Raw genomic sequence first — 232557 nt, 5'->3', positions numbered from 1 at the left:
CAAGTCTATTGTAGTCAACGTGGCTTTCTCCCAGGTAAGTGTGGATAGGATTGCAGCCTGAGTCATGTTGTAAATGCTTGTAAAATAGAAAAAGGAAGAGAATCACAGATCAGCCGTGATCTGGATGCAGCCTGCCACCTTTTCCCTGGTTTCTAGTTCAGTAAATACACACACGCACACACAGAGAGGTGTGCACCACTTAACAACAGGAATACATTATCCTATCCCTGTTGTTGTGCGATTAGGTCATTAAGTGAACTGTCAGTCCAATCTATTGCCTTTGTTGTTTAAACAGACGCTCCCTGCCAGACACTAGCTGGCTGCACATGCAACTGGAGATAGATTGCCTCTTCTTTGCCTTAAGAGCCTCTCTGTTGTGTAAACAGAGGCTCTCTGCTGCAGCCTATGGGAGATGCAACTGCCTCATTAAGAGCATCTTTATTGTGCTTTCACCACAGTCAATGCAATCTGTTGTTAAGCAAACACTGGTTAAGCAGCACATAGAATTTCTGTATATGTGCTGAATATGTGTATTCTATGTATTCTATATGTATTCCATGTATTCTGTGTGTTCTATATATTATATTTCTATATAATCATATCATATAATATGATTATATATACAGTATTATATATAATCATATTAATTCCTGTATATAGAATTTGCCTCTCTGCATCAGACCAAACTATTCTGTTTCCCTGGGGACTGGGGATAAGAATAACAACAACAACAGTATTTATATACCGCTTTTCAACAAAGTTCACAAAGCGGTTTACAGAGAAAATCAAATAACTAATGGCTCCCTTTCCCAAAAGGGCTCACAATCTAAAAAGATGCAACACCAGCAGACAGCCACTAGAAAAGACACTGCTGGGGTGAGGTGGGCCAGTTACTCTCCCCCTGCTTAAAATAAAAGAGGAGCACCCACTTGAAAAAGTGCCTCTTAACCAGTTAGCAGGGGTTCAGTTAGAATAGGCCCTCAGTTTGGCTGTACTTGTCGAAAGAGGTGACTAAACAGCCACCGGGCAGATGGGATTCCTTAGCCTGGGAAGGCAGCTCATCTGAGAGAAGGAAAACTCTGAACCCAAACCTCCACTGCCGTGTGGCTACATCCAATTATGGCAGGGGTGCCCAAACCCCGGCCCTGGGGCCACTTGTGGCCCTCAAGGCCTCTCAATGCGGCCCCTCAGGGAACCCCCAGTCTCCAATGAGCCTCTGGCCCTCTGGAGGTTTGTTGGAGCCCACACTGGCTCAACGCAACTGCTCTCAGCGTGAGGGCGTTTGACCTTTCATGTGAGCAGTGGGATGAGGGCTCCCTCCACTGATTGTTGTTTCATGTCTGTGATGCAGTAGCAGCAGCAAAGGAAAGGCCAGCCTTGCTTTGTGCAAGGTCTTTTATAGGCCTTGAGTTATTGCAAGACCTTCATTCATTCATTCAAGTTCATCTTTAATATATTCATTTATGTAAACTTATATAAATTTATTCAAATTTTCAATGTAAATTAATTCTTTTTTCCCCATCCCCTGACTCAGTGTCAGAGAGACGATGTGGCCCTCCTACCAAAAACTTTGGACACCCCTGAGTTATGGAAAAGGCTTCAGGAGTCAACCTCGAGGCAAAATCTGGAGCCGGAGTCCCTGAGGCAGTTCATGGCTGAACACAGTCATGTTCTGGCAACTCCTGTGAACCAACCATATTGGCTTCTGCCTTTCCATTGGACCATTTCAGAAACGTGGAGAGGGGGGATTTGTTGCATGGGTAACAGTCTATCCTCCATATCTGCTTTACCCAGGCTTCACACACTGGAGAGGACACTCTGTTCCAGAACCACTATTCAGAGCGTGATACCATAGTTTTCTGAGACTGAAGGATGCCAACTATATTCTGTTTCCAAAAATGCAGAGCCTGATGCCTCAAGGAAAGTGGAGGTTCCCCTTTAGATAAGGAATGTGGCACTGGAGGAGGAAGCTAAGCTGGAACATACTGAAGAATTACAAGGCTTGACTGCAGTAACCTGGATTCAATGGTGCCTGACTGGATGGCTTACATCCACCTGGGCATCTCTACCTTTCCTCTGACCAGCTTGAGGCTTTCGCCTTCGCCTAAGAAGTGTGACTGTGATAACATCATTGCCAAATGTCTGGCAACGAGGCGCAAAGCCACACAGCTGCCAATATGGTCTGCACACTGGCGCACTTTAGAGGGATTGCTGCTTCTAATCTAGTCAGGTGGGATTGGGTGCCGTTGGCTGGTACATGCCCGTCCTGGCAGGAGGGCTGACTAGGGCTAGTCCTGGCTGGATTCAGATGAAGAAGGCTGGGAATCTACAGAACAACCTGCCTGCTTAGTGACGTGGTCTTTCTTCAATGGCAAATTTGAAAGTGTCTCAGGGAAGCCTCTTTCCTAGAGAATGCAATGCTGAGACTTTCCTTAAGAGAAACAAGGTGGGAGAGATAGCAAGGAAGATCGTGATATTCAAAACATTCTTATATAGCCCTCATTTTCCCCCAAAGTAAGAAGTTTCATGGTCAGTGCTGCCAGGTATACTTTTCTTCATGCAACAGCACATTGTGGACTTATGCTTTTTTTGTTTTATTTACAAATGTACAAGTACAGCTAAAGTGGAGGCAGAACAGAAGTTCCACATCACATCCCCAAAGAGAGAACTTGCACCCAAGGGACTTCACCCTCATCCAACACACACCCCTCTGCCTGTTCCCAAAGCAAACTCCAAAACCTTCTGTTTTTATTTACACACCCATCTGCCAAGCACACAACTGAGATTCAATCCCTATAAGTGACTTGCCTGTTCAGGAAACAGCTGCAGTCATTAAGGACCAACCTGCATGTTATGGCAAGCATGTCATTGGCCCTGCAACGCTTGTTTCCCCCCTCAATAACAGTCACAGTGGGGGAAGGCAATCCAGGCTGGAGCTGCAGAGTGAGAAACATTTGTCTCCACCACTGCTCTGATCCAGATTGCCTCCTGGCCACTGATTAGGAAAAGAGTCCAACCACACCAGAATCTATATCCACCCAAAACACAGATGTTGCAAAGGATCTACTTCACATCACTTTTCAAATAGTTCATGTAGTGGGGCATACTGCCTACATCAGCTCACATTCTACAAATATGGGACCTCTCAGAGATACGTCTGCCCTTGCAAGCACTAAAGAGACACAGTAAGAAATATTGATTATAATTTCATAGGGTTATTTCCTGGAATAAGAGAACACTTATTAATGTTGGGGAAAGTCCAATCTAAATGAATATCTAGGTTTAGCAGTGTGAGAGCCTGATCCAATACAGCCTGCACCAGCCCAGCACTGGTGCATAGTGTCACAAACACCTTCAGTCATGCCTGTGACAGCCTGTGCCGGTCTGGCACTAGAGCTGGCTCAGCGCAAGCCTATACTGAGCTAGCGCGGGGCAGAGGATAGCGGGTCACCACCTGGAACTCCAGGTGAGTGCCAGGTAGTGGACTGGAGGGAGGCATTCTAGGGTGGGGGGAGGATGGAAGAAGGAGTGGTGGGGGAAGAAGCAAGGTGGGAGGAGGTGGATTTGGCAGCAGGCCCTGCTGCCATATCCTAACCCACCTCCCAGCCAGGGAGACATGGGTCTCCTAAAATCTGTGCCTGCTCAATTTGGGCCTCTTCAGCCTATAAAAGAGACGCCTGAGGGGGGACATGATTGAGACATACAAAATTATGCAGGGGATGGACAGAGTGGATAGGGAGATGCTCTTTACACTCTCACATAATACCAGAACCAGGGGACATCCACTAAAATTGAGTGTTGGGAGAGTTAGGACAGACAAAAGAAAATATTTCTTTACTCAGCGTGTGGTTGGTCTGTGGAACTCCTTGCCACAGGATGTGGTGACGGCATCTGGCCTGGACGCCTTTAAAAGGGGATTGGACAAGTTTCTGGAGGAAAAATCCATTACGGGTTATAAGCCATGATGTGTATGCGCAAGCTCCTGATTTTAGAAATGGGCTATGTCAGAAGGCCAGATGCAAGGGAGGGCACTTGTTATCTGGTGTGCTCCCTGGGGCATTTGGTGGGCCGCTGTGAGATACAGGAAGCTGGACTAGATGGGCCTATGGCCTGATCCAGTGGGGCTGTTCTTATGTTCTTATGTTCTAGGTGCAGATCCGAGGAGACCCATTGGGGGATTACATGGGGTAAGTTCACTTACCCCAAGTAGCCCCAGTGCTGCTTCCCAGCTCCATGGGATTCAGAGATAGCCATTTTGGTGCCACTGCAGCCTTGGGCGCTGGGAAGCATTGGACTGAGCTGTGAGGCAGCAAAGGTAACTGATCAGGACAGAGGACAGTTGTGTACTATCACTTTAAGAGCCAAGCCTCTGAATGAGACAGGCCTTGTTAAAGAACTAGAGGACCTTTCGGTTTTGCAGCAGAGGTCTGTGTGAGTGGTTGAACCTGTATATCAAGTCAGGGGCCTGAACAGGCCTAGGCCCAGATGGATCAGCAATGAGAAACAGTTCTGAGACAAGTTGTACTTGTTATTTTGCCCAGCCAAGTTTTGTTTTGCTGCGGTGTTTTCCAACATGCTGCCAAGAAAAAAGAGCCGAATTATTAGAAGACGTCTGGTGTGTGCTGCAGCTCTCACATATTTACATATACAGTAAAAGTAACTTGCCTTCAGGCCACACAATAAGAGACCTTAACTGGAATTCTTGCCTTGAAATCTGGCACATAGACTCACACAACAGAATTTCAGGCCTATTGTGTTATGATTACTATAAGGAGATCATTTCCAAGGAGGAAAAATGCATGTATGCCATAATGTCTGAGGGGCAGTACAAGTGTTTTTCGCCCATGTCAGTGAATTGGGCTGACAGGAGAAAAATGCTGTCTTTGAAACCGCTCTGAATTGGGTCTTAAACCTAGAAACAGACAGATTGCATGCTAGATTATTCAGACTTTTGTAAAAGTGCCAGAGAGCTGCTAAATTCAGTGACATCTGCCAATAAATACAGGGAGAAGCTAACATAAACTTGCCACATATCAGTAGAATGCTGCCTCTTAAGGTCTTCCAACAGGAACATATGAGAACACAGCTTACCTCCTAACAAGATTAAGTAGATAATTTGCTTGGCTTCTAGAAGTGATATATTTGTGTTGTACCCATCATGATGAAACGCATAGCAGGGTAGTTAGACGGGGTGCAAAGCACTAAGTTTTGCAGGGCACCTCATTACAGTGCAAGCAGCCCCTTCCCCTCTCCTTTGGAGCCATTCCAGGTAAGGGGAGCAAAATGGAGGTGGATGCTCTGGAATGCCTCTGATGGGGAAGGAAGGGGTCGCTTGCACGCTGTGGTGAGGCTCCCTGCAGAACTTAGTGCTTTGCACCCCCTCTAGCTACAACACTGTGCATACACCTCCATTTTGCTCCCACTCCCAGAATGGCTTCAAAGGGGAGGGGCCGCTTGCACACCATGGTGAGGCTGCCTGCAAAACTTAGTGCTTTGCACCCTGCTCTAGTTATGCCACTGGGAGAGCAACACAGAATGAACATGGACAGAAACATTCTGATCCTGCATTACTGTTTCAGATACTGAGAGGAAGAAAACATGGTTGCACTCCTCCTCAGAAGTTTCCTGAGCATTCATGCAAATAAAAAATGAAAATGCATGCTTCTGGCCTGTACTATATATTGAAAAGATCTAGGAATTGATGTAAACACCGGGTGGCCCAGCTGTTCCCAGCTTGGGCAGCCCACGGTATGACACATTTTCACTGAACATGCCACAACAAAGTGCGTAGATAAGAATTTCATGAATCAGATATTGTATCTGTGGCTTTTAATCAGTGGTGTTTGCAACACGGGACACTGCCCCACCGCAGTCTCTGCCGCAACACTCTGGAAACAAAATAAGCCCCTTACCATGCTCTTCATGCACTTTGCACACCTGGAAGTGCGGGATGTCTGGTTTTATTTGAAAGGACCGCAGGAAGGAGCTCTTTCATTCATACAGTCCTTGTAAAAAAAAACCAGAAGTCCTGCCCTTCAGAGTTTGTGAAAATAATGCACAGTAAGGAGGTGGATCCACTTCTTGCTTAAGTGAGTGGGACATGGATCAGTGTAGCTTGTGTCCACAGCAGACTGAAGAGAGATGGTATCAGATTTGGGGGGAAATGCACCTGATATCTGCCATCCCCTAATCAGGGTTCCTCATAAGCTGCTCATGGGCCCTTTGGTCACTGCCTGCCTCATCAACCCCTGACGCCACCCATGAGCACAGTCGGTTTGCATGCAGAATGCCTCGGCTTCAATGATTGGCATCTCCAGGCAGGTTTGGGACCAGGCACCAGGTTGCTGTGGGACCAAACAAGGCACTAGGCTTCCCATGGCAACCTATCTGCACTCTAATGGTGCACTACCACTGCCACTGTTACAGAAGGTGTGCCCTTGGATGGGCAGGAGCACTCAGTCAGTGCCCAACCTGGCTGGCCCCTGATGCCACCCTTGCTGAGAAAGGACATCCCTCATGGAGAGATGCTGCTAAACTGCAGGCTTTGTGGGGGTCTCACAATATGCCCACCTTTCCTTTCTCTATTCCTGTTTTTTTTTTTTTTTTTTTTTTTTGCTTTGCTTTGCTTAACATCCAGCCTGACCAAGAGCTCTGGAGAACTCAGGAGCTTTCCATCCACAACTTTGTGTCTTTTTATGTAACAAGAATGTGGCTGCAGGATTTTTTTTTCTAATCCCAACATGGCCACCTGAGGTTCTGTGTGATAGTGTAAGGATGCTGAACTGCCTGGACCAGTGGTCTGACTCGGCACAAAAAGCTTGAAGGCAGAAGAAGTTAATGACAAGGTCTGAGCGAATGATCAATTAAGGCTGCAGTCCTAACCCACTTTCCAGCACTGACATAAGGGCAATGCGACTCCGAGATAAGGGAACAAACATTGCCTTACCTTGAGGGGGCCTCCATGACCACCCCCCAACTGAAGGATGCAGCGCATGCCCAACTGGCACAGTTATGCCAGTGCTGGAAAGTTGGTTAGGATTATGCCCTAAGACTAATGCAACAGCACCAATTTGAGATGAAGTATGGCACACTCCAACATTGCTAGGGCACTGTTGCACTATTTCTGCTCTATACATCTGGAATATGTATGAGCTAAGACACCTGATCCAAAGGTGAGATAACACAATAAGGATTTAGTTTTTTTAAATCCAGTTTACATTTAGCCCTGTCCCACTTCCTTAAGCAGAACTTGCATCTGCTTGAAGAACCTAGGTGAAAGGAACCCCTTGCACGGCTACACTTATTCTGACATGTTCACTTATTAACGCAAAGAGAAAAATGGAATCTTTTGTTACTTACTGCAAACCGTGTTACTGGCATTCATTCTTGCAAAGCTTCCCTGCCGACAGCCTCTCCAGTCCTTAATTTTCCTCTTCTCGAAACCCATGTCTGAGCTTTCTTTTCATTGCAGCAGCTGCTGTTGCCATGTTGCTCTCTGTTGCTATGATTTGCAAGGTTTGTGTGTTTGCCAGTCCGTGCTTCTCTCGAATGAACAGTAATAATGTTCATTCCACATGTATTCCTCCCTCAGGTAATATCTTCCTTTTACTATATCAACAAGAGCAATTCAGCAAACAAAAACAGTTTCTGGAAACAGACACTGTGCCCTTACAGAAGTTATCAGCTCTGCAGTTGGGAAAGTATCTTACTTTGCAACCTCATGCAACCTTAAGAGATATTATGCTGGGTCATGAGAGAGAAGCTTCTACAGAGGAAAAAGGCAGGCTGCTGATTAAGTGGGACTTTGCCTTTCTGGTGCTAACCCAGAACTCCCACTTTGTCCTATGTAGGTAGAGTTCTCAAATGAGAGTAGTGATCTACCTAAGGCAGGGTTTCTCAAAACTAGGGTGTCAGGTTGCCCCGGCCTGAGGGCCCTGGACTCTGCCCCCTTAAGAGGCAGGGGTAGGGGGGAGGGAGTGATGCAATCCCCAGGATCACATCTCTAAGGGGGGGGGTGCAGGGACTGGCATTTACTTACCAGTCCCTGCAGCAGACTCCCAAGGGTGCGGGGAGCCCTGTGCGACCTTCCGCAGGGCCCCCCAGTTTTCAAAAAGTGTCACACTGCTACTCCGGCAACTGCACTGGCTGCCCATTCATTTCCAGGCTGAATTCAAGGTGCTGGTTATGACTTTCAAAGCCCTAAACGGCTTGGGATCAGCATATTTGGTATGCTTCTTCCGTATAGTCTAGTCTGTTCTCTCAGGTCATCAGAAGGGGCCCTGTTGGTTGTGCCATCATTGAGAGTGGTGAAGGGAATGGCGGCCAGAAACAGGGCCTTTTTGGTAGTGGCACCTGCATTATGGAATTCCCACCCCTTTGAATTGAGGATAGCTTCCTCATTATTAATGAGGGCAGCAGGGCCTGAAGACTTTTTTATTCAGGAAAGCCTTCAAGGCCTTTTAAGGGCTGTTTTTATAAATTATGTCTTTTACTGCGTGCTTTTAATCTGCTGCTATGTATTTTATCTTGTTTTAAATGTTTTTAATTGTTTTGTTTTTTTAATGTTTATTTGTATCTTTGTTTGTATTTTAAATTGATTGTTAGCTGCCTTGGGTGCCCTTCGGGGAGAAATACGGAATACAAATCAATCAATCAATCAGTCAGTCAAATAAATAAAATGTTTGAGAATCACTGCATGATTAGGATTTCAAACATGGAAGAGTCTGTGGTTGCAAGCAAAATGATAGCTTCCGTCTAATAGCGAATAATTTTAGACAATATGTTTAACAAGTGCGATCATACAGAGGACAGAAGTGGAAAAATGTTTCTGATTTTGTGTGTGTTTAATATAGAAGTACCTGACAATGATTCAGGTACCATAAAAAGATCTGGAAAAGTGCTACTTAAAAAATGGAAGAACAAACTTCTATGACATAGATTTATCTCATTAATAAAAGCTACAGGTATCCTTAAAGACATTTCAATGTCCACTTATTTGTACTTGTTGGGTGGAGAGTGGGTCTACCATGAATAATCTCCATCAGCTAAAACAGGATATGGAGTTGAGTGCAGCGCTTCTGACTCAGCCTGTCCCTTTGCTTTCTTCATTCGATTAGTGCGCTTTTCTATTATTAAGAGATCTTAGAGGAATCTGACCACATGGCACTACAAGAATTTGATGAGTCTTTGCAGATGGGTGCTATTTTAAAATATGAGGGTCGCCCAGAAAGTAATGCACCACATTTTGTTTCTTCAACAATTATTTATTGAACACAATGAAACTTACACACAAGAAAGAATGATGTTTCTTCTACACTCCCTATTTTTCCACGTAATCTCCATCCAGTTCTATGGCCTTCCTCCAGCGACACACAAGGGCATGTATGCCCTGTCGGTACCACTCCTTGTTCTGGTCACGAAGCCATTTCTGCACTGTGCGAATCACCTCTTCGTCATCCTCAAAATGTCTTCCGCGAATGGCATCCTTTAATGGCCCAAACAAGTGGAAGTCTGAGGGAGCTAGGTCAGGGCTGTAGGGTGGATGGGGTCACACATTCCAACCCTGTTTAGTGATGTGTTCTGAAGTCCTCAAACTTGTGTGAGGCCGAGCGTTATCATGTTGAATCAAACATTCACCTGGGTTGTTATGGCGCCGAAGTCGCTGGAAGCGCTTCTTGAGTTTGGTTAATGTCTTCACATAAGCTTCAGAATTAATGGTGCTGCCTCTTGGCATCACATCAATGAGTATGACGCCCTCACAGTCCCAAAACACAGTGATCATGACCTTACCGGCAGAAGCAGTTGCTTTGAATTTTTTCTTCTGTGGAGATTGAGGATGACGCCATTCCATCGACTGTCGTTTTGTTTCCGGCTCAAAATGGTGAACCCAGGTTTCATCACCTGTCACAATCCTGGACAAGAACGCTTCCCCCTCATCTTCAAAACGTTTCAGCAACTCAGAAGAAATGTTTTTTCTGAGAGATTTGTGGTCCACCGTAAGACAGCGCGGAATCCATCATGCACACACTTTTGAGTAATCAAGAGCACGGATGATTGCATCCACACTTCCTTTGCTGATTGACAGCTTCAGCGCCAACTGCCTAGTCGTTATGCGTCGGTCCTCGCAAATGAGCACATTAGCAAGCTGCATCTTGTCAGGTGTGACAGCTGTGGATGGCCGCCCCGAATGCTGCAAATCTTGGAGCTCTGCAGAACCGCCTTCTAAGGGCCTCACTCGCTGTGCCCAGCGACTAACCGTACTTCTGTCGACTGCAGATTCTCCATAAACTGTACACAAACGTTTGTGAATGTTCCCAACAGTTTCTTTCTCCGCAGTGAGAAATTAAATGACGACACGCTGCTTGTAACGTACATCACTTACAGACGCCATTTCGAAACACTGCTGCAGCTATGCTATCTGTCTGAAGAAACCAAAAATTTGTGTGCGCACTCCTGAAAATTCAAATAATGTATATCTAAAGTTTCGCATTCGTACCATTACTGTAGGCTGAGAAAAGAAAAAGTGGTGCATTACTTTCTGGGCGACCCTCGTAGAAATACATGATGCGACATTCTCAGTGTAACACTGAGATGGATCTAACGTTGGAGATTCTTGAGAGTGAGAATTTAAACCTTCCTAACAATCTTGTTCCATCCTTCCATCCATCCTTCTTGTTCCACCCTTCCACTTCTGAAGGCAGCCCAACCCTATGTACCAGCTGTGCCCAGTGGTACAGCAGTGCCCAGTGGTACAGCAGTGCGAAAATGGCTGTCACTGGATCCTATTGGACTAGAGCAGCCACTGGTGTCTGCTCACGGTAAGGGAATGGTTGTTCCCTTACACTGTGTTGAGCTCCACTTTCAACAATGGGTCTCCTCGGAGCTGCACCCGCTATTTAGTGGTCAGGAGAACCAAGGAGGCCCATGTCAGCCTTTCAGGCTCCAGAGGGGACATAGGATTCAGCAGCAAACTCTGCCACCATCCCTGCCGCCCTCCTAGGCCTGATCCTCCCCTCAGTCTGCCCTCCCCCCACTCCAGTTCCACCCTCTCCCTGCCTTCCACCTGTCCTAAAAAGCTACCCTGGTTTAGGATTGGGTCCTTAGTTATGTTTTAACCTGGAGAAGAGAAGGCTGAAGAGGAATCTGATAATAGCACTTTTCAAATACCTGGAGGCCTGTCCCATAGAAGAGGCAAAAGATTTGTTCTCTACTACCCCAGAGTGTAGAGATCACTTTAATGGGCTTAAGTTGCAGGACAGGAGATTCCACTTGAATATCAGGAAGACGTTCTTAAGGATAAGAACAGTTGGACAATGGCACCAATTAGCAAAGGTGGGTTCCCCCTTGCTGGAGATGTTCAAGCAGAGGCTTGACAGGCACCTTTTGGAGATGCTCTGGAGAGAAAGTTTTCCTGCTTCAAGCAGGGGTTGGACTAGATGGCCTTGAGAGTCCCTCCTTATAGCTCTGATTCTACTATCTTCCAAAAAAGGTTGCACTGCTCTATCACCATCTGTGGTTTTTTTCTGGGCTTACTCCTAAGTAAGTGTGCCTAGCAAGGCTGGCATCCTTAACAACATCAGTCCTTGTCTCTGAACAAGAGCAATGAAAGGCACACTGAGCAGGTAGGTAGCAAGCCTCTTTGAACACACGTGGTGAAAACACGCAGAGGCTCCTGTGGTCATACAGCCCTCTTCATGACCCTTTTAAGTGGCCCAATGATTTTGCGTTGCCCTTTTAAGGGGCTGCCCAGGCAAACACAGGTAGGTCCTCTCCAGCTTCTTTGCAACTCTGGGACTTCAGGAGCGGGAGTGCCGAGGATCATGTCTTCTCTGGCTGCTTGGGTGAGTATTGAAGATCTCCAGGTCAAATGCCACGGATGGAACAAAATGCTTTTGTATTGCTGTGTTTTGTCTATGCTGGTCTTTGACAGTATCAGTAAATTGATGATGATGATGATGGACAAAACATTTCAGTAAAGACTCCTTTGCAGACCCTGGAATGATCCAGCCTGCTTTGCAGATTTCCAGGTCCCTGCCTGGGCTAAGGAGTTTCCCCTTCTAGACACAGTTCCTTTCACTACTGCTTGATAAGACTTGTGGTAGAGGTGACAGTTCAGCAGGCAAAGCTGCTCTTGACAGGCAGTGGCATAGCTGGTGGGGGGGCAAAGCACTAAGTTTTACAAGGAGCCTCCCCGTGGTGTGCAAGTGGTCCCTCCTTCAGAGCCATTCCAGGCATACGCCTCTGTTTTGTTCCCACCGCCCAGAATGTTTCCAAAGAGGAGGGTCCACTTGCATGCTGTGGGGAGGCTCCCTGCAAAACTTAGCACTTTGCCCCCCCCCAGCTACACCACTGCCTGGCAGGATGATGCAGTGACAGGGAAGCAAGGTGAGCTTGCTAAAGATGATCCAGGTGGTCCTAGTCCCTTCTATGTAACTTCAGTTGGGGAACTAGTACTGTATTTCTTGTATGTGTGAGCAGCTGAGATGAAGGGAAGCAAAGTGAACCCAAAGCAATATACACAAGGACACACAATGGAGTTTGTGCCGCAAAGACAGATGCAGTGATACTTTGTGATCCTGTCGTTCTTTGCTGCCGAAACAGGAGAAGGTGGCAAGAAATCAGATCCCACATTTCTGTGGGAGACTTAGAAGCATGCTTTTTTTGACAGTGTTTCCAACAATGTTTTCAACAGTCACCAGATGTGTTTGCAAGGTGACTGTAGAGCTGTGGTTCCTGGCCACTTTTGGGACAGTGTGGCAGCCTGGCTGTGTTCTGGAACAAGGTGTTGGTGACTGGGATGTGCCCTCTGAGGGGGAGCAGAAACTGTGTCCCTTTGCCCAGTTAGCATTACCGTAATCCCACTATCTATAATTTGTGCTAGCAACATGCAACCTGTTGCTCTTAAGAGTTCAGGGACTCATTTAATTAATAATCTCCCACCACAAAACCAGTGTGCATTTTTAGAATTGTAATTAATGAATTGCACCCAAATGAAATATCATCTTTTAAAAATGCATAGGATGCCCTTACCTGGATAGTATAATTATTTGCTACGGTCACTTGTAGTTTGACTCTTGGCACTCAAGAGACGTCTCATACCAATACAACTTTTCTTCAGCTGCTGATTTCCACACATACTTATCAAAATCCTAATCTAGTTATTTCTGTGTTGCAAGGCTCAGCAGAGCTGAATGTGTGATACTGATTTCTCAGGACTTCTGAAAACCACTCTCAGAAATGGCCTGCATCTGTCATGAGTAGCATGTGTGCCGTGCAGTTCTACTTTTAGCATCATATCTCCCTAAAAATAGAGCTTGCATAATCCAAAGGTGAGTGCCTAATCCTTGCCTCACAACATATTGCCTGCAAAGGTTGCATGATCCCAGTGCTCAGTTACTCTTTGTTACATTTGTTCCAGCCACTGGCTTACTAGTCACATACTAGAAGATCAACCACCAGTCTCCTTGCTGACTGCCACAGGAAAACTAATTCTCTATTGGCTTTGGGGAGAATCCTAACTTATGCCTGTTGAAATTCTGTTCTTCTGGGGAAGACAGGATATTGCAAATACTTTTCGCAAACAGCTGAGCCTTGGTTTCTATCCCATTGCCCGGCCACGGCCTCTGAAGCATGAACCGGCAAACTACTAAGAGTTATGTACAAATTATTTTCAATGCAAGGTTTTGTTTGCACGACTCTGCAAATTTTAGCACTTCCAACTGTCTCCCTCTGTCTGGTACACTCAATGCTTTTGAACTGTTTGCTAGCTTGTTTCCTCCCAAGATACTAGCAGGTATTGGAAGCAGAGGAAAAGCCCAACTTTCTGCTGGACTTGTTTCTACTTATAATTCTAAAAGTCATATAAGAACATAAGAACAGCCCCACAGGATCAGGCCATAGGCCCATCTAGTCCTGCTTCCTGTATCTCACAGCAGCCCACCAAATGCCCCAGGGAGCACACCAGATAACAAGAGACCTGCATCCTGGTGCCCTCCCTTGCATCTGACATATGCATCTGGGCCTATGGCCTGATCCAGTGGGGCTGTTCTTATGTCTTATGAGCCTCTGGCCCTCCGGAGATTTATTGGCACCCACTCTGGCCCGACACAACTGATCTCAGTGTGAGGGCAACTGTTTGACCTCTTGCGTGACCTGTGGGATGAGGGCTACCTCCACTGCTTGCTGTTTCATGTCTGTGATGCAGTAGCGGCAGCAAAGGAAAGGCCAGCCTTGCTTTGTGCAAGGTCTTTTATAGGCCTTGAGCTATCACAAGACCTTCATTCATTCTTATAAGTTCATCTTTTATTTATTTATTTATTTATGTAAACCTATGTAAATTTATTCAAATTTTAAATGTAAATTAATGCTTTTTTTCTCCGGCCCCCAACATATTGTTAGAGAGCTGATGTGGCCCTCCTGCCAAAAACCTTGGACACCCCTGGTCTAGAGATCAAAAGTGTCAAACTCTTTTCATACTGTTGACTGAATAGCATTTGTGCTGCCTGCTGAGGGCCAGAGGTGACATTATTAAGCAGATGATGACCAGAAATAGAAACTCTTTACCTGCAATGACAGAGGAGAACATATGGAGAGCTTGGTGTTGCCCCCCCCATGCCCTGACCCCCAGCTTACCCCAGAGCAGGCACCCAATGCCCAGGGTGGGGAGGCTTCCCTGCCCTTGAGGAGGGCAAAGAAGGTTGGCTCACCCCAACCAGATGGGAGGCTGGCAAGGTAAACAGGTAACACTGAAGGAAACAAGCCAGGAACAGGAAAGGCCTTTTCTGCCCCACCTGGAGGAAGAGGAGGGGCCAAGGGGGGCGGGCTTGCTCCATAAAATAGGGAAGCCGGGGATGAGAGGTAGTCAGTGTGAAGCAGGCAGCTGTGAGGTGAGTGGCTCCTGCTCCTAAGTCAGGTTTGGTAGCTCTGCTAGGGAGGAGGACCAGGGTGCTGGAACTCCATCCCCCTCTAGCCAATCTGAGGCCTTCTGGAGGGTGGGATAAGCCTGCTCCAGGGGGGGCACCCTACACTTGGTTGAATTTTCAAGGTATGGTAGTGCCCAATTATCATGTGGGCTGCCCTTTCAGCTGTGCTGCTTCTGCCAATGCATCACTTTGCAGTTCAGCAGCTGAGAGTAGCTGCTGCTGCTGGAAGAGCCCAATTATTACAAAGCCTGGCCTGGATAAAAAACTTCCAAGGACCATATCCAGCTCATGGACCTTATGGTTTGACACCCCTAGTCTAGATCAGAGTCCCTATGGGTAGAAGATCTCAAAGAAAAGATGAGTCTACATTTGAAATAGAAATTTGAGTTTGCAGGATGAATGGCAAGATACAGAAGTATGGTGGGATGGTCATGGTGATGGAAGGATGGAGAGGCAGGAGGGGTATTTGGATAGGTGTGGCCCTGACATATGTAGATTCTACAGACAGTGAAGCAAGAAGCTTTATACCTTTTTAGGAGTTGAGTTATTGGTCTGTAGTGAGTCATCTGAGCCATGACATGGCAAATCAAAAACTCTGATCTTGCAGCTATAGCTTCTGCATGTGGTAAATGATTGCAGTTTAAACTGGTGTGACTGGAATGCTAGTTGCAGAAAATTTCCGTACGGAGGAAGCCACAATACCAGATAAAATTGCAGGTGGCCACATTGCAGATGGTCAAAGCTCTGTCTTTCTGTGGACCCTTATATGGTAAGTGGGCTATAGCAAACTTGTAATTAAATCTTGGAAGCCACTGTGAAAGAGTTGGCCAGTCATAACATTTAATCTGAATAGTCTGGTTTGTATCCAATCAAATAAGTGGTTTATGACCTCCTGCACAGTTTGTATTTGTGTCTACATAGATTCCCATTGGCCAGGATCTGAGGTCTGTAGCCACCACATAGAAGAGATTTGTACGCATATTTGTGATGCTTCTCTTTTATTTTCGCTATGTAGTTTGTACAAGTTTCCAGACTTGTACTACAGCTAGAGAATATTTCATTCATTATTGGTCCTGCCACATGAACCAGCTCTGTGATCTCGCAAGTGACTTGCAAATTTGAATATTTTGTCTTTGAGGCCTTGACGAAGTAGCCTTACTACTTGCTTTCATTCTCTAGGACTGCACCCCCAGGCTTTCTTGCAGATTTTGAATCTGGGCACACTTTATGAGAGGCATTTACAGTAACTTAAGAGCACCAAATATGCTGGAGATAAAGTATCTATAGCTGGTTCAGTTCATTCCTCCCCCAGGCCTTTTATCTTTTTACCTTCCATGTATTTGTTCTGCTGCAGGCAGACCAGGGGGGCAACCTGGTTAACCCTGTTCAGTAGTTGTCTCTGAGGCATATAAAGCAGCAGTTCCCAAACTCACTCTTGGGGAGAGGCAAAGGCAGCAATGTGATTGTGTTGCTGCTGGGGTCAAAAGAGGTTTTTAAATTTAACCCTGGCAGAGCTGGCCCTCCAGTGGGTGTGGGGAGCCCATGGACTGTTCTGCAGGGACCCCAAAACTTAGAAAAGCTAAAAATAATGTTCATGACCCACTTCCAGTTTGATTGTGGAACTGGAAGTGGGTTGCAATAGCCTTTTTAAGCTTTTCTTAGCAATAACTTTTTTAGCTATTTTTAGCCCTGCAAAAAAAAGTTAAGTTTAAAAAAAAACAAAACCCTTCTGTCCCTGGCAGCGGTGCAGTCATGGTGATGATGTCATCCCCTGCCCTTGTCATCCCCTGCCCTTAAGGGGGTATAGACTGGGCTTCCTTGACTGAGGTGTTGCAATGCTCCAGTTTGGGAACCTCTGATTTAAAGAAAAAATACCTTTGCATGTTCCAGCACTACTCTCTGAGAAATGGTGGCTTGAGGCTTGTGTATTGTGAAGAATTCGGAAAATCACTGGCTTTGTTTGATTCCATTTTGTAGGCCAGAAGCCATTTTGCACCAGCTGTGGGAAAGAGGCTTGCTGGCAGGCTGAGAGAAGCTCCTTATCAAATGCCTTGCAAGGAACATGAGAATCTAGCTTGGGATTCAAGATCTCAATAATTGGAATGAGTTTCAGCTGTGAATCTCCAGTTGGGATGGGGCAGAGTGGTTTCCCAATAGCTGCCTCAGGTGATGAGGTCATTTCCCAGAAGCTTTGGCTGGTTCAAATTTCTGGTTAGACAAGTGTTACCTTCAAGGTATAAAAATGTCTGTTAGGGTGGGAGAAGCCTTGCCATTGCATCATAGGCATATATCTGTATCAGCTGTTTGACAGGTGGAAGAGTTGCACTTTGTTTATGCCTGGGAGATAGAAGGATCCATGTGCATGTTGGGACTCAGTGAGTTCAGGAGCTTAGCTTTATTATTTTAGTACTCTTTGCAGGTGTATTTATTCTCTTAAATCTGAGGTTCTCAAACAGTGGCATCATGATGCTGCAGCCTGAGAGCCCCAGCCACTGGCCCCTTAAGGGGGAGGAGAAGGCAGCAACATGATAGCCAGGATCATGCTGCTGCTGGGGGGCAAGGGGGAGTGTTTTAGTTTCTGGGTGACACAGTGGCCTCCCAGAAGTGTGGGGATCATAATGATTACTTATTTTTAGTATTCTGAGACTTGGGGAGCCCTGCGGAGGGCTCCATGGGGCTCCCTGTACCTCCAGGAGGCTGCTGTGTTTCCCAGTAAGTAAAGCACTCCTCCCATGGCCCCTGGCATCAGTGTGGTCCTGGGGATCATGCCTTTGCACTCTCCTGCCTACACAGCATAGCCTTTTTAGTGAATGGTTCAAGCAGCTTCTTCATGAGGAAGCCTACACCATGGCTTCCTCATGAGAAAGCTGCTTGAACCATTCACTGAGTCTAGATATCTCCAAAACTAGATGTGATAGGGCAAAATGGATGCCATTTTTGGAATCAGCACCCCAAATTCATATCAAACCACCATAAAGTTTGGGAAAAACTTTTCTGACCCCCAGTTTTGTAGGCCTGTGTAATCAATGGGGCTTACTCCAGGGTAAATTTGGATAGGATTGCAGCCTGGGATTGTAAAAAATTTTCCAGCTTGATGATGTCACTTCTGGCCATTACATCACTTCCAATTTAATGACATCACCTCCAGTGGGTCCCAACAGATTGTCATTCTAAAAAGTGGGTCCTGACGCTAAAAGGTTTGAGAACCACTGATGCACAGGCTTGTGTCTGTGTGAGTATGAAGGAATTGATCTACCTGACCCTGGTCTAGGCCACTCTGTGAACTACCAAAGTAAACCAGAGGCTTGAGTCCCTGCAGTTTTGGGAACTCAGGGTCTGCAAGAACTTCAGCTTGCCCTTGACTGGAGGAATGGCTTTTTAAAAGGGGTGGTGGCACCTACCATAGGGCAGTTTGTCCTGAGGACTCACATACCTACCTGTTTGTGGGGACAGTCAGGTGGATGCATGGAAGAACTTGTACTGAACACATGACATATTTGCCTGACAACTGTGTTGCATTAGCTTGTGGCGTATTCAGACCCTTGGATAGTGGGAAACATGAGAACATTGGGATGGACATGGCAAATTGAGCTGTAGAACAGACCTGGGCAATCTGTGGTCTACCTACTAGATTGGGCTATCAAACATACAGCAAGCTGAATAGCATTCACTATGCCTGCTGAGGGCCAGAAGTGATGTCATTAAGCAGGAAATGATGTCTTTAATCAGGTCATGACCAGAAATAAGCACTTGTTTCTCACTTAACAACTCTTTAGCTGCAAATGGCAAGAGCAAATAGGCAAATCTTTATCATATTTTCATGATATGGAAGAGCCCAATTATCATGTGGGCTGCCATTCAAGCAGCGACATCTCAACACAGCCCGGCAGTATTATGTTTGACCCACCTGCGCTATATAAATCACTTGTTTGTTGCCAGCCTGGAACTGTCAAAGTTAGCGTGAATGAATACCTGAGGCTGTGGTGGTTTAACTGCTATTCAATGCTTTGCCTTTGGACTCCTTCAGGTGCTCTACCCTTCCATGGAAGCCTCAGGAAGGAAGGGAAGAATGTTTGTTGGGCATCTTCACATCTTCTGTTCACCAGCAGGACTTCAAGCTGCCTCTTTTGTGGCCATTATTTAGTAGATATTACACAGCAACTAAATTCTGACACTCTGCTCTATGTAGGTGAGAATCCCAGCACAGAACACAGAATTGTTTCTATCTGAATCATATCATTTTCATTACAAAAAGGATCCAAGTAAAAATTATTCATTCATTTATAAAACTAATTTTTTTGGCCTGCAAAAATGTGTAAAATATACGGTGTGGTCCTCATACTGAAACTTTTAGAGACCACAGCCCTAGTCAGTTGATAAAAGAATAATCTGCTAGTCAAGGGGGACACAAAATCACTTCATTGCTATTGTACCCCACCTAGAAGAAGTGAGTATTTTTGTCCTTGCACTTATATGGTCTTAAATTCAAGGAATACTGTACAATATTTGGGGGCCAACAGAATGAGTGAAGAGAGAAATAAAAAATATTATAAGAGATAACATTTTTAATGGGCATGTGTGTCTGTGTGTATTCTATATAGAGTAGTATTTTAAAAGAATCTGTCACCCCATAGCCTCTTTTCCTCTCCCCATGGGTTTTGTTTGAATGAAGACTCTGGTTCTGAATACCTCGTTGCCTGGAAGGTGTGTGAAGTTGCAGGTGGTGGAGGAATTGGTGTGGTGGAGGAAAGCAAAGATGCACAGTTTGTTCCTGGAAACATTGTAACTTGCTTCAACTGGCCCTGGCAGACAAAAGCCATTCTTGATAGGGGGCTTCTTGAGAAGGTGGTGTTTTTGATGCGGATAAGGTTCTGTTAATTGTTCCATTTCATTTTGGGGTTAAATTACTGTAGCATGTTTGTGAGGTTTTTACCAACCAAAATTTGAGCTGTCCGGTGCGCAGGGCTGCAGTGATGCCGAAAATGGTTGCTGCCGCATCCTGCGCTCTTTGGGTAGCTGCTGGCGCTCCTCAGGAGAAGGGGACTTTCATCCCCTTCCCCTGGGTAAAGTGAGTAGCCCTGCAATTGGGCTACTTGATTCTCTGCCAACCCAAAAGTCAACAGAGAATCAGGAGCCTCCGTGTTGGGCAGTGAGCCTGACACAGAGGCTCTGGATCTGGTGGAGCTTTGCACCACCGGTCCCACCTGCCTCCCTCCCCGCTCGTTCCCCCAGCACGCCTCCTCCTTGCCGTCTCCCCCCTCCCCGTAACACCTCTGCCCCACCTCCCTCACGCCCCCACTCTACCTCTCCACTGCTTGGCAGTCTACAGCTCCCGCAGCCAGCCAACACTGGGCTAGCACCAGCACTTACCCAGTGCTAGGGCTTACAGTATGTTTGTGACAGTGCATGCCAGCAGTAGGCCAGTGTGCACTGTTGAGGATTGGGCAGTAAGTTAACTGCAGTCTCTTTGCCCCTAAAAGTGCCTGGGCATCTAGTTGTTGGGTAGAATGTCGTGTTGAACAACACAGTCTTGCAGGTGGTCCCCCTGCACAGTGTATGCAGCTGCCGCATAGGTCTTGGAAGATTCTTCCCTCTTCGCGGGGCTGCAGCATTTATGCCAAGGCATGCCTTTCAAATCACCCCTGAAAGTCTCTACAAGCTCATTCTTCTACGCAGTTCTAGGGTTTTCCAATAATATGTGTTATGTGCTTATGTACTTTGCTGCAAGATTTGTCTGTCAATTTATTAACAAATTGCTTCTGTTTAGCTTGATCCCCAGCTTGTAGGTGGACATCTTTCTTACTTTTTGGGTGCAGCTGGACTGACTAGACTGACATCTTTGCTAGGAATAAGTGAGAAAGGACATGTGTCCCCAGGTGCTAATCAAACCATGGTTGTCAGTGGAGCTGCTGGTGCCTGTGGCTCAGTGGCTGGACAGGTAAGGAGGCATCAGATTTGCCCTTTCACCTTAAATATTGGTGTTTTGAGATAAGCCGTATCAGCTATGAAGTGTTCACTTTTCAGTACCTCAAGTCTGTCATTAGTATTATTTCAGTGGTGTAGGAGCTTTTTTTCTGTGCCACTGAGTAGTATGGTACATTTTGGACCATATAAAAGAAGTTCATGCTCGGGGTATTCCCTGTATCAGCATTGACCTTTGGGGAAACTGTGTTGAGGTTGTGGGGAGGTGTAACTATGTGGGTTTCTCTTGCTTGGCCTCAGGCTTCTCACTTTGCCGCGGCGGTGTGACAAAGCAATAGCTCCCACACAGGTGAAGAAACATAAGAAGCCAGTTTAAGACTCAGGAAAGACAACACATTCATCTCCCTGACATCCTTCCACAGATGGAGAACGCATAGCCGAATCCTAACTTAGAATCATAGGGCGCAATTCTATCCTGTGCTGGAACAGGCAAACCAGGAGGCTTGCACTGTATCCAGCACAGGACAGTGGCCATAAGCAGCTCAGCCAGAGGTAAGGGGAAACTTTTCTCCTTACCTCCAGGTAAGGGCTGCTGGCCCCTCTGGGTCTCCTCGGTCATGTGCAAGGTGGCGCAAGTCCGAGGAGAGTGGAGCGGCTTCAAGCCCCTTCGTTCTCCCTGGGAATGGGGGTTGGGATCCTGCATAACTGCCAGATCCTAGTCCCACTGCCCGCCCACCTGCCCCCAGGGCCACCCACCCTCCCCCGTCCAGGAATGCCTCCTATCCGCCTCCTCCCCACCTAATTTTTCTGCTTGTGTCAGCCCGGCCAATGCAAGCATCTGAGAGGAAACTGGCGCTGAGGCTTATGTCAACCTCGCAGGCTGGCGCTTCTTGGAGCGCTAACCTGGCTTCCTCACAAGGAGGCTCAAACATCCCTTACAGCACATTTGCAACCCTCCTGGGCCGGCACAAGGGACTTGTGCCAGCCCAAATACAGGTCTGGATTGCGCCCATAGAATCATAGAGTTGGAAGAAACCTAATAGGTCATGTAGTCCAACACCTGCCACTCCTGAGTCGGTGCAGTTGGCTTGTACCATCTGATCTCTTCCTCTGGATTGCGCTCTAAGGTTGAGAAATAGTGGTCCAACTAAGATGTAACCTGCCGAGTGACCTGTACTGTATCCAATGCAATGTAGGTGCCGGCCGGAGGGCAACATGGGGAAACGGGATATTTCTCTCTTTTCTCCGAGTGATGCCCCAGGCACCCCTATGGTGCAGCTTGGATCTGCACCAGCGATTTCGCAGGTGCAAATCAAGCAGCCCATGTAAGGCTGATTGGGCCAGAGACAAGAGGTTGGGATTTGGCCTGTGCTACCACGGGCACTCCCATCCCCTTCCTGGGCCTAATCTGCCTCCGATAACACCCTCCATCAAAAATTTCCTCCCTGTCTGTTTTGCCCTTCCGCCACTCTCTCCCACCTGCTGTGCCATCCTGTGCGGGCTGGTGCAAGCTTGTCTGGGCACAGATCTGGCATCTGTGGGCTGGCATGGGCCTCTGAGCTGGCCCAGCTGGCTCTAGAGGAGGCATAAATGTATTTTATGGCATGTTCATGACACTCCTGGGCCAGTGCAGGTGGCTTGTGCCATCCAATCTTTCCCTCAGCTCCAAGGCTGAGAAATAGTGCTCCACCTAAGATGTTTTTTCACCACTTTGTATTTGTGCATAGCTGTGTGTGAGGGTACAGCTTCACAACACCACTGCAATCACTTAGAGGTGCTGGCTATGGGAAGTGGCCTCTCTGTGTAGCCAATGTCACTATGCCTTTTGTGATTCCAACAGCCCTTTCTCTGGCACATTGCAGCAGCTGCTTATCCAGTCTCATGTGAAAGTGCTTGTTTAAACCATTGGTGTCCCCATTTGATCCCAGCCAGGCTGCAGTTCTACAAGTGATTCTGCACATTCTTGTGGGTGAGCCAAGTCATTGGTCCAGCTAGTGCACTTATGCCTCACCAAAAACATGGAGACTGGTGCACCCTATTGGCAAATAGTGCAAGATCAGTTCTGGTGCACCATTTGCATCATCTATTAACTTGACTGTCAGCCTCCTGTGAAGACTGTGTGTATGGAGCAAGATAAGATCAGTGTTTGAAAATGACAGGCAGAAGGAAGGAGATCTATTAAGTGAGAGAACAGTGAAGAGAAACTTGGATTGGCTTATTTGCATCTTATAGCAAGATGATGTCAGCTGTGCTCAGCGTTAAAAGTTAATAAACGAGTTTTATTTGTGGTGCCTCCAAAGATAGGTCTCCTAGAGGGCTGTTCCAGAGTGGTTGGCATCTGTGGCACTGATGAAAAATGTTCCATTTTGGTCTCAGAAATGGGCTTTGATGCCGCCATCAACTATAAGGAGGAGAATGTGACACAGGCTTGCGTGAGCTCTGTCCAGCTGGAGTGGGTGTGTATTTTGACAATGTAGGTGGAGTCATCAGTGATGCTGTGATCAGTCAGGTGAGTAGCCAAGCTACCCTTTTTGCTTCTTCCCCTGAGTTTACTCCCAATTCTGCACACATTGGTGAAATTTTAGAAGCTTCTAGAAGATCCGCTCTTTTAAGCAATATCTTCATGAGATTAGAGAGTGTGAAATGGCCCCCAAGGGCACGGGGTCATGCCACAAGATGGAGTTCTCATTGTAAGGATGTGGAACCCTCACGGGGCTCTGTCATGAATATGTACAGTTTAGGCCTAGGTTAGCATGTGAAACCTGAACCAAACTAAGTCAGTAACAGAGAAGTGGCTAGCAGTTCCTAGCTGCAAGAATGTGAGTAAACAAACAAAAAGATTGTTGCCTCTCCTTTGCTGACCAGAAAGGACAGATAACAAAAATTACAACCCATTGGAATGTTTAACACCTCAGTAGACTGTGGGGCGCCTGATCAAGCGGAATGGAATGCAGCTATGGATCTCCAATTGGGAAGGGTAAGAACTAGGAGGGCTAGCAACCAGACCCACTCAGAGAAGGTTCTGTCCTCAAAAGTTTCTGATCGGACAGTCTAAATAAGTATGAAGTCACCTCAGTACTGTTAGCATAAGAAGTATACTAATGAGTGCCCCAAGGGGTGTGTGCGATTCTTCTTGGGCAGAGTTTTTGGGTATGGCATCCTGCACGCTGTGAGCTCCATTGTCCACCATGGGCATCTGGCCTCACAGGTAGCCTGGACCTAAGAGTAACTGACCCAGGTGAGAGAGAGGTATTAATATAGCCAGCTAGCTTCATTATTTTATTTGCTGATATGTTTCCTAGATGTTTATGCCTCTAGCATTTGCTGCCTTATGTAACCTTATGTACTTAATAAACTAAAATCTCTTTTACCAAGTTTCATTGTCTGTTGGGGACAAAGGTTCAGAATCCTGCCTAGCTGTTCAGCAAGCTACCAAGTGCTCATTGAGGTCTAGTAACTTGAGGACTGCAGCTTTAAGTGGAGAAAGAGCTCAGTGCCTGCAGGGGATAGAGTTAAGCCTAGAGGGTCTTAGTGTCCCTGAACTGAGGCACTGGCACATACAGGGTGGTGGCAGTACTACTGGATGGTGGGGCCTTGAGGGCTTTAGGGATTGAGAACCAAGAACTCTGAGCACCCCAAACCCCCCTTAAGTTTATGACAGGCTCATTGGAGTCCCTCCACTTCGGATGGAGGATCACATTTACCTGATCAACAGGAAGCTACAGGCTTTCTTTATTTGACTTTACAATCAACAGACGCCTTCCTTTTGCCTCCATGGATACAGTGCCTAAGGACACGATCCAAATGATCCGTTCTTGCCAGACTTGTGGAAAAGTTACAGTTGCCATCACATCTCTCCCTTCTATGGTGTCTTCAGATGGACCTTCTGCACTAGATGGCCATACAGATTCAGAACGTTTATTGGCGTATAATAACAAACATACACTTGATAGCATACTATAGTACCCATTGCCCACATAAGTAATATACATATACTGATAAATGTATTACAGTAGAACCTCCAAAGTTGACCACCTCCGAAAGTTGACCTAACTTTCACAGTATGGACAGACACTGCATATACACTATGGGAGACCAACCTCTCTGTATTGACCACCTGCGTAAGTTGTATCTTGACCACTTCGACCATTGCACACAGTATTAATTTACCCTCTGTAAGTTGCCCACTGAATGCTAACAAGGAAACAAGACCACAGTTGGCAACATCAAAAAAACGTAAGGATGAGTACTTTGAGAGATACAGTAAGGAAAATGGAGGCGTACAGTGGAAAAGAAAGAAAACTTCCCTGATGAAGTAAATGGCTTCCTGAATGTATATGGCTTCCTGAATACATGACTTAAGGAACAAAGCAAACTATTTAGTGCAGAATTCATCATTTCCCACTAGCAGTTCCTGTAATATTGAGCTATCCATCTGGCCCAGATCATTAAGGAGGAGAGGCTTAAGAAATCTTGAGCGGGACTCTTGTTTACTAATACAGTATAACAATATGTGAGGTAAGGAGTGATTATCACCTGACAAGCAGTTGCAACCACTCGCATCCTTAAGAATACCTTCATATCTGCCCCTAAGAACGTTAGTGGGAAGGGCATTACAATGCGCTAACATAAATGCCCACTTTCTCGTGGATGGTGGAGAAAAAAAGATAGCTGGGCCTGCTACCATAGTTTATCTTAAGATGGTAATGTACTGGGGAACATGTCTATTGGCCACTGCCACAGAAGCCTGTCTATCAATGTCTAGAGGTCTGGTTGTCAATAGTCTAGTTGCAGCAGCTAGCAAACCACACCCCAGTAAATCAACTGAGAGGCCCATTTGCTGGATTGTTGTTGTTTTTTTTTAAAGAGTTAGATCGGGCAAAATAAACAAATCTGTGAGTACTCCTTTTAACAAAGGGTCCTAATCTGCACCCACCTCTGGGTGTGCTGCTCCCCAGTCCTTCACAGGGTGTCAGAATCGGAGCATGGGAAACGGTTGCAGTTATAGAAATTTCAGTTTACAATAGATTTTGCTGATCCTTTAAGAGTTTTTTCAAAACATGTTTTTTGTTTCATGTACAGTATTGTTGTGAGCCACCTTGAAAGTAGGCAAGAGAGAGCTTGCATATATGTGCTCCAAATATATTTAAAACACTTTTTGTGTGTATATTTTATGAGGTGCTGCTATAAGAAGGTTATATCTAGCTGGAGGGATACTATTTTTATTCTGAATGAACCTAACCAGACTAAAGAAGAAGAAGCCTATTGCCACCCAGTATGATTCTGATATGTCACTGTTATTGCTGAAGTGTCACTTGCTGCAGGAACCTTGCAAGAGCTTAAAGAGTTCTATTGGCACCCTTTCTATGTCTAGGAGGATGCTTCTATTCCCTCCCTCCCACACACACACACAATCATGCACACGCACACCTTGATTCTATTGTAGTTCACGTGAGATGAAAATGGAGGATACGTTGGATTTTTCACTCCTATATTTTCATTTAGAAGAATAAATAACAAGAATACAATTCTGTAACAGAATGTAGGCCAGATGAGCTGAATGTTCCCTAGTTCTGTTTCATAACACATCATAAACACTCACTGTTCCTTTGGATGTTTCCCTTAATTGGCATGTTGAAGTGCTTGCCATTTAATTCTCTGTTCCAAGGATTTTCAGATGGTGTTCTGCGGAACCCTGGGGTCCCTTGGAGGCCAAACTGGACTTCCTCCAGCACAGGGATCTCCAAACTTTTTTAATACAAGGGCCACATCATATATTTCACATATTTTTATGAGCTGAAAAGTTCATTTTTCAGATATACATTTCATTTAAATTCCATTAATTTATAAAACGGGTTTTTTCAGCCCACAAAAATGTGTGAAATAGTTACTCACTAGTTACCCATGAGATAGTTACTAGTGAGATATTCACTAGTTTCTAGTTAATGATAGTTACTCATAGAGGCAATATAAGAAGCAGGGCTAGTGTGAGCCAGTTAAAATGATGGAGTGAGCAACACACGGCACAATGCCTTTACCCTATCTGTTGCAGAAACCTGGTTTATTTGTTCACGCATGCAAAAATGCAGCTATATCTTCACCAGGATTGTTTTATGGTGTAGCTGAAAAATCAACATGAGGAAACCCAACTTGTTTTATTAACAGGTGTGAGGTTAATATTGAGTAATTATGGTTTCAGGGTCTTAAAGCATATGGCCCAGGTGACTGAGGGTTAGCCAGGCTGACACCGCTGTGGCCATAGAAAGGAGTGCAGTGAAAAGAATGAACATGTTAACTGTCCAACTGCATGGTTGGGGAAAAATATTTTAAATTGCTGTGGGCCTGATGTGGCCCCCCCAAGCGTCATCTTGAGACCCCTGCTTCAGCAGATTAGTGGAGCAACAAATGTTGCTTCATAACTATATTGATCTGCCCTATAATATGCAGATCTGGGGGAATTCTGATTTCCCTCAATTCAGTGATCAGTGCCCCATGTAAACCGAGAGTGTTCCTCTAGTACATTCCCAGAATCCTCTGCAACAGGTAGTGGTTCCTCAACATTAAATTCAGTGGAGGAAGGATTTCCTTGAAGGTAAAGTAAAATCATCACTCCGATGAGGTCACAATCCTAGCTAGTGTACCATCATGCTGTACCAGTACTAACATGCTGTACCAGTACTAACCATCACAAAAGTGCCTTAAAGCACACAGCAGTCCAGCATGCTGGTGGGAAGCCCTGGGCAGCCAAGCACAAGGAGCAGCGCATGGTGGTCATGGTAAATTCCCAATGGGCATCACAGCGACAGGAGAGTGTGAGGAAGGGTGGAACAGGTCAGGGAGTTGTGATGGGGGCTGCATGGGCAGATCTGGACCGGGAAGAAGGCGAGGTCAATTGTGCCAGTGTATGTCACATCCAACCCCCATTCCCACGCCTTATCCACCAACATGGGGCAATGCAGGCTTGCGCCAGTGATTGAGCTAGCGCAAATCTGGGTTGCCCCATTGCAGTTGCTGGTACTTACTCTGCGGCAAGGGTACAAATGTTCCTTTACCATGGGGAGACCTCCTGTCTGCTAAATTCCCCTGTGCCAGTGCTGCTGCATCAGTGCAGGGGAAGTTGGATTGAACTGGGCTACCCATTTGAAATCTGTTATTCCAAGAATACATACATTACTTTTTGAATGACTGCTCCAAGAATTAGACGCTTAATGGCCCTTTCTGCTTCCCATCAACAAATGTTTTCTCCTGAGAAATTCTACCATGAATGGTATCCCTTATGATGGATTTACTTAAATTTTATTAATAGCATTAATAAATATCAATATTTATACAACATTTTTCAACAAAAAGTTCACAAAGTGGTTTAAATAACAGAAGAAATCAAATCTTTTATAAGATGTGTAAAGAAATGTATGTAGCATTAAAATGTATGTTTATGACAAGGCAGGAAAGTAGGATTTGTCACTGTATTTTGTCTCCAACAGATAAAACCAAATAGCCATATCATTTTATGTGGCCAGATCTCCCAGTACAACAAGGAAGTGCCTTATCCTCCTCCTCTGCCTCCTTCAATCAAAGAAATCAGGAAAGCACAGACTATCATGAGGTATTTATTTTGAACCATCTTCTGAATTGAGTACACCAGCCACTTCTACTGAGATGTATTGTTAATTCCTTTGCTCCAAGGCAGGGCTCTCCAGACTCCTGTCTGCGGGCCGGATCCAGTGCTCTGCTTAAGCCCTCCCCTGGCTGAACGGTGCTTACTGTTCCACTGGGGAGCCTCCACAAAGCTCCTCCGTGTGCCCCCATCTTCGCTTTGGTCATCCGCTTCCAGGTTCTGACACTCCAGCAGGCCTTGTGCCACAAAGACTGAGGGCGCACAGAGGGGCTTTGCGAAGGCTCCCTGGGGGAATGGGTGAGCACTCTCCACACCAGGGAAGCCTTTGCGGGCATGCAGCAGTCTCGAATTTGGAAACTGATGCCCTAAGGAAGTGTTTTCGTGGTCATCGTGCAGCACTTTTATGAAAACAGATCATCTCTATAGTTACTAGGAAGTTAATGAAGATAATTAGCATTGCTATAATACTTTCTGAGTGCAAAGTGCTTCATGAGGTATTGATGTAATCCTTACAACCATATAAGCTTAAGTAGTGCATACTATCTCTTGTTTTTCAGGTGAGACTGAGAGGAGCAATTTTCCCAAGATCATCTAGCAAATTCATAGCATGGGTGACATTTCAACTGGAGAAGTTGTCCTTCACAACTCAGTCTCTTATCTGCTGCTGTACACTAATCCAGCAGATATCAATTACATATTTTGCAAGAAAAATTAAAATCCATCTAGCTAAGAGCATCAGTGAGAAAATTGCTCAATAGAAAGCACGCAAACTAAAAAGAAGATTTCCACATAGAAAATGTTTTATTATTGTTTGATCCCACACTTTCTTCAAGGAGCACAACAACCCTGTGAGGATAAGTGACTAGCCAGGGTTTAGTGTTCTGTCACTGAGTGGTGACCCTACTTCCTAGGTTTGATCACATCTGAGTTCAAGCCTTACATGCCTACTCCATGTTCACAGGTTTTGTTGCGTTTTGGTGTTAACACTTGCTGCCGCACATCTTTTGGTGTATGTAGTGTTCTTTTGACAAATTGGATCAGCACTGCACAGTCCTGCTGAACTAACATTCTTCATTTTTGGCTCCAGAAGGTAACCATAATACTGCCTGTTTCAAGTCACTATGAAGACTGTGACCTACAGACCATCCCTCACATAACATTGGTAGCAGTTGGGTGCACTCTGTGTAATTCTGTGTATGTTTGCTTGGAAGTAAGTTCCACTGTATTCAATGGATGTACTTCCTGGCGAAGCAGGTACTCTAATGAATACTTACCTGGGAGCAGGACCCTTTGAACACAGTGGGACTCGTTTTTGTAAGAACTAACAAATCCAGTGTGGGCGCTACAACAGTAACCCTTCTCTGTTGCACTGAAACTTGAATCTCAAGTGACTTGTTCAGAATGTTCCACCAACATAACTGTCTTATGAAAGGCACTTCCACTCTGCTCTTTTTCAGGGAAAGGTTTGTAGTTTTGAACTACAAGGACAAATATCAAGTTAGTACTATGCAGCTCTGTCAGTGGATTAAAGAGGGGAAACTGAAGGTATGAAACAAACTGGGTGTTAATTGTTTGCGAGATGCCACAATGGCTTTCTTTTGTAGAAAAAAAAAAAGGTTTCTCATAAGTCCTCGTACCTGTATATCCCCATACAAACAATGTGTTTAATCCTGTCTTCAATGAGCATCAAAGCTCTTTAAAAATTACCTGACAGTCCATTTGCCTGGCCTGCACTGTATGCAGCGCTAGTTGGGAGCTGGCAGGAGGTCTCGGTGTAAGGTGATATTTTCTCCCTTACCCTGAGTAATGGTTCCAACCCTAGGAGTCTCCAGTTACAGACCCCCATTGTATTAGATGGGGCAAATGCCCCAGGCGGAAGCCTTTAGGACTCTGCAGACGTCTGTCTGAGGCTCCCGATGGGGTCAGAAACTGTGCTCCCAGTTTCCCAGAAGCACAGTTTATAGCATCGGGAAACCTCAGAGAGGCTTCCCTGGTGCAGTCCTGGGTCACGCAAAGCTCCGTGAACCTCAGGTGGGGGGGGGTAGATTTTCACACAGTAAGGCAGCGACAGTCTGTGGGGGGTACATCACAGACTTTTGCTGTGGGGCTGGGGAGGTCCACTGCTGAGGGGCTCCTCAGATCTCCACCAGCTATTTAGCTGGCAGAAGTCTGAGCAGCCCCATGTAGGGCTGCCTGGGCTGGGAAGAAGGTTAGGATATGATGGAGGCATGCTCAGACAATCCCACCAGTAAAAGAAACTGGGCCCAAACACCCATCCCTCTGGTCTTAGTAAAATAAACCAACAGACCAACTGAGGACCAGCAACCTAGGTGTCCACAGATCATTCTTCCCAGTCCTGAGACTAGACAAAGAAGTTTTATGACCAAAGCAAATTTTATTAAATAGCCAAAGCTCATACAACCAAAATGCTTTGCTCAAATAAGGTGAGTTTTAACAGGGAAAAATTCCACCCGTAACTTAAAACATTTTCTCCTTACCTGACTTCCTCTTAGACTAGACTCCTTTCCAAAGGACAGATAGTTAACCTCAGCAAGCAGAGGACACCCAGCTGACTCATAGAACCCATTCTTATAGCAAAATCAAACTAAAGGAATGTAACCCAGCTGCCCCTTATCCCTCTAACAAACCAAGTTTGCTTCACCCATTTCTGCCCAGCCCATTTGATCTCTGTTGCGTATGTGCAACGTTGGGCAGAAATGGCTTAAAGGGAAAAGAGCTGTCTTTCTTCCTAACCCTTGGATCATCACTTCTCATGACACCACCTCCCTCCCAGGCTGGATCCACCCCAAAATGCCACCCTCCCCACGCCCCTGTGCCACACACTGCCTTACCTGCTTGTGCTGGCAGCCAAGGGCTCAAAATGCAGCTCTGGGGTTGTGCAGGCCACTTGTTGGCATTTACTTGCGTGGTGTCACGATGTGCCTTACAGCATGTTTGCAACACCTTATGCCGGTACTGTGGCTGCTGCACCAGTACCAAATTTGCACCAAATTTGGATTGCATTCTTAGGTATTTAACATTTCATCTATAAGATTAGATTAGGATGATAACTTCTTTTGATGAAGCTCTTCAATCAGTGGCATAGCTGCAGGGTGCATGGGTAGCAATTGCACTGGGCTGCAGGCTACTCTGAGGGTAACACTCTGGCCTCCTGCTTGCGCCACCCTGCAAACACCACTCACACCTCTTGCAAAAAGTGCCAGAAAAAATGGCACTCTACAAGAGGGGCAGCAGTGATCGCAGTCTCTGGCCGCATGCTCCCCTTGTTCCTGGGGCTTGGGGGTGGACTGGGTGGATTGGGAGGCAAGCAAGAGGGGGTGGGGTGAGGGTGGGGGAGCAAGGGGAGTGAGTGGCCAGAGACGCCAATTGCTGTTTGCATCTCTTGGGGGGCAAGCAGAGGGCCAGGGTGAGGGGGAAGGCAAATTTGTTTTTCAATTTTTTTAAAAAACCAGTGGTGTGACATCTCACCTAGAAGTGATGTCATTTCCAGGTGTGTTGTGGGGGGGGGGCATCATTTTTAAGTTCGCCCTGGGCTCCAGGGTGGCTAACCAATATTGAAGACTTCAGTATTTTATTATTCCTCTGTTCATTGAGAACCTCATGCTCACTTTTATTCTTCCATTTTCTCTCCTAAAACAAATACCTTGTGATCTTCTTTGACAGGTTAGAGAGACTGTAGTACAAGGCTTGGAAAACATTGGATGTAAAATATTGTCTGTTCCTCAAAGTTACTTGTCCTCACTCAGCTGGTTATTACTTGTCCAAAGTTACTTGTCCTCACACAGCTGTTTAATGTTTATTTTCTTATTTTAGCTGATTCAGTTTTAAAGAATTCAATTTTGTACTGAATCATCATCTAGAACAGTGTTTCTCAAACTGTGGGTTGGGATCCACTAGGTGGGTTGTGAGCCAATTTCAAGTGGGTCCCCATTCATTTCAGTATTTTATTTTTAATATATTAGACTTGATGCTACCATGGTATGTAACTGCATTTGGGGAAAGTTACAGATTTGTAGTTTTAACAGACTACTGTGTACATGCTTTTAACATTGATAGTCCATGGAACTTACTCCTGGGTAGGTGTGGGTAGGATTGTTAAAAATGGTCCTGCTTAATAATGTCACCTCCGGTCATGACATCACTTCTGGTCGGTCCTGACAGATTCTCATTCTAAAAAGTGCGTCCCAGTACTTAAAGGTTGAGAACCACTGTTCTAGAAGTCTTTGTAATGAAAATTACTAAATCACCTTGCTAGAAGTCTTTGGAATTGCTTAAATTCAAATACTGTACAAAATATTTGAGTGTTCTTTTTTGAAAGTAACCATTGTGGTCCATTTTTATGAAGTTTTCTGGACAAGCTCTTCAACTTAACATTACAGAATTTTTGCTGGGGAAAAAACCCAAACATGCAAATATAAGGAACAGATTTGCTCTATGGCTGCTTTGCACCTCATATGGCTTCACAAGTAGAACTGGGTGGAAGTTGTCGCTTTGTGTGCCATGAGTTGAAAGAGGTAGAAAATCACTAGATTTTCTAAATCTAGAATTCTAGATATTTAGATGGAGAAATATAGAGCTTGAGATCATCAGCATGCCAATGATGATAAGAAACTTCAGATTATCTCTATCAAAAAACAGCTTTATGGAGTTGTTAAACAGCACCAGTGGTAATAGGAGATGTGGAGAGACCTCACAAAAACTAGTCTCTCCAATGACTGTAGACCAGAAAGCATAAAAGTCAATGTCTTTTAAAGAATCCCACAAAATCTGAAATTGTTCTGTGACTTGGACTATGTTTGTTTCTCTCTCCCAGACATTTTTCAATGCCTTGAGAATGTTGATCTGACCTTTCAGGCTGTAGGCTGTATCTGGATGGTTGGCATTGGAGGCAGCGAGAAGGACTGCAGCAGAGAAAAGGAATGTTGTGGTGCTTTTACTGTCCCCAAACCTGTTTGCAGGATGGGGGTGGTGTGGGTTAGAAATCAGATACAGGGCAGAGCCTACCGGTCTGATATGTAATCTGCTTAAGTAAGTACGGATTAAATTGTTATGCTTCAAAGTTTGCAAGGGGAATTGGAGGAGCAGGAACTGGTGATTGTAGAGATGGGAAGTTCATAGAGACATAAGAACATAAGAACAGCCCCACTGGATCAGGCCATAGGCCCATCTAGTCCAGCTTCCTGTATCTCACAGCGGCCCACCAAATGCCCCAGGGAGCACACCAGGTAACAAGAGACCTCATCCTGGTGCCCTCCCCTACATCTGGCATTCTGACTTAACCCATTTCTAAAATCAGGAGGTTGCGCATACACATCATGGCTTGTACCCCATAATGGATTTTTCCTCCAGAAACTTGTCCAATCCCCTTTTAAAGGCGTCTAGGCTAGACGCCAGCACCACAATCAGACTGGATTGATCAGACCAGAAAAGAGGAAAGACAATTGAAGGGAACAGAAAAATGAAGATTGAAGCATTGCTAAAGGGGGGAGGAGCCTACAAAGCATAATCTGGGACCTCATGAAAATTATTATTTATCTATTTAAAAAATTTATACCCTACTTTACTCTGCCGGAGCAGATGTCCAAGGTGGCTTAGACTTTAAACAAAATTAAAAAACAAAAACAAATAAATGCAAACGCCACAATATAAATAATTTATATTCCGTGGCCTCAGAATACCTTATAAAGCATTTAACGTGTCACTTCTGATTTTACGAAAAATCCTGAAGTAGCGTTTTTCGGCCTAAATATTCATTCTGAAGCTCACAGAGGCCATGGGTAGATGCATGCTTCCTCTCCTGGGCTCAGAGCACCCTCTGGAGGTGAGGGGGGCATTGCTTCCCTTGCTTTTGCAGACTTCAAGGGACCCCGAAATCCATGGATTTGAACACCTGCAGATTTCCTTATCAGTGGGGGTTCAGAGAACGGAGTGCCCACGGATAACATGGGCCACCTGTAATTGAAAGTGGTTGAAAGTAAAGTGAATGAATGTCAAAGTGTGTGTGTACTGCACATCCGTTTCAGGTTTAAAAATCCAGAATTTGCATTTTGGATGCTATCTGGCAGCAAATAGCCAGTGCTGTCAAGGCTTCTGACATTTCCCCCTCCATCTCTTGTAGCAGCCTTCCAGTCTATGATGAGCGGGGGCAACACTGGAAAACAGATAGTGATTGTTTCGGAGTAATATTTCTCTTCCCACTGTTTCCTGAGCATCAACTATGAAGAAGAAAAAAATATATTTATACCAAAACCTTATCTTCTCAGTAGTTGTAGTTTAATGATCAGAAATGGAATTCTGCCTTTATGTTTTCATGTAGAAGTTTATTTATTTATAATTTAAAAAAATTACATCTTGCCTTTCTTGTGCCAAAGCAAATGTCCAAGGTGGCTTACAAAGCTCCATAATACATTCTAGAGTTTATCACACCAATAAGTGGAATAACTGAAATCATTAAACCAGAGCAGAAAACCCAAAAACACACATTGTAGAACCAATTAGGAAGGGGTAAAAATTTGGTGCAGAAGGAGCAGTCAAGCCTCTGCACTATAACAGAGACACAGAGGGCAAGCACCCACCCATCAACCAAATGCCAAAAGAAACAGGTATGTTATGAGCCCTTGCCAAAAAGCCATGCGGGAGGGGGCAGTTCTTAATTCCATAATTGTGGTGCTGTGGCAGAGAAGGCTTGCCTCCACGCCACTGTCCCTCTAATTTCGAACAGAGGTGGAACTTGGAGGCCAGCCCCCTCAGATGACCTAAGAGGGTGGGCTGGAATGTTTGGGAGAATATGAGAATGACTCATGTTTTCCAACCCAAATGGAAATCAAGATTTCTGACATCCTTTATAAAAGGTCTTCTTCCCATGGTGATACTAATGGAGAGCAGAGAGTTTGACTCTAGCTCTCCCCTAACTGTTCCTTATATCTTTCTTCCTGTATGCTCTCCCTGTGTGTTTTCAGGCAGGAAATAATTTTGGAATGTTTTATTGCTGGCAAAGTGGTATATTAAATGCTGTACCTACAATCGCAAGTGTCTGAACCTTACTTGGTAATAGTAATATGCCTTGGAAATAAGAAGATGAAATGGATCACTCTTGAAATCTAATACAGTTATTAAACCAATTTTTTAGGAGAAAAAAAAAAGCATGGTTTTCTTCCTGGCTTCTTTATGAATGTGATACAAGTAGTCATCCTAATCTATACTTTTTCCCCTATTGCCAAATACATGTCAGGGAGCCCAATCCTAACTTGCACTGCCATAGGCAAGCCAACTGACCTGCAGCATATCCAGCACAGGTTGGGAAGTGGATCAGGCACAACTCAGAGTAAGGGGACTTATGTCCCCTTACCGTGAATAATGCCCCAGCAACCTCAAGGGGACTACTTGAATCTGCACCAAGTAAATCTGCTGCTTGGGAGGGAGGATAGGATCCAGCCCATGTGCCAGAGTAGGAACCACTCCTAGGCCTTGTCCCCCTGGCCTTCCCTGGCCCCAAAACATCTAAGTTCCACCCTGCCTCTGTCCTCCCCAAACCCCTGCTCCAGCCTGTCACTGGCACAAACTTACCTCTGCTGGGGCTGGATCCGGTTTGGGGAGGCTGGCATGTATCCTTGCACCAGCCTCCCCAACTCCTGCGATGCTATAAAAGTGGTTTATGGCATGTTCGCGACACCTGGAGGCCTATTGAAGGGACTTGTGCCAGCTGAAGGGCAACTTGGGATTGCGCTCTTAAGTACATGATGAGAGGCGTCATATTTATGAAAAAAAACAGACTGCACAGCAAAACAATTTTGTTACAATTTAACGTGTTTGAGCAAATGGCAGAAAGGGCTATAAGGCTAGGCTAGTTGCATAGCGATTGCAGTATAGAAATCCACTCAATTAAAGCGCTGAACAAACAGCAGTTAAGACCTGGCAATTCCAGAGCTGGTCTTGTTAAACAATGGTGATATTCTTGTTTAAGAAAACCACAAATTAACACTATGATTGCATTACCATCAGAGCCATCCTTTCTAAATAGCACAATGAATCAGTGAATACTACTTATGTTGAAAGTCCATGTTCCTCTTTTTGAGATGTAATTCTACACCAAGATAAATCAAAATGAGAAAACAAAACTTTGTATAACTTATACCTACAACTGTTTCTTATGATGTTTGAGGGGCCCATCCTATCCAAAATTCCATTGCCAATACAGCCCCTAGGTAAGGTAACATTTGTTCTCTTACCTTGAGGAGGGCTCTGTGACTGTCCCCCCACAATATGCAGTACCCTCCCCATTGGCATGGCATCAGTGTTGCAACCTTGGATAGGACTGGGCACTAAGCCATTCTGGTTTCTTTTGGGGGGCTATTTTGTTCTGTTTCCAAATGTGGTATTAATACCAGTGTCAAGATGTACAAATATAAAAGGCTTATATTGCATAACACTGGATGTTGCATTCTTGCTAGTGTCTGCATCATCCACAGAAACATTTCCTCAGGAAGAAATATATATACATGGCTCTAGAACAGGGGTCTCCAAGCCCCAGCCCAGGGGCCAGATGTGGCCCGCGGAGAGCCTTTATCTGGCCCAAGGCCAGTCTCTGATCCCCTGAGAGCCTCTGGCCCAGTTGACCAAACACAACCAGAGTTGTGCGTGTGGGGTGGGAGAATGTGGGTCCATTTAAGTGAATGCTTTATTTCTTGGGCTGTGTTGGTACTTGGAGAAATCCTGGATGTTTGAGTCCATTCATTCATTCATTTCAGTCAATCATCTAAGTTCCATCTCTAATGTATTTATGTAAATTTTATATTTCATTTTTCTTTCCGGCCCTTGACACCTTGCCAGATATTTGATGTGGACCTTTGGCCGAAATGTTTGGAGACCCCTGCTCTAGAGGCTGACTGAAGTGTGTTATTTAACCTTTTCCTTATTCTTCAAATGGTTTTTGTCTTTCTGACTTGAGGATGAGCATCAAATATGTTTTTAAAAGTGGGACAGAAATGGAAAAATATAGAAGTGGAGTGAGTGCCACATTTCTTGGCTGTACATTCCACCTGTCCAGTCCAGCCATTGGAGGAAGGAAAAGAGAGAGAAATGGCAAAGTCGTACTCATATTCATACGACAGCATCCTACAAAGTACTGGGCAGAGCTTACGTCTGGCATCCTGCAGGCTGTTGTGCCTACACAAGGGAAATGTAGGGGGCCAGCATGCAAGTATCTGCATAGCCTAGCAAGAGTCGCACAACACACTTACACCACACATATGATAGCAGCATAGGTGTGATAGCCTTAAACAGTCCAAAATGAACATGTCACATGTATATCTTCTAATGGTTCAAAGTACTTTTCTTACATACGTAGAAAGGACCAGAGAAATGTGAAACTCTAGGGCAATTCATAAGAGTCCGTTATTGAGGGGCAAATTGCATGTCAGAGAAAACAAGGTGACCACAACAAAGGACTAGAGTTATTTATTTTACTTAGAGGTAAGCCTCTTTTTTCCTAATATGTAGGCCGTCATCCCATTTTACTCACTGGAAACAAGCTCCTTGACAGATGGCTTATCATCCTCTGAAGCCTCCTCTCCAACATGCTGTACAACTTGCCTTGGGCTCCAGGGTCTTTCTGCTGTATAGTTCCCTGCTGGTATTGAACAGCTTCAGCAGCACCAGGACAGGAAATATTTCTTTACTCAGCATGTAGTTAGTCTGTGGAATTCCTTGCCACAGGATGTGGTGATGGCATCTGGCCTAGATGCCTTTAAAAGGGGATTGGACAAATTCCTGGAGGATCAGTCCATCGTGGGTTACAAGCCATGATGTGTGTGTTGCACACCTCCTTATTTTAGAAATGGGCTACATCCAAATGCCAGATGCAAGGGAGGGCATCAGGATGCAGGTCTCTTTGATGTCTTCGGTGCTCCCTGGGGCATTTGGTGGGCCACTGTGAGGTAGTGGAAGATGGATCTATGGCCTGACCGAGCAGGGCTTATGTTCTTATCAGATGTCTGTGGGGTAGCAGGAAGAAAGTCAAATGGTTTGACAATGGCACTCATAACCAAGAGAAGTGGTGGGTTCCCCCTTGCTGGAGAACTTCAAGCAGAGGCTTGATGGGCACCTTTTTGGGATGCTCCAGAGAAGGTTTTCCTGCTTCAAGCAGGGGTTGGACTAGATGGCCTTGAAAGCCCCCTCAAACTCTGATTCCCCTATCAGCATCATAATTTTCTTCTGGAGCTTACCTAGTAAGGCTGGCATCTTTAAGGATATCAATCCTTGTCTCTGAACAAGAGCAATGAAAGGCACATTTAACGGGTAGGTAGCAAGCCTGATTGCACACCGAGGGTCCTAAGCATGTGTGGTGAAAACCCCCATAGGCTCTGGCAGTCAGACAGCCCTTCCCCGCATGACCCTTTTAAGTGGCCCTACGATTTAACTGCGTTGCCCTTTTAAGAGGCTGCCCAGGCTAACGCAGCTGGGTCCTCCCCAGCTTCTTTGCAACTCTGGGACTCCACGACAGGGAGCATCAAGGACGGGGGCTGCTCCGGTGAGTATTGATCATCTCCAGGACACGTGCAGCAGATGGGATCAAAAGGCTTGCAGGCCTGTGCAGACCCCAATCTCACCAGCCTCCCTTGCAGATTTCCTAGTCCCTGCCTGGGCTAAGGAGTTCCCCTTCTGAACAGGGTTCCTCTCCCTTTGACAGCTGCATGGTAAGATTCGTGGGAGAAATGCCCATTCAGTGGGTGAAACTACTGCTGGCACATGATGCAGTGCCTGGGAAGGCAAGTCGAGCTGGCTAAAGGATCCAAGTGACCCCTATAAGTCTTTGAGCCGTCTAAGGTTCCTTGTGCAGGCAGTGGAGGCCAAGGTTCGCAGCAAGATTTTAGAAAAACCTACTTTGGAATATTTATTTCATGTTAGATTGCAAAAAAGCAGCAGCTTTTGAGTGCGTTTGCTGCAACTTTTCCTGGTATCAATCACTCGTTAATCCAGTGATTTTCAACCTTTTCATCCCACTGCACACTGACAAGGTGCTGAAATGGTCAAGGCACACCATCAGTGTTTTGACAATTCACAAGGCACACCGTATTGCTGGTAGGGGGCTCACATCCCCCAATGGCCCTACTAATATCAACATAATTTTTCCTCTGCAACTGATGTCCACATGTACTTATCAAAACTCTACATTATTTCTGTGTTGCAAGGCTCAGCAGAACTGAATGTGTGATACTGATTTCCCAGGACTTCTGAAAACCACTCTCAGAAATGACCTGCATCTGTCACGAGTAGCGTGTGTGCCATGCAATTCTACTTTTAGCATCATATCTCCCTAAAAATAGAGCTTGCATAATCCAAAGGTGAGTGCCTAATCCTTGCCTTACAACATATTGCTGACAAAGGTCACATGGTCCCAATGCTTCCTTACTTTTTGTGTTACATCTGTTCCAGTCACTAGCTCCTCTTTTTAGCTGCTGCAATTGTCAATCTTTGTCAGGCACCAGATGTATGGCTGCCTGGCATGTACCGCTGTATCAAATGCCTTGAAGCATACCTTGTAGACTTTGAACTTCATCTATAGTGAACATCTTCTTCTTTGTAGGGAAACTGAGCTTCTGTGCAGCTTTCCAGCCTAAGCGATCATGATCATAAAGAGAGTGGTGCTGGATTCACGCCCTGGTATGTATCTACTTGTTAGAGAGCAGAGTTTGGTGTGGTTGCAGAAAACCATGAGATGGGAACATTCAGGAAGGAGCCAACTTTCTGTAGAAAGCTCCTGATAGGCACATTACTAGGCCCATGGCAAAATTAACTGCCAGAGCAGATTCCTTAAGAAGACATGCACAGGAGCTGCGCATTCCCTGAACTAGAGATGTTGGTGAGAATGAGTGTTTGCTTGTTTGTGTAAGAGCTAAACAGCATAGGCAGCAAGTCTGAATCGATATCCTCTTCTGGAACTTGGAATAAGGAAGCTGTCCAAAATAAGCATGTACCAATATGTTGTGGGAGCTACACATGTATTAATGATTCATAGCAACGACTGTAAGGAAAGGTTTAGTACCAAGAACTAGAGCTTATGTTTGAAGCAAGGACTTTGAGATGATGGCTTATTTCCTTTTTGCACCTTCTCAATTTTTCTTACCTCTCTGGTTTGTAAAGTAGCCAGTCACCCTTATGCTTTAGCTTTTTACATTTATATTACTGAAGTTGTAAGATATTTTCAAATAATTCTCAAAATCCAATTCTAAACCCAATTACTTGCAACTAAGCTCTTTTTCTGGAGCTTAGTTTCATGGAAGTATGTTAGATATTATGTATACTGAGATGCATTCAACCCGGACCACTTTACTATGTTGCACTGAGTGCAGGAATATGTACAGGTGGTTTTTAATCCAATACGGCTACAGAAAATAAGATTCCATTCTGAAATCTGACTTTTATGCCAAGTTGGACGAAATCATTCCAGAACTGGAACAAAAATTCTGGACTAAAGTCTACATGCAGGTCCACAGCCCAGATTAAAGGCAAGAAGATGGGAAATGGTCTATGTTGGGTCCTTACTCCTTACCTGTTTTGGTCCCAACATGAAGTCTAGATGATGTTCTTTAAAGTACAGGCTGTGATCCAGTACTGGGTCATGAGATGTTTTTCACTGGGTTGCAAGACCAAAATAAACCACCCAGTTCCTTTACATGTTCCCACTCCCCAAATATTACCTCACTTTCATCTGCCACTCTTTTCGTCTTCTGCAAGCTACTCCACCTTGACCAGGTCTTTACAGGCAAATATCTGTCACTACCCTCCCCTTAGTGTGCTGCAGCTCAGCTGCAATTGGAAAGTAGGTCACGGCACCCAGTGATGGTGCTATTGCACTCACCAGCTGCTGCTCAGTTGTGATCATGAAGCTGGCAGTGGAACTCAGTGATGACATCATCGTGATTGCATTGGGTCATGGGGAAGAAATGGAAGAATCACCGGTCTAGATTAAACTTGTTTCATACAGCAGACTGAATAGCATTCATGGTGCCTTCTGTGGGCTGGAAGTGATGTCATTAAACAGGGAGTGATATCAGTGAGTAGATAATAACCTGAAATAAGCACTTATTTTACTTAAGAACAAATTAGCTGCAAATGACAGAAGAGAAAATATGCAGACCTTGATCAAGTGTTCAAGATACAGAAGTGTCCAATTATCATGCGGGCTTTCCTTTCAACAGCACTGCTTCTGCCAAGTCATCACTTCGGAGCTGAGAGTAAGCTGCGGAGTAAGCTAAGGAGTCAGCTGATGGTGGTGATGGGAGACCAATTATAATTACAAGAACTGGATAAAAAATTTCCAGGGGCTGTATCCAGCCCATGGTTTGACACCACTGGTGTAGATCATGGTCCCTATGGATACGAGGAAAAGATGAGTCTCTGTCTGAAATAGAAATCTGGGTTTGCAGGATACAGAAACATGCTGGGTGGCTGTGGTGGGATGGTCATGGAGATGGAAAGATGAAGAGGCAGGAGGGGTATCTGGATGGTAGTGCCCCCGAAATATGTAAATTCCACAGTGTAGCAGTGGACTTTGTGTCTACACTGTAGTGTAGCAGTCTACACTGTAGACAGTGTCGCAAAAAGCTTTATACCTTTTCAGGAGTTAAGTTATTGGTCTGTTATGAGTCATGTAAAACTTGACATGGCAAATCAAAAACTCTGATCTAGCTACTGTAGCCTCTACATGTGATGTAGATGTTCGAGTTAAGCCTATCAATGGTCTAATTCTAGGCGTGACTGGAGTGCCAGTTGCAGAAAATTTCCGAATGGAGGACGCCACAATACCGGATAAAATTGCAGATGGTCAAGTCAAAGTTCGTACCCTTTGTCTTTCTGTGGACCCTTATATGGTAAGCGGGCTATAGTAAGCTTGCAATTAAATCCTGGAAGCCACTGAGAAAGAGTTGGTCAGTCATAACATTGAATCTGAATGGTCTGGTTTGTATCCAATCAAATGATTGGTTTATGTCCTCCTACAAAGTTTGTATTTGTGCCTACATAGACTCTCATTGGCCAGGATCTGATCCTTAGCCACCACTTGCAAGAGATTTGTATATGTACAGAATCCCATATCACAGATTCACTTATCCACCCAGGGTCAAAAAGGGGGCCCAGGAGCCAAAGGAGGGGGCCCAGAAATGTCCTGGAATCTTACATTTTCCTATCTACTCAGGCTTGTTGCCTGCACGATTGCTGGGACACTACCATGAGCATGCAGTTGTAGCTACTGCAGCTACTTGCAAGCTATATATGCTGGGCTGAGGAATGCATACTTGACACTCCTTAACACAGTGTCAAATCTGGGAGGAAACTGGCCTGCTATAGTAGCTCTTTGGCTTGTGGATCTGCTTGCCATAAAGGAGTGTATAGGAGCTTAAGAGACATAGCTGCAAGACTACAGCTGTTGCAGAAGCAAGGTTTGGTATGCAAAGGACACTTTCCATTCTAGTATGAGCCTAAATGTTATAATGCTAATTGTCTACAAGATTTTCTATATTTAAAAGATATAGAAAGATTTAGGAGTGTGTTTGGTTTTCCGTATTTCTGAATCTAGCTGCCAGTGCCAGGTGGGTGGGTAGACCTGGGCTCCAAAGACTTTACCAGCTGTCTCCACCATGTTTGCTCTTCCCTGCCCCCATTATTCTTGCTCATCACCACCCTTCCTTGTTGTTTCACCCCTTCCCCTTTGCAAAAGGGCCCAAAAGAAACTTTGTACCCCTTGATAAAATTCCTTTCAGAGGCCCTGGAACTCCAGTGTGCACCCCGTCCAGAGGTGTCCCAAGGGGCCCCAGAATTCAGCAGAGGCCAAGGACGTCTGTCCCTGGCCTGTGCAAGCAAACCAAGCTCTGAGGCAAAAAACCGTAACTTCTGGTTTCACGGGGAAACCGGAAGTGACATTTTTAATGCCTTATAAGGCATTGGGAGGCCTGGGGAAGCCCTCCAGGGCTTACATTCTGCTCTGTGTTGGTGAGAGTCCAAGCACAGAACTGGCCAGATTAAAGTTTTTGCTGCTAAATTGAGAAATTCCAGTTGTTTCTCTAATCATTTAATAAGAGTAATCCTCTAGTCCAAGAGGACACAAGAGGATTTACTTCATTGCTATTGGCCTAGAACAGGGATGTCCAAAATTTTTGGCAGGGGGGCCACATCATCTCTCTTACATTGTATAGAGGGCCAGGGGAAAAAAAGAATTAATTTACTTTTAAAATTTGAATACATTTACATAAGGATACATAAATGAATATATTAAAGATGAACTTATATGAATGAATGAGGTCTTGCAATAGTTCATGGCCTATAAAAGGCCTTGCACAAAGTAAGGTTGGCCTTTCCTTTGCTGCCGCTACTGCATCACAGACGTGAAACAGCAAGCAGTGGAGAGAGCCCTCATGCCACAGCTCACGTGAGAGGTCAAACAATCACCCTCACGCTGAGAGCAGTTGCATCGGGCCAATGCGGGCTCCAACAAATCTCTGGAGGGCCAGAGGCTCATTGGAGTCTGGGAGCTTCCTGGGGGCCGCATTGAGAGGCCTCGAGGGCCACATGTGGCCCCAGGGCCGGGGTTTGGGCACCCCTGGCCTAGAAGAAGGTGGGTATTTGTGTGCCTGCACTGATATGATCTTAAAGGAATACAAAATTTGAAGGGACAGTAAAAATGAGTGAAGAGAGAGATGAAAATATTATAAACAGTGACATTGTTTATAGTGTGTGTACGAGTACATGTAAAGTAGAAGAATCACCCCACAGCCTCTTTCTCCGTTCCCAGCGTTGTCGTATGAATGAAGACTCTGGTTCCGATTACCTCGTTGCCTGGAAGGTGTCTGAAGTCGCAGATGGCGGAGGAATTGGTGTGGTGGAGGAAAGTAAAAATGCACAGTTTGCTGCAGGAGACATTGTAACTGGCTTCAGCTGGCCCTGGCAGACCAAAGCCATTCTTGACGGGAGGGAACTTGAGAAGGTAGCGCTTTTGATGCAGAAAACATTGATTGTTCCATTTTATTCTGGGGTAAAATTACTGTAGAGTGTTTTTAAGGCACTTAACATTCATTATAGGCTCTTTGATTCTCCCTGTAAGTGCTTGGCCATTGAACATCTAGTTGTTGGGTAGAACTCTATAGTATCTAAGGGCACAATCTTGCAGGTGGCCCCTTTGCACAGAGTAGTATATGGAGCTGCCCAAAAGGACTCAGAAGAGGTCTTTCCTCTTCACAAGACCACTACTGGGCATACAGCATCATTTGTGCTGAAGCATGCCTTTTCACTCCTCCCTTGAAAGTTTCTTCAAGTTCATTCTTCCACAATCCACTGCATGCAGTTCTAGAGTTTTCCTAGTAATAACTTAGGGACCAAGGACTTGGGGGAGAACAACTCTAGCTGGGGATGCATATGGTGGACTGAATTTGTATGGGTGGTGCTGAAATTTCTGTCTGTTAGTCGGCCAGGTTCTGCAGGAGAGAATACGTGGCTTCAATATTCTTTACGGTAAAGCATGCTAATAATAACAACCCTAATGTATATTGAAAAAGCCAGGCTAATACAGGATTTCTGCAAGTCAGAAATTTGGCCCATGTGGGAGGGGATCTGATAGGGAGAGAAAGGTCAAGAGTGGAAACAAGTTAAAAGGAAATTGTTAAGAATTTGTTGGGTCAAGTTGTTGTCCTGCAGTACCATAGACTCATCGCAAAGTGTAGATGGAACAGACAAGGGGCCTGACTGGAAGTTGAGGGTGGTCTTTACTCCAAGGTTTGTCTGTCAATTCATTAACAAATTGCATCTGTTCAGCTTGATCCCCAGCTTGTAAGTGGACATCTTTCTTACTTTTTGGGTGCAGCTGGCCTGACTGGACTGACATCTTTGCTAGGAATAAGAGAGAAAGGACATGTGTCCCCAGGTGCTAATCAAACCATGGTTGTCAGTGGAGCTGCTGGTGCCTGTGGCTCAGTGGCTGGACAGGTAAGGATGCATCAGATTTGCCCTTTTACCTTAAATATTGGTGTTTTGAGATAAGCCTATGATATCAGCTATGCACACAACACTGCACACAAAGTGTTCACTTTTCAGTACCTTAGATCCGTCGTTGGTATTACTTCAGTGGTGTGGGAGCTTTATTTCTGTGCCACTGGGTAATATAGTACCCTTTGGACCATGTAAATGGAGTCCATGCTTAGGGTGTTCCCTGTGCCAACATTGATCTTTGGGGAAACTGTGTTGAAGTTGTGGGGAGGAGCAACTATGTGGGTTTCTTCTGCATGGTCCTTAGCTTCTCATAATGCCAAGGTGCTGTAACAGAGCAGTTGCTCCCACACAGCTTAAGTAGCATAGGAACTCAGGAAAGATGGCACATTCATCTCCCTGACACACTTCCTCAGATGGAGAACTGGGGCTGAGAAACAGTGGCCCATCTGAAATGCTCTTTGCTACCTTGTATTTGCACATAGGAGTATGTGAAGCCGCTAAATCATAATCCCATTGCAGTCACTTAGAGATGCTAGTTGTGAGAACTGGCCTCTCTGTGTGGCCAATTTCACTATCCCTTATATCCCAGTGGGTTCCAAACTGTGAGCCATAGCTCCCTAGGGAACTGCGGAAACAAGCCAGGGGAGCCGTGGAACCCTCACAAAACACCTGCGAGCCTATACACTGTATAGGATTGCAGCCCTAATGGGGAGCAATGGCCAATGGCCCAGCAGGTCAAGGGAACTGCCCGTCAAAAAAGTTTGGGAACCACTGCCTTATGCAATCGCAGGAGCTCTTTCTCTGGCACATTGCAGCAGCTGCTTATCCAGTCTCACGTGAAAGTGCTTATTTAAACAATTGGTGTCCCCATTTGATCCCAGCCAGGCTGCAGTTCTACAAGTGATTCTGCACAGTCTTGTGGGTGAGCCAAGTCATCGATCCAGCTGGTGCACTTATGCCTCACCAAAAACATGGAGACTGGTGCACCCTATTGGCAAATAGTGCAAGATCAGTTCTGGTGCACCATTTGCATCATTTCTTAACTTGACTGTCAGCCTCCTGTGAAGACTGTGTATGGAGCAAGATAAGACCAGTGTTTGAAAATGACAGGCAGAAGGAAGGAAAGCCATTAAGTGAGAGAACAGTGAAGAGAAACTTGGATTGGTTTATTTGACATCATCTTGCTATAAGATGCAGCTGCGCGCAGCATTAAAAGTTGATAAACAAGTTTTGTTTGTGATGCCTCCAAAGATAGGCCTCCTAGAGGGCTGTTCCAGAGTGGTTGGTATCTGTGGCACCGATGAAAAATGTTCCATTTTGGTCTCAGAAATGGGCTTTGATGCCGCCATCAACTATAAGAAGGAGAATGTGACGCAACGCTTGCGTGAGCTCTGTCCAGCTGGAGTGGATGTGTATTTTGACAATGTAGGTGGAGACATCAGTGAGGCTGTGATCAGTCAGGTGAGTAGCCAAGCTACCCTTTTTGTCTCTTCCCCTGAGTTACTCCCAATTCTGCACACATTGGTGAAATTTTAGAAGCATCTAGAAGATCTTCCCATTTAAGGAAAATGTTCATGAGATGAGTCTTATGGCCTCCAAGGGCCCAGGGTCTTTCCATGGGATGAAGCTCTCCACTGTAAGGGTAAGGAGCCCTCATGGGGCTCGCTGAAGTTCCTACACTTGGGAGGAAGAATCATGCTTGTATGGTTGTCAGGAAGCTATAAGATTTCTTTATTTGAAGTTATAGTCAACAGTCCCCTTTCTTTTGTCCCAATGGATACAACGCCTAAGGACAAGATTCGGATTATCCCTTTTCACCAGACTTGTGGAAAGGTTACAGATACCATCACCTCTCTCCCTTCCATGCTGTCCTCAGGTGAACTTTCTGCAACGGGCGTCCATATACCAGTAGCTCCACCCTCAGGGCCAGTACCACTGATCCACTTCCTAAGTGGGGGTGGTCCACCTATACAGGGGCCCTGAGGATCTTCCAGTGGCTGTGGATATTGTTCAGATGCTGCTATGCCCAGATGCCTCTGCTAGAGGGCCCTTGGTGTGCTGTTCCCCACAAGAGCAGGAAGGGATCCTATGGAGTTTGCTATGGAGATCTCCTATGGAGATTCTAGATTCCCAAGCTGGCAGTGGGGTCTCATGATAAGGGGGCGGTATTGTTTAGGTCATTACCTCACTCCCTCAGTCATTCCCATTTTCCTTCCCATCTTCCCATCCTTGTTTGAGTGACCCTTTAATCCTCTGTGGCCAACTCTTTTGCCCACTTATAGTTATGGGGCTCAGGTGCGGCTGTTTAGCTACCTTCACCTGACCCTTTGGCTCCTATTACGGGATTGGTAGGGTTGGGGCTGGTTCTAACAAGGTCAAACTAGGTTGAGTTGCCGTAGATGCATCCGTTACCTCTGGGGGTCCTGCCCCTCAGTCCTTCACAGGGTGTCAGAACTGGAACATGGAATTAGCTGCAGTTATTACATTTCAGTTTCCATTAGTTTTTACTGATCCTTTAAAGATTTTTAAAACATTTTTTTTTGTTTTATGTACAGTATTGTTGTGAGCCACCTTGAAATTAGAGGGGGGGGGGAGAGGGAGAGCGAGCTTGTTTATATGTGATCCGAACATACAAACATACACTTTTTGTTTTTATATTTTATGAGCTGCTGCTATTGGAGGCTATTGGCTCTAGGTGAGCCAGTGGGATATGATTTTTATTCTCAGTCTAACCAGATGAAAGAGGTGGAGCTTATTGTCACCCTGTATGGTATTATTTCTGAAATGTCACCTGCTTCATGTACCATGCAAGGGCTTAAAGTGTTCTATTGGCACACTTTCTATATCTAGGAGGACACTTCTATTTCTCCTTCCCCCTGCCACACATATACACATCCCTTAGTTTTATTGCAGTTCATTTGAGATGGAATTGGAGGATATGTTGCATTTTCACTCCTATCTTTTCATTAGAAGAATAATTAGCAAGAATACATTTCTGATTGTTGCAACAGAATGTAGGCCAGATGAGCTGAATGTTCCCTAGTTCTGTTTCAAAACACATCATAAACAGTCACTGTTCCTTTCAACAGTTCTCTTAATTGGTATGTTGAACCACTTGCCATTTAATTCTTTGTTCCAAGGATTTTCAGATGGTGTTCTGAGGAACCCTGGGGTTCCTTCGAAGCCAATCTGGAGTTCCTCTAGCACAGTGTTTCTTAAACTGGGGGTCGGGACCCACTAGTTGGGTCACGAGCCAATTTCATGTGGGTTCCCATTCATTTCAATATTTTATTTTTAGTGTATTAGACTTGATGCTCCCATGGTAAGGTATGCCTTCCACCTGCCAAAATCCCCTGCGGAATGCAGCACAAACTGTGCCAGTATTGCTGCATCGGCACTGGATTGGACTGCCTGTTTGTAATCTTTTTTTCCATGAGTGCATTGCTTTTTGACTTATCTCTCAGGGGATTACAAGCTGAATGGCCCTTCCTGCTTTCTATCAACCAAATGTTTTACCTAAGAAATGTACCATGGATGGTATGGTATTCCTTACGTTAGATTTATTATTAATAAGCATTTACACATCTTTCAACAAAAAGTAGTTCACAAAGTGGTTTGATTAGCAAAACAAACAAAATCTTTTATAAGATGACTTATCAAATGTACAGAGCATAAAAATGTATGTTTATGGCAAGGCAGGAAAGTAGGATTTGTCATTATATTTTGTCTCCAACAGATGAACCCCAATAGCCATATCATTTTATGTGGCCAGATCTCCCAGTACAACAAGAATGTGCCTTATCCTCCCCCTCTGTCTCCTGCAATTGAAGAAATCAGGAAAGCACAGAATATCACAAGGTATTGGTTGTAGCCACCTCCTGAATTGGCCTACGCCTCCATTTTGATCCCACCACCTGGAATGGCTCCAGAGGGAGGGGGAGAGACCCCTTGAACGCTGCAGTGAGGCTCCCTGCAAAACATAGTGCTTTACACCACTTCTGGCTACACCACTGATCTCAAGTGGCCCACCCAACCTCCACCAACATTACCGTTTCACGAATGGCATTTCTACTCCACTCTTTTTCAGGGAAAGGTTTCTAGTTTTGAACTACAAGGACAAATATCCAGCTAGTATTGTGCAGCTCTGTCAGTGGATTAAAGAGGGAAAACTGAAGGTATGACACAGACCGGGTGTTAACTGTTTCTGCAATGGTTCTCAAACTTTTTAGCACCAGGACTCACTTTTTAGAATGACAACCTATCAGGCAGCCCAATTCTAACCTGCGACAGCACAGTCAGGTTGCATGGCCTGCACTGTATCCAGTGCGGACTAGGAGGTATCTGGAGGTCTCCTTGTGGTAAGGTGATACATTTCCCCTAACCCCAAACAACACCCCAGCCTGCCCTCTGGGACTTCTCAAATCCATGTGTGGGGGTGTTAGGCAGACTGAGGGAGAAGGCAACTTCTGCTTGGGGATGGTCTGAGGCCTTTCAGGAGGCCTCAGGGGGAAGGGGTTAAGTCACCCTGGTCCTCCTCCCTGGCATAGCCCTTGAGGCTGGGTCCTAGGCCAGAGCTGTTGGAGACACAGCCTCCTGACTTTCTGCCCTCATGGTGGGCCTCCTGTCAGTTATATAGGCTGCTTCTTCCTCCAGCCCCACCCCTTCCTTACTGGGAAGGGCATAAAAGGGACCCTGCCCAGGGTCTCTCTTCCTGGTGTTACCTCCCTTGTCTCTCCCTCCTCCCTGACCTCTTACTGGGTCAGGTCCTTCAGGCCTCCCCCCTTCTCCCCAACACCAGGTACTCTAGTCAGGGAGCAGTGCCCTGTTAGCAGGCCTCTTCCCACAAGCTGGGGGTGTGGGAGGCTGTTGGGCAGACTTGCCTGAGCCAGGCGTCTCTCCCTCTTGCCTGGCCAAGCTGCCTTTCCCTTGTGTCTTCCTGGCCCCCTTGCAAGATGAGCCTGGGTCTGGAGGGAGGAGGGCCCCCTGACACCATGCAAGCTATACTGCTGGCACAAATCTGGGAAGCCTGCTGTCATGCAAGGAGGGCCAAGAGGGTGGTTGGGATATAGCGGAGGAGACCTCCAGCGATCCTGCCCCCCTCACAGGCCCAATTCACCTCCCTGTTCTGCCCTCCCCTACCCTTCTCTGCCTCCCCACTGGTGTAGCCTTACCTGTGCTGTCCAGTGGAATGCCTGAATGCAGCATTGGCGAGGCAGTACAGGCCTCCCCACCGGTGCAGCCTGCTCTCCAGGTGCTGTGAATGTGCCTTCAACAGGCACATCAGCAAAGTGGCCAAGGAGCAAAGATAGGATTGCCCTCTGAGAGCAATTAACATTTCAGTTATAATATTAGATGAGGATAAGATACCTTCTTTTGATGAAGCACTTCAATATTTTATTATTCCCCTATCCATTGAGAACCTCATGCTCAGTTTTATTCTTCCGTTTTCTTTCCTAAAACAAACATCTTGTGATCTTCTTTGACAGGTTAGAGAGACTGTAGTACAAGGCTTGGAAAACATTGGAGGTAAAGTATTGTCCTTTCCTCAAAGTTACTTGTCCTCATTCAGCTGTTGCAAAGCTGTAGAATGTTAACTATTCCTTCCTCTTTTTTTAACTGTTTCAGTTTTAAAGCACTTAATTTTGTGTTGGACCATCTTACTAGAAGTCTTTGGGCCAAATCCTATCCGATTTTCCTGTTTAGTGCAGCCATGCCAATGGGGCATGTGCTGCAACCTGCACTCACAGAGACCTCCTTAAGGCAAGGGAACATTTGTTCCTTTACCATGAGGCTGCATTGTGGCTGCACTGGTGCTGGAAAGTTGGATAGGACTGGGCCCTTTGTAACTAAAAGTTGCTAAATATGAATGTTGTACCAAATAATGGAGTGTTCTTTTCGAAAACTCAAAGCAACTGTTGTAGCCCATTTGCATGAAGTGTTTTCAACAAGCACTTCAAGTTAACATTATAGGATTTTGCTAGAAAAAAACCCCCAGACAAACAAATATAAACAATAGATTGGCTGTATGGCTGCTTTGCATCTCACGTGGCTGCACAGTAGAAAGAAGCCGACAGAAGCTGCCACTTTGTTTGCCATGAGTTGAAAATGGCTGTTCTAGATATTTAGATTGAGAAATATAGAGCATGAGATCATCGGCATACTGATGATAATCAATAAGAAGCTCGGATTATCTCTCTTAACAGCTTCACAGATAAACAGAACCAACAATATCAGCACAGGTGGAGGGACATCACAAAAACTAGTCATTTCATTTCATTAACCTTTATTAGGCATAAACATAAATACAAATAAACAAAGAACAAAGATGACTTGCCCCTAACACGGGAGTTCCCATATACTCATATATTAATGGATCTATGAGGAGCAACAGATTTAACTTTGCACCTCTGGATAGTAGCATAGAGATAATCAGAAAACTGGGTAATAATTGACTTGTCAAAAGTAGAAACGCAAAATTGCATCATCTTGGGTCCCCGAGTAGCAGGTCAATAATGGTTTCAAAAAAGCAATATATAAATCCTCATACCAAGCACAATAATATACAGGTCCAACCTTGTTATGCACAGATTTTTTTATACATGGATTTGACTCCACGCGAATGGCCACTGCAAATGAGAAGGAATGTGCTGATACCTGGAGAAGAGGAAAAAATCCATCCCTTTAAAATCAGTTTTAAAAACTGCTTTTCTTACTGTTGTAGAGAGACAGTCATGCAAGTGATTACAGGTATAACCTAAATATCCAAGAATTTTTCACCCATGGTAATCCCTGGATTTTTCCATCTCAACATGATGAGAAGGGCCCTTTAAATTAAAGGTAAACAGTCATTTAGCAATAGCCTGTTAATTTGAGAGAGGGCAGCTGGCTGACAATCTATCAATCATTCTCTCTCCAGGCTTCACTCTAAGGCAAGGAACCACTCCCTTCCCCCTGAGCATGTGAATGAAAGATAATCATTTGCTCTAGGTGAAGGAAGGGGTCACTGGCTCAGAGTGAAGCCTGTCTAAGCACCTGGAGAGAGACTGATTGATGGATTGTGTGCTTAATGACTCTGTCTTACATCACAAAGGTCAGCAAGGCTGTTTTTAAATCACCTATTAAAAGGACATTTTTTAAAAATGGGTTTGCTTTAATGCGATTTTTGCCATCTGAGTTCTGGGAACGGAAAAATGAGACTCAACTTGTACACTAGTCTTTCCAATGACTCAAGAACAATAAGCATAAAAGTCAATGACCCTGTCTTTAAAAAAAAAAAATCCCACAAAATCTGGAATTGTTCTGTGAGTTGGACCATGTTTGTATCTCTCAAGGCATTGAAAAATGTCAGGGAATGTTGATCAGACCTTGCAGGCTATAGCTGTATATGGATGGTTAATGTTGGAGGCGGTGAGGAAGACTGTAGCGGAGAAAAGGAATGATGTGGTGCTTTTAATGTCCTCAAACCTGTTTGCAGGATGGGGGAGGTGTGGGTTAGAAACTGGACACAGGGCAGATCCTACAGGTCTGATATATAATCTGCTTGAGCAAGTATAGATTAAATCACTATGCTTCAAATTTGGCAAGGGGAATTGGAGGAGTAGGAATTGGAGATAGTAAAGATGATGAGGCCATTAAAAGAGGCTGTACTGAGCAAATGAGAAAAGAAGATGGATAATTAGGGGGAGAATTGCACAGGTCATATTGCCACTATCTATCCTTGAGTACAGTCCAGCTACCAGACATGCTTCTGGTTTGTGCCTGACACAGAATAGATGATACAGGCATATAAAGAAGGAGACACAAAGGACGCGCGCACACACACACACACACACGCACACGCACACGCACACGCACACGCACACGCACACGCACACGCACACGCACACGCACACGCACACACACGCACTCTAGTAAAACATGTGTGGACGTTGAATGGGCAATTTTCACAATGGAGAGAGGTGAAAAGTGGTGTGCCCCAAGGATCTGTCCTGGGACCGGTGCTTTTCAACCTCTTCATAAATGACCTGGAGACAGGGTTGAGCAGTGAAGTGGCTAAGTTTGCAGATGACACCAAACTTTTCCGAGTGGTAAAGACCAGAAGTGATTGTGAGGAGCTCCAGAAGGATCTCTCCAGACTGGCAGAATGGGCAGCAAAATGGCAGATGCGCTTCAATGTCAGTAAGTGTAAAGTCATGCACATTGGGGCAAAAAATCAAAACTTTAGATATAGGCTGATGGGTTCTGAGCTGTCTGTGACAGATCAGGAGAGAGATCTTGGGGTAGTGGTGGACAGGTCGATGAAAGTGTCGACCCAATGTGCGGTGGCAGTGAAGAAGGCCAATTCTATGCTTGGGATCATTAGGAAGGGTATTGAGAACAAAACGGCTAGTATTATAATGCCGTTGTACAAATCTATGGTAAGGCCACACCTGGAGTATTGTGTCCAGTTCTGGTCGCCGCATCTCAAAAAAGACATAGTGGAAATGGAAAAGGTGCAAAAGAGAGCGACTAAGATGATTACGGGGCTGGGGCACCTTCCTTATGAGGAAAGGCTACGGCGTTTGGGCCTCTTCAGCCTAGAAAAGAGACGCCTGAGGGGGAACATGATTGAGACATACAAAATTATGCAGGGAATGGACAAAGTGGATAGGGAGATGCTCTTTACACTCTCACATAATACCAGAACCAGGGGACATCCACTCAAATTGAGTGTTGGGCGGGTTAGGACAGACAAAAGAAAATATTTCTTTACTCAGCGTGTGGTCGGTCTGTGGAACTCCTTGCCACAGGATGTGGTGCTGGCATCTAGCCTAGATGCCTTTAAAAGGGGATTGGACAAGTTTCTGGAGGAAAAATCCATTATGGGGTACAAGCCATGATGTGTATGCGCAGCCTCCTGATTTTAGAAATGGGTTATGTCAGAATGCCAGATGCAGGGGAGGGCACCAGGATGAGGTCTCTTGTTATCTGGTGTGCTCCCTGGGGCATTTGGTGGGCCGCTGTGAGATACAGGAAGCTGGACTAGATGGGCCTATGGCCTGATCCAGTGGGGCTGTTCTTATGTTCTTAACTTTTTCAGAGAATCTGCTTGTTTAAACCAGCTGAATACTCAGGGAATTGTGTGCTGCCTGAGGCCTGTCACAAATCCCAAGCTATATAGCTCATGACGGTCAGCTATGATCATAACGTTTACTCAGCCATCCACCTCAGTGGTTGTCTGAGAAACAGCCCAGCTGATTCTCCTCCTTATTCTGACTTTGCATTCTGTAGTCAAATTTATTTTTTGTGCGTTGAGGTGCTATGCTCTTATCACAGCATTCAACGTGACCTGCAATGAAATACAAAAAGTAAACATCTAGAAACAATCCTTGGACTATAAATAATAGACTGAATGGCAACTGAACCAAACAAATAAGCCAACATCACAGCAAAACAGGAACAGCCCCCCTCCCCCATACCATTTCTGGGAGAGGTAAGGAGATGCTTTCACAAACAAAAGTATTCAACATCTGCCTAAATGAGAACAGTGAGGGTGGCATACATCTCCTGCAGGTGAGCATTACACAAAATGGACATCACTGTCAGCCTTCTCCTCCACACCTTAACTGTACCAGAGTGAAACATAAATTGTGGAGCAGGCTTCAGCTGGTTGTGGTGGTGGGAAAACAGATCATAGGTGTCCATAAGGCACTGGTTCTCCTATAGTGCAAGTGTCCTCAAACTTTCAGTTGTCCAGGCCATGCTGCTCAGTCTTACTTTTGAGAGGTGCTGGGTTCAAATTGTAGGAAATGTATACATTGTGTACATAATTCTAAGAATTCCCCCAACAGGAGAGAGATAGTTGCAGCTGTGGGGCTGCTCGCTACCTATCTTAGCCAAGTTCTTGCAAGAAAGACATCCAACCCAGCGGTCCTTTCAACCAGCAGAAGAAACTGCATGGTGGGGAGGGGGAAGGAATAGGACCTCATGTAAATTATAATGCCACTGGGCTGGACTAGATGTGTTGATGGGCCAGATGTGACCTGCAGCCTGTAGTTTGGGAGACCCTACTGTGGTTGGTCATGCACAAGTTAGAGGGTTGTGCTAGTGGCATTGCTGTTTCCTACTTTATTTGACTTGGTATTGAAAAGTGAAGCTAAAAGAAAAACAAAATAGGAAAACAGGGGACCTGATGCAGTGACAATCAGAGATCATGAGTGTTTATGCAGAAGTTATTTAGGTAAAGGGTGACTTTAATTGCTGCTTGCCAAGTTAGACCTGGAAAAATTTATTTAGCTGTTAATAATATGAGGTCTGCCCTCCTTAGCCTCTGATTGCGGAGAAAAACAGGCATCTATGGTAAAAATTTTGAAGTGGATCCCATGGGGCATTAATCATTGGGCATTGATCATTGGGCAGTAAAGGCAGATCCTGAATCTATAAAACGTTTAAAGACTGCTGCACTTCCATTTCAGATTTAAAATCCCAGAATTTGCATTATGGGTGGTTGCAAATAGCCAGTGCTGTCCAGGTCTTTGATTTTTTCCCCCCTTTCCTTTTGTAGCAGCCTTCCAATCTATGATGACCGGAGGCAACATTGGAAAACAGATAGTGGTTGTTTCGGAATAATATACATCTTTCCAATAAATTATATCTTCCTAATATACTGTTTCCCAAGCAGTGACTATGAAGAAGAAAAGCATTCTGCCCTTTGTGTTTGAAAGTAAAAGATGAATGACTCTTCTTGTATTTTTCAACACAAGATGGAAATCTACATGTCTAACATCCTTCTTGTCTTCTTACCTATGGTGACATTAACAGACAACAAGGAGTTTTTACTCTAGCCTTTTCCTAACTGTTCCTTAATTCTTTCTTCCTGTGTACATTGTTTTAAGGCAGGAAATAATATTGGAAAGCTTTATTTTCTGGTGTGATATTGAATGCTGGTACCTACAATCTCAGTGCCTTAACCCTACTATTAAACAGTGCCACATTGTGTAATGTGCCTTTGAACTGGAATGATGAAATGGATCTCTCCTGAAATCTAATGCAGTTATTAAACCAATTAAAAATGCTTTTCTGCCTGGCTTCTTTATGGTTATGATGCAAGCAGTCGTTCAAATTTATACTTTTATCCCATAGTGCCATATAAATGTGTTCATTGTATGATGGGAGGGGTGTTTATGAAAAGAACAGACCACACAGAAAAATAGATTTGTTGCAGTTTTATGTGTATAGGAGAATAGTCTGCATGACTGGATACATAACCACTGCACTGCAGCAACCCCCTCGTTTATGCACTGAGCAAACAACAGTTCAGACCTAGCACTTCAGGAACCTGTCTTTGCAAACAGTGATGACATTCTTGTTCAAGAACACCACACTTTAACACCTGGACTGCATTACCATCAGAGGCATCATCTCTAAGCAGCATGATAAATCAATGAATACTGATGCTGAAAGAAAGTCCCTGTTCCCCTTTTTTGAGATGTAATTTTAACCTGAGATAAATCTTTTAAAACAAAACTATTTGTATAATTTGTGAACACCAACATAAAAATTGCAACACTTACTTGGGATGTTGAAGCCATTTCAGTTACTATTGTTCTGTTTCCCAAAGAGGTATTAACACCTGTGTGAAGATGTTGAAAAATACAAGAAGCATATATTGTATAACTCTGGATTTTGCAGAGTTGCATCCACTAAACAACATTTCTTCAGGAAGTAACACACAGCTCTAAAGGCCAATTGAACTGCGTCATTTAGCGTCCCTATTATTCACATAGTTTTTGACTTGAAAATTAACATCCAAACATTTTTCAGAAAGGGGGAAAATATAGAAGTTGAGTGAGTTCCCCATTTGGCTGTTAAATTGGCATTCAAGAACTAAAAATATATGTACATTCATAGGCAAGTACATTCCACTTATACAGTCAGCCGTTCTTCGAAGGAAAAGAGAGACAAATGGCAAAGTCATACTCATAAAACAAACAACTGGAATCATTCAAAGAACTGTGCAGAGCTTACTTCTGGCATCCTATAGGATGCTGAGCACACACAGGGGAAATGTACGAACAGGCCCTTATATGTCTGGCATACAAGTCTTTGTGTGCGTAGCATGTAAATGTCCCACAACAGTCTTACAAAACATGCATGCATTGCAGCATAGGTGACATACCATTAAACTGTCCAAAATAAACATTTCACCTCTATGTCTCCCAAATACTGTAGTATAAAGTATACATTTTTTTACATAGAAAGGCTCAGATAAATGTAAACACTGCAGGACAATAGATAAGAAATTTGTTTTGAGGGGCAAATTATATATTAGAGAAAACACAGGGTTACCATAACAAATGCCTTAGCATCCTCTGAAGCCATCTCTAACATGCTGTACAGCTTGCCTTGGGCTCTGATGTCCACTGAACTACAACCACTCCCCTTATATTACCCCCCCCCCAAAAGAACAATTCTGCTTGCAAATTTATGACCTTTAAAACAACAATTTTAAATGATAGATGTGATTTACTATTTACATTGCTCCCAAGAAACCCTTCCTCCAGCACAGAAGTCTTACTGGACAAAAAATATACCCCTGAGATCAATTTTAAAAAAATCTTTTTCTCAATTTATAATAAAATATCACAGATACATTGCCTTGACTAAAGCCATTTTGAAAAAGGAGACTCGGGCCCAATCCTATCTAACTTTCCAGCACCGGTGCAGCTGCAGTGCAGCCCCAAGTCAAGGGAACCAATGTTCCCTTACCTTGTGGAGACCTCCATAACTACTCTCCCACCACAAGATGCAGTGCACGCCCCATTGGCACGACTACACCGGGGCTGGAAAGTTGGATAGGATTTGGCCCTTAGTCTGAGAGAATTCAAGATGACAGTTCAAAGCCATTCCAGACCAAGGATAAAAAAATACTGAGAGCAAAGGTTTGCGATTAGCCCTTTAGTGTAACTGTAGTTAATAATTAGCCTGAGTTTGATAGAACTACTGTTAATTTCCGTTCTAGTGTCTCACATCAGTCTTCCTATGATTTCCTTTTATGGAAATCATTACCGTGATTTCCTTTTATGTCTATCAACTTGGATTTTTATAATCCCTTAGACCTTTTAAGGTAAGGCTGCCATTTCACTTCAAACTGGTCAGACCCAAGGTTATCTTTTGCTTTGGCACCTGTCAATTTACCTTATAAAGAAGAAGAAGGAACACAAGAAGAGAGTCATATGGCACATTCAGTATAGAACTTGGAAGAACTGCACAGTAAAAGAATTGTATATTTACAAGATACTGAAAATTATGACAGTGTGACCAGGATTCAGAAGTCAGGGTTGGGGCAATGCAGATAAAGGACAATGTCTGAGGGTGGGCTCCATTTTCACTTGCCTACACTGAATTCTGCAGGATAACAAAAGCAGCTAGCAATACAGGGCACAATCAAGTGTGCATTTGAAAAAGCTTATCTTTGAACCTGACGTTGGGATTGCCATTGGGATCACCATTTGGAAAGCAGAGGGCATATTCTGCCCAACCTCACTATGTCCTAGAACAGGAATGTCAAACTCGTTTCATATAGAGAGCCAAAGTTAGCATTCATGGGGCCTGCTAAGAGCGAGAAGTAACATCATTAACCAGAAAGTGACATCATCAAGCAGATGATGCCAAAAATAAGCACTTTGTTCTCACATAGAAACTCATTATCTGCAAGTGTAGAAGAGAAAATAGGCAAATCTTAGTCATATTTTCAAGATATGAGAGAGCCCAATTATCAAACTGAGAGATCCAAATTATAACAGGGGCCAGATAACGTGCTTCCAGGGGCTTTATTAGGCCCATGGGCCTTATGTTTGACACCTAAGAGGACATAACCCAATGTTCCCCCAAACAAATCAGATGGTCTGATTTGACAGGAACAATGGGAACTAGCTCCAATTTACAAGACTCCAATGATGGAGAACTTTTCCCCCCACAGACATGGGAGGGGGGATTCTAGGAAGAGAGGAGTCAGCCAAAGATGCCCTTGAATCTACTTCTTTGCTCTCTACTTTCTTGGTTGCCCCAGGAAAAACATTGTGCTGCATGTGGGGAAACCAATGTGGTAGAGGCAAATCCAGCCCTCAATCTAATACTAGGAGGTCAGACAACTAAACAAGAACCTCCTGGAAGGAGTTGATGTGTCGTTCTGTTGTCAGAGCATTTCACATCCTGCCCCTCCATGAGCCCCAGATTACAGCATGAGTGTGGAGTGGTGGGCCCAGCAAACTAGACCCCACTCCATTCTTGTCAGTAGCTGTCTGCATGAAGCTATTATTTGGGTTCTGTTACTTGGGGAGGGGGGCAGGATTGACAGCAGAAGTACATGCCATATCCTAACCCCTTTCCTGGCCAGCCTGGCATTACACCGGGCCTCTTGGATTTGTACCAGCTGAATATCTGACAAAGATTTGAGTAGCCCCATAAGGCAGGCTGTAGTGTCACCCGGGGGAAGGGGAAAAAATCTCCTTACCCCAAGGTGACCTCCAGCCTGCTCCTAATGTGCACTGGATACATTACAGGCCATTGTGGCCTTGCTATAATGGTGCAGGTTAAGATTGTGCTGTCAGTCACCAAGGAAGGTAATTGAAGAGTGCTGTGGAACCATCCCGGGACACACTTTGGTGGATGTCTGCAGATCCTGCTTAGCCCATGATGAGACCTTGTTAAAATCTTCAGGGTTGCCTTTAGTAGTCTCTTGTTAAATAAATAACTGATTCCTAAGGATTCCAGGCCAGTTCTGGTCAGCAATCTTTAATTATAAAATAATAATAATAATAATAAAACTTTATTTTTATCCCGCCCTTCTCCCTAACAGGACCCAGGGCGGCTAACAACATATTTAAAAAAACAGATTTTAAAAACATTAATACATAGCAGATAAAAACATTTAAAAACACATTACAGAGGCCATAAAAACAGTAGTCAATTAAAAGACAGAATAAAAGAGCAAGTCACCGAGGAATCAAGCCTGTAAAAAACTAAAAGATGTATAAAAATGTTTGTAATTAAATGTATAATTTAAGCCATTTCTGCTCAACATTGCATAAACGAAACAGGGATCAAATGTGTACACTTGTGGGCTGGGCAGAAAAGGGTGAAGTCAAAGCTTTTTCGCTCCAGAATCTGTTTTTATACTTGAGTAAGAAACTGGAAGAAATTTGGTATTTGACTGTCTCAGAGCTCGATTCTATGCTCAAAAGTAAGTCCCATTATAATCAATGAAGCTAACTCCCAGGAAAGTGTGGATAGGATTGCTGCCACAATGGAAAGTCACAAAGATTGTTCTGTACTGACCCAGAGAGTAGATCTAATGGGTGGAGGTGTGATTCCCCCCCCCCCATAACATAACACCACTTTCTGCAATTATAATTTCTGTAAAAAACAAAATCTGAGATAAAATAAAACTGTTGTCTAACACCTCTACATAATGGACACTACACACTGCTTGGACCGGACCAGAGGTGTGTGAATGGATAATGAATGCAGCTACATCTGCTGACGCTATACTAACTATGGGCCCAATCCTATCCAATTTTCCAGTGCCGGTGCAGCTGTGCCAATGGGGCATGCACTGCATCTTGTGGTGGGGCAGCAGTCACAGAGGCCCCCTTAAGTTATGGGAACATTTGATCCCTTACCATGGGGCTGCATTGCAGCTGCACCAGTGCTGGAAAATTGGATAGGATTGGGCCCTATATCACCTATCTTCTACACATTTAAAGTAATTATAATTATAATTTGCATTGAATGTGTAGTAATACGTACTAGTAGGTAGTAGCGTAGTAAGTAAATGTGTAGTAAATGTGTGTATAATTTATAAAAACGTGCCCTTGAAACAGAAATACATAACACCGCTTTCTGCACAACTCATTTTTTTCAAAAACGAAATCTGTGTAAAAATAAAAATGTTAAGCTGCAGGAGGGGAAATCTCAGCGAGATAGCTGGAAGAAATTGCTCCTTCTTTTAAAAAGTTTGACAACAATGGAGCTATTACAAAACCTTTTGAAGATGCTATAAGTTTCCCTGCTTTAAGTGGAGGTTGAACTAGATAGCCTTGAAGGTTCCTTCCAAATCTGAAACCACATAACCTGGACTGCTCTATCATCATCCATTTCCTTCTGGGGCTTACTCCCAGGTAAGTGTGCTTAGCAAGGCTGGCATCCTTAAGGGCATCAATCCTTGTCTCTGAACGAGAGCAATGAAAGGCACATTTAACGGGTAGGTAGCAAGCCTGATTGCACACCGAGGGTCCTAAGCATGTGTGGTGAAAACCCCCATAGGCTCTGGCAGTCAGACAGCCCTTCCCCGCATGACCCTTTTAAGTGGCCTGATGATTTTGCGTTGCCCTTTTAAGAGGCTGTCCTCTTTAAGAGGTGGGTCCTCTCCAACAACTTGAGTTGTAAACAACTCTGGGACTCCGCCGGGGGGCGCCAAGGACGGGGCTGCTCGGGTGAGTGTGGACCATCTCCAGGACAGGTGCCGCGGACGGGATACAAGCATGTCCGTCGAGGCTCGCAGGTTGCGCAGACCCTGGGCTGATCCAGCCTCCTTGCAGATCTCCTCCCTGCCTGGGAGAAGGAGTTTCCCTTCTGGACACTCCCCTGCCCCTTTCAGCGCTGTTTGGCAAGGCAGAGGTGACCACCACTGGGGGAAGCTGCTCCTGGTAGATGATGCAGTGACTGGAAGCAAGTCCCGCTGGCTAAGATGATCGACTCCTTCCATGTATCTTTCATTGAAGAAAGGGACTAGTTCTTGTGTGTGTGTGAGAGCAGTGGAGATGAAGGGGAGCACACAATTAATTAATTAATTAATTAATTAACAGTATTTATATACCGCTTTTCAACTAAGTGTCCTGAGTACACTTCTGTACTGCAGCGAGTCATGGACTCTCCGCTCACAACAGGAGAGGAAACTGAGCACTTTCCACATGCGCTGCCTCCGACGCATCCTCGGCATCACCTGGCAGGACAAAGTTCCAAACAACACAGTCCTGGAACGTGCTGGAATCCCTAGCATGTATTCACTGCTGAAACAGAGACGCCTGCGTTGGCTTGGTCATGTCGTGAGAATGGATGATGGCCGGATCCCAAAGGATCTCCTCTATGGAGAACTCGTGCAAGGAAAGCGCCCTACTGGTAGACCACAGCTGCGATACAAGGACATCTGCAAGAGGGATCTGAAGGCCTTAGGGATGGACCTCAACAAGTGGGAAACCCTGGCCTCTGAGCGGCCCGCTTGGAGGCAGGCTGTGCAGCATGGCCTTTCCCAGTTTGAAGAGACACTTTGCCAACAGTCTGAGGCTAAGAGGCAAAGAAGGAAGGCCCATAGCCAGGGAGACAGACCAGGGACAGACTGCACTTGCTTCCGGTGTGGAAGGGATTGTCACTCCCGGATTGGCCTTTTCAGCCACACTAGACGCTGTGCCAGAACCACCTTTCAGAGCGCAATACCATAGTCTTTCGAGACTGAAGGTTGCCAATACATAATACATACATACATATTTCAACTAAAAGTTCACAAAGCGGTTTACAGAGAAAAATCAAATAATTAAATGGCTCCCTGTCCCAAAAGGGCTCACAATCTAAAAAGATGCAAATGAATACCAGCAGACAGCCACTAGAACAGATAGTGCTGGGGTGAGGTGGGCCAGTTACTCTCCCCCTGCTAAGAAAAGGAGCACCCACTTGAAAAAATGCCTCTTACCCAATTAGCAGGGGTTTTACCCAATTAGCATACAACTTTTGTGTATTCACACCTTGTGTGTGCACACCACATGTACAACAAGGACAAATGCAGCAACACAGTAAGGGCTCTAGGATCCTGTTGTCCTCTGATGCAATCAGAAGCAATTCTGGGTGGAGTCGCCGAGGGTGGTTCTGGGAACTAGCTACACACACAGTCCTGGGTGCAAAATTGGGAGAAGCCACTCATGAATCCCACTTTGGGGGAACTTCCATAGTTTTATATTGGAATTCTAAGCACACTTGGGAATGTGGCTGGAAGCTTTCCCCAGGGCGAAGAATCAATCTCTTTCCAATCAGTTCTTCCCCTTCTGTGTTTGCTACCTGGTTCCCTATCAATATGCAGACATAAGTCACTTAACAACCTTTCGCTTAATGACAGACTACATCTACAACAGTGGTCAAAGTACCACAAATTGCCTCTTAATGAGGCAGTCAAGTCTTCCAGAGCGCCTGTTTGCACAAGGAAGAGGCTCTTAATGCAAAGAGGAGGTCATCTATCTTCTGTAGCCTGTGTAGCCAGCAAGTGTCTGTCTGGTAGTATCTGCTTACCCAACAAAGGCACTAGGTTGGGCTGACTGTATACTTAGCAACCTAATCACTTAACAACAGGGATAAGAGACCATAAGTGATGCACACCTGTACTAGAAGAAGAGAAACCCCACAACTTTCTGCAGTTTTTTCTTAGTTAACACTCTAAGGGCCCCAGTGGTGTCGCTAGGGGACTGCGGGGTGTGTGTACCGCACCAGGTGATGCTCACAGGGGGGTGACGCGCACTTGGGGGGTGACACACTAAAATCACGGTGGTTAGGAGTAACCCCTCATGTTATATACCGTTGGATGCAGAATTTCCAGCAGAATGCAATGCAAAAAACCAGAGTGAAATAACTCCTTTCTGTCAAAAGTTATGGCCAAAAAACCAGAGAACAAAAAAGGCATGGAGCCCTATGGAAAGTGAAACTGAACCGTATCGTGGGTTTACTTGCGAGTAGACGAACGTGCCTTAGTCCGTGGGAAAGGGTAGGCTGACAGGAATCCAGTGATACCAGAATGGTCCTGATCCAATGAATGCAGGCCCCAAAAACACCTGAGAAGGAAGTCCCTCCCTCCAAGCAATACAATACAAATGTATTGAGCCCTATGGAAAGCTAAACTAAGCCTCATGGTTGTGGTTACTCACGAGTAAGCAGTCGTGCCTTGGCTGGTGCGAAGCCACCAGAATGGTCCTGATCTGATGGAACTGGAGCTCAACAAATGCTCCAAAGACAGCCTCCCCCCCCCCCCACTAAAAAGGATCAAAACAGAGACTTCAGCTGATAAGGTGGACTTTTTTGAGACTTGCAAAGCCAGGTGGATCCTGACAGTGATCTGGTTTGACCAGAAGTTCTTAAATTGAACTGGGCACTGGGTAGGGCTGAAAACCTGACTGATTTTGGAGGGGGGTGTTATTGCAGGCAGGCTACAGAGGAAATTCACTTGGTGGAATAGGGCTGGCTTCTGCTTATTTAATTATTTGTTTTACTTTAATTGTTTATACTTATTTATTTTAATTTGCCTGATGATGTCACTTCCACCATGACATCACTTCTGGTGGGTCTTGGACAGATTGTCATTCTAAAAAGTGGGTCCCAGTGCTAAAAGTTTGAGAAACTGCTGCAATAAGGTGTTAGTAAGTAAACACCCTGGGGGATGACACCACCAGTGACCAAAATCACTAAAATCACAGTTTGGAGGAATAACACCATCATGTTATATATCAATCAATGCGTAATTTCATGCAGAATGTGTTCTATCTTTGTTCTATCAAAAGGTACAGCCAAAAAACCAGTAGGGGCGGAGTGATGGTACATCACCATGCCCGTCACCTGGGGTGTTGCCCCGCCCACTGCATGGGGGGGTGACACGCTGGCATCCCGCACCGGGTGACGCTAACCCTAGTGACGTCACTGAAGAGCTCAATCCTATCCAACTTTCCAATGCTGATGCAGCTGCAATGTAGCCCCATGGAAAGTGAACAAACATTCTCTTATCTGTGGCCTCTGTGATGCCCCCCCCCCACTGCAGGATGCAGTGCATGCCCCATTGGCATAGCTGCATCAGCACTGGAAAATTAGATGGCACTGGGCCCCAAAAGACATCCAGTTGTCTGTATTCTCATGTGTCTATAACTCACAGTAGGTGGGGTGCACCGTTGTTCCCGAATGCAGATGAGGAACTTCAGTTTTGCTCTTGCCTTCCGTGTTAGCAGGTTGCAGAAGACCTGTGTACAGTATTGCAAGGAGTTAGTCAGGGTGACCAGATGTCATAACCGCAAAAGAGGACAAGGCACCCCAAAATGTAGGACATTCAAGAAAATAGGAGGACATGACAAAATAAAAACTAAGAACAGTTGTGCGTTGATTTCCTGTGGTTAATTTAAACACTATATTACTTATTATTAAAATTAAAACTATATTGCATATAATTTATTACATATAATTTATTAATTACAAGAAGGCTCTGCGCTGCCTGCAGGGGTCTGCCCACAGGGAAAAGGAGGACATTTGATTACTTTCCCAGGACTTGAAGCTAAAAAAGAGGACATGTCCTGGGAAAAGAGGACATCTGGTCACCCTGGGAGTTAGTGGACCACAGAAGTTCACAGAAGTCCATGTTGTTTCATAATTGGGTTAATCTTTAACTTTTGCACCTGTTAGTAATGGGTGCCTCCCTGCTGTTATCATATCTTGAGAAGTTCTGGGCACTAAGCCAAGATGAGGTGACACTTCAGGGGATAGTGTCATACACTCCCCCCACCCCGCAGTTGTATAAAAGAGGCATGGAAATGCCATTAGTTTTGTCTCTGGCATTGGCATAGACGGCTGCATATGTGCTTTGCACACTTCCCTGCAAGAGGAGTTTGTCCATACAAAGAGGTGCCACTTCTATTTTGAGGGACATAAAAGCACTTTATTTCAGTGTTTCTGAAACCAATAGGTGGGTCATGAGACAATTTCAGGTGGTTCCCCATTCGTTTCAATCTGTATTTTAATATATTAGACTTGATGCTACCATTGTATGTGTCTTCATTTGGAGAAATGTTACAGATCTGTACTTTTAAAAGGCGATATGTATATTCTTTTAACCTTGACAGTCAGTGAGGCTTACTTCCTGTTAAGTGTGGATAGGATTGCAGCCTTTGGGATGTTTGGGGAATTTTTTTTAAACAGGTCAAGAAGTAGTTGGGAGGGTTAGGAGGGTTTTTCTTTATTTTAAATAAATGTTTAAACTTACACTTACTGTAAACTTTTAATTTACTTTGGGTGCAATACTAACCCCTTATGTCAGTACTTTCCAGCACTGGCATAGCGGTGCCAATGGGACATGTGCTGCATCCTGCAGTTGGGTGTCACTCACGGAAGCCTCATCAAAGTAAGGGAATGTTTGTTCCCTTACCTCGGATCTACATTGCCCTTAAGTCAGTGCTTAATTAATTTGATTTTATCATATGGGGGTATTAAAAGTTCTCCTGCTTAATTATGCCATTTGCAGCCATGACATCACTTCCAGGTTAATGATATCACTTCCTGACAGATTGTCATTCTAAAGAGTGAGTCCCGGTGCTAAAAAGTTTGAGAACCACTGCTGTATTTCATTCTGTTTGTCTGATGGTTGTTGCTTGTGCAAAGCTAATAAATCCCATTTCTGTCTTTCTCCACTAGCCTATTCTCTCCCCTCCTTTTTTAACATAAAAAGGAAAGCTTTTAACCTCATCTGTGCTGAACATCTTCTGCTTTTCAGGGAAACTGAGCTTCTCTGCAGTATTCCAGCCTGAGGGATCATGATCATACAGAGAGTGGTGCTGAATTCACACCCTGGTATGTGCACTCTTTGGAGAACAGTAGGGAGTTTGGTGTGGTGGCAGAATACCATGAGATAGGAAGGGAACATTCAGAAAGGAGCCAACTTTCTGTGGAAGGCTCCTGATAGGTGTGTTACCAGGCCTGTGGCAAAATTAACTGCCTGTGCAGATTTCTTGGCAAGCCAAGCGCAAGAGCTGCACACACCCTGAACAAGAGATATTGTTGGGAATGAATGTTTGCTTGTGAGCCAAACAGCACAGGCAGCAAGTCTGAATAGATATCCGCTTCAGGAACTTGGAATAAGGAAGCTGTCCAACAAAAGCATGTACCAGTATGTTGTAAGGGGAGTGAGTTATACATGCGTTAAGGCTTCATAGCAATGACTGTCAGGAAAGGTTTAGTACCAAGAACTAGGGCTTATGTTTGAAGCATAGACTTTGAGATGATTGCTCTTATCCTTTTAGCACTTTGTCAATTTTTCTTACCTCATACATCTGCAAGAGGGATCTGAAGGCCTTAGGGATGGACCTCAACAAGTGGGAAACCCTGGCCTCTGAGCGGCCCGCTTGGAGGCAGGCAGTGCAGCATGGCCTTTCCCAGTTTGTAGAGACACTTGGCCAACAGTCTGAGGCTAAGAGGCAAAGAAGGAAGGCCCATAGCCAGGGAGACAGGCCAGGGACAGGCTGCACTTGCTCCCGGTGTGGAAGGGATTGTCACTCCCGGATTGGCCTTTTCAGCCACACTAGATGCTGTGCCAGAACCACCTTTCAGAGCGCGATACCAGAGTCTTTCGAGACTGAAGGTTGCCAATACACAGCCAGGCACCTTTATGCTTTACCTTTTTACAGTTACTGAGGTAGGAAAATATTTTTAAATAATTCTCATAATTCAATTCTGAACTCAATTACTTGCAACTAAGCTTTTTTTCCTGGAGCTTAGTTTCATGGAAGTATGTTAGATAGTATGTACACTGAGATTTGTTCAACCCCAGTGATGTAGCTAAGGAGGTGCAGAGGGTAGCAATTGCGCCGGGCAACAAGCTTTAGGGGGGCAACAAGCTGAGTTTGACACTAGTGGCCAAAATTGTGAAAACCTTGGTATGTATGAATAATACCATCATGTTACGTATATATCATCAGAAAGGTAATTTAATGCAGAATGCAAGGACACAAACTGCATTGGAATATCTGTATTCTGTCAAAGGTTATAGCCAGTTAACCAGAAAATGAAAACACAACTGTCTTATGAAACAAAAAGTGGCCTTTTTCAACTCTAAACAGACCTATGAGACTGATTGTTCTGAGAACCAACGTAATGTTGTTATGATACAGCATGGAGCCACTAAGGTGTTAATATGAGCCGTCTCTCATTTCCATGTATCATGATACAGTTATCCCTGCTAACTGTGGTAAAGAGGTACTTTTAACTTTTTATTTATTAATTAAATTTGATTTTGTCATGGAGGGGGTGTACAAAATCTTCTTTGACCCCATAGCAGATGGATGCCTTAGCTATGTCACTGGCTGAGGGGAGGTGGCAGAGCATGTGAGTGGCGACCTGCTAAGGGGAGGAGGGGGGTTTTCCCCACAATTTTCACTATTTTAAAAGCCTGAGCATGACGCCACTTCCAGTTGTGGCATCACTTCCAGGACATCATTCTGAGCTTGGTGCCGGGCTACATGATCATTAGCTATGCCACTGTTCAACCCTGACCACTTTACTGAGAAGTAGGTTGTACTGAATGCAGGGATACCATACAGGTGGTTATTATACCAGGATGGTTACAGAAAATAAGATTACATTCTAAAATCGGACTTTTATGCCAAGTGACTTTTATGCCAGTACTGAACCTTGAATAAAGACTCTGAACTAAAGTCCACATGCAGATCCACAACCCAGATTCAAGGTAAGAAGATGGGAGATAATCTCAAAAAGGACATAGTGGAAATGGAAAAGGTGCAAAAGAGAGCAACAAAGATGATTACTGGGCTGGGGCACCTTCCTCATGAGGAAAGGCTACGGCGTTTGGGCCTCTTCAGCCTAGAGAAGAGAAGCCTAAGGGGGGGACATGATTGAGACATACAGAATTGGGAAGAATAGCCTACACCATGGCTTCCTCATGAGGAAGCTGCTTGAACCATTCACTAAAGAGGCTATACTATATCTCCAAAACTAGACGTGATGGGGCAAAATGGATGCCGTTTTTTAATCAGCACCCCAAATTCATATCAAACCACCATAAAGTTTGGGGAAAACTTTTGACCCTCAATTTTGTAGGCCTGTGTTATAGTTAAGCCTGTCAATGGACTAATTCTAGGCATCTATGGAGAACCAGTTGCAGAAAATTTCCGTATGGAGGAAGCCACAATACCGGATAAAATTGCAGATGGCCAAGTCAAAGTTCGTACCCTTTATCTTTCTGTGGACCCTTATATGGTAGGTGGGCTATAGTAAGCTTGCAATTAAATTTTGAAAGTCATTGAAAAAAGTTGACCATTCATAACTTTGAATCTGAATTGTATGATTTGTATCCAATCAAATAATCGGTTTATGACTTCCTGCACAGTTCATATTTGTGGCTACATAGACTCCCATTGGCCTGGATATTTGTGATGTTTCTCAATTTTTACAATGTACATGTTTCTAGACTTACTGTTGTATCAAAACCAGTTTGATTAACCTCCACTTTTGAAGCTGATGTGACTGTAGGAATCATAGCAACTGTACTGCTGGTATATGTAGTTCTGAGATGCAAACAGAAACTAGAGAACATTTCATTTTGAAAAACTGGTGGCACATGAACCAGCATGAACCAGCTCTGTGATCTCACAAGTGTCATGCAAATTTGAATATTTTGTCTTTGAGGCCTCACTACCTGCTTTCATTCTCCAGGACTGCACCATCAGGCTTCCTTGCAGATTTTGAATCTGGGTGCACTTTATAAGAGGCATTTAACTAAGAGCACCAAAAAAGCTGGAGATGAAGGAGCTGTGGCTGGTTCCATTTATTCCTCCCCCAGGGCTTTTATCTGTCTAGCTTCCATGTATTTGTTCTGCTGTAGGCAGACCTGGAGGCATCCTGTTTAACCCTGTTCCTTTAAAGGGTTGAGGAAATATTTTGGAGTGTCCCAGTTCTGTGTCTCTGAGAAACGGTGGCTTGAGGAAATCCTTGAATAAGAATTGGGAGAAGTGTGTCATAATTAGTAGTTTTTTTCATCTTTTTCTATTAGTGAGAAAAAGTTACCAAACAGGAGACTAATAGGGGAATAATAGGGGGAAAATGTATTATGATCCCTCTTCATATGAATCTGTTTTACAGACATGGCAAATTGAGCTGTAGGACAGACCTGTGTAACCTGTGGTCCATTCATTGGATGAACCACCTGTGTGTTGCCAGCCTGGAACAGCAAAGGTTCATGTGAATGAGCACCTGAGGCTGTGGTTTTTTCAAGCTGCTGCTCAGCACATTGCCTTTGGCCTCCGGAGGTGCTCTTTCCTTTGCCAATCCATGGAGGTCTCAGAAAGGAAGGAGGTTTACAGGCCCCCCTTTCCTCATCTTTTCCATCTCCTTTTCTCTAGCAGGGCTTCAAGCTCTTTCCTTCTTGACCATTATTTAGTAGGTGTTGTCCAGCAATTGAATTCTGATATTTCACTCTGTGTAGGTGAGAATCCCAGCACAGAATTAATTTTTTTTTACTGATAAGATTGTGCTTTAACCACTCACAGCTGAGAAATTCCAATTGTTTCTCTAATCAGTTCTCTAGGATCATAAATGAATGGTCCTAGTCAAGGAGGACACAATAGCAGATAGAACACGGGTGTCAAACTCATTTCATACAGTGGGCCAAATATTATCCATGATGCCTGCTGAGGGCCAAAAGTGATTATATCATTAGGCAGGAAGTGATGTCATTAAATGGCTCAGAACCAGAAATAAGCACTCTGCTCTCATGTAGGATCTCAGTAGCTGCAAATGATAGAAGATAAAATACACAAATCTTGATCATATTTCAAGATATGGGAGAGCCCAATTATCATGCGGGCCACCCTTTCAGCAGTGACATCTCAGCATTGCTCAGCAGCTGAGAGCCCAAGGGCCAGATAAAAAGCTTCTGCAGGCTGCATTAGGCTGCCAGGTCTTATGTTTGACACCCCTGGCCTAGAAGAAGTGAGCATTGGTGTGCATTGACTGATATGGTCTTAAAACAGAAGATTACAATATTGGAGCGCCAATGGAATGAATTAAGACAGAAATGTACATAGTATAAAAGGTGATGTTGGTATACAAGGTGCCTGGTGATGCACAGATTGGGAACCCATGATCTAAGGGAAGCAATTGAAGAGATATGTGGAACCATCACAGCATACATTTTGGATATCAGCAGGTCCTATAGTCAATGATGTCAACAGTGTACAGATGTCAGTGGGGAACATTTTGAGCACTTTACCTGATTAACTGGGCCAAACATCTGCTTCTGTGTACACCATATGCAGTATATGTGTGAATTATAGTATAATAAATTTAACACTATGAAGTATGTGGTCATTTGCTTGAGATGCCCTGTATATAGAGAGAAAGGAAAACTTGTAGTTTAAAGGAATATCTAACTGCACAACCTTCTCTCCCGGTCCAGCGCTATCGCATGAATGAGGGTTCCACTTACATTTCATCCTGGAAGGTGAATGAAGTTGCAGATGGCGGAGGAATTGGTGTCGTGGAGGAAAGCAAAGATGCACAGTTTGCTCCTGGAGACTTTGTAACTTGCTTCAACTGGCCCTGGCAGACAAAAGCCATTCTTGATGGGAGGCAACTTGAGAAGGTAGCTCTCTTGATGCAGAACAGGTTCTGTGAATTGTTCCATTTCATTCTGGGTAAAATTACTGTAGAGTAACATTTACATTCATTACAGTCTCTTTGTTTGCCCCCTAAAGTTCTTGGCTGTTGGAGGATCTAGTTGTTGGGAAGAACTCCATAATATCTAAAGGCACCAACTTGCATGTGGCCCCTTTCCACAAAGTAGTGTATGAAGCTGTCCCATAGGACTCAGAAGAGGTATTCCCTCTTCACAAGGCCACTGCTGGGCACACAGTATCTTTAGTGCTGAAGGATGCCTTTTCACTTCTCCCCTGAAAGCCTCTATAAGCTCATTCTCAGTTCCACTTCAGCAATTAGGAGGAGGAAAAGGCAACCACCACAGGAGACATTGCAAAGTGCATGGGGGTTAGAGGAGGCAAGCGACTGCCATCATATAAGTATGCATTTGGTAATTGATCAGAACATACCTAAGCAACGCACACCTGTAAGATTTTATGCGCCAAGGACTTGGGGCAGGAAAAAGATTGTGGACTCTAGTTGGGGAGACATATATTGGCTTGAATTCCTATGGGTGGTGCTGCAAAGGCCAGGATAATGCAGGATTTCTGAAAGTCAGGGGATCTGATAGGGGGAGAAAGGTCAAGAGTGGAAATTGTTAATAATTGTTTGGGTCAAAATGTTGTCCTGCATTACCATAAACTCATCTGAAAGTGTGGATGGAACAGACAAGGGGTCTCATTGGAAATGGAGGGTGGTCTTTACTCCAAGGTTTGTCTGTCAATTTATTAACAAATCGCTTCTGTTTAGCTTGATCCCCAGCTTGTAGGTGGACATCTTTCCTACTTTTTGGGTGCAGCTGGCCTGACTGGACTGACATCTTTGCTAGGAATAAGAGAGAAAGGACATGTGTCCCCAGGTGCTAATCAAACCATGGTTGTCAGTGGAGCTGCTGGTGCCTGTGGCTCAGTGGCTGGACAGGTAAGGAGGCATCAGATTTACATAAGAACATAAGAACAGCCCCACTGGATCAGGCCATAAGCCCATCTAGTTCAGCTTTCTGTATCTCACAGCAGCCCACCAAATGCCCCAGGGAGCACACCAGATAACACCAGATATCCTGCATCCTGGTGCCCTCCCTTTCATCTGACATACCCCATTTCTAAAATCAGGAGGTTGCACACACACATCATGGCTTGTAACCCATAATGGATTTTTCCTCCAGAAACCTGTCCAATCCCCTTTTAAAGGCATCCAGACCAGATGCCGTCACCACATCCTGCGGCAAGGAGTTCCACAGACCAACCACACGCTGAGTAAAGAAATTTTCTTTTGTCTGTCCTAATTCTCGCAACAGTCAATTTTAGTGGATGTCCCCTGGTTCTGGTGCTATGTGAGAGTGTAAAGAGCATCTCTCTATCCACTTTATCCTTCCCTAACCCTGAAATATTATTTTTTATTATCTCTCTATCCACTTTATCCTTCCCTAACCCTTAAATATTATTTTATTTGTGATGCCTCCAAAGATAGGTCTCCTAGAGGGCTGTTCCAAAGTGGTTGGTATCTGTGGCACAGATGAAAAATGTTCCATTTTGGTCTCAGAAATGGGCTTTGATGGCGCCATCAACTATAAGAAGGAGAATGTGACACAACGCTTGCGTGAGCTCTGTCCAGCTGGAGTGGATGTGTATTTTGACAATGTTGGTGGAGACATCAGTGATGTCGTAACAAGACAAGTGAGTGGCCAGGCTATCCTTTTTTTCTCTCCCCTTGGGTTACTCCCAATTCTGCACATGCTGGAATTTTAGAAGCATCTGGAAGAAGATCCACCTTTTAAAGGAAAAACCTTCATGAGATGAGAGAGTGTGTTGCGTCCTGCATGGTTCTGGAGTCATCCTATGGGGTGGAGCTTTCCATTGTAAGGGTGAGGAGCCCTCATGCATTGGAGGCCCTCCACTCAGGATGGAGGATCAGGTTTACCTGGTCTTCAGGAAGCTACAAGATTTCTTTATTTGAAGTTGCAATCAACAGTCCCCTTCCTCTAGCCCAGGGGTGTCCAAAGTTTTTGGCAGGAGGGCCACATCAGCTCTCTGACACTGTGTCGGGGCCAGGGAAAAAAAAGAATTAATTTACATTTCAAATTTGAATAAATTTACATAAATGAATATATTAAAGATGAACTTATATGAACGAATGAAGGTCTTGCAATAGCTCAAGGCCTATAAAAGGCCTTGCACAAAGCAAGGCTGGCCTTTCCTTTGCTGCCGCTGCTGCATCACAGATGTGAAAGAGCAAGCAGTGGAGGGAGCCCTCATCCCACAGCTCACGAGAGGTCAAACAGTTGCCGTCAATCTGAGAGAAGTTGCGTTGAGCCAGTGTGGGCTTCAACAAATCTCCGGAGGCCAGAGGCTCATTGGAGACCGGGGGCTCCCTGAGGGCCGCATTAAGAGACCTTGAGGGCCACAAGTGGCCCCCGGGCCGGGGTTTGGGCACCCCTGCTCTAGCCCCTTGGGAATGCAGTTCCTAGAGATGTGATCCAGGCAATCCCGTCTTGCTGAACTTGTGGAGAGGTTACAGTTCATCACTTCTCTTTTCCTCCCATGCCAGTCTCTGAAGGACCTTCTGTGTACGGCATCCATATGTGATACCAGTAGGCTGCACCCTTGCTATGGGACCAGTGCCTCCTACCTACTGGCCTACCAAGGGCTGTGGAAACCCTCCCAGATCTGTGGCCAATTTTTTCAGATGTTGCTAGGAACAGGAGCCTCTGAGCAGGAGCGGGGTAGGATCAGCAGTGGGTCGCCAGTCTGATTTATTTATTGGGGTCACGGCACGAAATGGAAGACCACTGATGTACAATATGGTATTCTTGTGAGTCACCTTGAGAGTAGGAGAGAGAGCTTGCACTGCTGCTAATAAAAGTTTATATCTAGTTGAGCTGGTGGGATATAATTTTAATGAATCTAACCCAACTAAAGAGGAGGAAGCCTTTTGGCACCCCTGCATGGTCTTTAATTTCACAATTATTGCTGAAATATCACCTGCTGCAGGTAACATGCAAGAGCTTAAATTGCATGTTACATGGTACAATTTCTATGTCTAAAAAGACATTTCTATTTTTCCTCTTCTGTTCCCTTTCCATGCATACACACACCTTGGTTTAATTGCAGTTCATTTGAGATGGAGTTGGATTTTCATTCCTATTTTTTATTTAGAAGAATAAATTAAAAAATAATAAATTTCTGGTTGTTGTAACGGAATGCAGGCCAGATGAGCTTAATGTTCTTTAGCTCTGTTTCATAACGCATCATAAACACTCACTTTGGTCTGTTTTCTTAATTGGCATATTGAACTGCTTGCCATTTAATTCTGTGTTCCAAGGATTTTCAGACTGTGTTCTGAGGAACCCTGGGGTCCCTTGGAAGCCAAACTGGAGTTCCTTCTGCAGATTAGTAGTAGTAGAGCAACATTTGCTTCAAAACCATATTGATCTGCCCTGCAATATGCAGTTTGGGGGAATTCCAAGTTCCCTTAGTTTACATGGGTATTGATCACTGAACAGAGTGTTTGTGCCCTAGTATACTTCCCAGAATCCTCTGCAACAGGTATGGGTTCCTCAACAATACATTCAGTAAAGGAAGAGTTTCCTTGAAGGTAACGTTTGAAAATCACAACTCTGCTAAGTTTGAAATCTGTTATTCCAAGAATACATTGGTTTCTTCTCAAGGGAACACAAGCTGAATGGCCCTTTCTGCTTTCTATCAACCAGATTTTTCCCCCCAGAGATAATTTACCATGAATGGTAACACTTTGGGTGGATTTGTTATCTTTTATGATTTATGAAATGTATGTAGAATTAAAATGTGAGCTTATGATGGGGCAGGAAAGTAGTATTTGTCATTGTATTTTGTCTCCAACAGATGAACCCCAATAGCCATATCATTTTATGTGGCCAGATCTCCCAGTACAACCAGGATATGTCTTCTCCTCCTCCTCCACCTACTGAAATAGAAGAAATCATTAAAGTGCAGAATATTACAAGGTATTTCTTATAGCCACCTCCTGAACTAAATACACCAACCACATCTGCTGGGACATATTTGCTAGCCGAACATCATCATGCAGCACCTTTTTGATAATCTCCATTTTTACTAGGATGATGAGCATTAGCATTTCTGTAGCACTTTATAAGTGTGTAAAGTGCTTTATATGATATTTCCTTGATGTATTCTTAAAAAACTGAAGAACCCTACTGGATCAGGCCAAAGGCCCACTTCCTGTATCACACAGGAACTTCCTACAGTCCTACTTCCTGTATCACACAGTGGCCCACCAGATGCCTCTGGGAGCACTCAATACAACTAGACACTGTACCTGCATCCTGATGTCACTCCCTTGTATTTGGTATTCAGAGATAGGCTATCTCTAAAACAGAGATTGCATACAGATATCATGTAAGCTGTGAAGGAGTTTTCCTGCATAAATCTGTCTGATCACATTTTAAAGGCATCTAGGCCAGGTGCCATGACCACATCATGTGGCAAGGCATTCCACTGATTAGTTTTGTACTGGGTGCAGTTCCTTTTCCTGTTCTAAACTCTTCTGCCAGTCTGTTTAAGGGGATGTCCCCTGGTCCTGGTGTTGAGCAAGAGATAAAAGATCAAATCTATCTATCCCAGACATAATTTTATATCTCGATCATAACCCTCCTCAGGCTCTTTCTTTTTATACTGAAGAGCCCCAAACATTGCAGCCTTTCCTTGTCAGTGAGATGCCCAGCCCAGTAATCACCTTTCCTCATTTAACATTGCAGCTGTTGGGTGCATCCAGTGCATTCATGTGTATTTCTGCTTGGAAGTAAGCTCCACTGTATTCAATGGATTTACTCCCTTACCTGAGAGCAAGTCCCTTTGAACACTGTTCTTGTAAGAACTAGCAAATCTAATGGGCTATCCTGAATTGGTAACTAAAACAGGAAACTCCCCCCCTTGCGCAGAAACTTGACTCTCAAGTGGCCCTCCCAGAATGCTCCACCAACATTACTGTCTAATGAATGACATTTCTACTGTGCTCTTTTTCAGGGAAAGGTATCTAGTTATGAACTACAAGGACAAATATCCAGCTAGTACTGTGCAGCTCTGTCAGTGGATTAAAGAGGGGAAATTGAAGGTATGACACAAACCAGGTGTAAATTGCTTACAGGAAGCCACAATGGCTTTCTTTTGCAAAAGACATTTTTCTCCTATGTCCTGATGATTGTGTAGCCCCAAATAAACATATTTATTGCTGTCTTCAGTGCACATAGAAGCTCTTTAAAAATTATCTAACTTGGGACGTAATCCAAACCTGCGCTGGAGCAGGCAAGCCAGGAGGCTTGTGCTGCATCCAACGCAGATTCGCTGGCTGCAGCGGCTCAGCCAGAGGCAAGGGGAAGCTCTTCCCCTTACCCCTGAGTAAGGGCTCCTTGCCCCAATGGGTCTCCTCGGACCTGTACCTTCTCTGGAGGTGGCGCAAGTCCGAGGAGAGCGGAGCGGCTTGAAGCTGCTCAGTTCTCCCTGGGGACAGGGGTTGGGATCTGGCATAACCACTGGGTCCCAGCACCACCCCAGGCTCCCTGCATGCCTGCCCCTGGGACCGCCCATCACCCGCCCTCCCCCCATCCAGAAACGCCCCTCTTCTGCTTCCTCCCTGCCCCCCCATGCCTACCTTCGCTGCTTGGGTTGGTGCAGGTGCACTACCACAAGCAGTGGCTAGGAAGTCGCTGTGGAGGCAGCTTCCTCCCATGGAGGCGCAAACGTGCTTTACGGAATGTTTGCGACCCTGCCGGGACTCCTATGCTGGCATAAGTGCCGGTTAGGATTGTGCCCTTAGATATTAAACATTTTATCTATAGGATTAAATGAGAATGATACCTTCTTTTGATAAAGCTCTTCACTATTTTATTGTTCCCCTATCCATTGAGAACCTCCTGCTGTTTTAGTCTCCCATTTTCTTTCCGAAAACAAACACCTTGTGATCTTCTTTGACAGGTTAGAGAAACTGTAGTACGAGGCTTGGAAAACATTGGAGGTAAACTATTGTCCATTTCTCAAAGTTACTTGTCCTCACACAGCAGTTGCAAAGCTATAGAATGTTAACTTTATTCCTTCCTCTTGTTTTAGCAGTTTCAGTTTTAAATAATTTGTGTTGAATCATCTTCTAGAAGTCTGTCATGAAAAATTGCTAAATCATCTTGCTAGAAGTCTTTGGAATTACTTACATTCAAATGTTGTACAAAATATTTGTTCTTTTTTCAAAACTCATAGCAACTGTTGTAACTTTATTTGCATGAAGTGTGAAGCACTTCAACTTCACATTACAGTATTTTACTGGAAAAAAACCAAGCATACAAATATAAGCACTAGATTTGGTCTATGGTCATTTCTAGTTCATGTGAGTGTTAATGTGTATAAGTGAGTCCTGATCCTAATGGAGGACCCAGAAGAGCAGAGGTAGCGAGTACAGGCTGAGTATGTTTGCCTTCCTGTATTCATCAGGAGGTATTTTACACCAAACTCAGGTTCTTTTGAATAGTCTTTACAGGCATTGCAGTAGTCAGTCCTTTGTTTCAAGAGGGGAAAATCATAGTAAGATCTCTCTGCTCCAAAAAGGGTTAGAGACAGCACCACTAACATGACTGATAAAGAGTACTGCTTTTGACAGCTGCTGCTCATTTTCAAGGAGAAAAGTGGGGCTTCAGGAGAAAACCAAGACTCCAAAACTACTGTAATAAAATACTACTTTTCTTGAAGAACCCATAACGACTCTTTCAAGAACACTAAACAACGTGAACTCTTCTTTGTTTAACCTCTTTCACACTTCCCTAGATCCCAGATACTGGTTTTGGGCTGAGATTGTTGTTCTTTTAGCTATTTAGAAAGCGAAAAAGAGAGCTTGAGATCATCCACATACTGATGATCATCAAAAAGAGGCTTCAGGTTATCTTTCTTAACTGCTTCATAGTTAAACACCACCAACAGTAACAGCAGATGTGGAGAGCTATCACTAAAACTAGTCTCTCCAGTGAATGGCATCTGGATAGGTAGTGCTTCACAACCTCATTGACATTTTTTTTTCTTCTCTTGTAGCAGCCTTCCAGTCTATGATGACCGGGGGCAACATTGGGAAACAGTTAGTGCTTGTTTCAGAGTGATATAAGTTTCCCTCTGTTTCCTGAGCATCTGTTTCCTTCCCTCTGTTTCCTGAGCATCGAAGTGAAAAAAGCATCTTCTGTTGATACCAAAACACTATCTTCTCAGTGATTATAAGTACTCATGTTAAATGATCAGAAATGGAATTCTGCCCTTTGTGTTTTAGTGCAGAAGTTGAATGAGCAGTCTTGTATTTTCCAGCACAAAATGGAAATCTAAATTTCTGATATCCTTCATAAGGTCTGCTTTCCCAGGGTGACAATAATAGAGAGCAAGGAGTTTTGACTCTAGCTCTTCCCTACCTGTCCCTTATGTCTTTCTTCCTGTATACTTTGTTATAAGGCAAGAAATAATTTTGGAAAACTTGATTTTCTGGCAAAATGTAATATTGAATGCTGGTACCTACAATCTTAAGTGACTTAACCCTACTATGTAACAGTGCCACGCTATTCTAATATACCATGGAAATGGAATGTTGAAATGTATCTGTCCTGTGGCTCTGTCCTGTAATCTAATACAGTTATTAAACCAATTTAAAATGTTTTTCTACCTGGCTTCTTGATGGATATGATACCAGCAGTCAACCTAACCTATACTTTTCCCCCATACTGCCACCAGATAAATGTCTTCAGTGCATGATGGGAGAGGTTTATGAAAATAAACTATACAAAAAGACAAATTTGTTACAGTTTAATGTGTTTGGGCAAATGGGAGAAAGGGATGTACACCTGGTTGCATAACCATTGCAGTATAGAAATCCACTCCATTGATGCAGTGAACGAACAGCAATTAAGACCTGGCACTTCTTGGTCTTACCAAACAGTAATGACGTTCAAGAACACCACAATTTAATACTAGAAATGCATTACCATCAGAGGCATCATCTCTAAGTAGCACAATAAATCGGTGAATACTTATGCTGAAGGAAAGTTCCCCTTTTTGAGATGTAATTCTACCCTGAGGTAAGTCTTTTAAAACAAACCTATTTGTATAATTTGTGAACACCGACTTAAAAATTGCAACGCTTACTTAGAATGTTGAAGCCACTTTGGTTTCTTTTGGGGGACTACTTTTGTTCTGTTCACCAAAAGTGGTATCAATACCTGTATCAAGATGTTCAAAAATGTAAGAGGTATAAATTGTTTTAACTCTAGGACTTGCGGTGTTGCAGCCACAGAAACAACATTTCTTTAGGAAGTAACCCACTTAGCTCTAAAGGCTGGTTGAAGTGTGTTATTTAGCCCAGTGGTTCTCAAACTTTTAGCACCAGGATCCACTTTTTAGAATGAGAATTTGTCAGGACCCACCAGAAGTGATGTCATGACCAGAGATTAAGGGACCAATCCTATTCAATTTTCCAGCACCGGTGCAGTCGCAATGCAGCCCCAAGGTAAAGGAACAAATGTTCCCATACCATAAGGAAGCCTCTGTGACTGCTGCCCCACCACAAGATGCAGTGCATGCCCATTGGCACAGCTGCACTGGCACTAGAAAATTGGATAGGATTGGGCTAATCCTGTGTTCCGCGGCGCAGCTCTGTGCTGCAGACCACAGTTGCAAACGTGCCAGAAGGCATGTTTTTAGGGCTCACTGCCAGGCCCCCACCAGTGCTAGCCCAGCGCCAGCCAGTGCTGGGCTAGCACGGGGTGGTGGCCCAGGTTGCACAGCTCAGCAGTCTCCCGGGCTGCGGAACGGGAGGCGGGGAGTGGACGGCGGCGTGGGGGAGGCGTTCTGGGGATGGGGGAGGCATACCAGGGGGTGGGCGGGAGGCATGTCGGGGAGGGAGAGAAGTGGAACTGTGGAGCTGTGCTCCACAGGATCCAGAGTGCTCGTGCAGGGTTGCGCATCCTACACGAGCGCCTTTACTTTAGCGCCGACCTTTTGGTCAGCTAAAGAGAGTAGCCCCATTGCGGGACTGCTTACCTTACTCGGAGGAAGGGGATGAATGTCCCCTTCTCCCGAGGTGCCTCCCGCAGTAGCGCAGGAGGCTCAGGATTCGGTGGCAGCCCTCCTCCGAGCCGCCGAGCCTGGGCTCTGCGGGCAGCTCAGGATTGGGCTGCCCATCATCAAGCAGGAAAATTGTTAACAATCCTAGACTGCAATCCTACCCCAGGAGTAAGTCCTATTTACTATCATTGTTCAAAGCATATACACAGTAGCCTGTTAAAAGTAAAGCTCGGTCACATTTCCCCAAATGCAGTCACATACCATGGGAGCATCAAGTCTGATATATTAAAATATTGAAATGAATGGGGGCCCACCTGAAATGGGCTTGTGACCCACCTAGTGGGTCCTGACCCACAGTTTGAGAAACACTGATATATACAGTAGTCTGTTACAGAACTGTAATGCTTTCCCAAACACAGCCACATACCAGGGGAGCATCAAATCTGATATATTAACGATAAGATATTGAAACAAATGGGGAGCCACCTGAATTGGGCTCGCGACTCATCTAGTGGGTCCTGACCCACAGTTTGAGAAGAACAGATTTAGCCTATTCCCTATTATTCAAATAGTTTTTGCCTTTTTGAATTAAATTAACAGCCAAACAGGTTTTCGAAAGGGGGAAAATACAGAAGTCGAGTGAGTTCCATATTTGACTGTTAAATTGGCAATCGAGAACCAAACATGTACAGTACATTCATAGGCAGGTACATCCACCTATACAGTCCAGCTGTTCTTGGAAGGAAAAGAGAGACAAACGGCAAAGTCATACTCGAACAAACAACAGAATCATTCAAAGAACTGTGCCGGGCTTACTTCAGGCATCCTGTAGGATGCTGAGCACACACAGGGGAAATGTATGAACTGGCCCTTATATGCCTGGCATGCAAGTAGTGTAATAAATATTCCACAACAGTCTTACAAAAAACGTTTGGATAGCAACATAGGTGACATACCATTAAACCATCCAAAATAAATATTTCTCATCTGGTACATATCTTTCAATTAGTTCAAAGTATACATTCATCACACAGAAAGGATCAGACAAATATAATCACTGCAGGACAATTCATAAGGAATGAGTATTGAGAGGCAAACATATCATTTGCCCCAGAATACTCATTTGTTAAGAATACTTGATATTCATATATTCATTCTTAAATACTCATCACCCATGAGTAAACCCATTACCATACATTGTATGGTAACCATTACAGAGTTACCATAACAAGTGGTGTAGCATCCTCTTAAGCTCTCACTAACATGCTGAACAACTTGCCTTGAGCCATGATGTCCTTATGCTGTACAATTCCCTGCTTGTATTATACTGTATAACTATAATTTATACATCATAGCTTACTGTGAAAGAGATCAGCGTGTGACATCTCTCAATGAGGCAAATTGTACTGCATATAATGGAGGTGGGACAACTTCATAGGGAGCTACCATTTTCAGTGGCAGACCTGTGTTTCCTTTAGAAGTGGGGTTCTACACTTTATATTTTAAATGAAGTGCCATTTAAGCTTAATGTAATGTTTGCTTTCCCTCTTTAAACAGGATGTGCCTTACAGGATTTTTCATTATTTTGGTGTACACACACAAACAAGTTCAGTTCATATATGACTAGGTTACCTGATGTGCAAATGGTGTCTGCTTCGATTCATTAATAGGACTCTAAGCACAGGAACAACCTTACAAGTCAGGCACACTCCATAGCTAACAAGTTGGTATACAATATTTGAAAAATAACAGAACAGATAACGTATTTAAGATGGGCAACAATCCAGAAAACTGAACAAGTAACTGTGTATCGCATGAGACTTTAGGCTTGTTTTTTTCTAAAAGCTTCTCCCAACAATACAGTAATCCACTTTTGGAAACCAAGGAGAGTTTCTAGAGAGGGATGGGGGAGTAGGGGGAAATATCTGCTGCTTAAAGAAAAAAAGATTGCAAACTTTGTTGGGCAAGTTTCTTGGATCATGGCCATGCCCGTTATCACTGAACTTGTTTACCTGACTGATATTATTTGGAATAAATACCATCTATACCAATGGTTTCCAGACTGGTGGGTTGTGACCCACCAGCCAGGGAGGCACTCAACTCTGGCCCCTTAAGGGGCAGGGGGATTGCAGCAATGTGACCTCCAGGATCACACTGCTGCTGGGGAAAGGGGGCATTTCTGGCTTACCTGAAGCCAGCGACAGGCTCTTGAGGGGGGGGGGTGGAGCCCTGCAGATCCCTCTGCACAGCTCCCCACATCTCAGAAATAAAAATTGCAATTGGAAGTCACTTCCAGATCTGAGACTGGAAACCGCAAGTGGCTTCCAATTGCTATTTTTGAGGCTTGGGGAGGCCTGCAGAGGCATCCGCGGGGCTCCCCGCACCCCCCAGAGCTTGTTTCTGGCTTCAGGTAAGCCAGAAACTCACCCTTTTTCCCTGAGAGCAGCTCAATCCTGGGGGTTATGTTGCTGCAATCCCCCCACCCCTGCAAAGACTTCCCATAGATACTTGCCTACAAAGTGAGAAATTTTTACCAAAAATCCAGCATACACTATCTCCTCTGCAGGTCACAGGGCAGTTCAGGGGTGTTGCTGCAGCCAGGATAACCCCAGAGGAGCAGCAGGCACGAGTGTCAGCTGGCCATGCTTTACCTCTCCTAACAGCTGCCTCCTGCAGGAAGATGCAGGCAGGCAGCCTCTGCGTCTGAAAGCCTGCCAGCACCTAACTCAGTAAAACTTTTGATCAAAAAATTCCTCTAGCTTCCTCCCTCCTCACTCCCTCCCTCTGGGCTGATCCATTAAACAGAAGGGGGGGGGGATTGGCACACTGTATTGCATAAGCGTTAATGTCTTCGAAAACAGTCTTCAAAGGCTCAGAGTCTTTCCCCCCTTTCAATCAGGCTCCAGGGCAAGCCGCAGCTCTTCCTCAGAAGCCTCTTCCCTAAGTTTGACACACACACACACACACACACACACACACCTGACTTCTGAGGGTCATGGAACATTCCATGGTTTTTGGCTGTATACTTGGCCTCACTTTATCTGTGAGATCCCCTTATAGACAAATATCTATGGTAAGTGGTTCCCTCCTAAGGAGGACTCTATACTGTTCAAAATCAAATCAAGGATTTAGGGATAAAGCACCACATGTTGAACAATGAGAAGTATAAGCAGTCATAACCCATCATCACATTCAGTTTTTTTAATGTTACGAAAACAATTCAAGGTGCATTAATAAATGCAATAAGGAAGCAGCTCCCAAAACAGTTTTATGTTGCTAAAAGCTCCAATCACAATATGGAAGTGGTCCAAGCCTCCATATTCAGGTTGCATAAGCAGCCATGCAAACCTGCAATTCACAGCTTCACAGCAATTCAACCGAGAGCCAACCGAGAACTGCCTGGTGAGGAATCATCACTCAGAGGATTGGTAGTTTTTCATTTTCACAATAAAGGCACTCAAAGTAGCAGACCTCATCCTCCAAGTTCTGTAGAGCAGCAGGAGGGTTAGCATTACAATCCAAGTCCTTAATGGAGAGAAGAAGAAAGAGACAATTCCATATGTCTTCAAGAGGAAATAGCAGGAAAAGACCTGCCAGCAAAATAGGGCTGTCATGATGAGGTGGATGGGCACAACCTGATACAATGTCACATTACGCAGGTGGGAGCTAAAACTGTGCCCTTTGCAACGCAGCATCAGGCACCAACACACATATGCCATCAGAGGGAGGTTGAAAAACAGCACCTGGGGGAAGAAAAAAGGTAGGCAGATTAGACTACTATTTTCTCAAGACAGGTACAAAGCAAGTGAGAATGTGGAAGAAAGTACACAATGTTGTTCCAGGGCCTAGCCTGTGAATCCATTAACAGTGTCCTTTACTAGTGACCAAGAAAAACTGGAAGGGCAGCATTGTATGGGGACATAGGAAAATTCTGGCAGCAGGCAGAAAATGTTCGCATCAACTGAGAAATTCAGGATGCCAGCTCTTTTCTAGATACTAAACAGATACTAAAGAGCAGTCCTACCACATTTATTCCTTGGCTGTATACTCCACAATCATCTCCATTGTGAGATTCTCCTGTGAACCATCAGAGGTCAGCATGTAGGGCAGGACGGAGGAGGGGGAAAGCAGGGAGGAATGAAATGCCTTGTGGGCTTGGCAATTTCATCAAGGAATGAAATGCCATTTTTGGGATAATGCACATTTTTAAAATGTGCAATGCAGCGCCAGAGAGCAGGTGTTAAAAAATTAACGTCTTTGTACAATGTGATTATTAAGTGCTCTCAAAACAACAGGGCAAAGGTTGAAAGAAGTTCATGAGTTGGTGGTGGCAGCACTATCACTCAGGCCCAAATCCTAACCAACTTTCCAACACTGGCATAGTGGTGCCAATGGGATGTGTGCTGCATCCTACAGTTGGGTGGCACTCATGGAGGCCTCCTCAAAGTAAGGCAATGTTTGTTCCCTTACCTCGGAGCTGCATTGCCCTTATGTCAGTGCTGGAAAGTAGGTTAGGATTGTGCCCTCAATAGAACATGATGGTCCATTTACCATCAATATTTTTCTAAGGAGCTTGAGCAGCACAGCATGAAACTCATAAATCTTTTAGATATTAAAATAATTTATATCTATATCAATCCATCTATATATATACACACACACACAGAAGGTGGCACAGATATAGGGGAAGAGGAATTGCAGGGGTAATTACTTCTGATGTCACAAGCCCTATTCCATATGACTGACAGCCTATCCAGTTTTTCAAGAGCTACATGAATGAGAGTTCAATTGTTCTGAATATTCTAGAAGCAACTGAAGCTCACATATTAGTCATTTTTGTGCAATTATAAATGTGCAACAATTATTGAGTTTGCGCAACTGCATGAACATGTCTCTTCATCTCTCTAAACATGAGTTGCAGTAAAAGATTTGCAGTGTCAGCAGGTTACCACTTAGGCTCTTCTCGATAAACAGGTCATTTTGTTGCCACACCACTCTTGCTCCAGCACTGTGCCACTGAATTAATCAATCACAATGAAGAAAAATGTGCGATGAATGGACAACTTATGTTCCAGCTGTCATCAAAGCATACATGTTGACCACTATCACTACATTTTATGCCAGACACTAAAACCAGTGCTTCCCAAACCCATAGGGCAGCGGGTTTTTCACAATAATTCCACGGCTCCCCTGGCTGGTTTCTGCGACTCTCCAGGGAGCTATGGTTTACAGTTTGAGAAACACTGAAATTTGGAAAATCATCAAGCTGCCATCTATGTGTCAATTGCTGTTTTGAGAATCTTACCTGCAAAATCCCAACAAAGAAGGTTATACTGCCTTCAAAGAAATGGCCATCAACAATTACCCCAAAAGAGAAGCAGAAGCCCATGTGACCATCTATAATTTCACCGATAAACCAGGGTCCTGTAAGGAAGAGAAACTGGAATCACATTCAGTACAATTCAAGAACAGCTTTTCCCCATCTTGTCCCAAACAGCTGTCAAACACTAAGGAAAATTATTCATCTGTCAAAGTACTACTTTCAAATACTTAAAACTAGTTATTTGGGGGGGGGGGGGAACCACAGCTAACCAGGTAAGCTGCTCTTTTGAATTCCCAGCAGAAAATAGATTAAATAGGGCTGTCTGATAAGCAGTAAACTATCCAAAGTGTTATTTAACATGAACTGAAATGTTCTTCGCAGACACACATATCTTAAGAACCAGTAGCTAACAAGCTGGATTCTGATTTGGAAAATGTAGATTTTGCATTCACCTGCCATGGACTCAGTGGACAAGTCACTCACAAAACAATATGATTATTAAAGACTTTACTAAATTAGAAGCACTACATTAGTGCTAAATATTAGCAACAGTAAGTAGTATTAATGGCTGAAAAGTACACAGGGCTTTTTCTCTGACTTACAAATGATTTTTTTATTGTCAACTACATCTCCGTTTTCTATAATACTAGTTCTTTCACATCAGAACAAGGTATGGGTGGATGCCTTTCAGTAGAACTGCACAGATTTAAATACCAATGGAGGTCAGAAAAATGTGCAATTTATGAAATAATGGTATTTGGAAATTGGACAAATGACGTCCAGTGAAATTATATTCTGTTAAATCCGCACATAATTGCCCCAAATTACAGTTCAATTGAAATCCTAGATGCTTCATAGACTAAAAATTAATGTTTTTTAGGAGTGGAAAGTCCTTTACAAGCAATTTATTTTTAATAGCCTAGTGCTAAGGGCCCAATTCTATCCAACTTTCCAGTGCTTATGCAGCCATGCCAGTGGGGCATGCACCACATCCTGTGATGCGGGAGGCAATCATGGAGGCCTTCTCAAGGTAAGGTAACATTTATGAAAACTGGGGGGAAAACCCACCTCCTCTCCACCCAACAGCTTTTTTTTTTTTTTTTGCACATCTTACCTAGAACAGTATACAAACTCAGCAGCTGAAATGAATAATAGAACAAGTTTGTTTTGCTCAGGATGTGAAGGGAAAGAGAAGTCCACATTCTCTTGTTTGGAGGTCCTGAAATTTGACAATAAGAGGGAAAAGGTGGGGATTACTTATAAAATGGCACTCTGCATTTTCAACAATTGATATTTTTTATAGCACCAGCAAAGTTATAGGACAGTTCATTCAATAAAATGAATGGAAATCTTTGAAAAGAAACAATCTGTTAGAATGTGCATAAAATCCATCCAAACTACACAGGCTAGAGCTCCCCAGACTGATGGGTCACGACCCACTAGCCAGGGAAGCACTCAGCTCTGGCCCCTTAAGGGGCGGAGGCAGGATGACTGCAGCAACACAATTCCCAGGATCATGCTGCTGCTGGGGAAAGGGGGAGTTTTGGGCTTACTTGAAGCCAGCACCAGCTTCTGGGGGGTGCAGGGAGCCATGCAGATGTGGGAGGTGGGGCAGGACCGGTGGAGCTCTGCTCTGCCGAATCCAGAACCCTGTGCTGGGCCTCCCAGTCAGACACAGAGCCTCTCAATTCTGTTCTGGCAAAATAGCCGATGCAGACTTGAATGGCCCCATTGCGGGCTTGGGCCTTTCCTTGGGAGAAGGGGATGAATGTTCCCTTTCCCTGTGGAGACTTCGGAGGTTGCCCAAAGCCTATAGGATGCAGCAGCAGCCATTTTGGCAACACTGCTCCTCTGGGTACCGGGCAGCTTGGGATTGGGCTATAAACTGTGCTTAGAGATGAAAAAAGTGGGGTTTTAAAGCTTAAAATAAAACAAGTACAAATGAAAACAGGACCCAGAATGTGCTTGAGGTGGTGTTCCCAAACATCTCTGTTTCACCAACCACTTTCCCAAGTTTGTCTCAGTTTTTCAAGAAGGAGGCAAGGCTTTTACATTCTGGCAAGTATTTAGAGATGGTGGTCAGTACAAGACAAAATGTTAACTGTGTACAGGTACTGCATGCATCTCTATATTTTAAAAAGTTACCTTTTCAGTCAACGTTAAGCAGTATCACTTGTCTCAAGCCTTAGCTTCTTAGAACATCAGTTCAAGCTAGTGCTGAGATATCTAACTAAAAGTTCACATTTGTGTATTTGTTGAGCTTAAAGCATTAACAAAAGAATAAGTTGAGGGGTGGGAGAAGAAAAAGTTATTCTTTAAAAAAAAATTTACCTTCAAGTGTTGGCTTTCTTAAGCAGCGGAAAATAACCAGCAAGGCAATCTGAACTAAAACCATTAATACAAACACCACTCGAAACTGTAAAAAAATAAAACAAACAAAAAAACCCGGAACTGTTATTCTTGATAAACCAGACATACAAATAGTGCAAGGAGAACTCATGCTTGACTAACAGTATTTGGGAATTACTGAAGGCCGTATAGTTAACAATATCTGAGAATCGAGAGGGAAGCCAAAACACACACAGCAAAGGACAAATCTAAAATTTGAATAATGTCTCAACAATTTTTTTAAAAGTGGCTTTTTTTCCCCCCCAGCAGGCATTTGTGCGAGTTCTTGCAGCTGTTCTTTAAAAAGAATTTTGTTTTTGCATTGTTTTGCTTTAAGCCACTTCTGCCCAATGATGCATTTACACAACAGGGATCAAATGTGTACTCCTGTGTGCTGGGCAGAAATGAGTTATTAGATTTTATTATATTTTTTTATTGTCCCCTGCTAACTGGGTAAGAGGCACTTGTTCAAGTGGGCACTCCTCTGTTTTGTTTTTTTGCAGGAGGAGACTAACTGGCCCTCCTTGCCCCAGCAGTGTCATTTCTAGTGGTTGTCTGCTGGTGTTCTTTTGCATTTTTTTTAGATTGTGAGCTCTTTTGGGACAGGGAGCCATGAGTTATTTGATTTTCTCTGTAAACCGCTTTGTGAATCTTTAGTTGAAAAATGGTTGGCAACCTTCAGTCTCGAAAGACTATGGTACAAGCCTACAGCACCCGGTATTCCCAGGTGGTCTCCCATCCAAGTACTAACCAGGCCTGACCCTGCTTAACTTCCAAGATCAGACAAGATCAGGCATGGACAGGGTAACAGTTGCTGTATATAAATACTGTTAATAATATTAAATTTTGACAACCTAGCTAAAGAAGCGATCAACAGATTCTTCTCTATGTTCACAAGAACTGGAAGAAGCAATTCGGCCAAGCCTGGCCACTACAGAGCTCAGAGTAGAGCAAAGAGGCAGAGCATCTTCAGCCACTCAAACTGCTTCCTGTTCTTGCAAGCACAGAACAGGAAATAGCCCAGAGCGGCTAAAGACAGCCAAGGCTGAGCAAAAGTGACACCCCTCAGGGAGGAAGGAAGAACAGGAAGAAGTGACTTGGCCAAGTCTGGCCACTCCAAGCCCAGACACCAAAGAGCTTAAAGTGGTGCAAAGAGGAGAGTCGGCCAGGCTTTGAGTGGCCCCTTTGGCCACTCCAGGCTCAGCTGCTCCTTCACGCTGAGCCCTGCTGCTGTAGAACTCAGAGCGGAAGTGAGTCAGCTCCACTCCAAGTTTTGCAGCAGCTCACAAGCCAGAAGTTATTGGCAGTGACGTGATAACGTTTTCACATCACCGCCAATTAGTTCTGCGTCTGCGCACTTGGTAGGGTGATGCTACAAGTAACAGCACTGGGTCCAAGACAAGGTAGCAGTGCCACTGCCCAGGACAATGACTTCAGGGCTAGGGTGATATATACCTGGCTAACTGGACTTTTAAGGTTTCCCTACCGATAGTCTAGACCTTTGTGCCAGCCCCGCGAGCTTGGGCCAGCATCCAGAGGCCGGTGCACGGACATGTGCCGGCCGGCCTGCTCTCTCGCCAGCGAAAAAGTGCTTTAAGGCACTTTTGCAACACCGCTGGGTCAGAACAAGGGACTTGCGCCAGCCCAAGTCATTTCCTGGATTGTGCCCTGAGCTGCAAATCAGGACTTTCCCAATTTGAACCTCGCCTGTGCCACGAACTCACCAGGTGGCCTTAGAGAAGCTGCTCCTTCTCAGCCTCAGCTCCCCAACTGCAATGCAGCAATAACGCCCACCTTACAGGGTGTTGCATAATCCTGATGTAACCCTTACATGAAAAGCACTTTGCATTTAAAGTGCTATACAAATGCTAAGTACTTTATATTATTATTAGGGTACAGAACACTCACCCATATGTAATGGTCAGTAAGAAGAAGCCAAGATGGCAACAGGTCAAATCCGAGCCAGAGGTTATCTTCCATAGCAAATGTGTGAAGCCGAGTGCCACACTTACCACTGGCATCCTAACATGGGAACACAAAGGATAAAACAAAGTCTGAGTGTGTGACAGCAAAGCAGCTATCATCAACACTACTAAATGTCCAGGAACTGTCCTGCTTCCTGTTAGTCGCCCTCTAGCATGCAGGCTAGTTGCCTGCACGTTCAGTTATTCAGTGAAGTAAGAACGTTTAAGCAAGAAACACCTGCGCTTCCAGTGTGGCTACACAAAAAACAATTAATGGGTATGTGGGGGGGGGGGGGAATCTACAGATTCATGGATAACTGAGGGCCGAATCCTATACCCACCTAGCACCAGTGCTGACCCTAGTGCCAGCACTGGGGAAAATAAACGTGCCTGAAGCACAGATTAAGGATTGGGCTATGAATCTGTAGATATGGGCTCCTGCCTGTACATTGTTTTTCCCTTTTCTCATAATCTTGGAGGACATTGCTGAGGTAAGGTTGCCCCCCCTTCATCATCTGGTGACCCCAGCCATCAGGACACAAGCCCGCTTTGCGTTGCTTCATGGTTATCTGTCAACAAGACCGAAATCTGGGAAGCAGGCATATTATAAATCACACATGTATATTTATATACCACCTTTCTTGGTTGTCAGATTTCTCCTCAGACTTTATTCAAGGCAGTTTATTTATTTATTTATCACATTTTTATACCGCCCTTCCTCCAAAGAGCTCAGCGCGGTGTACACAGCTGCTCCCCTCCTTTTTGCCTCACAACAACCCTGTGAGGTAGGTGAGGCTGAGAGAAAGTGACTGGCCCAAGGTCACCCAGGAAGCTTCATGGCTAAGGGGGGATTTGAACCTGGATCCTCCAGGTCTGAATCTACTTCCCAAACCACTACACCACTGTTCTAAATCCCTGTAGGGATTTTTACAATCGAAGAAAGGTTCTATCTTTCAAGAACCACAACATTTCAGATGGATCTTTTTGATCTGGTATCACATTCTGGCCTCCAATTTCCTCCCAAGCAAGCTGACAAGCAGCTCCTTCATCTCTCACATGGAGGGCAGCCAAGACGCTTCTTTGCTCACACCAAAGAGCAGGTGGAATAACTCGGCTCAGCTTGTCAGCTGCTTCAAGGTCTCACCATTCACGGTGCTGGTGGCCTCGAACTGGCGACCTGTGGATGTTATCTTCAGGCAAATGAAGGCTCTACCCTCTAGACCAGACCTCCTGCCTGTATGACATCATAAAATAATGACAGTAAAATTCCTTGCTTATTCTCATTCTCCCTCATCTATCTTCAGAACTACTCTGGCAATGTGTCTACTGTTCCCATTGTAAAAAAGGCGGAGAAATAATAATATCCCCAAACATGCAGGAGCAGGGAATGTTGCTAGATCTTCCAGGGCCAGGATGCTCTTAACACAGCTGTATCAATTTTCAGAAGTCTGAGGTTAGAAAACATTGTGTGATAAAATAATAAACAGAAGGCGAGCTTACCTGTACAGTCACATTTATTTTATGGAACCCTAGATGGTAGGTTTGAGGATCCCATTTCAGTACGTAGAGGGGTCCAGACACATGAACAGCATCCCCCAGCTCAACATCATCAATAGTGACCTTGACAAACTTGATAGGAGAAGGAGAGAAGGCCAGAACTCTAAGCAGAAGAAATAAATCAGTACAATGTGGGACTTGTTAAGAGAATATCACCACTGAAACTTAAAACAAGAGATCACTAGGGTTACCTTTCTCATACGTACCTGCAACAATTAGGCCAATAAACACAACATAGGGTACAATCCTAACCAACTCTCCAGCACTGAGGTAAAGGCAACACAACTCCGAGGTAAGGGAACAAACATTTCCTTACCTTGAGGAGGCCTCTGTGACTGCCCCCTAACTGCAGGATGCAGCACATGCCCCATTGGCACAGCTATGTCAGCGCAGGAATGTTGGTTAGGATTTCAGCCATAATCTCCTGACAGATTGTACCACAAGAAGGGAGGAGGGGATTTTTCTTCTTTCAGGAGAACTCATTTGAAGGCAGAATTAACTTTATTATTATTAGAAAAAATATTTATTACCACTTTTCAACAAAAAAAAAAGCTCACAAAGCGGTTTACAGAGAAAACAAAACAACTACCAGTTCCCTGCCGCAAAAGGGTTCATAATCTGAAAAGATACAGAACAGATAACCAGCAACAGCCACCAGAAAAGACTGTGCTGGGGTGCAGAGGGACAGCTACTCTCCCCCTGCTAAATATAAGAGAATTCTTTACTGCAGAATCTAATGCTACATTTTAAAATTGATTTTAAAATATAAGATTATTCTAACACACAGTTGACAGCTATATAAAAGACTTGGTTAAGAGCCAAGATCACCTTGCCTAGGCAATCCCAGGCACAACAAAAAATGCTCTGCATTAGAATCTGAAAGCATCCGCTGTGATAATACACAAACAGGAAAGAAGCAGGCCAGTTGCATATGCACAAAAGAAAATTACAGGCACTCCCTGACTTTTGTAAGCCTCAACTTGTGTAAGTTTGGCCATATGTAAACGTTTGGGCTGTTTCTGTTGGGAGAAGCAAGAGAAGCCACCTGCACCCACAACTCACCTCTGCAAACAAAGCAGGAAATGCAAAATGTGCTGACATCACTCCCATTGTGCTCAGTGTCTCCTCTTTCATTTAAAGAGCCTATGAGAAAGAGGGAGCATGGTGAGAGGGCAAGGGGCTAGATCCCTGGGCTCCAAGGTTCATGTGACACCATTTTGTGATTTTTTTTTTTAAAGGTAGGAGAGTGATAATTCTTCAAGGGAAATTGCCTGAGCATGGGAATCTGCCTTCTCCATCAGTGCTTCTCTACCCTGCTGCCACTCAGTGCCTTTAAAGCAGGTTCTTTTGGTAGGGAAGGAGGCGCATTACCCCCCCCCAGCTGCAGCTTGCGGGGGGGGGAAATAGCCCCCCTTCACCTGCATTTTCTTGCCTTGCTTTGTTTCCTGTGTAGTTTACAGAGTGGCCAGTGCAGGAGATTTCTCTTGCCTCTGTCCCAATTTATTCTGTCCATCTGCCTTCTCTTTGCGCAGCCCCTTCCCTGTTCATCCCAAACCTTCCCACAGAGCTGTGCATGCAAAGAAAGAAGTCTGACTTACTGTAAATAAACACTGACTTGCGTACGGGTGTCTGGGACAGAATCCTTACATAAGTGGGGGAGTGCCTGTACAAGGGTTATGTTGAAATCTCACAACACACCAGGTTACCTGATATGAGTAGAATGAAGGATTCTCTGAAGTGGCTCGTGTGCAGAACTACTATAGAGGAACGACTTGGGGTTGGTTATAAGAACTACAGGCCATTCCTCAAACGTCAGGTCAGCAAAACTGAAGAGATCATGATCAAAAGCAAGAATCCGGTACCTGATAGCATTAAAACAATATTTTTTAGTTAAGAGGAACATTTCAATCACAAGATTTGACTATCTGGGAATATAGCTCTACTGGTTTTCCAAATCTCTCTCTCTCTCTTTTTTTTTTTAAATTTATTTTATTGCTTTTTAAATGAAAAAAATCACAAAGCAATCCAGGACAATTATAGCTCATGTACAAATCATGGTACTGCAGTTACAACAATGTTGTATACTAGACACATTTAGAAATGTCACCATATTCAGTTTCTGAACATGCAATTAAGTTAAAAGAAAAATATAGAACAATGATTTTGTTTCTGCTTCTAAACATGTTATCCAAACTTTCCGGGTTAGGGTTTAAATCACAGGGAACAACAGATTTGGTCAGCCAAGTTGTCTTCATTTTTATATTCTATGAATGGCCAATGAGTAGCATCAAAACATTTCATAGAGCAGTGCTCTGTCTTCAGTTGCTCTCTCCATGACTAGGAGGAGCATTCTGCTTCCACAATGACTCTTTCAAATCCCAAAGGGAGCTTCCACAAAAGATCTGGATGCCACAGACTGCACCCAAGTCTACCTGGTCATGTCAGAAGACTTACAAGTACAACAAAGACACAATTGCTGCTCTTTCTAATGCACAGAATTCCAGGTATCTTCCCACAAAGTAATATTTCTTTTGGGGGAGTATTACATTTACCCAAACATTCAGGAATGCGTTCCTGATAAAATGTAATTCCTTGCTAAAACTGTATTTCAGTATGCCTAGCTAGGCCAGCAATAAAAATACCAAGGTGGGGCCTTGGTATCTGTGGGGGATCTGTTATCAGACCCCCTGTGGATGCCAAACACGGATAATCAAATCTGCAATTGGCGCCTTTAACATCGGGAACCACCTAGGTTTACCAGACTTTTTAAAAAGGAGATCTAGAAAGAAATATTTTATTTATTTATAAGTAATAATAAACAGAAAAAAGACCTTTAAACATTTATCTCCCTATATTTACACAAGCTTGCAAACAACAGGAGCTGAGCTAGTTGCAGGGTAATTAGCAGCTACAGTATCTAATTTATGAATAGCCTCAGGGCTTGAGGCAATTAGTTATCTGATTTTTCCATCACCTTTTGGCAACCCACCAAAAATGAGGCCACAACCCACCAGCCCTAGTGAACCCCTGCCCTAGTGCGCTGAGTAGAGGAACATGCTAAAAGCAAGAAAACAATGGGGGTGGAGTCACTTGGGTACCCAAGATCAACACTCATCACCATGACAACTGGTAGGGAACACACGCACACGCACGCATGCACGCACGCACGCACCCCTAGCTCTCTCTTATCTATTTTCTAAGCATCCCTAGGAAGGCTGCCTCCCCTGCCTCACTAGGGCTGCAGTTCTAAAACTTTACATGTACATTGTGATTTTATGTAATTAATGGCCCAGTCCTATCTGGGCCTTACACTGATGGAACTCATGCTCTGTCAGTGCAACGCTAGGGCTGCAGGCATGGCATATGCTGTGACAGAACATGGGTTGGGGATGCCAGTGCAAATAACTGGAGGCCCTGGGTGCACACCAATGACCTCCAGAGCCCTCTCTCTCCAGGGCAGGTAGGTGGGCAGAGGATCCAGGGAGGATCGGGGTAGAGATTTGAATGGGCTGTGGGCATGTCTGGGTGGAATGTGACAGATTTCGGTGCAGTGGTGCCAATATCCTAGGCCTCTAAACCCAGACTCAATGCCCTCTCTTGCACCCAGCTAAGTTTATGCCAGCCAAAGGGCTAGCACAGATCTAAGTAAGCACATTGGGAACTAGGCAGCGGTGGAGTAGGCAAGTAACAGTGTTTTTTACTTTAACTCTCTATTATTTCCTGGTCCACAGCCAGCCCATAGCATCTAAGAACATAAGAACATAAGAACAGCCCCACTGGATCAGGCCATAGGCCCATCTAGTCCAGCTTCCTGTATCTCACAGCGGCCCACCAAATGCCCCAGGGAGCACACCAGATAACAAGAGACCTCATCCTGGTGCCCTCCCCTGCATCTGGCATTCTGACATAACCCATTTCTAAAATCAGGAGGTTCTGCATACACATCATGGCTTGTACCCCATAATGGATTTTTCCTCCAGAAACTTGTCCAATCCCTTTTTAAAGGCGTCTAGGCTAGACGCCAGCACCACATCCTGTGGCAAGGAGTTCCACAGACCGACCACAAGCTGAGTAAAGAAATATTTTCTTCTGTCTGTCCTAACCCGCCCAACACTCAATTTTAGTGGATGTCCCCTGGTTCTGGTATTATGTGAGAGTGTAAAGAGCATCTCCCTATCCACTCTGTCCATTCCCTGCATAATTTTGTATGTCTCAATCATGTCCCCTCTCAAGCGTCTCTTTTCTAGGTTGAAGAGGCCCAAACGCCGTAGCCATTCCTCATAAGGAAGGTGCCCAGCCCCGTAATCATCTTAGTCGCTCTCTTTTGCACCTTTTCCATTTCCACTATGTCTTTTTTGAGATGCGGCGACCAGAACTTTGCCCCAATATGCATGACTTTACACTTACTGACATTGAAGCGCATCTGCCATTTTGCTGCCCATTCTGCCAGTCTGGAGAGGTCCTTCTGGAGCTCCTCACAATCACTTCTGGTCTTTACCACTCGGAAAAGTTTGGTGTCGTCTGCAAACTTAGCCACTTCACTGCTCAGCCCTGTCTCCAGGTCATTTATGAAGAGGTTGAAAAGCACCGGTCCCAGGACAGATCCTTGGGGCACACCACTTTTCACCTCACTCCATTGTGAAAATTGCCCATTGACACCCACTCTCTGCTTCCTGGCCTCCAACCAGTTCTCAATCCATGAGAGGACCTGTCCTCTAATTCCCTGACTGTGGAGTTTTTTCAGTAGCCTTTGGTGAGGGACCGTGTCAAACGCCTTCTGAAAGTCCAGATATATAATGTCCATGGGTTCTCCCGCATCCACATGCCTGTTGACCTTTTCAAAGAATTCTATAAGGTTCGTGAGGCAAGACTTACCCTTACAGAAGCCATGCTGACTCTCCCTCAGCAAGGCCTGTTCGTCTATGTGTTTTGAGATCCTATCTTTGATGAGGCATTCCACCATCTTACCTGGTATGGATGTTAGGCTGACCGGCCTATAGTTTCCCGGGTCCCCCCTCTTTCCCTTTTTAAAAATAGGCATGACATTTGCTATCCTCCAATCTTCTGGCACCATGGCCGTTTTGAGGGACAAGTTGCATACCTTAGTCAAGAGATCTGCAACTTCATTCTTCAATTCCTTAATAACCCTTGGGTGGATGCCATCAGGGCCCGGTGACTTATTGATCTTTAATTTATCAATGAGGTCTGAAACATCTTCTCTTTTAACCTCTATCTGACTTAACTCCTCGGTTAGGTGGGGCCGTTCGGGCAGCGGTACCTGCCCGAGGTCTTCTGCCGTGAAGACAGATGCAAAGAACTCATTTAATTTCTCTGCCATCTCTAAGTCTCCTTTTATCTCCCCTTTCCCTCCCTCACCATCCAGAGGGCCAACCGCTTCTCCGGCGGGTTTCCTGCTTCTAACATATTTGAAGAAGCTTTTATTATTCCCCTTAATGTTGCCGGCCATGCGTTCCTCATAGTCTCGCTTGGCCTCCAGTATCACCTTCTTACATTTCTTTTGCCACAGTTTATGTTCCTTTTTATTCTCCTCATTAGGGCAAGACTTCCATTTACGGAAGGAAGCTTCCTTGCCCTTCACAGCCTCTCTAACTTGGCTGGTTAGCCATGCGGGCACCCTCCTGGATTTAGTGGAACCCTTCTTTCTTTGCGGTATACACCTCTGCTGGGCCTCTATTACTGTTGTTTTAAGCAGCCTCCATGCACACTGGAGAGATTGGACTCTTTTTACCCTCCCTTTCAACCTCCTTCTAACCAGCCTCCTCATTTGAGGGAAGTCCGCCCGTCGGAAGTCAAGGGTTTTTGTTAGAGATTTGCCTGGTATTCTTCCCCCAACGTGCACGTCAAAATGGATCGCAGCATGATCACTGTTCCCCAATGGCTCAGTAACGTTTACATCTCTAACCAGGTCCTGCGTACCGCACAATATTAAATCCAGAGTCACCTGTCCTCTGGTGGGCTCTGTGACTAGCTGATCTAAACCACAGTCATTTAGCACGTCAAGAAATCCGGTTTCCTTATCTAGCAGAGGCTGCACCAGCACTGCTGCATTCTCTGGGCCGGTTCAGGATAGGATTAGATTAGCAACCTGATGAAAGTCTCCTTTATACTGACTTAACATTTCTAGAAAAATAGCACTGTGAACAGCCAACGCCCACAGCAAGCATTACCTTTGCAAAGGATATCAACTTACTTCCTGTTCTTCTTCCAGTCTCCCAGCTCCAGTTCTAAGGTGCCATCACGGTGCTGGGTGTGTAAGACGGGCATCAGTCCACCTGCCGTATGGAAGTGTCCACACAAATAGGCTGTGGCAGAGCTAATCAAATTAACATGGTTGTTATTGGTTTGGCAGAAGATAAGGACAATTTACAGATTAAGAATATGAGACGGAAGGCTTTAAGAATGATCAAAGGCTGCAAATGAACAACTTACTAAAGCATTTTACCAAAGGATAAATGTATTACCGCATTGCCGTTCGTATTCCTGGATACGGAGAGATGATTGCTGAGGTGGGATAGTGGCCAAACCAAATTGTGTGGTTACTGTCATGGCTTTCTGTAGACAGTGTAGACAGTTCCTGCATTTGATTCTGAAATGAAGGAGCAAATGCAAGAGCATTAGCAGCAAACTGACTGTTCTAATAAGTGTGTTTAGAATTGTGACCCTAAATATTCAAAGGCTTGATATTACATGGATAATATGAAGAACCATTTTAAAGAATATTCTTTGTATAGCATTTGTAATGCAATAGCTCACTCACACATTGCTTAAAATTGCTATTCTGAAGTGCAATGCAAAATTAATGTAACAATTCTGGTATTAAAACCAAATTCTTTTGAGGGAGGACATATAAATGTTTTTAATATTTGAAACAGGTTTTAAACCTTGGTACCAGGGGTTGTAGTCTAAGTAGTGCTCCTGTAACACAAGAATTCACAGCAGCTGCCTCTGGACAATTTTCAAGGATTTCCCCTTCCCACCACAGCATCACATGCTGTTTCCAAAGGCCTCCCACCCTCAGTTATTATTTCTTGGGGGGCTCAGGAAGCTACCCTAGGGGAAAAGGGATGTGGAAGTAATAAATGCTCGTGCAACCATGTAAACGCAAGCTATATAACCCAGTACAGTATATGAAGACAGCTGAGCTAAAAATTAAACAAGTTTTTCAGACTCTGAAGTATTAAATCAATCAAGTAAACAGTGGAGCTCCCATCAACATGCTTAGAATTTCACTACACAGTATGTTAACATTTGGCAATTGCTTACAGGGAGTTTGGAAGAGAGGAAATATGATACACTTGTAGGCATGCTGCTGGATCTACTGTGATTTTTATGCTTTTTGATTGTGCAACACGATATTCCCTGCTAACTGGGTAAGAGACCCTTTTTCAAGTGGGTGCTCCTCTTTAGTTTAGCAGGGGGAGAGTAACTGGCCCTCCTCACCCCAGCAGTGTCTTTTCTAGTGGCTGTCTGCTGGTGTTCTTTTGCATCTTTTTAGATTGTGAGCCCTTTTGGGACGGGCAGCCATTTAGTTATTTGACTTGGTCTGTAAACCACTTTGTGAACTTTTTGTTGAAAAGCAGTATATAAATACTGTTAATAATAAATAATAATAATAACAAAAACAATAATAAAAAACAAACTGTGCAGGAAGTTATGATCTGCTTTCTTGGCTCCACCTCGATCCTTCATCCAATGGTTCCTTTATGTTTAAAGGTCATGCACAAGGGAGGAGTGAGGTGAAGAACAGGAAAGCAAACTGATGCAGCTCTACCCATGGTGGACTGGAGGGGGGCAGCCGCAGACTCAGGTGAATGGGCACCTTGACTGTCACTCTTCTAGCTACCTGCTACTTGAGGTGAGCAGCATCATGGATGGGCCAGCCCCGAGTCATCACCTCCAAAGGTGAACGGGCAACCATTGAACAGAGATCCTTTGTGCATATCAAGATGTAAGTGGTGTTACAGATCCAAGGCTTTCAGGCTACCGTTGCAATACATATCCTTTTACATTACCGCATTTAAAATCCCAAAGAAATTGTAGGGTCTCTTGGGGCCCGGAGTGAGCGTTGCATCTACACAGATGAAAGAATATTTGCCGAAAGGTGTGCTGTGGACATAATGGAATGAACCATCTTTATGCCAAGCAGAGTATTTCCTGCCCAAAAAACACAATAGGAATATTAAAGTTGGAACATGCATAAAGAAGAACATAAACATAAAGTTGGAACATACATAAACCAAGAATATATCGAAAAGGCAATTATATTAACATATTTTCTACTAGGACCCCTGCATGGCTTTGAAACAACAAAAGGGAAAATAGAATTGCCCTTGTCCTCAGTTCAGCACTGCGCCATCATGAGCACATGAAAGCCCTGGACTGCATGTACAATTTGAGTTCTCCCTCTAGCCCCGAAAGGGCTAGAATTGGAAAGCAGAGCCGCACAGAATACTGTAACAATGCAGCAGGGAGAGCAAAATCAGTCTGACACGCTATAAAAAAAAAAAGAGGCCCTTAATATTTAATTCCAAATTTACTTTAATATATTTGTTTTTCCTTATAAACATACATGTTGGGGAAAAAATTCCTCTCTCCATCACACATTCTTATGGACTTCTGAGCTCATCATGCCGCACTTACATACCTGTAGTAGTTACGGACATTCTCCAGACTTGGAACATTGAATGTATCTGTAATAAAAATGCCAAACAATGTTTAATGATGATTCTAACCCAACTTAGGATGAAACGAAAAATGGGGGGGGGGGGGGAATCAAATGTCCAGGTTAAGTCAAGATCAGCACAGTACAAGTTTCAGGATGAAACAGAAAAGCCATTCTCAAACCTCGACCTAAGAAGCAAATGCCGAGACACAAATTTACATTATAGTAAACCAATCAAGCAAAATAATAACAATAAATAACAGCTTCATAGAAACATAAGAAGATGCCCTGCACTGAGTCGAACTTTTGCTCCATCTAGCAATACTACATGGCAGTGACTCTCCAGGGTTTCAGAAATTCTGAAACATAATTTATCTCCTGAAGATGCCAGAGATCTGACATCATCCAAAGTGGATACTATTTCACTAAACCTACAATCCTTCCCCTACATAGTAACTAAGAGAAAAAGAATACATTCTACTTCTAAACATACAATCTTTTCTACAATTAGAAATGCAAAGGACCCCTTGCCTTTGCCTGGCTCAGCTGGAGAATTGAATTATCACTTGCATGACTGTCTCTCTACAACCGTAAGAAAAGCAGTTTTTTAAAACCGATTTTAAAGGGATGCAATTTTCCCCTTCTCCAGGGATCAGCACATTCCTTCTCATTTTCAGTGGCCATTCGTGTTGAGTCAAATCCATATATAAAAAATCCAAGTATAACAAGGTTGGACCTGTATTTACATTGCTCCCAACAAACTCTTCCTTCGGAATACAAGTCTTACTAGGCAAAGATGTGCCTCTGAGATCAGTAAAAATAAAAATTAATTATAATACAATATATCTGTGATACTTTCTTGACAAAAACCACTTTGGAAAATGAGATTGGTCTGAGGAAATACTAAAAGGATCATTCAAGGCCATTCTAAGCCAAGAAGAGAGAGAAAAAGTTTGGCTTTAGCCGCTTACTGTATTGTATAACTAGCCCAAGTTTGAGAGAATCACTGGGAATTCCAGTTCATCAGTCTTACCATGGTTTCCTTTTACGTCTATCCACTTGGTTTTTTCCATGACTTTAGACCTTTTTAGGATAGTCTGGTAAATCTGCCACTCTGCTTCAAACTGGTCAGACCCAAGTTTATCTTTTGTTCTGCCATCTGTTAAGTCACCTGGTAAACAACAGGAGGAAAAAGGAAAAGAGTCATACGGAACATTCAGCATAGAACTTGGAAAACACTGATAATTGACAGGTTATCTAGGAGCAAATCCTGGATCCCCCACATCCAACCAAAACCAGAGTTTTCCTTTTGTTTCCATGTATTAATTAGGACTCAGAAGTCTGTGTTGGGGTAATGCAGATAAAGGGCAATGTCTGAGGGTGGGCTCAGTTTTTATATGCTTGCACTGAATTCTGTAGGGCAACAAAAACAGTTAATCAGGGTGCATGTGCAAAATCTATCTTGGAATCAGACTCTGGGATCACCAGTGCTGAAGCAGAGAACATATTCTGCTAACCTCACTATGTCCTAGGACCATAACCCAATATTCCCCTAAACAAATCAGATGCTCCGATGTGACTGACAGGAACAAAGTGAACTGGCTGAGGTTCCAATTTAAAAGACTTTGATGGTGGAGAACCTTCCCTTCACAACAGACACTGGGGCCCTAAGAAAGAAAAAGATGCTCTTGAATCTACTTGAGACAGTTAAAGATGCCCTTGAGTCTACTCCTTTACTCTCTACTTTCTTGGTTGCTACAGGGAAAACATCAAGCACTGCACGTGGGGAAAAGAATGTGGTAGGGTCAAATCCAGCCTTCAACTCAATACTAGAAGGCAAGGCATCAACAAAACAAGAAGTCCTTGGAGGGGGACTTTCATATCCCTTGGAGGGGGACTCAGACCTTTCATATCCTGCACCTCCACGAGCCCCAGATTACAGAAAATCAGCTCTCTACTTTAATCTACATTCAAGTTGTTACATTTTAGCCAATACAGGAGTGTCTAGATGGGTACGGAACAGGAGGGCTCCTATCTTAATGACAGGGCATCCCCAGCATCCCCTATCTACTACTCTAAACAGCACAAAGTGTGCCATCATGGTCACCCTTGTGCCAATGTGCATATACAATAGTTTCCCATCCCTTATGTGCCAGCACCCCCAGAATCAGGCAGTCAGGGAAAGAATACACTTTCCCCCAGAATATACCCCCAGAATACACACTGTCAGGGAAAGAACTACTGAACAGACACATCATGGGGAATCATGCTTAGTGGTTAGCAGAGCATCCCTTCCCGCTCTCAGTATCTGTTTTTACAGGGTCTGGTCTGCCAATTCTCTTCTCCCCCAGCTGCTCTTCTAATTCAGCTGCTCTCTGCTGCCATCATACCAAACTAAGGGGATCAGGATGGGGGCATCTGAGAGCCCCTCATGAGAGCACAGAGCCCTGGGATTCTTCTTTCAAATCCAATTGCAGTAGTGCCTGTAAGTGATCATACATGACAACCCAGTGCATTACCTGTGAACATAGGCTAGGCAAGCAAAGAGTACTTTAGTAAACCTCTCCCCCCCACAAAAAAATCAATTAAACATAATGGAGAAAGCGTGTTGAAAATGTAACAAGTAAAATGTCTGCACTTGGCTGGACATAAAAGGTAGATCAACCAAATTCGATGCAGTAAGAAAGTAACACCCAGCAGAGGGAGCCAAGAAGTTACTCAAGAGCAAGGCACATCTTGCTGCAGGCTGGCTTGAAGTGAAGTGAATAGAGAAAATAAAACAATAATTCCCTAAACATCTCTAGCTTGAATACAGTCCCTATTGCTAGCTGGTTATGCTGACCCATGAATCCTGGTCACTGCACTCCCTGGACAGCAGGTATGTCAGCATTGTGCAGACCAGCAGCTGGTTCCAATGGCAGATCTGGCAATACACACCCAAGCATCCCTGTGCTTGAACATAAAAAATCTAGGTTGAATGATGTCACCGTCTCACCAGACTAGGTGAGAGGGATCCACCTGTCCTTTCCATCCCACTTCTTTACCTAGAGAGGCAGATTTGGTAGCCCAATCAGTCAGCGCATGCAAATTTTGACTATTCCGGGCATTGAGATGAATTGTATCCACATCTAGCTATCTGGGAATGGCATTTTCAGACAAAGACTACTGCAGGAGGATGTCTCAGCAACTTTAAGGCTGCTGAACCAGCACAGAAGCTTCTGGGGGATTAGAAGTGTTCAGAAAAAAGAAAAATAGGAAACAGACACAGGGCATTCATCACACACAGAATTCATTTCCCTTCATTTTGTTTATTAGCATGTGCACACAGTCCTCCACCACCTACTCCTTATCACCTGAGCTGGTTGGATCAACCTTGCCCAAACAGGAGAGCAGGAAGTGGTGGCGGCGGCAGCAACCCTGCAGTGGTGGCAATCTCCTTCAGCTCCACTTCCACATTTTTTTGGCCACAGCAATGGAGGAAGGCCACCCATAAGAACATAAGAACAGCCCCACTGGATCAGGCCAAAGGCCCATCCAGTCCAGCTTCCTGTATCTCACAGCGGCCCACCAAATGCCCCCGGGAGCACACCAGACAACAAGAGACCTCATCCCAGTGCCCTCCCTTGCACCCGGCACTCTGACACAGCCCATCTCCAAAATCAGGAGGTTGCACACACACATCATGGTCTATAACCTGTAATGGATTTTTCCTCCAGAAACTTGTCCAATTCCCTTTTAAAGGCATCCAGGCCAGACGCCAGCACCACATCCTGTGGCAAGGAGTTCCACAGACCGACCACATGCTGAGTAAAGAAATATTTTCTTTTGTCTGTCCTAACTCTCTCATCACTCAATTTTAGTGGATGTCCCCTGGTTCTGGTGTTATGTGAGAGTGTAAAGAGCATCTCCCTATCCACTCTGTCCATCCCCTGCATAATTTTGTATGTCTCAATCATGTCCCCCCTCAGGTGTCTCTTTTCCCCAGCTCAACCACCCACCCACTGTCTCTTTATACCTTTTCCCTTCTCCATTTTTGCTTGCCACTATATTCAAATGGAGGAACAGAGAAGGTTGGAAGAAGGAAGTTGGCGGAACATGTGGTGGGTATTGAGAACAAAACGGCTAATATTATAATGCCCTTGTACAAATCGATGGTAATACTGGAGTATTGTGTCCAGTTCTGGTCGCCGCATCTCAAAAAGGATATAGTGGAAATGGAAAAGGTGCAAAAGAGAGCAACTAAGATGATTGCTGAGCTGGGGCACCTTCCTTATGAGGAAAGGCTACAGTGTTTGGGCCTCTTCAGCCTAGAAAAGAGACGCCTGAGGGGGGACATGATTGAGATATACAGAATTATGCATGGGAAAGATAAAGTGGATAGAGAGATGCTCTTTACACTCTCACGTAACACCAGAACCAGGGGACATCCACTAAAACTGAGTGTTGGGAGAGTTAGGACAGACAAAAGAAAATATTTCTTTACTCAGCGTGTGGTTGGTCTGTGGAACTCCTTGCCACAGGATGGGGTGACAGCATCTGGCCGGGATGCCTTTAAAAGGGAATTGGACAAGTTTCTGGAGGAAAAATCCATTACGGGTTACAAGCCATGATGTGTATGTGCAACCTCCTGATTTTAGAAATGGGTTATGTCAGAATGCCAATGCAAGGGAGGGCACCTGGATGCAGGTCTCTTGTTATCTGGTGTGCTCCCTGGGGCATTTGGTGGGCCGCTGTGAGATACAGGAAGCTGGACTAGATGGGCCTATGGCCTGATCCAGTGGGGCTGTTCTTATGTTCAAGATGGGCTGGCTGTGACAATAGCCAATGACAGCATAGTGCTGCCTGTGACCAACTGCCTCCTGAGGCACTCCACCGTGCCTCACTTTGTGAATGGTCTGGTCCAGCTTAATGACGGTCTGTCCACTAGGACATAAGGGGCAGTATTCAAAGTTACACTAGCAGTGGGTGTTCAAGTGTTGGCAGAGTATCACAGAGTCAGGCAGAGCAAGTGTCAACCACAGGGTTTTTTTTCCTCTTAACTTTTTTTTTGCCATCACTCTGATGCCAGTAGTGTTTGAAATGCACTGATACATTTCTTGGCAGATCACCACTTTTATTTTTAACTCCAGAATACAGAATTGACAGGAAGAAGTTCTGGGAAAAGGTAGGTTGACTAAGGAAGTAGGGCCTTGGCAACTGGCAAGCCCCACAACACCAGCCTCATCTCAGCAAATTAGATAGGTAAATTTGCCCTTTGCCCACCACACCCCACTGACTACTTGCAAAACACAGAAGACAAACAGACAACACAGTTACTGTTTCTATCCCTTCTTTCTTTAGTTCAGTGTTTAGGAGCCAGGGCCTCCTTGATCTATTTTTCATAGTTTAACAGGGAGGCATAAAGGTTCACCCCAGGCCTTAAACTTGCAATTCTCCTTAACTATCATGGGCTCAAAGATGATCAATGCTCTCAGTGGATGCCATCACAAAGGCTGGGTGCGTTGGTTAAGAGCAGGGGTGTCCAAAGTTTTTGGCAGGGGGGCCACAACATCTCTCTGACTCTGTATGGGGGGTCCGGGGGAAAAAAAGAATGAATTTACATTTAAAATTTGAATAAATTTACATAAGTTTACATAAATGAATATATTAAAGATGAACTTGTATGATTGAATGAAGGTCTTGCAATAGCTCAAGGCCTATAAAAGGCCTTGCACAAAGCAAGGCTGGCCTTTCCTTTGCTGCCACTACTGCATCACAGACGTGAAACAGCAAGCAGTGGAAGGAGCCCTCGTCCCACAGCTCACACAATAGGTCAAACAGTCGATCTCAGGCTGAGAGCAGTTACATCGGGCCAGTGTGGGCTCCAACAAATCTCTGGAGGGCCAGAGTCTCATTGGAGACTGGGGGCTCCCTGAGGGCCACATTGAGAGGCCTCGAGGACCGCAAGCGGCCCCAGGGCTGGAGTTTGGGCACCCCTGGTTAAGAGTAATGGGATAGTGGAAAGACCAGCTCTCCTACAGCAAGGGGATGAGGTGTCAAGGGGCCTATTTCTTGCCTGCAGGCCTGGTTCAGGCTACAAAGAATACAGACTCCAGCCATGGTCTTTCACTGTAGTGTTTTCCAGTTTCTCTCTCTCTCTCCCCCCTCTCCCCTAGTCTTTCACCCCTGCCTCTCCTTCCTCTCTACTCCACAATCCCCACTTCTGCCTCTGGCTAATTTCTTAGATTTCCCTAAGATGCTAACATGCTGTTCCCTCTCCTCTTTTCTCCATTTTACACCATAATGTGCTTCCTTTTTCTTGTAAAGGTTTCTTCTCTCTCTTTCCACCTGTCTACAAATCATTAACATTCAGGGCCTCAGTCTGTTTCACTGTCCGTCTGTCTTGCATCACATTATCGTTTTGATTTTCCTTCCCAATTATTGTATATTTACTCCCGTAGTAAAGTCATACATAGTTGCGCCTCTGTATGTGGAAGGGGGAGCAGATTTGTTCTCCAAATTTTGGAGAACTTTGGTTGCTCCAGAAGGGTAGGAGCTGGGCTAATCACAACAATGGAGATTTAGATTAAACATCAGGAAGATCTTCCCAACAGTTCTTCAGCAGTGGAAGAGTCTGCCATGGAAGATGATAGACCCTCCATTGCTGGAGATCTTTAAGCAGAGGTTAGTAACTATTGATTAGGGATGGCGTAGTTATGGATAGCCTGCATTGGCTTGAGTTAGACTCAGTGATCCCTTACAGATCCCGATGATTCTACATCCTTGCCTTTTCCTCAGTCCATCAAATTGTGCCATGAGCCACTGCATTGCCCTCAGTCCCCACACACTCAATCAGTTTTCCCCATGTGAGCATGTGTGTCTTCTTCTTTAGCTCCATCCCCTCTTTCTTCTCCAATCCAGGGAGGAGGAGGAGCAGCAACAGTGGAGGCAGGAAAGGTTGTGACCTAGCCATCCACCTAATATGGGGACGGTTGACAGGTGGGATCTGAAACCTCTTGCTCTCAGTCCAAATTAAGTCATGGTATCTAAAGATAAGTGTGTCAGGGAACAGTGATGGGCAACCCTTGCCATTCTGCTGCCTGAGGTGCCTCAGACAGTCTCATGGTGGCCATCCTGACAAGACTGGAATAATGCTAGTTAATCTTTGCAACTAAGAAAGCAGTGGAGAAAGGAGGAGGAGAGGGACTGTTGTGGATGGAGTTCAGTTTTGATGCTCCTGCATTCATGCCTACACTGGAAGTTCAACATCACCTGTAATCCCAGACAGAATGCTGAAACTCCTGAATCAAACATTGGTTTCTTGCAATGTCTTGTGGAAAACATGGTCTGAGCTAATGGGAAAGCCTAATTCCCTGTACATTTCAGATAACAAAGCATCAGGGTGGCCTTGCAAAACTGAGTACTATGCTGTCCACAAAGATAGTCATCATGACATGGCCCTTTGAAGTGACAAGTCTTGCATTGTCTCAGCCTTTTTACAATTGGGTAACAGGGTGAGCTGGAGTACACCTGAAACTCCAGGTCAGGACAGACTTCTTATCTGATGTTCACTAAGAGCTCTCTTAAGCTCTCTCTCTCTTAATTGGGGTGCCTCTCAACCAAGTGACAGTGCCCTTCCCCAAGAATTATCTATGGTGCATTTGTGATCAGCATTCCCTCTAATGGGTCTGTGCAACACCTCTAATGGGTCTGTGTGGCATCTCTGCATGCTCAGATTTGATGTCATACATAATTGCCGAATGTCTGGGTAGCTGAGCTCCGAGCTGCATGGAGCTCAGCTTCAAGTCCCATGGCTGTGCAGCTCAGGGGGAACCCTGATGTCCACTGTCGTTGCTTCTACTACTTATTTTTTGTCAATAAATTAGTCGTTTGTAATGGAGTGGACTCTGAGTCACTATTCTCCTTCTATTTTTACAGTAACAGTTTGGTGGGGGTTGTGCATCATAACTGACAGGCACAAAATCCCTGGACATGCACACACAATGTATGCATCTCCAAAGCAGGTTTGTTAATTCAGTAATGCTTTTACTTTTTCTTTCAGTTCCCAATCAAGTGTCCATCATTCATGGCCTTAGAGCTTCATGCCTAGAAGAAAGAAAGTAAGGTGAAAGGCAAGGGACAGAGGACAAAGACGTTACTCACCTGTAGCTAAAACAAGAGCTGGTTGTATTATAGGAATTGTTTCAGTACAGAACTTTTCAAATTCAAGAGCTCGTTGGCGATCCTCAAATGTACTGATGTGCAGATCTGATATCTACACAGAAAAAAATAAAAATGAGGCTGCAATCCTATCCATACTTTCCTGATAGTAAGCCCCATCAAACACAGTAGGACTTACTTCTGAGTAGACATGCTTAGGATTGCACCTAAGAAGCTGTAAGAGTAACTAAAGAATAGCATATTTAGAAAACCATTAATAGAAATGGCTCCAGACATTTTAACAATACAAAAGTAGAACAATACAAAAGTAGAACAGGACCAGAATAAATTAATAATTTAATTGCATGTGCAGCATATTTGCATATTTCATCAGATCCAAAGACCAGGAAGAGCCTTTTTTTATTTTGAATTCTAGAAAAACTGGCTATCCCTTCATCTTCCACCTATGGGAACCTTCCTGCTGGTCTCAAAACATCCATCAACAAAACAAGGCACACCCATATTTTCATTCAACCATACTTATAACAGGATGGGTATTGTCATTAGCTCTCCAGGACTTGTTGCACACCAATCCAAAAATCATTCCATCCATGCATTAATGCAATTTCTTCATTTTGCTTGTCAGAATTAACCATTTTCCATTGTTTATTATCACCATTGATTAATGATTAAATATTAGCATTATTAATCAATAATATTAACTAAAGATGGTTAGTTAATATATCTATTCTCTATGTCTCAGACTGTGAGAAACAGGAACACACAAGGCTGAAATACACAAGGGATAATTTGGGATCTCAGCCTGACTCTGTGATTGTAAAACAAACATCTGGAAACATCTGGAGATATATGAGTGCTATACATATAGAACTATATTGTAAAGACCCTTACTGGGCTAGAACAGTGATTCCCAACATTTATCCCCTGCAATACCACTTCACATGGTCCTCCAATTGGAAGTACCACTGGAAGTAATTGCTGTTGGCACTATTGTATGTTACTTCTGGGTTGGGAGGCCAGATGTGATGTGACAAACACCAGTGAGAGGCTCAGGGTGGATGGGATAGCCAGCTTTGGAGCTCTTCCTGCTGAGCTGAGCCTCCTACCGCTGTTGTGTGGCGTTCCCGATCTCACGGCTGGGCTGCAGGTTCTAGGGGTTTCACAAGTACCACCAGACACCACCTAAAGGTGGTATCCATACCACTGGTTGAGAAGCACTGAGATTAGATAGATCTAGACAGCGATCAACCTAGATATCAATAAGAGATCAATCTAGATATCAATAGAGATAGATCTAGATAGCCATCAATCTAGATATTGATAGATCTTGATCTAGATAGCCAACATAGGTATCAATAGATAGAAATAGATTTAGATAGCGAACAATCTAGATATTGATAAAGATCTAGATAGTGCTCAATACTGATATCTAGACTGAGCACCATCTGAATCTATATCAATGGCTATCTAGATCGATATCTATATGTCAATATCTAGATTGATCACTATCTATTATTGATAAGAGATAGATAGATAGATCTAGATAGCCATCAATCTAGATATTGAGAGATCTAGATAGTGATCAATTAGCTATTGATAGATCTTAATCTAGATAGTCAATTTAGATATCAATAGATAGAAATAGATCTAGATAGCAATCATCTAGATAGATCATCTAGATAGATATGTACTGATATCAATAAGAGATATCTAGATAGTGATCAATCTACATATCAATAGATCTGGATAGATCTGGATAGCCATCAGTATAGATATTGATCAAACTAGATATCAATAGATCGAGATCAGCAATTTTCAGCCTTTTTCATCCCATGGCACACTGACAAGGCACAAAAATTGTCAAGGCACACCATCAGGTTTTTGGCAATTGACAAGGCACACCATGCTGCCAGTGGGGGGCTCACATCCCGCATTGACCCTACTAATAAATGACCTTCTCCCAAATTCCTGTGGCACACCTGTGGACCACTCATGGCACACAAGTGTGGCATGGCACAGTGGTTGAAAATGGCTGATCTAGATAGTGATCAATTAGCTATTGATAGATCTTGATCTAGATAGTCAATTGATCTAGATATCAATAGATAGCAATCATCTAGATCAGTGGTTCTCACACTTTTAGCACCGGGACCAACTTATTAGAATGAGAATCTGTCAGGACCCACCAGAAGTGATGTCATGACCAGTAGTGACATCATCAAGCAGGAGAATTTTTAACAGGCTAAAATCCTACCCACACTTACCCAGGAGTGAGTCCCATTTACTCTCATTGTTAAAAGAGTATACATAGTAGCTTGTTAAAAATACAGATCTGTAAGATTTCCCCAAATGCAGTCACATGGCATGGGAGCATCAAGTCTAATGTATTAGAAATAAGATATAGAAATGAATGAGGACCCACCTGAGATTGGCTCACGACCCACCTAGTGGGTCCCAACCCACAGTTTGAGAAACACTGATCTAGATAGATCATCTAGATAGATATCTATTGATATCAATAAGAGATATCTAGATAGTGATCGACAGCCCTCAGTACAGATATTGATCCATCTAGATATTGACAGATACGATGGCTCCAGACAGCCAAGGGTCTAATTTCAGTGGCTGGGGTCCCTGGACAGCCAGAGGCACCCCAGGGCCCCACGCAGCCCCAGCCCCAGCCCCAGCCACTCGCCTGCAGAGCCCAGAAGAGGTTGCCGGGCGCGGGTCCGGGCGCCGGGTGCGGGGCGGCGGGGCGCGCGCGGACGAGCAGCTGCTGCCGCCCCAGGGGGCTGTACCAATCCGCCAGCAGCGCCGTCACGGCGGCAGCGGCCAGCAACCCGAACGCTGCTCTCAGCATCGCTGCCCTGCCGGCTCGGAAACCCCCGCCCGCGGCGCCGGCGCCAGTGCTGGAGGTGTCATCGGCTCTGCCGGTTGCGCCTCCCCTTTCCGCACCTGGCCCTTTAAGAGGTGGGGCGGCGCCCCGAGGACAGGCTGGCAGACCTAAGAAACGGCCAGAGTAACCGACTCCTTCTTTTAGATGGCGCACTTTTCATCAGAGAGCCCTGCTGGATCAGGCCAAAGTCCCATCTAGTCCAGACTCTTGCATCTCACAGTGGCCCACCAGATGCCCAGGGAGCACACAAGACCACAAGGGACCCGCATCCTGGTGCCCTCCCTTTCACCTGGCATGTCATAAGCCCTGCTGGATCAGGCCAAAGGCCCATCTGGTCCAGCTCCCTGTAGCTCACAGTGGCCCACCAGAAGCCCAGGGAACACACAAGACCACAAGGGATCCGCTTCCCGGTGCCCTCTCTTGCAGCTGGCACTCTGAGCTCACCCACTTTTAGAACCAGGAGGTTGCACGGACCCACCACAGCTTGTCACCTGCCATGGACTTTTCCTCCAGAAATTTGTCCAGTCCCTTATAAAAGCACCCAGCCCAGACACCACAACCACACATTGTGGCAAGGAGTTCCACAGACCAACTGCATACCAAGCAAAGAAATATTTCCTTTTCTCTGTCCTGACTCTCCCAACACTCCATTTTAGTGGATGTCCCCTGCTTCTGCTGTGGTGCAAGAGGGAAAAGACACACACATACAAGCCCTCCCTTGTACCGAGCCTTCTGAGGTAGCCTAGCTCTAACATTTATTTAAAATCAGAAGAATCCTATCCAATTTTACATTGCTGGTACAGCCATACCAATGGGGCATGCGCTGCATCCTGTGCTGGGCAGTGGCGTAGCTAATGATCATGTAGCCCGGTGCCAAGCTCAAAATGTTGCCCCAGAAGTGATGTCACTACAGGAAGTGACATCACGCATGGGCTTTAAAAGAAGTGAAAATTGGGAGGAACCCACCTCCTCCCCCCAGCAGCTCACCACCCACTTGCTCTGCTGCCTCCCCCAGTCAGTGGCATAGCTAAGGCATTTATCTGCTACCTGGGATCAAAGAAGATTTGTAGCCCCTCCCCAGGCTTATTGTTTATTTGATTTGTTTATTTGATTTGTAGATTGTTTATTTAATTTGATAAACAAAATCAAATTTAATTAAGTAAATAAATAAAAAGTTTGCCCCTGATTGGTTAGAGACACTATGCTGGGGTAAAGAGAGACATTTATAAATATAAATATAAGAGAGCACCACTTGAAAGAGCACCACTTTTTATCCAGTTAGCAGGGGTAATTGTATTATGATGCATGGAAATGACTGACTCATATTAACACCTTATTGGTTTCATGCTGTATCATGATAGCATGTCATTGCAACATGTCAATAACCTAATAACATATCATGCATTGCCTCTCAGAACAATCAGTTTCACTGGTCAGTTTTGAGTTTTAAAAAATCCACTTTTTGTTCCATAAGGCAGTTGTATTTTCATTTATGGTTAATTGGCCATAACTTTTGATAGAATAAAGATATTCCAATGCAGTTTATTTCATTGCATTCTGCATTAAATTACCTTTCTAATGATATATAACATGATGGTATTATTCATACATACCAAGATTTTCACAATTTTGGTCACTAGTGTCAAGCTCAGCTTGTTGCCCCAATAAAGCTTGATGCCCGGTGCAACAGCTACCCCCTGCACCCCTTAGCTATGCCCCTGGTGCTGGGGACACAGTCTCAGAGGCCTCCTCAAGGTATGGGAACATTTGTTCCCTTATCTCGGTGCTGCATTACAGTTGCAGGGGTGCTGGAAAATTGGATAGGATTGGGCCCTTATTCATGAGTAAGCCCCATTGATCATTGTTAAAAGCATATACATAGTAGCCTGTAGCTGCTTTACTGATGCAGCTTTGTTTACCAAGCGTTTGTTTAGCTCGGTATCGAGAGAAAGAGTGTCGGAGATCGTTGAGCCAAGGTACACAAAGTCATGGACAACCAGACTCAAAAAGAGAGTCTGGTTTCCAGACTCACAAAGAGACGTTTTCCAGACTCACAAAGAGAGTCTGGTCCAACAAGAAGCTGACGGAACATACCAAGATCCAGGTATACAGAGCTTGCGTCCTGAGTACACTTCTGTACTGCAGCGAGTCATGGACTCTTCGCTCACAACAGGAGAGGAAACTGAACGCATTCCACATGCGCTGCCTCCGACGCATCCTTGGCATCACCTGGCAGGACAAAGTTCCAAACAACACAGTCCTGGAACGAGCTGGAATCCCTAGCACGTATGCACTGCTGAAACAGAGACGCCTGCGTTGGCTTGGTCATGTCGTGAGAATGGATGATGGCCGGATCCCAAAGGATCTCCTCTATGGAGAACTCGTGCAAGGAAAGCGCCCTACAGGTAGACCACAGCTGTGATACAAGGACATCTGCAAGAGGGATCTGAAGGCCTTAGGAGTGGACCTCAACAGGTGGGAAATCCTGGCCTCTGAGCGGCCCGCTTGGAGGTAGGCTGTGCAGCATGGCCTTTCCCAGTTTGAAGAGACACTTGGCCAACAGTCTGAGGCAAAGAAGGAAGGCCCATAGCCAGGGAGACAGACCAGGGACACACTACACTTGCTCCCAGTGTGGAAGGGATTGTCACTCCCGAATCAGCCTTTTCAGCCACACTAGACGCTGTGCCAGAACCACCATCCAGAGCGCGATACCATAGTCTTCCGAGACTGAAGGTTGCCAACAACGTAGTAGCCTGTTAAAAGAACTGTAACATTTCCCCAGATGCAGTCACATACCATGGTAGCATCAAATTAAAAATAAAAGTAGATTAAAAATATAATACACAAATGAATGGGGACCCACCTGAAATTGACTAGCAACCCACCTAGTGGGTCCCAACCCAAAGTTTGAGAAACACTGACCTAGGGTTTTGACATAGCTGAGCAGTAGCACAAGCATGTTCCTCCTCTGGTTACTACCAAACACATATCTTCCTGTTCTTTCTATTCTCAGGTTTTGTTTGTTTTCTTGTAAACATATTAAATCTATTCTGCTAATGTACGACTCAGCACTAATTTCAGATCTCAGCCTGACTCTCTGTGTTATTATATTGTAGGATGAAGGGAGGCTGAGGTGGAGAGAGGTTTTGTCAGATCCCTGCAACAATGAAAACTGGAGCTGAGGCTACTTTGGGTATCCAGCTCCAAATCCCCCATAAGAAACAACGGGCGCAATCCTAACCCCTTATGCCAATGCTTTCCAGCACTGGCATAGCGGTGCTGAAGGGACATATGCTGCATCCTGCAGTTGGGTGTCACTCATGGAGGCCTCCTCAAAGTAAGGGAATGTTTGTTCCCTTACCTCAGAGCTGCATTACCCTTAAATCAGTGCTGGAAAGCACTGACAGAAGGGGTTAGGATTGTGCCCAATATCACTCAAGTTACAACAAAGGCTAGTCTACTCAACATTGTCTACTCAATACCCTCCTAGCCCAATTCCAGTGCCCAACTGCAGGCAGGCACCTTGTACTGTTAATTAAAAACAACCACAAACCAATCTGAAAATTATGTATTTTCTACAAAAAAACTAGGAAAAGCATAAAGCATAAATAAAAATTTTTGCTGATTCTTATTGGGATTGTTTTTATGGAGGGGAGCTGACTTGTTGCTCAATCATAGCTATGCTGAAATGCTGAGTTTTCCCATAGTTGTGTAAGGGTAGCTCTCCACTGAAATGCTCTGTTTGTGAGTCACTGCAGTGTTTTCTGTCTCTATACGGAGCTCAAAGGGAGAAGGAGGAAAAGTTAAACAAATAAATCAGTGATTGCCCAACCTTTTAGCACCAGGAACCATTTTTTTAAATGAAACCCTATCAGGACCCATCTAGGTTTACCAGACTATTAAAAAAGGAGATCTAGAAAAAAAAATTTATTCATTTATGTATTAGTGTTAATAACCAGAGAGGTCCCCCCCAACAACATTTATCTCCCTATATTTACACATGCTTGCAAACTGCAGAAACAGCTCCCTGCAGGGCAGTTAGCACCTACAGTATCTGATTTTTGAATAGCTTTAGGGCTTGAAAGGTCAGATAATTGCCTCATTATCTGACCTTTCCATCACCCTCTGGCAACCCACCAAAAACCAGACCCACTGTTGGTCATGACCCACCATTGGGTCCCAACCTGCAGTTTGGGAACTGCTGCAGTAGATCATTGTTTCTCAACCAGTGGTACTTGTGCCATTGGTGGTACTTGAGGTGGTGTCTGGTGGTACAGACTCCCACTGCCTGGCAGCAAGACCGGCAACACAGCACAACAAGCAGCAATTGGAGGCTTAACTCAGCAGGCAGAGCTCCAGCATGCATTTTTCATGTGCTTGAAAATGCCCTCCTGTCCACCCTGAGCCTCTTACCAATGTTTGTCCTGTTGCATCTGGTCTCTCAATCTGGAAGTAACTGGCAATGACATCATTGCCAGTTACTTCTGGTGGTACTTCCAGTAGGTGGATCATGCAAAGTGATACAGTGGGGGATAAATGTTGAGAAACACTGCAATAGTAATGAGCCTGTTTAGACTCTACTGTGCCTTTAAACTGCAATAATAGATGGAGAAGAGCCAGCAAATTAGGATCCAGACGCCCATACTTGCCTTTTACTCTGCTTCCTTGATCCTGCCAAGTGCCAATTTGCTTCAGGTTTCATGTCTGTAGGAGTAAAATCTCTCTAATTAAGGATGTCAAAACCAAGTGGAGGACCAATCTAGCACCTGGTTTGGATAAAGCTATGAATGACCTACTAAAATTTATTTGGGTGGTTAGTTAGGTGGCACTCCAATAGATGAACTACTTGCTATCAAAGCAAATAAAACAGATTAAAGCCTGAGGAAAATGTATTATGTGCAGTTACTAGGCACGCACTGGCCTGGTGATGAAGCTCCACCCCAAGGGCTTTCAAAATCTAACCACCTTGGTGGCCATTTTCATGGTGGAGTGTTTCCATGGGCCAGCCCTTGAGGGCAGATCACCCTGTTTTGTCACTATGAGGGCATGCGTGCCCAGCTTTTTACCTATTGGCCCAGCTCCTTGAGAGAAGGGAGAGGACTGCGGATGTTTTGTTTGTATGCTGTGTCCTGCTGTGAGAGCCAGGCATTAGCGAAAGGGCTGTTAGAGAGACAAACCTGTATTTTTTTCCTGCTGGGTGAGAGTGTGGGTGAAGGTTTATCCATTTCTGTGGCTCTCTGGCTGATCCTTAGGTGGGAGATAAGAGCAAGTTTGTCCTGGTTAAAGTTTTGTTTCTTGTTCTGCCTATTTGATTCAGACTGTGCTTGCTTGAGGAGGGGAGGGAGGAAACTGGGTGTGACCATTAATGTGGAATGAGCAATGGGAGGTATGATGGTGGGAGGGATACAGGAGAATGAGGTCTAGTCAGGTAACAACTATCTTTCTGGTTTCTCTTGCAGCCAGCAGGTCTCTGGTGGTGCTAGTGTCAGCTCCTTCCACCTGAAGCCACTGCTTTAAGGGCCAGGTTGCCTTTATTCATGATCTAATTCTGGATGAGTAAGCTGACTGGGCATTTGTGATAGAGACCTAGTTCCACAAAACAGGAAGGATAGGTCTCTCTTAGCTTTGCCTTCCAGGTTTCCAGTATTGCAGCAGGAGCACCGACACAAAATCTCGATGGTCTGTTGTGACTCCATGACCAGGTGCCCTGTCAGCGGTAATCATTAGAACAGGGGTGCCCAAACCCCGGCCCTGGAGCCACTTGCAGCCCTCAAGGACTCCCAATCTGGTCTGTGGGGAGCCCCCAGTCTCCAGTGAGCCTCTGGAGACTTGCTGGAGCCTGCGCTAGCCTGACGCAACTGCTCTCAGCGTGGCGGCCAACTGTTTGACCTCTCGCGTGAGCTCTGGGACGAGGGCTCCCTCCTCTGCTTGCTGTTTCATGTCTCTGATAGAGCAGCAGCAGCAAAGGAAAGGCTGGCCTTGCTTTATGCAAGGCCTTTTATAGGCCTTGAGCTATTGCAAGACCTTCATTCATTCATAATTTCCATCTCTAATATATACACTGATGTAAACTTATTCAAATTTGAAATGCAAATTAATTCTTTTTTTTCCCCTGGCCCCTGACACAGTGTCAGAGAGATGATGTGGCCCTCCTGCTAAAAAGTTTGGACACCCCTGCATTAGAATTCACATGTTTATGTCTGGTATTGAATGAATGAGACAAGCTTGGAATTCTGTTGTATACTACTTAGGGACCAATCCTAATCAACTTCCAGCACTGATGCTGCTGCAATAAAGCCCTGAGGTAAGGGAACAAACATTCCCTTGCCTCAAGGAGGCATCCGTGACTGCCCCACCACTATGTTGCATCAGTGCTGAAAAGTTGGGTAGGATCGGGCCCTTAATCTGTTGCCCAACAGTTTATCTGCCTGAGCTGGTAGGGGTGGTCTTAGGTGTAGCTATGGAGTCCCTTAGGTTACTGGTGCTGGGGGGCTTCAGTGTTTATACCAGGACACCAAACTCAGGTTCAGCTCAGGACTTTATGGTTGTCATGGCAACCATGAGTCTATCTCAATATCTGGCCTTGCACATAATGCAGTGGATCTGATGTTTGTTGCTGGACAGGTAGAAGGTGATCTGGAGGGTGAAGTGGTTTATCTTTCTTTTGTCATGGATAGAACACTACCAGGTCAGGTTTAGACCTATCATGTCTCCTTATTGCCACAAGGATGGTGTCCAATTAGAAAGTCCTATCCTCAGAGGCTTATGAATCCAGATAGATCTGTGATGGCTCTGGGAGATTTTTCTGTTCCTAGAACCAATGGTTCTACTGTGGCCTTTCTTGAACTTTGGAACAAGGAGGTGACCAGAGCTATTTATTCCATTGTATTTATTTTAACAATTTAGGCCCAAATCCTAACCAACTTCCCAACTCTAACATAACTGTGCCAGTGGGGCATGTGCTGCATCCTGCAGTTGGGGGGCAGTTACAGAGGCCTCCTCAAGGTAAGGAAAAGTTTGTTCCCTTACCTCAGGGTTGCATTGCCCTTAGGTTGATGCTGGAAAGTTGGTTAGGATTGCGCCCTTAATAATACCCCATCTTCCAATCCTAGAAAAGGAAGCTCCAGATGGCTTACAAATCAAAAGCACATCTAAAACAAAATTAAACAATAAAAAGTTGATACAATTACATTTAAGTGTTCTCTCCCTAGCCATAAAGCCAAGTTGACACCTTGGGTTTTGGGGAAGCTGCTGGCAATGAAACAATGACAGTTGTCTAGTAGAACTTTTCTGTGTGATGTGGGGTTATTTACATCTGGACCCCCAGAAGGTGTACAGAATATTTCAGTAGTCTGCTGTGACAAATTCACTAGATGTTTTGCTAATAAAACTGCTTGTACCTGCCATGACTTGGATTCCACACAGACAAATCTTTTTAGTGTTCCCTTCGCATTTGCTTGCTGGTTGTTATGGATTCTTTTCATGTTGTGCAGCCTGAGGATGTGGATAAATTCTTGAGAGCTTGAGGCTGTCAGCACACACTTTCTCAATTTGGTTAGTGAGATTTGCCTGGGAGGATGGGTGATAAATGCTTATCCAAGGGAGTGCATGGTGCTTTCCTATCTTAAGCCATTTCTACCCAATGTTGCATACAACAAGGATCAAATGTGTACACCTGGGCAGAAATGGGTTAAGATGGCATTGGTTTGTCCTTTCAGAAGAACCCTTCCTTGACCCACCACGTTGGATAATTACTGGCCAGTTTCAAACCTGTTTTTGTACAAGGTCCTTGATCTGGTAATGGCTCAAACTCCAGGCATTTCTGAATGAGTCTATCTGGGCCCATTTCAGATTGCTTCCTTCCAAGGTTCAGGATGGAAACAGCCTTTGTCACCCTAGGGTGCAATCCAGAAGCGCGCATGGGCCGGCGCAAGTCCCTTGCACTGGCCCAGGAAGGTCGCAAATGTGCCGTAAAGCATGTTTGCACCTCCTCGGGAGTAAGCTGCATCGCACACAGAGGCTGAATCCAGCCTCTGTGGCAGCTTACTCTGTGAGCCTTGCATTGGCCTGGCTGGGCCAATGCAAGGCTCTGGGGTGGGTGGGAGGGAGTCGTTCCTGGGCGGGAGGAGGGCAGTAAGTGGGTGGCCTCAGGGCAGGCAGGTGGGGAGTGGGAGGCGGGGCTGGGATCTGGCAGTTATGCCGGATCTCAACTCCTGTTCCCAGGGAGATCAGAATGGCTTCAAGCCTCTCTGCTCTCCTTAGACTTGTGCCACCTCAGGAGATGGTGCATGTCCAAAGAGACCCATAGGGGCAAGCGTGGAGGTAAGGGGAAAAGTTTCCTTTTGCCTCTGGCTGAGCTGCTGTGGGCCCCTATCCTGTGCTGGAGACAGCGCAAGCCTCTTGGCTTGCCTGTTCCAGCGCAGGGTAGGATTGCACTCCTGGTTGGTTCCTTATGCTGGAAACTGGATGGGGGATTGCATCACTGTTAGTTCTGCTGGACCACTCAGCAGTGTTTAAAATCATGGATCACCTGGTTCAGGTGGGTGATCCTGGCTCACTCTGCCAAGAGAGGTCTTAGTTCTCTGTTTTGAACTAGCCTTTCCAAGAGAGTTGATTCCAGTTGGTGGTAATAGAAGACGTCTCTCAATGGTCATTGGTCTTCAGAGTCCCTGAAAGTTCAATTTTGTCCTCCATAACATCTATGTGAAGCCATGGGAGAGGTTATCTGGGGGTATGGGATAGGGTGCCATTAACATCTAGATCAGGGGTGTCCAAAGTTTTTGGCAGGAGGGCCACATCATCTCTCTGACACTGTGTCAGGGGCCAGGGGAAAAAAATTAATTTACATTTAAAATTTGAATAAATTTGAATAAATTTACATAAATTTACATAAATTAATATACTAGAGGTGGAACTTATATGAATGAATAAAGCTCTTGCAATAGCTCAAGGCCTATAAAAGGCCTTGCACAAAGCAATGCTGGCCTTTCCTTTGCTGCCGCTACTGCATCACAGACGTGAAACAACAAGCTGTGGAGGAAGCCCTCATCCCACAGCCCATGCAAGAGGTCAGACAGTCACCCTCACGCTGAGAGCAGTTGCATCAGGCCAGTGCGGGCTCCAACAAACCTCCGGAGGGCCAGAGGCTCATTGGAGACTGAGGGCTCCCTGAGGGCTGCATTGAGGGCCACATTCGGCCCCAGGGCTGGGATTTGGGCACCTCTGATCTAGATGACATCTAACTTTCTATTCATTTCTATCTGATTACAGGGAGGCTACTGAGATCAGGTAGTATTATGTAAAGTATAGTGACAAACATAGCTGATAAAACATTTATCTGGTTGTCCTGAGTTAAGTATTGAGGCCAGAATAATGGTGATCTTTGCTTTAGAGACCATGGGTTCTTAACCTTTTTATGACTACAGACCTCCAGTGGATTGTCCAATATGTCTGTATACCCCCTTCTGATGACTGTTGAAATAATCTTCATCACCAGTATTATTAGGTACCAGTATGACTCCAAAATATGTCAATAGCTTGGTTTTATTTACGTATGGATAGTTGGGAACAGAATAACTGAAAGAAAATCATATGGGTCTCATAATACGTATTTGTTTATAACCCTAACAGCAATTAAAAAAAAATATTCAGAGATCAATTCCGATACCCCCAACATTTGGATCCCATACCCATCTCTGGTCTAGACTTATTATGGAAGGGAACAAAATAGCCATGAAATGCAAGAATGCAGTTGGTGACTGATTTTATGAGAAGCTAAATGCATTAGCTGATAATTTACAGCAGCAATCATAGGTAATAGTTTAGAGCCCAATCCTATCCACACTTTCCTGGGAGTAAGTCCCATTGACTATAATGGGACTTACTTCTGAGTACACATGCATAGGACGGGGCTCTTAGTCTCTCTGCAGTTGAGGCCCAAATCCTAACCAACTTTCCAACACTGGCACAGCTGTGCCAATGGGGTGTGTGTTGCATCCTGCAACTGGGTGGCACTCACAGAGGCCTCTTCAAAGTAAGAGAATGTTTGTTCTCTTATCTTGGTGCTGCATTGTGTCAGGACCATTTTGCCAAATACCCCTGAGGAAATTTGCAGTCTGAATAGGGCAAGGCCATGTTGGCTTGGACGTGAGCATGTGTCTATCTCTCTAACTCCATGTGACCAATGTGAAAAATGCTGAGTCACACTGACAGTAAAACAAGTCAATGTAAAGACATGGCTGGTGCACCATGGGCGATGTTGCTATCAGTCATGAAACTATGAGGTAATGCTATGAGGTCATCTCTACTGTACTCAGTGCACAGCAAGATATAAGCAAGGCAGGTAGAGCTCACCTGTGAGGGTCATTGTATGGAGTTGGAGAGAGCAGGAGTCTATGTTGGAGAGTTGGAGATTGTGGCTGTGAAAATTACGCTGTTTTGCTGCAAAGGACTGCTTATCTGTAAAACGTAGTTTTGTAAATACAGACTGGAGATGGACATCTGCCTTGTCTGTATTGCCTTTTTCTGGGACACCTTCGCCATACTTAGAGCTAGCACTCTGCTGAGAACTGGCACTACACTAAATTCCTCAACACATTGCCCTTATGCCAATGCTGGAAAGTAGGTTAGGATTGCGCCCTTAGTTTTTCAACAGTGTGGTAAGACAGGAAACTTTCATACAGTATTTATTCAAGCTGTATCAAATGCAGTCAGATTTCTTGATCAATTGCATTCAACTGTTTCTTGGTGGAGTTTCACTTTGTAATTCCTTTGTTGTACGTAGAATGGTAGGTTTATGGTCAACAGTAGAGTGTCCTGGGATAGCGAAATGCTTGCCCCTGGGTTTCTGAATGTTGCTGTGCTTGATATCAAATTTGTGTCCATTTAGTGCTGGGGTGAAAAAATAGTATTTCACAAGGGGCAGTTTTCAGCAGCAAAATTGCACAGGGGAGAATTGGTTAACACCTCTCTCCTACCTGTACGTTGCTATCCTGAGCTGAATCACCCTTTCTCACATAACTGATTTATCACAAAAAGGAAAATTCTGATCCACTTTCCACCACCTAAATAGTTCTATAGGGCAGGCTGAAGCATAACTTGGGGTAAGGGGAAAAATAATCTCTTACCCTGATTTGATCTCTGATCTGCCCCAAAGTTGCATTGGATGCAACAGAGGCCATGTGGCCCCACTGCACCAGCGCAGTTTAGGACTGGACTGCCCATAAGGGTAGAATAGGTAAGATGCAACAGATTGTTTTATAGGGAAAATGTGCTGTCTGCTTAACTGTCTCTATTGAAGCAAGTTAATTGTATTTTAACAGGCAAAAACATGCAACATCCTCATGCCTGCTGCCCCAATGCATTTACTGTATGTCCTAGAAGGAAATAAAGGTATGGACTTGAAAAGTCCCCATTCCTATATCAGCATAGTCTAATTAAAGAATGATTCATAAATTACTTGACTGCTCTAACTTGGCTAAAGAACAATTCATCAAAACCTGTTTCACAACATCAAAAGTTGATTGAAAAACTGTTTATCTGGCCTATCAATGAACTCATGAGTATGGTTGTCCAACATCTACAGAAGCTCTTTAAATTCTGAAATTGTCTTTCAAGTTAAACATACAGTATTGTATATGGTAGCTGGCTATAACTCATTTTAGGACTTGTTATTTAAAAAACACGTAGTGCTATAATTTCTAGGTAGGGGATCACAGGTCATGTAGCACACCTGAATGTTTACAGAGATGAGTTTACTTTGAAGAATAGGCAAGATGTTTTTATATAGGGCCTATCTTTGCTGTATGAGACCCAGGATAATTGTTAGCTCAATCTTATGCATGGTTACTTGGAAGTAATGCCCACTCTGCTCATGGAAGCTTACTCCCAAGCACATGTTTCTAGGATTTCACCCTAAGAGGATGATCATAAACATGTCTACTCAACAGTATGTCAACAAGGGACATTCCCAGATACATGTGTATAGAATTGCACCTCAGAGAACAATCCTATGCATGTCTACTCAGAAGTCCCATCAAGACTTCAATGGGGTTTACTCCCAGGTAAGTATGCTTAGGATTGCAGTCTAAGGGCTCAATCCTATCCAATTTTCTAGCATCAGTGCAGCCACAGTGCAGGCCCAGGGTAGCAGAACAAATTGTGTTAAGAACACAAGAACATTAGAAGAGCCATGCTGCATCAGGCCAAAGACCCACAGAGGACCTCTAGATGTGATTGGAAGCATTTGGAGGTGTTCTGAGATAAGGGGAGGGAGCATGTAGCCTTCCTGCACCTTAGAAAGTTTCCTGGAGACTTTTGAGAGGCACTTCCTTAAGAACATAAGAACACCACCACTGGATAATGCCAAAGGGGGTCCATCTAGTCCAGCTTCCTATATTGGACTATACTGTGTTCCATGGTGGTCCTCAGGGAGCGCACAAACCAACAAGCGACCTGCATCCTAGTGCTACTCCCTTGCACCTGGTATGTCATAAGAGCCATGCAGGATTAGGCCAAAGGCCCATCTAGTCCAACTTCTTGTATCTCACAGTGGCCCACAGGGAGCACACAAGACAACAAGAGACCTGCATCCTGGTGCCGCTCCCTTATACCTGGCATTCTGAGGTAACCTGCTTCTAGAACCAGGAGGCTGCACATACCCATCATGACTAGTAACCTGTGATGGGGTTTGTTGGACAAGTGAGAACATAAAGATAAGAACATAAGAAGAGCTCTGCTGGATCAGGCCAAATGCCCATCTGGTCCAGCTTACTGTGTCTCACAGTAGCCCACCAGATGACTCAGAGAGCACATAAGATAACAATAGACCTGCATCCTGGTACCCTCCCATGCATCTGGTCTTCTGAGGTAGCCTACATTTAAAACCAGGAGGTTACACAGACCAATCATGGCTTGTAACGTGTGATTGACTTTTCCTCCAGAAATGTGTCCAGTCCCCTCTTAAAGGCATCCAGGCCAGATGCCATCACCCCATCCTGTGGCAAGGAGTCCACAGAATAACTACATGTTGAGTAAAGAAATACGGTAGGTAGGTATAGTATGTGAAATTTTTGCCAAGTAATCAAGCTCCAATTCTCACTTCGCCTTATCTCCGGGTCAATCAGAGGGCAGAGCCTTTCAACTCTGTTTCTCTACTAAGCTTAGGGAGGCAGCTGGTTAGCTGCTATAGTTACTTTCCTGGGACGGTTCAGCCAAAGTTAACCTTTCATTCCCCTCCATTCCCTTTTGCTGCTGCAACCCAATTCCCTTTAGCATAAGAACATAAGAACATAAGAACAGCCCCACTGGATCAGGCCATAGGCCCATCTAGTCCAGCTTCCTGTATCTCACAGCGGCCCACCAAATGCCCCAGGGAGCACACCAGATAACAAGAGACCTCATCCTGGTGCCCTCCCCTGCATCTGGCATTCTGACATAACCCATTTCTAAAATCAGGAGGTTGCGCATACACATCATGGCTTGTACCCCATAATGGATTTTTCCTCCAGAAACTTGTCCAATCCCCTTTTAAAGGCGTCTAGGCTAGACACCAGCACCACATCCTGTGGCAAGGAGTTCCACAGACCGACCACACGCTGAGTAAAGAAATATTTTATTTTGTCTGTCCTAACCCGCCCAACACTCAATTTTAGTGGATGTCCCCTGGTTCTGGTATTATGTGAGAGTGTAAAGAGCATCTCCCTATCCACTCTGTCCATCCCCTGCATAATTTTGTATGTCTCAATCATGTCCCCCCTCAAGCGTCTCTTTTCTAGGCTGAAGAGGCCCAAACGCCGTAGCCTTTCCTCATAAGGAAGGTGCCCCAGCCCCGTAATAATCTTAGTCGCTCTCTTTTGCACCTTTTCCATTTCCACTATGTCTTTTTTGAGATGCGGCGACCAGAACTGGACACAATACTCCAGGTGTGGCCTTACCATAGATTTGTACAACGGCATTATAATACTAGCCGTTTTGTTCTCAATACCCTTCCTAATGATCCCAAGCATAGAATTGGCCTTCTTCACTGCCTCCGCACATTGGGTCGACACTTTCATCGACCTGTCCACCACCACCCCAAGATCTCTCTCCTAATCTGTCACAGACAGCTCAGAACCCATCAGCCTGTATCTAAAGTTTTGATTTTTTGCCCCAATGTGCATGACTTTACACTTACTGACATTGAAGCGCATCTGCCATTTTGCTGCCCATTCTGCCAGTCTGGAGAGATCCTTCTGGAGCTCCTCACAATCACTTCTGGTCTTTACCATTCAGAAAAGTTTGGTGTCATCTGCAAACTTAGCCACTTCACTGCTCAACCCTGTCTCCAGGTCATTTATGAAGAGGTTGAAAAGCACCGGTCCCAGGACAGATCCTTGGGGCACACCGCTTTTCACCTCTCTCCATTGTGAAAATTGCCCATTGACACCCACTCTCTGCTTCCTGGCCTCCAACCAGTTCTCAATCCATGAGAGGACCTGTCCTCTAATTCCCTGACTGTGGAGTTTTTTCAGTAGCCTTTGGTGAGGGACCGTGTCAAACGCCTTCTGAAAGTCCAGATATATAATGTCCACGGGTTCTCCCACATCCACATGCCTGTTGACCTTTTCAAAGAATTCGATAAGGTTCGTGAGGCAAGACTTACCCTTACAGAAGCCATGCTGACTCTCCCTCAGCAAGGCCTGTTCGTCTATGTGTTTTGAGATCCTATCTTTGATGAGGCATTCCACCATCTTACCCAGTATGGATGTTAGGCTGACCGGCCTATAGTTTCTCGGGTCCCCCCTCTTTCCCTTTTTAAAAATAGGCGTGACATTTGCTATCCTCCAATCTTCTGGCACCATGGCTGTTTTGAGGGACAAGTTGCATACCTTAGTCAAGAGATCTGCAACTTCATTCTTCAATTCCTTAATAACCCTTGGGTGGATGCCATCAGGGCCCGGTGACTTATTGATCTTTAATTTATCAATGAGGTCTGAAACATCTTCTCTTTTAACCTCTATCTGACTTAACTCCTCGGTCAGGAGGGGCCGTTCGGGCAGCGGTATCTGCCCGAGGTCTTCTGCCGTGAAGACAGATGCAAAGAACTCATTTAATTTCTCTGCCATCTCTAAGTCTCCTTTTATCTCCCCTTTCCCTCCCTCACCATCCAGAGGGCCAACCGCTTCTCTGGCGGGTTTCCTGCTTCTAACATATTTGAAGAAGCTTTTATTATTCCCCTTAATGTTGCTGGCCATGCGTTCCTCATAGTCTCGCTTGGCCTCCCGTATCACCTTCTTACATTTCTTTTGCCACAGTTTATGTTCCTTTTTATTCTCCTCATTAGGAGAAGACTTCCATTTACGGAAGGAAGCTTCCTTGCCCTTCACAGCCTCTCTAACTTGGCTGGTTAGCCATGCGGGCACCCTCCTGGATTTAGTGGAACCCTTCTTTCTTTGCGGTATACACCTCTGCTGGGCCTCTATTACTGTTGTTTTAAGCAGCCTCCATGCACTCTGGAGAGATTGGACTCTTTTTACCTTCCCTTTCAACCTCCTTCTAACCAGCCTCCTCATTTGAGGGAAGTCCGCCCGTCGGAAGTCAAGGGTTTTTGTTAGAGATTTGCCTGGTATTCTTCCCCCAACGTGCACGTCAAAACGGATCGCAGCATGATCACTGTTCCCCAATGGCTCAGTAACGTTTACATCTCTAACCAGGTCCTGCGTACTGCACAAAATTAAATCCAGAGTCACCTGTCCTCTGGTGGGCTCCGTGACTAGCTGATCTAAGCCACAGTCATTTAGCACATCAAGAAATCCGGTTTCCTTATCGTGACCAGAACACAAATTGACCCAGTCAATATGAGGATAATTGAAGTCCCCCATGATTACTACCCTGTCCCTCCTTGTCACCTCCCTGATCTGTTTCCTCATTTCAAGGTCCCCATCAGATTTCTGGTCTGGAGGACAATAGCACGGCCCCAGTATTACATTGCTGCACAAGCCTGGTAATTTAACCCACAGAGATTCTACGGTGGAGTTGGACCCACCTTCAATCTCTACTTTGCTGGATTCTATCCCTTCCTTAACATAAACGGCCACCCCACCTCCAACACGCCCCTGCCTGTCCCTCCTGTAGAGTTTATAGCCCGGGATTGCGGTATCCCACTGATTCTCCGCATTCCACCAGGTTTCCGTTATGCCCACTATGTCAATATTTTCCCTTGTCACCAGACATTCCAGTTCTCCCACCTTTGCTCGTAGACTTCGGGCATTCGCATAAAAGCATTTATACACGGAATGCCCCAGGATGGGCTGCTTATTCGCTCCTTTGTCCCCGCATCCTCTCATTGTGCCAATGCAAAGCATTGCAAAGGCTTTGCATTTGGCAGAGGTCTTTTTTTTCAACACCAGGTTGGAATCCCCTTTCCATTTGAAGCAACAATTCCCAGGTTACAATTCAATGCAGCATTACTTAAGAATAACACCCATGGAAAGCAGTGGGTCTACCTCTGAGTAAAAAGGGTTGCAAATATATGCAGCTGCATCTTTCTGCTGTGAATTGAATTGCACACTCTCAGTTATGTGTTATGGGTTGTATGTTGTATGTAGAGCTTCTGGCTTAACACATCAGACACCTTAAAGGTTCTCCTTTATTCATGGTTCTCCTGCAGTGGTTGCCAACCTTTTTCACTTGCATATCCCTTGGCAATAATAAATTGTACCCTTCATATTAGCAAAATGTTTGTAATAATACAAGCCCTCATCTCCTCTCTATGAAAACCCAGACTTCATGTATTCATCACAGTGTTTTCTCTTTTTATCTGTTTGAAGAACAGAAGACTCTGCCTTTGCACTGTTTTGCACCAGAAGTGTGCTGAGAAATTCTGGGTGATTGATCACTTTACATATTATGTTTCAGCTTTTTTACTGTGCTGGTTTTCAACCACTGGTTCATACATGAATTGATGACCAAAAACTAGCTGTCGGTGGGATTTTCAAAGCCAACTAGCTATCTCCCTTCCTGCCTTGCTGGTCCTTGCAAGGCGTTCTGGGGCATGACCTGCCTTTTTCCACCATTATTCTATTCTTTTTCAAGTACCCCTAAAGGTCCTGTTGAGTGTCTGGGAGTACATGAATACCAGGTTGGGAACCACTGATTTACTGGTATGTTGTTTACAGTGCACTTACTCTGATAGTGTTTACAAAAAGGTGGTGAAGACCAGAATTTAAAAAGAATAAAAATGCATCTTATGATCTTTTACTATGTTTTTAATAAATTAGAGGCTACAGTTCTTAGGTAACAATTAGTGGTAGGTTATTTTTCAGGATCTGACCTGGGGTAAAATCAGACAAAACTATAGTCAGACACCCCTCTAAATTTAACCCCCGACTTATCCGAGGGTCATAGAAAATTCCATGATTGTTGGCTCAAAACCTGCCCTCGACTTATCTGTGGGGTCGACTTATAGGCGACTGTCTGCGGTATTTCCTTTTGTCTGTCCTAACTCTCTCAATACTCAATTTTAGCGGATAATCCCTTGTTCTGATGTTGTCTCACAGGGAAAAGAACATCTCTCCATGTAATAAATTATATGTAATATAAATTTAATAAGTAATATAGTGTTTAAATTAAACCACATGAAATCAATCTACCAGTGTCTTTAGCTTTTATTGTATCATATTCTACATTTTTTTGAACGTCCTACATTTTGGGGTGCCTTGTCCTCTTTTGTTATGACATCTGGTTACCCTGATCCTGTGGCAAGGGGTTCCTTAGGCTAACTACATGCTAGGTAAAGGAATATGTTATTTTGTGTGTCCTAACTCTCCCAACACTCAATTTAAGTGGATGTCCCCTGGTTCTGGTGCTGTGCAGAAGGGAAAAGAACATCTCTATATCCATCACCATCACCACATCCTGTGGGAAGGCATTCCACAGACACTCAATGTTAGTGGATGTCCCCGGGTTCTGGTGTTGTGTGGGAGGGAAAAGAACATCACTCTATCCACCCCCTGCATAGTCCATCACCATGTCTTGTGGCAAAGCGTTCCACAGACACTCAATGTTAAAGGCTGTACCCTGGTTCTGGTGTTGTGTGGGAGTGATGCCTCCATACCTGTCTCAGACCCCTCTCTCCTTCCAAAGCAGGGGTGCCCAAACCCTGGCCCTGGGGCCACTTGCAGCCCTCGAGGCCTCTCAATGCAGCCCTTAGGGAGCCCACTCTCCAATGAGACTCTGGCCCTCTGGAGGTTTGTTGGAGCCCACACTGGCCCAACACAACTGCACTCAGTATGAGTGTGACTGTTTGACCTCTCACATGAGCTGTGGGATGAGTGCTCCTTCCACTGCTTCTTGTTTCATGTCTGTGATGCAGTACCAGCAGCAAAGGCCATCCTTGCTTTGTGCGAGGCCTTTTATAGGCCTTGAGCTATTGCAAGACCTTCATTCATATAAGTTCATCTTTAATATATTCATTTATGTAAACTTATGTAAATTTATTCAAATTTAAAATGTAAATTAACCCCCCCCCCCGACACAGTGTCAGAGAGATGATGTGGCCCTCCTGCCAAAAACTTTGGACACCCCTGATCTAGATCAACCTTTCAAGGTGATTTTCAACCTTTTTTGTCTCATGGCACACTGACAAGGTACTAAAATGGTCCAGGCACACCATCAGTCTTTTGATAACTCACAAGGCACACACCACTGGTGGAAGGCACACATCCCCCAATGGCCCTACTAATAAATGACACTCTCCCAAACTCCCACAGCACACCTGCAGAACATTCTGAAGCTGACGGGGACATGATTGAGACATACAAAATTATGCAGGGGATGGACAGAGTGGATAGGGAGACGCTCTTTACACTCTCACATAACACCAGAACCAGGGGACATCCACTAAAATTGAGTGTTGGGAGAGTTAGAACAGACAAGAGAAAATATTTCTTTACTCAGTGTGTGGTTGGTCTGTGGAACTCCTTGCAACAGGATGTGGTGATGACGAATGGCCTGGACGCCTTTAAAAGGGGATTGGACAAGTTTCTGGAGGAAAAATCCATTACGGCTTACAAGCCATGATGTGTATGCGCAACCTCCTGATTTTGGAAATGGGTTATGTCAGAAGACCAGATGCAAGGGAGGGCACCAGGATGAGGTCTCTTGTTATCTGGTGTGCTCTCTGGGGCATTTGGTGGGCCGCTGTGAGATACAGGAAGCTGGACTAGATGGGCCTATGGCCTGATCCAGTGGGGCTGTTCTTATGTTCTTATTTGCAACACACCAGTGTGCCATGGCACAGTGCTTGAAAATGGCTGATCCAGATGTAAGCCCAAGGGCAGGCTAAAGTAAGGCAGAAGGACAGTGTGCCATGTGACCCTGGACTGACCAATGGTGACTGGCTAAATGTGCTGAGTCACAGTGACTTTGCAGCCCCAATACAAGTGTATGGGAAAGGGGCTGGGGCATCCTGGGAGGATGAGGTGATGCAGTCACAAGAGGATGAGGTAATGGGGATGAGGTCATCCCTTACCTGATTGGTCAGAGGAAGTATAAAGGGGAGGCTGCTAGAGCCTACCTTGTGGGTTGTCTTGAGGAGTTTTGGAAGAGTGAATCTGTGTTGGAGTCGCTGAAGATCTGTGATTGCTGTTTTGCTTTTGTGAGACCAGCTGCTGCTTGTAAATTTGTAAATACAGCTTGGTGGTGGACATCTGCCAGCTTGTGTTTTCATTCCATCTTCACTGTCTTGGGTCACTTCGGGTGCCAGCAGTTCACTGCACTTCATCTTCCTCTGCAGGCTTTGGTCATGGCCTAGCTCCAACACACAGGCACTCCATTTTAGCGGATGTCCCCTGATTCTAGGGTTGTGTGAGAGGGAAAAGAACCTCCCTCTGTCCATGACCATCTCTGCATCCTGTAGCAAGGAGTTCCACAGACAGACGCCCACTGCTTGCGGATGCCCCCTGGTTCTGGTATTGTGTGAGAGGGAAAAGAACATTCCTCTATCCATCACCATCCCCACATCCTGTGGCAAGGAGTTCCACAGACAGACACTCACTGTTAGCGGATGCCCCCTGGTTCTGTATTGTGTGAAAGGGAAAAGAACATCCCTCTATCCATTACCATTCCCACATCCTGTGGCAAAGAGTTCCACAGACAGACACTCACTGTTAGCGGATGCCCCCTGGTTCTGGTATTGTGTGAGAGGGAAAAGAACATTCCTCTATCCATCACCATCCCCCCATCCTGGGGAAGGAGTTCCACAGACACTCAATGTTAGAGGCTGTCCCCCCGCCTGGTGCTCTGTGGGAGGGAAAAGAGCATCTCTCTATCCACCCCCTGCATAGCCCATCCCCACATCCTGTGGCAGGGAGTTCCACAGGCTCCCCTGGTTCTGGTGTTGTGTGCGAGGGAAAAGAACCTCCCTCTATCCATCACCTTCACGGCATCCTGTGGCAAGGGGTTCCACAGGCACTCAGCGTTAGAGGCTGTGCCCCGGTCTGGCGCTGAGCGGGAGGGAAAGCGCCTCTGCAGCCTGTTGCAGCCTGAGGAGCCCCCACTGCGGAGCGTGGCCCCGCTTGCCAGGCCTGCTCAGAGGAAGGCACTGGGAGCTGAAGGGCGGCGCGAGAGAGGCGCCCCCAGCCGGGCTCCACAGCACGCAGCCCGGCCAGCTCCCGCAGGCGCCCCGCGCGTGCTCAGCTGCGGCGGGGCGTGGGGCGAGCCTCCCGAGCCCCCTCCCCCACCGCCGGCTTCCGGCGCGCGCTCGCTCGCTCGCTCGCTCGCTCGGAGACTGTCAGTTTCCCTAAGATGGCGGACGGAGACGATGGAGCGGCGGGGACGGCCGGAGCGGGCGGCGCGGGGCCCGGGAAGCCCCCGGAGCTGGTCAGGGTGAGGCGTCGCTCCGCTGCCCGCGTGGGGCCGAGGAGCCCACTGGGCTCGGAGCGGGTCTGCTGGGGGCAGCCTCGTATCTCTCTCTGGACGCCTCAGCTCTGGGGGATGCGTCTCCTGCAGCCCCCGCAGGGAGCTCTTTGCTGGTGCTTCTCTGCCTGCCTGCTTAGGAGGGTCTGTGGGTGGCCTGCTCCCCCTCTCCCTTGATTGGGGGCATGCTTGAGGCACACAAAATTATGCAGCGTGTAATGAGTCTGTGGAACTCCTTGCCACAGGATGTGGGGATGGACAGGGGGAGGTTCTTTCCCCTCCCACACAACACCCAGAACCTGGAGACACCCACTAACATTGAGTGTTGGGAGAGTTAGGACAGGCAAAGATTTCTTTGCCCAACCTGTGATTAATCTGTGGAACTCCTTGTCACAGGATGTGGTGATGGATACAGGGATGTTCTTTTCCCTCCCACACAACACCCAGAACCAGGGGGCACCCACTAACATTGGGTGTTGGGAGAGTTTGGACAGACAAAAGAAAAGATTTCTTTACCCAGCATGTCATTAGTCTGTGGAACTCCTTGCCACAGAAAGTGGTGATGGTGTCAGACCTGGATGTCCTTAAAATTACACATGGGTTGGATAGAGTGGCTAAAAGGGTGTCCTCTTCCCTCTCACACAACAGCAGAACCAGGCAATGTCCACTGAAATTGAGTGTTGGGAGAGTTAGGGCAGACAGAAGGAAATATTTCTTTACCCAGTGTGTAATTTGTCTGTGGAACTCCTTGCCACAGAATGTGGTGATGGCATCTGGCCTGGATGCCTTTAAGAGGGGACTGGACACATTTCTGGAGGAAAAGTCCATCACAGGTTACAAATGATGATGGGTATTTGCAACCTTCTGATTTTAGAAGTAGGCTAACTCAGAATGCCAGGAGCAGGGGAGTGGCTGCAGAATGCAGGTCTCTTGTTGGCTTGTGTGCTTCCCCTGAGTTATTTGGTGGGCCACTGTGAGACACAGGAAGCTGGACTAGATGAACCCCCTTCGCCTGATCCAGCAGGGCTTAAGTTCGTATACCTGGGTGGGTGTAGAGGATCCTACTGGAAGTCTGTGCAACTCCTTGCCATAGGATGTGGTGATGGCATCTGGCCTAGATGCCTCTAAAAGGGGTTGAACAGATTCTGGAGGAAAATTGTGTCACAGGTTACAAGCTGTGATGGGTCTGTGCAACCTTCTGATTTTAGAAGTAGGTGCCTCAGAATGCCAAGTGCAAGGGAGGGCATCAGGATGCAGGTCTCTTGTTGTCTTGTGTGCTCCCCCTGAGGTGTTTGGTGGGCCACTGTGGAATACAGGAAGTTAGATGGGCCTTTGGTCTGATCCAGCAGGGCTCCTCTTATGTTCTTATGTATGCTGTCCTGCAAATGGTTAATCCCTGAGGCTGTGTCAAAGGGGAGTGTACACTTGCTTGCATGCTGTCCAGGCTACACTTTAAAGTGACTGGCAACATTTAATTTGGAGGCAAGATGTAATACTCATTCCTAACCCTGTGAGGGTTGGAACCAGAGAATTTGCTTGCTTTTAGGAGAGTTTGTTTTGTTAAATATTCTCCTTGCCTTTGTAAAATGTGGAGCACAAATAGGTATTGTGTAGCTGCATTTGGACACCTGAATAAACTACCTGAGAAATAAGTATCTCAAGCTGCCTATAGAAGAGTTTTTTTCCTGGAAGGAAATGATCTTTCTCAGGTTGAACAAGTCGTCAAGAGCACTGTGGCACTGTCAGTTAAGAGAAGTATTTTTGTAATAAACTAATCCAGGGGGCATTATTAGAAAGTTGGAAGTAAGAGAGCATGAGGGCTGTGTTGGTTTCAGAGAGGATGTTATACCCCCTGCCCTCCTCAGTCTGATTCAACGTGGTGAATACTTAGATCACAATCCTACACATGATTCCTAGAAAGTAAGTCTCATTGAACTTGTTAGAACTTAGAATAACAGTATTGTTTAGGATAGTGGTGTTAATCTGAGATCAAAACATGCTGTGAGTACCAGTGTTTCTTGTTCATGTTTTTACTAAGTACACATAGAAGATGTAAACAAATTGCAAGGAGAGGAAGCATCATCTGGTTTCCCACTTGTTAATCTTGTTTTCATTTAATATTGTTCTGTCTGTGCATTTACCAAGAATCAGAAGACTGGCTCCAAGGGGCTCACAATCTAAAACTAATATTTCAAGGAATACAGTGAGGAAGAGGAGGGAAATGAGAATAGGGATACATTGGAGAAGAGTGTGTGATTTTCTTCATGTTCATGTACTTTTGAAAGTCTTCACAGAAACAGTTCATTCTGTCTGCTATCATTTTGCTGTGAAATTAACTCTGTTTATGTAGGAAGTTAACAAAATTCATTGGCAGGAATGTAAACATACTTTGATTTACTCTAAAAGGGAAAATACCGTATATAGTCCTATGAAATGCTGGCATAGAAAAGAAGAAAGTTATGAAGAAAAAGTCTCAAGTCTCAAGATACTAGATAAAGCAGGCTTGGAGATGCCAGATAAAGCAGCATAGCTATGAAGTATAGTAAAATTTCTTGCCACAAGCAGGTATGCTAAGAAACTAGTTAGTAACAGGCTTTACCGGATGTTTTCATGAAAGGGCAGTCAGGAAAGGTTTGTCTCCTTGAAATCAAGCAACATAAGAGCAAAAGTAGACAGTGCAGTCCTATTCGAGTATACTCCGAAGTCCCATTCTGTTCAATTTGGGCCCTAGGTAAGGGACCGCACATTCCCTTACCCCAAGGAAGCCTCTGTGATTGCCCCCCACCTCAGAATGCAGTGCATGCTGCATTGACATAGCTTCATCAGAGAGAGATTGGGCTCTCACTCCCAGGAGAGTTTGCATAGGATTGCATTTTACTAGTTCATGATCTTAGGTAAAGTGAGTATACTTGGCATGAGGGGCCTGTAAAGTGTTAAATGTAAGGACTAGGATCTTGAAGTTGACCCTGTAAGGCACAAAGGCAGGGAAACATGTGACATATTGCACTCATGTTTTATCAGCTGTAGTTAGCTAACTAAACAGAGATTGGAAATTGAATTGTTTCAGTTTCAGTTTGCATTAAGAACATTCTTGTTGGCATCCTTTAGTCTCGGAAGACTATGGTGTCACGCTCTGAATGGTGGTTCTGGAACAGAGTGTCCTCTCCAGTGTGCGAAGCCTGGGTAAAGTAGGTATGGAGGATAGGCTGTTACCCATGCAGCAAATCCCCCCTCTCCACGTTGCTGAAATGGTCCAATGGAAAGGCAGAGGCCAATACGGTTGGTTCCAGCGGCGTCGCAGGAGTTGCCAGAACGTGACTGTGTTCAGCCATGAACTGCCTCAGGGACTCCGGCTCCGGATTTTGCCTCGAGGTTGACTCCTGAAACCTGTTCCATAACTGGATGTAGCCACAAGGCAGTGGAGGTTTGGGATCAGAGTTTTCCTTCTCTCAGATGAGCTGCCTTCTCAGGCTGATGAGTCCCATCTACCCGGTGGCGGTTTAGTCGCCTCTTACGACAAGTACAGCCAAACTGAGGGCCTATTCTTATCCCCAGCCCCCAGGGGAGATTAAGAACATAAGAACAGCCCCACTGGATCAGGCCATAGGCCCATCTAGTTTAGTTTCCTGTATCTCACAGCGGCCCACCAAATGCCGCAGGGAGCACACCAGATAACAAGAGACCTGCATCCTGGTGCTCTCCCTTGCATCTGGCATTCTGATACATAGCATATTTCTAAAATCAGGAGGTTGCACATACACATCATGGATTTTTCCTCCAGAAACTTGTCCAATCCCCTTTTAAAGGCATCCAGGCCAGATACCATAACCACATCCTGCAGCAAGGAGTTCCACAGACCAACCACATGCTGAGTAAAGAAATATTTTCTTTTGTCTGTCCTAACTCTCCCAACACTCAATTTTAGTGGATGTCCCCTGGTTCTGGTGTTATGTGAGAGTGTAAAGAGTATCTCTCTATCCACTTTATCCTTCCAGTGCATAATTTTGTCTCAATCATGTCCCCCCTCAGGCGCCTCTTTTCTAGGCTGAAAAGGCCCAACTAGCCTTTCCTCATAAGGAAGGTACCCCAGCCCAGTAATCATCTTAGTCGCTAGTTGCATTCAATTTTGGGCTCATTGATTGTTGTGGATGCAAATAGATTGTGCTTCAGATTTTTGTTTTCAGTGTAGGCAAAGGTAGAAAACTGATCTGGTTTGGAGTATTTTGAGAGCATTGACATATACACTAAGAATATGAGGGCTATGTACACTGGATATGTACCCTTTTAAATCATTCCTTTTCCCTTTAAAATACATGTGAACAATGAGTAGAAAAATATTTGGTTCCTCGATCTTTTAAACAGGAAAGCAGATTTTTTAAAAATGTACATATTGTTGGCAACCTTCAGTCTCGAAAGACTATGGTATCACGCTCTGAATTGTGGTTCTGGAACAGCGTCTAGTGTGGCTGAAAAGGCCAATTCGGGAGTGACACTCCCTTCCACACTGGGAGCAAGTGCAGTCTGTCCCTGGTCTGTCTCCCTGGCTATGGGCCTTCCTTCTTTGCCTCTTAGCCTCAGACTGTTGGCAAAGTGTCTCTTCAAACTGGGAAAGGCCATGTTGCACAGCCTGCCACCAAGCGGGCCGCTCAGAGGCCAGGGTTTCCCACCTGTTGAGGTCCACTCCTAAGGCCTTCAGATCCCTCTTGCAGATGTCCTTGTATCACAGCTGTGGTCTACCTGTAGGGCGCTTTCCTTGCATGAGTTCTCCATAGAGGAGATCCTTTGGGATCCGGCCATCATCCATTCTCACAACATGACGGAGCCAATGCAGGTGTCTCTGTTTCAGCAGTGCATACATGCTAGGGATTCCAGCTCGTTCCAGGACTGTGTTGTTTGGAACATTGTCCTGCCAGGTGATGCCGAGAATGCGTCGGAGGCAGCGCATGTGGAAAGCGTTCAGTTTCCTCTCCTGTTGTGAGCGAAGAGTCCATGACTCGCTGCAGTACAGAAGTGTACTCAGGACGCAAGCTCTGTAGACCTGGATCTTGGTATGTTCCGTCAGCTTCTTGTTGGACCAGACAATCTTTGTGAGTTTGGAAAACGTGGTAGCTGCTTTACCGATGCGCTTGTTTAGCTCGGTATCGAGAGAAAGAGTGTCAGAGGTCGTTGAGCCAAGGTACACAAAGTCATGGACAACCTCCAGTTCATGCACCGAGATTGTAATGCAGGGAGGTGAGTCCACATCCTGAACCATGACCTGTGTTTTCTTCAGGCTGATTGTCAGTCCAAAATCTTGGCAGGCCTTGCTAAAACGATCCATGAGCTGCTGGAGATCTTTGGCAGAGTGGGTAGTGACAGCTGCATCGTCAGCAAAGAGGAAGTCACGCAGGCATTTCAGCTGGACTTTGGACTTTGCTCTCAGTCTGGAGAGGTTGAAGAGCTTTCCGTCTGATCTGGTCCGGAGATAGATGCCTTCTGTTGCGGTTCCAAAGGCCTGCTTCAGCAGGATGGTGAAGAAAATCCCAAACAAGGTTGGCGCAAGAACACAGCCCTGCTTCACGCCGCTTCGGATGTCAAAGGGGTCTGATGTGGAGCCATCGAAGACAAATCCTGTGGAATGATTTGATGATGCTGAGGAGCCTGGGTGAACATCCAATCTTGGGGAGAATCTTGAAGAGGCCGTCTCTGCTGACCAGGTCGAAAGCCTTTGTGAGATCTATGAAGGCTATAAAGAGTGGCTGTCGTTGTTCCCTGCATTTCTCCTGCAGTTGTCTAAGGGAGAATACCATATCAGTGGTGGACCTGTTGGCTCAGAATCCACACTGCGATTCTGGATAGACGCTGTCTGCAAGTACCTGGAGCCTCTTTAGTGCAACTCGGGCAAACAGCTTTCCTACAACGCTAAGGAGAGAGATGCCGCGGTAGTTGTTGCAGTCACCCCTGTCACCTTTGTTCTTGTACAGCGTGATGATGTTTGCATCCCTCATGTCTTGAGGTACTCCACCTTCTCTCTAGCAGAGACAGAGGATTTCATGCAGCTCAGTGATGATGATCTCTTTGCAGCACTTTAGGACTTCAGCAGGGATGCTGTCTTTTTCCAGGTGCCTTGCCAAAGGCAAGGGTGTCCAGGGTCACGTGAAGTTCTTCTAGGGTTGGTTCACTGTCAAGCTCCTCCAGCACAGGCAGGCACTCAATGTTGTTCAGTGCTTCTTTGGTGACTACATTCTCTCTGGAATATAGCTCAGAATAGTGCTGCACCCAGTGTTCCATCTGTTGCACCCGATCCTGGATGACCTCGCCTGCGACAGACTTCAGAGGGGAAATTTTCTTCTATGTTGGACCTAGGGCCCGCTTGATACCATCATACATCCCCTTGATGTTGCCCGTGTCAGCTGCTATCTGTATCTGGGAACAGAACTGGAGCCAGTAGTCGTTAGCACATCTCCTGGCAGTCTGTTGGACTTTGCTGCGAGCAGCTCGGAGGACCTGCAGGTTGCGCTCACTGGGACAGGCCTTGTATGCTGCTTGAGCTCTCCTCTTTTCCTCAATGACTGGTGTCAACTCCTCAGAGTGGGCTTCAAACCAGTCTGCCGCCTTGTTGGTCTTCTTGCCGAATATGGACAATATTTAAATGAATATGGCCTTGTATGCTGCTTGAGCTCTCCTCTTTTCCTCAATGACTGGTGTCAACTCCTCAGAGTGGGCTTCAAACCAGTCTGCCGCCTTGTTGGTCTTCTTGCCGAATATGGACAAGGTGGTGTTGTAAACGGTATTCTTGAAATGTTCCCATCTGTTGCATGCGTTTGCGTCGGCCAGGCCTGGAAGAGATTCCTCAAGCGCTCGTGCAAATTCCTCCACTTTTCTCTGATCCCGGGTCTTGCTGGTATCAATGCGAGGTTTTCCTTCCTTTTTCGTGTGATACAGTCGCTTTGTTTGCAGTTTCACTCTGCTGCACACCAGGGAATGGTCAATGTCGCAGGCAGCACCCTGATAACTACGTGTGATCTTGATGCTGGGAAGGCTGGAGCGTCTGGTGAGGATCAGGTCGAGCTGGTGCCAGTGCTTTGATCTCGGGTGTCTCCAAGAGACTCTATGTTGGGGCTTTGTGTTGAAGAACGTGTTGCTGACACAGAGACCGTGATGACAGCAAAACTCTAGCAGGCGTTGGCCATTTTCGTTCATCCTCCCTGTGCCGAACTGACCTAAGCAAGTGGGCCATGAACTGTTATCAGCACCAACTCTAGCATTGAAATCGCCGAGGATGAACATTGGCTCTTTTATGGGGATCTTCTTGATAGTGGTGGCCAGGTCATCATAGAATTTGTCTTTGGCTTCTGCTGGAGACGACAGAGTCGGTGCATAAGCACTGATGAGAGTGACAGGTCCTGCTGATGACTGGAGCTGCAGGGACAAAATTCTTTCACTTCCCACAGTAGGTGGGATGATGGATTTCAGCAGGGTATTTCTGACCGCAAAGCCAATGCCATGTTCCCTGGTTTCGTTTGGTGGTTTTCCCTGCCAGAAAAATGAGAAATTTCTCTCCTTGACAGATCCGGAATCTGGCAGCCTCGTCTCTTGAAGGGCGACGATGTCCATCTGCAATCTGCTCAGCTCCATGTCGATGACAGCTGTTTTACATGCGTTGTCTATTTCTTGCAGGTCATCAGAGAAGCCAGGTGTCATTGTCCTAACGTTCCAGGTGCCCAGCTTTAGGGCAGTAGTTTTCTGTTTTCTGTTGCATGGTGCAGAGTTGTCAACCCGCTTGTCGGTTTTCACCCTAAACCCCATGAGGTTAACGGACCGTGGCGAGGCAACACCTTACTGGCTGGGGACTGCCCAGCTTAAGGCAGGCGGTAGCTGCCCAATGAGATGCAATGATCTCTTCCACCGTCGGAAGCAGCCCCTGGTGTCATGCTCTACGCCAGTCGAGCAAAGACTTATAACCGGTAAACTGCTGCTTCCCGTGTTGTGCCGATGCCGTATGGTGAAGTTGGAGTGTCCTCTCCAGTGCGCGAAGCCTGGGTAAAGAAGGTATGAAGGATAGGCTGTTACCCATGCAGCAAATCCCCCCTCTCCACGTCGCTGGAATGATCCAATGGAAAGGCAGAAGCCAATACGGTTGGTTCCAGCGGCTTCGCAGGAGTTGCCAGAGCGTGACTGTGTACAGCCGCGAACTGCCTCAGGGACTCCGGCTCCTGATTTTGCCTCAAGGTTGACTCCTGAAGCCTTTTCCACAACTGGATATAGCCACAAGGTAGTGGAGGTTTGAGGTCAGAGTTTCCTTCTCTTAGATGAGCTGCCTTCCTAGGCTGATGAGTCCCATCTACCCGGTGGCTGTTTGGTCGCCTCTTACAAGGACAAGTACAGCCAAACTGAGGGCCTGTTCTTATCCCCAGCCCCCAGGATACATTTAAAAAATGTACATATGCCCTTTATATTAGTAGAATACCATGCACATTTAAGTGTTTGCACTGAAGTACCTTTTCTCTATTGAAGTCTCTTCATAGCCCACCCCCCCAGCTTTTAGCGTCAGTACAATCTTTTTGTCTCCAGGAAGGTATCATAGGATTGTTGGCAACCATCAGTCTTGAGAGACTATGGTATCGCACTCTGAAAGGTGGTTTTGGAACATCGTCTAGTGTGGCTGAAAAGGCCAATTCGGGAGTGACAATCCCTTCCACAACGGGAGCAAGTGCAGTCTGTCCCTGGTCTGTCTCCCTGGCTATGGGCCTTCCTTCTTTGCCTCTTAGCCTCAGACTGTTGGCCAAGTGTCTCTTCAAACTGGGAAAGGCCATGCTGCACAGCCTGCCTCCAAGCGGGACGCTCAGAGGCCAGGGTTTCCCACTTGTTGAGGTCCACCCCTAAGGCCTTCAGATCCCTCTTGCAGATGTCCTTGTATCGCAGCTGTGGTCTACCTGTAGGGCGCTTTCCTTGCACGAGTTCGCCATAGAGGAGATCCTTTGGGATCCGGCCATCATCCATTCTCACGACATGACCGAGCCAATGCAGGTGTCTCTGTTTCAGCAGTGCATATATGCTAGCGATTCCAGCTTGTTCCAGGACTGTGTTGTTTGGAACTTTGTCCTGCCAGGTGATGCCGAGAATGCGTCGGAGACAGCGCATGTGGAAAGCGTTCAGTTTCCTCTCCTGTTGTGAGCGAAGAGTCCATGACTCGCTGCAGTACAGAAGTGTACTCAGGACGCAAGCTCTGTATACCTGGATCTTGGTATGTTCCGTCAGCTTCTTGTTGGACCAGACTCTCTTTGTGAGTCTGGAAAACCTGGTAGCTGCTTTACCGATGCGTTTGTTTAGTTCAGTATCGAGAGAAAGAGTGTCAGAGATCGTTGAGCCAAGGTACACACAGTCATGGACAACCTCCAGTTCATGCACCGAGATTGTAATGCAGGGAGGTGAGTCCACATCCTGAACCATGACCTGTGTTTTCTTCAGGCTGATTGTCAGTCCAAAATCTTGGCAGGCCTTGCTAAAACGATCCATGAGCTGCTGGAGATCTTTGGCAGAGTGGGTAGTGACAGCTGCATCGTCAGCAAAGAGGAAGTCATGCAGGCATTTCAGCTGGACTTTGGACTTTGCTCTCAGTCTGGAGAGGTTGAAGAGCTTTCCGTCTGATCTGGTCTGGAGATAGATGCCTTCTGTTGCGGTTCCAAAGGCCTGCTTCAGCAGGACAGCGAAGAAAATCCCAAACAAGGTTGGTGCAGGAACACAGCCCTGCTTCACGCCGCTTCGGATGTCAAAGGGGTCTGATGTGGAGCCATCGAAGACAACAGTGCCCTTCATGTCCTTGTGGAAGGATCAGATGATGCTGAGGAGCCTGGGTGGACATCCAATCTTGGGGAGAATCTTGAAGAGGCCGTCTCTGCTGACCAGGTTGAAAGCCTTCGTGAGATCTATGAAGGCTATAAAGAGTGGCTGTTGCTGTTCCCTGCATTTCTCCTGCAGTTGTCTAAGGGAGAATACCATATCAGTGGTGGACCTGTTGGTTCGGAATCCGCACTGTGATTCTGAATAAACCTGTCTGCAAGTACCTGGAGCCTCTTTAGTGCAACTCGGGCAAACAACTTTCCTACAAAGCTAAGGAGAGAGTTGCCAGGGTAGTTATTGCAGTCACCCCTGTCGCCTTTGTTCTTGTACAGCGTGATGATGTTTGCATCCCTCATGTCTTGAGGTACTCCACCTTCTCTCCAGCAGAGACAGAGGATTTCATGCAGCTCAGTGATGATGATCTCTTTGCAGCACTTTAGGACTTCAGCAGGGATGCTGTCTTTTTCCAGGTGCCTTGCCAAAGGCAAGGGAGTCCAGGGCCACGTGAAGTTCTTCTAGGGTTGGTTCACTGTCAAGCTCCTCCAGCACAGGCAGGCACTCAATTTGCTCCCCCAGCACAGCTGCAGCAACTCCTCCAGCATAGCTGGAGCTGCGCTGTCAAGCTCCTCCAGCACTGGCAGGCACTCAAATTGGAGAAGGAGCAGTGGTGAGACAAACGGGATGCAGGGGGAGGGGCAAGAGGGGTTTGTGGGTATCAGGAAATTGGAGAAGGAGCAGTGGTGAGACAAACGGGATCATAGGATTAAGTTGAAGGATTGAGGAAATAGTTGGAATCACAACTTCTTGGGAAGGCTCCATTGGGACATCCTGTTGCTCAAGAGAGCCAGAACACTGGTTTAGCATATGTTTTCAGTGTCTGGAATTTGCATCTGAGTTGGAGTCAATGGCTGGAGTCAAGAGCCTAAAATGGCCTGTTTTCCCTTGAGGGCAGGAAACTCTTAAGGTTGTGCCAGTGTTTTGCAAGGCAGATAAGATAACTTTGGGGAAGGTGCAGTTGCTTGTCAAATTTCTATGAGGCTCCTTTGTGTAAGCATGAGGTGGGGGGAGCTGATAAGAAAAAAAGAGTTGTCCTTTTGAATTCTGTGTCATGCTTACTAGAATTGGTCAAGAAGATCTGAGCAGCAAGGCCTTCCTGGCACTTTAAGTATGTGCTCAGCCTGTGTTCCCTTGTTTCGCATGTATAAGAAGCAGCATCAATGGTTTAGCATGTTTGCATTGATTTCTCTGAAGGAAACTTTTGAGATTGGATGAAACTATGTTTTGGTGTTATTTTCTGATGCTGATCTTTGGGCTTTGAATGGGAACTGCAATGAGATTTTTTAATTGTTTAAGTTTATACTGTATTCCTATGCAACTGTGATGTAAATATTAGAAACTGTTTTGCAAGACGCAGAAAGCAGATCTAACTTGTAGCACTTAGCAATCTGCTTGATATAGTGATTCATCTTCATGAGCCTATAACATGACAAATATAGCAAGGTGATGTTCTTCTAATTCACTTCCTTACTAAGCTAGAATGTTGTTGTGTTCCTCCCTTTTCCAAGCAGTAAATGAACAGAGCAACACAACTGATCATTTAGTGAGGGTGTCAGGGTGTTAACCAGAGTTGATTTAATTTATGTGATTGCACTGCTATCAGAGGATTAAGGAAGGAGGTTTTTCCCACTAAGTCTAGGAAGAGAGCTATACTCCCTTTTTTTTGGCATTTGATGTTTCATTAATGGCTACGGTCTGTTGAACTCATCATACCTAAAAATTGCTTAGGGTTTTTGAACAACCTAGTTCAGGTTTGCCATTTAGAGAATGCCTCTGCCCATGTGAACTCCCTTTTCTGATGTGAATGCCCTGCTCCAAGCTCTTACTTCAAGGATGAGTGGCAGAATTTATAACCTTGGCCCTTTGAAATTTTCTCCCTTGTGAAACTTTTAGGTGCCTGTTTTGTATCAACATTTAAGTGACTGGCTAAGTTCTGTTTCTGGTTCTCTGTTGAACTCTCCTTTTGGGCAGAATCTAATGTTCGTATGAGATATTGTCTGGTTTAGTGGGTGTCTGTGGGTTTTATTATTTGACAATATTTTACATTTTATTGGTTGGCTTAAAATATTTTAATGATCTAAAATCGTTTTTAATGTTGATGGCTATATTTTAGATGTTGTCAGCCTTCTAAATGTTAACCATTTGGAGTTTACCAGAATTGGGGGAAAATGACACGAGTTATTTAAACAAATGCAAGCCTATTCCATTTCCTCAAATGCTGTCAAGAACCAGGGCTTGTGAAAAGTTTTGTAGGGCAGGAGGCATGCAGCACCTTTCTCTTGGCTGAAGGTCATGAAAATGTAAAGATCTGGTAGGCCAGCCTGGGATCCATTTACTCCAGTCTCCTGTTGCCAACAAGGGCTCCAAGAAACTAGATGGCTCCAAGAAGCTTACAAGAGAGCATTGAGGCAGTGTTCCCTTGGCTATGGTTTGTCCCTGGCATCTGGTATTCAGATGTTATCTTGCCTCTGAACATGTAGGTAACTTTTTACTATCCTGGCTAATAACTGTTGATAGACTTTTTCCCCTTTATTACATCCTTTAGTAATGAATTCCTGGGGGAAATTATGCGGTGTGTAAAACAGGGCTTCCTTTTGCTCTGTTTTTAACTGACTGATTTCATTTGGTGTCTTTAAATTTATTTAAAAGATTTTTAGTCTGCCTTTTTGTCCCACCTAAAGGACCATTAAGGTATCTTGCAACATATGATATAGAACAAGTATTACAAACATTCTAAAACGAACCATAATAAATAAATAAAATAATGAAACAGAGTGAATGCAGACAATTTCAGTGAACAACAGATCTAAAAAGAAGTATTATGAAAAAGGGAGAACATCTTATCTCTTCTGTTCACTCCTTCCATCTTAGCTGAAACCAAAATTTTCCCAGAATTTTAGCTTGTCTTCACTGGGAAGACTTGGCCACTCTTCCCTTTGTCTTCCCTCCGGCTTCAGGAGTTTGTCATGAAGCAGTGGGGCATTGTTTTCTCTGTAGGCAGTTGATGGTGTGTACACTGTTTAATCACAATATACACTATCATGTTTGGATTAATTACAACTTTTCTAGAGACATGTGAGACCAGTAATGTAATCCTGTGCACTTAGAGTGACAGCGCAATCCTAACCCCTTATGTTAGTGCTTTCCAGCACTGAGGTAAGGACAATGCAGCTCCAAGGTAAGGGAACAAACATGCCATTACTTTGAGGAGGCCTCCATGAGTGACACCCAACTGCAGGATGCAGCACAAGTCCCATTGGCACCGCTATGCCAGTGCTGAAAAGCACTGACATAAGGGGTTAGGATTGTGCCCTAAATCTCCTGAATTCTGTGGGACTTACTTCTGAGTGAACATGCATTGGATTGAGTTGTTTGTATTTGAAAAAGTAAAATGTTAATTACTATGACTGCAGATTATTTGAAATATGCTGTTCCAGGAGCATATTTTTCTGAGATTCTTTTATTCCTGAAAAGTTGGTGATGGTTGCTGATACGAATTCATGGAAATATATATCTGGTTCAAAGTTCATTAGAATCAACAGAAGGAATAGTACAATGATAAATTTAGATTTTGTAAAATTAATATTTATTTTAGAACAGAGTAAAATAACACAGTTGAGATTGCTTCCTTATTGAGTTATTGCAAAACAATTGTATAGTTCAGTGGTTCTCAAACTGTGAGCTGTGGCTCCTTGGGACCTGTGGAAACCAGCTAGGTGGCCACAGAATTCTTGCAAAAAACTCGCCACTCTATACAATGTATAGGATTGTAGCCCTAATGGGGAGCCACATCCATTGGCCCAGTAGATCAAGGTGAAAAAGCTGAATTCACCAGCTGAAAAAGTTTGGGAACCACTGGTATAGTTTGATGTCACCAAAAAGTATATTTCAGTGTTCATTGCACAATCAAGTTTTAGAAAAAGGGAATATGATTTGGAAATGAAATTATAATCTTATTGGAGAATGAGATAGCAAGAACTTTAAAGTGATTTTTGCACAACCATCCCATTCATGATGCAACCGATGCGGCTGTTATTAAGAGGAGAGTTGCAGGAAGCAGCAAACTGACTAGGTAACTTTCACACCAGTCTGTCACTGCTTCCCTCCAGCCCTCTGTAGATGGAGCAACTTTGATCCCTTTTCTGCTCACCAAAAGATAGCTTTTGTCTATTAATAACCACTGTTACACTGTTACCCAGACTGTTGTCTGACAGCAGATTGAAAATGTTAAAGAGGTTCTCTTGAATCTGGTTTCTCAGAATCTTTTGAAAGTTTCCTCCACCTTGGGCATTTGCTTTAACATGGGAAAGGCAGGGAAACAAACAAACAAAACAGAATAAAATTCCCAAATCAGGATGCAGCTTCTTGAGCAAAAGGTATGCAGCAACCTAGGGATAGCCCAACTTGAAGCCCCCACTGACACTACTCGTGATCCATTGCCATGTGTCACCTCCCCCCAAAAACCACATGGAAGGTAGTAATCCAGTTCCACAGTTCATGATTTGTTTAAAGGTGCCGCTTGAGGAAGGAGCAGCATGAGGTGGCAGGGGGCTGGATCACCACTATCTGTGCCGATTTTTCATGGAATAGAGCTCGCTTTATCACAGGAATGGTGTCTTCACTTGTCACATGTATATATGCATGGCTATATTTTTAAAAAGTTGGTAATCAGTGGGGCCATGAGGCCATAAAAAGCAAAGAGTAGCAATAGGTCTGTCTCATTTTTCTGAAGAGTCAAATGCATGCAACAGCAATTACTAGTAATGTTGTTTGTCTTGCTGTGCTAATAGAATTGCTGGCAGGTGATAACAAATGGAACATTGGATGTTGTGCCACTGAATGAGCTCTTAATAGTATGGCTAATGTTATTAGTTCCTGTAATAGCGCCTGAGTAGTTGTGGGACAAAGTTGGCATCTGGGTTTGTTGCAGGGCCTAGTCTCTGCACATGTGTTTTTGTCAGGTAGTCTGTTGCTGGTTTGCAGTCATTTTTCATTAGGACTATCTGGAAACAAGAACAAGAATACTACCCCAGGGCTTTGAGAGAAATATCGTTGGTAGATCACGGATGAACCTTTTGGAATGGTTTTTATTGATAGCTGTTGGTTTCAAGTTGTGTCTCATAATTTTCTCTGCTACCATTCTATAGTATGTGTTTCCTGGGCACCACTTAGGCCAGGGGTGTCAAACTCATTTCATATAGTGGATGGAAAAGCAGTCATTGCGCTTGCTGAGGGCCAGAAGTGATGTCATTAAGCAGAAAGTGACATTGTTGAGCGGGTGATAACAGTCGCGTAGCTAATAAACATGTAGCCTGGTGCAGAGCTCAAAATGATGCCCAGGAAGTGATGTCACAACCGGAAGTGATATCACACTCGGGCTTTTTAAAAAGTGCAAATTGGGGGGAAACCTGCCTTCTCCCCCAGACAGTTCACCACACACATGATCTGCTATCTCTCCCCAGCCAGTGGCATAGCTAAAACATCTATATGATACCTGGGATCAAAGAAGATTTTGTAGCCCCCCTCCATGACAAAATCAAATTTAATTAAGTAAATAAATAAAAAGTGTGCCCCTTATTAGTTAGGGACACTGTGCTGGGATGAAGACGGATGGCTATTCTCCCCCTGCTAAATATAAGAGGAGCACCACTTGAAAAAGTGCCTCTTTACTAGTTAGCGAAAGTAGCTGTGTTATGATACATGGAAATGAGAGCTGACACATATTAACTCCTTATTGGTTCCATGCTGTATCATAACAACATCTCAGAACAATCAGTCTCATGGGTCAGTTTTGCGTTAAGAAAATCCACTTTTTGTTCCATAAGGCAGTTGTGTTTTTGTTTTCTGGTTAATTGGCCATACAACTCTATAAAAGTTGATAGAGATAGAGATCTCTATCAAAAGTTGATAGAGATAGAGAGCGTCTATCCAGAATCGCAGTGTGGATTCCGAGCCAACAGGTCCACCACTGATATGGTATTCTCCCTTAGACAACTGCAGGAGAAATGCAGGGAACAACGACAGCCACTCTTTATAGCCTTCATAGATCTCACAAAGGCTTTCGACCTGGTCAGCAGAGACGGCCTCTTCAAGATTCTCCCCAAGATTGGATGTCCACCCAGGCTCCTCAGCATCATCAGATCTTTCCACAAGGACATGAAGGGCACTGTTGTCTTCGATGGCTCCACATCAGACCCTTTTGACATCCGAAGCGGAGTGAAGCAGGGCTGTGTTCTTGCACCAACCTTGTTTGGGATTTTCTTCGCTGTCCTGCTGAAGCAGGCCTTTGGAACTGCAACAGAAGGCATCTATCTCCGGACCAGATCAGACGGAAAGCTCTTCAACCTCTCCAGACTGAGAGCAAAATCCAAAGTCCAGCTGAAATGTCTGCGTGACTTCCTCTTTGCCGACGATGCAGCTGTCACTACCCACTCTGCCAAAGATCTCCAGCAGCTCATGGATCGTTTTAGCAAGGCCTGCCAAGATTTTGGACTGACAATCAGCCTGAAGAAAACACAGGTCATGGTTCAGGATGTGGACTCACCTCCCTGCATTACAATCTCTGAGCATGAACTGGAGGTTGTCCATGACTTTGTGTACCTTGGCTCAACGATCTCCGACACTCATTCTCTCGATGCCGAGCTAAACAGGCGCATCGGTAAAGCAGCTACCACGTTTTCCAGACTCACAAAGAGAGTCTGGTCCAACAAGAAGCTGACGGAACATACCAAGATCCAGGTCTACAGAGCTTGCGTCCTGAGTACACTTCTGTACTGCAGCGAGTCATGGACTCTTCGCCCACAACAGGAGAGGAAACTGAGCGCTTTCCACATGCGCTGCCTCCGACGCATCCTCGGCATCACCTGGCAGGACAAAGTTCCAATCAACACAGTCCTGGAACGTGCTGGAATCCCTAGCATGTATTCACTGCTGAAACAGAGACGCCTGCGTTGGCTTGGTCATGTCGTGAGAATGGATGATGGCCGGATCCCAAAGGATCTCCTCTATGGAGAACTCGTGCAAGGAAAGCGCCCTACAGGTAGACCACAGCTGCGATACAAGGACATCTGCAAGAGGGATCTGAAGGCCTTAGGGATGGACCTCAACAAGTGGGAAACCCTGGCCTCTGAGCGTCCCGCTTGGAGGCAGGCTGTGCAGCATGGCCTTTCCCAGTTTGAAGAGACACTTTGCCAACAGTCTGAGGCTAAGAGGCAAAGAAGGAAGGCCCATAGCCAGGGAGACAGACCAGGGACAGACTGCACTTGCTCCCGGTGTGGAAGGGATTGTCACTCCCGGATTGGCCTTTTCAGCCACACTAGACGCTGTGCCAGAACCACCTTTCAGAGCGCGATACCATAGTCTTTCGAGACTGAAGGTTGCCAATACAATACTAAATTGGCCATAACTTTTGGTAGAATACAGATATTCAAATGGGATTTGTTTCATTGCATTCTGCTTTAAATTACCTTTCCAATGATGTATAACATGATGGTATTATTTGTACATACCAAATTTTTTCACAATTTTGGCCACTCCTGTCAAGCTCAGCTTGTTGTCCCCTAAAGCTTGCTGCCCGGTGCAACTGCTACCCCCTGCACCCTCTTAACTATGCCACTGGGTGATAACCAGACATAAGTTCTTCTTTCTTGCTTGGGAACTCATAAACTCCAAATGACAAAAGAGAAAATATGCAAATCTTGATCATATTTTCAAGATACAGGATAGTTCAGTCTTGGCAGAAACTGCTGATAGGGTGGCTCCCATGGCAGTTGGGCTCTCTCATTGCCTTGGCAGTGTCTTCCTTTCTCACCCCCTTGGTCTGCCAGATCCCAACCCCTGTTCCTGGGGAGTTCGCTCTCTTTGGACTTGTGCAACCTCAGGAGGTGGTGCAAGTCTGAGGAGACCCATTGGGGCCAGGGCGCCTTACCTAGGGGTAAGGGAATTCCCCTTGCCTCTGGCTGAGCTGATTCTGGCCCCTATTCTGCACTGGGTACAGTGCATGCCTCTTGGCTTGCCTGTTCCAGCGCAGAATAGTATGGCGCCCTTAGGCCATCTCAAACATTTTCTTTACTTGGTTGGTTGTCTGTTGTAGTGTTAAGAATGCTGGGTGTAAATCTGTGTCCAAGAAAATGAAACATGATTGTTTTGTAGGGCTTGGCTATAGACAGGGATAATCGCACTGGGGGGGAACTGCTATAAGCATGTAGGTTTGGGCAGCAAAAAGCAGTTGTCTAGTACTGAGAAATTATTTTTTATTGCACAGTCGTACTGTGCTATCCATAAAATGAATTTCAGTGCAATTATGCCTGCACTGAATTAGATAACCTTCAATGTCCCTTCCAACAATCTATGATTCTGTGTGATGGTCCTCTCAATATCAAAATGTATTTGTCCATTTCCCGTATTTAATTGCTTTCTGCCACCACTCAGAGAGTACATCATAGGGCGCAATCCTAACCCCTTATGTCAGTGCTTTCTAGCACTGGTTTAGCGATGCCAATGGGACATGTGCTGCATCCTGCAGTTGGGTGTCACTCACAGAGGCCTCCTCAAAGTAAGCAAATGTTTGTTCCCTTATCTCAGAGCTGCATTGCCCTTAAGTCAGTGCTGGAAATCACTGACATAAGGGGTTAGGATTGTGCCCATAGTCTATTATCCAAAACCAGACATTGAAACAGAACCACATTTATTCCAATTGATATTGTCACAATGGTTACCCTTTGGGATCTGTTATAATTCAAAATCAGTTTGTTTTGTTTTTCCTATAGAAGTGCATGTATAGAAGTTTCCTATAAGCTGGCATGAAGTGCATCTTGAATGCAAAATGTTGGTGTTGAAAGAGTTTTTGTTTCCTTGCTGTTTTAATTTCTGTATTCCTGTTTCCTGTTGTTTGCAGTGGTGGGATGAAAAACTTGACTTTCATGCTGCCTTCTTTCAACATTTGGCAAAGGTAGTTCCAGACATCTATTTTACAGAGATGGATCCCTTGCCAGAAAAGGAAGAAGAAATGACTCAGAAGACCATACTGTATCCTCTGGAGTGGTATTTGTTTGGGGAAGATCCAGACATTTGTCTGGAAAAGCTGCGACAGAGTGGCACCCCTCAACTCTGTGGGAAGGTGTTCAAAGGTGGTGAGACAACTTATTCCTGCAGGTGAATATTAGTCCTCTTATATTTAATGTTTCCTACTGTGGTACAACAAAACAATATAGTATATAGTTTGTAACTTTGGTCCTTAATCTCCAAAATACCTTTTTGTTTTCTGAGGGCTTTAGGGAAGTAATTGTCACATGAAAGTCCTGTGGAAGGCATATAGGAGGAGGTGATTTGCTTTCACTTCAAAGGGAAATATTGTAAAATCCATATCTTGCGATGAATATCTCAGAAGAGTGGTGGGAAAGTATATGTAGAATTTCTTAATTATAGTCATCATAATTTAACCTAACATGACCAAAATATTAATCATGTATATGTAACAGACATACATTAGACTGGGACAGGGGTGCCCAAACCCCGGCCCGTGGGCCACTTGCGGCCCGCTGTGGGTCCCCATCTGGCCCCCAGGGGGCCCCCCAACTCCAGTGGGCACTCGGCCCTCCCCCCAGCCCGCGCTGGCCTGCCGCGTGAGCTCTGCGCCTTGCTTTCCCTTGCTGCCGCTGAGCTCACTGGCAGCGAAGGAAAGACGAGCCCAGCTGCCTTGCAGGGCCTTTTATAGTGGGAAGGTAACGTGAGACTTGCAGGTCTCTCATTACTTCCCACTATAAAAGGTCCTGCAAGCAGGCTGGGCTCGTCTCCTTTCTTGCCCAGGGGCTGGGCTGGGTTGGGCTCTTCTCTGCTCCATTTGGCTCAGCTCCCCTCCCCTCCCCTCTCCTCCCCTCCTGCAACCTAAGCCGGGGGGGGGGGAGAGAGAGATCACGAGGGAGGGGAACCCAGCCCAGCTAGCAGCACGTCTCCCTCCGGAGCGAGGGAGGGCTGGTTGGCTGGCCGGCCAGGCAGGCAGGCAGGAAGCAGCAGCACATGGGCAGGCAGGTAGGCAGCCCAGGCAAACAAAGGAGGGGAGGGTGGGGGGGGCAGGTGAGCAATCGGGTATGTGAAAGTGTGGAAGATCCCCCCCCCCCCCGTGCGTGTGTGTGTGAGAATGGGATCATAAACTGGCATGAAGTTCCCCCCCCTTACTAGGGTGGATGGGATCATAAGCTGGCATGAAGACCCCCTCCTTACTAGGATGGATGGGATCATAAGCTGGCATGAAGACCCCCCCCCCCCTTAGTAGGGTGGATGGGATCATAAACTGGATGGAATTCATTCATTCATTTTCGGTCTCTAATATATTCATTTATGTAAATTTATTTAAATTTGAAATGTAAATTAATTCTTTTTTTTCCGGCCCCTGACACAGTGTCAGAGAGATGTTGTGGCTCTCCTGCCAAAAACTTTGAGCACCCCTGGACTGGGATGATAAATTCAGTACATTGTCTGTTACATCTATTGTGGCAACGCTGTTGAACTGTGGTGGCTTTGTGAGATCTTGGATGAGGTGGTGGTTATACACTTACACCAACTACTTATTTTTATTGCAGGGACTGTGCAATTGATCCAACTTGTGTACTTTGCATGGATTGTTTCCAGAATAGTATTCACAAAAACCATCGTTACAAGGTAGAAAATTTTTCTTGTTGTAATATACAGTCAGGTTGCATCTTACATGTGACTAGTTTCTGAAGTCAGCGCGTAAGGCAAATATTGCATATACAGTTGGCCTGCATCTTATTCTGAGGTTGGCATATGAAGCCCAAATTGTGCATAGTTGAAGCTCCCTTAAATACCACAAATGCATACTATCTCTTTAGAGCACAGTACGGGAGGCACTCAGAAATTGAGGAAACTGCAGCTTCATTCTCTCACTTTAGGTTTGCTATGAGGCATATATAAAATAATATAAATGGTGGGCAGAATTGTCTGCGCTACTTAAAGTGTTGTTTCTCTATCTCTTTTTGGGGGGGAGGGCGAACACATTTATTGAAATTCATACAAGACACAGGTTTATAGTTAAATCTGAAAAGTATGTACTAGCTATTTAAAAACTAAAAATCACCCTGTGAGAGACATGTGGGATCCAAGTCATTTGAAGGAATAGCAGATACATTCTCCCATCTCATAGTCAGTCTGGGGCATTTACCCAGTGAATGAACATTGGGCAGAATCATCTGCATTATTTGAACTGTTGTTTTTTCCCTCTCTCTTTTTTTTGTTTCTGAGCACGCACGCTTGAATTCACTCAGGTAAATGCACATTTGTTGTGACCTGACTGAATTGTTTTCAATAGAACTTCTAAATTACATGTGCATAGGTTGTAGTAACTATAAACTGAGAGAGTATAGAAAGATGCTAGTTTGTTACCAAGGATGATTCCCCCACAAAGTATACTAACGTTGGTGATGTGGTCCTTTCATATCCTCATCCATAATTTACATGTTTTCTTTGTTTTCATTTTTTCTGGTTTAAAACAATTCTGGATCAAGTTGTATGTGCAGTGAATGTTCTTATAGCATACCTTTGGATGCACAATTGTATTTTGTGCAGGATGTCCATTTTTAATGCTGTTATGGAGACAAGGAGTGTTGTGACTATTGAAATGAACTTTGGAGGTGATCTTGTGTATGATGGTCTTAATTGTTTCAGATGCACACTTCTACTGGAGGAGGGTTTTGTGATTGTGGGGATAAGGAAGCATGGAAGTCTGGACCACTGTGTACTATTCATGACCCTGAAGCTGCGGGTGGTACAGAAGAGGTAACAATTTCATCTGTAATAAATGGGAAAACAGCTCTCTAAACTGTACACACCCAGATTTAGCTTATTGAGGGAAATTTCAGACCGGCTGAATTTTGAGCCTCAACAAATAGCATTTTCTTCATTTCGTTTGGATTCCTCCTCTGGAAAAACTTTCTCACATGTTTGTGTACATAAGTTTAACTTTTTTATTTCATTAGGCCAAAGTTCTTACTGTGCAGAAGAGTTTTTCTTTTCCTTTCCTTAATAGAGCAGCCTCCTATATAGACTTATTTAGCAGCGACAAGCAGCCAAATTAAAAAGTAGCCTTTCTCTTTAGAAAGTATTTCAGTATTTTACGTGCATGCATACTAACTGAAATTGCAGTATAGATAAGTAAAAACATATTTCATAAGTTCAAGAGACAAAGGAGAAATTGAACTGGATAAATGTTCCATTTGCCTCTAACCTAATACAAACTTCCTTAGATGTTTTATGATGTTTAGTTATTGAGGGCTCAATCCTAACCAGCTTTCCAGCACTGATGCAGTCGTGCTAATGGGTACATGTGTTGCATCCTGCAGTGAGCCATCACAGTGGCCCCCTTGAAGTAAAGGAACTTTTGTTCCTTTACCTTGGGGCTGCATTGTGACTGTATCATGCTGGAAAATTGGATAGGATTAGGTTTTGGGTGTTCATCTTCTTAAATCATATTCAGGATTTGAGGCTTGACTGAGCCTCAGTGTATCCAGAACATCACTCTGCATTGTAGGGGAAACTCAGAAATGTATAATCCGATGTGCCTTCATCTCTCAGTGCGTGTTTCTGGACAGATTCTGTCATGGCATACGTGTTCTGAGTCTGGAAGTACTTTAGGAAGGCAGAGGCCAAGACATTTGCTTTCCAGAGGTTTTTCCTGTTTGTGTTCCTGGCAGAGATGTAAACCTGAAGTCTAATGTTGGGAAAATCTAATTCTAATACAAACAAAAGAGAGAGAGATAAGTGGTCCCCAAACTGTGGGTCAGGGCCCACTGGTGGGTTGAGACCTGACTTTTGGTGGGTTGCTAAAAGATGATGGAAGATCAGATAACTAATTGCCTCAAGCCCTGAGGCTATTCAGAATTTAGATACTGTGTCTGCTAATTACCCTGCAAAGAGCTCAACTCCTGCAGTTTCCAAGATAGTTGCTAATTGCCTTGCAATGAACTGAGCTCCTGAAGTTTACAAGCATGTGTAAATATAGGTCAATAAATGTTTGAGGGCCTTTTTTCTGGTTGTTATTACTTATAAACAAACAAAATACTATTTTTTTCTAGATCTCCTTTTTAAAAAGTCTGGTAAACCTTGGTGGGTCCCAATAAAATGTCGTTTAAAAAAGTGGGTCCCAATGTTAAAAAGTTTGGGAACCACTGCGATAAAGTAAAGTAAATCTTTTCAATTACATGTGAGGTGAAACATATTTTATCACAACTTCATTCTGTTTCAATGTCCTGAGTATGGGAATGTGCATTATTTCATTGTTGAAACTTTTGGAACCACTCCTTAGTTAGCAATATACTTCATCAGGCCAATCCTAAAACTTGTTTTGCTAGCAGATAAATTTTCAGAATGTCTGTTGCAACAAAATATATCATACTCTTGATGCTTTGATATTCCAGAGGCATTCTGCGGGTGCAAATGCTAGTGGCTAGGATGGAATATTTTTTTACATTCACCTTTTGTTTTCAGATTAGATTAAAATCTGATCTTAGATATATTTCTTTTAAGACCAAAACTGTGTTCCCTGAATACATGCTTATCACATGTGACATACTGAACTCATGAACCCAGTCACGCAACACCGTATTCTGCTGCCTCTGTCAGTATGTGAAAAGTGTATTTGGATCTGAGTCCCCAAGCTTATTTAAGCAATCTGTATGTGTCATAACTTCATATTATCTCTTGTGTAATAGCCACTGAGCCCGATACATGCTCAGGTATGAAACTCTTGATGAACCTGAAGGGGTGAAGCTTAGTTGTTGTCATTTTCTTTTAAAAAGAAGGAAGAAATTAGAGAACAAGACAGAATTAAAGCAAAATTATTAAATCACAAAATTATGGGGCATTGTTGAAAAGAGAGACATCACTGGGAAGAGGAATGTTCCTACACTAATGTGGTACAGTAGAGGAACACTTGTCTTTTAAAGCTTTAAGCCCCCCCCCCCCCCAATCTGAGAAAACTGGTCACTTCTCGCTTTACTTTCAGTACTTTGGACTCTGAGAAGAATTCAAAGTTTAAAATTGTAAAGCTGTATGAAGAGTACTATACATTAACTGTGAGGCCATCTTGTTGAGAAAATCTTACCCGGAAGTCTAATGCCACGTGGGTAACAATTTCAAGATTCAACTGGAGACTGTTTAGGGGCAGAAAAGGTGTGTGGCAGAATTTGGTCTCTTTTCTCCTGTTGTCTCAAGTGGGTACTTGGCTGTTCAGGATCTGTGGAACAGCTATGCTTGCCTGAACTCAGAAAGTCATAGGTAGGTGTCACCTGGATCCAGCCCAGGTGGCTGGGAACTTCCCAGGAGTAGGGGTCTCCTCTGGGGTAGAGACCTCCTCGCGAGTAAAACCAGAGTGCGCGCAGGACTGGGGTCCAGCACTGAGCACCTACCCAGGAGAGGGAATGAGGGCCCGCTGGGAACACCTGGCAGGCACGTGGGCCGGAAGGGTGGGGCCAGCCCAAGAGGGAAAAGGCCTCATAAGGAGCCTGGAAGGGAAGGAGAGAGGTGGCTCCTCTCCAGAGGGGAGCAAGGCCCATGGACAACTAGAGGACAAACAGCCTCCCAGTCTAGGGGCAAGGCTGGAGACCCCCAGAGGCAGGGGACGGGGGTCCACCCTGACCAGAGGAAGTTGGAGGGAAAGCCTCCCTGGCCCAGGGCCCTCTTGGACCCCGCAAGCGACCTCTGGAGAAACAGGACCGTGGAAGGGGGGATTGAAGCGGACCACAATCAGTGGGGAACAGCTGGCTGGGGAACCAGCCCAGCGCCAGCAGGGGCCCTCCCAAGGTCAGACAACCTGACCCAGGCCAGCAGGGGGGTATTCCCCAAGAGCCCAGACCTAGGCCCACAGGAACCAGAACTGAAGGCTTGTACGGAGAACCTCCAGGGACGGGAGGGGCCTGTTCCAGGGACCATTCAGCGCCGACGGCACCAGTCGGCATAATGCATGTAAGGCTGTGAAGGAACAGCCCTGATGAATGTAAAGCGACTGACCCTATTAAACCGGCTGTACCAAACATCGGCACCTGCCTCCCGTCTGTTAGCGCGCCGCCGACTGTCGTCCAAGGACCGGGTAAGCCCCTCGCGCTCACCTACCTCCCCAGGGAAGGGTCCACCGCCCGCCATGGACGTGACAGTAGGTCAAAGACAAGATAAATTATGCTTTGCAATGAAGACTGTTGTGCTAGTTATTAGACTGGCTCTTTTCAACTAAAAGGAAAGCATAATGTTGCCCCCCTTAGCTGTCAGCCATGCGTTAGTGACACTTTAAGCAACTGTGTATAGATGTAATTGTTGATTTGCACACATTTGGAACCTGATATGAGTACAGTTGCAGATCACAGCGGTGTCACCAAGGCAGTGAACGTGAGGATATTTTCTGTCCTTTGGATAGGTGATGAGAAGAGCCCAAAGATAACTTTGAGGTGATTCTGAAATTAGTTGGGACAGTTATTTGTATTCTAAACGTGGGGGGTTTGATTATAAAAAGGGTTCTTCTCTAAACTGACTTTTGGATTAAGAAAAACATGGATATTGGAACCTGTAATTGGACTCTGCCTTGGTTCTTTTCAAATTCGGATAGAATATATGTTGATATTTTGCGTCAAATTAGGTATTATTCTTGTTAAATTCCACTTTTGTGGAAAATGCTGAGGACTTCTCCCATGGGGAAAAAAGCAGTTGGGGAGATTTTCAGTGGATAAATAACTGCCTTCTCTGCTGTTACTTTGCTCCCAATTGCCATCTTCCAAGGCTGATACTGAATTTTTTTTTAAATTAACAGAATAGAGACATAGAACTTGGTGCTTCATCTAGTTGAACCCTTATGGTTCTAGTTTGTAGAAGAAAAATGGGAATCTAATTTTTCATTTTGTATCTCTGGTATCCTGAAAAGGATAAACAAAATATTTAAGGTTCATTTGGTGAAAGACTGGAGTTATGGTCAAGACAATGAACTATGATAGGATAGCCAAAGTATTAAAATCTTTCAGATGGAAATTACAGTACCAACCCAGAGGTAAGCCTTAGGGTGTCTGATTTAGCAAAGGCACAAATTGTCAGTTAATATCTTTAGAATGTACAAAAAATAACCAATGTAATCTAGTCTTAGAACACTTTACAAAATTTAATTAAATTATGGTGCATCTCAAGCCCAAATCCTAACCAACTTTCCAGTACTGGCATAGCTGTACCAGGGGACATGTGCTGCATCCTGCAGTTGGGGGGCACTCATGGAGGCCTCCTCAAAATAAGGGAATGTTTGTTCCCTTACCTCAGAGCTGCATTGCCCTTATGTCAGTGCCGGAAAGTGGGTTAGGATTGCACCCTTAGTGAATGAATATAATGTGATCTACAATGAAATTGGTAAAACTAACCTACTTTGTGAACTTTTTCAGACCGAACCTATACTGTGTTAAACATATTGTTCTTGGCTTAATTTGTGGTGGTCTTTTTCACTATTTTGGTTATTCTAATATGTATCTATTGATGGAGGAAGTCAAAAGTTTCCTATGTTATGCTCTTTCTGTTCAAATGGTTAATACTGCAAGGTAACTTCATTTTCTAAGCGAGTTGTGAAATTATCTGTGATATTACTGATCCACATATATATAAGCACTCGTAATTCATGTTAGTCTCTTTTTTTCCTTGATGTCCGCTAGAATTCTGAATGCCAGTTAAATGAAGAGCTAATAGCACAAGCAAGAAAAATCTTCCCTTCAGTAATAAAATACATTGTTGATATGACTGTATGGGAAGAAGAGAAAGAGCTGCCTCCAGAACTCATGACTAGGTACGTCTAATGCTTTGTCTTCCTTGCAAATTTGTTTTATAAAGTTGTGCAACATTCTATCAGGATTAAACAGAAACTTTCAGTTATTTAGCAAATTTCACTTTTTTGCATGAAAGTTTAGGGTACTTAGTGGTGATGTTTCCACCTTGAAAATGGTCACACAAGTTGGTCTTGACACATTATCTATCCTTAAAGTGATGTCACTGACCTTCACCAGGCTGGTCCTTTCATAAGAATTGTAAGGCAGCAACCTTGTGCTGTGGGATGACAGGACTGGAACCAAACATTTCTTGACTAAGGCTTTATTCCATTAGAAATTACAAAACTGTCTAGTGTAAAACAAGGTCCTTCTATAGCAGTGTTTCCATCCTGGGGTTGTGATCTAGGGCTACTGGAAACACTACCTTCCCCCTTAAGTGGAGTGGCAACAGGCAGGGATGGCAGGACAGTGGCAATGGCACTTATAGGATTATACAACCGTCAAGAAAAAAGGGGAATTTCTAATGTACCTGGGGTCATGCTGGCCCTCTGGAGGGTGGGGGGACACACACTCCCTGATGCAATTGTGACCAATTTTTGTCACAAAACTGGAAGTGAGTCATGATTGCGTCAGGGAGCCATTCGGAGTCATGGGGAGGCCTGCAGAGGGGCACATGGCCCCCCACACCCTTCAGAGGGCTGGCGTGACCCCCAGGTATGTGGGAGTCCTCCCTTTTTCTTGGCAGTGGTGTGATCTCAGAAGTGCTGTCACTGCCAAATTGCCATCCCCCATCACTTCCCGCAAGTATTTAGTAGTTCCCCAACATTCGAGTAAAGGTTGGGAACCACTGCTCTATAGAAACCGTGTATATTTAGATTTAAAAGGAAAAATGTGAGGATTCAGGACTGACTTGCAGTTTGGAAAAAATTTAATTGTAGGAAGACATTTAATTGTACCTTTAAATTCTTGCAAGTCTTGTCTGCATATGTGACAAGAAGTATAACTGCTCCAAGCACCAGTTCTGTTACTACTAATTGCTGGGCACTGTTTGTCCCAAAGATGCAACTACCAACAATTTTGCTGAATTGGACTGGAGAAGGAAATAGTGTGGTTTTATTTCATCTTTTGAAATGAATGAAAATGCTGGAATTGAATGATGTTTATAGATGATATATTTTTGTTCTAAGAAATTTCAGGGCTAAAATGAAGATGTTTAGCTCCTTCATTTGCCCCATAAAGAGGAAAAAATATGGGGGACAGGGGGCAGTAAAACAAAGAAGCAGTGCCATATGTATACATAAAAATAATAAAAGAATTATTATTAACATTATTATTAACAGTATTTATATACCGCTTTTCAACTAAAGGTCCACAAAGCGGTTTACAGACAAAAATCAAATAACTAAAGGATAATTATATCCTGCTTTTCCTAAGTGTTGTAAGCTATTTAGATAATTGTAAAAATATAAACCTACACATAAGACAACTATGAAACTGCCTTGAATGATTGCATGACATAGCCCCACCCAACCAATGTCTGTAAAGTAATGGTGCCTGTTGCTAGAGGTGTTTGAAAAACATTATTTATTTTACTTATACGTAAACCCATTGTGTTCAATAGGCTGTAATCCTATCTTACTCACCAGAAACAAACACCTCTACCTATTGGTGACCTGAAAACATCATTAGAGAAACCTAGGCAGCAGATATACTTTTGACAAACTGAGGGGCATTGCTTCCTGGTCTTAATCTTAACATGTTGTTTCATTGATGAAATGCAGTTATTAATATTGAAATGCTGATAAATCCACTAAGAATGTATTAATATTTAAAGGATAGGTAGTTGGTTATGGCCTGTTATAATTTTAAATGGGAACATTTATTTCTGTAAATCTGATGTTGGTAAAATCCTGCAGTTTTCTCACCTTGGTTGTTTTTTTACTTCTGTTTATTGGCTTGTATTAAGATGTTTCCAAAATTTGTCAGTTTTAGTTTTCTCTTACACCATCCATTTATGTCTTGGGCTCTTCCCAGTAGAGAGAAGACAGACAAATATTACTGCGTCCTTTTCAATGATGAGCATCATTCTTATGATCATGTTATCTATAGTTTACAAAGAACTCTTGGCTGTGAACTTGGAGAAGCTCAATTGTACACTACTGCTATAGACAAAGAGGTTTGTAGTATTCTCCATTTCTGCTACAAGTTTTCCATGTTGTGGTCTAATTCACAAAGACCCAATTCTGTTCCTGTGTTTAACTTGATTTCTGTAGAAAGAACTCTTATCAACAGAAAATGTGACATCACCACTTTTCATAAGCACTGGTATTGCCATTCCCTTGGTTGAGCATGGTTGCAGTTCTGCCATATATTACTTGATTCCTGAAATGTTGCCTATGGTAGTTGGTATTGTGACTGTGTGTTTGCAAGTAGTTACACTGCTTATTTAAATCTCTTCTGTGTATGACTGATAATATATTTTTAACAAAATAACTTTTTGTTAAAAGTATATAATCAGTCACACAGCTAACAGAACATTACTGTTGCATAACATTGTTGAATGTTTAAATGTACCAGTTTAATTTCTCTGGATACCTAAAGCACCCTTAGACTTGAATCTTGCTTTTGATTCTGTAGTTGGACAACTTTTTCTATACAGGTCACTGCCAGCTGCCCAGCTTCTTTCACAGTTGGAATGCTGATCTTTTAAGAGTCCAGCCCTATGCATTTCTACTCAGAAGTAAGCCCCATTATAGTCAATGGGGCTTACTCCCAGGAAAGTGTGGAGAGGATTGTAGGCTAAATCTCATGCTTTGCTTGGTGGGAAGGCTTGCTTGTGTTGTGATTGCCTGCACCATCTTGGGGGGGGGGAATTCGGCAAATACTTCCTGGGCTTTTTAAAGCAATCCCCTCTGTTGCTACCACACCTGCCCCTGTGTATGTGTGAGTGAGAGAGAGAGCGCGCCACCTTGCTGTTCTGGTTACACAGGGTTTTCCGACCCCCTCTTCAGCCTCGGCTGGCTCAGGGGCTCCAGGAATGTTACCTCTTCCATGGCTCCAGGGCTATTCCCTGCCTGGGTGAGGAGGAGCATTTTTGCAGTGTTTTGGGCTGCTGGAAAGGGAGTGAGTCGCCAGCCAGCTCAGGGCAAAGGAGGCAAAAGTGTGTGTGACATTCAGTACCCCCATCCCATTCCTGTTGAGACAAATCCGCAGATAAAAAATCTGTGGATAAATAGGCTGCACCTGTAGTTCTATCAGGGATGTGATCTAAGTATGCCTCTTCTTCTTTTTAAACAAACAGGGTCGGAAGGCTGTTAAAGCAGGGTCATATGCTGTTTGTCAGGAAGCAAAAGAAGAAATAAAGGTAATTGAATCTACTGAATAATTGTTTTCTGTCAGTTTATAAATAGTTCATACTTAAAAACACTTAATTTTTTCAAATTTTTCTTGGCCTGCATTTTAAATCATATTTGATCAAATAGTGGAGAGTTCCACATAATCAAGTTGTATGTTTTGTTGCTTTGAAGCTGAAATGGACTTACTAAAGAATATATATATATTACATTATATATACAATTATTATAATAGAAAATATTATAAACTATTATTGGTTGCCACTGATCTGCTGGTTATTAACTGTTGCTTGTTTTGTACGCTCGCTTTTAGATTAGTCATTTAATGAGCCACTAATTATGGAATACATGCATTTTCCTGTTTTGAAATTATGTTGTGACATATATCGTGACATATGTTATATATTTTCATGTTTTAACTTTTATTCCATGAGCTTCTTTGGTTACCCATTAGGGATTAGAAAAGTGAGATATAGATGTTTCAGATAATAAATATGACGAGAAAGATGTTAGATCAAAAGCTCTGAATATGCTTTCTTTATATAAAATATTTTTGTCTTGTAGAAACATTCAAACAATGTTTCCCAAGGTCCCCTTAATGTGAAGGTCCTTCATGCTGCTATAATGGCTCATCAGAAATTTGCTTTGCGTCTTGGTTCCTGGTTAAACAAACTTATGAGTTATTCAAGTAAGTAATCTTAAATTATGTTACCATATGCAGATGCCAAAATGTTGACAAGGGACTCTTTGAATCTTTTCTTAGGAGTACAGTGTGAATTGTTTCTACATTTATTTATTTTATTTATCTATTGGATTTATGCTCTGCCTTTCTCCCCGAAGGGCACCCAAGGCAGATAACAATCAATGGATAAAAAGTACAAAAAATACTAAAATACAATTAAAACTATATTATTATAATATAATAATTATATTGTATTATTGAAAATATTGTTCCAGTAAGGGATTGTGCTTATTGAAATGATTTTTATTATTATTTCAAGCCATCGTAGTCATAGTTTGACCCCTGAGCCTTCTGCAAAGACTTTCTTCATGGATCCACCCCTTAGGATGCCAGAGGTGTTCTCCAGTCACGTCTGGAGGTGTTCTGAAGCCTGGAGAGGCAGTATGTGGCCTCCCTGGGCCTCAGAACACCCCATGGAACACCTCTGGTTGCATCCAGGAGATCAGGTGAGGTCCTTCACTGCAGGTTTGGAACCCACACTGAGTCAAATCTGTGAGTTCCAAACTCACAGATAAAGTAGGCTCACCTGTATTGTAAAGGTAAATATACAGAAATATGCATATGAGGTCAGATCACTTAGTCTGGATGTAAGGAAATTATTTCAACACAGAAGATTATGCATAAAGATGTATTGACCAAAGTCTTTTACCAGAAAGATGCGCAGTTTATATGAACCATGTTTATTCCAGTAACCCATTCAAATAACATTTCTGTTTTAGGTGATTTTCGTCAGATTTTCTGCCAAACATGTTTAAAAGAAGAAATTGATTCTCAGCAACCTTGTCTTATAAGCACATTGATGCTTTGGGATGCAAAACTTCATAAAGGTAAGTTGGTTTCTTATGCGCTTAAACAGCTTTTGATTGTTGAACATGATTTTGTAGGACTGTGATAAGAAAGTGTGCTTTTGGGAGAGGGCACAACAGTGGATCTTTTATGATAAGTTATTAGCAAAAATTGCTGTTACTAATTAGTCCTATAACTTTGAAGGGGCAATACCTATACAAATACAGGGCCCCCCCCCATATTCCTTGCCCTCCCCACACACCCATTACCTATTTGTCTTTATTGTGGTGCAAAATACTCCTGTCTCTTCCTTTGCAGCCTGTTTTATAATGCTAGAAGAGAAAGGTGAGAAGCAGTCAGCCAACCAGTCAGCTGGAGGAAGCAGAAAGCCAGAATGCTAATAGGAATAGGCAGCAGGAAGCTGCCTGCTTTCTTATTGCAGTCTCCCTCTTCCATCGTTCCAAATGGCCGGTTTTCACATACCTCTTCTAGCATTCTATGCTAGGCTGCAATGGAAGAAACATGAGTGCTTGGAGCCACTGTAATTATAGGATTCTGTTATGATTATATCTGATAATTTAGTAAAAGGACTGCAAATGACTACAATTTGTCTTTGGTGTTAAATGTGGAGGACACTGCTCAGTGTTAGCACACCCAACCAACATTGATTAAAATGCTTTTTAAAACTTATGTAGAACTGGGCAAATATCCTATTTAAGTTGAACAAATGAAAATCTGAGTGATTTGTATGAAATAATGCATGATGCAATATATATATTATCTGTTGTGCACCCTGAAAAAACAAAAGCAATAAAATGTTGGAGTTGAATTATTTGCCACAGTTCTAATCAAATTCAAATGCTTATAACACCTCTTCAGTATCTGTATACAATAAACTGCTCTTTTCCAGGACGATGTTTTGAAATTAGAATTTTAATGTTGTATTATGAATGCAATCATCAGTTTTTAACATTAGCTCAGATTTTGTTTCATTCCCTGTTTTGAGACAGTTATACTTTCTTAGTATATTATCAAACCAATACTATGTTTTTTTAACCAATTTTTGTGTTGAGGATATCTGAAACAATGATTTACTTTTTGATTTTCTTTTTGCATTCTGAACATTAATTATAAAAATTGTAATGTTGATAAGAATACGAAAGCAAAAAATATACAGAAAAGTGACAATGTTATAGCTATATAACATAGCTATATCTATAAATATTAGCAGATGTCTGAGAGCACATTTTTTGTAGCAATGCTATTTTAAGAGAGATTACTATTTTGATGTGATTGGAAAGTTATAGCATGTCATATTTGCATGGTAGATTTATGGGGAATTGTTTCTAAAAATCTGAGGTGGATATAGGATGTGGAATAGATAAGGAATCGGTCATCATTCTGTTATACAGTCTAACTTTGATCCATATAACATCTGCACTGATCCTGCTCTTTGTGGTATATGGTAATCCATGCTGCTGCGTTAGTGGGTCTTCAGGGTGAACTTACTGCCAGAACTGCAACGTATTTCAGTGCGTAAATCTTTTTGAGTGAGTTTATACATACGGAGGGTTAGTTGAGGCCAAACTGGCTGTTTATTAAAACGATTTGAAACCTGCCTCTTGAACAAATACTGCTCTACAAGGTATATTTAGGTGTGTGTAGCAGTTGCAGCATCTAGTTAAGCACCTCTTGAATACTTTTTCATTATTAACGTGTGCATTGAAGTTTGTAAGATGTTCATTTCTTGGAGCAAAATGTTGCTTAAAATCTGATACTTATTGTTATTTCCTCTTGACTTCTTATAAAAGAAAAGAGAGAATCTTATGGAAAAAGCATTAACTATTGAATTTTCCAGGTGCGAGAAAGATCTTACATGAATTAATCTTCAGCAGTTTTTTCATGGAAATAGAATACAAAAAACTTTTTGCCTTGGAATTTGTAAAGGTAATTGGTTTAACTTTCATCTTTAAGTAGCAAGATCTTTCAAAAAATTTAGAACTGTAATCTAACAAATGAAATGCCTTGTCAACCATTTTATTGCTAGTAACAATTTAAAACCACTAATTAAAATTTGCTAATACCTATTGACTATTATTTTGTTCAGAGTAGTGATATACTGAGCTCCCATTCACTTGTAGTAGAGTGGCCAAACCACAGCTTGCAAAGCCACATGTGACTCTTTGACATATAATGTGTGCCTCCTAGAAATATGTAGGCTGAGCTCCTCCAGGATGGATACTGGACCTTAGCTCCCAGATGTGACTGAAGATGTTCTCCAGTCACCTTTCCAAGGCCCACAGAGACTGTATGAGGCCTCTGCAACCTCAGAAAGGCCTCTGGAGATGCCAGAAAGGTACTTCCAGTTGTTTTTTTAAACCTGATTATGTCTGGGATCTCAGGTTTAGCCTCCATCCTGGTTCGGAACCAGCAGTTATCTGAATCTGCAGATAGATTTACAGGTCCTGCCTTTGTAACAAGAATATCCCAGAGTTTGCTTAATTTTATTACTCATGTTTCTTCCAATTTGTTTTAGTGCCAAAGGCTGAAATATTATACATGCTTACCTGAGAGTAAATCCCATTGAATAATGGGGCTTAATTCTGAGTACATATGTATATGTGCTGTTAGTGCTTACTGCCATGCCAATGGGGTTTTGTTTTTGGGAGAGTGTTTTTGGGGAGAAAATGGGTGAAGGAATGGAATGGTTGTGTTGCTGGGAAGGGACCCTACGAGGATGTCTTGCTTTGTCAGTCAATCAACAGTATTTATATACCGCTTTTCAACTAAAAGTTCACAAAGCGGTTTACAGAGAAAATCAAATAACTAAATGGCTCCCTGTCCCAAAAGGGCTCACAATCTAAAAAGATGCAAATGAATACCAGCAGACTGCCACTAGAACAGACAGTGCTGGGGTGAGATGGGCCAGTTACTCTCCCCTTGCTAAAAAAAGGAGCACCCACTTGAAAAAGTGCCTCTTACCCAATTAGCAGGGGTCCTGACTTCAGAGACCCTTCTGAACATATAGAGGGAGGAATGGCTCAGGCAAGATCTTGTGGTGGGAGCTGTGCATTTTTGGAGTGGAGAAATTGGGTTCATTCTACTTTGTCCACTAAGGTGCAAGGGACAGTGGGGATCAGCATCAATGATGCGCATCTAGGAAGCAGGAAAGGGATAAGAGAAGCAGAGAGACATTCTAGGAAAGAAGAACTTTGTGCAGTGGGATGGTGGTTTGAAAAAAGCAGTTGCAGTGGCAGTTGGAAAAGAATGTTGGGAAGAGGGACGGTTCCTCTAGGAAAACTACTGGTCAGAGGCTTGGATAGCGGCTGAGGTACATGAGAAGCAGTCCCTGAAGACCATCTGGAAAGCCCACCAAGGAGCAAATCTGGAGAATCTACTTATATATGTTGTCCCTTGTATGAACATCCTAGGAATCAATTTCTTGCTGGTATACTTAGACTATTGTTTGATAGACCCTTGCCTGTTCAGCTGTGCAGTTTGCTTGCGGGTACAGATGTTACTATCACCTATCAAGTAGCAAAGTTTGCCAAAGCCGCAAAAAAGATCAGTGCAAAACTCCATAAATCTTAAGGATGAGTGTTTTTATTGGTTATTGTTATATATTTTGTTGTTTTTCTTTTAATGTATTGCGATGACCTATGGTTTTAAGCAAATAAATTGAATTGAATGTACTTATATATGTACCTTTAACCCTTTACAAGCTTGGCTGACTGGTGTAAAACTTCTCATAAAGTTCTTTGGAAGCAATACCACTGTGTCAGTGTTAATTGATGGAGACCAAGTGCTGAATCTGACAAATCCAGTTGCTATAGAAATTGGCCATGGTGATGTTACCAAGCAGGAAAAGGGAGTTTCAACACCCCTTTTGCATGACAGGCTTACTTCAAAGTAGATATATGTATGATTATATTCAGTCCTATGCGTCTCCTGATAGTGCAGTCCTATGCATCTCTACTGGGACTTACTTCTTCCACTGTGATTAATGGAGCTTACTCTCAAGTTAAGTGTGTATAGCAGTGGTTCTCAAACTGGTGGGTTGCGACCCACCACTTCATGTAAAGCTTTTCCTGTCCTTTTAAGGGGCAGGGGAAGAAGAGAAGCAGGGAAGCGACCCCCAGGTTCGCATCCCTTAAGGGGGCAAAGGGGGGTGCCTGCCCTTACATTTACATAGTTAGGGCTGCAAGAGGTGCAGGAAGCCCTGCACAGCCCTTCGCTGGGCTCCCCGAGGCTTGGAATGTTCAAACAGAGACATCGCAAAGCACTTCTGATTTCCAAGAGGTGCTTTGTGATGTCTCCGTTTGAACATTCCAGGCCTTGGTGAGGGCTGCATAGGGCTCCTCGCACCTCCTGCAGCATCCAGCAGCTCTAACGACGTAAATGTAAGGGCAGGCACCCCCCCTTTGCCCCATTGAGTGACGCAACCCTGGGGATCGCTTCCCTGCTTTTGTCCCACCCCACAAAGATTTACTGAGGGAGTAAAGCTCCCTCAAAATTTGGGAACCACTGGCGTATAGGATTGCAGATTTAGGACCTGATCCTGTTGCCAGGCAGTGCCGGTCTCTTGTAGCAAACATGCCGTCATATCATGGTGCATGGAAGCCACCATCTGTGAGTATCCTGCCGAGCAGAGGCATTGCGGAGAGGAGGTGAAACTGAGTGGGGAAGGGCAGAGGGATCTTTAATTATCAAGTACCCTATCTCTTATTATGCTTCCAGTCTCATACATCAGTGAACTAGCTAACGTTCTGTATTTCTTGTCTTTGTAGCACTACAGAGCACTGCAAAAAGAATACATCAGTGATGATCATGAAAGGCAGATTTCTGTGACAGCACTTTCTGTTCAGATGTTTACCGTCCCTACACTGGTCTGCATTTTCTCTCTCTCTCCTGTACTTTTTGTATTGTTTTTATTGCAGTATCTTAGGTGATTTTCACATTGCAAGAAATTTCCTAAAATAAGGAACTGTTTGAGTTGTGCTTATGTAAAATATCTAGTAGTACAGTACTCCTGTGTAATGTATAGTACAATGGAAGTGAGTAGAAGCCTTCTAGATAAGTTTATAAAACATATGCCAGCTAATATGGATCATTTGCTCTGTTTATTCAATAAGCATCACTCAAAGCTTTTCTTTCTTATTAACAAGAAACAATTACCTGGTGATTTTACACAGTCGGTCCAGTGCAGCTCTGGATTGTATCCTTTCATTCACACAAGGGGGAGGGGTGATTTTCACTAATCTCCCCCTTTTCTTTGCAGTCTTTACATGTTTCTTCCTGAGAGTCCACCTGCCAGTAGTCGTTTGCGGAGGTACAAGGGGCTGCAGAGGGTCAAAGGGATGAGCAAAAATCACCCCTTCCCCTTATGAAGCTTCTTGTATGAACGGAAGAAGCACCTTAAGAGACAACATTCTCTGTTTGGGAACCTAATTGGGCAACTGTTGTGTGACATCAGAAGTTACAATTTTGGTATAAAATGGATGGATGAAAAATAAAGACTAGGTAAATTTTCTGTTTATATACTGTTGGAGAGTCTGTTTTGTAATGCATTTTTCTTTCTTCAGGCCCGCCAACTTATTGAAGAACAAAATGTAATCACTATCATAACAGAGACCTTACTTGAAGAACTGCCAAAATATCTTGATAAAAATGGCAAGTTCAACTTCCAGGGTTACAGCCAAGAAAAGTTAAGCCGAGTGTATGCAGTCATATCTGATCTAAAGTAAGTGATCTTATTTATAAATTTGTGTCAGGCAGTTATCTTTCTTGTCTAATTCTTTGCATTTTAGGCTGTGTTTGTGTGACTGAATAAACTTTGCAAAACTATATTGCATTGAATCATATTTTGGATATATAACTATAACATTAGTCAAATTCATTTGAACAAAAGCATTGGTGGTCAGACAGGCAGTCCATTTAACTTGGTATCCTTTTGCTGTTAGTTCTAACTCCTTTAGAACTATGGTCAGCAACTGATCATCGGATCATTCTAGACCAAGTACTGAGGCAGTCAATGCATTACACCCACTATCAGGACACAGATTTTTTCCTGGTCAGCAGGTTCTCAAATTCAATAGGTTCTCAAACTTGGCAGTTCTCAAACTTGTCCTTGGGGTGGGGGTGGCAACCCACCTCCAGCAGCCTTCCTTATGTTGTGCCAGACCAGGACAGCCTCCAGAGGCTCTGCAGATCTCAGAAATGGCTCTGACGGTGACTTTTTAGTCACTTCTGTTGCGTTCGTGAAACCAGAAGTGACTCAGAAGTCATTTGTGGAGCCATTTCTGAGGCCACCCCAGGCTGGTGTATCGTTGGGGCAGTTGCCTGAGTTGGTTTGCAGCTGGAAGTGGCCTCCAGTTGCATCTGCTTGGCTCCAATTTAGAACCAGATGGATGCAAGGGAGGGCAGTTGGGCAGGCAGTTTGAGAAACTCTGCTGTAGGTCACAAACTGAGGAATGTCTGTGCTCTAATCCTGTATCTCCCGTGTCAGAATTTTGTTGACAGAGTTGAGGCAGTGGAAATCAATGCTCAAGGTCAACTTAAGAACATAAGAACATAACATAAGAACAGCCCCACTGGATCAGGCCATAGGCCCATCTAGTCCAGCTTCCTGTATCTCACAGCGGCCCACCAAATGCCCCAGGGAGCACACCAGATAACAAGAGACCTCATCCTGGTGCCCTCCCCTACATCTGGCATTCTGACTTAACCCATTCCTAAAATCAGGAGGTTGCGCATACACATCATGGCTTGTACCCCATAATGGATTTTTCCTCCAGAAACTCGTCCAATCCCCTTTTAAAGGCGTCTAGGCTAGACGCCAGCACCACATCCTGTGGCAAGGAGTTCCACAGACCGACCACGCGCTGAGTAAAGAAATATTTTCTTTTGTCTGTCCTAACCCGCCCAACACTCAATTTTAGTGGATGTCCCCTGGTTCTGGTATTATGTGAGAGTGTAAAGAGCATCTCCCTATCCACCCTGTCCATCCCCTGCATAATTTTGTATGTCTCAATCATGTCCCCCCTCAAGCGCCTCTTTTCTAGGCTGAAGAGGCCCAAACGCCGTAGCCTTTCCTCATAAGGAAGGTGCCCCAGCCCCGTAATCATCTTAGTCGCTCTCTTTTGCACCTTTTCCATTTCCACTATGTCTTTTTTGAGATGCGGCGACCAGAACTGGACACAATTGTCCAGGTGTGGCCTTACCATCGATTTGTACAACGGCATTATAATACTAACCGTTTTGTTCTCAGTACCCGTCCTAATGATCCCAAGCATAGAATTGGCCTTCTTCACTGCCGCCGCACATTGGGTCGACACTTTCATCGACCTGTCCATCACCACCCCAAGATCTCTCTCCTGATCTGTCACAGACAGCTCAGAACCCATCAGCCTATATCTAAAGTTTTGATTTTTTGCCCCAATGTGCATGACTTTACACTTACTGACATTGAAGCGCATCTGCCATTTTGCTGCCCATTCTGCCAGTCTGGAGAGATCCTTCTGGAGCTCCTCACAATCACTTCTGGTCTTTACCACTCGGAAAAGTTTGGTGTCGTCTGCAAACTTAGCCACTTCACTGCTCAACCCTGTCTCCAGGTCATTTATGAAGAGGTTGAAAAGCACCGGTCCCAGGACAGATCCTTGGGGCACACCGCTTTTCACCTCTCTCCATTGTGAAAATTGCCCATTGACACCCACTCTCTGCTTCCTGGCCTCCAACCAGTTCTCAATCCGTGAGAGGACCTGTCCTCTAATTCCCTGACTGTGGAGTTTTTTCAGTAGCCTTTGGTGAGGGACCGTGTCGAATGCCTTCTGAAAGTCCAGATATATAATGTTCACGGGTTCTCCCGCATCCACATGCCTGTTGACCTTTTCAAAGAATTCTAAAAGGTTTGTGAGGCAAGACTTACCCTTACAGAAGCCATGCTGACTCTCCCTCAGCAAGGCCTGTTCGTCTATGTGTTTTGAGATCCTATCTTTGATGAGGCATTCCACCATCTTACCCGGTATGGATGTTAGGCTGACCGGCCTATAGTTTCCCGGGTCCCCCCTCTTTCCCTTTTTAAAAATAGGCGTGACATTTGCTATCCTCCAATCTACTGGCACCGTGGCCGTTTTGAGGGACAAGTTGCATACCTTAGTCAAGAGATCTGCAACTTCATTCTTCAATTCCTTAATAACCCTTGGGTGGATGCCATCAGGGCCCGGTGACTTATTGATCTTTAATTTATCAATGAGGTCTGAAACATCTTCTCTTTTAACCTCTATCTGACTTAACTCCTCGGTTAGGAGGGGCCGTTCAGGCAGCGGTATCTGCCCGAGGTCTTCTGCCGTGAAGACAGATGCAAAGAACTCATTTAATTTCTCTGCCATCTCTAAGTCTCCTTTTATCTCCCCTTTCCCTCCCTCACCATCCAGAGGGCCAACCGCTTCTCCGGCGGGTTTCCTGCTTCTAACATATTTGAAGAAGCTTTTATTATTCCCCTTAATGTTGCTGGCCATGCGTTCCTCATAGTCTCGCTTGGCCTCCCCTATCACCTTCTTACATTTCTTTTGCCACAGTTTATGTTCCTTTTTATTCTCTTCATTAGGGCAAGACTTCCATTTACGGAAGGAAGCTTCCTTGCCCTTCACAGCCTCTCTAACTTGGCTGGTTAGCCATGCGGGCACCCTCCTGGATTTAGTGGAACCCTTCTTTCTTTGCGGTATACACCTCTGCTGGGCCTCTATTACTGTTGTTTTAAGCAGCCTCCATGCACTCTGGAGAGACTGGACTCTTTTTACCCTCCCTTTCAACCTCCTTCTAACCAGCCTTCTCATTTGAGGGAAGTCCGCCCGTCGGAAGTCAAGGGTTTTTGTTAGAGATTTGCCTGGTATTCTTCCCCCAACGTGCACGTCAAAACGGATCGCAGCATGATCACTGTTCCCCAATGGCTCAGTAACGTTTACATCTCTAACCAGGTCCTGCGTACCGCACAAAATTAAATCCAGAGTCACCTGTCCTCTGGTGGGCTCCGTGACTAGCTGATCTAAGCCACAGTCATTTAGCACGTCAAGAAATCCGGTTTCCTTATCGTGACCAGAACACAAATTGACCCAGTCAATATGAGGATAATTGAAGTCCCCCATGATTACAACCCTGTCCCTCCTTGTCACCTCCCTGATCTGTTTCCTCATTTCAAGGTCCCCATCAGATTTCTGGTCTGGAGGACGATAGCACGCCCCCAGTATTACATCGCTGCACAAGCCTGGTAATTTAACCCACAGAGATTCTACGGTGGAGTCGGACCCACCTTCAATCTCTACTTTGCTGGATTCTATCCCTTCCTTAACATAAAGGGCCACCCCACCTCCAACACGCCCCTGCCTGTCCCTCCTGTAGAGTTTATAGCCCGGGATTGCGGTATCCCACTGATTCTCCGCATTCCACCAGGTTTCCGTTATGCCCACTATGTCAATATTTTCCCTTGTCACCAGACATTCCAGTTCTCCCACCTTTGCTCGTAGACTTCGGGCATTCACATAAAAGCATTTATACACGGAATGCCCCAGGATGGGCTGCTTATTCGCTCCTTTGTCCCCGCATCCTCTCATTGTGCCAAACCGTCTATCACATCCCATCACCCTACCTTTCCCAATTTCTTCTCCTACCCTGCCTTTGTCTTGTTGTTCTCTAACCTCCCCATCCTCATCCCATAGGGATGAGGAGTCCCGAACTGGATGCCCCTCGGCTCCTGTCGGCCTTCCCCCAGGGATCAGTTTAAAAGCTGCTCTGCCACCTTTTTAATGTTATGCGCCAGCAGTCTGGTTCCATTCTGGTTCAAATGGAGCCCGTCCCTCTTGTACAGGCCCCGCTTGTCCCAAAACGTTCCCCAGTGCCTAACGAATCTAAACCCCTCCTCCCTACGCCACCGTCTCATCCACGCATTGAGACCCCTGATCTCCGCCTGCCTAGCTGGCCCTGCGCGTGGATCAGGTAGCACTTCAGAGAACGCTACCTTTGAGGTCCTGGCTTTCAGCTTCCTGCCTAAAAGCCTAAATTTGGCCTCCAGGACCTCCCAGCTACACTTGCCCACGTCGTTGGTGCCGACATGCACCACAGCCGCTACCTCTCCCCCAGCACTGTCTACTAGCCTGTCTAGACGAGAAGTGATGTCCGCAACCTTCGCACCAGGCAGGCAAGTCACCATGTGGTCCTCACATCCGTCGCAAACCCCCCTCTCTATGTTTCTAATAATCGAATCCCCCACTACAAGAAGCTCCCAACCCCCGTCCCGCCGAGGAGTATCCTGAGTGCGCTCGGATACGGGCCCATCCCCTGGAGAAGGGATCCCCCCTACGGGATTGTTTCCCTCCTCTCCAGGATGACGTTCTCCAGTCCCGAGACTTCCCACCCGGGCAGCCGAGGAGCTGCACGCCTGAGGTTGGGACGAAGCCTGATCGTCCCCAGAAGTCTCCCCACGGTCCTCCTCTGGCTGCCTGCGCTTCTCCAGGTCGGCCACCAAGGCTTCAAGGGAGCGGACGCGTTCCCTGAGAGCCTGGAGCTCCTTGCACCGAGGACACACCCATGACTTATGCCCCAGAGGCATATAATCATACATGTGGCACTCGATGCAGAACACTGGATAGCCCCCACCCTGCTGCTGGCTATCTGACTGCATAGCTTTTTTGTTGTTGTTGTTGTTGTTGTTTTATTTAGGGGTCCTTTTAAAAACCGTACACTGGATAGCAGCCCTTTTCTCTAGGGAAGAGGAAGGGCAGTGTATGGGGCCCTGGCCTCCTTGCCCTGCTGCTGAACTCGCCCAGATGCTAAACTCTTGTGCCTTACCTGGCACTTAGTTCCCGAGGCACTGGGTTCCCAGAGGCCACACGCGTCTGCAGAGAGCCTCACGCGATGGCCCGCCTAGCTTTATACTCCTGGCTGGCTCCTCCCCCCTCCTTCCTTCCTGATTGAAAGGGGGCTGGCCTTCCCAGGTGAGTTTACAAAAGCTCAGGAAGGCAAATGGCTGCTGATGGGCTTGACCTACTCTGCAGGCTCCTGAATGGACTGCTTGGATTAGCCTAATGGGGCTCTTAATGGGTTGGGAATTGGCCCTTCCTAGGTCCTTTCCCTCCTAGTTCTGTTCTCTTAGGCTGGACTGTTTTTGTAACCTCAAGCTAGTTTTTATTTGGGTTTGTTTAATTATTTATTGCTCTCTAGATCCTGTGTCCCAATTTACTGACCTGTTTAGGTTATGTTCTAACTTAGATTAAGTTTAACCTGGGTTAAGTATAGGTTTAATTTAAACAAGTAGAAAAACCTGCTTTCCACTTTATCCTCCTCCCTTCCTTCGATTAGGTGCTACCTTAGGTGCAGCTAACTTTCAACTTTGATTTAAATGCCTGACCCTTGGGCTCTTACTCACGAGTAGGACCCTGCTCCTACTCATGAGTAGCCCTATGTACCTCCCTTAGGTGCTAACTTTCAATTTTGATTTAAGGTTGCTTTAAAGGTAAGGTTAAGGTTAGAAGACAGGGAGTTAGAAAGACAAAGCGTTAGAATGAGTACACTTACCTCCTCCTCCTGCTCCTCCTCCTCTCCTTCTCCAAAACTCAGAGGTCTCCTTGCCTTCTCCTCACCCAGATGCTAAACTCTTGTGCCTTACCTGGCACTTAGTTCCCGAGGCACTTGCTTCCCAGAGGCCACACGCATCTGCAAACTTGATCTTCCATAACTCAGTAAGGGCCCAATCCTATCCAGTTTTCCAGTGCCAGTGCTACTGTGCCTATGAGGTGTGCACTGTTTCCTGTGTTGGGGGTGTAGTCACAGAGGCCTCCTTAAGGTTTGGGAACATTTGTTCCCTTACCCCAGGGCTGCATTGCAGTTGCTGGAAAGTTGGGTAGGATTGGGCTGTTGGTTGTTAACAGATCAGTTGCCAGTTAACAAGATCAGTTGTCATTGTCAATAGGTATTTCTCCTAAAGAATCTTAAAATCTTGTCTAACCCTGTAACATGCTAGTCTTTCATTTCAAATGTAAAACCAACTTTTTGAATGAAAACAAGTCTTCTGAAATTAAAAAAAACAACTTTTTTTCAACAGATACATTTTAGTTAGTAAGCCTACAGTATGGACAGACAAACTGCGAGAACAGTTTTTGGAAGGGTTTCGGTCTTTCCTGAGAATTCTGACTTGCATGCAGGTATGGTATGTTTTTGGCTTATAACTAATTTGAATTAAGAAAATCTAGCACTTTAAAAATAGCTTGATTGTATTTGTGTTCTTAAGAAGCTAATTGACTTTTTGATGACTGACTGGGTTGGTATGCTCCAAAATGGAATATACAATGTTATTGTTTTGTATTAATAATCGGAATCATGAATATTCTACTTAGATTTTTAAGAGACTGTTATTTTCTGTTGACCATAAATTAATTTTAGTTAGCAAAGGTGAGTTTCACAAGTGAGTGTAATTATGTATTATATGTTGGGATAACAGTAAAACACATCCTGACCATAATTATATTTTTAATGGACCCCTGATCTATGATGGTAATTCATTCTGGCGACACCACTTTGTGTATTGTGAAAATACTGTAGTGTGATCCCAACAATGCATTTTTTTTGTTAATTTGTTCTAAGACTTTGAAAGTTGAAGTTTTTGCCACAGAACTAACAGCCCAAACCTGCGCTCCCATGTTATGCAGCTGCGGCAGCATCGAAAATGGCTGCCTTTGCAGCCAGCATGCCCACGGCAGCTGCAGGTGGCACCTTGGGAGAAGGGGACTTTTGTCCCCTTCTCCTGGGTAAGGGAAGTAGCCCTGTAATGGGGCTACTCGATTCACTGCCGACAGTGAGGGAAGAGCGTTCGTGTAGGACACCGAGCCCCACATGAATGCTCTGGATCCAGTAAAGCGGAGTTCCCTTGCCTCCCTCTCTCCCTGCTTCCTCCCCCCGGCATGCCTCCTCCCCACCCTCTCCCCACCTCCCCCTCCCCAGAATGCCTTCTCCCTGCCTCCCCCCCACCCCTGCTTATCTTACTGCAGCTTGGCGGTCCATGTTGGCCAGCGCTGGGCTAGCATGGGTGCTGGCCCGGCATTAGGCCTCGCAAATGTGCTTTACGGTACGTTTGCAACAGTGCGTCGAGCCCAGGTTTGGGCTCTAAGTTATTTCCCTCTCTTAAAGGTGTCAATTTACACAATGTAATTATAAAACACAGATTACAAGGCTGTATCCTTCCCCCAATGCACATAGCCACAATGTTAAAAACACTGCTGCTGCCTGAGTCACTACCTCAGTGACTATAAGCCTCACTACCTCAGGCTTATGCTTGCCTCTGCATTCACATTGGCTGTATCCTTCCCTCCAATACACATAGCAATGATGTTAAAAGCACTGCTGTTGGCTGAGATGCTATCAAACACTTTCGCATAGCTGCAAATTCTGAGCTCATTGTAACGTGAATAGCTAATTGTATAACAAATCTTGTTTTACTGTGGACAGTCTGCTGTAAAGTGATTTGATCACAAAGCAAACCTATTGTTATTCAGTTGGAGTTTGACCTTAGCATTTCTTAGAACAAACTGAATATAGTTAATTTAGATCTTAATTTGTTAAAATATTTTAAAACTCTTACGTGTGGGAAATGTCATTACAGGGAATGGAGGAAATAAGAAGGCAAATTGGTCAGCACATTGAGGTGGATCCTGACTGGAAAGCAGCCATAGCTATCCAGATGCAGTTGAAAAATATTCTCTTGATGTTCCAGGAATGGTGTGCCTGTGATGTAAGCTCTTTCAGTAACATTGCAATATTGTATTAAAGAAAACAACAACTTGACTATGGAATGATATAAAACACATAGAGGTTTGTTCCTGGCAATTCCTTCTCCCCTCACCGTGAATGACCTGACTGTTCATCTTTAACCCTTGAATATGTTTCCCTCCATAACTCTTAATGAAGTAACATAACAAAAATAATGCTTTGTTAAATTTAGTTATTACTTAAAAGGCTATATGGAAGTCTTCGTTCAGCAGAAAACCAATTTTAAAAAATGTGTCTGTTGCATAGAGCTGTTATTATGCTTGGATACCGTATACACAGTAGTAGTTACTTTACAAGCTATAGATACTGAGTTTGGATGTTGACATCCAAAGGTGACATCCAAGGTGAAAAAGTTTTAAAAATGTTGTCTTCTAAGTGTTTTTATTGGAATCTTGTCTCCTCATTTGTTTATAATCCACTGTAGAAGGCTGAAAAATGACTTACATACATAAGACCTTTATTGGCATAGATAATTACAGAACACCAAACACACACACACAAAATAAAATAAAACAATCATAATCATTCAATACCCCCTCCCCCCATAATATAGCAGAAGACCCAGAATTCCGTCCTGCCGGTATCCCAGAAACAAAGTTGGCAACCTTGTCAAGAGAGTCAGTTTCCTCTATAGAAAGAAGGGTTTGTAATTTAAATGAATCCTCCCAGCCCTGCATTTTGTTCAGCAGTGGAGCCAGATAGTTCTTACGAAGGGTGTCATGCAGTGGGCAATAAAAAAATATATGATGTAATGTCTCCACACAATTCCTGTCACAGGTACATCTTCCTTCTGAGTAGGGAATGCCACTAAACCTGCCTGCTAGCAGAGCTGATGGAAATGCATTGCATCTCGCAAGGGAGAATGCTCTGCGAGCCTGCGGGCACTGCAGATGATAAAAGAAAGAAGCCAGCTTCCCAAAACTGACTGGGATGTGCAGATAGAGAAGGGAGCAAATGGTGTTAGTTGCACAGAATAGCTCTTGACGTTCAATATCGAGCAAATCTTTCCTTGATAGTCCTGTAGGCTTCGCTTAAACCAATCATATCCAGGCTTGCTGTGTCTAGTCCTATCGATTTAAGCTTGGTGAGTGTGTCCGCAACCTCCATAGGCAGTACTGGATCAGCCAGAAGCTGGTACATTAGCCCATACGGGGCAGCATTGAAGAGGATTGCAAGCCAAAATTTTACTGATCTCAACCAAGCCAACGTTTTGAGTCTGATAAAACCCACTTCAAGACACATAGCAGGGTATGGAACGCATCTGGGAAAACCCAAGATCCTCTGCAGGAAGGAGGCCTGTATGCTCTTAGTTGAACGATTCAAGGCCTTATGCCAGATTGGACAGCCATAAAGAACTTGCAAAAGTACCTTAGCCTTGAATACATCTAAAGCAGGCAGGACATATCTGTTACCTTGGCTAAAAAAAACCCGGGAAATTGCAAGGGATTAGATTTTTGATGCATTTAGGACTGCATTACGATGAGAAACTCACAAATGCTTGTTATGGAAATTAATGCCTGAATATCTGAATGTCTTTACCTGTTCCATTTTGTTGCCCATAAATGACCATTTAAATGCTTTCCCATTGTTTGCAAACACCATGATTTTAGATTTAGAGTAGTTAATCTGTAACTTGTTGGATGTATAATACTCTATAGATTTATTAAGTAGACGTTTTAAGCCAATTCTTGTTCAAGAAATAGAGCGGCATCATCCACATACAGTAATAGTGGCACTAGACAGGACCCAAATATCGGGCAGTGACCATCCACTTCAAGGCCGGGGCTAATCATTCAGGAACAAGTTAAATAGCATGGGAGCCAGAATGCATCCCTGCTTAACCCCTTTGTTTATAGCAATGGGGTGTGTGAGGCTGCCACATGTGAGCATGTGTGTGAGCATTGGGTGTGTGAGGCTCCTGGTATATCTGATTTTACATGATGTGTTGGAGTATAAGATCTTAATTAACATCAATAGTCTTTTATCAATCCTCATGCTGGCTAATTTAGACCAAAGAAGATCTCTATCAATGGAATCAAACGCAGCTCTTAGATCTAGAAAAGCCATGTAGAGTCTTGCCTTGGCTTTCTTAATCTGTTTATGGACTAGGTGAGATAAAATTAAACAGTTATCCATTGTTGATTTGCCCTGACAAAATCCTGATTGCTCAGGATCTAGGATATCCTTAGAGTTGATCCAGGTAAAAAGCTTATTACTTAGGTATTTCGCATAAATTTTGCCTATTACAGAGAGCAAGCTGATAGGCTGGTAATTCGCAGGGAGGTTAGGGTTGCCCTTTTTAAAAACTGGGATGATTTGTTGCCGAGACCCAATCTTTGGGAACTAAGCCAGTTCTATCGATCGTTGTGAAGAGGTTGCAAGCAAGTGAGCCCACCACTCAGGATCACATTTTAAGAGTTCAGGTGGTATTTGGTCTGGTCCGGCAGCTTTCCCTGATATCAATTGATCTATTATCTGTATAATCTCCATGGGCATCACAGGGGGCCAGTTAGGTAGATCAGAAGAAGTAAAATTGGGTTGGGTATCTGTGGATTTGCTCTTATCAAAAAATAATTCTGAAAAATGTTTAATCCACATAGAAGAAGAGATTACAACTGGGTCATACATTTTGGAGCTAAGAGAGCCTGATACCACGGCCCAAAATTGTTATTTTTTTGCTGTATCGCTTGCAACAATTTGATCCATTGAGCATGAGTATACTTCTGCTTTTTATCTAACAGTAAGGCATTCAATTGTTTTTTGTAGAAAAAATATTTAACTGCCTCACATGGAGCGTTAGACTTTCTGAAGGCCAAATAAGTTGCTCTGATCAATGCCTTGAGGCAGGGGTGCTCACACTTTTTTGGCTCGAGAGCTACTTTGAAACCCAGCAGGCCCGGAGATCTACCAGAGTTTTTTTTTACAATGTTCGCGCCATCATAACATATAACATTTATGTGTACAATGTATGTTGGTGTACCTTGAGCCCCACTGAGTATAACAGGACTTACTCCTGAGTAGACATGCCTAGGATTAGGCTGTGAGGCTGCAATCCTAGCCACACTTACCTGGGAGTAAGCCCCATTGAGTACAATGGGCCTTACTCCCGGCGTTTCCTCCCAGAGGCACCTGAAGGGGGGGACTCGGCACTCCGCGATCTACTCATTTTGCCTCGCGATCTACCGGTAGATCACGATCCACCTATTGAGCACCCCTGCCTTGAGGTCTCTGCATTCTTTATCAAACCAGTCCTTTTTATTGGACACACCATGTATAGTACTCCGTGTAGGGTTGGAACCCAGGGTCCTAAGGATGTGATCAATTAGGCTTTCAAATGACTGGATTTGGGCAAAGGGATCAGGCTCCTTCAAAATGCCTGATAATAAATATACTTGTTGACTCCCTAATTAACTGATGGAAATTTAAAGAAAGGGTGTTGTTCACCATGATTTTGCCACTACTCTCTGTGTTTACTTCAACCCCTGGGTGTGCTGGCGTTCTCCCCGAATGTAGATCAAGTACCAGGGTTAGAGGGAAGTGATCACTAATGGTAAGATCCCCGAAGTCAAACACTTTCACAAGTGGTTTCAAAGATATGGACACTAGAGCATAGTCTACGACGCTTGACCCATGAGGGGACATGTATGTAAATTCACCAGCATTGGGGTACTCCTTTAACCCATTAAGCCAGAGCAGATTAGAAATAACGGAAAATCTTGCAAGGGCCAAGCCATTAGCATTGTAATGAGAATCCTTTGACCATCTGTCTAACGTAAAGACATCTGACCATCTGTCTAACATTTTTATTTCTATGTTAGAAAAATGACTTTTTGCACCATAGCCTAATTTGTTTGATAAATTTTGGAGTTGTGTGTCATTAATGTAGTTTTAAAATTGAAAGAGAACATTTAAATAATGCAGTTTATTGAAGAGTCAAATATTTTTAGAAGAGCAAATTGAAAGTGCCAGTTTTAATAGCAGCACTAGAAAGCAAATCTGCATGGAAACATTCACATGTGCTGAATATATATTTGATTGTTCAACATTCATACATGTGTGTCTTGGAGATTTTCCTTGCAATCAGGAAAAATAACTATTAAGAAATGGAAACACACAGTGAATATTATTACGGAATAATTTTTCAGCCTATTTTTAAGTGACGTAATCTTAAAGCTACAGGAACATAATAAATTGTGTTGCCTCTAATCACAGATGTATACATGGGCTATATTAAGAAAAAATGAGCCTATTTTGAACCTAGTTCAATGGTGAAAATACAAAGTATTTTAAAAAACTAAAAGCAATTTGGCAATTTTAGGAAGAGCTTTTGGTGACGGCTTACAAGGAATGCCATGCAGCAGTAATGAGATGTAGTGCAAGTAACTGTTCATGGGACAAAAAAGTGATTCATTTATGCGGTCATACTCTGGAAAGCAAGCGCTTCAAGGTTTCTGCTGATCCAGTCAGTATACATCTACCATTGTCCAGGATGCTTGCTGGTAAGTATCTTGTTGGTTGATATTTTTGTTTGAGAATCCCATTTTCCTTTTTAACTATAGTCAAATTCTGCCTAAATTTGGGAAAAAACTCCAAAGGATTTACTCAACAGCTGATAAGGCATGATATGATCCTTTCTCCAGTCCCTTCCCAGGTGTTGGCCACCTTATTGAACTGTTAACCTTCCCCCTTGTTCTGGAGATGACTCTCTTCAGTTTTGATGCCAGTTTCTGGTTTTTAAAAAGTTCAATTGTTTTACTCTCTAATAACAATAGTGGTCTGATGTGCGAATCCCTGCGTGGTATGTTAAATATACAGGGAGCCCCATATCCTTGGATTCCATATCCGAGGATTCAGTTATCCACAGATTGGGTTTGGGGCCCCCCTGTGCCCCCTCCAGAGATGAGGGGAGTTCTGCCCTCCTTTCCTCCAGAGGGGAGTCGGAGGGCACATTTGTCACCGGCCTCTGCCAGGCTCAGGCTGAGCTTTATAGCTCAAAACACTTGACTTCTGATTTCACAGAGAAACTGGAAGTGATGTTTTTAAGGCCCAGGGAAGCCCTCCAGGATGTTCGCCTGTGTCTGTGCTTTTATCTATCTGCAGGGGGTTCCAGAACAGAACCCCTGCGGTTAAGGGGACATGCCTGTACATATCTAGGTCTGTAATCCTGTACACATTTACCTGGGAATAAGATCCATTGAACATCGTGGGATTGACTTCTTAGTAAACGTGTAGGATTGCACTGTGTTTAAACCATAGCAAATATATTATTTTAGAAGTGCTATGTGTCCTATATAAGCAGTATTGACATATATGGTGACTATTCAAATGCACCTGGTGTATCACTCTTGACTGATATGTCACTTAATGTATTTCCTAGGTCTGCACATACAGCTAAGTAAAACCAGAGTAATCTCCAGACTAGAGGCATTTCTAACTTCTGTAAGTATATCCATTGGGTACCAGCACTGCCAAGTCACAAGTAGTACCAAGTTTCAGAGAGACCTTTAGCAAAGAAGGTCTTTGGCATAGTGGCATGCAAGGCTTCCACCTTTCGATGGTGTCTGGCCACTTAGGAAAGCTTACTGGGTAGTGAACAGTCACCCTTTTTGAGGTAGCAGTGAAGAAATAATATCTATCTACTGCCTGGTTAGCTTTTCTGCGGTGTGGGTTCCCAGTGCGCACACTAGACCTCTGCTTCCCCCTTCCTCAACCTTGTCCAGCAGTCTGGGAAAGCTAAAGATACTTTTCAATATTGCTATTGCCTGCATGGGTAAAGTGCTAAAGAAAGAACACTGGTTGCTGCCTGGCACTGCCCCACCAACTTCCCTGTTGGGCTTACTAGGTGATGGAAGCAGAGGACACTCCTCTCAGCAGCAGCAGCAGCACCATTTTAAATTTCCTGTGTCCTCCCCCCCAACAGTGTCAGAAGACCTGTGTCCTACTTGGCTACTCTCTGTTGCTACCCCTGTTGCTGCAGGACAGTTGTATGTTGTTAATGCACAAATAATTTTATTTATTTTTAAATATTTATATTTACCCTTTTGCAAAACTGTACCCAAGACAGCTTAAGTCATTAAAACCAATACTTAAAAAATACAGCTTAAATATTCAGTCATAACAGTAACAGCAACAAAGGGCAAACTCAAAGTATCCCAACAGAGAAGCAGAATATTGATCTTCAACTGCAAAGCCCTGCTGTAAACTGTTCTTGGTTACAAGGTGTAAAGACAGAGGAGGCAAAAAAGTGTGCATGTGCGCGCCCCTCTATCTTTCTCTAGCCACTTCAGAAATGTAGTGAGGTAGCAGCAATGCAAACCTTTTCAAGTGGTCAAAGTTTACCTGCTGTGTCTATGGGTCTTGCATTTGTTTTTCCACTCAGCTGGCTAAGTATTCAAATTCTTCTTTCCTCCATCACTAATGGGTAATACTGACTTGTTTTAATCAGTCAGGAATATCGTTTTGGAATTTCTTTTAATAGTAGAAAAAAGATTTTCTGTGACTGAATTATGTAGAATGTTAGCTGTCTTAACATCATTTTTTTCTACTTTTAGGAAGAATTTCAAGTGCAGTTGCTAATAGAATATCCCTTGCGTTGTTTAGTATTGGTTGCTCAGGTTGCTGCAGAAATGTGGAGAAGAAATGGACTATCTTTGATTAGCCAGGTACTCTCCAAAGTATAATATCAGTATTTGCCCTCAAGTCAGTGCTGTACTGCAGTGGTTCTCACACTTTTAGCACCGGGACCCACTTTTTAGAATGAGAATTTGTCGGGGCCCACCGGAAGTGATGTCATGACCAGAAGTGACATCATCAAGCAGGGAAATTTTTAACAATCCTAGGCTGTAATCCTACCCACACTTACCCAGGAGTAAAAAGCATAAACATCGTAGCCTATTCAAAGTACAGATCTGTCACATTTCCCCAAATGCAGTCACATACCATGGTAGCATCAAGTCTAATGTATTAAAAATAAAATATTAAAATGAATGGGGACCCGCCTGAAATTGGCTCGCGACCCACCTAGTGGGTCCCGACCCACAGTTTGAGAAACACTGCTATACTGTATTACCCACAGAGGCCAAGTTATCAGTAGGCTTACTTCAAACAGGCTTGTTTGTTATTAAATTATTTATATTCTATCTTTTCCTTTCCAATAGGGAGGTGCCCAAGAAAGCAATGAATTCTCTTAAAATGAATAAAAACAACAAAATCAAGCAAAACAATAAAACAACTAAAAGCTGAGCAATAAAAAGCCGCAAAACAACATATCACAAGGCAGCAGGGAAAGCATTGCAGTCACACTCCCCCCAACCCAAAGCAAACAAAATTCCAGAAGCTAAATAGAATAAGTGGGTCAGTAATCACTGTTGGACTGCAGGCAATGAGGAGGCCAATTTGCTCTCTAATAGCTGGCAGTTCCATATACAGGGCACCACCACAGACCTATATTTCTGCTGGCTTAGTGGGGTAAAACCAATTGTAGAGTCTCAAAATGCGCAGTGGTACAGTAAGATGAAGGAACACATATAAATTCCAAATCAGGACTTGTATTGTATATGAAAGATAATTGCAAATGGATATTTGTGTAAAATCAAATGGTAAGATTATTCTCTTTTCCTAAACAATACTGGTGTATACTTTGTGGTGGTGTATTCATCCATGTTTTCCAAATATAAGAACTGTGATATGAAGTTTGTATAAAGTAGCCAGGAGAAGCTGCAAACCAACTAACTAGATTTTCTAGCTGATAATATAGGAACAGTTGAGCTGAGTATTTTTTTTATAATTTAAAGGTGCATGTTCCTCCAAAGACCAATGCATTATTAGATTGCACAATCCTAGTGATACATTTTAATTTTTTTATTATAATCCCTGAGAATCGCAAGTAGTCATCCATTCATACAGTGACCAAACTGAAATTTATTCAACTACAGAAAGATGGCTATATAATATGCCCTAGGACCCACTGTACATCTAGACCTGCATAATGTATGAAGGCTCAACTCTGAACTTGATTCATGAACATTTAAGGACATAGTCCTAACCAACTTTCTAGCACTGGCATAGCTGTGCCAGTGGGGCATGTGCTGCATCCTGTAGTTGGGGGGCAGTCATGGATGCCTTCTCAAGGTAGAGCAATGTTTGCTCCCTTACCTTGGAATTGCATTGCCCTTATGTCGGTGCTGGAAAGTTGGTTAGGATTACGGCCTTAGAGTGTGTTTCTTGTCTTTCAGATGTTTTATTATCAAGATGTTAAATGTAGACAAGAAATGTATGACAAAGATATAATCCTGCTTCAGGTGAGCATCTTTGAATTTCTTGGGTCATCCAGTTACCACAGTGCTTTGTGTAACCTTGATTATTCTTTAATACTATTTTATGTGGGTGTATTTGATAGATTGGAGCAGCATACATGGATCCAAACAGTTTCCTCTTGCTGGTACTCCATCGGTATGAACTGCTTGATGCCTTTAAGAAGATTATGCCAACCAAAGATCAGGTAAATAGTTCTGTCATTTTCATCGTGGAAAACAACAACATGGCATTTTCATGATTATGTCTTTTTTCAATGTAATTGTAATGATTTGCTAAAAGCATGAACCACAGAATTCTACTTGGAGGGTCATTAGGCTGCTACATCAGTAGCAAATTTTTATATCATAGAGGCTTTCTTTACCACTGTTTGCTACTTTACAAGCTCAGTCATGTAAAAAACTATTCCTGGATCCAATCTTTTTAACTGATTTTTCTATTCATCAATATATAGACATGGATCAGCTTAAGGTTCTCTGTAGGATTTCATTTAACCTCAGATGTGGTGTTTTCATGTAACTATATTGTCCCAAGAATTTGATTTGTTACTTCTAATTATTCATTTAAATTCTACAGGATTTGAATAAACAATGCAATACAGTAATAGAAGAGATGCTTCAAGTTCTTATCTACATTGTGGGTAAGAAAAGTTTTCTTATATTATGCATGAAGTCTGGTTTTTGTTGTTGATTTTTAGGGATCCTCTTTCCTTGTGTACCCAATCACCTTACAAATTAGTTTGTGGTTTTTTGCTATAGGTACTTGCTACTGACCATAGGTTTAGTGGCAGATCAATTTCATATTTTCATTACGCATTTGTGCATCTCAGTTTGGAGAGCTGAGGGTGATTTTGATGTGTTTAAGAACAGATACTATGGCTAGGTTCTTGACTACTCAAATACTTAATATCTGGAATAGGTTTGCTTAATGTAACACTGCACATTTATAGGATATCTAATTTTGATTAATTCCAAATTATATTAAATACACATTGTTATGTGGTTCAGTATCCTCTTCTACCTATACCAGCTGTGTTCCAACTGGTTCTGGAAAAGTGACTTTGCTTTGCAGCTTAGTGTGTCACTGCCATCAGCTACTTGAGATAGGTGATTGTGTGTGTGTGTGTGTGTGTGTGTGTGTGTGTGTGTGTGTGTGTGTGTGTGTGTGTGTGTGTGTGTGTTCGTTCAAGGAATGGCCTTGGGTGTGCTTTTGGTGTGGCCATCTCAGCTCATACATGCTGTTCCTCCTTGTGAAAAGTTGTTTCTGGTGGTGGCTGAGGGTAGTGGCAGCACTGCACTGCTGGGTACAGTGAGGGGACTAGAACTTCTGGAGGTGATTGATGCTGCAGTCGCAGATGGAATGTGTGTGTTGTTTATTTAAACATATAGCCACAGTATCCATTCAGCTCTAAAGGAAAAATACACATTTACTTGTATGCTTGCTATGTTGTAAATGCACTGTGCAAGGTACTGTGAGAGCCAGGGTACACTGTGATAGCCAGGATGGTGTAGTGGTTTGGGAGGTAGACCTGGAAGATCCAGGTTCAAATCCCCCCTCGGCCAGGAAGCTTCCTGGGGGGCCAGTCACTTTCTCTCAGCCTCACCTACCTCATAGGGTTGTTGTGAGGAAAAAAGGAGGGGAGCAGTTGTGTACACCACCCTGAGCTCTTTGGAGGAAGGGTGGTATAAAAATGTGATAAATAAATGATAAATAATACTACTTCGGGTAATGCATGGTGCTCTTTTTAATTGATATATTCATCCAGTACTGGAGTTTTCAAAATTTGCTTGGGCCCAACAAAGTTCAATACGTTCAACTGACAGTTCTCTCTAAGCAGGGCAAAATCAAGGGAGGATTGGAAAAATGTGAATATGGAATTGCTCAACAGGACCCAAAAGGAACAAAAAAGTCTACAAAGAAGTAAATTGGCCCATTGACACCAGTACAATAATGGATATGTAATGTGGTTTCTGATGTTAAACTAGTTAGGAAGAATGGGTTTGGTGCACTCAGCTTCATTATCTGCTCCAGCAATCACTGTGGTAGAGCTCAGAGACTTCCTCATTCTTCTTTTGTAGTGTTCTGTGCTGCCTGTAGAGAATAGGTCTTCTCTAATGAATTTTCAATTTTTGCAGTATGGCTTCTTGAATGTGTGCAATATGCATGCCACTGTATGGTGTTCATACTTTATTCCTTGTTGTTTTCCCTGTCAGGAGAAAGATATGTACCAGGTGTCAGTGATGTGACAAGAGATGAAGTTATTAAGAGAGAGATTACGCATCTGCTCTGCATTGAACCAATGGCTCACAGCGCTATTGCAAAATCTTTACCAAAGGATGTGAGTGCTTTGTTTTCTTTGCTTCCTTCTTCTTTTGGTTTCCTCTTACTACTTTGCATTTCTTCAGGCGGAAATGTTTGACCCAGTCCTGAAGTTCCTTGTTGCACAGGCAATCTCAGTAATGCTTACACTTCCCCATGCACTGAATATTGAGGCCAGTTCCACATTGCCATCATAACTGTAAATATGGAATTGCTGTTTGAATTGTTGCTACATTATTGACATAAATGACAAACACTTGCATATGGCTTTTGCTGAATATGTAAAGGTGTGCTTAGCTTCTGATATCTAAATTAGTTTATTTGCTTTAATTTACTACTTTTGAATGAATATGTTTTGTTCCTAGTAACTGGCGTGTGAAATGTTTCTAACAGGAAAACAGTGAGACTGGTTTGGAGAGGGTCATCCACACTGTGGCCATATTCAAGTAAGCTTCCCCCCCCCACCCCAATTAGTCATTGAAAGATATAGGAATGGAATATGTTGCTATGCAGAAAACTTGCCAATTGAACAAGTTTCATAGAAAGTAAGAGTTTGTGTTTAAATAGTGAGGGTTACCCATTTACTTGGACGCCAAAGTATTTGCTGTTGCAATAGTTTTTCAGAAAGTATACCTTTAGGGGGACCCTTTTCTGCATCAGCTTGTCTGTTTAGAACCCCTGCGAGCCCACCCTGTGTGATGCAGAGGAATCTGTGGCATACGCTAGGGCAGGGGTGTCCAAAGTTTTTGGCAGGAGGGCCACATCAGCTCTCTGACACTGTGTCGGGGGCTGTGGAAAAAAGAATTAATTTACATTTAAAATTTGAATAAATTTACATAAGTTTACATAAATGAATATATTAAAGATGAACTTATATGAATGAACAAAGGTCTTGCAATAGCTCAAGGCCTATAAAAGGCCTTGCACAAAGCAAGGCCAGCCTTTCCTTTGCTGCCACTGCTGCATCACAGATGTGAAACAGCAAGCTGTGGAGGGAGCCCTCATCCCACAGCTCACATGAGAGGTCAAACAGTCACCCTCATGCTGAGAGCAGTTGTGTCGGGCCAGTGTGGGCTGCAACAAATTTCTGGAAGGCCAGAGGCTCATTGGAGACTAGAGGCTCCCTGAGGGCCGCATTGAGAGGCCTCGAGGGCCGCATGTGGCCCCAGGGCCAGGGTTTGGGCACCCCTGCTCTAGGGCAAGCAGCACGTTTTACCTGATTATATTTCATTGTTCTGTGTACTGTGCCCTGCCCTGTTGTGAATTTCACAGGAAATTCAATAGTAGTGGGCAAGTTGTCTTTCAAGGAAGATCATCCACCATGGATCATCTTTGCATTATGGAACGCCTCATAAATGTGTGAATAATCTGAAAATGTTGACAAATGGCATTTGTAAAAAACCTGAAGGTTTACTCTTGTTAGATGTAATAAAATCCATGTCAGAAAAATCATATCTTGTGGCACATTAAGAAAAATGAATTCTGAATGCTAATTTTTACAATTCACTTCTTTGTGAACTAGTTGTTGAAAAGTGGTATATAAATATTTGTGATGATGTTGACAATTGTCTCCTGCTCAAAGATAATTGATATATGAGAAAAGGTGTCTCCATAAATTTGCAGGCCTTGGACATTTAAAAGAAGCACTTTGCCTTTGGGATTGGAAACTAGTGTAGATGAACCAAGATGACAGAGTAGTATGTTAACTAACTCTCCTATGAGAAACTTCTTTATTACGTGCAAGAAACAGTGATTCAGTCCTTTTGGGCTTTGAAATCTTTTAAGTACTGTATCTGGTAATGCTGTAACACTTCAATTACTATATGTTGCAAAAAGCTCACGTTTTGTTCCCTTCAATGCTTTTACTGAAAATACTTGTATCATTTATTTATTTTAAATATGCTGATCTGATTATGATAACTTCTTTAATTTAAGAAAACCAGGCGTATCAGGCCATGGAGTTTATGAACTGAAGGATCAGTGCCTCAAAGAGTTCAATATGTTCTTTTACCATTATACCAAGACTCAGCACAGCAAGGTAAGAAAAAACAAATGCTGTTTTTTTTTGCCTGGGCCCCTACGTACATGTCAATCCTAGCCTGGAAAATTCTATCTTGGTTTGCTTCTTTTGGGGAAGGTAGTCAGTTCACATTGGATTCCAAGGCCTTCTACTGCTCTCCCTTCACACAAGTGTGAGAAAACTCACGCTTCCTCTGAATTCTTATGTTACTAACCAGTCATCTAGTTTCTTCCTTTGATTTCTGAAGCATCCTTGAGGAGAAAGAAGCTCCACTTATTCAGTTTGCTGTCCTTCAGCATTTGATACTTTGTTCAGTCATCCTCCTTTCAAACCCTTTTGGTAGCAAATTCCTATGTTATAGAGAGCAGTGAATTCCTATGATAGAGAGCAGCATTCTGAAAGAAAAGGATAGGGAAGGGAAAGTCAATTTTATTGTCAGTTATATTTACTTTATTTGACACCTGCACATCCCTTAGAAATGTCGCTTTATTTGTGTTCTAGTTCCCCTCTCCCCCAGTCTAGCATCATCTCCCAAGTGCCATGAGAGTGTTCCTGTGATATGATTTTGATGAAGTGTGTTTTCTAGGTTTATGTCTCTTTTTCTTCACATCTAAGTTCTGCGTCCAATGTGCATTCACTTAGGAAACTTCTCATTTAAAAAAAGTTATAAGAGTAAATTGGTTGACTGTTCTTACAGGCAGAACACACACAAAAGAAGAGAAGAGTGCAAGAAAACAGAGATGAAGGTAACAGGTTGGAATGAGTGATAAAAGAAATGCAGGGGAATTAATGTATTTATTGTACAGAATATTTTACTAAAAGCAACTCTGGTTCAGAGATTTTCATCATTTTGCACAGTACTTTATAAAGAAGTAGCTCCCTGACCAACAAGGTTCACACTTTAAAAATAACTGAGAATGCTCAGAGACTGATATAATAACATTTGGGAGATCTGGTATATCTCCCAGATTCTGTTACTGACGTAGCCTTCGGCACAAAATCCACTCTGCATCTCCCACACTCCAGCTTGCCCTCGCTGGACTATATACTGGCTATAGCCAATCAGAGCGTACTAAAAGTGCAAAGTCACTCTGATGGCATATGGGGTGACTCACCAGGTGACAGTCACCTGGTATGCATCACCAGATGTTGCATCATCTCCTCCCATGATGCTGTGCGCAGTCAGGCCAAGACTTCAGGGCCTGACACTATCCAGCCTGCAAATTACCTGCAGGCCCGGGGATGATCCCATAATAGAGACAGTCTGTTTCCCCCCAAAAAACTACAGGTCTGAAGAGGATCTGAAGATCTTTATCCGGAGAGATAAGATCTTTCCATGGTGCAGGTACCAGAGATTTTGAAAGCCCGACCGGGGGGGGGGAGCTTTCTTCTCGGAAACCTAATAGCCAGGGACAGTATTGGGGGAGGTGCAGTGTCTGCAATCAAGCTGCTGGCTCCGTGCTAAGATACCATATGGAAGAAAAAGCATGAAGCGTAAAGTTTAAGTTGGAAATTTAAGATAAGTATGTGTTAATATTGTCCCCGACTTTGATTGACTGATTTGGCTAAAAGCCCTGGATACACTGAGGGTGTTAATGAGAAACTTTTTAAGGATGTTGAAAGTGCTCTTTATCTCTGTAGTGGAATAAATCGGTTGTAGATTATAATTATAAATATAATTTGGTGTGTGGACTAAAATCCAAAATTACTTGTGGACATAATTTTTATTAGACTTGAAAGAGTTGTCTCCTTGAGACTGTTTCTTTTGTTTTGTTTTTCTCCATTAATCACACTGTTATCTGTAAGAAAAATTTGAAAAATGCTTGACTGAAAAAACATGTGGTGGAAGTAAGGAGAATAATACGCTGTGGACATCTTGTGGATTAGAGAGAAATTGCAAGATGGAGCCTGTTCCAGATATTTGGACTCAAATGATCCTCAAAAATTTGGAAAAATTGCTCACAATGAGAAGACAGCAGTTGCGTTGGTCCTTGCAGATTCAAGCCAGTTTAAAGACTCTCTCTCAACAGATAGATGTGTGCAAGGAGCAGTTGGAAGATGTGAAGAAAACAGAAGATAAACAGAAAGAGAAAGCGGAAAAGATGATGGTGAGGGATGAAGTCATCATCAGAAGAGTGGATGCAGAAATTAGAAGAGTGGAAAATCAACAGGATCTAGAGGGGACTATGATGGAGATTGAAATAGAGAAGATGGACAGAGTAACATGGGTGTGCAAAATACAAAATTTGTTGAACAAGAAGAAGAAAACATATCCCAGTTAATTGGAAGAATGAACATACCTTATACAAGAAAGTGTGGGCTTATTGGATTCTGTTATGGAGATAAATAAAGATATTACAGGAGAAAAAATGGAAAGAAAAAGAAACCTGAGGGTTAACCTGAGGGTTAAAGAAAATTGGAGGATTTTATTTAGTTAATAACTGGTTTAAATTTACTTAAAAAATAAATATATACGAAATTGATATATATGAATTAGAATGAATGAGAAAAAATAGCTGGAAATGTTAGCGTGTGGATGAATTGTTTTATAGGTGGTTATTATGTTAAAGAAAAAAATGTAATCAGATTGGAGAATTAGATTGGAGAATGGTAAAGAACATATTATAAGAGATTGTTGGTTTTATTATAATTTGGAAATTAGATTGTTATTATTTGATATTAATGAGTAATTGAACTAGTTGAGATGATAAAAAGTGAATATTTAGAAAAGATATAGGAAATTAGGAAAAATATTATATTTGATATAAGAAATATATAAATGAGTAGAAGAGTTAGAAGTAGATGGAAGAATTGTTTTATATGTTATACTTTGGTAATTAGATTATTTTGTTTTAATATTAATGAGTAATTGAAGTAAGTTTATGTTTGATAGAAAGTGAAAATTTAAAAAATATAGTACAGGGCATTAGGGAAAATTTAGTATATATTATATAAATAAATGGATAAACTAATAAGAGGCAGAAGTAGATGAGTAGTAGATTAGGAGATATAGTATGATTAATAAGTAATGGTATATGGTATTTAGCACTCCTAAATGTATGTTATATGTTTGTACGTCTGTGTGTGTTAATTATAAATAAATAAATAAATAAATAAAAACAGAAATGGTGCAGTTTTGTTGCACCAAGGTAGGAAACCCAATTTTTAGTATTTAAAAACCTTTAAATAGGGACTCGACTGCGGTGAGCCAAATCCATGGATGCTAGAGATCAGCGGGATCCAAGGGATCTGAGGTCATACTGTATATAGTGTCAGCATGCCATTCTGGTAGGTAGAGGACAAAGATTCCTACTTCCTTTACCTGTTTCCAGTAGGAACTATGGAAACTTGCAGAAGTTTCAGCTCCACGTCATTGCTTAGCATATGCAGTTTGTGCAAATATGAAATTTAGCATAAAAGCTAGGAGTATAGCTTGTGGCTAATACCCTCTTGGAAGAACTATAAGGTCCCTGGTTCTGTCTCTAAGCAGTAAAGCAGTTCTCACCTATCCCCAATAGCTGAATATGTGAATCCATGTTCTTCTTGCTTTCATTATTTATTATGTCATGAGAAAAGTAGTAGTAATTCACCTATATTTGTCTACTCTTTTAGCACTGCCGCCACCTCCTCCTCCTGAATTCAGTGCTGCTTTCAGAAATGTGGTGAAAATTCTGAACTCTGATATCATGATGCATATTCTTAGAACAGTCTTGCAAAGAGCACTAGAGCTGGAAAGCCATTTATGGACTGAAGTGATGATCCAGATGGTATGCTTGCCATTTGTTTTCCTCTAGGATTTCTGTTATGACCATATGTATGTATGTGTGTGTGTTTTGCAGTGTTTCACCTTCAGTGCCTTCAGGGTTTTCCTGTTTATATGATGGCATAGTAAAGTGTTGAACATGCCTCATATATGTCCTTGCATTTAGTTTTCCTAACACATCATAGTAGTAAACAAGGTAACTGCTAAACTGTAAGTTAGTGAATTAGTTAAAATCAATTAGTGAATTAGTTAGTTAAAATTGCTGTACAGTTTTTAACTATCTGTTTACTGTTGTCTAAGCAGTTGTTCAGTTCATGTCTGCTGTTTGTATCGGGACCGAACTTTACAGGATGGGGGAACAATGATCAGATATCCTTGCCTATTTTCTCTTACTCAGATTAAGCTGTGGGGACAGCCAAATTGCTTGAGCAGCAGTGTCAAAAAGAGGTGTTTAAATACAATTTTCCTCATCTTGAAAGTGCACATCTGAACATAACTGAGTATAACAGGACTTACTCCTGAGTAGATATGCCTAGGATTAGGCTGTGAGGCTGCAATCCTAGCCACACTTACCTGGGAGTAAGCCCCATTGAGTACAATGGGCCTTACTCCCGGCGTTTCCTCCCAGAGGCACCTGAAGGGGGGGGTCAGCACTCCGCGATCTACTCATTTTGCCTCGCGATCTACCAGTAGATCGCGATCCACCTATTGAGCACCCCTGCCCTAGAGCAACCTTATCTCTTGCCTATCAGCATTGTTACTTGTGATACGTCACATACGTATGCATTATTAAACTTAATGCAGAGTAAATGGAGAAGGAATGCATAAGCATTTACAGTAGTTATCTGTAAAATATTGGTGACTGTAAATCTATGTATGAGACGATGCTCTATTTAGCAGTGGCAACATTACAGAAAAACAACATTTCAGTACAACAGGATATAAAGCAGGCTTACAAGGTCATTTCTAAATAAAAATAGGAATGGGCAGAAATATGTGGAAAAGCCAATCATTAATGACTGTCATTGTGGCAATTTTTTGAAATACAATTGTTGGTTACTGATTGGGTTCAAAAGAATAACAATACCCATTTGTGTGCGCTCTCTCCCTCCCTCCTCCCATTTTGGGGACCAATTAGGTCTGTGCCTAGTTGGGTTTCACAATGCATGCTGCTCATTGGACAGAGGAAAATATATTTTAACCACCCTATTCAAAATGAATCTCTTTAAAAATGTCTCTTTCTGAATAATGGGACTTGCATCTCTTTTGTCAGTATTCTGGCACTTCCTACATTCTACTTGACTTTGAGGGAAGCTCATAGCAATATAGGAACACCTCAACATACATGAATTTGCTTGCTGGCTGCATCAGGGAACTGTCTTTAGGTTACTATCAAGTGCTGGGCATCCAAGTGATGTCAAACAATTTTTCTTCTGTAGTTCCAGCATGGGTCAGTCACTGCAGCTGGGAAGCTCCTCCTTTTCATAATCAGACAGTGTAGCAAATGCTATTTTGCTTTGGGAAGCACCCATGGCTTAGAGCCTTGTTGCTTGATGGAGTACAAGGAGCAGAGGCACTCTGAGGGTTGAGGGAAGGAACTGGAGCAGCAAGGGGTTAGAGAGGCAGAAAAGGAGGAGACTTTGATGCAGAATGCATCACGGTGATGCATTCTGATGCAGATGCAGTCTGATGCAGAATGAGACAAGTTTCAAATGTGGATGCAGGGGGGAAGCTGGAAGCTGGAATAGAGATCTGGTCCAGCCCCCTGTCAGCCTTTTTATTCACTCTTGAAGCAATACAGTTTACTAACGGTCAAAGATTGCACTAGCTGCAACTAGCTGGCTCTAGCTGACCACAACACATTCCATAGACTGAGATAAAAAGCGCATCTCTAAAACGCTATCCATCCTGTTTATGGTTAGGCAAGGAACAAGGCTGCGGTTTCAGAGTTTGCTCTGAAAGTAGAACAGGTTTGCCTGTTGTTGTTGCCAGTGTTCACTAAGCCTTTATGTGCTTCTGCACTAATCACTACAAGACAGGGTCACATGCAGTCGGACACCAACAGGAGGGATTCGCTTCCATCCCTCAGAGTGACCCTGCCAAGCCTTGACAGCCATGTGTTCTTCTTTCCTTTTCATATCTTAGCTAGGTCAGTGAACTTCAGTGGCTGCATCTTTGGAAGATCTCTCCCAGTGCTCCCTTTTGTGGCTCCAGTGCCTTCCTTGGGCAACACCCCAGTTAGGGGCGAAAAGGGTTATCTCTTACTTGAACTTAGCCTACTCAAATCCAGTATTTTCCTACATTCCGCTGAGGGATAAGAAAGTTTGATAGCTCTGAGGACACAGTGGCAAAAGTGCACAGGGACAGTGTCCAAGTGTCCAATTAGGACAAGCCTGGAGAAAAGTCTCAATGAATTTGCAGCAGGAACTCTTGCTTGCTCCCCCCCCCCCAGTGCTCGCAAGGATGATGCCAAACTCAATTCCTGCACTTTTTTTGTAAGCCGCTAACATCCACTGCCTCTTGCCCTAGCAAGAGCTTCCAAGTATCCAGATGATTCTGAGGTGATGAGTTTCTCTCCCTATGCACACAAAAAAGAAAGGAGAAGAATGTGCAGGATGGCTTCTGGGGGTGGCAGTCTACCTAATGTGTGTCTCTTTCTCTCTGAGACCAGTAAGGAAGGGATTTGGAGTGCTTCACTCCCTATTTAGGTTCCTTTTTCATTCCTGTTCTACAGCATTGGGGTACAGATCAATTCAGAATCTGGATTCCGCTTTCCCTAATTTAGCAGCACTGTCTTGTGATAAAACTAATGCAAAATTTTTAATCTGGGCTCAGCAACTAGTTTCTAAGAAAGGTCAAAGCTTTACCAATTCCAGAACCACATAAAAAGAGGAATTATAGGTAAGCTCAAGTTTCCCCATTCTCTTTAATGCCAGTCATGACCAACATGGGAAGGACTGTTCCTCTTGCTATCCAGAGGTGTTTCATTATAGCAAGCTAAGAGATAAACATGTATATGTATGGCAATATATTCTGCTTGCCTACCTTTCTGTAGGTACTTCATCTCCTGGCTTTGGGATTATTGGAAGAAAAGCAGCAGTTAGAGAAAATTCCAGAGGAAGACGTGACCTTTGACTTTTATCACAAAGCATCAAGTAAGTGTCCCTTCTTATAAAAGCAGAATCTTCCTGCTAATCCTTTTACAGCCCACTCCTAATTAACTTTCCAGTGCCAATGCAGCCATGCCAACAGGGCAGGCGCTGCATCCTGTGGTGGCAAGGGCAGTCACAGAGGCCCCTTTATGGGAAGGGAAGGTTTATTCCCTTACCTCAGGGCTGCATTGTAGCTGGAAAATTGGTTAGGATTGGACTTGTTAGTAAAATATTAAGTTGTTGCTCTAGGATTTGAAATCCAGTACAGTGGTGCCTTGCAAGACGAATGCCTCGCACACCGAAAAACTCTCAAGACGAAAGCGTTTTTGCGATTTTTCTGGTGACTCGCAAGACGAATTTTCTATGGCCGTGCTTCCTAAGATGAATTTTTCTATGGCCGTGCTTCGCAAGACGAATTTTTAAAATTAAAAAGTTGAAGATTTGTGCTTGAAATTTTTGAAATCCTCTGTACAGTATGTATGCCTTTAAAGAGCACTTAATAAACACTTTGTAAACCAAATTTGACTTTGTTCTGACTTTTTTTGCCCATAGGAACGCATTAATTAAATTTCAATGCATTCCTATGGGAAACCGCGCTTCACAAGATGAAATTTTCGCAAGACGAAACGACTTGCGGAACAAATTAATTTCGTCTTGCGAGGCACCACTGTATAATATAGGGCTGAGGTATTCAATCTGTGCGTTTGTACGGAGTACGGAGGTGCTGCATCTCATCAGCACAGGGCATGCTTCTGGCAGGCTTCAAACCGGGAGGGAAGAGTAAGTACAGGCAGTGCAGCGCTTTCCTCTGCTCCTAGTGGGGGTGCGTGGGGTGAAAATGCCCCAGCCTGCATCCCTCCGTCTTGCCTGGGGGAACAGGGGTGGCATCTGCATGCTGGGTGTATGTGTGTGAGCATCCCCCATCTACTTTGGGGTGAGTTGTAATCTTGCTGTATGTGGCTGCAATCCTTTCCACACTTTCCTGGGAGTAAGCACAATTGACTCAAATGGGGCTTACTTCTGAGTAGACCTACATAGGCTTGGGGTCTGTGTCAGTTTAACCCAGGATCTTCACCTTTCTCTCCCCCCCCCCAAAAAGAAAAAAAAAACCCACTCTTGATGGCTTTGTCTCCAAAAATTGATTTTAAAAAAAATTCCCATTCCTTTTTAGCCATTCCCCTTTTTCCTCCTGCCTCCTTTTGGGGGGGGGGGTACTCTGTTGGCTGCTATTGTAAGACAAAAGGCACAATCCTAGCTAGGTCTACTCAGAAGTAAGTCCTGTTTGTTCAATGGGACTTACTCCCAGGAAAGTGGGGTTAGGATTCCAGCCAAACAATCTCTAGGTCTCACTTTGCATCAGTTTGCAATTAGCAGATACACACAAGACAAAGTTTTCCTCTCCCCCAGCAAATTCATCACTTTCCCCCTCCCTTTCCAAAACCCTCCTTTCCAAACTCAGGGCACAATCCTAACCAGGTCTACTCAGAAGTAAGTCTTAGTTTGTTCAGTGGGGCTTACTCTCAAGTAAGTGTGGTTAGGATTGCATCTTCATAGTGCTGGCAGCCTTGTTTCTATTGTATAATTATAATACCTTCATCTCCATTTTGGGGGTAACTGTGGTGTGGTGTTGTAATGGGGAGCTGTGGCCAATGGCCACAAGGATCAGGGGAGGCACAAGCCGGAAATGTTCGAGAACCACTGATATAGGGAACCAAATTATAAATAGATGTGTTGAATGGTTTTTTGCAGTGACTGTTTTATTGTGGTATTTCTCATATGCTGTTTTTGTGGGTGGAAAAGTAACTGGTTGTTTTTGTTGCTGCTAATAACAATAAAGTAGTTCCTATGTCAAAGGTAGACAAAAGTATGAAATAAAGGTACAGGTTGAGTCTCATTATTCGCGAGGGTTCAATTCCAAGAACTCACATGGATGGCAAAAAACGCACTATGGCAAATCATTTTAAAGAACAAAGTTTCTTTGCTCTGGTGATTTAAAAACAGCATTGATGACCTTTTGTAATGCACACAAAGGCCATCAGTCTCTCTCCAGGCGCTTCGGCTTCTCTCGTCTAGTGCTTAGGGCGCTAGGAGGCAGCAATCCCTCCCTTTACCAGGAGCCCCAGCAAGGGGGAAAGAATGAAAAAGGTGATAATCGCTGCCATTTAGCCTTCTTTCAGTTTCTCAGGGGCAAGGGAGGAGTGAAACCTGCAGAGAATGATTGATGGATTGTCAACCGGCTGCCATCTCTGGCATTATTAAACTGTTTAATAATGTTTTCCTTTAATTTAAAGGGCCCTTCTCATCAGTTTTGAGATAGAAAAATCTGTGGATACTTAGGTTATACCTGTAATCACTTGTATGACTGTCTCTCTGCAACAGTAAAAAGCAGTTTTTTAAACTGTGATTTTAAAGGGGTGCGTTTTTCCCCTTCTCCAGGGATCAGCACATTCCTTCTCATTTGCAGGGGACATTCGTGTTGAGTCAAATCCGTGTATAAAAAATCCGTGTATAACAAGGCTGGGCCTATACTACTCTTGATTTTAACTGTGAAGTCATGTAGAGTTATTTCCAACAAATGCTTTCTAGATAAAATTTTTTTTTAACAGTGAGAAAAATATACAGTTTTTGCAGCTAGTGAAAAATGAGGCTTAGAGTCCAAAGGAATTCACTGATAGAGTGTTCTGTTTGCAGGTTGTTGCCATTTATGAATAAGTGAAAGAGATCACTGAAGTAGAAGTGATGAGTCAGCTGTAACATAGAAGATTTAATAAGTATGAAATATGATTGAGGCTGCAATCCTTCCTGGGAGTAAGCTCTATTGACTAAAATGGGACTTATGTCTGAGTAGATAGGCATGGGATTGGGCTCTGTAATATCTAGAGGTGTTTGTTTCCAGTAAGATAGGATTACAGTCTTACTGAACATAATGGGCTTACCTCTGAGTAAAATAATACTTTTCCAATCATAGTACTGACTAGTAGAAGGGAGAAAATGCTTATTGCTGATTGCTGAATGCTCATTGCTTATGAGCACATGTGTGCTTTTCAAACATTTCTGTGTTTGTTTGCAAAGGAATGGGAAGCTCTGCTTTGAATGCAATGAACATACTAATGATTTTGGAAAAACTGAAAGGAATTCAACAGCTGGAACTGCAGAAAGACATGATCAACTGGGTACTACAGGTAAGCTAGGCAAGAGTCAACCAGAAACAATGAAAAAGACTCTGCTAAGGTTATTTCATTGATTGCTGTTCATGCAAAGGGCCATCTCTCAATAGGATCTATACAGATGTCTTTCGTTACTGACTTAAGACTTAAAAAGGAACTGGTTTTTAAATCATGCTCTTTATAAACTAAAGCTTTGTTAGAGCCGCTAAAACTTTGTTGCTATAAATATTGAAAGGAAATATGTGTACAGAATGCAGTCTTTTGTATCTTAACCATTACATCTGTATTTCCAGATGTTTGAAACAGTAAAATGTCTGAGAGAGAAGTCTTGTTTGCCAACAGTATCCACTGCATCTGGGTTAGAATCTACAAAAGCCAATGAGGTAACAATAAAACAGAAGAAACATAATGTACTATACGTTCAAGAAGATGTGAACCTTGCAATCAGGGTTTGAAGCCATGGATTCACAGCTCCCAAGCATGTTAATGCAGTGTTAAATATCCATATATGATTAAAGAAATATTTGCATTACTGCTAAAGACCAAAAATCAGTTGGAAGGTGCCTTTCCAAAGGGTATATATCTTGATCCCTCTGCAGCTAGCCTCTGTGGAAACAGGCCAGCAATAGTAGAGAACCCTGTTGTCTCACAGAAGCACATGAAATGTAACCTCACTTACCCTGTGAAAACCTCCCCCCCCCCCACCGAGGAGCAGTGGAACAGAGACCTCCACAACTGAAGAGCAGCACTGTGATGCCTGAGCTTTACTAGCTTAAAACACATTGCCAGCATTCTGCAGGCACTATTGAATGCAGAATGCTGATTAGTCTGTTACACTTCAGATTGTTTAGCAAAAAAATGACCACCTCCCTTCCTTGGCCAAGTCTGTGACCAACAAAGTGACTGCTAGCCTCTGCTACTGGGAAGGTGCCAGCAGCTGGGAAGAGTGTCCACAAATTAGCTATGGGAGGTTTTGGGATTTGGAGGTGAAGCATTTACTTTGGGGCAAGTCTACAGCAAACTACAAAATGGATCCTGTTACATAAACCATTATTAGTGGAAGAAGGCAGTTTTTCTGGATTTTATTTTGTCTGTTTTTGCTAATTAATAAGATGCTTGTTGTTATCCCCTACTAAAAAGATGCAAAAAACTCAGGACAAGGAGAAAGCAGAGAGAAAGAGGAAGGCAGAAGCAGCCAGACTACATCGCCAGAAGATCATGGCCCAAATGTCTGCTTTGCAGAAGAACTTCATTGAAACTCACAAGATCTTATATGAAAACACACAAGAAATACAAGGAAGAGAAGTTATGGAAGAGGAAAGGTAGGAAGGGAAAATAATTTGTAATCAAATCTTGACTAACTTTCAGCAATATAAAGTTACACAAAATAATCAGAACTGCCAATGAGTGGGCAATTTTATTGGCTCAAGCATAGCTGAGATATTATTCCTTGTCCTGATGAAAGCAATGCACTTGACAAATTGTTTATAATGCTCATGAATTACAGAAGTATTATTTACTATGAAATTGAGTACTGGACTTCAATTCATGGTTGTTACAAAACTATCAGTGGAAATCTTTGCATCAAGAAAGAAATATTTAAAGTTCCAGTATTCGTTGCTCACCCACTTTGTCACTTCTTGCAGGATTAGGTCAAAACTGTACAAGTTCTTCCTGGCTGCCTGTGGTCTCTCTTGTGCTTGTTCTGCAGCTAGTTGGTAGGCTAGGTTTGCAGTTGTTCGTGTCCCTCTTATGCTTGTTCAGAATGACTTAAAAATTTTTTTTTCACATCTGGGATCTGTTGTCCATTTCTCTTTGTGAAGGTGGATGGGGAAGAGCACAAGCTTTGCATGGAAAAGATTCCTAGGTTCAATTTCAGGCTTTTCCAGGTAGTGCTAAGAAAGTCTGCATCCAGCCAGTGTAGGTTATAGAGAGCTGTGTGGACCAATGATCTGACTCAGCACCAAGAGGCTTTATATTGGGTAGCAGGAGTTGGAACACATGCATGTGAGGCATACTCCTGGTGGCAAGTTTAATCCCAGGGCAAAAAAAAAGTGATGGGCTTACACTTTCCCTTTTAAACCTGAGTACGTGAAAATTATTATCAAATATATAAAGTGCCTGTGTATGTGGTGGCTGAGCTGTGAGTTGGGACTTCCTGGGTTCAGATCTCACCTCTGTCATAAACTCACTAGGAGATCAGTCCTGAGTTACCCAGCACCCAGAGCTGCTGCAGTGCCGAAAATGACTGCCACTGCATCCTGAGTGCAACCTGGGCAGTACTGATGGCTCCTCAGGAAAAGGGGCCTTTCATCCCCTTCCTAGGCGAGTAGCCCTGCAATGGGGCTACTTGATTCTACAGTGACCCAAGTGTCAGTGTAGCATCAAGAGTCTCTGTTGGGCCGGCAGCTTCGCTCCACCGGTCTTGCCTCCCTCTTGCCCCACTTCCCCGGCACACCTTCTCCCTGTCCTCCACCTGCCTCCCACATGGCCCCACCTACCTCTCCACTGCCTGGCAGTCCGCATGATTGTGGAGCAGTGGCAGTCCATTGGTTGGCAGTGGGCTAGCACCAGTGCTGGACTGGCACTGAGGACTGAAGATGTGCCTTACATGCAGACGTGCTAGCGTGCACTGATTAGGCTTGGGTCCTAGGTGTAATTAGGTAAGTCTCTTTGTCTGCCTCACCTGCAATATGTGGATAATAATGCTTACTTAACAGGGTAGTTGTAAGGACTATATTAGGGTAATATATGTGAAACATATTGCACAGTCAGAAAGCGCTCTGCAAATACTAAATATTATGGATATTATTCATGGCATGTAGCTTTAGAAAGTTTAGTAAAATGTTTACAGCATTCCGTGGACTGCTGTGCTAATGCATTTGTTTTGTTTCATGTATTCTACTTGATTATCGTTAAATTCAGTTTTGACTTTTGTTATAGTTTGTTTGAGAGTCGAGTAATTCATTCATAACAGTGGCATCACTAGGGGGTGCAGTCTGCAGCTGGTGACGCAGTTGGGGGGGTGACACTGCTAGTGTAAAAATAGTGACGGTATTTTTGAATAATGCCATCATGTTATATATCTTTTGATGCATAATTTAATATGGAATGCAGGGAAACAAACCGTGTTGAAATATCTGTATTCTATCAAAAGGTTGCAGCCAAATAACCAGAAAAGGAAATTATAACTGCCTTATATAACAAAATGGAAATTGAGAAGATGCAGAAGAGAGCAACCAAAATGATTACTGGGCTGGGGCACCTACCTTATGAGGAAAGGCTACAGCATTTGGGGCTTTTCAGTCTAGAAAAGAGGTGCCTGAGGGGAACATGATTGAGACATACAAAATTATACAGGGGATGGACACAGTAGATAGAGAGATGCTCTTTTCCCTCTCACATAACACCAGAACCAGGGGATATCCACTGAAGTTGAGTGTTGGAAGAGTTAGGACAGACAGAAGAAAATATTTCTTCACCCAGCATGTAATTAGTCTGTGGAACTCTTTGCCACAGGAAGTAGTGATGGCATCTTGCCTAGATGCCTTAAAGAGGGGATTGGGCAAATTTCTGGTGGAAAAGTTCATTACAGGTTATAAGTCTTAGTAGGTATGTGCAAGCTCTTGGTTTAGAGGCAGGCTGCCTCTGATTGCCAGATGCAGGGGCACTAGGAAGCAGGTTGTGTCTGTTGTCTTGTGTGCTTCCTGAAGCATTTGGTAGACCACTGAGATACCAGAAGTTGGACTAGATGGGCTTTCGGCCTGATCCAGCAGGGCTCTTCCTATGTTCTTATGTAGAAAGTGAATTTCCTTAATTCAGAACTGTCCAATGAGACTGATTGTTCTAAGTGCCAGTGAGGAGGTGTTATGACACAGCAATAAGCTGTTTGTATTTGTCAGCTGTCATTTCCATGTATCAGAGCTAATACTAGAACTCTTATTCAGGTGTGTATTATCAAGTTGGCCACTGGTTTTTTGTTGGTAACTGATTTGTTGCTTGACCTGTACTGTTATATATTAAAATAAAGTCAATGGAACTTGACACCAACCCTAGTGATACCTCTGCATTTAAACTGTGCATATGGCATTGTAATTTATTCTGTATGGTCTGGTATGGGAGGAAGTCCATCATGGGAGTGACCCAATGAAGCTCTCACCTTGGGTGATGCAAACCCTAGTGATGTCTGTGACTTATATCTTTTTTAATTTCTGATTTTATTTAAATATAAATTGTTTTCTTACCTGATATATTGACCAAAAATTTCACTGGTTTGTATCTACATAGCATTCAACCAATCATTGATGACTCCAGAATTGCCTTGGGACCCAAGCGAGGTCCATGTGTTACAGAAAAAGAAGTGTTGACCTGCATCCTGTGTCAGGAAGAACAGGAAGTGACACTAGAGTCTGCTGCCATGGTTTTATCTGCCTGTGTCCAGAGATCCACTGCCTTAACCCAGCGTAGGGGCAAACTGCTTGAACTTTCAGGGGGTATGTGTCTCTTTTCAAGGTATTACTTGCATTGTCACTAATGCAGCATTGTATCCAAAGAAAGTTAATCCTGACTAACTTGTCTCATTTATTTCGATGGTGTTTTGTCATGACTGAGTTTGTATATATGCAACCCTATAGTCTTAGATCTCAGTTTGGAGCCACAAAGGAAAGTGATACAGCTGAGAGAAATTTCAAGGAATAGGCCACAATAGCTATAAACTAGATTTTAAGTTGTATTATGGATAAAAATCCACCTCTTCGTTCTATGCCTCATTATAATGAAATCGTAAGAGAAGAAAAACATCACTAAAGGGCACATACCTGTAGTTTATTGCTGAAAGTTTAGCCAACCAGTAGGCTCCTGTTATTGCCTTTTGGTTAAAAATAAAAAATCTACGTTAATGAAATTCAAAAGTGAAATTAAAATACTGAATATGGTACTTAATGCAGGAGACGTATTTGTTAATCTGTCATTTCTTAACTGTTGCTAAATGGGAAATAAGATAAAGAGCTATTTTTGGTTCCTTAAAAATATCTGTTCATAGAATTAATGTTCATTTTATTACAACAAAATAAGCAAAATACAAGCTTTCATGTTGGAATGGTATAACCATTCTTTATATCATTTTTCCTCTATAGATAAAATAGATACTCTTTTCATGGATCCTGACTTATCATGTGGAACTCACACAGGAAGTTGTGGCCATGTGATGCACGCTGCCTGCTGGCAGAAGTAAGCATTTAATAAATTCTAGAGTCACTTTTCAGTCTCTCTGTTCCGTAATGGTTAAGCATAATGCCAAGGGCTAAAGTAAAAAAGAAACAGCAGCCTCAAGTATCTCAGTACCTCTACTGTATCAGGGTTGGCTCATTTTATTTTGTTGCCCTATGTAAAAACTTAGTCCAAATGTCTGGAATGGGAATTATTCCTTCCAAAGAAGATTTTCTACAGTGATCTGAAGCTCCAGAATTTCTGCTACCTTGGGGTAGACCAGCTGTGGTCTACACTGTATATCCTGATGTCTCTCTACACTCTTCTTTCTGGTTACCTCCCATAATACCTTGTAACTCATTGAAGAGATAAAAGAATGCTTTGCTTGGTACAGACCAAAGTCTCAAGCAATACTTTCCAAGTAATTTGTTCTTACTTTTCTCTTTGGTTCAAGTATGTTTCTACAATAAACCAAATGCTTAATGGCAATGTATTCTGGCATGAAAGAGGATTTAGCACATATCAAAACTCTGTTTTGGCATGTTGTACTAGAAGAATTTCTCTTGGCTATTTGAATCTTTCAGGTATTTCGAAGCCATCCAGCTAAACTCTCGGCAGCGTCTTCATGTTGAACAAGTTTTTGACTTGGAGAATGGGGAGTATCTCTGCCCGCTTTGCAAATCCCTGTGCAACACTGTGATACCAATGATTCCTTTGCAATCACAGAAAATAAACAGGCATGCTATATCATTTAATTATCAATGTATTTTTCATCTGATAGAAATTTTCTTGTTGCTTATTAGGGGAGCATATGTGATTCTATTCTATTCCTGTATGAGTCTTTTGTATCTGTAATCGTTATGAAACTGTGCCTATTCTGAGATCTTGCAGTGTGGCCTGCAATGGAGTACATTTTACCCTGCTTTATCCACGGGTCCAGCATCCATGGATTTAAAAATGCTTAAAATTGTCCCCACAGGTCCAGGATCCATGGATTTAAAAATGCTTAAAATTGTTAAAATTGTCCCCACCTTCCCCAAAAGTTTCCCTATCTTCATACTGCAAAACTACTCCATTTTCAGACTGCAGGGCAGTCTTCTGTGCTCCCAGAAGCCATTTTCAGGTTGACAACCCCTTGGTCCTGACTCAACAAGAATGCATCGCGTAATCCATTCTGAGGCGAGCCAGACCCAAGGGAGACAGTCGCATGGATGCAAGACAGTCGCAAGGCACCAGGATGCAGGTCTCTTGCTGTCTTGTGTGTTCCCTGAGGCATTTGGTGGGCTGCTGTGAGATACAGGAAGCTGGACTAGATGGGCCTATGGCCTATGACCTGATCCAGTGGGGCTGTTCTTATGTATGACCTGGAAGTGACTTCCAGGAGCACAGACTGCACTGCAGTGCTGAAAATGCAGCGATTTTGCAGTGTGAAGGTGGGGAAATTTTCTGGCTTATTTTGACAGTTTTAAGCATTTTTAAAAGTGAACCCTGGTATCTGCAGGGGGGCTTTTACCAAAGCCCTGCAGATACTGAAGGATGAACTAATTTACATTTAAAGAAAGAACTAATTTAAAGAACTAATTTACATTTAAAATTTGAATAAATTTACATAAGTTTACATAAATGAATATATTAAAGATGGAACTTATATGAATGAATGAAGGTCTTGCAATAGCTCAAGGCCAATAAAAGGCCTTGCACAAAGCAAGGCTGGCCTTTCCTTTGCTGCTGCTACTGCATCACAGATGTGAAACAACAAGCTGTGGTGGGAACCTTCATCCACAGCTCACGTGAAATGTCAAACAGTTGCCCTCACGCTGAGAGCAGTTGTGTCGGGCCAGTGCAGGCTCCAACAAATCTCCAGAGGGCCAAAGGCTAATTGGAGACTGGGGGCTCCCTGAGGGATGCATTGAGAGGCCTTGAGGGCCATAAGTGGCCTCAGGGCAGGGGTTTGGACACCCCTGTTCCAGAGGAAAGCTGCAACCCACCCCTGTCACCAGATTACCCTCCCCAGCCCCTCTGGCCTGGCAGGCTAGTCCCTCGTCGCCTCAATGCTGTAGCTCCCGCTGCTCTTTCCACTGCTGCCGAGGAACAAAGAGGCTGGGAAAGCATGGGCGCCAGCCTTTAAACTACGCCCCAGCTTGCCCCCTCCCCCGACCAATAGCTGCTCACCACGTCATGCAGGCGGGGAACCGGACAAGTTTCCCACCACCTGCATTAACAGCTGGAGAGCTTTTATGGTAGCATCTTAAAGGCTGGTTTCTAAATATGTGTTTTTTGGGTATTAAAACTACCACTATCCTTATACCTCCTTTTTTTTTTCTTTTTAAATTTCCAGTGAGGATGCAGAGGTGGTGGCTCAACTACTGTCTTTGTCAAAGTGGATAGAGATTGTTATGGCCCGGATATCTGGTTACAACAAGAAAAATATGAAAGGTTTGTAGACATTCAAAGCTTTACATTTAGGGAAACACTTTTAAGAGTTGGCAGCAGGCAGCATCCTGCCCAGTTCTTTTGTGGTTAGGAGTTGCCTCTGGATACATAGGGATGTAAGGGGAATGCTCCTTACATTGGAAGAAGGAGCTCACAATGGTGAAAGCACTAGTCCAGTTACTACCCTGAGTTCTTAGACATTTAAGCATTAATCAATTGTTTTTGTTAAATGTTTGAAAAGCATTGCAGTCCAATTGTGTGGCTTAATTTGTATCTCCTGATTCCCCATCTCTTAGAATGGAACATGGCCTCCCTAAGAGCGTGTAAAGAGTTGCAAAAGGAGGAATTTTTCTTCCCTACCCTCCAGTGCAAATTGAATGGATAAGGACTCAATTTATTGTACTGATTGATGATATTAAAATCCAGTGGTTACTTGCTCGTTACTTTTCATTGTCTTTTCCTTTAGGTAGTTTGTTCACATGTAATACATTGAGATATTAACCCCATTTCTTTTATGTTGGATTGAATCACATAACTACACATTAATATGATATGCTGTATTGGAATGGGTTAGTGACTGGTTCTACAACTGAGAGCACAATCCTAACCCCTTATGTCAGTGCTTTCCAGCACTGACATAAGGGCAATGCAGCTCTGAGGTAAGGGAACAAACATTCCCTTACTTTTAGGGAGGCCTCTGGGAGTGACACCCAACTGCAGGATTCAGTACATGTTCCATTGGCACCTCTATGCCAGTGCTGGAAAGCACTGACATAAGGGATTAGGATTGCGCCCTGAAGTTCACAAATATAGGCTGGTATTCAAGAGTATTAGGAAATTGGTATTGAAGGGATCTGGTGTGTGTAGGTGTTTACGTATTTTTGAGATTCCTTATAGGAATGTGGGAAGCTGCTTTAGACTGAGTCAAACCCTTGACTGATCTAAATCAGTACTGCCTATGCTGTAGTGGTTCTTCAAGGTTTGACAGGTATATTTTTCAGCCACAGCTGGAGATTTCAGAGACCTTAGTTTAAACCTGTACCTGTAACATGTAACTTGTGACCTACTGCATGTAAAGCATGCTTTCAACCACTGAGCTACAACACCTCCCCAATTCAGGAAGAGGTGTTTGAAGTGTTTCAGGCATTTATCAGTACAGAATAGAACCCTGTTTTATTCTTAGAATAGGGTGTTGTATAGGCATTATGGCTAGATCTATATACTGAAGATTACATGTTGTAAGACATTTTACAGTAAAATTAATACAGGTTGGGCATCCCTAATCCAGAATTCTGAAGTGCAAAATATTTCAAAAACCACAACTTTTTTTGAGCATCATGATGCCACAAGTGGAAAATTTCACACCTCATGTGTGACCTCATGTGACGGTTACACAAAATGCACAAAATTATTTTAAATATTGTATAAAATTACCTTCTGGCTATGTTATAGGTGTATATGAAACATAAATGAATTTTGTGTTTAGACTTGGGCCCCATCCCCAAGATGGCTCAATAGGTATATGCAAGTATTCCAAAATATGGAAAAATCTGATATCCAAAACACTTCTGATCCCAAATACCTCATATAAGGGATGCCCAACCTGTAACTGTATTTCGGTTTTGTAAGATAAAATAGCATGACTTATGAATGTATTTCTTTCAAAGAAGAAAAACAAATTGCTCCTTCCTTACTTGGTAAAGAAATGGAAGATTCATCGTCAGAATTCCATTCCATTCTTAGCTTTGGAGTTCAACCTTCGTAAGTGTTAAGAATCACTTCCCTCCTTTCTTTAGATCTGATTTACAATGGGCATCATTTTGTTCGGTTAAAGCATCAGTATTTGGGAAAGCAGATTTTTATCTATGTGAAATGGCCTTCTCATTAGTTAAGAAGCTTGCTACCAGTGGAGTTCTCTCCATTGTGTATAGACAGTAAAGAAGAAATGTATCTTATGACAGTTCTGTTCCTTTATATTACTCCAGTAGTTATTCTCTTTACTTATGTTGCAAAAAGAGTATTCATAAATTATGCATGCTGTAAATGGTTTATTTGTCCCACTTTAATAACAACTTTGGAAAACATCTCTGATTGGTCAGTGACGTGAACAGCAGACAGTTTTATCTAATTGATTGTCATTGTGTTAGTTATATCCCTTTAATACGATTTATTTCAATTACAGATACCCGAGTCCACTGTAGTGAGTAAAAGCATCTGGTTGAAAAGTGGAATTCAGATGTTTTAGTGGGGATGGCTAGTTCACTGTGACAAACTGCCGTTGACATTTTCTGAAATAAAAATAAAGTTGACTGATCTGGCAAATAATCTTATCTCTTGTACTTCAAGTACCTTCTAGCAGTGGTTTATAGCCTGATATTCTGCTGGTGTCCTCCACAGATTCAAATATTCTGATAGTATCAAAGAGATGGTGATTCTGTTTGCCACTGCAATTTACAGAATTGGTTTAAAGGTTGCTCCCAATGAAACTGATCCACGTATTCCTATGATGACTTGGAGCACGTGTGCTTATACTATCCAGTGTTTAGGTAAGTAAAAAATACTTTTTTTCCACAACTCCAGTTTTAGTTTTGGGCCTGAAATTGTTGGAACTCTAGAGTTGGGAATGTAGTGAAGCTATTAAAATGTAGGTTCTGGCATACTAGTACAGGGAACAGTATTAAAGTAGACAAATATTGGGCAAAACAAACCTTTACTGTCCCCGCTGTCAAGCCCTGTAATTTAGAATGAGAGGTGAAATGCCTTGTACTTTCAAAGCGTCATTGTTTCCTAAACCACCTCTTTGTACTAGTTTGACAAATAGGTTGGGTGGACTTCAAATATCCATTTTAGTTGGAGATTTCTGTACTCAGTTCTCACAGGTTATAAAACAGCACACAGCTGTTTTATAGATGGTGTTTGCCCTACAACTGGTGTCAACAGTGTTCAGAGTTTAAACCAAAAATCTTGTTTTTTTCCATCTGAAAAGATAATGATTAAAAATTAGATGGCATCACTTTAAGACTCTGGACTTTATTAGTGTATCTGCCAACTCTGCTTATGTAAAACTCTTCTGTTTTAAAGACTTGGTTATGCCTCAGAGGTATATTATTAAAAGGTAGTATTGCTTGGTGCATAGTTGCTAAATGAGCATATCAAACCTATACTTGTGAAAGTTAATGAAAGCTAGTGGTAGTGCTAAGTGGGAAGTTACTCGCATTGAATTTAATGCAACTTGCTTCTAATAGCAGGTTCTCCAGAAATTGTATATAATAATGGTTTACAATTTTCTCCAGAAAATGTATGTAATACACAATAGAATGCATAGCTCCTGCTATTTGGGTAAAAGGCACTTTTTCAAGTGGGTGCTCTTCTTTTATTCAGCAGGAGAGAATAACTGTTCCTCCTCATCCCAGCAATGTCTTTTCTAGTGGCTATCTGCTGGTGTTCTTCTGCATCTTTTTAGATTGTGAGCCCTTTTCGGACAGGGAGCCATTAGTTGTTTGATTTTCTCCGTAAACCGCTTTGTGAACTTTGTTGAGAAACGGTATAATCATAATCATAATCATAATAGCTCTGTGAATACATTTGGATTCATAATCTACTTGAACAAAGATTCAGAAGCTCTCTGAGTTGACATGCAAACCATTCTGGCTGCTTTTAGAGTAGATCTCCACTATAAACTTTCTTTGTTTCACTTTAAGAAAATCTTCTAGAAGATGAGGGCAAGCCTTTATTTGGATCTCTGCAAAATAGACAGGTATGAATGAACCAAAATTCAATTAATAAATAACAGGCAATTGTGACATGGCAAATATATTAGCAGTTTCCCAAGAGAATCTCCATTCCCATATTACGTCAAATTCCGTAAATTACTGCAAATTCATTTTTGTATCTGAAAAATATAAGTAATAAATACAGATGTGACTTGAAGGTGAATGTATGAGTTGCGACACTCTGGAAACCACTCTGCAGTTCACATAGCTGGCTGCCAAACTTAGCTGATTCAAATAGTATTTTTTGTAACAAAATTTGTAATAGTAACAAATAGGTTTGGACAAACTGCAAGAATTGGGTTTCTCCATTGCGTTTCTGGTCATAGCCAGAAGAATCCATGGAGAAACCCAAAGAGTCCTGGTTTAGATGGACCATCAGTCATGGCAGTTCTTTTATTTTGTTACTGCATGTCTTTCACCGAACTAATTATTGCTTGTTTCCAGATATGGAAGGTAAGTGTGATATTGAGTATATTTATGGTAGCATATGCTTGTACTTGGATAATGTATAAAGAAAAATAATGAAATATAGTTGAAGCCTGTTTATCCACAGATTTTTACATCCATGGATCTGACTCAACATGGGTCCCGCGTTGAGTGAGACTTGGCGCAATCTGAATCATCCGAAGACACTCTGGTCACCTCCGGAGGGCTTTCTGAAGCCCACGGAGGTTGTGCACGTCTGCCCGTGGCCTCTACGGGCTTCGGAATGGGGGGAAAAAGCTTACAGCAAAAAAAGCTACTTCTAGTTTCCCAAGGGAAACTAGAAGTGACATTTTTATGCCTCTTAAGGCATTCTGAGGCCCAGGGGATCAGAATTCCTTAAAAGGCATAAAAACGTCACTTCCAGTTGTTTTTGTAGACGCTTCAGAAAACCTTTGGAGCACAACTCCGGTTGCCTTTGGAGGGTTTAAGGCAGGCGTGTCAAACAATGCTTGTAGGAGGAATGCAGCCGCCTGCTCTTTATCAGGCCCTAGAGCTCTCTCAGCACCACACTTGGCTACTCTCAGCTGCTAAGCTGTGCTGACGTGTCATTGCAGAAAGAGCAGCCTGCATGATAATTGGGCAATCTCATATCTTGAAAATGTGATCAAAATTTTTCTCTTCTATCAGTTCCTAAGAGAGAAAAAGTGCTTTTTTTCTGGTCATAGCCTACTTTTATGACATCACTTCTGGCCCTCAGCAGGCATCTTGAATGCTATTTAGCCCTCTGTATTAAATGAGTTTGACACCCCTGGTTTAAGGGGCTGAAATCAGATTTCATTATTTGCAGTTTTTGGTATCCGTGAGGGGCTGAGAACAAATCCCTTGCAGATACCAAAGCCCCACCTGTACATAGTACCCAATCAAAGAAAATGAAACTGATAGCTTCAGGTGTTCAGCAGGGCTTTGGAGCTGAACATCTCAGGGTGCAATCCTAACTGCTTATGTCAGTGCTTTCCAGCACTGATATAAGGGCAATGCATCTCTGAGGTAAGGGAACAAACATTCCTTTACTTTGAGGAGGCCTCCATGAGTGACACCCAACTGCAGAATGCAACACACATCCCCCTGGCACAGCTATGCTAGTGCTGAAAAGCACTGACATAAGGGGTTAGGACTGTGCCCTCAGTCAGCAGTTAACACACCTCCCCCAATGCAGCAAGACAAATAGCTTTAAAATCTAGGTGTCTGCTACTCTAAGAAAAAAAAATTAAAATTCCAGTGGGTACATATAAAGCTTTGGATATTTCTTAAGTAGTCTTTCAGATTGCATCCCAAGTTTTTCATTTATAGCCTTTTAGTTCAGCAAGTATTGGCAATCCAAGTACCATCCTCCTTGATTATGTTTGTTCTTCCTACTTGCTAGTCCTTATCAATCCAGGTTTTGAGTACTGTGTCCTCCAGCCACCAGAATGTAGACGTTTGAAGTAAACTGGTAAATTTCCTTTATTTAAATCTTTCTACCCCTCTCTTGACCTGTAGCACAGTGGTCTTAAATCACTGCTGCAGTTTGCAGCTGCTCAGAGGACTACATCACCACAAAGCCTGATCCACGGACATCTTGTACGTCTCCTAGGAGGTAATTATCACAGTTTTGGAAAGAGTATCTTCTTGCAAATAACGTCCACTAATGCGGTTACATAATTCAGAGAAAAGGCAAGAAGTTTGTCCAGTGGGCTTGGATGGAGAAAGGGTTGGCAAGAATTGAGAGACGAGGCATCTCATGTTCCATATGATGCAACTACTTGTCATTTTGTTGTGACCTTACTGAAAACAAAATGTTCATAAAATATATGATTTGTTCTTGTAGTTCTTCTTCCCAGTTTAAAAGTAGAAGACACGCCGTCGCTTCTGGATGTAGATATGTTCCATGTTTTGGTAAGTGCTGTAAGTTGTTTATTGGGACCCTGATTTTTGCAAGTGTTGAAACTTGCTGTATACAGATATTATTCCTTTAAGGAATAGTCCCACTTTCTAGTCATGTCTTCAATACCTTTCCTTAGCGGTCATTATAGGGAGTATGCTGAGACTGCTGTTTTGCTTATTTGACTTGTATTTCTTAAATATTGCAGATTTTCACTTTGAACTTAAAACATAACATCAGATCTAAATGCTTTGTTGGTTAATGACTTACAACTATCTTTGAGGTGTATTTTGTAGTACTTGTGAAATTACTTTTTTGAATGGATTGTGAATATAAATCTTACCAGTGTCTTTCTTCTGTAGGTCGGTGCTGTATTATCATTTCCATCTTTGTATTGGGAAAATTCTGTGGACTTGCAGCCTTCATCTATTAGCTCTGCCTGTAATCAACTGTACCTCTTCCATTTGGTCACCATGGCACACATAATACAAATCATTCTTACCACCACAACAGGTAAGAATATCAGAAGAACCCTGCTGGATCATGCAAAGGACCCATCTAGTCCAGTTTCCTGTATCTCACAGTGACTCAGCAGATGCCTCAGGAAGTTCTCAAGACAACAATGGGCGCAATCCTAACCCCTTATGTCAGTGCTTTCCAGCACTGACATAAGGGCAATGCAGCTCTGAGGTAAGGGAACAAACATTCCCTTTCTTTGAGGAGGCCTCCGTGAGTGACACCCAACTGCAGGATGCAGCACACGTCCCATTGGCACTGCTATGCCAGTGCTGGAAAGCACTGGTATAAGGGGTTAGGATTGCATCCAATATGTCTGTCTCCTGTTGCCACTCCCTTGCATCAAGCATTCAGAGCTAGGCTGCCTCCAAAACCAGGAAGTTACATGTAGTCACACTGTGGTTTATAATCACTGTAATTAATCTTTCCTCCTTAAATCTGTCCAATTTCTTTTAAAGACGGTATACTGTTGCAAGGAATTTGAAACTGGGTAAATAAATATTTCCTTTTGTCTGGTTTAACTCTCCTGCCACTAAGCTTTAGTGGTTGTCCCCTGGTACTGGTGGATTTTTCTAGGTGCTTTGGTCTATGGTCAATTTTAGATATTTTAGCAAGAATTTTTGATGCATTCAAATTGCCAGACTTCCTCCTTACATTTGTAAACTATGTGCAGACATCCCAGGAGCCTAAATGGTGGGGGAAAGTATGGGAGAGAATCTTAGCTGACATTAGAGGACTCCTACCCATGCAGAGAAAATATAAGAATGATCCCTTGCTTGTAAACAACACCAAAATCTGACCATAGGTTGAACATGCACACTTCACTTTTATCTCTAATTAACATAGAAGAGCAAGTAGGTGTGCTAGTTCTGGATCCAGGGAAGGTGTGCTGGCCAACGAAAGGTGTTACTAAGCAGAATTGCTGTAGAGAGGCCTGTTCTCCATCTTCTCAGCGCTTGCCTCTTGAGGGAACTCCTGCTTGCCAGTACACTTCTCTTACCACTCAGTATTCCCCGTACCCTAGCTATGACTGCCTTTCAAAATCTCTTTGTGTCTTTCTGGGCAAGAAAGTGGATGAGTGGTCTCTGCCCTTCCATATCAAAATCATTTCACCCAGCTCCTTTCTTTCTTCACTTGGGTTGGGGAAAAAGAAGTGATGGACATTGAAATATGCTGTTGCAATTCAGTTAGTGGAGGACAGTTAGGAAAGGATCTGAACAACTCCTTAGTCGTTCAGAGGTGGAGGACTGAGCACACACTCTGCTACCCTTTGTCCCTGGAGCAATCAAGACAACTTGCAAAACTATATAGGTCTGAGCTTTGTACAAAACGGTGGTGGGAGTCAGTGTGCTGGTCTGAGCATCCATTTTTGCTCAACATATTTCTCCCACTTGCACCTACACGCTATCCTCTGCTACCGGGGATAGTTTCCATTTTTTTACATGAGTAATTTATTCCACACTTCTTCCTGATGGAACTTAAGGCAGGATGCACGAAGTTTCCAGGAGGAGATCTATCTTGGAGGTGGGGGGTGGGCTTCATTCTAACTAGCCCCCTCCCCACTGTGTTTCTGCAGTGGACATTTTCTATCATTGTTTCCCCCAAATACTTTCATCAGTCACCATTGTTTTAAATTGTTTTGTTTGTTTGTTACTTAATTATTTTGTTGGATGATAAATGTTTAACCAATTTTTTTCCCATAGAATGTTCCTCTGCTCAGGTTCAGGACAACAGTGAGGAAGCACATGCAGCCGACACTTTCTGTAAAGAAATTTTCAGATACACAAGTGGGTAAGTAGCATGTTGGCAACCTGCATCAATGGATGAGCATATAGAATGGGTCTTCCTTATCTGCAGCTTCAGAACAAGTGGATTTACTTATGTGAGAAATTCCTTTAATATTTTTTGCTGCCTTTCAGCTTCCAGGTGTAGGTCTCAGTGTGTTAATAGTAAAATAAATTTTAGTTCCTGTTTCTACTCACTTGATGCTATTTTCACAAGTGGAATGAAACTCAGTGCCAGGTATTTTCCCTGCATCTCTGGATTCTTTAAGGAGGCATTTATTTTTTAAGTTCCCAAGTTGGATGAGACTCCTACAGTCTTATAGGCCTATTTCTCTTTTAGATAGTGATTTACAAGTTCTTAGCAGTTCTCATAAATGAGATTTTTCCAAAATATATTGACACCAAGCAGATTTCCAGTTTCATTTACAAATCTGAGAAAATTTGCTGTCAGTGTTAGTCAGTACATTTGATTTTTCATATAAAATCATTCTCTGTGAAGATGTATTGGCAATTGCAATCAGAACTGTTAATGTAGTATTTTCGGCAGGAAACTATCAAGTCTAGCAATGTAAACAGCTGATATTGCTATTACAATTGTCAGCAAATCTCCCAAGCATGTATTTGTGTTACAGATCTGTTATAATATAGTGGCTCTAGGAATATTTCCTGGGAGGATGTACTTAACTTTCACTGATAGGGCTTTTTCTGTGTTGCAGTTGCTATACCCAAAGAGTTCCAGGCTGGTATCTATGGGATTGTATTAAGAAGGGCATCACACCCTACCTTCGTTGTGCTGCTCTGTTTTTCCATTATTTGCTGGGAGTGCCTCCACCTGAGGAACTTTCTGTAGGTAAGCAGTGAGGTTCAGTGATTCCTATCAGATGAAAAATGAAATCAAAGAACTATCCGTTGTACAAATAGTGGCTGCCACAAAATGGCTGCCTAGAAATTTCTGTTCATGAAATCCTCCGTTTTGTGTTAATAGCTCTTCTTCACAAATGTATGTGTTTTGGACATTTAGACCCCTCTTTCAACCAGTTTCTCAAAAGTCTTTGTCAGTATCCTGCAAGTCTGAACTTTTAACTGTTTTGTCATCAACTCCTTTCTTCAGTAGAGTAACCAGGAGGCTCAAGTACAGTATTGTTTCTGAATGCTGTTTGTCTTTTTTTTGTTGAATGATGGAGGTAGTCAGAGTGAAAAAGGAGGCATAGTTAAAGTATAGCCTCATAGTTTAATGCTGTCAGCTGTAGTATCACATGGGTCTTAGCCCCTTCCATCGAAGTTTATCTCTTGTGGACAGACTTCCTAACTTCGTAGACTCCTGTATTTGGAATGTTTGCATCCTACAAACTGCATGGACTTAGCTTTCACTTCTTTCTATGTTTGTTTAACATGGGGAAGAGGCTTACAGCTTGAGCATTCATAGTAATCTTTCATTTTACTTCTGTAGTAAATGAACACAGTGGCATAGCTAGTGGGAGGCAGTGGGGCGGTCCACCCCAGGTACCACCCTTGAAGGGGTGACACCGCAAATGCCCCAACATCGCTAACACCACGAAGGTTAGGCGTAACCCCATCATGCTATATACCGTTGGATGCGCATTTTCCGGCGGAATGCAATGCAAAAAACAAATTGAAATATCTCATTTCCTTCAAAAGTTATAGCCAAAAAACCAGAAACAAAATAATGCATGGAGCCCTATGGAAAGTGAAACAAAGTCATATCATGCGTTTACTCGCAAGTAGGCGAACGTGCCTTAGTCCATCGGAAAGGGCGGGCTGAGAGGAATCCAACAACTCCAGAAAGGTTCCTGTCCAATGAAAGCTGCCCCCAAAAAACACCCAAGAAGGAAGTTCCTCTCTCCAAGCAGGCAAATGTATCGAGCCCTATGGAAAGCCAAAGTAAGCCACATGGTTGCATTTACTCGCGGGTAAGCAAATGTGCCTTGGCTGCTGGTCAAGTCAGGCAAAGGGGAATGCAAGGCTGGCTTCATGGTTCCAATCTGATGAAAGTGGAGCTTAACAACAGCTCCAGAAGGCAGCATCCCCCCCCCCCCCAGAATAAAACAGAGGCTTCAGCTGGTAAGGTGGGCACTGGGGAGGGCTGATTTTTTTGTGGGAGGGGTGTTATTGCAGGCAGGCTACAGAGAAAATTCACTTGGTGAAACAGGGTTTGCTTCCCCTTATTTATCTGTTTTTCTTTAATTATTTATAATTATTTTATTTTGTTTGATGATGTCACTTCCAGCCATGACATCACTTCTGGTGGGTCCTGGACAGATTTTCATTCTAAAAAGTGGGTTCCAGTGTTAAAAATTTGAGAACCACTGTCTTATCTCAAAACAGGCCAATGAGACATCGGGGGGGGGGGGGGGGAAGGTGACACCCTAGTGACCAAAATTCTGGAAATTGTGGCTTTTAGGAATAATACCATCATGTTATATACCATTTGATGCAGAATTTCATCCATTGCTTGTGGGGAAATATTAACTGCATTTATTTTCTGGCCATTATTATTAATTTCATGTCATGACTATTACTATCTCTCAGTCTCACCTACCTCACAGGGTTGTTATGAGGACAAAATAAGGGAAGGAACCATGTACACCACCCTGAGCTGCTTAGAGGAAGGGTGGTATAAAAATGTAAGTTAATTAATTAATAATTAATAATATAATTACTAATTAATTAATTATGTTGTATGGGGTGACAAAAATTTATGGGCCCCGGGTGTCAAATAACGTAGCTATGCCTCTGAATGAACAGGAAGCTCCCAGTGCAGGTACCCTTCACAAGAGCAAGAATTTTCATTAATTTCTTATCTGTAGTTGTAATAGACTATCTACCTAAACTGACTATTCCCAATGTGGTTGTCCCTCAAACATCACAGCTCTTCATCTGAAACACATATTTACTTTCTACAGTAAAATAAAAAATTTAGGAACTGCAACTTTAAGGATTTTTCAAAAAGTTGTTCAATTAATTATGTACTTACTGCAGATGCTCAAGTATAAGCCAATCTCACAGAAGGCAAGTTTTGAGCCGAAAATCATGAAATTTTCTATGACCCTCAGATAAATCAGAGGATTAGGGGGATATCTGACTATAGTTTTGTTTGATTTTACCTGAGGCCAGATCCTGAAAAATAACCTACCAGTAATTGTTACCTAAAAACTATACAGTCTTTAATTTATTAAAAAATATAGTGAGAGATCATAAGATACATTTATATTCATTAACTTTTTAAATTCTGGTCTTCACAACCTTTTTGTTAACTATCAGAGTAAATGCACTATAAACAACTTAACAGCAGATTTGAACCATTAATCAAATCCTTCTTTAAGGTGCCTGGTATGTTAAGCTAGCTAGAGGCTCTACATATAACATACAACATATAACACATAACTGGGAGTACGCAATTCAATTCACAATGTAGAGACAAGCAACAAGGAATGAGTGTGAGCAAGTGCAACTACACATAGTTGCAACTCTCTTTACTCAGAAGTAGACCCCATTGCTTTCCATGGCTGTTATTTTTAAGTAATGGTGCACTGAATTGTAGCCTGGGACTTCGTTTCAAATGGAAATGAATATTATATCCTGGTATTTTAAAAACCCGATCTCTGCCAAACATTTGCAAAATGGAACGAGGGTGCAGAAGTATCTGCTAAAGAGAATGAGGCTTGCTTGATTTGAATGGAAGCCTTGAGCCCTAGCTTGCTTTTTATTCTCAGGAGAATAACGGGTTACTTTCACTGCAGCTTTGCCCTGGAGGGGTTGCTGTGGAGACAAATAGCTTTCTAATTATCTCTGCATTGTCCTCTTGCTTCTCTGGTGCTGTGACTTGTTTGAACAGCCCTGAGTGACCTCACAGATAAGGCAAGAAGATGATCTAAGCTTGATTTATTGGCTAAAATTTCTTGGCTTATCTACAGTGATATCTTTTTCTTTGCAGTTGCTGAGGAAAGTCATTTCAGTGCACTTTGTGCCTACTTGTCACTACCCACCAACCTGTTCTTGCTTTTCCAAGAGTATTGGGATACTGTAGAACCCTTGATCCAAAGGTAAGATTTGTAAGTACCCATTCCTCCCCTGTCCTCTCCCCCATTTTGTAGCCCACTGCCTTAATTCTACCATGTTTCCCCGAAAATAAGACACTGTCTTATATTTTTTTTTGGCTCAAAAAAACACACTAGGTCTTATTTTGGGGGTAGGTCTAATTTTTTTTAAATGTACAACAATCCACAGTCATTCATGTACAAAAATATACCTTACAGAAATATCCCCTCAGCACCCAGGAGGATGCCTGCCTGCCTGTTTACTCAGAAGTCAGTTCCTTTATAGTTAATGGGACTTACTCCCTGGATGGTGTGGAGAGGGTGTTTCTCCAGGGAGATGCCTGCCTGCCTGCCTGTCTACTCAGAAGTCAGTCCCTTTATAGTTAATGGGACTTACTCCCTGGAAGGTATGGAGAGGGTGTCCCCTAAGCGCCCAGGAGGATCCCTACCTGCCTGTGTACTCAGAAGTCAGTCTCTTTATAGTTAATGGGACTTACTCCCTGGAAAGTGTGGAGAGCCTCAGAGCCCGGTAGGCAGGGTTGCCTCGCTTGCTGCTTGCTGCTTCCTGCCTCAGCTCCTCCTAGGTGTCCTCTGCCCAAGGCAGCACAGCAGGCGCTTTCTAGGTGGCGGGCGCGGGAGTGCAGCGTTCCTGGCCATGTTGTCCACCCCCCCCACCAGAGGACCCCTTCCGCCCCCCCGCCCCCCCCGTCCTGGCCCTGATCACAACTAGGTCTTATTTTCGGGGCAAGTCTTATATTTCAGCAATTCTCAAAAAACACACTAGGTCTTATTTTCGGGGTAGGTCTTATTTTTGAGGAAACACGGCAGTTAACCGCTTTACTAATATAGGCAGCAATTGTAATTCTCAGTAAGAGTAGCAAAGCACCTATTTAACTATTTTTCTGTAAATAGGCAATAAAAGAGTACTACATATAACAGTATTCATAAAGAATTTCTCCTGTAGGTGGTGTGCAGATCCTGCTGTTCTAAGTGTTCTGAAGGGGAAAAGCATTGCAATAAGGTTAGTTTGACTTTCTTAGAGTTCTGAGACAGAAACGGTCTTAGTTGAACAGACTTAAATATTCAGATTTCTAGTTCTTATTTTTTAAATCACTTTTTAAGTTGCTTTTTAAAAAATGTCCTAAAGTTTAATTATATTTGCTTTTGGGATCCTTGGACTGAAAGGTGGGGTAAAACATACTTCAAACAATCCTGGCATACATCAGTGACTTAACTTTCTAATTTCTCCTGTGATGATTTTATAACTTACTGTAAGCTTTATTCTAATACAAATGTATCGCTTTGCAAGCTCCTATTGTTAAAAAAAAATCTGCCTTATCTTTGCATGATCAGTCAGGGCAAAGGATAAGAAGTCTGTAGGAGCTGCAGAAGGTACAAAGCTTGACAGAATTTTGTTCAGTTATTGTTGCTTTGTATAATTCTATCTTCTTGCATTAACCAACTAGGTATCCAAGAAAAAGAAATCAGTTGATAGAGCTTCCGGAAGACTACAGCTGCCTGCTGAATCAAGGTTCTCAGTTTAGGTGAGTCCCAGAAGTTTGTCTAAGACACCTTTCCAGTTTTTGTTGTTCACGATACTGAATTTAGCATATAACTAATCTTATAAATGTTTTAAAGGAACAATGTGTAAATAGTGCATTTAATAAGATAAAGTAATGATCTCTGATCCTGCAAATGGAATTGTAGGTGAGATATTTGCATGGTTGGGTTTTTTCCCTTGAAATTCCAGTATCCAAAATGGTCTTTAGATTTTTGTACACAGGGAAGAAGGTGTTGGCTGTTGCAGAGAACTGCAGTGCTGGTAGTGAGCCAAGATGGATTATCTGGGCAACATAATCTCTGACAAGATATCCACAGTTCTGGGCTCTTCCCACTTTTTGATCTGGGATGCAGCCAATGCAATGGCTAAGATGCTTTGAGTGAAGATGTATATTTGTAACTGTTGGCTGAGAGCTCAAGCCTCTTAAGGAGCCTAACTGGCCAACCTGCCCCCTAAAACCCCCAGAACTTGTGGTAATAGTAGTTCCTGATGCCAATTAGTGACCATCCCAAAGTAAGGAGACCAGGCAGAGGGGAGCTGTCAGGGGAAAAAATTATACCTCCAGGAAGAGCAGAGAACTCAAGAGGTTCTTATTTTAAATCAAAATTGTGGTAGCATCTGCAAGCAATCAGATGTAGCATCCCACTGAATTCTTCATGAACACAGACTAGGCAGGCAGAGAGTCAAAATATAACCAGGTTATTCATAACTCAAAAGAAAAGGAATTAAACAAATGGGAAAAGAGGTAGAAAAGTGTAACAAGCATAATGATATAAAATGCCTGTACTTGGCTGGATGGACACAAAAGATAGCTTAACCAAATTGGATGTAGGACCTAATGAATTGCTCAGCAGAGGGAACCAGGAAGCTACTCAAGACGAAAACACAAAACCCCAAGTCATTTGACTTCACATTGGTGAAGTATGCAGGCTGCTTGAAGTGAAAAGAGCAAACAAAACAATTCCCTAAACCAGTGCTAGTTAGAAATGCAGTATAATTACAGTCCATTGATAGCTACTTGTGGTGTTCCAGGAATCCCTGCACTTACTGGAGAGGAAGTGGGTGCGTCTCCCGCAAAACAGCAACTAGTTCTATTGATGGACCTGCTAAAACATACTTGAGCATCCCTTTGCTTGAACTTAGGAAACCTACATTTGATGATGCATAAGGTTATCTGACTGGATGAAAGGGAACTACCTGGGCTCTCCATCCAGCCTTTGTCATGTTTGGCTGCCCAGTCAGTGGGCACATGCCAATTTCAGTAGGAGACTACTCCACACATAGTAAAAAAAATAAATAAATAAAATAAATAATAATAATAATAATAATAATAAATAACAACAACAGGTATTTATATACCGCCTTTCTTGGTCTTTATTCAAGACTTTATTCAAGGCGGTTTACATAGGCAGGCTTTATTAAATCCCTATTAAATAGGGATTTTTACAATTTCAAAGAAGGTTCTTTCTTTCAAGAACGACTACATTCAAGGTGTTTCATTCCGATCTGGCTTCACATTCTGGCCTCCATCCTCCTACGCTCAGAGCAGATGGAATTGCTTGGCTTCAGCTTGTCAGCTGCTCCAAGGTCGCACGGTGCTGGTGGCCTCGAACTGGCGACCTTGTGGATGTTATCTTCAGGCAGACGGAGGCTCTACCCTCTAGACCAGACCTCCTGCCCTAAAAAACCAAGTCAACACCCAACCATGGCTGTATGGAAATGGTGTTTTCAGACAAAGAGCAAAGGCTACTGCAGTAGGATGTCCCAGCATCTTTGGTGCTCTTGAAACCACTATAGAAGATTCTGGAGGAATAGAAGTCCACAAAAATAAGGAAAAATTGGTTAAAAAACAAAAAAACCCGGGAGGAGAGAAGAAAAGTGTTTTCATCATATTACCTTAATAAATGCTGGCTATTGTTTTGAAACTTCAGTAGTCAGTACTAAATAACAACTGCAGAGATTTTGGCTGGGACTGCTTCTAACAGGATAATTAAAATGATTGGTGCTAGCTGATCTATATTTGGCAGGAAGAAATATTCCTTCTGAAACAAGGTTTTCACCATCTGATTTCTGAAGGAGTCTGTCTGAAACGCTCACTGGTGATGAAGCAGGCTTTTGAGTTGCAAAACTCTTGTTCAGTCCACAGTGTTTCTGAATTCCTTGTTGATTCCAGATGCCCCTCTGGAGCTACCTTTTACTTTACTGTTACAGGTGCCCTCGATCTTCTGATGATGAACCCACGTACCCAGTGTTGTGCTTGTTTTGTGGCGTGATGTTGTGTTCTCAAAACAATTGTTGCCAGGAACTGGTAAATGGGGAGGAGCTTGGAGCCTGCACTTCCCATGCTGTCCATTGCGGTGCTGGAGTGTGCATTTTTCTCAAGTAGGTGACAAGGCTAAAACATAAATTTCACCAAGGGAAATCAGCCTCCTACAAGCATTGGGACATTGATATCCTAATATCCTGATGTTCATAAAAAGAAACTGAATTGAGGAATAGCTGGTGTTCTGCTTAGCACACAGTTCTGTTCAGTTGTTTGATTTTCTTTGTGAATGTTTTTGTTGAACAGCAATATTATGAATATTCTTAATAATCATCTTTTCCCCTGCTGCAAATGAGAACATCCAGTGCACGAGAAAAGGAATGCATATCCTTCAAGGGGCAAAAGAGAATAAATTCATTAAACAGCAGGGCATTGGTACAGGGAAAGTGGATATCCTTGCTGGTGTCTGCAAAAGTGCCCTCTTTTTTGGGGAACACACATGTCAGTAAACATGACAGCTGCTAACCTGTAGGTGCTGCATCTGCATTCCAGTAAACACTCTAATCCAGCCATTTTCAACCACTGTGCCATGGCACACTGTTGTGCCGCGGATGGTCCGCAGGTGTGCCGCAGGAATGGGGGAAGATCATTTGTTAGTACAGCTACTGGGGGATGTGAGGCACTACTGTCAGTGTGATGTGCCTTGTCAATTGTCAAAAAACCGATTGTGTGCCTTGACAATTTTAGTGTCTTTTCAGTGCGCCGTGAGATTAAAAAGGTTGAAAATCACTGCTCTAATCAGTGGTTCCCAAACTTTTCAGTGCCGTGACCCACCTTGGCCTCTGCAGTGGGTTGTGACACAATGCTCCTTCTTGCACTACAAGTCCTTCTTGGGAAGCCCTGGAGACCTCTTTTGGGTCATACTCTATTGGCCTCAGAATGGCCCACAGAAGTGGAAGTCACTTCCTGTTGTTTCTACATACTATTTCGAGGTCCGCAGAGGCCAACAAAGTGGGTTGCTCACCCAGTGTGACTTGGAAGAGCCTTCTGCCTCCCAAGAAGACTTTATGGTGCAAGAAGGAGCATCACATTGTGGCTCAGTACATGGGGTAATAACCCACAGTTTGCAAAAAGCTACTCTAGCAATAACCCTGTTAGCTTGAATTGCATTTTCCCTCTATTAATGTATTGCAGTTTGTGGGAAAATCTGATCTGTTCCAAACTTATAGAACTGTCTTGGAGGAAGATATCTGAATCCTTCACAATAAATGTGCACTTGTTATACTGATTATCTAGAAAGATTCTGAATAAATATTATAACAGGTGACACCAGATGATCACTAGCATTGTCTGCTTCAAGGCTGATTTTGAACACTTTTACTCATATGTTCTTAAAATGTAGTTTGTGTACTGAAACTGCTTGTAGACTATTGTCCCCTTTGGGCTATCTTTTTAACATGGCTGGTTTTTTTTCCTTTTCCTCAGAATCAGGGACTGCAAAGTTGTACTGATTGGAGGTAAAACCAGAGGCTGTTTCTATCCTGCACCATACCTGGATGAATATGGAGAAACTGATCCAAGTCTGGCGTAGGTGGATCTTTTGCTATTTATTTCTTAGAAACTCCATCTTGTTTCTTTCTTCATTTTCGTATACTTCTTTTGTGTTCTGCTAAACAGATCTAGCAAGCATACTTCTCTTAGTACTTTGCGTAAATAACTCTTTGGATTCCTTCCTCCTGTTTTTCAACAGCTGCCATTAAACTGCCAATAATTAATTGTCTGATTGCCCTATAGAGTCTTGGGTTGCTAGTGAAAGATCTGTGGCAAGGCTGATAACTAGTTAGGCTATCTAACATTGGTTTTGTGTTAACTGTGACTATTAACTCCTAGTTGCTTGGTTTTGTACATGTACCCACTTGAATGAAATTAATATAGTTGAAAAGCAGCTTATTAACATTTCTCAAATTGAATGTGTATTCTTACTGTTTCTCTTTTGAAGAAGAGGCAACCCTCTGCATTTATGTCGTGAGCGCTACCGGAAACTCCACTTGTTGTGGCAGCAACACTGCATCATAGAAGAAATTGCTCGGAGCCAGGAGACAACTCAGATCTTCTTTGGAATCAACTGGCACCTGCTCTGAGTATCAGCTTTTCTAGATTACATTGTTCTGAGTCTTTTGAGTCATTCAAGGAGAAATAAGATGCTTGCCTACCTTTAAAGAGAACTGCCCAGCCCAATCTCATGAAGTTAAAGCGAAACAGTTCTTGATGGGTCTGATTTGCTTAGAGAAACGCACATGTACACAACCTCCCAAATGTGATTGAAAAACAATCCGAACCAGAAATGACCAGGTGTAGTAGAAGTGTGATGGTCAGTGGATGTTTTGGTGCGGTTACCTGTCCATCTGAGTCTGCTGTCTGTATAACTAATTTAGATACTACAAACAACCTTCCGTCATCCTTACACACAATAAAAGGAACAGTTTATCTAATAAAAAGAACAATTAATATTTCCCTTTATGTGTATTATAGCAATTCAGAATTGACATGTGACACACATACTCCCAAATGTTTCGGTGCATCTAGCTATGAGACTTATTAAATCCCTCCTTAATCTACTCTACTTCTGCTTTCCTTTTCCAGTTTCACAGCAATAGTAGCCATAGTCTGTGACAGACTTGGTCGATGACATTCTTAGGAGGAACAGTGTATCTAGATACCTAGCAATCCATAGCAACACACTCTGAGGGTGAAGCAGGACAGGTGTGAAGTTGCACTAGGCAGGGTACACTGTGTTGGATCTTGGAATTTACTGGACTACTTTGTGAAGAAGAGAAGTGCCAATTTACCCCTTCATCCATTGGGGAATCTTTCTGTTGGGTTCCTTTTGCTTTTAGCATTGCTAGAACAGCACTTTGTATTATGAAGTTATTTTGTTCCATTTATATTGTATGTCTTTACTTGCAGCCCAAGAGTTTGTCTACCCAATGCCATGGCAATAGCAGCCAAATACTATCTACAGCTATGCTACCTTGCTCACCAGCACAGTCCACACAATGCAGTGAAACAAGCAATTTAGAATGTGCGTCTGCTTTCCAGTAGTTAATGCCAACTAGAGACTAGGCGAACAACGAAATAAAGATGGACGTTAGGTACATGTACAATGTGCTTTTGCTACTATGTGTTGTCTGGTGTTACACACTGACTACTAAAACACGTTTTCAGTATCTAATGACATATCAAGGCTGCTCCAGCATAAAAGCTGGCACTGAAATACTTCAGGATTGCTTTTCCTTACATATTTATAGCCATAATAATCTGTCAGAGGGACCATGTGGAAAGTCTATTCTAATAAATATGCCCTTTGTAACCATCACCTCCTGCGGAATTGTCCTGTTTTCATATTAAAAGTCTAAATTATTCAGCTGCTGCATTTTATTGGTGTGTTCTGGCCACCTTACTTCCTTTTTGAAGTCCTGTGTATATTTAAGAAGGAAAATAAATAGCCTCTTAATCTCAAAAATCAGCCTTCAGTTGGCAAAGTAAGGAACAGTGAATGGGCGACAGATGACATAATTTCACATTTGGTATAATAATCTACAGTACACTAAGGAGGAGTTAACGTTGTTCCAAAGCAAATGTGGAGTGAGTTCGAATGCTAATTATGTTTCAGATTTCCCATAATTCCATTAAATTCTTTGCTCATTTGTCCACTTAAATTTCCCTTTGCAGCACAAATAGGCTTCCATGACCTGCTTTCAGAATAATGCCAGGAGGATCTCACGGTTTGCCTGAACAGCAGAAATAGCAAATCCCTGTGCAGATAAATATTTTCGCACAGTGGTAAATGCTAAGCTGATTTCAAAAAAACAATTGTTGAGGTTAGAGTGAGGTGTTTGAATAACACTTCGTGCTAAGGAGAGATTAGCTAATGCCCTCCTTCAGAACAGGTGTGTTTAGCCATATTCACTTACTGTGACACCTTTTGATTAGCCATACATTCTCTCTGACTACCATGCTTTGGTTTTACAGTGAGAATTACATGTGGATGTGCTGCTGCTGCAACAACAGTCTTGGCATATCCTTGTCATTCATTTGTTAGTGCAGGAGAATCACAGTCTTCTTTTTGGTGCCTTGTGTTAGTTTTCCATTGGCAGTGGTTCTGGTATATGTAGTAAAAACGTCAGTCTCTAGGTTAGAAATTGTAGTTTAGCAATGTACCTAGCACAGCATTTTTGTTGTAGTAACTGTCAGATCATGGACAGGATTTATTCAACCAGCGCTTGAGTTCCATAGATTTCAGTTAGAGAGTTGGGCACATTCTTAATTCTTACACTGAAATTATTCAGACTCTAAAATGCTTAACATCCCCTGGATTGAGCCCAATAAGATTGGCTGAAATTCAGTTGCATATGAATGTTTCCATTAGCTGAAGCAGAGGTCATGGCTTCAGTTCAGCAGTGAGTGAGTGCTGCCACGTGTGTAACCATTTAAAGTAAACTAAAATTGCGCTGATCAGCTGCTTGGAAGGGAGAGGAAACTTTCCAAACAGCTGACTGGTTGGAATCCAACTTCCTTTAAAGGGCTATGTGCATGCAGATTTGGGCTGGGGAATTGTACATGCAGCAGTTGGTTGCACATAGTTACCGGTGATAGTATTCCCAAGGAAACCAGCTCTAGGCTGTGTCAGAGGGCTGATATCCAGTGGTCAGTTATTTGCTCAAATTAGCCTGATTCAAGTCAGATTAGAGAGAAAAGAAGCAAATTGACTGCTGTACTTGTGTGTTTGGATTTTTCTAGCAAATAATCTTGAAACTGCACAGATGAGGATGAATGGTAATTTTTCATTTCATGGATTACTATGCAGTTTGGTTCACTGTGAGTATAACATATTTAGTGACCATACAGTGGTAATGCCACTGATCTGAATTATAGGGAAGATGAATGGAATTTTATTTGCATACATGCATATATTGGTATCTTTCAATTGCAAACATGTAAATTTGAGCCTTGTATAATGTTCTTGTTCTTTTAAAATACCTTGTATATGTGTATTTAAAAAGGAAATAAAGCAACTTCTCATATGTTGTGAGCTTTCATTTTAAGAATGATTTCATACTTCTGGGACAATGTAACGGATAATATTCAGGAAGGAAAACTAATAAATTATTAGTCAATATGGTAGAGTGTGTTTAATATGTAAATTGCTTTAACCTTCAACATTTTCATTTTCCTTCAGCCTTTTTCTTTCAGTGTCATGTGTCTCAGTCTTTCAGTGTCATGTATCTCAGACAAAAACTATACAAAGCATTAATGTTAATGAAACAAGGCCAAAGTTTCCTTAAGAAAATATGATCTAGTTAGTACAGTAATTTTCAAATTGTACAGTAACTTCAGAACTAGAAGTTTACATCTTCAGTGTTCACAGTTTATAGCAAGGAATCTGGCTGCTTGCCACTTTTCTGCTTTCATTGCTCATCAGTTGTGACTTAAACTTCAGGAAGTAAATTGGTGCTGAAGAGTTTTACATAAATGTTAGTGCTTTTTTGATTCTACAGATGTGTGTTGACTACTGAATAACAGTGTTGTGAATTACGACCAGTATTGTTGTGCTGGTGACTGTAATAACTGTAATAAACCATCCAGTATGTTGTGCTAACATGAACAAGGATCAGAGCTGACAGCACCAGCAACTGCCATTGTTGGCATCTGGAACACAGAGGTGATACATAAAGCTGTTAAAAGCAAATGAATGGGCAAAACGACAACTGGGAATTACTTTCCTATGTGCTATCCTAAAAACATCTAGTGTGCCACATGGTTTGCTATGTCCATCCAACCCTGTGACTCTCCCATATGCTGCTCATCTCTTTATGATGGGCTTATTACTAGCCAAATAGCCCCTAAATTTCTGATATCTGAGCCAACTTTTTTTCCCTAAATCTGTGAAGTTACATCCAAGATATGTTCACACATTCATGTTTATTGCTCAGTAATTGCAACTAGAAGTGATGAAACTGTACAGTATGTGAAGCTACCCTAACAAAGCACACATTACTGCAAGCGGTTTTATGCCACCTGAGATCATAATTATTTTTAATAGAGGCCATTCCCACTCTCAGCTGCAGTCATCAAGTATGAAAAGATGAATGAGCTGCATGTGAGTGCCCTGTGAATTCAACAGCCTTCAGTGGCTTTCAGCGGTGGAATGGGTTTCCTTTCACAAAGGCAAGAATAGTTTTAGTCAAGAATTTTCCAATTGAAATCTGCAACGATCATGCATGCAATGGATAAGTTTCCCAGAATTGTATCTTTAAACAAAACACTTTCTAATTCCAGCTGGTTTAATAATTGATGATAGGATCAGAAGGCTCCAGCAAGCCATAACTATTTCTGTAACTGAGCAGATGCTGCAGCTTACAGGCTTGCCTTGCTTAAGCCATCTGTGTCTGCACAAATGTAATGAGAATTAGAGCAAGGATTGTGCCAGCTACTTGAGTTTACTTCCCTTAGAGCAGGATCTTGAATCAGAAATGTTTTTAAATTCTGGAAAACATTTGTCCTGTGATAAAAACAGCACTGAAGTTGTAGACTAGAGCAGAGACGGACGGACTTCAATTTTCTGTAGTCTGCTCTTTTTTTAATTGGATCCCTGTGGTCCACAGAGGTGCACTAAATTTACAAAGCAAGAGTGCATGTTCAGAATCTCTTAACAATTAGGGTATAAGTACTATAATCTATTAGCAATCCAGCCTTATTGCATAAGAGAAATGCCTTGCTGGTTAAGATCAAGATACACCTGGACCAATCTACTTTGCAGGAATTCATTCCCTGCTACTTCTTAGTGTGATTGTGGTCCAGTTGTTGTCTGGCCACAAGTCTACCCTTCTGCCTATCGCTGGAAGTAATTGGATCACCCTATGCTATTTTTCTTTGTCAAATCTGGGATATGTTTTGAAAAGAAACTGCAGCATTAATATTGTTTTAGTGCATCCAATCAACCCACTTTTAATTAATCCCAAATAGTGCAAATTAATTACATTAAGCCAATGATTTTTCTTAAACCAGCAACAGTACCCTTTGTAGTACCTGAGCATTTATTTGAAGATGCTAAAAAACTGTGTCGGTGATCTCTCTCTTCCACACCTGATATTGTCCTACAAGGAACTCAGAATAGTTTCTTCCAAAAGTATGAAGTGCTATTCCTTTTCTCTAACCTTCCAAGGCACTTTTTCCTCTGCCTGTTTGTATGTGTTGCATAAGTGTTCACATTCTCTCAATGGAATCAAGAAAAGAGGAGGCTGTTCTCAACGGAATCAAGAAAAGAGGAGGCTGTTCTCCAGTGGAGGAAGGGTGCATTCCTTAGTATGGTTTGCCCTTGTGTTGCTCAGCAGGCTCTAATCAAGCCACATAAGCTCATCCACACAGAGGGCTCTTGTTTCCCAGTTTGGACTTAACTTGCTGGTGAGAGGTCGCAAGTCACTCTGCTCCCTCGTTTGAGGGGCTGTTTCACTCTTTTTTTCACTGAAGTGAACTGTTTTTTCTGTTTTCATCCTTCCTCCTCCCTTGAGTAGGAGCCAGTCCTTTAAGGCATTGGAGGGAAAACATGGTAAAGCTCCC

The 232557-nt window shown here is 43.6% G+C and overlaps 4 protein-coding genes and 2 pseudogenes across 9 annotated transcripts; 4 read left to right on the top strand and 2 right to left on the bottom strand.

Annotated features, from left to right (window-relative positions):
- The first annotated feature begins 15580 nt into the window (after nucleotides 1-15580).
- LOC136645946 (prostaglandin reductase 2-like) lies at nucleotides 15581-35478 on the top strand (annotated as a pseudogene).
- Nucleotides 35479-38925: 3447 nt separating this feature from the next.
- LOC136654373 (prostaglandin reductase 2-like) lies at nucleotides 38926-56512 on the top strand. Of its 3 annotated transcripts, none has more exons than XM_066631375.1 (11): nucleotides 38926-39010; nucleotides 39672-39824; nucleotides 40067-40143; nucleotides 42235-42353; nucleotides 44270-44461; nucleotides 45286-45456; nucleotides 46711-46920; nucleotides 49196-49317; nucleotides 49547-49634; nucleotides 50946-50985; nucleotides 56006-56512. In XM_066631375.1, exons 3-11 carry the CDS (start codon nucleotides 40107-40109, stop codon nucleotides 56065-56067), a joined length of 1041 nt encoding a protein of 346 aa, XP_066487472.1. In that variant the 5' UTR covers nucleotides 38926-39010; nucleotides 39672-39824; nucleotides 40067-40106; the 3' UTR covers nucleotides 56068-56512. The 3 variants fall into 3 exon arrangements, with proteins under 3 accessions (XP_066487472.1, XP_066487456.1, XP_066487463.1); XM_066631359.1 differs by having other exon boundaries at nucleotides 56003-56512; XM_066631366.1 differs by lacking the exon at nucleotides 39672-39824 and having other exon boundaries at nucleotides 38991-39010; nucleotides 56003-56512.
- Nucleotides 56513-61855: 5343 nt separating this feature from the next.
- On the top strand, nucleotides 61856-79698 carry LOC136655285 (prostaglandin reductase 2-like). The gene is made up of 10 exons (XM_066631579.1): nucleotides 61856-61934; nucleotides 67007-67083; nucleotides 69386-69504; nucleotides 71702-71887; nucleotides 72691-72861; nucleotides 73407-73616; nucleotides 75801-75922; nucleotides 76962-77049; nucleotides 77910-77949; nucleotides 79008-79698. Exons 2-10 carry the CDS (start codon nucleotides 67047-67049, stop codon nucleotides 79070-79072), a joined length of 1038 nt encoding a protein of 345 aa, XP_066487676.1. The 5' UTR covers nucleotides 61856-61934; nucleotides 67007-67046; the 3' UTR covers nucleotides 79073-79698.
- A 4451-nt stretch (nucleotides 79699-84149) lies between these two features.
- TMEM62 (transmembrane protein 62) lies at nucleotides 84150-109165 on the bottom strand. Its single transcript, XM_066634785.1, has 13 exons — nucleotides 109075-109165; nucleotides 101966-102103; nucleotides 100915-100960; nucleotides 100283-100424; nucleotides 98732-98856; nucleotides 98461-98583; nucleotides 93956-94111; nucleotides 92193-92352; nucleotides 90637-90750; nucleotides 88672-88756; nucleotides 87455-87559; nucleotides 86323-86441; nucleotides 84150-84760 (listed from the first exon to the last, which is right to left on the bottom strand). The coding sequence occupies exons 2-13, from the start codon at nucleotides 102003-102005 to the stop codon at nucleotides 84431-84433; spliced, it is 1545 nt and encodes a 514-aa protein (XP_066490882.1). The 5' UTR covers nucleotides 102006-102103; nucleotides 109075-109165; the 3' UTR covers nucleotides 84150-84430.
- LOC136637237 (5S ribosomal RNA) lies at nucleotides 89431-89550 on the bottom strand (annotated as a pseudogene).
- A 23614-nt stretch (nucleotides 109166-132779) lies between the features above and the next one.
- Nucleotides 132780-230021, top strand: UBR1 (ubiquitin protein ligase E3 component n-recognin 1). Of its 4 annotated transcripts, none has more exons than XM_066631190.1 (47): nucleotides 132780-132853; nucleotides 151659-151915; nucleotides 153343-153421; nucleotides 154445-154555; nucleotides 159451-159581; nucleotides 161599-161737; nucleotides 162863-162925; nucleotides 163479-163602; nucleotides 164376-164483; nucleotides 166301-166389; nucleotides 169230-169328; nucleotides 170025-170182; nucleotides 176540-176639; nucleotides 178094-178222; nucleotides 182579-182759; nucleotides 183638-183699; nucleotides 184812-184922; nucleotides 186495-186560; nucleotides 186659-186760; nucleotides 187150-187213; nucleotides 188787-188911; nucleotides 189286-189338; nucleotides 190828-190930; nucleotides 191610-191658; nucleotides 194525-194679; nucleotides 197731-197830; nucleotides 200900-201009; nucleotides 201288-201377; nucleotides 202135-202316; nucleotides 205282-205487; nucleotides 206130-206223; nucleotides 206787-206939; nucleotides 208541-208638; nucleotides 210303-210396; nucleotides 211033-211181; nucleotides 212337-212392; nucleotides 214374-214470; nucleotides 214702-214769; nucleotides 215118-215268; nucleotides 216975-217062; nucleotides 217772-217905; nucleotides 221011-221119; nucleotides 222078-222134; nucleotides 222580-222657; nucleotides 224886-225056; nucleotides 226423-226524; nucleotides 226937-230021. In XM_066631190.1, the coding sequence occupies exons 2-47, from the start codon at nucleotides 151740-151742 to the stop codon at nucleotides 227076-227078; spliced, it is 5106 nt and encodes a 1701-aa protein (XP_066487287.1). In that variant the 5' UTR covers nucleotides 132780-132853; nucleotides 151659-151739; the 3' UTR covers nucleotides 227079-230021. The 4 variants fall into 4 exon arrangements, with proteins under 4 accessions (XP_066487287.1, XP_066487271.1, XP_066487264.1 ...); XM_066631174.1 differs by having other exon boundaries at nucleotides 161596-161737; XM_066631167.1 differs by lacking the exon at nucleotides 132780-132853 and having other exon boundaries at nucleotides 151669-151915; nucleotides 161596-161737; nucleotides 210306-210396.
- The last annotated feature ends 2536 nt before the right edge of the window (nucleotides 230022-232557 follow it).

Source organism: Tiliqua scincoides, chromosome 1 (genome assembly GCF_035046505.1).
Source record: "Tiliqua scincoides isolate rTilSci1 chromosome 1, rTilSci1.hap2, whole genome shotgun sequence".
Taxonomy (NCBI): domain Eukaryota; kingdom Metazoa; phylum Chordata; class Lepidosauria; order Squamata; family Scincidae; genus Tiliqua; species Tiliqua scincoides.
Note: the sequence above shows the minus strand (reverse complement) of the source record. Positions and strands in the feature narration are given on the sequence as shown.

Excerpts from the sequence above, each read along its gene's own strand:
- TMEM62 (XM_066634785.1), bottom strand. The coding sequence starts at position 102,005 with ATGGAAAAAACCAAGTGGATAGACGTAAAAGGAAACCATG. Across the intron at positions 94,112-98,460 it reads GACTGGAAGAAGAACAGGAA|GTACCGGATTCTTGCTTTTG; the intron begins GTAAGTTGATAT and ends TAATGCTATCAG. Across the intron at positions 88,757-90,636 it reads TTACTGACCATTACATATGG|TTTCGAGTGGTGTTTGTATT; the intron begins GTGAGTGTTCTG and ends ATTTTTTTACAG.
- LOC136654373 (XM_066631359.1), top strand. The coding sequence starts at position 40,107 with ATGATCATAAAGAGAGTGGTGCTGGATTCACGCCCTG. Across the intron at positions 49,318-49,546 it reads AAAGCACAGAATATCACAAG|GGAAAGGTTTCTAGTTTTGA; the intron begins GTATTGGTTGTA and ends ACTCTTTTTCAG. Across the intron at positions 49,635-50,945 it reads TTAAAGAGGGAAAACTGAAG|GTTAGAGAGACTGTAGTACA; the intron begins GTATGACACAGA and ends CTTCTTTGACAG.
- UBR1 (XM_066631174.1), top strand. The coding sequence starts at position 151,740 with ATGGATCCCTTGCCAGAAAAGGAAGAAGAAATGACTCAGAAGACCATA. Across the intron at positions 176,640-178,093 it reads GAATTCTGACTTGCATGCAG|GGAATGGAGGAAATAAGAAG; the intron begins GTATGGTATGTT and ends ATGTCATTACAG. Across the intron at positions 214,770-215,117 it reads TAGATATGTTCCATGTTTTG|GTCGGTGCTGTATTATCATT; the intron begins GTAAGTGCTGTA and ends TTTCTTCTGTAG.
- LOC136655285 (XM_066631579.1), top strand. The coding sequence starts at position 67,047 with ATGATCATACAGAGAGTGGTGCTGAATTCACACCCTG. Across the intron at positions 73,617-75,800 it reads GTGATGTCGTAACAAGACAA|ATGAACCCCAATAGCCATAT; the intron begins GTGAGTGGCCAG and ends TGTCTCCAACAG. Across the intron at positions 75,923-76,961 it reads AAAGTGCAGAATATTACAAG|GGAAAGGTATCTAGTTATGA; the intron begins GTATTTCTTATA and ends GCTCTTTTTCAG.